At 36.2% G+C, this 252,755-nt stretch overlaps 2 protein-coding genes across 3 annotated transcripts; both read left to right on the top strand.

Annotated features, from left to right (window-relative positions):
* The first annotated feature begins 29,395 nt into the window (after positions 1–29,395).
* Positions 29,396–159,990, top strand: LOC150102954 (DNA polymerase subunit gamma-2-like). 2 transcript variants are annotated; one of them, XM_090398366.1, is made up of 6 exons: positions 29,396–29,637; positions 62,482–62,644; positions 78,026–78,159; positions 103,962–104,151; positions 119,206–119,314; positions 159,734–159,990. In XM_090398366.1, the coding sequence occupies exons 1-6, from the start codon at positions 29,628–29,630 to the stop codon at positions 159,830–159,832; spliced, it is 705 nt and encodes a 234-aa protein (XP_090254492.1). In that variant the 5' UTR covers positions 29,396–29,627; the 3' UTR covers positions 159,833–159,990. The 2 variants fall into 2 exon arrangements, with proteins under 2 accessions (XP_090254492.1, XP_090254493.1); XM_090398367.1 differs by lacking the exon at positions 62,482–62,644.
* A 33,865-nt stretch (positions 159,991–193,855) lies between these two features.
* Positions 193,856–229,194, top strand: PolG2 (DNA polymerase subunit gamma-2, mitochondrial). Its single transcript, XM_090398281.1, has 4 exons — positions 193,856–194,260; positions 216,311–216,407; positions 224,165–224,247; positions 229,061–229,194. The coding sequence occupies exons 1-3, from the start codon at positions 193,860–193,862 to the stop codon at positions 224,222–224,224; spliced, it is 558 nt and encodes a 185-aa protein (XP_090254407.1). The 5' UTR covers positions 193,856–193,859; the 3' UTR covers positions 224,225–224,247; positions 229,061–229,194.
* The last annotated feature ends 23,561 nt before the right edge of the window (positions 229,195–252,755 follow it).

Raw genomic sequence — 252,755 nt, 5'->3', positions numbered from 1 at the left:
TACCACAAATTTCAGGCATCGATGGTATAGCAAGTCATATCCTGTGAATTGCTACAGAACTCAGTTATTTTCTGTCCTCGTTATTGATTTCATTTTCTGATGGTCATTCTTATCTATTTACTCAAACCAAAGCTCTGTTTGTAAAGTAATTTGAAATCACAATTTATTCAGTTGAAACTAATATTCACATTTGGGCAGTATTCAATTTTATAAATCATTATTGTTTAGAGTTCTGGCAACTAAATTAGCTTAACGCTCAGTTTTCTTAATAGCAGATATTAAGAAATGGCGTGTCAGTCATTTCATGTCACGTCAACTTGGTGATTTCTTTCTTTGATACTAACAAAAAAATTGTTTTGTAATATGTGCCTTCAAACTGTAATGATTTTAATAGACTATAGCTTTTGTCACATCAGAACCAATTTCCTCATCCCGAGTCGTATCTTCCATGATCGTATTATCATTGAACACGCAAAATCCTCAGATTCCATAAATTTTGAGAACTGTAAATGTTAAGTCATAATATGTTACTTGATTGAAAGAAAGTATGAAATAGACCGAAATCTGCTGATGAAATATGTGTATGTATGTTGTATATACAAATATATTTGTATAACTGCATAACACAATGTGTAGTTTTTGCCGTTTTTATAAAATACCATAAGAAAAAAAATCTGTCTGCTTTTCTATTTCTTCAACAAAGATTTTCTTTGAAAAGGTCGTATTTTTCATCTTTGTACGGTAATGACATCTGAAATGCAAACATAAAACCACACTTGAATATTATTTCGCAAGAGGGTGTGCAGAAGTTCCATTTTGTGAACTCAGGAATGTAATTTTTATGCATCTTATACCTTTGCTATCCGTGAAATTATGCTTCATATTGGAACACCAATAATAAGAATAAATACAAGCAAAATAAGTTGCAAGAAATTTTACAAAGACGAGTTGCTTAGTAAATAGAAAATATCATCCAGGAGATGTTTTAATAAAAGGTTATATTTAAAAACTAGAAAAGAATTTATGGCCTATTTTTTTAATTATATAATACAGTTTCAGCTATGTAACCAAGGGCTTGCTTTGTTACCCCCCCCCCGTAACAAATTTTGTGACCGTTTAAGGCACTTTCATCGAGTCATTAGCATCATTTCTCTGAGTTCACAAGCTTTCCACTCATTGTAGAGTAATTCGGCTGTATGATAGTTCCACCACTGACAGTAGTACAAAGAAAATTTCTCCTACAAATCTCAGTGAAGCGCAGTAAAACGTTTCACGACAGATTTTTTTGTTTCGTAGATGAAATATACAAATTACTATGTGTAGACTAGAATACATGGTATGTCTTTCAATGTCAGTGTCGAAATTCAGTGAATTTTAACTTCATCTCATTTTGAGACCTTCAGATCAGGATCGACGCATGTACATCACGATAACGGGATAAAATGAGTATATTAACAGTGTAGTTTTGTGGTTCCAAAAAACACACCGTTAATCGACATATGTTAAAATATATTATACCACGAAAACACTCCTGCATTCAGTATTTGTAATACAAATTTAGGAAATGCAATATCCCATTAATGCGATAGTTTCCATATTCACAGTTCATGACTCAGTCGGAGCGAATCTTAAAGTATGCGATGTTGTTGACACCAACTGAGGATAATGGGGAGTGGATATTAGCATGGTGTTGAAAAATCTATTTGAAAGGTGTTTACAAAGTACAGGAATAATGAAAGAGTAACTTAATTCATCTCTTCTCAACTTTTAAAAAAATGGATAGAATTATGAAAAATAACTGGCTTCGAGGAGGTCGTTTTTGAGAGAGGTAGGAGAAACGGTAAGTACCTGTCATCAGTTACATTCTCTCGCAATGTGTGTGCCATTAAGAATACATGGAGAATATACGGAAAATACTGGTTCATGATTAAAGAGAAGAGAGGGGGATATAAAATAGAAAACATTTACCAGGTAAATTTGAGCTTGATAATAACGAGTATTAATGAAAAGAACAAAGCAGCAAACTTTTAGAAGTGAAATGTAGATTCAATTATTCAAATATTTTAGTCAATAGTTAAGGAAAAACAAAAGCCATTCAAACACTAAACGAAAAAATCTAAAATTATTGGCTCAGCCAGTAAAGCAGTCAGGAAGTATAGACATTTATTGGGGATTCATAAAGCTAAAGACAATACTGGAAAAGAAGTATCAAATATTCTTAGTACGTAGTTTAGCACGTACCCTTAGAGATCGCAGGGAAGAACGAGAAACAGGAATCGGATAATAAAATAGACAAAAACTTTATGAATAGGATATCTGGAGTGATTAATTTAACAATAATCAAATAACGTAATAAACTAATAGAAAATGGGGTAAATATCTAAGCTGCACGTATCCATATTGAAGATAGAAACTGTCAGAAACGTATAAAGGCATTTGGAGTAGATGACATTCAACCGAAAATATTCAAATATGGAGATACAAACGCGTACAGTGAACTGCACTGCATAATTCAAAAGGTCTGTCAGAAGATTGAAGTTTGGATGATTGAAATAGAGCTCTTAAAGGAAAAATTAGATACATTTTAGGTAAATGTAAATATAGAGACTTAATTTTTACTTTAAAGTAGATAACCTAGACTTAATAGAAATATAACGTGAATCTATATTTAAGTTGTGAATTCTTTACAGAAAAGCGACAAAAAATGTATGGTGTAAAGAAGATGCCACACAGATTAATCTTGTAAATTTAAGGTGTACGTCGACAGTTAGAATTGAAGGGTGTATAAGAAAATAACTTGATGTAAAATCGGTTAGTTGTATAGCAAGGTGACGCAACTGTAATTTTATACGGACGCATTATGAAGGAAAATACATCAACTTGATATGAAAATTAGAAATACTCCACTCAGCTCTTTATTTTATGATGTTATACACGAAATAAATCTGGTATCTTTTCAACGGAATTAAAAAAAAAAACTGTTGTAACAAAGTTATTACGAAAATCGCACTAAAAAAAAAAAACTGAAATCGGCAGAAACAAGAAAAATATTGAATCCTGAATGCAAACCTATAGATCAAATAAAATAGTTTAGCTATTCAGGCATAATTTTTAGTGAAGATGGTAAATTAAGTATGGAAATAAATAACAGAATAATGATGTATGTTAGTTTTATACCGAATATGAGAGAAATTAGTCAAAACACTTCAGTAGAATGCATGAACATTTGATCCAATTTAACTTAGATTTGAAAGCCACTTTAGAAATAAAGCTGATCAAATGTTAGAGACTACACATCACAGGTATGAAAGGTATAAGAAAAATTATGGGCTTGCACGTGGCGTCACTGGGAGAACCGTGTCAAAGGAACGAAGTTATAGGAACTTGGCATCATTAGCATCCACGTTCTGCAATGCTAATAACTCATGCGTAGAAGCAGAGACAATATAGTACGGTCACTTAAACAGAATAGGGAGCAATTTTAGCAAAACAGGTATCTTATAGTAGAGAGAGGGGGCGGGGGAATAAGGGAGGTCGAAATCTAACGGATTAATACAGTTCAATAGAAGACAGAAATATTAGATCTGACGATATTGGAGAACCTGACAAAGAATAGATTAATTCGGAAGAAAATTGTTAACAGGAATCTACTGGTAACAAACTTAATTATGTGGCTATCATCTTCTAAAGATACACATTAGGAAATGATTTTATACTCATGAAATAGCTTTATTGAATATATTAGTAACACACCTTAACTCGAGGTTTCTTTACAACATAAAACCTACGTAAAGTTAATGAGCAGTACTTAGAATTTGTATACTCAAAGCCAGTACTTTCCAAACTTATGGATGTGAAGGGCCCCCTTTGGAAAAATTGAAATATTTCACGGCCCCCATCACAAAAAAAAAAAAAAAAAAAATCGTAATACAGACATATATATTATTATAATATTAATTGTATTTATATTCAATACAATTTATATTTAAGATTTTGCGTTTGTAAGCTTTTTTGTGCTTCTTATGAATATCTTTGAAATGAAACTTATATGAATAAGCATATATTTACTAATATTCATTAAGCTCCGAAATACGCAGGAAGCAAAATTTGTGAACCAACACCAATGTGTGATTTTTACCATTAAAATATAAAAAAATAACAAAAAGAAATAATAAAAATTAAATACGTTTCTTTTAAGATAAAAAAAAACTGATTAGTCTTAAAACATTTTAAGTTTGTTTTCATTATTTCACGGCCCCCCTCAACAAAACTTACGGCCCCCAGAGGGGGCTGCGGCCCACAGTTTGGGAAGTGGTGCAAAGAATCAACAAATAATTTAATGTGATTGCACGTGTTTCGCATTAATGTATGACGTGCCTCCACTATTTACAAATGTCGAATGAAGAACGTATGGAAGGAATCGTATCATGTACTGTACAAAAGTACTTGATGTATGTCGGTGATAGTTTGTTTGGGGGTATGCGGGGATATGAAATACACATAAAATATTTTTGTGTATTTTTCAAGCAGAATCGTTACGTTTCACTTTAGGTTTTCTCTTCCCCCTCCTCACTTAAATATTTAGCACAATGTCGATAAGTGAACATGTTTGGAAGGTATTGGAATTAATCAGTTTCAGTATTCACAATCAGTTTTAGGACTCCATGGAGTTCTAAAACTGATTGTGGTAGGCCCCAAACTATCAACACAATATCTATCATATATCTCCTTAAAACCATTAAGAGACAAAACACTCGCAACTGAATCAGGCAAACCCATTCCATTCATTCATCACTCTCCAAACAAAAAATCGAGTCTTCATGTCATTGCTAACCACACTCTTATTCAAATTCCAGGGATGGCCTCTTGTTCTGTCCCCTCTAGCCAAGTGCTAGAACATTTCCTTCTGGATTAGTCCTATAAATCCTTTAAGTAACTTAAATGTTTCTATCAACCAACTTCTGGAATCCATAAAATCTTGATTTATTCTCGTTGAAGCATTGCACAGATCACTCACCTGTGGATCTGCACCACTTATTCGTCTCAAAGAAATCCAGGTGACCAGACCCGACCTGACCACAGTAATCCAGATGTGGTCGTATCAAGGCTTTATGAAATGGAATGATAACTCCTTCGTCTCTGCTTGTTAGTTTGTTCTTCAATAACCAAGTAATCATGTGAGCTATAATAGCTACATTAGCATTATATCCTCTATACTTCAACTCTATCTACTACTTCCAAATCTCTGGCTTCATTCGTTTTCTGGAGTACAGTTTCACAGAGACTGTAATGGTTATATCGCATGCATAACTTTACACTTTTCTACATTGGTCAGCCTATTTCAATCATCCTCCAAACCCTCTACATCATCCTGATTAACACTTACCCTATCTAATTTTGCATCATCAGCAAACAACCGAATATCTCCTTTCAATTTATTTCCTACGTCATTTATGCACAGATTAAACAGCAATTGTCTCCAAGCACAGAGACCTGTGGCACAACCCTAGTCACTTGTCTCTTCCAGAATTTTGCTCCTCCACATGGTTGATGGACAAATGGTATCTTTCCATCAGTCACGCTTTTATTCATACCATTAGTTTCGTATCCACCCCACACCATTTGTTGCAGTTTATGAAACAGAGCTCCAAGTGGTATCCTGTAAAACGCCTTTCCAAAATACAGCACTATCATCGTGTAGTCATTCTCTTTATCCAACTCAGCTGTTACTCTATTATAAAAAGTTAAGGCATGACTTTACAAAACCATGCTTACCCTCGTATAGCATCATATTCTTATCGACCCATTCCTGAATTATCTTTTTGACCAACTTTTCCAGTACTTTTACCACCACTCCTAAGACACTAATTGGTCTACAATTTGCTACCACAGACTTCCTGTATGCAAATGAATTTTGTCCTCCTTCCACTCTCTTGAGACTATGCCAGAGCTGAGACTTGAATTAAAGAGCCCCGCAAAAGGCATCGCCAATTCCTATGCATATTATCTTAATACGCAAGCCAATATCCCATCCAATCCTACAGCTGGATTTGCATTCAGATTCAATATCCTAAGTACCTCAAATTCATCAACCTCTGTTCTCACATATGTCTGTCATTTTTATCATTACAATAATTTCACTTGGATGATATACTCTTGCCAAATAGTCAAGCAGGAGCTCAGCAATTTCGTCTGCCTCTCTTACTTTTCTACCATCTACCCTCATTAAACTTGTCCTTCCATCGTAATTCTTGTTCCTACTTACCACATAACGAAACAAAAAAAAAAAAAAAAAAAAAACGGAATTTCTTTTGCCTGCTCGGCTAATCTCTTCTCATAATCTGATTTTTTTGTCACCATGTTTATTTCTGTCTGATCCTTGTACAGTTCATGAGTTAGTCGGCCACCTTTCTGCTTATATATATCCTCCACGGCATTTTCTTTTGTAGCTTGTGCTTAATGATACTTATCTAACTCCTACCCGATTAACCCTCATGACCTTGGGTCTACTCAAATCACCAAGATCTATGTGCAGCATGATTTATGTCTATGCATCACTTGAACTGCACTATCAATAATTTCCAGCCAGTAATTGCAGCCGGTATCTTGAAATCATCCTTATCATCTTTGAATAGCATGTTCTCTCTAACGTTTTGAGACTAAAAGGTAGTCAGTCTCCAATTATCCATTAAGAGATAGCTGGTTGAAACTATCAATGATATTAGACCGCATCGTTGAAGAGATTACGTCAGATACCTTCCTATCTCGTAATAACATAATATATTATTGTTTGAAATAGTGTAGATTCTACGTTGATCTCTCGCACGGCAAGCGCATTTTTCTTCCCAGAAATTAATTCTTGTTTTTTCATCTCAATATATGATCCATCAGTTACTCAGTGAAATGCTTAAGAGATGATTGAATTGTTCCAACATAAAGTTGCAACTGACCTTTCAACAGTGGAAGTTGCAATCTGAATGGGATTATTATAGCCTGCGTTCTCTGAAATTGCTTTACTTCATTAAATAATAGGAAAATTTATAGACAAAGAACTAGCATTAGCGCAATTTGTAAATGTTTACTTAAGGAACGTTTTTAAAAATGTGATTTTTTTTTCCAAAACATATTGTGACAACTAGTCGATTTTCTAATTCTTTCCTTCCTTTTTCTTTTATATTAAACACTGCTTTGTTTTTAAAGTGCTTCATGAATAAAAAGTTATAGCCGAACCACAAAAATCAAATGCCTGTTATTTATATTCAATTAATACTGGTTCAGTTTTTTATTTATTATAGTTTAATGAGCACATCCATATCGCATCATTGTATTTATATCGTCAATATTTACACCCGTGATTTTCGGTATAGTGGTGGGCTTTGAGTCATAATGAGGAAGCAGACAAACAGCCTGCAAGAAGTTTGATTTCTTTCAGGAGTTCCTGGAATATATGCATTTGTGAGTTTCGGAGTGCGGGAAAGGAAGGGAGTGATTATGAATTGATAATAATGTTTTCTATATCTTGAAGGCCTGTGTTGGAGAGATTTAAGAACGAATTCATCATTTTCCATGTTCATTTTAAATCTTAATTGTACAGAATTTTATTGTATCGCTATACCAGTCATATTATTGGTAAGTCAGTCATTTGATCCTCTCGAGATGATTACGTCAGCACTGACTCTTCTTCAATTCTGTGAACCACGAAATGAGAGTTTTAAGATCGTCAGTTAGTGGTCCAGTCCAGTACTGAGATGTCATCTATAGCGAATCAGGTTGGTTGATTGAAGTAAGTTTCGTTTCAGACTGTGTGAAATGTTAAAGAAGTTAGAATGTCTGAAATTTTGTAGAGCAGTGCCATCGAAGGATATATTGATGTTATCATGGAGAGTATATAAATCTGGGTGACAATATAGAGAACGATTTGTTTTTTTCTTTCTCTCAGTGAAATTCATGTTTCAGATGTTTTAGAAAGTAATGATTTTATATCAAATAATTGCTCGCATCAGTTTTTCACATTTTTTTTTTTATCTTACCAAAGAGTAGATTTGTAACCAGGGATTTGATAGGTTTTTGAATATAACTTTTTACAGGTTCTAATGCGTTAGAAATTGGTGGTTCTAATCTCATTATCTCATGAATACCTTTGAATGATTTTAGATAATAGACAGTAAGATGCACACACTAGCACATATAACTAAATACCATTTGAAATCAGAAATATCGTCTCTTAGCTAGCATGCATGCTTTTCATGAAGCATGTGCCTACTAGCTCCTGTTTCGGTCGCAGCTGAGGTGATACGATTACACCGTTAGAGTTCAAAGGAACAATTGTAAAACCTGAAAGATAAAAAAATAAAATAATTAAAAATATTATGAACAATTAATAGTAATCACTTCCAAATACGCAGGGATTATCTTTGTCTTAAAAATTTTTTAAATAATTATCTTTGTCTTATTTTTGGAATTCTTCCAAAGAATTCTATGCTTGGTATCAATAACATGAGAAGCAAGGTCAGACATACTGGGTTCCTAAAATGCTATATATATATATATATATATAAGCTTAATGTTCTTTGCTATTTTAGACAGATTGACTGTTCGGCTTTGACTGGAATCCAAGAACATCAAGCCTATATCACAATTTCTCGTAAGTACAAACAGAGCAGCGTTATTTATAAGACACCGGTACCTTTTCATTCAGAGTAGTACTAATAAAACCAGTGGACCACAGAAAGTGCCTCTGTGCTAAGCGGATTTTTTTCCTCCCAGAAAATCTGGTTTTTCGTCCCGTAAATCAAGAAAATTGACCGTCAAACCCACACTATTTTCAGACATAAAAACATATTGTGTTGGGGTTAGGGACCACGAGATGGCAGCACTTGTTAGCGTTTTTTTACTGCGTGTCGATTAAATTAGTGATAACCTTGGGCCAGCTATCTCTGATTGGCTACCAGTGGAGACTGAACTACCCACTCCGTTTCCAAAAGTAATGGCTAAAACGGCCTCGCCTATTCCCTATACTGGAAGAAAGGGCGTTAGCTGAATTATGAATTGTTCAATAGTTCCTAAAATCTAATTCTTAAAAACCACCAGAATATTTTTTTGCTTGTCCCTTAGCTTTACATAATCCAAGGATAAATGTTATTAGTGCTGATCTATTATGTTTTAATTGATCTGGTATTTCCTCATTTCTATTGCTTCTGAGGCAGTTGACTACTTACCACGTTTTTTCAAACTAAACAGATCCATGTGATTAAGCAACAGAAATATTGGTTTTAAGGAGCGATCGCTAAACTTGTTTCATCAGATCGAAGAACATAAGTCGCCAATCAGAGAATTGATACTACGAGAATGTTTGCAGCATGTTCCCAAATATAAAACATGGTGGGGGACAAGTTGCAAACATTCTCATAGCATCAATCTTATCATAGCACAGAGACACTTTCCGTGGTCCACTGGTTTTATTGATACTACTCTGAATGAAAAGGTACCTCCGTCTTCTAAATCAGCGCTTCCCAAACTGTGGGCCGCGGCCCCCTTGGGGGCCGTAGGTTTTGTTGAGGGGGCCGTGAAATAATGAAAACAAATTTAAAATGTTTTAAGACTAAGTAGATTTTTTTTATTTTAAAAGAAACGTATTTAACTTTTATTATTTATTATTTCTTTTTTGTTATTTTTTATATTTTAATGGAAAAATTCACGCATTGGTGTTGGTTCACAAACTTTGCTTCCTTCGTATTTCGGCGCTTAATGAATATTAGTAAATATTGCTTATTGATATGTTTCATTTCAAATCAGTGGTTAATTGTATTTACTTCGAATGCTCTCCGGGGAAGCTCAAAATCTTCCTGTCCCTTTCATCACGTGTTCGTAATCAGGGACTGTTGATATTGACTTTATATACATATCAAAACTCGTTTTATATTATCACTGTCATCCGAGCTAGTTTTCTGTCACCAATAAAAGTTTCGCATATACTTCACACATGAAAAAAAGCTTAAACAAATTCATGTGGGGAGATAGTAACTCCCTTGCAGTGGTAAACAACACCCCTCTCTAACAGCCACTATACTGCAGAGGCAATAAAAACAAGTACTTTTATTATGCTAGTGAATAAGGTATGAGGAGTCTGTGTAATATATTTCTCAACAAATAGTGCAATTAGAGACAACTGGGATAAAAACACACTAATTAATGAATCATGTCTCCTCATACAGAAACTATGCTATATATATATATATATATATATATATATATAGACAGAAACAAAACCATATGTTGCATGGGCAAACACAGTATCTAACTAAAAACTATTGTTATTAATTAGATGTGTGTGAGTTCGATTTCCCAAGGCAGCAATAAAATTCAACCGAACGTGTTAAAATTTAAAAGTGTTAAAACTAAGTAATATATATATAATGAATGTTATGGCAGTTTCACATATGGAATTCGGTCGAAGAGAGTTAACATTTCAACTCAATTGTCAGCTATGCTTTTATCTTTCGGTTGCGCGATCTTTTGTTAATACCGCACCAATCATATGCACGTTTTAATAACCTGCCTTTGCTGTCTGTTTCGCGTTAGGCTTAATTACCGTAAAGGGAGACAAGTCACAAAAGAGAAAAATGTTCCTGGTCCGGGGATTCCCTTATTCAGGTAATATTCACTAATTTCATGTTATCAGTCTGTGGTGTGCCAGTATCGGTAAGTGGTGATATTATTTGATGTGTTTTACATTAAAAATTTAACCCTGAGATGGATAAGTGGCTGATAAAAAAATAAAAAATAAAAATCCCGCGAACAATTAGAAGAAGCAGAAACAGACTCAAAAAAAAGGACAGTATTTCATATTTTACCAGAACAGCCTGCATCGTCTTCAGAACCAAACGGTAAGAGGCAAAAAATGTAATATATGCATTTGATTTTTGCAATATTCGCTGTGTATGTTTTGTATTGAATATAAATACAATAAATATTATAATAATATATCTCTCTATTACGATTTTTTTTCGAGGGGGGCCGTGAAATATTTTAATTTTGCAAAGGGGGCCCTGACATCCAGAAGTTTGGGAAGCACTGTTCTAAATAACGCTGCTCTGTTTGTACTTATGAAAAATTCTACTGTGAAGTGCATTGGAATATACTTGGTTTCATGAAAATATGTGGAACATTAATCAAGTAGATTAACTGAGTGAGACAGACGAAAACTAAACCGTTTCGTCTGCATCACGTTGATCTCGTCTGCATTCCTTAATTTTGTTTTTATTAAAAGCAATACTATTTTGATATCTGGTTTGTTTATATTTCTCAAGAGTTATTCTTTCAAATTCATTTTTAATTTTGCTTGCAACTTAACGATATTTTTTTTTATCATTTGTATCCACTTCACCAGTAAAGTGACCTTTTACCGATTATTGTTAGATATTGATATTGTTTACTTTCCTTATTCAATGAAAGTTATGACCTAAATGAGCTGAAAAAAACTTGCCTACACTGACTACATCCCCTACCCATATTGAATTTATTGATTATTCAACTCTGTATTAATGTTTGTTAATAAAATATCCTCTGATGCTTTTATTCCCAAATGAAGTAGACAGATCTTTATCTCTAAGTTTTTGAAGAGTGTGAGTAAGTCACCTCAAGATATTCACAAATCAAGACTTTCCAGAGAGAACTCACAGAGAGAGATTACGTGAGAGATCATAAGTACTGCTATCCAGTCTCTGTAAATCTTAACAAGTATGTATAGACCGTAACGCTTAATTGCATAACGCTTTTTTCAAAGTGAAATGTGTGATTATCAGGATCTTATAGGATCACCATCGAGAGTTTCTATTTGGCAAAAGATTCATATGTTGGTAGTATAAATTTCTTCACCATGCATGTACATAATGATCTGTTTATGCAATGATATATTAATAATTTAATGGTATAAATAATGTGCAGCTCAGTGGTGTGGCGTTTGCACACCATGGCGCTTGACCGCACGAAGGAAGACTTCGTTTCAAATCTAGTCGGCGACTAGAGGAAATTTTTCTAAGCCTTTTTTCGACAGGTTCCCGAGTTAGTCGATCTCTGGCACTGGCAAGCGGATTTTTTCTCCTGTAAACTCAAGAAAATCGACTGTAGAACCCACACTATTTCAGACATTAAATATATATTGTTCGTGTTAGGGACCACGAGATGGCGGCACTTGTTGAGCCGTCTCTTCAGTGCGTGCCACTTAATTAGTAATAGCCTTGGGCCAGCTATCCCTGATCGGGTACCAGTGAAGATTGAACTGCCCAGTCGGTCTCCAAAAAGTTAGATAGGGCTTAAACGGCCTCTCCTATTTCCTATACAGAAATAAAAGGCGTTAGCCGATTTTTTTTTTTTTTGGCATAAGTAAAGATAGTTTTCTTTACTTATGCCAAAATAAGTAAAGAAAACTTATTAGGTTGTTGTTTGAATATGCCCATGTGCATGGATGTATATGATTATTTGAGGTGGGAGAAGAATTTCATTGCCTAGTGCTAGATCATATCCTTATTTATTGGAGGACTCAAGTGGCTTGAATAAGTTCCATGTTGGGTTTCTAAAGCAATGTTTCTGGATTATTTAAATATAAATAAAATATAAAAAACCTCTAACGCCTTTAATTCCTCTATAGGAAGTAGGCGAGACCGTTTTAGCGCTATTAACATTTGGAGACTGAGAAGCAGTCCAGTCTCCATCGGCAGCCAATCGAAGATAACTGGCTCATGACTATCACAAATTATGTACAGCATCCTGTAAAGAGAGGCATCTGACAAGCGCAGCCATCTTGTGATCCCTAATACTATATTTATTGTCTGAAATAGTGTCGGTTCTACGATTTTCTTGGGTTCGGGATGAAAAACCAGTTTTTTGAAAATCCCGACTAACACAAGAACCAGTTAAAGAAAGGCTAAAAAAAAAAGTCTAGTCTATGAATAGAATCGAAATTAGAATGCTCTTTCTTCAGAAGGCCTAGCGCTCTGGACTAACATACCCCTTCAAATGAGATACACAAGCTCTATAAAAATACAAAAAAATAAAAATGATAAATACCATAGCCTACCCACTATACCGATGTGTTAGAGGTGTACAACATTTCTTGGGTGGGAGAAAAAGTCGTTAAATTAGAATCCAATTTTCCACAACGAACTTGCACAATATTGAAATTAAAAATGCCAACTTTACAAAGCAGTTGCTTCTTGCCTTTAGTCAACTCTATGTTGTATAACACCCAGAGAGACATTATTATAACATTCATTTTTACCATGGGACATTGATACTTTGTACTGTATTATGTTGAATGTCCAATGCTTGTGTGAAAAACAACATAAAAAAACTGCAATCTGAAATTGGTTAATGGTTAATATTAACTAATATTTTTAGATTATGTTTGTTTGTTCGAGAATTTTATTACACGATATGATATGCGATGGAATAGATGATGGAAATAGTATGCATAGGCAAATAGACTCAATGAGTGGAGGATAGGTAATTATTATGGGCGATTTCGACTATGGTAGCCAGGGGCGAATGCTGGTCTTGAAATTCACGCTTGCTCTTGTTATCATTCAGGGAGTGAGAGGTGTGATTGAAGTCTGATTAGCGGAATAATGAATTACTGACCATTTAAAACTATATATTTAGAAATTTATGTACATTTAATCATACAAATATAACATTTATTTTACAAATGATATTCTATCTTTTTCAATTTAGCTACTTGAATATAAATACTATCCTACGGTTCTTCTTTATGAACTGGTCAATAACATCGTCATAAAAAATTGGTTGGAACTTAATTTTCCCAAGCAACATGCACACTTGTAAAGTCTGACTGAAGCTCATTGGCTAGAGCTACATTGACTGCGAATGGCATGTGTTTAAGCAACACAGTGAGACGACGTGAAATGGCAATGTGTACGCATGAAATCACTGCTGCTGGAGGACTTGGAAGCTTCTATAACCGAGCAAGCCAATGTAGATTTGACTAGACGAGCAAGCATCGGCCTTCGGTACACAACGCAAAGCTCAATTATTGCCGCGTAAGCTTAAGACGTCTTCTGTCTACAAAAATAAAAACCAAAATGGAATGCTTATAAATGCATGCATTTATTAACAAATAAATATTACTTCTTTCTCAATTAATGAGCTTACACAGCAAGCATGGAGAATTCGCCTCTGATGGTAGCATTGATTAGAGGGAGGAGAGGACAAATGGGAGGAAGGAAATGAATTTTATGCAGTTACTAAGGGATAACTATCCGAGACACCATGTAATGGAATATACTAGGGGTTCGAGAGTGTTTGAACTAGTAATTGCATTTGAGAAATTGACTATTATGAATATGACCATATTGCTACCAACTGGTGAGAGTGATCATAAGGTCTTGATCTGGGAAGTGGCTAAATGTGTGTAATTTCCACTTAAGACAGTGGAAATTACCACTTTCTTATTTCAGTGGAAATTACAGATTTCCACTTAATCTCCTAAGCTTGTCATACTTACCAGTATGACAAGCTTAGGAGATTGCTTGGATCGGTGCCATGGCATATTAAACTGCAAGAGGTGGATGTGATAGTGCATGTGAAGTGGTAAAAGAACCTTTGAGGTAGGTAATGGCTGACTGCATACATAGTCTGGAGAATAAATCAAGTGGGAGTTAAATGGATGAATAACACTATTAAGCATGAGCTGCAAAAAAAAACAACAACAACTGTGGTTGAAATTTAAGGAGAAAGATGACCTGCAGGGCCACGAACAGTACAAAGCACAGGCCAGAAGGGTAACTAGTCTGGTAAGAAAGCAAAAACAGATAATGAAAGGAAATTAGCAATGCAAGCTAAAGTAAATCCGAAACAGTTCTTTCGATATGCTACAAGTAAAAGAAAAATGCATAGGCGAAATGATTTTAAGGAATGCCGATGGCAGGGAGTTAACTGAGTCAGCTGATATAGTAGAATTACTAAGCGAACACTTTGCAAGAGTATATCATCCAGGCTGTGATATTGCAGGAAGGAGAGAACGAATGGCTGATACAGGAATTGAAGGGAATGAAATCGAGGTGAATAGTATATTACAGAACCTTAATGTAAATACATCTGTGGGATTGCATGGTATACCAGCTCGAGTCTTACATGAAGCGGAAAAGGAATTGTCAGGTCCCTCGACCATATTGTTTAATTTGTTTAGCTCTGGGTGAGTCTCGAGGGGATCGAAAGAGGGGAAAATAGTTCCACTGCATAAAGCAGGTTCCAAGACTGCTGTTGCAAATTACCGACCGATCAGCATATCATTAATCGCTGTTAAGTTTTGAAGATATTAGTCAAGAACAAAATACAGGAATGGATAGATGAAAATGGCATACTGTATGGAGGACAGCATGGTTTTTTGAAGGGTAGATCATGCCTCGCTAACTTGCTCACGTTTTATAATACAGTGACGGCTGAACTGAATAAGGGTAATAGATTTACAGTGACACTGCTTGACTTTGCTGGGCTTTGACAGGATACCACATGGAATTCTAATCATTAAACTGTAGCGCACGGGGATGGATATAGCGTTAGTGAGATGGATAGGAGGGTGATGGAGAGATATCAGAGAGTAGTTTATTCAGGAGTGGAGTCAAAAAGAAGGCCTGTTAATAGTACTCTGCTGCAGGGTTCTGTTCTTGGACCACTACTGTTCAATTTATTCATTAATGTTATAGGAAAGGATCTGAGAGGAACTGTTCGTTTATTTGCTGATGATGCAAAGTTGGTAGAGCAATAGTGAATGCACATGCTGTCAAAATTTTGCAGGATGATTTGGATAGATTGGCAGTCTGGGCTAATGAGAATGGATGTCAATTTAATGTAGCAAGTCTAAGATTATGCATTTTGGTGTGAAAAATTTAGCAGCAGTATATCACATTTGGGGAACTGTACTCCAGGAGGTTTGACGAAGCCAGAGATTTGAGTAGGTTGGTGAAGCTTAAAGGGCACATAGAAAAAGTGGCTAAATCAGCTCACTTGGTTACTGAAGAATACTTTGACGAACAGAGATAAGCAAGTTATTGTTCCTGTTTATCATGCCATAATAAGACCCCATGTTGACTACTGTGCCCGATCTGGGCCCCTGAGTTTCTTCTTGATGGAGAGGATCCAGAGGCTGATAGCTGGTCTATGAGATGAACCTTAGAAGAACAGGTTGGTGAAGATCTGTGGGTTACAGAAATTGGTCAGTAGGCGGAAAAGGGGTGATATGATTGAGACATGCAAATTATTGAAGGGTTTTCACAAGATTAATTCAGAGGAAAATTTTCAGAACAGGTCTGGTGATGGGATAGGTGCTATCCATGGAAACTGAGCAAGGGTGTTAGAACTAGGTTTTTTTACTTGGAGAGTGGTGAATGAGTGGAATATGCTGTCAGATTTTATTGTGGGTGCCATGACTGTAAATAAGTTCAAAGCAAAGTATGATAGATACTGTGTGCATTCCGAATAGTTATTCTTGATATGATGTTTAGGGCTTCCCTCGATTAGTCTAAGGACTCTTTGGAGTTTCGCAAAATAACATCACTTAAACATCGTTTTACACGATACTCATGCTTACGAGAAAAATTGCGACCAAGGCTTCCTTATTCACTGAATTTAATACGAATGATTTCGAACGATGTGGTGGCATTAAAGTACTCATTGCCCAGAGCGAGTGGTTTGTAGTATGAGAGCGAGCGTGGAGAGAGGGTTAAAGAAATGCAAATAATGTTGAAAGCAGGAGTACAAAAAAAAATAAAATAAAATAAAAAATCAGCTAACGCATTTTATTCTCTTATAGGAAGTAGGCAAGACCGTTTTTAGCATTATCTAACTTTTGGAGATTGAGTGGACAATTCAATCTGCACTGCAGCCAATCAGAGATAGCTAGCCCGAGACTATCACTAATTTTAAGTGGCATCTAGTGAAGAGATGGCTAACAGTTGCCGCCAACTTGTCCCAAACACGATATTTTTTGTCTGAAATAGTGTGAATTTTACGGTGGATTTTCTTGAGTTTTACTGAACGAAAAATCCGAGTTTTCGGGAATCCGCTTGCCTGTGTCAAAGATCGACTAATTCGGGAACAGGTCGAAGAAAGGCTTACAAAAAGTTCTCCTAGTTGGCAAATGGAATCGAACCTAGGCCGTCCTTCAGCGGTCTAACGTGGAGTGCCAATGCCACTTCCATGAGATACACACACACACAACAGTGAAAGTGTTGTAGAATATACAGTAGAGGGATTAAACGCTAGTGGACAAAAATGAATGAGAAAAATGAAAGAAGTGGCTGAAGGTAATGTGGATAATAAGGTGACAGTAAGGTGAAATCGCGGACTTATGAGGGTTCCTTCACAACATAATTTGTGACCTTAAGCAGTTTGTTAGAGGATTGGTGTATGGCAAAGCAGGGGGAGAATGAAAGAAAAAGAAAACGGGAAATATATGAAAAAGCGAGACATATGGAGATTCGATGATGAAAGATGCATTTAACGAGAATATGACGAAAGCATGTTCACCAGTTGCGAAGTTCGAGAATATTACTGAAGCTATTAGTTTATAAAGAGAAGTGCAAGAATTGATTGTTTTGCAGGCATGGATGATTTGGAAAGTGAGAAATATGCAAAGAGAGAAGATATGAAAAAGTAGCTGAGAGAAGTGAAATAAGGTGAGAAAGTAAATATATAAGTATTGTAAGACTGAAGCGAGAAGGAGGGCTGTGATTGCTGATTAGTGAATGAGAATATTGTGCAGGAGGAATTGTTTATGATTATGCAAAGGCGAATTCATTTCCGCAGGCTTCTAATATGAATGGTTTGGTATTCACATTATGCAAGTGCAAATTTGATCACATGGGGATGTTTAAATGTACATAGACGAAAGCGAGAAGTATTATAAATAAATGAAAGCTGTTTCGGGGGTTGGTCAGCTTGACCTAACCCCAAATTTATTGGCATCACACAGACTTTGTTGAAAGTAAATGAAACGCTGCTGGTGATAGCGTACCAACTTCAACCAACAAAAATATAAGCTAAGGAGAATATTAGGTCTGGGAGATGCTTCATTTGTAGCTATCTGGTGTGAGATAGAGGACAGTATGAAAAAAATTTTTTTTTGTTTGCTATTGTAGGCCATGGTGTCTAAAGGAAGATGTAGACAGCATGCATTAGCAGGTTACCACAACGAGTGCAATGCTATGCATCTGTTATGGGGAATTTCACCTATGGTGATATGACAAAATTTCCACTTTCTTGCCTGTTCCTTGTACTGCTAATCACCATGTTGATCCACTGTTTCTTTTTATTCTCGCCACAACATTTTCTTTGTCTGTAACAATTGCTTAACAATGCTATTCATCCATATAACTCCTATTTATGATTTATCCATCTGATTCTGATACTGCTTTCTCGAATCCCATCCCCTTTGACCACCCCTGCATCATGAATATTTCTGCCGTCCAGGGACGCGCTAGTAGTGTCGGAGCCTGTGTGCAAAACCTTAGTTAGCGCCCCTATACCCCCCCCCATAAAAACGAACAAAAATAATTTGAAAAAAAATAAAGTAATTTATGTTATTTGGCAAGGAAATCATTTGCGAATTGTACATTATATAGTTTTATGTAAATTAACAGATAAACTTACAGTTTTATAAAAACGAAAATATTACATTTTTTTGGTATTTTATTTGGGAAGAAAATCACTTTGGCATTTGCACTTTGTATAGGTATAAATAAGAAACAGATAAACTTACAAGTATATAAAATAGGAACATATTAAACATTATTGAGTAAATAAATATTTAAACAGAAAGAACAATCACTTAGTGAACTGAACTTTTCTAGTTTTAATTAATGAAAATTCTCGAATAATATCATGTATATCAAGTTGATCCAAAATATCTGACTTTATTAATATATGGCAAGATTTGAAAGTCTGTCTTGTACCATTGTGGACCGCAAGTAGTTTTTAATAATTTTAAGTTTAGAAAAGGACCGTTCCGCAGATGCTACAGATACCGGTAATGACAAAAGAATTCGAAGAGCAATTGTAAAGGTTGGATAAACTGCGATTAAGTCTTTTGAATAAATATACTGAATTATCTGATATATATCGTTTTTAAAATTAGAAATAAATGGTTGACAGTGTAAAATTTCTTCGCATAAATCGTCTGCGTGAATGTCTGAATGATTCTCATGTGTTAATTTTTGTGGTAACATTTTACAAGATAATAAATATTCTTTATTTTGTGAAGTACTTAACAAATACAAAAACTGAAATGAATTCATATGTTCTTTTAATAAGGTAAATCTTTCCTGCAAAGATTCTAATGTTTGATCTATTATGCAGAGAAAAAAAAAATACTTTAAATGAAATTTCAGAATCTTCTATATTTTCATTTTCGTAATCAAATTGAGTTGTCTTTTTACTTCGACTTAGTCGTCTACTACTACAAAATACAGATTCTGCGTCAAATTTTGCTGCAGTTAATTGTAGCTTTCTACAATTTCTTTGAAAGTTTCATGAGACCTATAATCATTTAAAATTAATTTTAGCTCATTCAATGCATCTAAAGTAAGTCGGAGATTCATAGATGAAGACTGCAGTATTTTGTTGACAAAATTCACTTTATTTAAAATATCATACCAAATTATTGGCGCCTTTACTATTCTGGCGCCTGTGTGCGTCGCACACATTGCACATATGGCCCGCGCACTCATGCTGCCATCCATAGTCTTATTCCATTACACTGCTGAAAGCTGACTACTCAGCTTGTCATAATCACTTGCTTTGTAATTCCACATATATCCATTCTAACAGAAAAGTCTTCATGTCTAGTAATCCCCCAGGTCAAGACTTCATGATCGCTTTCCCTAAACGGAGGGAGCGTCATTACATTGGTTACTGTTAAGTGCAAATATATATAATCGCTGTGTAAGTGAAACATAAATATAAATAAATAAATTTTTTGAAAAAAATAACTGAAGATTGGATGTGCTGCAAAATACAGTATTATATACGAATATGCATGATGCAAGTATATTTTTTATGAATATACCCTTTATGCAGTTAAATGCATTGTGTATGAAACAGTGAGATCTTTAGAGTAATTTCTTAAATTTTCATTTTTTTTCAGCAGAGGGATGAAATCCTAGCTTTCAGACTCCAGCTTAAAAATGGACGAAACTTTTTTTTGTAATTTCAGTAAGGGACCAGAACCAAACAAAAGCAGGGTGGATTAGTGTTAAAGAAGCATTAGGCTAGCTTACAAAAGCGATATTTTGTCTTCAAAGAAATTATTATTATTATTATTACCACCCCAAGACCTCATGGAGTCAAAGACTCATCTGGGAGGTCCTTTTATCACACACACACACACACACAGCTCATCATACCGTGTTTTAAACGCATTCAAACTCTTTATCTTCTGCCCACACTGACAGCCGATTTAAATCGCCCTGCAAGCTTTCAGCATCACCTTCATTAACTATTACTCTAATAAATTTCATATAATCAGCAAACAATTGAATATTTCCTTTCAAGTTATTTCATATTTCATTTGTGTACTAATTAAACAGCAGTGGTCCCAGCACCAAACCTTGTGGCACGCCACAAGTCATCTGTTTATCCCTTGATTCTGTCTCTCTATGTACCACTTTTTTTTATATTTATCCAGCAGCCATCCTCTTATCCACTTAACCAGTGTCATATCCATTCCCATTTGTTCTTCTAATTTGCGTAACATAGTTCCATGTGATATTCTGTCAAATGCCTTTTTTTTTTTTTTTTTTTACTTAACATCTATTTGTTTTAACTATTCTGATTTTGAATAAATAAATAACTAAGCAAATTAATAAAATATTTTGAAGCATATTGAGGATATCAAAATGAAACATATTGAGGATACAATATGGTTGGTCGATGAATTTAGCGCTCATCTAAAATTGGTGATTTTTGTCTGTTTTATTATGTTTTTCCGCTTAGAAAATGGTATTTTATAGTATATAGTAACAAGAGTGTAGATTATAGTGTTCTTAGTGTTTTATAGCATATTTTTATTAACATATTTCAATAATAAGTATGTCTAAAATGGCGCCAAAAACGCACAAGAAACGTAATGCTCAGAAGAGCACCGCAGGCGAGAACGAGAAGGCTAGCCCCGCTAACGAGGTTATTGGAGTTGCGGAGGAGGTTAACAGTGGCTGCCCGTACATAAGCACTGCAACACTGCATCCCCCCCTCCCAAGGAAAAAATGAAAAAATTAAATTTTGCTTGTGTTCATAAATAATAACAATGCTTACAACATTGTATAAATGCAGTACAACATGTTAAAGGTTACAGCTGATGTTTTGACATTGATTGAACAGTTAATAATTGGAATTGTTCGATTAACGCTTTAGATTACGAAACAAATGCACTGCGATCTAACTCCAATATTCTGTTGCTCTTATCATTGCACGTAACGTCATTTCCAACTGTAACTGCTCAAACGGCAGTGTATTTTAGTATGCTTACGCGCCTTATTTCTGTGAGATATGAAACATTTATTATTGGTGCATGTACCTGGTGAACTATTTTTTGTAAATCTTATTCTATTTTGTTAAAATAACATATAATTATTTATTTATTATAGATACAGGGCTGAATTATGACGAGTATCACTGTTGAAAATATGAAAAGAATAATATTTTTTCAATTATCGTTACACAAAACAAATGCACTGTGATCTAATGCTGATATTCGTTTGCACTTGTCATTGCTATTGATACGAAACTTTTATTACTGATGTTTGTTCATGGTGAGGATGAAATATTTTTAATAATGCAATTTTTAATATGTGAATTTATTTATTAATAAATTCGTTACTGATTAGGGAAAAAATTTTTTTTTTGTATATGCAGCACCCCCACTTAAAATTTTCACCAGCTGCCACTGGAGGTTAATGAAAATGAATTGACTTCCAATATAGCACATTTAAAATTTAAAGCAGATCATCAGAGAGACGACGCGGAAATTACAAAAGGTAGAGAAGCATTTAAATCAACACTGGAAGAAAAAGAAAATTAAGCAGCAAAATAAGAAACAACAAAGCACGGAAAAAGATAAGTTAGGAAGTAACGGAAATCAGGTAAGTGACGTTGTTTGTAAAAAGAAAGATGTTATTTGTTATGTTGGTATGGTGACTCTATAATAAAACATGCTCTTAATGCTCTTCGTGGGTAGAGGCTTAAGTGCCGTGAAGACATCATGTTGGAGGCTTAATGGATTTTTTACAACACTCAGAAAGGATTAAAAAAGAATTTAATGCTTCCTATATTTTGTCCTTGTCACTAGGACATCGACGGGGATTACAAAAATAACTAATGTAACATGTACACAAATATCAAACAATACTCAACCCAACCACGTGGGTGACACTAAAGTCCTATCTAGGTGGAGCGCCCTCTAAGGGCGGTTGTAAGTGGCCTGGAATGTAAGGTGGGACGTCTGGTGATGAGTGTTTCTCAAATCTTCGGAAGCTTAATGCAACCGTATTTATTAAGGTTTGGTTGAATTTTGAGAGCTGTTGCTGCTTCTAAGAAAAGTCTCTCTTTCTTGAATTTGCTGTGATGGAGCATGGTGGTTTTCTTCCATGATACCCTGTGGGTGGTGTCCAAGACATGGTCTGCCAAGTCTGAATGACCATAGTTGTGTTTACAGATGTAAGACTTGTGTTCCTCTAGGCGGATGGATGCTGATCTGCCTGTCTGTCCAAAGTATGCCAGCTTACAGGAACAGGGTACTTTGTAAACTCCAGGCACAGAGAGAGGAGGGAGCTGATCTTTAGTATCCTTTCTGAGTGTTGTAAAAAATCCATTAAGCCTCCAACATGATGCTCTTAATGAACGAGTTATAACTTCGAGTTTGCCTGGAGCGAAAATTAAGAATGCAAAGGAAGCAATTCAAAAACAGAAATGTAAACGAGATTGTAATTGTAGTAGGTACTAACGACTTAACTAGCGATAAGTTCAGTATCAGAGAGGACATGAAAGGATTGTTGCTAGAGTGAAGCGGGAGAAAGTGAAAACCGTCAGTCTTTAATGTATTAATCATCATTAATAAATTAATCGTCAGTACCTCGATATGACAAAAATGAATTAAGAAGGGCTATGATGGCAAACGATTCGATGCGTAGGCTCTGTGGAATGAATGGATGCGAGTTTTTGGATGTGTGAAGTGAGTTTGAGGGAAGATTGGATTTGTATAAGAGGGACGGCCAACACCTAAATGCGATTGGTATCAGGACTCTAGAGAAACTAATAACTGGTATGACACCTAACACAGAGAGTCGGGGAAACTAAATTATAAATGGAGGAATGGCGAGAATGTGTGTGTAAGAGCGGCAATATTATATAACTGTGAGGGGAATGGGCTTTGTCATGAAAATGTTGATGAGGAGAGAACGATTTCAGCTTTGTGCTCGTCCGGTTTGGACCCATCAAACGTGTGTAAAAATGTCTACATATGTAACGCACTAGAATAGAATGGAGATCTGCAAGTTGTCCAAGTGTGTCAGGCAGATTGCAGACAAGACCATACAAAAGAACAAACAGGTAGGTTATTGTGTCTATACTCGAATGCTAGGGGTGTATCAGAAACAAAGGGATAGAGTTTGTTGCCTTAGTCAATATGTCGGGACTTCAGATTGTAGGCAATAGTGAGACCTATCTATCAGAATCAAGTATACTAACTGGCATCGAGTGTAAAGGGTACCTATCTTTAGGAAGGATAGAGAGGAGGGTCACACTGCTAATAATATTGGATGACCTGAATCCAGTTAGAGTCGAGACCTATGATTGTAGTACTACTGCTAACAGTATATCATGGCAGTGAGTTTGAAGCCATCTGACGTGAGGTGGAATCTAACAAGATCAAATACATAGTGGGTTGTTGTGATAGACCTGGTCGATCGGTTAGTAGTGATGAAGAAATTCATCATCAAATAGGAAAGATGAGCGCGAAAAGAGAAATCATAATGGGAGACTTTATATTATCCAAATATTGATCTGGTAGCAGTAGAATCTCATGACAAGAAGGAAAATGCATTTATAGAGGTGTTGCGAGACAACTTTCTCAAGCAGTTTGTGACAGAAGTAGGTAGGTAACGATTCTGCCTCCAGTTGGTGACAGTGATCATGCGGTACTCACTTAGGAAGTGACCAAGTTTATGAATGTACCATTCAGAAAAGGTTACATGCTGAACTACAAAGCATGTAATTCCACTGAACAAAGACTGAGTTCAGTGGAATGGGATCAGTTGCTGGTTGGGAAGAATATCGCCAGTGCATGGGAAACATTTGAACAATACTTAAACGATGAGATATCAAAATGTGTCCCGAGAGTTTGAAGAATAAATAGGGTAGGAGTCAAATGGGTGTGTAATGTTATTAAGCAAGAGATTCATAAGAAAAGAATGAAGTACGTTATGAAACTTATAATCAGCATGCTAGAATAGTCACAACTGTTGTACGGAAAGCAAAGGTATGAAAAGGAACTGGCTCTGCATGCTAAAGACAACTACTACAAGGAAAAGAAAGAATGAATATGAAAGAATAATTCTTCTAAATGCAGATGGCTTGAGGGTGACAGATGTAGAAGAGGTTATTCAACTAATGATTGTCCATTTTGTTAAAAACTATCAGCCCAGTGCATGCAACATTCAGCTCAGTGCTACCTCTTCACTGGATGAAGAAACTCACGTGTATGAGGAGAAGGAAGTATTAGAGCTGTTGCACAAACTGAATAAGAACCCAGCAATAGGTACTGATGAGATATCAGCACGTGTGCTAAAAGACTGTGCATCTGAACTGGCTATTCCTTTTACCAAGCTGTTTAATATGAGTCTCAGAACAGGGAAAATTCCTCAGGAATGGAAAGAATGTATGGTAATTGCACTGCAAAAAGGGGGTGTGTGTGCAAAGACCGATGTATTGAACCTTTGACCAATTAGCACTAACGAGTGGTGGTGACGATTTTGGAGTGACTGGTCAGGGCTTGCATTCAGAAATGAGGTGACAGTGTATCTCTACTTTGTAATGAGCAACATGGGTTTACTAAGGGAAGGTCATGTTTTCGCAACTTGCTCACATTCTATAACATTTTACCATTGAACTAGACAAGGGGAATTGACCACTATGGTACTTTGGATTTTGCTAAGGCTTTTGACAGAATACAGCATGGTAGACTGTTGCATAAATTGGAAAATATGGGTTTGGATTATAGATTATTAGCTTCGATAAGAGGATGGTTGACAGACAGATATCAAAAAGTGGTATACGTGGGATGTGAGTCTGCAAGATTTAAGGTAATCAGTGGTGTACCACAAAGTCAGTGCTTGGTCCACTGTTATTCACTCTGTACATTAATGATATTGGGGAAGATTTGACGAGCAATATACAGCTATTTTCTAATGATGCAAGGATAGGTAAGGCAAGGCAATCAGGAATGCTATTGATGTGCAGTATTTGCAGAATGATTTAAATAGGCTGGAAATGTGGGAATGGGAAAACGGATGTCAGCGAATGTCAAGTCATTCACTTCGACGTGATTAGATATCCAATGTCGTTTTCTATTGGTGGGATTATGCTATAAGAAACTAAAGCTAGGGATCTTGGAGTGTTAGTACATAGAAAGTTGAGGTTCAGGAGCCATGTGACAAAGATTGCAAATACAACTTAAAAGATAATTGCAATGCTGAAACAAACATTCACATGCAAAAATAAGTATGTTATTTTGTTTCTTTACAAGGACTTGATCAAACATCAATTGGACTATTGTGCGCAGGTCTAGTTTCCGTTGTGATTTTGATATATTGGTAAGAGTGCAAAGGAGAGTGTTAAAAATGATATCAGGATTGTGCATACTGATTATGAAGAAAGGTTGAGAATTTGTAGATTGCAAACACTAGAAAACAGAAGAAAGAGGCGTGATAGGATTCAGACTTAAAACCTTCTGAATAGATCATACAGGATTTCAGTTTATGCACGGTGACTAAAGGACAAGAGGATGTCCTTGGAAGCTGAGAATGAATGCCTCTAAGAAGAGGTGAGGGCTAGATTTTTCTCTTATAGGGTGGTGCGTGATTGGAATGGTTTGCCATTGGATGTTGTGAGTGCAAGGAGCGTGAATGAATTCAAGAATAAGTATGATCGCTGATGCTTATAGTATGTAGCTTCCCTCGATGAGTCTCCGATTCCCTGGAGGTCTCTCTTAATATAATAATAATAAATATTAAGAGGGGGGGGGAGTAGATATGCAGACTTTAGGGAGGTAGTTGAGTGTATGAATGAGTATAATATGCCCGAGCGAGTCCGAAGGACAACAAATCAGAATGGGATAGTCAGTATAAGGCATCAAAGTAGGGATGGGACTAATGGGCTTCTGCAATTCATGTACACTAATGCCAGGAGTATTAGGAACAAGAAGGAAGAGTTTTTGGTCTTGGTTGGCGCTTCCAGGCCACAGGTTGTTGGTATTAGTGAAACACACCTGACAGAAGATGATGAAGCTAGTGGGATTGAATGCGACGGGCATAGCATGTTCAGGAGTGACAGGGTGAATAAAAAGGGGGGAGGAGTGTTATTGATGATAGCTGATGAGTTGCAGCCAAGGAATATAGAAGTTGAACTGCAGGATAGAGAAAAGAGCACATTTGAAGCTGTTTGGTGTGAGATAGAATCTAGCAGAACAAAATATACAATTGGGTGCTGCTATAGACCAGGTGATGGAATAAATGGTGGGGATAGTATGCATAGGCAAATAGAAGAAATGAGTGGAAGGAGGGTAATTATTATGGGTGATTTCAATTATGGTAACATTGACTGGAAAGAGGAGAGGGCACATGGGAGGAAGGAATTAGATTTTATGCGGTTATTAAGGGACAACTATCTGCGGCAGCATGTGGTGGAAAATACCAGGGGGCAGAGAGTGCTTGACTTAGTAATTGCAACTGAGAATGTGGCTGTAACGAACATGACCATGTTGCCACCAATTGGTGAGAGTGACCATAAGGTCATGACTTGGGAGGTGGCTAAAGGAGTGGAATTTACAATTAAGACAGGGTACATTTGGAATTACCGGGCTGGTAAGTATGACAAGCTTAGGTGTGTGTTTGGCTCAATGCCATGGCATGTAAAACTGCAAGGGCTGGATGTTGATAGTGCATGGGAGGTGGTTAAGAAGTGTTTGCAGGAGGCAATGGTTGACTGTATACCAAGAGTCCGGATAATAAATCAAGTAGGAGTTAAATGGATGAATAACACTATTAAGCTTGAGCTTCAAAAAAAGAAACAATTGTGGAGGGGATTTAAGGAGAAAGGTGACCAGCAGGCGCAGGAACAGTATAAAGCTCAGGCCAGGATGGTAACAAGGGTGGTAAGAAAAGCAAAAGCGGATTACGAAAGAAAATTGGCCATGCAGGCTAAAAAGAATCCAAACAGTTTTTTCAATATGTTGCATGTAAAAGGGAAAATGTTCATGGCAGAATGATCTTAAAAAATGCTGAGAGTGGGGAGGTAACCGAATGATCGATATAGTGGAATTACTGAGCGAGCACTTTGCCAGAGTATATCATCCAGGTGGTGATATTGCAGGAATGGAAGAACCAACAGCTTATACTGGAATTGTGATGAATGAAGTAGAGGTAACTAGTCTATTACAGAACCTCAATGTCAATACATCTGTGGGATTAGATGGAATACCAGCTCGTGTCGTACGTGAAGCGGCTAAAGAATTGTCAGTGCCCTTGACCAGTTTGTTTAATTTGAGCCTCGGGTCTGGGGTTAGTCCCAAAGGGGTGGAAAGACGGGAAAATAGTTCCGCTGCATAAAGGTGGTTCCAAGGCTGCTATTGAAAATTACCGGCCAATCAGCATAATCGGAATCATTATCAAGGACTTGGAGAAAATAGTCAAGAGGAAAATACAAGATTGGATAGAAGAAAATGGGATACTGTATCGGGGACAGCATGGTTTTGTGAAGGGTTGGTCATGCCTCAGTAACTTGCTCATGTATTATAACACAGTGACGGCTGAACTGGATAAGGGTAATGGGTTTACAGTGATTCTGCTGGACCTTGCTAAGGCCTTTGACAGGATACCACATGGAATTCTAATCAGTAAACTGCAGCATATGGGGATGGATATGGGGTTGGTGAGATGGATAGGAGGGTGGTTGACGGAGAGATATCAGAGAGTGGTTTATTCAGGAGTAGAGTCCACAAGACGGCCTGTGACTAGTGGTGTGCCACAAGGATCTATTCTTGGACCACTGCTGTTTAATTTGTTCATTAATGATATAGGAAAGGATCTGAGAGGAACAGTTCATTTGTTTGCGGATGATGCAAAGTTGGGTAGGGCAATAGTGAATGCAGATGTCGTCAAAATTTTGCAAGATGATTTGGATAGATTGGAGGTCTGGGCTAAGGTGAATGGATGTCAATTTAATGTGGCAAAATGCAAGGTTATGCATTTTGGGGTGAAAAGATTAGAGCAGTTTACTACATTGGTGGAACTGTACTCCATGAAATTGATGAGGCACGAGATTTAGCAGTGTTGGTGGATAAGGAGTTGAAGTTTAGGGGGTACATTGCAAAAGTAGCCAAATCAGCTCATCAAATCACTTGGTTTCCGAAGAATACGTTGACAAGCAGGTTATTGTTCTTCTGTATCGAGCCTTGATAAGACCCCATCTCGACTACTGTGCCAAGATTTGGTCACCTAGATTTCTTCTTGATGGGGAGGAGGTTGAGAGGATCCAGAGGCGAGTGACCAAGATGATAGCAGGTCTGTGGAATGAACCTTATGAGAACAGGTTGAGGATTTGTGGGTTGCAAAAATTTGTTGATAGGCGGAGGAGGGGAGATATGATGGGACATTAAAATTACTGAAGGGTTTTATAAAATTAATTCAGAAGATATTTTTGAGAACAGGGCTGGTTGTGGGAGTACTAGGGGGACATCCATGGAAGATGGGAAAAAGTGTGGTTAATAAAGGTGTTAGAGCTGGGTTCTTTACTTTTAAAGTGGTGAATGAGTGGAATGGGCTGCCAGAGTCTGTGGTGGATGCTGTGACAGTGAATGAGTTTAAGGCGAGGTATGATAGATACTGTATGAATGTCGAATAGTTGTGATGAATATAATTTTGGGCCTCCCTCGATGAGTCTAATGACTCCCTGGAGTTTCCCGTAATAATAATGATAATAATAATAATAATAATAATAATAATAATAATAATAATAATGATATTTTGAATAAAATTTGTAATTCATTGCAGTTCTATCGCCACCAGAGGGCACATTTAAATCACTAAAAATGTTAACATGTGGAAGAAGTTGGTGCTGATTATTTCATATTATGTATAACCTGTAATTTTTATGGGACTATGGCTCTTGTTCAGATGCAAGTTCATTGTGAATGAAGAACTCCACTTTGAATATACATGTAGATTATATGAAAGCTTAGTGACAATCATTTAGCTGTGGTATTCGTCGAGTCAGCTATTACTCTTGCATGTACGTTGTCAACAAAACAGCGCTACTTGCGATGTGTGAGGAGCTGATGCTATCGAATGCAGCACGGTAAGTCCAAACGAACAAATGAAACGGTAGAAGAAAAAAAACAAATAATGCAGACGTTCGCATGTTCTTGAATGTTAACATTAAAGCTTCTTTCTGATATCTTTATTCTTAATAGTCGACGATTAATGCCAACCGTTCACTCCTCAAATTTTTCCTAGAACCTTAGTGCCTGTAGTTTTTGCTCAGTAAAATTCGCTTAAACATTAGCCTATATGCTAGTAGTTTAGTACTTTGTTTAATTTCTCCCGCCCCATATAAATTACTTAACTGAAAAATCAGAATAAATTTTGGATAGCAGAATAAGCAAAACGGGTGTATGTTTTGTTTATTCTGTTATCTAATTCCTTGTTTAATTTGACATCTTTACAAAAAAAAGTTACTATAATCATGACAAGGGGCCATGCTTGGAAGCTACAAAAGGAAACTCCAAGAAAGAGGGTGAGGAGTGGTTTCTTTGCATGGATGGTGATTGAACCATGGAATGCATTACTTGATGGAGTGGCGAGAACGGTTAATGCTTTTAAGGAGTGGTATGATAGACTTTGTGTTTCCTAAGAAGGACCGCCCTTGATGAGTCTCGATAGATTTGTGTTTCTTAGAAAGGACCTTCCACAATGTCTTTTGACTCCATGGAGGCCTGAATAATAATAATAATTATGTGATATCTCCATGGAGTCTAAGGATCCATCCCATGAGGACATTATATATTATTACCACACCATCTATACACTACACTGGCCCATGTACTTCTAATGCCTACATAATTGACCAGCCACACACACATGCTGCATCTACTGGCTATTAATAGGTTTTTTTCTTTTCGTTTTTAATCGTATATGTTCTCAGGTTTGATATGTCTACATTCATGATGAAAAACTATTTTTGAAAGAAACCTTGCTACCTCTGTATGAGATTGGTTAACTCATATTCAGTTAAAAAAAAGTATATAATGATTCTTGTTATCATTAGGAGAATTGAACTTTGACCATTTGAATGGTACAGTGCTCCTCCAGCTATGGTATTGTACCTGAATAGTTATGTTTTATTTGTTCTATAGGTTGCCACTGAGAGTGTAGCTGATATTTTTGTAGTTTGTCTTTATTAGTGTGTTTCATGGCAAATTTGTTGTTTGGTTGTTCTGGATATACAAATGAAACATCTAAGGCTATGAATCCAGTGTGTTATGTCATGGAAATTGCATGTGATCGTATGTCTAGTTTGCTCATTTTGCCAGAATGAAAAACCATAACACCTCAGTATGAGACCTGCTAAATCACCTTCAGTTGAAAAGTATTTATAGCCAAATTTGTTACAGAAGTTATTCAGTTTAATTAAGAAGACCATCATCTGTATAAAGTACAGAACTTTCTTTCAAGGATGAAAAATTTTACTTAATTTCTAATTAGTTAATTATAAATTAAGCATTGTCTATGTAACTGCAAAATATAATTGTAACATTCAAGAACTTTTCTTTTGGCCCTTTCATATGCCAATTCATATGCCTTTATCAAATCTACAAAACTGAAATACAAAGTCTTGTAATATTCACATGATTTCTTGACTATTAGTCTTAAAGTAAAAAATCTGATTCTGACAAACCCTATTTAATCTGAAGCATATTGTTTTCCCTTAAGCTTCTTCTCCACCATATTCCTAGCCTCTTTTCAATTATATGTGCATAAATCTTATCTAGAACATGCTGAAGAAACCCCATTTGGCATTGTGAGCCATTTTTTAAGTTATTTACTATAAGAACTGGATGCCACCCATCTGGAATTATGACCAGGCCTTCTGAATTATGCAATGTAGTTACTATAGAACCTTACTTCCATATTTGAGTATTAATGGTTGAATAACATCTGCTTTGTTTTTCATTTCCAGTTTTTCTGATGGCTTTTTCTACCTCGAATATTGCTTAGCACCCCTGCTTGTAAGGTCAATAAGGATTAAAGGGGGAAAAATAAAATAAAGGCAAAGATAAAAGAATAAGTAAGAAATTACAAAAGAGCACTACTATAAAGAATAAAGATAGAAATTAGAATAAAGCATTAAAGGGAAAATATTAAAGATAAATAAGATATTACAATGGAGCAGCAGTATTAATACACTAAGTAGTTAATACCCCCTTATTCCAAAAGTAGTAAATACCCCCCCACCACCATTTACATCGTGGTGCCTAGCTGCTGGTAAAATGGGCAAAAGAAAATGGATGTCAGTTCAATGTGGAAAAGTGTAAAGTCATGCATTTTGGGATTAAAAGATTACCAGTTGTGTACTACATCGATGGAAAGGTACTCCAAGAGATTGATGAGGCTAGGGACTTAGGGGTATTGGTAGATAGGGAGATGAAGTTCAGAGGACACATTGCTAAGGTGTCCAAGATTGCACATAGGATTACTTGGTTGTTGAGGAACACACTGACATCCAGAGATAAAGAGGTTATTATTCCCCTTTATAAAGCATTGATACTTCCACATTTGGATTACTGTGCTCAGGTCTGGTCACCTGGATTCCTTGGAGATGAGGAGGCTGTGGAGAGGGTTCAGAGAAGAGTGACCAAGTTGGTGAGTGATATAAAAAATGCTCCCTACATTGAAAGATTGAGAGCTTGTGGATTGCAGAGATTGGTTGATAGGCGAAGAAGAGGGGATATGATAGAAACATTCAAATTACTAAAAGGTTTTTATAGGATTGATGCAGGGGAAATGTTTCAGCTGTGTGATAGTGATGGAAGAACAAGAGGTCATCTCTGGAAATTAAAGAAGAGTGTGGTTAACAAAGGTGTCAGAACAAGGTTTTTTTTGCCTGGAGAGTGGTGAATGAGTGGAATTCATTGCCTGACTTAGTTGTGAGCTCTTCGTCTGTAAATGAATTCAAGAAGAGATATGACAGATATTGTTTTGCTAGTTTGGGTCTCCCGCGATGAGTCTACTGACTCCATGGAGATACCCGTAATAATAATAATTTATTAACCCTTCAAAGTAATCGCCCATGACATTCAGAATATCTTTTATCTTAAGTCTTTATACTTAAGATAAAATATACTTTATACTTTTAGCAGATTTAAAAATACTTTGCCACCTTCATGATAGTTATTCTTTACATTTTTGCCAAAGCCTTCCAATGACTTGTTTAGCTGCTTTCACAATATCTTAACCTTATTAAATTTTTCTCTGTCTTGTTTTAGGATGCCTGCCGACTGACTTGTTAGGAAATTAATCCCCCCCCCCCAGGACTGTTTCTTGAACTACTTGAGTCCACCACTAAATTTAATTTTTTTTTTTTTAATTTGCAGGTAGCTTCACCATATACCTCCCTCTTTAAATTTGATTTTGTTTTCAGTTTTTATGTAAATATAATGTAAGTTAAGTCCCACCCATAAAAGGCTGTAAACCTATGGCACATTGTTGTCAGGCTAAGAATATATATCACCATCATCAAATTCCTGATATATATATATATATACCATCAGGGGAATACACAGAATCTTATGATAATGCTACATGAAAAGTTACATCATTAAAAACTTCCTATCAACAATTTTCCTCCAGATTAGCCTGTTATCTGTCAACATTCCAATATTATCAGATCTTTTATTTCTGCCTTCTAAGGCACTTTTTAAGGTATCAATCCACCTGCATCTTGGTCTTCCTCTGGGTATTTTTCCTGCCATCCTGGCAAAGAGCACTTGTTTAGGTAATCTTTTCTTTTCCATTCTGTATAAGTGGCCCTACCACCTGAGATTGTCTCTGCTGAAACATTCCTGAATGCCACCAGTGTGAAGTTCTTTCCTAATATCCTTGTTTTTAATACTGCTATTGATGCCATCTATTCAGTTCCCTAAACTTTCTCTGGACTCTTATATCTATGGTCTCTAGTCTTTGATCAAGAGTTTTATTTCTAATCCAGCTCTCTGATCCATAAGTTCAAATTGGTTTGAACATTGTCTTGTATACAGCTAGTTTAGCTTTTTGACTAATCTCTCTCTCTCTTATTCCATATAAATTTATCTAGTTGACTTCTTACCATACCAGCTTTGATAATTCTGCTGTTTATTTCCAAATTTAATTTGCCATCTTCACTAAAAAGTGTGCCTAAATGGCCTGAATGGAACACCTATAGAACCCTTGTTCTATAGGTTCCAAAGTAATTACTCCATAGATCCAGGTTATCTTTATCCTCAGTTTTCACATCCCCATAATAATCTCTAATTCCTTTTTTTTTTAATTCTCTTTTCTCCATTTCTGAGCTTTTCTAATTGCCTCCAGAATATTTTACCACCTTCCTGATATTTATTTTTTGTGTTCTTATTAAAGTCTTCCTATGACTTTTGTTGAGCAAATTTTACACAGTGCTTTGCTTTCTTACATTTTTCACTATATTCCCAAAGAGCACAAGATGACTTACTTTCAAGCATCTTTATGATATGCCTCCTTCTTTTCCTTGACTGTTTCTTTAACTTCCTAAGTCCACCATGGAGTTTTGATTTTTTCTATCCTTGCAGATTACCTCACCACATTCCTCTCTGGCTGAATAAAAGTTTATTTAGGGTTTGCCTCTGACTCTCCAAGGTTTGGTTCTTGTTTTCGAACTTTTTCAGTTTTTCTTGAATGTTTCTGTGTATTTCTACTTGAGTCTACTTTGATTTGTTTCATAACTTTCTTACACACCCTTCTTTTCAATATTATTATTATGTAACACCTCCAAGGAATCCCAAGACACGTTGAGGGAGGGCACCTACTCTAAAACTCTCTATCTCCACCACTCAGTCCACCAACTATAGCGAACCGCATCATCTACACCAGGCATGTCAAACTTGTTTACCTCCAAGGGCCAAATTAAGAATTATACATCAAGTCATGGGCTGGAACAAAAAAAAAAAAATCTCGAAATAAAGAGGAAACAGATTTTTTAATATTAACATTAGAGTATACAAAATACAACCATGTTACAAAAATACATATAAAATATAAAGTTTACATATTTAAATAAAATTATACATATAATTTTTTTGAAGAAACTTGACAACGTTTTTCATTAACAAAATCTTAAAAATTTGGTTGAATTTGTTGAGCTGTAGTTATTTTCAATATTGCTTGCACATGCTGCTCTGTTAATTTTTCCACAGTTTCATTATTCTTTAAAGTTGAAAATAGTTGTTCGCATAAATATGTGCTATCGAACATAGATAAAATATGCCTGATCGACTGATAAATGATTATAGAACTGTGGAATTCAACATCTATATATTTTTGTTTCAGTATGGAATCGCACTCAATTTCGATTAATTCCAACTGTAAATTGTCATCAACAATTTCAACATCAGTCGATAGAGGAGAAGTAAATAGGTGAAACTGATTTTCATATTTCTTAAAATCTAAAAATCTTCTTTCGAATTCATTTTCTAATAAGTTAATTTGATTGGCATATTCTGACAATTTCAGTTTCGGTGATTTTTGTAATAATGATTGACGACATTCAAAATGGGATAAATTTTCTTTTTGAATTTGTTTTTGCCAAAGTAATTTGTCAGGTTGGTGCACGAAATGTACAGAAATGTGAAGACAAGTGTTCGGACCTGTTTGGGACAGACAGAAAGTTTTCAAGTAACAGTTGGCTTGCATCAAGGGTCAGCATTAAGTCCGTTTCTGTTTAATATTGTGATGGAGGTGGTAACAGAGGAGGTGAGAGAAGATGCACCTTGGACAATGCTGTATGCAGATGACATCTTGCTGTGTGTAGATTCAAGAGAAGAAGCGGAAACTAAACTGGAAAGATGGAGAAAAGTACTGGAAGAGAGAGGTATGAGACTGAGCAGAAGTAAGACAGAGTATATGTGTTGCGCAGTGGGCGGTGGCCAGGAGACAGACCTGGAGCTGGAAGGAAATGTCATCAGGAAGGTGAGAGACTTTAGATACTTAGGTTCGACAGTGGAAGAAGATGGAGGAGGTGAGAAGGAAGTGGGATGCAGGATACAAGCAAGTTGGAGGAACTGGAGGGAGATGGCTGGAGTGTTATGTGATAAGAGGGTGCCGATCAATCTGAAAGGCAAAATTTATAGGACAGTAGTGAGGCCAGCTATGACATATGCTATAGAAACTGTGGCCCTGAGGAAAAATAACATTAGCAGGATGGAAGTAGCAGAGATGAGAATGCTTAGGTGGATGTGCGGTGTGACCAGAAAGGATCATCTGAGAAATGACTATGTCAGGGGAACAGTGAAAGTTACGAACTTAGGAGCGAAAATACAGGAGGCAAGGTTGAGATGGTTTGGTCATGTGATGAGGAGAGAGGACGAATATGTGGGAAGAAGGGTCATGCAGATGGATGTGCAAGGAAGGCGGAAGCGTGGGCGGCCAAAGAAGAGATGGAGGGAGCTGGTAGAAGAGGACTTGAAGATGAAGAACTTGGATGTGGTGACAGCCCAAGACAGGAAGGTGTGGAGGAGACTCATAATAAACAGTGACCCCACTTAAGTGGGAGAAGCTGCAGAAGAAGAAGAGAAAAGAAGAATAATTTCTGTTTGAAAATGTTAATATTCTAGGTGACCTGCAAAGCAGTGCAAGTCTAGGCAACTCATAAAGGTGGAATAAGCTCTGATCACTGTCTCCTTGAGGAGATGTATGATGCTATGCATTAAAGGCAAGGGGCACTTTGAGGGCTGGTTTCGACCTTTATTGAGGTCTCTTCAGTGGGAGCCAGGCTTAGAAATAGCAAGGTTAAGTAATACAGAGCTTATAAGTATTTTACCAAAACAAGTTACCATAAGGTGTTTTGACCTTATTAAATTAAAATTTCAGGATGAAGATAGATGTAGAAAGTTTTTTACCTTGGATATAATATATGTTAAAGATGCTAAGCTATTTTAAACCTGGTTTTACTCCATTTCCCAAGTAAGCAAACCGACAAATAAGTCAAGTTTGCGCCAGCACTTTTGCAAGTCTATGTGACCCGCAAAGTAGTGCAAGTCTAGGCAACTCATGGTAAAGATGGAATAAGCTCTGATCACTATTCTTAATATCTACCCTTAATGACCAGTTTCAATCTTTATTGAGGTCTCATCAGTGGGACTTAACCTTGGTATTTCTAAGCCTGGTGCTCACTGATGAGACCTCAATAAAGGTCAAAACTGGTCTGGGTAGTGACCCCTTGCCTTTAATACATAGCATCATACATCTCCTCAAGGAGATGGGCTTTGCATTAAGGGTAAATATTAAGAATAGTGATCAGAGCTTATTCCACCTTTACCACAACTTGCCTAGACTTGCACTACTTTGTGGGTCACCTAGACTTGCAATACTTGCAAGCGCAAACTTGACTTGTTTGTCTGTTTTCTTACTTGGGAAATGGAGTAAAACCAGGTTTAAAATAGCTTGGCATCTTTAACATATATTATACCCAAGGTAAAAAAAAAAATTTTTAATATTGTCAATAACATGGTAACTACTTGATGTTTGCCTTGTAGCTTAAGATTAAGTTGACTTGTAATGTCAGCTGAAAAAGCCAGGTCTTCTATCCATTGATCATTTTTTAATATTTCACATCCATAATTTTGATTCTGAAAAAATGGTAATTTCGTCCAGCAATTCAAAGAATCGCTTTAAAAATTTATGACAGGAAAGCCATCCAATTTCTGTATAATAAAGTAGATTGCTATATTCACTTTCTATATCTTCTAGAAAGTTACTAAATTGGCGATGATTAAGCCCACGTGCATGAATATAATTTACAATTTTACTGACATTTGGAACATAGTGTTTGCTGATGAATAATGCAATGAAAATGTGGAAATTTTATTATTACATTGTTCTTGCATTTTTTTTTTAATTTGTAGCAACTCCTTTAATAACACCAGTCATGGCAGGAGCACCATCAGTTGCAAGACAAACTAGCTTTTTTAACGGTAAATTGTATTCATTCAAAACTTCTATAAGGGCATCAAAAATATCAACTCCAGTGGTTGTATCATGCATAGGAATAATTTCTAGAAGTTCTTCACTTACTTTTAAGTTCATATCACAACCACGAATAAAAACAGCCAACTGAGTGATATCCCATACATCTGTACTTTTGTCAATTGCAAGGAAATAGGTCTGAAATGTTGGAATTATTGATTTTATTTGATTCCTTAAGTTCCCGGCTATATCATCAATTCTGCTAGCAACGGTATTTCGAGATAAGCATATATTTTTAAATTTCTTTAATTGATCAGGACACAACACATCAACTGCCTCAGTCTGTTACTTGTCAAGACTCCAACATTATCAGATCTTATATTTCTATCGTCTAAGGCACTTTGTACTGTATCAATCCACCTATATCTTGGTCTTCCTCTGGGTCGTTTTGCTGCCAACCTGGCAGAGAACACTTGTTTTGCTAATCTTTCTTCACCCATTCTGTTTAAGTGACCATACCACCTGAGATTAGCTCTGCTAATGCATTCCTGGATGCTGACAAGTTCTTTCCTGATATCCTCGTTTTTAATATGATCTTTCTCAGGACTCTCATATCTGTGGTCTCTAGTCTTTGGTCAAGTGTTTTACTTCTGACCCAGGTCTATAAGTTAAAACGGGTTTGAACACTGTCTTGTATACGGCTAATTTAGTGTTCCGACTAATTTCTCTCTTATTCCATATGAATTTATTCAGTTGACTTCCTACCATGCCAGCTTTGTTGATTCTTTGTCTATTTCTATATTGAATTTACCATCTTCACTAAAAATCGTGCCTAAGTAGCTGAAATGTTTTACTTGTTCCACAGGTTCTCCATTCATAACCCCCTCCATGTGGGGCACCTGTTCGTGGTGGAGGGGACCTCCCAGTGATGGTACTGGCCCTTTTCATTCTTCCTCTTTTTCTTTGCTTTTCTTCCCGTATTCTTTGCTCTACTTCTCCTGAGTCTTTTTCACTATCCTTTTTCCAGACCACCATCACTGGGATCCAACGCCCTGCCGCTGTGTTTGCAGTGTAGTGCAGTGCGACCCGTGGACATCCGGAAAAGGGGGATCCTGGTAATCTTGCACTACTTTGGCCCCTGCTTCGGCAAGACGGGTGGTTCTGGATGGCCCAGCCAGGATCAATCGGCTAGTGGGCTTGCCTGCAAGGGTCAACGGTGTTGCAATAAGTCTCTCATCCCATGGTCTGGAGTCGGGATACTAGACCTGCTGCAGTGCCAGTATAGTGTCCAGGGTAGCCCTGGCGTTCCACTCCTGAGCGCATTCTTTGCTTGCCGGGTAGTTGAGCGTCCATGTGTGGCTCCGTGGTGGGTGGGGAGCTTTGGTGCCGAATTAAATTTCCTTAAAATATGAATTCTTCATCCTCAAATGTTTCAGGGATCCTAACAAAGTCCCAACCAAGTACTGATAATATAGACACAGCCTATGGAAACAGAAGTAAGAAACAAAAGATATCGGATACTAACAAAAATGTACCTACCTTTTTTAATCATTCATGCAACAGGTGAAAAACCAATTGGGAAAATGTCACCTTTCTTTATCCAAAAAGGTTTAGAAGGACTGGCAGGATCTCCCAAAACTGTCAAGAAATTACGTTCTGGTGATATCCTCGTGGAAACAATGTGCAAACAACATTCCGAGAAACTACTGAGAGCAACGACAATGGGTGGAATACAAATTGCAGTAACACCTCACAGAACACTCAGCTCCAGTAGAGGAGTGATATCAGAATGGGATCTCCTTGAGGTTCCTAATGAGGAGATATGTTCAGAGCTTAAAGAACAAGGAGTTACAGGTGTGAGACGCATCCTGATACACAGGGATGGTTGCCTGGTCCCAACCAAGAACATCATCCTTACTTTCGATACACCTAGACCTCTGACATCTATAAAAGCAGGGTATCTCAGCTGTCCTGTTAGAATATATATCCCTAACCCGCTGAGATGCTTTAAATGTCAAAGATATGGACATGCCCAAACTGCCTGTCGTAGTTCTACTACCTGTGCCCAATGTGGTAGTAAAGAACATGAAAATAAATCTTGCTGTGAAAAAAAAGCTAAATGTGTCAACTGTCAGGGAGATCATCCAGCATACTCTTGTGCATGTCAGAAATGGAAAGATGAAAAAGAGATACAAAAAATAAAAACAGAACAAAACATAACATATCAAGATGCAGAAAGAAAGCTAGCCACCATTACACCTGTTCTACAGTCCTCTTATGCTGAAAAAGTAACAATTAAAAAAGTGCAAACAGCAACTCAAACATGTATGTCTATTCCACCATTTGATAATTTCACCATATCTGAACTTTACGATAGTAAGTGCTTCTCTGTTGAACAACATGGATGGCCTTACTCCAAAGACAACTTCAAAAATGGTCCCATTCATTGAAAACTCATCTGTCAAAAAAATTATGGTGGAGACTTCACTCAAAGATAAACCACTAGACACTCGCACAGAAAAAATGGATACCTCGATACCCACTGAAAGCAAATTAAGCATACCAACTGACCCTAACAAATTTGATGTTTTGAACACTCTACCAGAGGAAGAGATGGACACTGGCCGTCCATACTTCCCAAAAACAGTGGATAAATATAAATCTGACAAAGGTAAGCCCTCAACCTCTCGAAAACCAGACAAGTCAATAAAATCAAAACAATAGGAAAATTTTTACAATGGAACTGTCGTGGGATCCGCCAGAATATTGACGATATCAAGATGTTGTTGCAGAAATACAAACCTTTCTGTTTCTGTCTACAGGAAACTTACTTAAGACCCAATGAGGACTGTATATAAAAGAAAGCTAGCCGCCATTACACCTGTTCTACAGTCCTCTTATGCTGAAAAAGTAACAATTAAAAAAGTGCAAACAGCAACTCAAACATGTATGTCTATTCCACCATTTGATAATTGGTGGAATTTTTTAGGAATTTCACTGTTGTACGTAAGGATAGAACTGGAGATGGTCCTGCTCATGGAGGAGTAGCTACCTAGTGGGCAGTCATACTCCTTTCCATCAGGTCAAACTTAATACTCCTCTAGAAGCAGTAGCGATTCGCTTCTCTGTGGGATTCCTTATTACAGTATGGTCAATTTATTTACCACCAAATGCTGAGCTAAATGAAATTGATCTTGATAACCTTATCTCGCAACTGCCTGAACCCATACTTTTGATGGGTTCAGGCAACTGCCTATTGTGACTAACGGTTGCAATACTCTATGGGGTAGTGCCAACACTAATAGGCGAGGTCGAAGCATTGAAAAAATTCTTGATAATAATAACCTTTCCCTTCTAAATAATAAACTCAATACTTTCTTCCATATGCCTACCCGCTCATATTCTGCAATTGATCTTACAATCTGTTCCCCTTCCATTCTTCCACTGCTCATGTGGGATGTTGAAGAGAACATATATGGAAGTGATCACTTTCCTGTTCTTTGTACAATGTCTTCACAGGAACAATGTTCACCCACACGGATACCTATATGGAAAATGGACCAGGCTGACTGGAACGCTTTCTCTCATCTTGCAAAATTTAATGCTGATGCCATCAGTCAAACACCTATCAATGAAGCTGTAAAATATATAACAGAATGCATTGTCCAGGCAGCAACAACCTCCATCCCAAAAACGTCATCTCGATTTCCAGTCTATCCAAAGCCTTGGTGGAACCCAGAATGTCAGGCAGCCAAAAAAGATCAACACAGAGCATGGAGCATATTTCGTAGATACCCCACCACATCAAATTTAATAACTTTCAAGCATGCTCGAGCCAGAGCACGTTTTGTAAGACGTCAGAGTCAAAAACAATCATGGATCCAATTTACTACATCAATTAATCAAATGACCAGTCCAAAAATTGTATGGGATAAAATCCGGAAAATGAAAGGCAGATATAATACACATTGTTTGTCCACCTTGGACTATAATGGAAATGTTCTTGCTGATCCCAAAGCTATTGCAGATACTTTAGGAGAAACTTTTGCTAAAATCTCAGCAACAGCTTCATATTCTCCAGAATTTTTAATGCTGAAAGAGCAGCAAGAGAAACAAAGGCTTAATTTTTCTACCAGCATTCTTCAACCATATAATCAGCCATTTGTCAAGGAGGAACTAAAAAGAGCTCTCCTACAATCTCACCCTAGTGCAGTAGGACCTGATGACATCCATTATGAAATGATAAAACATCTCCCATCATTTTCAATGGATCTTCTTCTCTTATTATACAGTAGAATACTTGCAGAGGAAGAGTTTCCAAATTCTTGGCATAAGGCAATTGTCATTGCTATCCAAAACCAGGAAAAGATCCAACACAAGCAAATAATTATCGACCCATTGCTCTGACCAGCTGTCTTTGTAAGATACTAGAGAAAATGGTTAATGCCAGACTTCTTTGGTATTTAGAAAGCAACAGTCTTCTTTCCAATACACAATGTGGTTTCCGTAGATATCGATCAACTTTAGATCATTTAGTTCGGTTAGAAACATGTATAAGAGATGCATTTCTGAAGCGAGAACATCTTGTCTCTGTCTTTTTTGACATGGAAAAAGCTTATGATACAACCTAGAGATATGGCATATTAAAAGACCTCCATAACTTAGGTCTCAAAGGACACCTCCCTATATTTATTAAAAACTTTCTGTCCAGCCGAACTTTCCAAGTCAGAGTGGGAAGTATGCTATCTCAACCATATCTTCAAGAACAAGGTGTTCCTCAAGGCTCTGTCTTAAGCGTAACCCTTTTTGCTATTAAAATTAACTCAATCATTGAAAAGCTTCCTCCCACTGTAGACAATGCTCTGTATGTTGATGACTTCACAATATACTGTCACTCACGTAACATGAGAGTAATTGAAAGACAACTTTAACAAGCAGTTGATCATGTCTCTCTGTGGGCTCTTAATAATGGGTTTAAGTTTTCAACAGAAAAAAGTGTCTGTGTACACTTCTGTCGAAAATGCATTCATCACCCAGATCCTGAACTGAGAATGGGACCTACTGTTATTCCAGTAACTGCAGAAACCAAGTTCTTGGAACTAATTTTTGACAGAAAACTCACATTTCTAGCACACATTCGTCAACTAAGAGAAAAGTGCAAAAGAACTTTGAACCTCCTTCGCACTCTATCCTCTACTGGGTGGGGTGCTGATCGAGCTTCATTGCTCCATCTTTATCGTGCACTTATACGTTCAAAGCTGGATTATGGGTCCCAAGTCTATGGTTTGGCAAGACAGAGTAACCTACGATGGTTGGATTCCATCCATCATCAGGGTATACGGATAGCTACTGGTGCCTTTCGCACCTCACCCACTCCAAGTCTCTATGTAGAAGCAAATGAACCAGCTCTATCACTTCGACGAAAACAGTTGTCTCTTAATTACGCCCTAAAAATAAAATCTCTCCCCAATCACCCTACATGGAATAGTATCTTCTCTCTGCGTTGGGAAGCTCAATATCACACACATCAAACTGCTATACATCCTTTTGGTATGCGTATTAAAGAAACTATGCAAGCTGTTAGTATAAATGTTGACAATATTAGCTACACTAAACATAACAACATCCCTCCATGGCAGGTTTGCACACCATCTTGCAACCTCTCACTTTGTCAGCTACAGAAATCTTATACCCCATCATCCATCTACCTGCAATTGTTTAATGCACACAGAGCAGCACACGCTGATTTCTTACCCATCTATACTGATGGTTCAAGAACTAACATCTCTGTTGGCTGTGCTGCTGTGTTTCCTGACATTATTATTTCAAATCAGATTCTACCTGACTGCAGTAATTATACAGCAGAGTTACATGCCATTCAGCTTGCACTTGTGCATATAAAAGAAAACTGCTACCAAAGGTGTATAATTTATACAGACTCATTGAGCTCTTTACAAGCTATCTCTTCTCCTATGTATAATCCTCATCCAGTACTTTATGAAGTGCTACACCTGCTTCACAAAATGAAAATCCTTAATTTCGATGTCCAGTTCTGCTGGATTCCCAGCCACATCGGAATCAAAGGAAATGAGGCTGCAGATGCAGCTACTAAATTAGCGCATACCTTCTCCACATACTATTTGACAGTTCCATATACAGACTACAGACAACTTATAAGATCAAGGCTAATTGCTCAGTGGGAGTTAACATGGCAAGAAACATCAACAAACAAATTATATAACATTAAACCTGAAATTAAACATAGGCTTTCTAGTCAACGTACAAAGAGAAGGGAGGAGGTTGTCCTTGCTAGGCTCCGCATAGGTCACAGTCACCTTACGCATTCTCATTTACTGAGAGCTGATGACCCTCCCATATGTGAAAAATGCAACACACATCTTACTATTCATCATATTCTGGTAGATTGTCAAAAATTTACACGAGAGAGGAATGAAATTTTCACCTATCTAACCAAGCCATATACGCTCAGGGAAATGCTAGCAGACTCAGGCAAATTGCATGATGTTTTTAATTTTTTAGAAAGAATTAATTTGTACAAACACATTTGACCATAAATTTGTTTATATGTAAATACCTTTTTGCTTAACTTAACTTTTATCTTTTATTTGTAATATATCTGACCAATTATGTATAGGCCTTGATCTTGTATATTTGTATCACTCTGCTGTAATTTTGTTAATATGTAAATACCATAATGCTAAACTTAAATTTTATGCATCAATGCTGTATATAATAATTCCTTTTATTAGTATAATAATGTTTGTTGTAATCTTCCTAGATGTAGACACTGCTTTCCTTGACTTGTTTTGTACATATGTTAACCTATAATTATCTATTTATGTACTGCTGAAACCTCTGCAGTAATTTTGTTTATATGTAGATATTGTATCACTTAACATGCATTTTGTGTAAGCATCTTATTTATTGCTTTATTTTTCGAATAATCATGTAATGCTGTAGGACATCTTACGTATTTGTGTACTTTCTAGTAATTCTGTTTATATGTATTCTAAATTCTGTTTCTGCTGCATTACTAAATTTAATTTTCATACATGCATATTGTATAATAATCCCTTTTTTGCCTATTTTTGTACTGCTATAAAAAGGCATCTATTATAATTTTACATATATGTAGATACTATGTTCCTTGGCTTAGTGTTTCATATTTTATGTATTAACTTATATTGTTAACTATTTTTGCACTACTGTAATAACCTCTGATCTTGTGTGTTGCTGTGCCCTCTGCAGGAGTTCTGTTTACCTAGAGATGCTGCTTTATGAAATTATTTCTCTGTAAATGCTTATAACCTTTAGTATGGTACAGTATGACCTTTGTAGTTTTGTACCAAATAAACTAGAAATCAACCAACCAACCAACCAACCATTCATAACACAGTTGACATTTTCAATGATTCTGCCTATTTTCATCGTCTTTGTCTTTTTATTACTGACCCTCATACCATATCTATTACAACAGTTATTTAATTTAGTCAGAGAATCTTGCAGATTTGTAGCGGATTTATTTAGAAGTATAACATCATCCGCATAAAGCAAAGAGCTGACATTAACATCTTCAATTTTGATATCATGTTTAATACCACTTTCCTTCATAATGTGATCCATATAGATAATGAATAACAGAGGGGATAATATACATCCTTTTCTCACACCAGATTTAACATTAAACCATCTTCCTGTACTCCCTTCAATTCTAACTGCTGACTCATAACTCAAATAAAGACTAAGTATTGCTTGATATGCCCCATTGACACCATATAACTGTAGCTTATTGAATAGTTTCTCTCTTGGCATCTTGTCATATGCCTTTTCCAGATCGACAAAACTTAAATATAGATCTTTGTTATATTCCATGCTTTCTCAACTATTTGTTGTAAAGTGAAGATCTGATCCTGACAGCCTCTATTTGGCCTGAATCCAGCTTGTTCTTCACCAAGCTTTTCTTTCACAATTCTTCTCAACCGTTTCTCAAGTATACTTGTATAAATCTTACCAGGAACACTCAGTAGGGAAATACCTCTGTAATTCTCACATTCAGTTTTATTTCCCTTTTTATATATGGGCACTATGAGCTCTACTCCAATCATCACGGATTCGTCCCTCTGTCCAGGATTTCTGAACTATGCAGTGTAGCCACTGTAAGACATTTTTACCACCATACTTCAGCATTTCTGGTCGAATATCATCTACTCCTGCTACCTTTCAACATTTCAAGCCTTTGACTTTTTCTGCTTCAAGTATGGATATGTATTCCTCACTGTATGCCTGTGGAGTGTTTTTTTACCACCGTGCTATCACTGCTTGTTTCATTTAGCAATTTTTCGAAGTAATTACTCCATACTTCAAGGATATCTTTTTCTCCCGTTTTCATGCCACCTTTATCATCTCTAAATCCTTTTACAGCACTCTTTCCTCCATTCTGAAGCTTCTTCAACAACCTCCAGAATATTTTGCCGCCACCTTGATATTTATTTTCTGTATTCTTGCTAAAGTCCTCCCATGACTTTTGTTTAGCTAGTTTTACACAGTGTTTAGCATTCTTACATTTGTCTCATTCGCGAATAAATTCCCCTTCAGTGAATGGTTTTGACTTGCTTGCAATTAAATGTGATAACATATAACTGGTTTTTACCATAGCTCTAATATCTTCAATAGGTTTGGTAAATACACTTTGTTGATTTTGAAGTGTCAACTTTAATTCTGACAATTTATCTTCATGAAGTTTTGCAACATATTTGTCATAGTGTTCTTTATGATTTCTATCATAATGCCTTTTAATATTATATTCTTTGCAAACTGCAATAGAGTTTCTACATATCAGGCATAATTTTTTTTTCCCTTGAATACAAAAACATTGTAACTCCCATTTTTCTTGAAAACTACGATGTTCTTCAGTTAATCATTTTTTGCTCATACTGGTTTAAGGTTTCGACATTATTTTTATAAATTCTTTATTAATTATAAAGAAAACACTACACTTTCTTACGACTTGAAAATTGCTAACAGCTAGCCTCCGATTGCTGTGGTCAGTGGATGTAGCCACGTACGTAGACTGACTTGTTAAAATTCTATATTTATACATGGTGTAACAAGATTTTTTGAAATGACAAATAGAACATTATTTCCTTTAGAAATTGCAGAGTAGTTTGGCGTATAAAATAATAAGTGGAAATGTTAATTTTTTTTAAATATGTTTATTTAATTCAGCGTTGTCAAAAGTTAAATAACCATATTGGTTACAAAGTTTGGTGGGCCACATGTTACTTGTCGGCAGGCTGTGTGTTTGACATGCCTGATCTACACCAATGCTTTCTACTGCCCACCACTAATATTTTCACAGACAATCGCAAACATCCATGCCCACGGAAGGATTCGAACCTGCCGCCTTTTGGTTGGAGAGCAGATATGCTGACCACTCGGCTAACCAAACTGGCATATGAAGTTCAATTTTATCCTGTTCAACGCCAAATGGTGATCACTTCCTATTTGAAATCTTTCGTATACTCTTGTGTCCTGAATCAGTGGGAAAATATCACTGTCGACAATAACATAGTCTATGAGACTTTCTTATTCCTTGCTTCTTTTCTCAATGGAATTTGTGCACATTTTTATGTTCAAACATGGTGTTAGTAACTAGTCCATGTCCTTTTTTTGTATGGTAAGTACCTGCTAAATATAGAATTTAGCAGGTACTTACCATTATTATTAGCTTTGCTCATTTCTTCAAATTTTCTGCAAAACTTTCTTATGTCTGGTAATCGTTTCCTACTCTGCTGTTTAGATCTCCAACAAGGACCAACTTTTCCTTTCAAAAAATTCTTCCACTTCTTAGTAGAATCTTCTTTGGGACCATAAGCACAAATAAGTCTGATTGTCCAGTATCTCATTCTGATATTAGCCCACATCACTCACTCTCTATATATATATGTGTGTGTGAACACACATATATGAACTGTGAATACACATCTACAGACAGGACACACCTGGAGGTGTAGGGCTAACCACCTTATCCTCGAGACATTAGTGGTTAAATGTAGAAAAATCCTCGACACCACAAGGTAAAAGAGGAGGGAAGGAATAATAAGAAGAAATGTGTGTGTGTTATTTACTTATTTTCTTTTGTATATTTTATTTATTTTTTCATTTTTACAGGCTAGAAACTGTTCTAGTAGAGACCAAACATTACTTTTTCAAGCCACTTGTACACTGATCATTGAAATTCATCTCTTGCTCACCTTCATACGAGCAAGTTTTTTCCTTCATATAGTTTTTTCCTCCCAGAAGCTCAGTTTTTTTATCTTGCAAAGCAGGCAAACTGGCCAGAAAAATACATACAATTTACAGATATAATACACTGGCATCATGACCTTAGTTGCTTCAGCTGTAAATCCAAAACAACCAACTCTCTGTCTGCCCATGGCAGAATTTGAACATCCAGCCTGGTGGTGGGAGAATTAACCATTATATTAACCACTCAGCCAATATGATATTTTCTTCAACCTATTCAAAACTAAACAATGATTATTTCCTATTTGAAATCTCCTGTATACTCCGATACTCCTGTATTGTTATTATTTTCCTGAGTTCCATGGAGTTACAAGACTCATAATGGGAGGTCAACATCAAATCTATCACACCACTCCTTAAACTCATTCACTGTCCATATGTTATGGCTTAAGCACTGGGAAAAACTTGAGATAAAATTTTAATGGAGTGAAACAGTACTAGCAAATAATTAAAAGTAGTATTTAATGCTTCCAATATTTATCCCAGTTACAGACACTGTCAGGGAGTATACAAAATGAGACTTGTAACATGCACATAAAAGGCAGCACAGAACTAACGGAAACACATGTACGAAACATATTTAACATCCTCAGTATTAGGAATACATCCTCTTCATTTCTAACTTGTTATCCTTCTAGAAATACTCTATTATTAAAACACTTATGGAATTGAACAACGTAGTTAAGGATATAAATTAAATTAAACTTTAATAAATATTTTCCGATATTTCGGCAATGTCACGTTGCCATCTTCTAAAGGAACTTACAAAAAAAGTTACGTGCACGTAGGCACTACAACACAGAAACTGGGAATGAAGAGAAGAAGCTATTGTTCTCCTAAGAGTCCTGATGGTGCCCTCTAGCGGACTAAGTAGGTGTTCTTGACCGTTGGGCTGAAGGTCTGCTGATGTAGGCCTCCCAAATTTGGGGCAGTCGCATACAACCAAATTTGTTGAGGTTTGGAGAATTTCTTAGGGCTGAGGCTGATTCCATAAAGAGTCTTTCAAATTTGTATTTGCTACGGTGTATCACTGTAGCTTTCTTTCACCGTATTCTGTGGCGTGTATCCAGAGCATGGTCCGCAAGCCCAGAATGACGGTATTTATGAAAACGGATGTAGTCCTTGTGTTCCGAAATTCTGATATTCGCTGTCCTGCCTGTTTGGCCAAAGTAAGACAGTTTACAACTCAAGGGACCTGGTATACACCAGGTAGGTCTAGGGGAAGTGGTTGGTCTTTAGTGGAGCGGATAAGGGATGCCAATTTTCTGTAAGGTTTGTAACAGGGTCATGTTTTTTTAAGATTTTGGTAATCTTTTCCGAGGTGCCTCGGATGTAGGGAATGGTGATAAATTTAGAGTAATCCTTGTTGTGGAGGGGGGGGGGATCTGTGGTTTGTAGGTTCTAATATTTTTTGGATTTTTTTTGGGGGGGGTAGCCATTGGCTAAGAAAGTGTTCAGGATGCGATTTAGTTCAGTGTTTAGGGCCAAATCGTTTGAACAGATTATTTTAGCCCTGTTGTATAGTGTTTTCACTACTCCATATTGTTGTGGGGGGGGGGAATTGTTGGTGAATGTATCTGCCTGTATGCCTGCTTGCATTATTAAAACACTTAAGGAATTGAACAACTACGTTGTTCAATTCCTTAAGTGTTTTAATAATGCATAACCAACGTATAAGCCTGTCTACGAGAATAGAAATACTCTAATAAAGTGATCATTCACTACCCTCTTAAGCAGTGCATTCAGTGCTCCTACCACTCTTCACAAAGAATGCTGCTTAACCCTTTTACTCACCACTCCCTTTTGTAACTTCCAGTGATGGTCTTTTTCCTTGCTTCATCCCCTCTTTCTGCCATATGAAAAATCTTCTTAGTCTTAACATGATAATTAAACCCTTCAACAGCTTAAATTTTTCGATCATTTTCCCCCACCCTTTGTCTTCTACCCACCAAACTCTGCATTCTGTATGATCTCAGTCTATCCTTATAGTCATCATTGTATAGTCCTGATATAATTTTTGTTATCTATCTCTTTACCCTCTACAAGGTTACTTCATTCCCTTCAAATCCCAGTGACCAGATCTGAGTACAGAAATCCAGATGTGGTCTGATCAAAGCTTTATACAATGGGACCACCACACTTTTATCTCTTGCATTGTCCTCTTCAACATTGTGGCAATTCTGAGATGTCTTCACAATCTGCAGTATGTCCTCAGAACTTCAAATCTCCAGAATCACCCCAAGATCCTTGCTTCCTTCACTTTTTCTAGTATAACTCCAAATGAGTATGAAGCATCCCATCTATGTATTCCAAATTTTAAAACCCTTACATTTAGTTGAATTAATCTGACATATCCCCATTTTTTGCCACATCTTTCTAGCTTATTCATATTGTCTTGAAGAGCCAAAATATCAGCACTATTACTGATAACCCTCCCAAACTTCACATCATCTGCAAACAAATGAATGTCTTCCTGCAGTCATGCGACAGTATCATTGATATAAAGATTAAACAGTAATAGTCTCAGTACTGAACCCTGTGGAACTCCACTTGTAACATCTTCAGAAGAAATACAAACAGGCCTGTAGTTTGATACTGCCATTCTATAACCACCCCCATGCAGTGGTGCTATCTTATCCTCCTGCTCTCCAAGAACCTGTCCCATTCTAAGACTTATTAAACAGCCAAGTTAATGGCACAGTCAGTTCCATAGCACATTCCCATAAAACATGTGAAATTCCATCTAGGTCCCCTTACCTTATTTATATTTAGCATACTCAGTATTAAGAATACATTCTCTTCCTTCACTCCTGACATTTTATCACTCATTATCTTTCTAGGAATACTCTAATAAAGTGATCATTAAATAACCCAACTGTCATTTTCTTTGGTTACCTGATTCCCATCTCCATCCAGTATAATTTTTTCCCCCGTCCTACTCACCACATAATGAAAAAATTCTTTGGGATTCCTTTTGTATTGCAGTGCCAGTCTCTTCTCATATTCTAATTTTTCTCTCTTTACAATACTAATGATTTTCCTAACCTGAGTCCTATATTCCTCATGCAGCTGTTCTCCATTTCTCTCTCTCTACATATCTTCCATAATCTCTTTTTCTTTTCCAATTTCCCTTTTATTTCTCTTGTCATCTATTTGACTCCAAATTGCTTTATCTTCTTCACTTGAAGTATACTGTCTGCTATTGCTGTCAACAACTTTTTCTTAAGTATCTCCCATGCACTAATAACCCCTGTTCCTTCAAATCTTTCATCCATTGTACTGTTGCATGCTGGTTTCTAAGTCTATGATAGTTGCTGCCTTATAATTTCACATAGATTTTTTCTGTTTTGATACCTCCACATGCTTATTCATCCTCAAAGTCTCACTAACTGTGGACAAGTATGACATCTCAGTCACAATCAGATCCTCTGATGCTATAACTAAGTCCAACTCTTAATCCTCATGTTCCTTCTACCACATGCTGTCTAAGACAGTTGTCCCTCAAGAAATCTAAATATTTCATTTTCTCACTGCTGCATGTTGTCTCCTTTGCCTAGTTTTTATCACTATAGTCGAAGTTCACTATAATGATCACTCACTTCGCACTTTTTTATTATTATTATTACATAACACCTCCAGGGAGTTCAAAGACTCATCGACAGAGGGCATCTATTCTACAACTCTGACTCTCTTCCACTTCCATCCACCGCAACTAACTTCATCATCTACACCAACGCCATCTACCGCCGACTACAAGTATTTCCACAATCACAAACATCCATGCTCATGGCGGGATTTGAATCCACACTCTTTACGCTGGAGAGTGGATACACTAACCACTCAGCCAATCAGGCTGGCAACTTTGGCAAGCACTTTGCACTTGCCAAACTAATTTGCCTAAACATTTCCTGCTCATCACTATTTATATTCCCTGGTCTGTAGCAACATCCCACTAAATATCTGGTCTTGTAAACATCTATCTCACACCACATACTCTCAAAGTCAATAGTGCAATCTCCACCCTGAGAGGGCACAATTATCATGAGCAACACTCCATCACCATGTTTACCCTGTCTATCCTGCCAAAAATATGCTGTACTCCTTAAAACATTCTCTTGAGTTAACCAAGTTTCACTGATACTAACACTTTTTGAAAGATTGAGTCAATCAATGCCACAAACTCATTCCCTTAATTAATGCTTCTAGCATTTGTATGCAGAAAAACCAGTGCATTGCCAATATTCTAATAACCATATCTTGAGCCCTCATTAAGATATTACTGTTAACAATAATACTTAATAAGACATTTCTTTTGTGGCTTCTCTCCAAGTATATTTCTGCACACCTTTATGTTGGATTTTGATATTAATAATGATTAGTCTATATTTTGAACAGATAGCGAACAGGTACTTATTATTATTATTATTAGCTTTATTCTTTTATCCAGATTTTTGTAAAATATTCTGTATGTGTGATATTAATTCCCTTCTCTGCTGTTTAAATCTGGAATGGCTTGTCTTAGAGAGTGATGAAAGTGCAAACGATGGATAAGTTTAAGGAGTGGTATACAGTAGATTTTGTATTGACTAGTGTTGACTTCCCACAATGAGTCTAGTGACTCCATGGATGGCAGGAAGATAATAATAATAACCAAAAACCAGCTTTTTCTTCTTTTATATTATATGGGACAATCAAATCTGAAATCAACTGCTTCTGTATGTGCAAATAGCTTAGTTGTGAAGATCCATGCAAACTTTTATTTACTCTTACTTGGATAAAGGATAAAATCAAGGATGTAATATATTGTCAGGTATAATTTAAATCTGTTGAAACAGGTACAGTAGCTATGCATTGTTCTTTCACATTTCAGTCCAAACTCATGGAACAGTTTCTTCCTTTTCATTCATTCTTTATACTTTTGTCTTTTATAACATTTTTGTTCTTTTGAAAATATTTAGAAGCCTTCAGATCCACTGCTAACAAGTTCTTCTTTTATTTCCCCTATACGGTTGAGTAGAAAGATGCACGTTATTAGTTCTTCCATGAGACTCTTGCACTGTTAGTTGAACAACTTCTCATGTATAAGATTAACATAAGAAAAAATAATTTGCTGAAACAAACAAGTTTTGAGTTATAGCATAACTACCATACTACTGAAATTTGCACTGTGACTGGGAAGGATTTGAGAACCCACTGACCATTCTAAAAATGCAGTGGTCCTGTAAACTCCAGAGGGCGCAGCCAAGCCTCTTAAGCAGTGCTAGTGAAAGATTATTGGGAACCTAGTAGTAATATGCTGGGTAAGGTTATAGGTAGGCTACAAAAGTCCACTTGTCTACTCACTAGGTGAGTTATCAGAGACAACTGGCAAATGAATTACAGCCTCATTCTTAATGCATTTAAAATGTATTACCTTATTTTCTTTATATAATTTACACATTTTTTTTTTTTTAGCCATCTCATTCCCTGTCAAGTTATTTGATCACAGATGAATGTAATAAAGAAGTTTTATTTTCAACCAGGAGATAGTATCTTATATAATTAATTTAATATGTTATTTCCTTTGTTAACTGTTTATCCTTTCCAAAAGTTAGTTTGTATGAAGTGACTCTCAAAGATACCTCACTGATGTTTCCCAAATGTGAAGTAATTCCAATCTCTCATAACAGGTAACGCTACTTTATGCAAACAAAGTTGGCACCTGAAGTATCTTCAGGACTGGGACAACTTGTGATAAAGTTTCACATCACTTGCCTTAGTATCCCATAATGCAAAGCACATCTCCTTGCTGACATGTATAATGCTATGCATTATGGGAAGAGTCATTACCAGTGGTGAGCTATAAGGGGCTTGTGCGAGCCCTTTGTTAAATTTTTCTCACATTTGCGAGCTCCTTGTTCTTCTTTTTTAATAATCTTGTAGAACTAGAAAATACCGCTGCAGAATGTATACATGGTACTATAATTGCTACTTTAAATTCATATGGATTCTTTGATAACTATTTAAAAAATCATCTCATCGCATTTTGTTCTGATGAAGCTAGTGTAATGTTAGGAAACATCAGGTATTTCAATCAAACTTCTACAAAGATTTCCCAACATTGTGATTTTGCATTGCATAGCTCATCATTTACAATTTGCATTAGACGATTCGATAAAAAAACATTAAAGAAATAAATCATTTTGAAATATTTATGGATAAATTATATGCTTTTTATCATCAATCACCAAAAAATCAACGAGAATTAAATACAATTGCAAAAGACCTTGGTATTGAAATTTTAAAGATCGGTTGTGTGTTTGGACCACTATGGACAGCTTGCAGTGTGGAGAAATTACAACTTTATGCAAGCATTTTGCATCAAATGATTAATATAAGGGCTTTTTAAACCGACTTCTCAATTTGGTACTTTTAAAAGATCTAGCATTAATGATTGATATCCTACAGAAATTATCATATCTGTCAGACACTTGACAAAGTCGCATTATAAGTATTATACGGGCTAAGTTATCCTATTTTTTTTTTTTTTTTTGTTCGATGATGCAAGCCCTTTGTTAAAATTTCCATAGCCCACCGCTGGTCACTACCCAGACCAGTTTCAACCTTTATTGAGGTCTCTTCAGTGGGAGCCAGACCCAGAGGTGATACCAAGGTAGAAGCAATGCAGAACTCATATTTACCTATACGAGTTGCCAAAAGGTGTCACACCTTATTAATATTAATAAATTACTCTGGATTAGAGAATGATGTTGGAAGTTTTTTCACTTGGTTAGACTATAAATTATATATTTAGTTTAATCCTTTATCCAAGTGTAAGCAAACAAAGTTTGCACCTGAAGTATCTTCAGGACTTGGGCAACTCGTTGTAAAGGTGGATCAAGCTTCAAATCACTTGCCTTAGTATCCCATAATGCAAAGCACATCTCTTTGTGGACATGTATAATGCTATGCATTATGGGATGCATACTTCTGCATTTCTTCAACCTTGGTATCACCTCTGGGTCTGGTTCCCACTGAAGAGACCTCAATAAAGGTCGAAACCGGTCTGGGTAGTGACCCTTCCCATAATGCATAACGTTATACATCTCCGCAAGGAGATGTGCTTTGCATTATGGGATACTAAGGCTAGTGATCTGAAGCTTGACCACGCGTTGCCCCAGTCCTGAAGATACTTCAGGTGCAAACTTTGTTTGCTTACACTTGGATAAAGGATTACACTAAATATATAATTTATAGTCTAACCAAGTGAAAAAAACTTCCAATATATAAATGAACATACATACGTGATGAAAAGACTTTTTAACAATGTTATTTAAAAACAAAACAATTACCTTGCAAAGACTAGCTGGAGAATGGATCATGAGAAGTTATTGACATGATCATGAGAAGTTCGTCTGACTCCATTGCTAACGTTGACTATTTTTTGTTGTTTTTGCAAGGTGTATTATTTCACAAACTTTATTGGTCTTTCCTGTTGAATTATTTTTATGGATAAGTTGCATAAATTGACCTTTCATTATGGACAATAAATGAAAGGAAATGCAAGCTGCAAGACTTTTGTGAAGTGCAAAACTGACGGCAAAGATAAGGACCAGTATATATTAACAACACTGGAGAAATTAGTTCGGTTATATCATGAGATAAAAACAATCAGGATATGGTTTCAATACAGAAGATTCGAGGAATTCAAGTGGTTGTGCTATGAAGACAAGATAGCATTCTGTAATGTATAAAAAATTTGAGATTGAGACTAGCAGAACAAAATATACAGTTGGGTGCTGCTATAGACCAGGTGATGGAATAGATGGTGGAGATAGTATGCATAATCAAATAGACTCAATGAGTGGAAGGAGGGTAATTATTATGGGAGATTTCAACTATGGTAACATTGATTGGAAGGAGGAGAGAACACATGGGAGGAAGGAATTGGATTTTATGCAGTTATTAAGGGATAACTATTTGAGACAGCATGTAATGAAAAACACTAGGGATTTGAGAGTGGTGCTTGACCTAGTAATTGCATCTGAGAATTTGACTATAATGAATATGACCATGTTGCCACCAATTGATGAGAGTGATCATAAGGTCTTGACCTGGGAGGTGACTAAATGTGTGGAATTTTCAATTAAGACAGGGTACATGTGGAATTACCAGGCTGGTAAGTATGATAAGCTTAGGAGATTGCTTGTGCCATGGCATGTAAAACTGCAAGGGCTGGATGTTGATAGCGCATCGGAGGTGGTTAAGGAGCATTTGCAGGAGGTAATGCTGACTGTATACCTAGAGTCCGAATAGTAAATCAAGTAGGGGTTAAATGGATGAATAACACTATTAAGCTTGAGCTTCAAAAAAAGAAACAATTGTGGAGGGGATTTAAGGAGAAAGGTGACCAGCAGGCGCAGGAACAGTATAAAGCTCAGGCCAGGATGGTAACAAGGGTGGTAAGAAAAGCAAAAGCGGATTACGAAAGGGAATTAGCCATGTAAGCTAAAGAGAATCCCAAACAGTTTTTTTCGATAAGCTGCAAGTAAAAGAAAAAATGTATACAGCAGAATGATTTTAAGGAATGGCGATGGTAGGGAGGTAACTGAATCAGTTGATATAGTGGAATTACTGAGCGAGCACTTTGCAAGAGTATATCATCCAGGTGGTGATATTGTAGGAATGAAGGAACCAATAGCTTATATGGGAATAGTGGTGAATGAAGTGGAGGTGAATAGTCTATTACAAAACCTTAATGTGCATACATCTGTGAGATTGGATGGTATACTAGCTTGGGTCGTACATGAAGCGACTAAATAATTGTCAATGCCCTTGACCATTTTGTTTAATTTGAGTCTTGGGTCTGGTTTAGTCCCGAGGGGTGGAAAGAGGGGGAAATAGTTCCACTGCATAAAGGAGATTCCAGGACTGCTGTTGCAAATTACCGACTGATCAGCATATCAGGAGTCGTTGTCAAGGTCGGAGAAAGTAGTCAAGAGAAAAATACAGGAATGGATAGATGAAAATTGGATACTGTATAGGGGACAGCATGGTTTTGTGAAGGGTAGATCATGCCTCAGTAACTTGCTTACATTTTATAACACAGTGACGACTGAATTGGATAAGGGTAATAGATTTACAGTGACACTGCTTGACTTTGCTGGGCTTTGACATGATACCAAATGGAATTCTAATCATTAAACTGCAGCGCATGGGGATGGATATAGGATTAGTGAGATGGATAGGAGGGTGATGGAGAGATATCAGAGAGTAGGTTATTCAGGAGTGGAGTCAAAAAGAAGGCCTATTACTAGTAGTGTGCTGCAGGGTTCTGTTCTTTGACCACTACTGTTCAATTTGTTCATTAATGGTATAGGAAAGGATCTGAGAGGAACTGTTCATTTATTTGCTGATGATGCAAAGTTGGGTAGAGCAATAGTGAATGCACATGATGTCAAAATTTTGCAGGATGATTTGGATTGATTGGAGGACTGGGCTAAGGAGAATGGATGTCAATTTAATGTGGCAAAGTGTAAGGTTATGCAATTTGGGGTGAAAAGATTAGCAGCAGTATATCACATTGGTGGAACTGTACTCCAGGAGATTTATGAGGCCAGGGATTTAGGAACGTTAGTGGATTGAGAGTTGAAGTTTAGGGGGCACGTTGCAAAAGTGCTAAATCAACTGCTGATCAAATCACTTGGTTACTGAAGAATACTTTGATGAGCAGAGACAAGCAAGTTATTGTTCCTCTGTATCGAGCCTTCATAAGACCCCCTCTTGACTACTGTGCCCAGATTTGGATGCCAGGGTTTCTTCTTGATGGGGAGGAGGTGGAGAGGATCCAGAGGCGAGTGACCAAGATGATAGCAGGGCTATGGAATGAACCTTATGAGAACAGGTTGAAGATTTGTGGGTTGCATAAATTGGTTGATAGGTGGAAAAGGGGTGATATGATTGAGACATTCAAATTACTGAAGGGTTTCTATAAGTTCTCAGAGGATAAATATAGGAATAAGATTAGTTCTCAGAGGATATTTTTGAGAACAGGACTGGTGGTGGGAGGACTAAGGACCATCCATGGAAACTGGGCAACAGTGTGGTTAGTAAGGGTGTTAGAGCTAGGTTTTTTACTTGGAGAGTGGTAAATGAGTGGAATAGACTGCCAGAGTCTGTTGTGGGTTCCATGACTGTGAATGAGTTCAAGGCAAAGTATGATAGATACTGTGTGAATGTTAAATAGTTGTTCTTGATATGATGTTTAGGGCCTTCCTCGATGAGTCTAAGGACTCCTTGGAGTTGCCCGTAATAATAATACTAAAAAAAAATATACAAGATTTTATTTTATACATTACAAACTCTGGATGACCACAAGGCTTTTGAGGTCTTTTAGTTCAATTTCACAAAAAAAAAAAAAAAAAAAAAAAAAAAAATGCTGTGACATAGACTTGACAAGAAATTGTTGGGAAACATATACTGCTTTCCAAAAAAAAAAAAAAAGGATTTAAAAAGGTTTGACAATCTGAAGTGCCTTTTTAATACATTTAATGACTTCAATAACTTTATAGGCCCAGTAGTAGAACAAGTATCAAATGACATGAAATTTAAAGAATTTGTGTCATTAACAATGATTTGACTTGGAAATAACTTAGAAGGAAAACATTTCTTGCAGATTTGTTCCACCAACCTTAAATTCTTTGCTAAATAAAAACTAAACAACAGCAGTATACAAAGTAATGGTTTGTTGAATGATTAGTTAAATTCTTCAATAACTGTGTGTCATATTTGTAATTATGGAGAAATCAGTTCAGTGAGTTAAAACACTTCAGATAGGTTAAAGTTAGCCCATTGAACTGCTTTCTCATTTATGTTTTGACAAAAGAGAGTTATCAGACAGCTAGTTTTAGATAAAATTTCATATTTGAAAATATATGTATCAGCTGAAAAAAAAATCAGAAATTGAATGTGAACAAAATAGAAAATAGAAAAATACATCGAGAAAGGTTTCTTTTTTTTTTTTTTCTACTCTCAGAAAATGTTTATGTACTACATAAGCAAAGAATAGTCACCCTAATCATGAAAAATGTTTGGGAAGGAGGGTGGGGGAAATGGCTAGCTGCAAAATTAAAGGAACCTACCAGCTTTAACAATTGCCACATATAATTTGAATTTGGCTGTTTAGATTCTGTTTAAGATGTTGCATGTGTGTGTGTGTGTATAATATGAAATATTATATTCCTCCTGCACCTGCTTACGAAATTTTGTAGATTACATTTCCCCACTCTATTCGCATAGCCGTAGCACTATGTATGTATATTTGTGCTTTATTTGAATATGATAACTTATTATCACCTGAACCAGATTCAAGTTTTACTGAATATTATATTCACAAAAAATATTGTGAAATATTCAGGGAGTGTCTGCATAAGTCTGGTAATAAAAGGTGGAACGTGCTGCATGTTTTGCACTGCGCTCAATGTCAGGATACCACGATCAGCTGAACTGATAGACTTCCAGTATGAGATGGTATTTTGGTGTCACATCAGTGATCTTTCTGTCTGTGACATTGCTTCCTGTCTCAGTATACTGAAATCCACTGTTGCTTATGTAATTTGTACTTTCCATGTACAAATGACAGCAGGATAACATGCAAAGCCACTGACACTCACTGAGAGAGATGAGCTCTGTCTTGAAATGTTTGAGCATCCTACATGTCATCAGCGGTAGACCTCGCAGACTACCTGGAATATGCAGCAGGTCCATAAGTCAGCACTAGAACTGTTAGAGTTGCATGCTTTAGATTATCGATAAAGCTGCTGTGTACAAGCCACACATCACACCATTCCTGGACTATAGATGATTGAAAAAGAGTTTTGTGGAGAGATGAATCACGATTCCAAATGTTTCACTTTGATGGTCTTGTTTGAATCTGGAGATTACCTGAGGAACAGTTTCAGCACTGCTGCATCATTCCAAATGTCAATTTTGGTGTAGGCTTGGAGTATTTCAGTTGGATGGGACTTGGTCCATTGGTGGACTTAGCCCAAAACCCGTGATGTCTGATGGCTGCCTGGACATTCTGGAGCCCTTGCATGTTTTAGCATGACAGTGTTCCATGCCATACTGTACTAAATGTCCAAGACTGGTTTCTACGAAACAGTGTTGAAGTGTTGGACTGGCCAGCTCAGGGTCCAGACTTCAACATTATCAAACATTTTTGGGACTAATAAGAACACTTAATTCGCTCCAGACCATAGAGACTGTCATCAGCAATGGGGGTGACTTTGTGTGAGGAATGGAAGAATATTCCTGTTGTGACGTATCAGAAATTGGTCGAAAGTATACCTCGAAGGGTAGTTGCTGTCATTCAGGCCAAAGGTGGTTTCACTCAGTATTAGAAATGCAATTAAGAAGCATTTTTTTTGACAGCAACTAGTTGTCGAAATACTTTTGTCAACATACTGTAGGTAAATATCTATCAGATATAGAGCATGCCCATATAAAAGTGGTCCATAAAAGAAATGTATAGCTACATGCAAAATGAATAGAGCTGCAGTGAATAGAGCAACATCTGAGCTTATCTAATAGATAAGCTCAGATGTTGAATGTCATTCATAACTTATTTTAATGGTATTACAATGCCAAACTAACTTAATTATAAAAAAGATGTTTATTAACCTGCTTATAATTTTGTTTGATTTCAAACCAGCATCTTCATTACTTGTTGCAATAATGTGCTCTGAAGATGCTGGTTTGAAATAATCCACTGAAATATAAGCCAGTTAATAAACATCTTTATTATAATTTAATTGGTTTAGTGTTGTACTACTGTTAAAATAAGTTATGAAATGAATATCGTTATGCAGTACTAGGAGTAAAAGCATCCAGACCACGTTGGATTTTGAAAATATTATCGCCTATGAATTGTACAATAGTTGATATAAGTCATCCAAACAGTTTCATAATAACGCATTTGATAGATCAAGGGATGTTATTTTGATGAGAATACTATTGTAATTTCAGAAGATACATTATTTGCTAATCTATCCTCTGTAATTTCATTACTATATATTTATATCTAGGTTGAGCCATAAGTCATGAAGGGGTTTAAACATTTAATAAATTTTTTATTTATTAATTATTTTTATTATTATTTTTTTTTGCAATAATGAAAGACAGAACCTGTAGATTTTTTTATTAATTATGAAAAACCACATCACACAAAGAACTTCCATTTTTGGCTTTCCAAAGACTGGTTCTTTCTATGGCATGTTCCATGACAGCTGTTAATGTTTCTGGTCGTAGCTCCCTAACTTCTGCACGAATATTCTCCTATGGGATCACCTAAAGGAAAAGGTGTATGTGAACAAGCCCCAGAAGTCGAACAGCTGGACATTCGTGCAGAAATTAGGGAGCTGCACCCAGAAACATTAACAGATGTCATTGAACATGCCATAGAAAGGATCCCCTTCTTTGTGGACCTGAAAATAAAGGCATTTGATGTGAATAAAAAATAAATAAAAATAAATAAAAATAATAATAAAAAAAAAATAAAAATAATAAATAAAATTATTTAAATTAAGGGGATATTAAATCCCACATTATTTCAAAGCCGAATAAGAAACTCAAAGATAGAAATCAAAGAGTTTCATGTTGGTCTGGCCCCAAGGTCGAAACTGGTCTGGGTAGTGTGACCTTCCACCATAATGTATAACATCATACATCTCCTAGGAGATGTGTTTTACGTTATGGGAAATACTAAGAATAGTGATCAGAACTTTACCCACCTTTGCTACGAGTTGCCCTAGTATTGAACCATGTGTTTTATCTTACTCTACAATCTGCCAAAACTTTTATAGTTTGCTATATTCTTTGATTTCTATCTTTGAGTTTCTTATTTGGCTTTGAAATAATGTGGGATTTAATATCTCCTTAATTTAAATAATTTTACATCGCCAAAGTGAAGCTTATTGGCTCTTTATTTAAGTAATAAATAAAATGTTATTAAATGTTTAAATCACTTATGGGCTATCATGTATAATAAAAAAAAAAGACAGTTTTATGATTTTTGTTATCTTAAAAAAATAATAAAATGAAAAAGTAAAATAAAAAGATGAGTACTGTATCATATGGCATACTTATAATTATACATATTATATCATTTCATGTAAGTCATTGTACTACATTGCCTGCACAGATATATCTTGCCATTCTCTATCAGTCATGTGCGACTGATAGAGACCACTGAATTATCTTGTATTATTCTATTATTATTAATTTTCTTATTCTTTATGTACCTATTTTCCTTTTTTCTATAAGATAACTACTTTGCAATGTTGCCATCACTTTTACTGTTGAAAGAATATTATCATTAGAACGTCTACATGATAAAAAATTTCCAGCACTTGAGATAAGAAATACATGATTTGTAACACAACTTTTCTCTCTTAACATTTTTCCATATTTTTAGCTTTATGATCGATATGTCCCTGAATATATGGAAGACACTGTTTAGTTACATGTGTGTGTAGGTGTATGTGTTTGTGTATTTATATATAAATATATATCTAATTAAATATATCTACCCTGATATATTTAATGTAATATAAAAATTAAATGACAAATTATCTTTTTTTAACAGTTTCACATATGACAGTATCTACAAATCAGTCCCAGCTGAACAGAATTCTTGCCCTCTGTAAGAAACATGGAATTCTGACCCCATTACTGAAGGGTGATTCTATTATTTCTTTAAATTATGGACCTCTAGGTGCACACCTAAAAGCTAATATACATCAACAGTGGTAAGCAGGCTCTTCATGATTTTTTAGAAAATAAATAGACCACAAGTTGCAGCACTATCATTATAACTAACTTTTTTGGTCATCATGGTTTATTTGCAATATACAAATTGTAAATAAGGAAACAAGCTAAATAAATAGGAATAAGAAAAAGTTAAATATTATATGTAGCTTTCCAGGCTTCTCTGTTTTGAGCCAGTTGAATTATTTCTCATGGAGAGTGAGAGAATCTGTGCTGATAAGATGGTTAATATACTGCCAGAATTGTTTAATTGGTCTTCCTCTCCATCTTTGTCCATTTGAGGGAGTATATAAGACTAAGATGTCAAAGTATCGAGAAGAAGCATATCTCAGATGTCCAAGCCAATCAAGTTGATGTCTGCGATGGGTTTCAATCAAGAGTTTTTGTTTTGCATCTTCTAAAATAGTGGAATTAAGAATGTGATCCTTCCAGGAGTAACTGGGTAACAGTCTTAAACAGGCCGTTTTAAAGCTATTAATGGTTTTTGTTGCTTTTTGGGTGGAAATATTCCATGTTTCTCCACCATATAAGAAGATAGCCTTAGAGCTTGCTTTGTAAAGCCAATTTTTGTTTCCAGGGTGATGAGAGTGGTTTCCATATATTTTTTAGATTCCTGTGTTGATTGAGATCTTTGTATTTTCTTAATATTATGCCATTTACAGTATTATTTATATTTGAACCTAAGTATTGGAAGTCTTCTACTTTTCTAAAAGTTGGTTGTGTTCTGTAATGTTGGAACCTTGTACTATATTTGTGAGAATTTTAGTTTTATTTGAGTTAACTGTCAATCCAAATATTTTTGCAGCTTGGCATTATTTCTCAGAGTGTTTGCTTTGGATAAAGATCAATCTATTAATACTATGTTGTCTGCGTAGCTGAGGTCACTGAGACAGAGTTGTTTGTCGTTGGTTGTTAACATTGCCAAATCTGTCCTCAACCATCCTGAAAATGTAGTCTAGGGTTATTATAAACAGGAAGGGAGCCAAGGTGTCTCCTTGTAGAACTCCTGTTGTTATAGGGAATTTTTCTGTCAATTCTCTATTGACAAGAACATAATCATGAAAATCTTGATTAAGGTGTTGCAATCGCTTCAATAATTTTGTTGGGAATACTAAACATGTTAATTCTACTAATGGAATCAAATGCCTTTGTAAAGTCTATGAAATTGAGGACAAGAGGAATATTCTTGTCTTTGGAACTTTCCAGTAATGTTCTTGCACTGTGAATGTGTTCTAATATGCTTCTGTTCTTTAGGAATCCTGCTTGATTTTTCCTTAGTAGTGAGGGAAATATAAGGTTCATACGATTAAGAATCATTTTATTGTAAAGTTTCAGACGGTAATAGAGTTATTCTATGTTAGTTTTCTGGTTTATTTAGTTTCTTTTTTTTGGTATTGGTATAATTATACCCTCTTTCAAATATGCAATAACGCTCTCAGGAAAGAAAGAAGGTATAATTATACCTTCTTTCTTTCCTGAGAGCGTTATTGCATATATTGAGGAAAATATTCTGTAGTTGGTTTCCCACCGTAGAGTATGGCTTCATATTCTGATAGAGTATTCTATCAGTCCCTGCGACTTCACCCATTTTTTGCTTGCTGAGTACTGTTTTGAGTTCGTCAAGAGTGAAGTTGTTGCAGATTTTAAGTATTTCTTCACTTATTTTAATTCTGGGCAGTGGAGTTTGTGAAATATTTTTAATGTTAAGTAAACTTTTAAAATTATTTTTCTATTCTGATGATTCTTTGTCTTCTATAGTTAAAACTTTTACCATCTTTATCTTTAATTCTTAATTTTTTTGATTTCCTTTCTTTGTTACTAAGATGTTTCACAATCTAGAAGGCTTCTTTGGTCTTATGGTTTCTATGATAATCCTTCAAAGTTTGACATATGTTTTGTATGAGGGATTCTCTGTTTAGGAACTCATATACTTGGTTACTTATTATCTCGAAGTTTTGCTTTATCTGTTCACTGTTGAGTTGTCTCATTCTTTGCTTGAGGATATTTCTGTAAAATATTTCTAGATATTTCCATAAAACTGATTAATAAATCCGTTTTATGGAATTCTGTGACACCCGATTTTCTGCTGGTTTAGGGATATACAGTGGTATCTCACTAATCCGAACTAATAAAAACCGTGCTCGTTCGGATTAGCGAAAAGTTCGGATTAGCGAATTTTCCCCCAAGAGACAACAATAACTAGTGTTTAAGACGAAAATAATCAGATTCTAATGGTACATCAATTTAATTCTGTAAATAAATGAAGTAACTGATAGAAAAAAAAACTACTGTACGGTAATGTAAAACTTAAAAAATAATACAATACACAAGTATATTTTAGTAAAAAATTTAGTTTGTATGTACTGTATTGTTGAGAACTCTGATTTAATAAAATTGCATAGTTCAGTACATAACTTTATTTGTGTATAAAATATCACTTTCTTGTTCACAACACACACAAAAAAAGTTTCACAAAATAACACAAAACAGTTTTTTTATTTCTTTGTAAAAAAAGTCACTGATTTTCTTTTGCTTCTTGGAAACTAAACTTTTTTCGAATACTTCTTCTCAGAGCAGCATTAGCAATAAAATTTTGTGGAATGGCGTATCATTCTGCTTAGCCCATTCTATACACATATCAAAACTGTCAACCGCCTCTTCATGTTTTACTTTTTGTTCTCTGAGTTCTTTATCGTCTTCTAATTCATTCTGTAGTGTCATATTTATAATTTCAGCTTCTGATTTGATTTCGAATTCACTTTCGGTTTGACCTGTAATCCATTCCGTAACATCTGTTTGTGAAATTTCAACATCTGGATTTATATTTTTAACCAAATTATGCAAGTTTTGAATTTCCTCTTTTTGTGTATCACCATAGTTATCTTGGTAAATTCTAGAAGGCCACAGTTTTTTCCATAACCCTTGAATTGCTTCAGGTTCGATGGCTTCCCAAGCAGCAGCAACTGAGAATGCTACATCCTTCAAATTTATATTTTTTATTGATGTGGTAAAGTCATAATTTTGGGAAATTACATTTAAAAGCAGTTCGGATTACTGGAGGGTTCGGACTAAAGAGGTTCGGATTAGCGAGATACCATTGTATTTATCTAGTGCTTCTGTTGCAGCTTCTTTGATTAAATTATTGAAGTGTTATTATTTTCATTGTTATTACTCATAAGCACTAGGTGTTTTTTTAGTCGTTTGCTGCAAATGGCTTGTTTATATTTATTTTGGGTTGAGGGATCTTCTAAACTGTTCCATTTTATATATCTTGTTGCTGTTTTCTTTGAGTTGATAGCTGTTAGCTGAAGCTTGATGTGAGCACTAATGATTCTCTGATTTGAGTTAAGAAAGAGGGTGTTGTAGGCTCTACAGTTCTATGTTGATCTAATCCATTTACCATTTATAAGTATGTGATTGAGTTCGGATTTTGATCCTTATGGGTGCTCTCTTTTCCATTTTTCTGTTTGCATGGTGAGGAAATTTGATGTGGAGAATGATATAGTTGCGGTCATTGCAAAGTTCTGCTAGCAGATGTCCATTGTGATTTGTTGTGTGGTGATATGTATTGCCTTATATTTCTGGTAGATTCTGCTAAGTCTGCTCCAATTTGTGCATTAAAATCTCTGCCTGTTATGTGGCGATTATGCATTAGGAGGTTTGAAAGATAAATAGCAAGTTCTTCATAAAATTTTGATTTGTTGATTTCTTTGGCAACTTTTGTGGTCACGTATACTGAGGTAATAGTTGTCTTGGGATTTGACTCTAGTGGTATGGATAATATTCTGTTTGATACTTTCTATATTGCAGCGATTTTATTATATAATTTTTTTACTGAATACGATTCCAACACCACCATTGCCAAGTTTTTCTGCTGAAGATGCAATTTTATTCCAATTCGTGTCATTCCAGTCATTCTTGGATACAAATTGCGTCAATATTGTTCAGTTCAGCTGCTCTGCATAGTCAAAGAATTTTCTACATTTTAAGAGCATGTGATCGTTATAACTGAAAACAATTAAAGGTGTTTTCCAGAGTTGGGATTTAGAGGGCTTGCTCTTTTCCTTGTCGACCGACTGTCTTCCAGGAAAGCTTTCACCAGAAAATGTCATATTTATTCTCAAGTTGGAAGGATCAGGACAAGCTATATATTTCTTCTGTTTCCTTTCATAATCATTTTTGAATCTGCATATCGGGAGATTAACCCTAACATGCTTCAGATATGGGTCTGCGGGAATGCCTCCCAGAAATGGGAGGCATTCCCCTATCTGCCACTTGAAAACAGGCTCCCCCGAGGAACTTTTTTTGATATAGATATTATTGTTATTAAAACTAAATAATAATGTTGTAGTAATGTCATCTAGAAAGAAACTTTCAAATAATCAGCTTTAGTATTGGGCAATTGTTGAAATTTAATATGCAGTGTTCCATTGAGTTTATGTCCTGTTAGATTTAATTTGTGCATGCATTTTTGCTCATAGTGATTTGATACAAAATGGGATTAAGATTGCAGTTATTATTGCATCTGTCAGAATAAGATAAATTTCTTAAATGGTGTGGATTTTTACAAGATAATTCTTTATCATTATTGTAAATATGCCTTGGGGGGGGGGAGTAGAGAATGCAGGTGTGGTCTGATGATGAAGGATTTGTACAGTGTACAACCACCACCCTATATGAGGGTGGTCTGAAAAGTTCTTGGCCTCAGCCATAGATGGCAACACTATTGGCAAGAATTTTTTTTTTCTAAGTTGGTACATCTGTCATAAGCATCTACGTGAAATTGCGTTATTCTATAAAGTAGTTTGTTTTATACAGCTGTCTGCAGCAAAAGCGTTGTCTGTATCCCTTGAAATGGATAAAATTGAGTATCGTGTGGTTATAAAATTCTTTGTAAAAGAAGGTTTAACCACAAAAGAATGTCATTCAAAGTTCATAAAAGTTTATGGGCACTCTTTTTTGTTTTCGACAATTAAGAAATGTGCTGCCAAGTTTAAACATGGACGTACTAGCCTTGAAGATGATCCAAGTTGAAGGACTTCCAAAAAGTGTAACAACACCAGAAATCATTGATCAAGTGCATGATATGGTATTGGATGACCTGTGAGTCAAAGTGCATGAAATTGCTGAGACTATAGGCATTTCAAAAGAACGTGTAGGCTATATTTTGCATGAAGAATTGCAAGTGAAAAAGCTTTGCACAAGATGGTTGCTGTGCTTGCTCACAGCAGATTAAAAACGCACTCGCATGAAAATCTCTGAATAGTGCTTGGAGGGTTTTAAAAAGAATAAAACTGATTTTGTGCTTCGATTTATTACTACGGATGAGACTTAGATTAATCATTACACACCAGAATCAAAGGAAGACAAAGTCGGTTCCATCAGCAGGAAAGGTCATGCCATTAGTGTTTTGGGATGCTAAAGGCATTTTGTTTATTAATTATCTTGAAAAGGGTAAAACAATAACCGGGGAATATTATTCTGATCTTTTAACCAGACTAGAAAAAAAAAATTCGTGAGAAAAGACCTGGTTTGCAGAAGGAAAAAATCACCTTTCATCAGGACAATGCACCTGCCCTCGAAGCTGTTTTAGCAATGGGAAAATTAAGGGATCTGTATCATGAATTGTTGGAACATTCACCCTATTCCCCAGATTTTGCTCCCTCTGACTTCTATTTCTTCCCAAAGCTAAAACTCTTCCTCGCTGGTCAGTGTTTTTTTTTTCGAATCAAGAGGTGATTGCAGCTGTAGAGGTGATATAATGTGAAAATGCACTTACACAAATGCTTGAAGTATCCAAAATAAAGGAGAGTAGTTTTTAGCATTGGTCTCAGTTTGACTTGGCCAAAAATTGTTGGCATCATTGAGACCTAGTTGACACAGAATGATCTAGTTACAGGAATAGAATGTGAATATTATTTTCAGAGAAGATAGAGGAAATGGGGAAGGAGAGGTATTATTAATGATAGCTGAAGAATTTCAGCCAACAAAAATAGAAGTTAAGGACGATTGTAGGCCTGAGGGAAATGGTTCACTTGAGGCGGTCTGGTGTGAGATAGAGGCCAATTAGACAAAATATATTGTTGATTGCTGCTATAGACTTGGGGGGTCAAGAAGATGATGTGGATGACATACATTGGCAGATTAACTCAATAAGTTCAGACTGAGCAATTATCATGGGAGATTTCAACTATGGGGATGTAGATTGGAAGAAGGAAGGGCATGCGGCAAGATGGATATGGAATTTATACAGCTATTAAGAGATAATTACCTGAAACAGCATGTGATGGAGAGAACCAGAGGTTTTAGAGTGTTGTATCTGGTAATAGCATCAGAAGACCTATATATAACTACAGTAGCAACTTTACCTCCAATCAGGGAAAGTGATCATGGAGCCTTGTTCCAGGAAGTTGCTCATGTGGATGTTTCAATCAAGAATGGGTTTCTGTGGAACTACAAAGCTGTTGATTATGACTAACTTATGTGGCAACTTGGAGAAGTAGTCAGGGAATGTTTGAAAAAGGCAGTATTAGACTTGCATACCCAGGGTCAAGAGAATAAATCAAGTCAGGATTAAGTGAGTAAGTAGCAGTATAAAGCAGGAGAAAGCATTATGGAAGGAATATAAACAAAAAGGTGATCAGCATGTTCATGAAAAATACAAAGCACAGGCAAGAAGGGTAACTAGTATAATAAGGAAGGCTAAATCAGATTTTGAGAGAAAAGAATGATAACTTTATGAAAGGATAACTTTACTCAGTGCTTATGGTAGGCAAGTGACAAAAGCAGAAGAAATAATTGTTACTAAATGATCACTTTGCAAGGGTATATCATTCAGGTGGTTTTTGCAGTTACTGATGTAACGGACACTGATGTGAGAATTGAGGTAGATGAACTGGAGGTACTCAACATACTGAAAAATATCAACGTGAATTACAGTATTGAGACCTAATGGTATGCCAGTTCTTGTGCTACAAGAATCTGTAAGAGAATTGGCATTGCCTTTAGCGTAGTTCTTTAAGTCTCAGCTCTAGTAAGGTTCCAAGGAAGTGAAAAGAGGGTAAGGTAGTTGCATTACATAAAAGTGGCTCCAAGACAGAAGTAGCAAATTACAGTCCAATTAGTATATTTGGAGTGGTGGTTAAAGTATTGGAAAAGTTGGTTAAAGGTAAAATTCAGGGATTGGCAGATAGGAATGTGATACTCTATAAGGGACAGTATGGCTTTGTGAAAGGCTGGTCCTGCCTCAGTAATTACTCACATTTTATAATAAGTTGATAGCAGTATTGGATAAAAGAAATAGCTACGCCATGATACTGCTGGACTTTGGGATAGACTCAAGATGAATGAGGATGATTAGTGAAGTGTCTCAGGACTATACTAGGGCCACACAAATGATAAAGAATATTTGAGGATGGGTATTCAGTTGTTTGCTGATGATGCAAAACTAGGGAAGACAATAGTTGATAAAGGTGATTAAGATATCCTGCAGGATGATTTAAATAATTGGCAGTGTGGGCAAAGGACAATGGTTGTCGGTTTAATATTGAGAGGTAATGCAGTTCGGGATGAAAAGATTACATATGTTGCATCATATTGTTGGTACTGGATTACAGGAAATTGATGAGACTAGGAATATGGAGGTTGATTGTGGATAGAGATTTGAAATTCAGAGGACATATTGCAATGGTTGAAAAAATAGCTCAGAGGATTACTTTAATTATAAATTAAAGATACAAAGAAATTATATACTTGGTTTAATCCTTTATCCAAGTGTAAGCAAATAAAGTTTGCACCTGAAGTATTTTCAGGATGGGACAACTCGTATATAGAAGCTGATAACTTCACATCAATTGCCTCAGTATCCCATAATGCAAAGCACATATTGGGTATGTTTAATGCTATGAATTATGGGAAGTAATGGAGAAGTCACCTCTCGGTCTAGCTCCCACTGAAGAGACCTCAATAAAGGTCGAAACCGATCTGGGTAGTGACCATTCCCATAATGCATAGCATTATACATACCCGTAAGGATATGTGCTCTGAATTATGGGATACTAAGGCAAATGATGTGAAGCCATTAGCTTCTATATACGAGTTGCCCCATCCTGAATATACTTAAGGTGCAAACTTTGTTTGCTTACACTTGGATAAAGGATTAAACCAAGTATATAATTTCTTGGTATCTTTAATTTATAGTATAACCAAGTGAAAAATATTCTAACAGGATTACTTGGATGTTGAAGAACACATTGACAAGTAAAGACAGGGAGGTTATTATTCCATTTTATAAGCCTATGATTTGGTCACCTCTTCTTCTTAGGGATCAGGAAGTGTTTGAAAGGATTCAGAGGCGAGTGACAAGCTGGTGACAGATCTGTGGAATGCTCCCTTTGAGGATAGATCGAAGGTGTGTAGTTTGCAGAGTTTAGCTGATAGGTAGAGGAGAGGGAGATGTGATATGTGTTATTGCCAAAGGGGTTCTCTAAGATTGGCACAAAAGAAATTTTTCAATGCATGAGGAGTAGGAGAAGAACAAGGGATCATACCTGGAAGTTGTCTAAGAGCTTGGTTAGTGTGCAGACTAGGTTCTTTATTTGGGGAGTGGTGAATGACTAATAAGAAAAGGATGATCATAATGGGTGATTTTAATTCTGATAATTACATTGGAATGAAGAGGTAACATCTGGAGGCAAAGATAACGAATTTCTTTAGTTTTGATGGGAAAGCTACTTAACATAGTGTGTAAGAGAGATACATGGGGATCAACAGTTCTGGATTTGATTATCTCATCAGAGGACATTATTGTAAATGAAATGTTAAATCTCCCTTCACTTGGTGAAAATGACGAAGTAATTATTTAGTGGCTAGCCATATGAGGACTTTTGTAAGAAAAGGATATATGTGTAACTATATGGCTGATGATTATGACATGCTCAGGAGATAGTTTTTGGCTATATCATGGAATGAAGAATTGGATGGGGTGCTGCTTGGGACCTGCTTAGAAACTGTCAGGCAGAGGCAATGCCTGAATGCATTCTCAAGGTCAAAAAAAAGGTGTGACATTGATGAATGAAGAAGTGAAGCATTCATTTGGGAAGGAGACATTATGAAGACAGCACAAGATGAGCAGTTATAGCCAGTTGTGTGAAGAGTACAAAGAGCAAGTAATAAAGGTAACTTGCTTGGTAAAGGTAGCAAAAGTGCAGTATGAGCAGCACTTATCTAATGAGGCCAAAAGAAATTGTAGGGAGTTTTTTTGATACTTGGTCAGTGGAAGAAAGTGATTATGGAAGGATGGTATTGGTGGATAAAATGGTAAAAGGATAACTAATGAGGAGGATATAGATGTTAAATGTGCACTTCATAAAGATATTTCATCTTTGTAAGTAACATCATGCAGAACTTGAGTAGTGGGTTCTGTATCCGAGGTTTAAGTAGACAGCAGTTGTGTTTTGTGTGAGAAAACTTGATCCATTAGAGGAGGCCATTTCACACTGTATCATCATCTTCTAACATGAGGAGGAGTTCTGCTGATACTATGATGAGGACTATGAGAGTAACTATGAGAATAACGTCTTCGTGGTGAGACGGGACCGTGATCTTCTGTTTCCTCCATAACCACTGCCACCATCATACCAACTACAGTCAAGGTCCAGGCTGGAAAGCCAATTCAAGGCCACATCCGTCACCTTGTGGATGTCTTGTAGGCCACCACCGTGAAATTGCTGCCTTGGGCAGTCGTACACAATATGAGTAATCGTCTGTTCTATGATTGTTCTCTGAGCCACGGGAGAACAATTACAATAAGGGTGATCTGACAGCCCTCATTTATGTAAAAGATAGCCACATCTGCCCTGACGAGTTCTGATCTTGTTTATGGATGACCAAATCTTCCTAGGAAGATCAAAACCAGGCTGCAGAGCACAGGGATGTTCTACCAGGAAGCCATTTGTTGGGAGATTGTTGGACCAGTATTCTCTCCATATGTCAGATATTGATGGCAGCGTAGCTGAAGAGAGTTCGTCCATGGACCAGAGAGGCTTTCTAGATTTGAGGCGAAGACTAGGTGGGTTTATGAGAGTCTGGTGTAGGGGTAGGAGTGAGTGGGTTGCTCATTGCTTTATTAAATTCCTTAATCGAGGCTTGTCTTCTCCATATGTGTGTGGTGGAGCAATGTTAGATGGAACAAGCAGCCAGGAGAGAGGGGTACTTCTCACTACCATGCGCACACTAATTGTGCGCATGGTAGAGTTCAGCTGAGTGTCTATAATGTTAGTGTGTGTTTACTTCTTTCCCAGACAGGGGCACAATATTCTGCTGCAGAGAATGCAAGGGCTAGTGCAGACGACCTTAGGACTTCTGCACCATAACCCCAGGTTGTTCCAGCAAGCCTTGAAGTGATGTTATTTTTGGTTTTAATTTTATTGGAGAAGTTGATGATGTGCCTTTTATAGGTAAGGCTTCTGTCCAGGCTCACTCCAAGGTATTTTGGGTGAGGCTCATGTTCTACCATTTTTCCACAGAAGGAAAGGTTGAGTTGTTGATTCGCCTCTGCATTGTACAGGTGAAATACTGAGGACACTGTTTTTGTTGGATTTGGCTTCAAGTACCACTGCTTGAAGTACTCTTCAAGGGTGTTCAGGTCTGTATTCAAGGTTGATTCTAGGTTGGTAAAGGAGGTGGATTGATGTAAGATCGCCAGGTCATCGGCGTACATATACTTGCTTGATCTGGTATGAGGTAGATCATACACATAGATGTTAAAAAGTATAGGGGATAACACAGAGCCCTGAGGAAGACTGTTGTGAAGGAATCTGGGCCTGCTCTTTTTTCCGCCAGTATGGATCCAGATCTTTCTGTTGAAGAGAATAGATTCAAAAAGTTGTAGAATTTTTTATGCTTTATAATATTTCCTAGTTTTAGGAGGAGCCCCTAATCCAGACAGTGTCATAAGCAGATGTTAGGTCAATGAAAGTGGCTCCAGATTTAAGTTTCTTCTGGAAGCCTGCTTCAATTTGAGTTGTCAGGGCCAGGACCTGGTCACAGCAACTTCTTCCTGGCCTGAAGCCAGCTTGTTCAGTCGTGAATGCTCTTTCGATGAGTGGTGAAATTCTTTTAAGGAGAATTCTTTCAAAGAGCTTAAAGGTGGTGCAAAGCAAGGAGATAGGTTTTAGGTTTTTCACTTCATTTGGATCTTTCCCTGGTTTGGGCACAGCAATTATTTTGGCTTCCTGCCACAGCTTTGGTAATTTACCAGTCATGATGATTTCTGAGAAAAGGGCAGCCAGCCATGTTTGACCATGTTGACCACGATGTTTTAGGAATTCAGGGAATATACCATCCACTCCTGCAGCTTTGCCATTCTTGGTAAGTTTTAAGGCTATTTGTACCTCTTCCCGAGATATTGGGTGTATGAGCTCGGATTCCGTCTTCAGGATTTGTCTGATGGAAGCTTGTACAGCAATTTTCCTGGTAGAGCTGGGATGAATCTTGGAGGTTTTCAATAAATGGTTAGCCATTTGATCAGGAGTTATCTCTGTTGTTTTGTGTGTCGTTGGCTCTGCTCCACCTAATTTTCTCAAAAGTGACCAGCTTCTTCGACTAGATGTGACGAAATTGAGTTCATTGATGGTTGAGATCCATCTTTCCTTTCTATTTTTATCCAGGGTTGATATGAGCTCCTTTGCAATAGCTGGATCTTCAGTTTCCTCATATTTGGCTAGGAGTTCCTCACTTTCTCTACTCCAACATGGGATATATTGTTTTCTGTAGCCTCTAGGAATAGAGGCTTTTGCTGCAGATTTGAGTAGGTTAACAAATCTAGGATAGCAATTAGGAGTGGGTGGAATTGCTCGATTTGTTTCTGAAATACAGACCAGTTGGACCTGCGGAGATTCCGTCTAACAATTGGTGTTCCGCTGATGACTGGAATTGATGCTCCTATCTCTATTAATGTAGGACAATGTTGACTATTCGGGAATCTGTTAAGGATGGTTCTGGTTGATGGAAGAGGATGGTCTTCGGAGTCTTTGGTGACTATGCACAGATCTGGGGTGTAGGTTCTGTTCCATTTGGCTGAGTAAAGAGTGCTGTCCTTGGCATCATAATTCAAATACAAATTATATGTATCCATCCAGTTTGCTAGATTATTACCATCCTGGTTGTTAGAGGAATAGCCCCACATGGTGTGATGGGAATTGAAGTCACCAACATAGATAGCAGGGTGTGGAGGAGGTCTGTCCATCTGATCAGGCCAGGATTGTGATGGAGGTTTGTAGACATTGTAGATGGTGATATTTTGAACTTTGATACCTATGGAGTATTCTGTATCAGGAACACTTTGGGTTATATCCTTGAGACCAGGCCGGATATAGGCTGCTAGACCATGCTTGAGGTGGCAGTTATAAGACACGGGAATGAGGCCTGGGATCTTTAGTCTACTGAGGGCGGTGTCAGGCACATGGGTTTCCTGGAGAGTCAAGACATCAATTGCTTTATCTTTGGCTATTTTGCCGATGACTTCAGCTTTGGATTTAGATATCCCTTCTATGTTTAGGGAACATATCTTGAGGTGGTGTTGATTAGGGGAATGTAACATATTTTTTGAAGCTTGCCCTCCACCTAAACAAGCGACGTGATCCTTGTTTTTCCAGGCGAAGATCGAGCTGGCATGGAATTTTTTATGTTTTGTATTCATCATAAATGTAAGTAGTCCAGGAGGCTTGGAAACCTTTGGACGCCTTGTTTGAGACATTAGCTTCGTGTTACCTGTGATTCATCTCTGGGGCTTCTTTTGTCTGAAGCACAAACAATGTAACACAAGGCAACACTACTATGTTATAAAGATACTAAATACTCTAAAAACATGAAAATCTATGCTAATACACTATAATACTCTAATTTTCTGAGGAAAAAATACAATTAAACAGATAAAAATCGCAAATTTTACACAAGCACTAAATTCCACAACCACTCACAATATAACCTCAAACCAATTATATGAGTAATTATATGAGGGCATGTTGCTCTCTAGCTTCATTTATTTTTCATAACCAAATAGATAATAATAACAACAGGACTCCAGCATTGATGTAGTAAGGTTATTTATTTATTATTTTTTTTCATCAGAGGTCAGGCCAGTAGTTTTAATAGTTGACCAAATTAATGTGACTTTGGCATACCAAGTAGATTGTAGCTTAGCTTGTTTCTTTGCATTGTAATAGTCTTGCTTCATCTTCAGTTATTTCTTTACGTGTCGTAAAATGTCGTCTACCGTAATGGTCAGCCGCGTCATTTGTAATCTTCTTGCTTTCTCTTAATCTTATTTCTAGTAGGGTTTAAATGTCATGAAATGTCAATTGCTTTAATTGCCAGCTGCCACCATTTGTTACATTCTACTATATTATTTCTTATTTTCTCACACTCTATAGTCTAACAAATTTGTTTTTCGACTGCGGCAGTTAGATCACGTATTGTGTATGAAATTATAAGATTCTAAGCTGAAGACAAAGCAGATATTGTTCTTATTCCTCACTAACTTTAATCATTATTTTAGAGCAGTCATAGCTTGAACTTAATCACTTAATTTAAGATAGATATTCAGCTTTTCATTACTCTACCACATGCAGGTTTGAACTTTTGGGGATAGTTCATTGACAAAAATCAGTCCAATGTGTTGTTCAAATCATTTAATTAAACCAAGAATTCTTATTACACTGTCCAATCCATATTAACTCATTTATACAATCAAGTCAGAATTCATAGTTACAAATGTCTCTAAATTAAGTTTAGTTCTCCTATTTTTCTATTCTTAAAACCTAAATACAATTTAATACATCCTACTACTCATTCTTATACAATTTGAATGTAAAGCACACCTCAATATCAACTTACGCTACCTTGTACAGTACTCTTCTTACTCTTATAATGTTAACTTACACAATTTTATCTTAATTATTTATGTTGTCACAATTAACTACGAACAGAGACACGTTTGATGTGAATTGCTCGGAATTATTACATACCTAAGTACTCACAATGAGTTGCAATCTTTACATGTATACTCCAGATGATAACCTTAATGTGAAGGTCAAAACGTCAAGTGATTATTTTGGTCCATATTAAACTGAAGTTTTTACTTTAACATGGTAGTTGTTTCCATAATTTGTATAATGAAGTTATTATTATTATTAAGAAAAGAATGAGGTTTGCATGAAATTTGTCATTTTGATTGTAACTTTGATAAATTATTTCTCTAAAGAAGAAAGTTCATTACGTACAATAGAATTGCAACATTTAATTCCCATGTATGAAAATGAAGACTAGTTTTAGCATTTGATTTGTGAAAGTCTATTGAAGGTTAAACCATTTTTATTATTACTTCTTTCCAAACATTTGCTTTCAAGGAACTTTTTTTTTTGTAGTTCATAGCACTGTCATAAAGGAATTCAAGGACTCTTTTGTGACCTGCAGTTATATCTTTACAAGAGTTTTCATTCATTCTGTAAAAACAGTGAACCTTGATTTATTACTTTTTTTTTTTTTTTTTTTGGTGCCAATCTCATTTTCACCTTACTGTATATAATAAGGATATATGCTATTTTTCTTCTCTTTTCTTTTATTATTTTTTTATTTTCTTTCAATCCTACTGATGAAGTTTTGAAAGTTGAAACACATTAGTATTATGGATGGCACTGAGGGCTAAATAATCCATGTGCACACTGCTTCAGAGATTAAGCATCATCATTCTCATAGTATGTGATAAAAGTTCTTTCACAAATGCAAATGTTACATTATGATTCATACCTGTCAGAGGTTTCAAAACAAAGATGGTAGCCATTCACCATGTAGCTTAACTACTGTATATTTAAATGTCATCTATTTGATCCTACCAGCCTGGTTAGCCAAGTGGTTCATGTATCCACTTTTTAACCAGAAGGTTGCAGGTGTAAATCCTGCAAGTATGGATGTTTGTGATCATCTTTACATGGGAGATAAATTTCATTGCATTGTTAGACTGCTTATTGGAGCCCTGAAGTGGCATGAATTAAATTTCCATGTTTGGTCTCTACATCAGAGTTTCCAGATTATGCAAAAAAATATTAAAAGTATAAAAAAATTATAGAATTAATAAAAATAGAAAAAAATTTTAGCCTACCCACAGTGCTAATGAATTATAGGTTTACAGTCTTTCATTGGTGTGAGTCACATAAAATAATGTGTCTGTGTCTAGGTGTTGATTTATAGCAAAACGTTTGTATTAAATTAATACAGAAAAAAGATATCTTCCATATTTTGAAATTAGTATTATTGGATTCCAAATAGTATATTATTATTTTTTGTATTTTAATTTCATTTAGGTGGATCTCATTGTTAGCTAATAATCGTGTGACTTTGTTTCCTGTATCGGTGCCTCTTTATTTTAATTCTGAATTAAAAGAAACAAGTGAAGAAAAAATAAGGAACAACTGGTCTGACTCTTCTTTAATTAATAGTAAGCGTTACTGTAAATAAAAGGATAACATTTATTGTATATATTGAAATAATGCTGATAGTTTTGCTTTTTTTTTTTTTTTATGTTGCTCTCCTCATGGAAGTTATTTGCATACCTAAAGTACATTTTGTACCCTAAGTGGGCTAAGGAATTTTTTTTCCATATTATTATCAATTATATATTTTTTGTATTTTTGATGATTTTTTTTACATAGTCCAGAAACCCTGCTCTAGCAACCAAACATGGAACTTTTTCAAGCTACTTCAGGCCTTCAGTAAACAGAGCATTGGTCTCACACTGAGCAATGACATTCATATCCCACCTAAAGACAATCACAAACATCCATGCCCATGCTGGGATATGAACCTGCAGACTGTTGGTTGGAGAGTAGGTATGCTAACCACTCTGTCAACTAGGCTGGCTAATATTCATTACTATTAATATATCAATAATTTTTCAGCAAGTGAGAATAATGTATGTTATTGTCTTCATCTTCAAAATGGTCAATAATAATTTAGATGTGTGATGGCTTACGAGTAATATATGAAAGGGATTAGTGTATTCAAAATGTCGAGATCACAAGTCAACAGTTGGTGAGTAATTATATTATTCTTAGAAAATATCTTGGGTTGATTTTTATCTCCACCTTTTCCTGTGAGTGATGCAGTGTGCAGTAACACAGAGAATTGGAAAAATGTTGGATTGAAAAAAAAAAAAATGTATGTCAGACCAGGAAAATGAAAAGGAATAGCCAGAGTGCAGCTCCTGCCCCACTACCCACCAGATGATCCAGAATTAAGCAGTCAAACCAGCCTGGAAATGAAGCGTGTATCTAGATGAAGCATGAAATTATTGAAAATGCTGCAAAATAGAGTAATTTATTCTGGATGAAATTCCTTTAATTTGGAAACTGAATTACACTGTAATTAGTTTGGGCCTTGCCTGTTATTTTGCATCAGTTACCATTTCATCAAAACAAGTTACTTGTAATTGTCAAGGAAAACTGGTAAATTTCTTGATCACCTGCAGTAAAACTTTCTCATAAGCTAGGAACTTTTTTTTTCAAGATTTTTCAAAAATTTTATAAAGATTCTTCTGATCGCTTTGGGAAAAAATGACAGGAAGTTAAATGTGTTATTGGAAAACAAGCAACATGCCAGAAGATTTGTTTATTTTGAGGCTAAGCAGACAAAACATGTATGTGGCATTTACATTTCCTGACTTTTAGCTTGTGAAATTTGTTTCTGTTGATTTATATATATGAATAAACCAAGATACCAAGAAATTATATACTTCGATTTAATCCTTTATCCAAGTGTAAGCAAACAAAGTTTGCACCTGAAATATAATCAGGACAGGGCAACTTGTATATAGAAGCTAATAACTTCACATCACTTGCCTTAATATCCCATAATGCAAAGCATTATGGGATACGTATATCCTTATACGTATGTATAATGCTATGCATTATGGGAAGGGTCACTACCCAGACAGGTTTTGACCTTTATTGAAGTCTCTATTATATTTCAGGTACAAACTTTGTTTGCTTACACTTGGATAAAGAATTAAACCACGTATATAATTTCTTGGTATCTTTAATTTATAGTATAACCAAGTGGAAAAACTTTCAACTATCTCTAATCCAGAATATTTTAATAAAATTTCTTGGTATCTTTAATTTATAGTATAACCAAGTGGAAAAGCTTCCAACTACTTCCAATGAATACATAGTTGCATTTCCTTATAACACAAAATATTTTTCAGTTCCCCACCCCCCCTTATTTTTCAGTGTATAGTTTAAATATACATTGAAAGATGCTTTATCAAGTCAAGATGCATCCATAAGATAGAAAATTCAATAGTTTTATTCAAATAAACATGCATTTATAGAAAATTTATTGAAAAATCTATTTCTGGGGATGAAAAATTTGCTTTCATTCCTCAAGATCTCATAAAACAAGTACAGGTAACCCTCGTATAATGTGGTACTTATACAACGCAGTTTCGATATAACGTGATCTATAAATTGTAGTAACCCTTGTTCAACGCTGTTTTGATATAACGCGGTCTGCAATTTCTAGTAACCCTTTTTTTTTTTTTTCCCCGTATATTTTTTGCAGCGGGACTTAAAAATTAAATATTTATCTTCATTAAATTTGTGTCTACCCATATCGAGCAAGTAGTTATAAGTATGGAATTTAGTTTTCTTGTATCCCTGAATAAGGTAGTGTACAGATGCTTTTGCACTCTGTGTAATTCTCAATTAAAGACAGCTGGAATAAAAACGGTGCTAACTAATGAATCACATGTCCCTTCTCACAGAAACTATGCTGTATAGACTCAAGCGAAATCATATGTTGTACTGAAACACTGTATCTAACTAAAAACTATTGTCCAATTTTTCAGTTATGAAATAAGTGTCTGTTTTATTGCATTTGATATTCTCGATGTCATTATGACAGATCACAAAGGCTAACTTAAAATAAAATTCTACCAATAATTGAAGCATGCCATATAATGGGTGTGCGAGTTCACCTGCCACCTCAAACACATACAACCAGCCATAAAATTCAACCAAGGGTTGAAACTTTTGTGTGAGTTGAGCCAGTCGGTAATGAGAAGTTCCATAGGAACGATAAATGACACCCTGTCGTGCATGTGCTAAAACTAATAGTGATTGTTGCTATGACAGTTTCAGATGTTATGGAATTCAGTTGAAGAGAATTAGCATTTCAACTCAACACGTGTTGCTGCTCTGAGAATAACAACTGTTTTTCTCAAGCTGAGCAGTTTATTTTCTGGTAAGTTACATATGTAATGCTTTTTTTTTTATGTAAAAGTTTATTTGCACGTCTTTATAGCTGCTCTCTTGTGTAAAACAGAATTCAACTTATACGTACTGTAATAATTAAAAAAAAAGTTGAATAATTTATAAGCATATAAAAGGATATCATCTGTAAATTGTTGACATGCCAGCAAAATTCTCAAACGTGCTACCTCTGGCACAAGTGCCATAGATTCGCCATCTAGGGTTTGCTATATAAAGTGTTTATTGTTGAAATTGCCTTCGTTTTCTGCCAGGAAAGCACATTAAAAATCATAAGTGTGTTATTCTCAAGCTGAGCAGTTTATTTTCTGGTGAGTTACATATGTAATGCTTTTTTTTTTATTTTTTATGTAAAAGTTTATTTTATTGTAATGTCACTAAAACTGCAACAAAAGGGAAAAAACCAACATTGAAGAGGAATTCATTTCTCTTGAAGAAAAAATTAAAATCTTGGATCAGTTAAAAATTGGAGAAAAACTAGGATTTGTTGCAAGGACTCTAAATTTAAATGAATCAACAATTCGAACAATCAAACAAAATGATCATAAAATCCGAGTAAGTGTTATTGCTGGGTCAATGGTAAGTGCAAAGCGCGTTGCTCGTGTACGCGATATTCTAATGGAAAAAATGGAGAAATGTCTAATGATTTGGATAGACGATTGCACTCAAAAGAAAATTCCTTTGAATGGACACCTTATTAAGCAAAAATTCCTCAAAGTTTATAAACATTTAAAAACTTGATCAAGATTCTTCAGAAGAAATCTCTCAGCATGGATTTTGTACCAGTAAGGGTTGTTTCGAAAACTTTAAAAAGCGGTGTTCTTTGTATAATTTTAAAATCCAGGAAGAATCAGCATCAGCAGACGTTGAAGCTGCCCGGAAATACCCAGCAGAACTTTTAAAAAACATTAAAGAAGGTGGTTACAGTGCAGACCAGGTGTTCAATGCAGATGAAGCTGGGTGATATTGGAAAAAAATGCCAAAATGTACCTATATTTTGAAAAATGAAAGATCAGCTCCTGGATTCAAAGTTTCTAAAGATAGAATTACTGTACTGTTTTGTAGTAATACATGACAAAACCAATGTTTATTAACCTATTCGCAAATCCTCGTGCGATGAAAGGCCTCGACAAGTCCACCCTATCTGTTTATTGGCGGGCCAACAAAAAGGCATGGGTTACAGCTAGTGTTTGAAAATTGGTTTTTCAAGTGTTTTGTGCTCGATGTAGAAAGTTACACAAAGAAAAAGAATATGGACTTCAAAATTCAACTAATTTTAAGTATCGCACCAGGCCACCCAACAAATTGAAGACATCCGAATATTAAAATAACTTTTTTGCTGCCTAATACAACTTCACTTATTCACCCACTTGACCATGGAATGATACCAACATTTAAGTCATTATATTCGGCGAATATTCCAATTAATTTTGGAAAAAAATGGAATCTAATCCAAACATGACACTGCCTGAAGCATTGAAAGAGTTTTCAATATGAATTGTGTGAAAATTATTTCTCTGTCCTTTAAGGAATTACAACCCTCTACGCTGAATGCTTGCTGAAAAAAATATGGCCTGAAGCCGTTCTGGAACAAAATTTCGTACCTCCAGTGGATGCTGAGCTACGTTGTATAATAAACATCACACACATTATTGGTGGAGGGGCTTTTGCGATATGGTTGAAAACAAAATTAGTGAATTAATTGATGGAGAAACAGATTTAAATGAGGAGGAACTGATGCAATTAATAGATGGCGGGGAACGTTCTGCTGAAGATTCTGATTATGATGAATACATTAAAGAATTCAGTTTAAAGAAATTAGCAGAACCATTGAACTTGGCAAGAAAGTTATTTTACAGATAATGATCCCTCAATGGAGCTCTCGGGAAAATTCACGAGAGAATTGGATATTTTTTAGCACCATATTATGAACTTAATAAAAAAATTGCAGCATAGTGGTAAGCAAAGTCTTAATACTGACTTCTTGATAACTAAACCAGCCGAAGTAGGCAATGAGAATTATAACAAATGATGTTCAAGAGATTTCAAGTGGTGACGACCTCCGGCCACTTAAAGAACATCTACGAAATATGCACTTTATTTTATTGTGTCTGAAACATTTATGCATTATGTGCAATGAAATTTATATACAATTTATAATTTTTATAATTTTATACTATGTATTTGTCTCATAGTTAAAGTTTTCTTAACTTACATGAATTACCTGAATTAAATAAAAATATTGTTTTTGTTGGATATGTCATTGTTGTTTATATAATTAAAAAAAAACGATTTCGGAACATATCCCTACTTTTTCTATGTGGTCACGCATAACGCGATTTACATAATGCGACATTTCTATGGAACCTAACATCTGTGTTATATGAGGGTTACCTGTAATAACAAATACTACACTGAATCACTGATGTATAAATATATCCACAGAAACAAAAATTTGCTTAAAGCATCTTTTAGGCCCCAAGGAATGGTAAAATATTTGGAATCAAATGCAATTATTTATTATTAGTAATGCCTACATAATACACTGGCATCAGGATAAAAAATGGGATAATCTGAAAAATTTATCCAAAACTGATCTACACATCTTATTCCCCCCCCCCCTCACACTTCCATCATGTCCAAAGTGAAAATAATGCTGCTTTTTGGTACAGTTCTGTTATATGTGGGACTGCAACATGCATGTCTCCCACATTACCTGAACAAACATGCAGCATATCTTCAGTGGTGCAAAGAGTGTGTACAGTGGGATGTGGATGCTTGGAAAGTTGTGTTATGGAGTGACAAATCACACTACACCCTCTACCGAGCAGATGGGTGTGTATGTATCCAGCTACACACTTTCTCAAGGCAAAGCCCAAGTAAACAAAAATTCAAATTTTACTATTAGTAATCTGCCATTTATCTGACCCTGATCTTCATTGCTAACCTTTATCTTATACCATTACAGCAGTATCTCTCTTTTTCTACTCCTTCCCCCTCCTTTCTCACTTTTCAACAAATGATTGGCTAGTACACTGCTTGGAAAGAAGTCAACGGTCACTACATAGTCAAGGTGCATTTTGCCATGTAATGAGCCACATGTTTGTATCCAGTATAAATTGGAGGAATGTGATATCCCAAGTCAGTGCAACTTGTGTCTGGGTGGAATAACTGTGAGAAGGGAACTGATGGAGTTTGAAAGAGATGTTGTGATAGAATGCCATGTTACAGGCCTATTTGTTCGACAAATTGTTAAAAATTGAGCCATCCCAGGTCAACAATCTGTGATACTATATACTGAGATGAAAGTGCAGGGAGTCAAAATCTGTCATTTGTTGGCTGAAACATTGAATGTGGAGTTCCAGGCATTAACTGGAACACAAACCTACATAAAAAAAACATTCAGAACCGAGGCTCATAACATGGGTTTCCATACTGGGACTGCAATATGCATGTCCTGCATTACCCAAACCAACATGCAGCAATGTCTTCAGTGGTGCCAAGAGTGTGTACAGTGGGATGTGGAAGCTTGGAAAGTTGTGTTATGGAGTGATGAATCACACTACACCCTCTACTGAGCAGATGGATGGGTGTGTCGGATGCCTGATGAATTTCTGTTACCAGAACGCGTAATCCCTACTGTGAAATTTGGAGGTGGCAGTGTGATGGTATGGTCCTGTTTTTCCTGGTTTGGCCTTAGACCTCTATTTATGTTGCCACAAACATTGAACTCTGAGAGTTATCTGAACATTCTGGACAATGCAATGCTTCTTACTGTGTGGCATTTCTATAGAACTGACTATTGTCTCTTTCAGCAGGACTGTGCACCATATCATAAGGCTGCTGTTGTAACTGCATGGTTTGTGGACATGAATGTCACCACACTTGACTGGTCTCCACAGAGCTATAATCTCAACCTTATTGAACATCTGTGGGTTGCACTGCAGTGTCAAATGAGATCAAGGGACATCTGCCTCACAACAGTCTAGGACCACATTACTTGCCTACAGGAAGAATGTTCCAAAATTCCCATTGATTGATATTGTACACTTGTGGAAATTATGCCTCGTAGGATTGCTGCAGTCATTTTAACCAAAGGAGTTCCTATCTCTTATTAAGGTGGGCACCATGGCTGTTTGTTTCTCATACTATGGCATTCGTTGACTTCTTTCTAAGCAGTCGTATGTCAACGACAACTTTCAAACAAAATATCTGATTGTGGTTATTGCATTATGCATTATTTTCACATATCTATATCTATGTGAAATATAGATAGAATTACAGCATGGTAAGATTGAAGGAAGTGATCACCATTTAGTCTTGAGCAGAATAAAATTGAGTTTCATATTGAAAAGAAGTACTTAAGGGTCAAAACTTAAGGTACTTAAGGGTCAAAGCTGTATAATTGAGAGGAGCATAGCCTTTAAAGGAATGCAGAGAACCGACCAGGGCTTCTAACCTAATGTCCACTCCTCAACTTCTCGTGGTGCACCCTGTTGGGTATCTACTTGGATCCTGAACAAACGAGGATGGGCTGGCAATTTGAATTTAGCCGACCAAATTGTATTCTTATTGGTTAAACCAAAATACAAAATGATGGTACCACATGACAAAATTTCATGCTGGCTGGGACGTCGCCCGGTTAAACAAGACCCCCGTTGTTTTTGCCAGGGAACCAGGGTGAACAGCAAAAAGTCAGCTACTAGAACAAATCTGAAAACACACCCCAACTCAACATCACCAGAGTTAAAGATCAGTACTATCAACATAAGAATCCTAATGGCAAAGAAATGGAGCTAGCTAAGGAATTAGATATGTACCAGATCGACATAATAGGGGTTGACTGAAACAAAAAAGATAAAAACTGGTGAGATCTTTCTGAGCAATAAATACAAAATGTTATATTCAGGCAATGACAATCAAGGAAAAGGAGGAGTAGCCATAGTATTCAACACAAAATATGAGACTAATCTTTTTGAATGGCAGGCAGTCTCAAGTAGAGTAATGTGGGCAAATATGAGAATGCGGAAGTGGACAATGAGACTTATTTGTGCCTATAGTCCCACAGAAGGTTCTACTAAGGTAGAAGTGGAGGAATTTTTTGAGGCTTTAGAAAAAGCAACTGACACAATGAAAAAGGAAAAGTTGGTCCTTGTTGGGGATCTAAATAGCAGAGTAGGAAATGATTGTCAGACATACAAAAATATTTTGGGAAATTTTGGGGAAAAGAGCAAAGCTAATAATAATGGCAAATATCTATTGGATTTCCGCTCAGGACATGGATTGGTTATTACTAACACCATGTTCCAACATAAAAATGTGCACATATTCACATGCAGAGAAGAGGCAAGGAATAAGAAAAGTCTCATTGACTGTGTTATTGTTGATAGCGATGTTTTCTCCCTGGTGCAGGACACCAGAGTGTACAAAAGATTTGAAATTGGAAGTGATCACTATTTAGTCTTGAGCAGAATAAAATTGAATTATATATTGAAAAGAATAACATGTAAGAAAGTTTTAAAGTGAATAAAAGTTGAGCATTTCTCAGATGTGAACTGGAGAATAAAATACAGAAAGATTATTGAAGAAAAAATGAAAGAGTTTGAGAACAGGAACCACATCTTGGAGATTCAGTGGCAAGCCGTTAAGAAAACCCTGATTGATTCAGCTAGAGAGGCATGTGGTGAAGTTGTCTGCAAGGATAGAAAAATTAGAACTCCATGGTGGACACAGGAAGTTAAAGAGACAGTGAAGGAAAGTGAAGAAAGCATATCAAAAGTTCCTGGCAAATAAGTCAGCTTGTGCTCTTAGAGAATACAGAGACAAATGTAAGAAAGCTAAACAAAAGTCATGGGAGGACTTTGGCAAGAATATGGAAAATAAATAACAAGAAGGTGATAAGATATTCTGGAGGTTGGTGAAGCAGCTTAGAAATGGAGGAAAGAGTGCTGTAAAAGGAGTTAGAGATGATAAAGGTGACATGAAAACAGGAGAAAAAGATATCCTTGAAGTATGGAGTAATTACTTAGAAAAATTGCTAAATGAAACAAGCAGTGATGACAGCACAGTGATAAAAAAAACACTGACCCAGCATGCAGTCAGAATACATATCCATACTTGAAGTAGAAAAAGCCATCAAAGGCTTGAAATGTGGAAAGTCAGCAGGAGTAGATGATATTCGACCAGAAATGATGAAGTATGGTGGTATAAAAGTTTTACAGTGGCTGCACTGCATAGTTCTGAATGCCTGGACAGAGGGACGAATTCCCGAAGATTGGAGTAGAGCTCTCATAGTACCCATATATAAAAAGGGAAATAAAGCTGAATGTGAGAATTACAGAGGTATATCCCTACTGAGTGGTCCTGGTAAGATATATGCAAGTATACTTGAGAAACGGTTGAGAAGAATTGTGGAAGAAAAGCTTGGTGAAGAACAAGCTGGATTCAGGCCAAATAGAGGCTGTCAGGATCAGATCTTCACTTTACAACAAATAGTTGAAAAAAGCATGGGAATATATCGGAGATCTGTATTTAAGTTTTGTCGATCTGGAAAAGGCATATGACAAGCTGCCAAGAGAGTAGCTATTCAATACACTACAGTTATATGGTGTCAATGGGGCATTATATCAAGCAATACTTAGACTTTATTTGAGTTGTAAGTTAGTAGTTAGAATTGAAGGAAGTACAGGAAGATGGTTTAATGTTAAATCTGGGGTGAGACAACGATGTACATTATCCCCTATGTTATTCATTATCTATATGGATCACATTATGAAGGAAAGCAGTATTAAACATGATATCAAAATTGGAGATGTTAATGTCAGCTCTTTGCTTTATGCAGATGATGTTATGCTTCTAAATAAATCCGCTATAAGTCTGCAAGATTCTCTGACTAAATTGAATAACTGTTGTAATAGATATGGTATGAAGGTCAGCAATAAAAAGACAAAGACAATGAAAATAGGCAGAATCATTGAAAATGTGAACTGTGTTGTGAATGGAGAACCTGTGTTACAAGTAAAACATTTAGGCTACTTAGGCACGATTTTTAGTGAAGATGGTAAATTAAATATAGAAATAGACAACAGAATCAACAAAGCTGGTATGGTGGGAAGTCAACTGAATAAATTCATATGGAATAAGAGAGAAATTAGTCAGAACACTAAATTAAATGTATAGAAGACAGCGTTCAAACCAGTTTTAACTTATGGATCTGAGAGCTGGATCAGAAGTAAAACACTTGACCAAAAACTAGAGACTGCAGATATGAGAGTCCTGAGAAAGATTAGAGGCGAGAACAGATGGCATCAATGGCAATATCATATTAAAAACGAGGATATTAGGAAAAATTTTATATTAGGTAAATTTTTATTTTATATTAGGTAAAAAGATATTAGGTAAATTTTTCATAGGAATGCGTTAGCAGAGCTAATCTCAGGTGGCATGGTCACTTAAACAGAATGGATGAAGAAAGATTAGCAAAACAAGTGTTCTCTGCCAGGTTGGCAGCACAATGACCCAGAGGAAGACCAAGATATAGGTGGATTGATATGGTACAAAGTGCCTTAGACGATAGAAATATAAGATCTGATGATGTTGGAGTCTTGATAAGTAACAGACTAATTTGGAGGAAAATTGTAGATAGGAAGTTAGTAATGATGTAAATTTTTCATGTAGTACTATCGTATCCTGTACACTCTTTGAGGGTACATGGCAGGAAATTGATGATGATGATATTGAAAATAAGAACATATAAGAAAGTTTTAAAGCAAATAAAAGTTGAGCAGCTCTCAGATGTGAACTGTAGACTAAAATACACAAACATTATTCAAGAAAAATTGAAAGAGTTTGAGAACAGGAACACAACCTTGGAGACTCAGTCTTTGCATTGGAAGCATTGGTATTAAATAGTGGAAACTAGCAAATATACCTCTACAAATAGACAGGAGGAAACCAGTACTTAATTTAATAACGGAATATCTGTGAAATTTATAGTTTTGTCATTTTATTTAAATACCAGTATATACTTTTTGCCATTAATTTCTCATATTTAAACCACCGAGGTATACATATATGAGAAACCACATATCATTACAAAATAAGATATATTCATAAGTTAATTTTATTTTATATTGTGATAATGTTAACTTATGTAAATGTTAATGGCAAATACCTGTTGGATTTCTGCTCAGGACAGTGGAATGGTTATTACTAACACAATGTTCGAAAATAAAGATGTGCACAAATTCACATGGAGAGAAGAGGCAAGGAATAAGAAAAGCCTCATTGAATATGTTATTGTTGATAGTGATGATTTCTCCTTATTGCAAGACACCAGAGTGTACAGAGCATTTGAAATTGGAAGTGATCACCATTTAGTCTTGAGCAGGATAAAATTGAGTTTCATATTGAAAAGAAGAACATTTAAGAAAGTTTTAAAGCGAATTAAAGTTCAGCAGGATGAAAGTATAGAATTTCAAGCTACTTCAGGATGGTGTTTTATGAACAGATGAAATCTGGTGATCACTTCTTGGTAATAATGACAGAAAACGAAAATTGCTCAAAATCTACCAGTAGAACTTGACCACAAACTTCCCAGTTTCCATAAATTTATTATTCAGTTGAGACAAGAACATAAATTTCTATTAGAAATACAATTTTATTAATACAGACCAGTATTTTACAATAAAAACATTTATTCAAACCTACCAGTTTCGCCAGCAAACTGTCTGGCTTTTTCAAGGCATTACGGAGATATGAAAGTTAGTAAATGCAAATTAAAAGGAACATAAAAAACGTCGTAAACCAAACTAGTATCTATGGTTACATGTTTCGCGTGACAGAGAAGACTTATTGTTCTTATTCATTATCACGCATGCGTGTTAATGAATCAATGATGACTACAGGCATCGTGTATTTAAGGAAGCCACAATAGTACTAACAACCGGCGGAAACCTCAACAGAAATCAGGGTGTAATTCTAAACAGTTCGTGGAAAAACTTGATCCTCTCTCAATCAATCTGAACTACAGCTGGCCAGTAATCACATTACAGGTCTACAACAAACACGCATGCGTGATAATGAATAAGAACAATAAGTCATCTCTGTCACGTGAAATGTGTAACCATAGATTCTAGTATGATTTACAACGTTTTTTATGTTCCTTTTAATTTGCATTTACTAACTTTCATATCTCTGTAATGCCTTGAAAAAGCCAGACAGTTTGCTGGCGAAACTGGTAGGTTTGAATAAATGTTTTTATTGTAAAATACTGGTCTGTATTAATAAAATTGTATTTCTATTATAAAACGACCAAAAATGTATAATTTAAATAGTTTAATGAAACACAAAGTTCGGTGCATGGAAAGAGAAAAATGCAGAAGGGCCAAACTTTTGAACCACTTAACGTTCCTTAAACGTTGCAGGGAATTCTCCATCATTCCTAAGTTCCTTATAGTCAGAGGTCATATCAACGCGACCAGGCGGTATAATGAAGAAACGCAGTTTATTAGTATGGGATATGTTTCGTAGTCATTTAACTGAGAATATTAAAAGTCTTCTAGAAAAAAATAACACAAAAATTGCTGTTATACCAGGTGGTTTAACTTCTATATTGCAACCATCAGATGTCTGCTTGAACAAACCATTTAAAGATCACATGCGAGAAGAGTGGAATAATTGGATGTTGACTGGTGAAAAATCATTTACAAACAGTGGATCTATGCACAGTGCATTACTTGATATGTTGTGCAATTTTGTGATCAAAGCATGGAATAAAGTAAAAGTAGACACTGTAATAAAATCATTTAATAAGTGTGGTATTGTAAAATTCGATGCAGTGGAAATTTTCCTTTTACTTGCATTGACTTTTACAGAGGTCAAGCCTAACTAAATTTTGTATTAACAATGTAAATATTTAAAAGCCCATGTATGAAATCCCCAAGGAATTAACATGCAAGATTGTACAAAAACAGAAGATGTCTAAACTGTAAGGTTCAATGGCAATGCCTTAGAAATCGGCATTGTGCTAATATTGGAATTTGTATATAATGTAAGTAAAATTTAATGTGCTATAAGTCAGCCTGATACCACCTTCAAGGTCAGTGGTATGTTTCTGAAGTAGTTCCACCTTTTTGAAAATAGGATTGAGTGTGCACATTCGATGAGAACTAAAAGTGAGCGTTTATGTGAAGGTCAAGGCAGTTTGTGTGGGAATGTTTGGGGGAGGGGGGAAGCCTCGACCCTTCGTCCAGAGACCCGAGAAAATTGTATAAAAGTCATCTAAGAATGAAGAAAGGGATCGACACCAAAAAGAAAAGGAAGGAAGAGAGAAATTGAGAAGGAGTCGATTCACTGTGTTCGTCGGTCCGAGTTGAAGTTGCAAGGGACAGCCACTGGAGTCGTGAAACTACCGAGGGATCAGAGCAAGACCAGCATGCACTGCCAATAGGACAATCTGCTAAGTGCTGCGATCATTGGACACCCTTCGGCTGATTAATAGATAGGGTAAAATGTGCTCCAGGCCCCGCAAGTCATTCCAGATGAGATGACGGTCCTGACGGAATCTCTGAGTGGAAACCAAAACCTGAAACAGATGAGAAGCCAAGGAACCTAAGAATGTGTAAAATGGGTGTCTCTTGTTCCCTTTGTATATGGTTCGCTATTACTTATTTACTTTTATTTTATCTACTTATTCTTCTTCTTTTTACTTTAAATTCTCTATATACTCTATTCTATGTTATGCTCTACCTTACTCTTAGTCCGGAACAAATTATCACAATCTACCTTTTACATATGTCCCGCCGAATATATATACTTCAAACAACAAATTTACCATATCTAAATATTTCCAGTATTTCTTTAATCTCATAGTCCAGGACAAATTATCACAACTTAACTTTTATATATGTCCTGCCGAATATATATATATATATATATATATATATATATTTCAAGGTTGTACTCACAGTTCTTCTCTTGACACATATATCTGAACTGGCTCTTTCATCTCTTATCTGGTTCCACTGACAGTTTCTTTTCCGTCCTGGGCCTCAACGTTCATGCAGGCTTCCTTTTCCTTAGCTCCGTTGCATCATGGAAGATTTTTGGGGATTGGATCATGTCATACTGATACTGCTTTTCCGTCCTGGGCTTTAACATTCGTGTGGGCTTCTTTCCTTTAGCGCTGTCACAACGTGAAGAATTCCATGGACTAGATGCTTATTATTACAGTGTCTAAGGAAACTTAGACACTTCCCTACTTCTCTTCGGACATCCAAACGGACTCGCGATGCTGGATTTCGAGACACTACAAGAGGAGACTGTTTTTCTGCATACCTGCTTCCTTCTTCGCTTCAGCCTCTACATACCAGCGTGCAGCCATTGTATCGCTGCATACCACTGCCTACTACATGCTGGATCTGTTGCCTTTGGATACCTCGATGAAAAGAGACCTTTGCATACCCCTGGCTCCTTTCTTATACTTCCTCTTATGGTCCCTGGATTAAGGGTTGAGAACCTCTAACATTCCTGTGCAAAGGGAGATGTGACCTTCAGGGTTGTTGATTACTTCTGTTTCCCCCCAGAACACACACAAACAATCTTATTCACTACATGCAGGAGATCCTTAGTTGTTCGCCATCTGTTGATGCACTGTCCTTGAGACATGCATTAGATTAAGCTTTGAACAATTGAAGGCACTTTACGTTTTACATACAAATCTTCTAGCTCTTTTTTTGAATTTGGAACCACTTAAAATTGACAGGCCGCTTTCTAAGGCATTGCCCTTGAAATACACAGCTTAACATTCCTACTGTTTCAATACATACTTGTATGGTTTTTCAAATCACAGAAATTATTATAACTACAGTTAATATAAACCTTATATACAAAATTCCACAAGCAGCATTAAATTACACTACCCTTCTATGTACACTATTTGTGACATCTGTAAAAATCAATGCAAAGTTAAGAAGAAAAAAAAAAATCCTACTGCATCGAATTTTACAAAGGAGCTAAGAACAAGTGCATAATAGAGTTAAAGAAGATATGCGAGTTAATTTCATTCTGTTTGTATATGATATGTGAAACTGTCTGAGAAGGTCTGATAAGTTTCTTTAAGTGTTGATATAACTGTAAACAAACTATTCTTAGTTTGTTTACAGTTATAGTTAGAATTACTAGTTACAAGTAACAAAGCATGATATTCCTTGAATTGTAATGGGCTGATAGTTTTTTGAATGTGTTGATAATATGTTGCATGACTCTGTGCATTTTTTAAATGTTAAAGTGCTGAACTTTTAAGCTTAAAGTGGAGTTAAAAGAGAATCTTTCCATTTTCTATGATTTTGTATAATTACAGTTTAGTGTAAATAAAGGTTTGTTTTGTTTACAAAATGTGCCGCCTGATCTTTAAGCAATGCGCTGTTTGAAATAAACACGAACCTGTGAAAGAAGGAATTTAAAGTTAGCCATGACTTCTTAATGTTAAGAAGGATAAATTCTGAGTGAACTCTACTGGAAGTATTAATATATCTTATACCACAAGGAGAGCATTGGTGGTGCAGTCGACTAATCTGAATAAATTTCAAGAGTTCTCATGGTTTAGGGAAAATACTGAAAGTAAAGTAAATAAAGAATAGGAAGTTAAATTACTAAAGGATAAAGAGTAAAAAAGGCAGCAGAGATAAACTAATTAAATAAAGTAAGAATAGAGTAGAGAGAGAAGATTAATTAAATATTGCAAATTACGAAACAAATAAACACTCACAGGAAAAAATATTACACTATCTCTAATCTTATGGATGGTACGGAAGATGATCTGTTGTGGGACACTGATGACAATGAAAACGAAATCAATTCACCGGATTCGAACTGGGATCCATATGACAATCATTTAAACAATGAATCTGAAGAACTATTTTCAACAGATGATGAAGAAAATTAACATGAAAATTGAGATTAATAATTATTATTTGTTTTTTAAGACTTGCATCTATTGTAATATTTTAAATAAATTTATGTAACAAAAAATTAATCTGATTTGTTTATAAACACTGCTTATTTTCTTATATAACGATGTATTGTAACTACCTAAATGTTCATCCAAGAAATTAAGCTTCCCTTTTTATACTCTCCTTATAAGACGACCCGTGATTTCGAGGGGTTTTCTGTAGTATTTGAGAGTCGTCTTATATGCCGACATATATGGTATATTGTTTTGATTTTGTCAGAAAGCATATTGGAGTAATGTATTATATTAAGGTGGAATGCATTTCGAGCATTATGAAATATTCTCAAATGTTCTATGTTTCAAGCATTCCAGAATGTTCTCAGACATTCTTGTTCATTACTAAATATATGAAGAGCCAAAGGTTTCAATTCGGCAACGTAAAATTATTTAAATTAAGGGATATTACATCCCATATTGTTTCACAGCCGAAAAAGAAACTCGAAGAGTTTCATGCTGAATATAGAAACTATATAAAGTTTGGCAAGTCCAAGCATAAGCAAATACCTGGATAGTGCAACACATAACCCATTTGGTAGTGCATCACTGAGGCAACTCATAGTAAGGGTGGAGCAAGCTCTGATCACTATTCTTGGTATTTACCCATAATGTGAAACCCAGCTCCTAGGAGCTGTATTACTGTTCTACATTATGAGAGAAGATACACTACCCAGACCGGTTTCAATCTTTATTGAGGTCTCATCAGTGAGTAGCTAGACCTAGATAATACCAAGTTTATAGCGAACATAGCTTACATATCCTACTATAAGAATTGCCAAGAAGGTGTCATAATAAATTACTAAATATATGAAGAGCCAAAGGCTTCAATTCGGCGACATAAAATTATTTAAATTAAGAGATATTACATCCCATATTGTTTCACATATAGTTTCTATATTCGGCATGAAACTCTTTGAGTTTCTTTTTCGGCTGTGAAACAATTGGGATGTAATATCCCTTAATTTAAATAATTCTTATTCATATTTGGTTGACTAAAATATCTATCCACAGTACAGTATTACAGCAGCAAAGATATGGCCACATTACAAACTTTTTTTATCTGTAACTTGTTACCCTTTTATATGCAGTTATGAGTGAGAAAAGGAAATGTAAAAAAGTTAACATAAATGTTAGAATGCATAATGCTGAAACATGTTACATTAATTATATAAATAAAGTGGATATTAAATTCAGCATTATTTCAAAGCCGAATGTGGAAACTATGAAAGTTTTGTAATGTAAGTTGACCAGAGATCTTAGGAATACAATCCCTGGCATTCATGAGTTGCCTTAGCGTGGACTAATAGAAGACACAGGTACCGCCCAAGCATCTATATATTCGCCTTTTATTTTATTTGTTGGATTTAATATCCACTTATATAATTTTGCATCGCAGTTATGAGTGAGAAAAGGAAATGTAAAAAGTTAGCATAAGTGTTAGAATGCATAACGCTGAAACATGTTACATTAATTATATAAATAAAGTGGATATTAAATTCAGCATTATTTCAAAGCCGAATGTAGAAACTATTAAAGTTTTGTAAAGTAAGTTGACCAGAGAGCTTAGGAATACACTCCCTGGCATTCATGAGTTGCCTTAGCGTGGACTAATAGAAGACACAGGTGCCTCCCAAGTATCTATATATTCGCCTTTTATTTTATTTGTTGGATTTAATATCCACTTATATAATTTTGCAACGCCGAACGGAAGCTTTTTGGCTCTTTATTTTAGTAAACACTTTTATGCACTGACTAAAAGTTTGCTTACAAAACAGCTGTCAGGCCAGTGAAACCTTATCAAAATAGACTAATGAAAGCCGAATATATAGACGCTTGGGTGGCACCTATGTCTTTTATTAGTCTGCTCTAAGACAACTCATGAATGCCGGGGAGTGTATTCCTATAAGCTCTCTGGTCAACTTATTTACAAAACTTTCATAGTTTCTACATTCGGCTTTGAAATAATGCTGGATTTAATATCCACTTTATTTATATGATTTTGCATTGCCGAACTGAAGCCTTTTGGCTCTTTATTTTAGTAAATAGTTTTATGCACCGACGAGAGTTCACTTACGAAAAATTCATTTCTCTGACATTTCAAGTTCCTGATAACTAATATTTAAGGAATTGACAGCGTATACTAGAAATATAGATTAAATAAACTTTAATATATACTTTCCGATATTTCGGCGAACGTCACGTTACCATCTTCTTGGGAACTTACTACAAAGACACGTGCACACAAGTACCAATAACAGCAAATGAGACTGAAGCTAGGAAGCTAGCATTTTCCTAAAGTCCTGATGGTGCCCCCTGGTGGGCTATATTGGTAGTTCTTGGCATTTGGGCTGAAGTTCTTCTGATAAAAGTTTCCCAAATTTGGGGCAGTCTCTTGCATCCAAATTTGTTGAGGTTTGGCATGTTCCTAAGGGCCGAGGCTGATTCTATGAATAGTCTTTCATACTTGAACTTGCTGCGGTGTATTACTGTGGCTTTCTTCCATCTTATTCTGTGGCGAGTATCCAGAGCATAGTCTGCAAGCCCAGAGTGGCTGTACTGGTGAAATCGGATGTAATCCTTGTGTTCTGAGATTCTGATATTTGCTGTCCTGCCTGTTTGGCCAAAGTAGGACAGTTTACAGCTGCAAGGGACCTGGTATACACCAGGTAGGTCTAGGGGAAGTGGTTGGTCTTTGGTGGAGCGAATAAGGGATGCCAGTTTTCTATGAGGTCTGCAACAAGTGGTCAAGTCATGTTTTTTTAAGATTTTATTGATTTTTTCCGAGGTGCCTCGGATGTAGGGAATGGTGATGGATTTAGAGTAATCTTTTTTGTGAAGGGGAGGGGTGGTGGGTTGTGGATAACTGGGTTAAGTATTTTTTGGATTTTTTGGAGGGGGTAGCTGTTGGCTGAGAAAGTGTCACGGATGTGATTTAGTTCAGTGGTTAGGGCTTGATCATTAGAACAGATTATTTTTGCCCTGTTGAATAATGTTTTAATAACTCCATATTGTTGTGAGGGGGGGGTGGTGGGATTGTTGGTGAATGTATCTGCCTGTATGGGTGGGTTTTCTATAAACTGAGAAAACCAAGGTTCCATCAGGTTGGCGGGTGACTAGTGTGTCTAGGAAGGGGAGGTTATTGTTTTCCTCTTTTTCCAGGGTGAATTTGATTCTAGGGTGTTGGTTGTTTAAGTGTGTTAGGAAGGAGAGGCCATGTGGCCAAATAGCGAAAACATCATCAACGTAGCGAAGCCATATGGTAGGTTTTTGTGGGGCTGAGTTTAAGGCTTTCTCTTCAAACGTCTCCATGAAGAAGTTGGCCAAGGGTGGGGAAAGTGGTGAACCCATGGCTGTCCCATCTATCTGTTTGTAGAATTTTTCCTGCCAAACGAAATAGCCTGAGTTCATTGTAAACTGAAATAGGGCTGAGATATCGGGAGAAAATTTAGCTTGGATTAGCTCTAAGGTTTCTTTGCGAGGGACATTCGTGAATAGGGAGGAGACATCAAAACTGACCATTATGTCATTATGTTGGAGTGTAAGGTTTTCTATACTGGCTTTGAAGTGGGCTGAGTTTTTTGTGTGTGATGGTGTATTGCCAGTATAGTGTGAGAGCGCTTTGGAAAAATGCTTGGCTAGTTTGTAAGTGGAGGAATCAATGCCATCCACTATGGGACGTAATGGCACATTTTCTTTGTGTATTTTTGGGTGCCCATATATGCGGGGGGGTGTGGTCTAGAGTTATAGAGTTTTAGTCTGTTGGTAATCTCCACAGGCCAAGAAGTGACCTTCTTAAGGAGCCTATGGAGTTTTCTAATTTGTGAGTTGGTGGGATTGTAATCAATGGGGAGGTAAGTGGAACGATCTAATAATAAAGCCTTGAGCTTACCTGTGTAGTCTTTAAGATTGAGTACCACAGTGGCGTTCCCCTTATCCGTTTTGGTGATCACTATTTTTTTGTTTCTCTTCAATTCTTGTAGTGCCTTGTATTCACTAATGGATATGTTGGATTTTGGAGGTTTTGCTTTATTGAGAACACAGGCTACATCCAATCTAATATCGTTGGCGATGTGGTTTGGAAGTTGGCGAATCCCGCGTTCAATTTGGATCATTAATTCCTTGGCCGGTAATTTCTTAGGAGCAATGGCGAAGTTGTGACCACGTGACAGAGCGTGGAGTGCTTCTGGCTTTAAGGTAGCTGACGAAAGGTTAACAACAGTGTTGGTTTGTAGTTTAGGTTTGGACGGCGAGTTCTTTATTAATTTATCAAACTTGTTGATATGTCGGCTCCGTACTCGTTCAAATTCTTTTTTAGCTGCTGTACACGAGACGTCATGTAGAACTGACCAAAGCTCGTGATTCAGCGTAACTGAAAGCTCATTTTCTAGCGTTGAAATAGCTCTGTTTATGTTGGCTAGGGAACCACGTTTAGCGGTAATTTGCTCCCGAAGTAATGCCTGGCTAGCGCGGTTGTGAATACGGAGAGCTTTCTGTGAGATGAAGCGGTGTTTAAATTTAACACAGTTCGGGAAGACTTGATTATCCCGGCAGCGTTTTAGGAATGCCAGACGGTTAAGTTGTCTGGATAATTTCAGCTTCAGTTTGCCGTAATGGCAGGCCTTGCGTGCGAAGAGATCTCCGTGGATGATCATTATTCTTGTTGAGAGGCTTATACGCTGGTTAAACATGATAACTGATATTTAAGGAATTGACAGCGTATACTAGAAATATAGATTAAATAAACTTTAATATATACTTTCCGATATTTCGGCGAACGTCACGTTGCCATCTTCTTGGGAACTTACTACAAAGACACGTGCACACAAGTACTAATAACAGCAAATGAGACTGAAGCTAGGAAGCTAGTGTTTTCCTAAAGTCCTGATGGTGTCCCCTGGCAGGCTATATTGGTAGTTCTTGGCCTTTGGGCTGAAGTTCTTCTGATAAAAGTTTATCAGAACCCATAGTGGATGGCATTGATTCCCCCACTTACAAACTAGCCAAGCATTTTGCCAAAGCGCTCTCACACTATACTGGCAATACACCATCACACATAAAAAACTCAGCCCACTTCAAAGCCAGTATAGAAAACCTTACACTCCAACATAATGACATAATGGTCAGTTTTGATGTCTCCTCCCTATTCACGAATGTCCCCCTCAAAGAAACCTTAGAGCTAATCCAAGCTAAATTTCCTCCTGATATCCCAGCCGTATTTCAGTTTACAATGAACTCAGGCTATTTCGTTTGGCAGGCAGGAAAAATTCTACAAACAGATAGAGGGGACAGCCATGGGTTCACCACTTTCCCCACCCTTGGCCAACTTCTTCATGGAGACGTTTGAAGAGAAAGCCTTAAACTTAGCCCCACAAAAACCTACCATATGGCTCCGCTACGTTGATGATGTTTTCGCTATTTGGCCACATGGCCCGGATTCACTCCTCTCCTTCCTAACACACTTAAACAACCAACACCCTAGAATCAAATTCACCCTAGAAAAAGAGGAAAACAATAACCTCCCCTTTCTAGACACACTAGTCACCCGCCAACCTGATGGAACCTTGGTTTTCTCAGTTTATAGAAAACCCACCCATACAGGCAGATACATTCACCAACAATCCCACCACCCCCCTCTCACAACAATATGGAGTTATTAAAACATTATTCAACAGGGCAAAAATAATCTGTTCTAATGATCAAGCCCTAACCACTGAACTAAATCACATCCGTGACACTTTCTCAGCCAACGGCTACCCCCTCCAAAAAATCCAAAAAATACTTAACCCAGTTATTCACAACCCACCACCCCCTCCCCTTCACAAAAAAGATTACTCTAAATCCATCACCATTCCCTACATCCGAGGCACCTCGGAAAAAATCAATAAAATCTTAAAAAAACATGACTTGACCACTTGTTACAGACCACATAGAAAACTGGCATCCCTTATTCGCTCCACCAAAGACCAACCACTTCCCCTAGACCTACCTGGTGTATACCAGGTCCCTTGCAGCTGTAAACTGTCCTACTTTGGCCAAACAGGCAGGACAGCAAATATCAGAATCTCAGAACACAAGGATTACATCCGATTTCACCAGTACAGCCACTCTGGGCTTGCAGACCACGCTCTGGATACTCGCCACAGAATAAGTTGGAAGAAAGCCACAGTAATACACCGCAGCAAGTTCAAGTATGAAAGACTATTCATAGAATCAGCCTCGGCCCTTAGGAACATGCCAAACCTCAACAAATTTGGATGCAAGAGACTGCCCCAAATTTGGGAAACTTTTATCAGAAGAACTTCAGCCCAAAGGCCAAGAACTACCAATGTAGCCTGCCAGGGGGCACCATCAGGACTTTAGGAAAACACTAGCTTCCTAGCTTCAGTCTCATTTGCTGTTATTAGTACTTGTGTGCACGTGTCTTTGTAGTAAGTTCCCAAGAAGATGGCAATGTGACGTTCGCCGAAATATCGGAAAGTATATATTAAAGTTTATTTAATCTATATTTCTAGTATACGCTGTCAATTCCTTAAATGTTAGTTATCATGTTTAACCAGCGTATAAGGCTCTCAACAAGAATTTCAAGTTCCTTAATACCGAATGAGAGTTAATGCTCTCTTAAGGTTTCTGCCTGTTCTCTGTGGAGAACAAACCAGTTCAAAAAAGCTGTCAGGCCAGTGAAACCTTATATCAAAATGGACTAATAAAAACCAAATGTATAGATGCTTGGGCATCGCCTATGTCTTCTATTAGTCTGCTCTAAGCCAAATGAATGCAGGGAAGTGTATTCCTGTAAGCTCTCTGGTCAACTTACTTTACAAAACTTTTATATTTTCTACATTCGGCTTTGAATTTGGCTTTCCCATTCAGTGCAGTTTCAGTTAGTACTTGATATTTTTGGCATGCATTAGCTAATCACAGAGTATTGGCATATGCAAATTAACATATCCATATTAGGCATCTTGAGGGATAACGATTCAATATATGTTTTTGGTATTTTGAAAAAATTTCACTGAAGTCAGTGGACTAACTGTCAGTACTGACCAGATGAAATAAAAATTTTTTTGCAACATGCAATCTCAAAAGGCATTCCCTTTGGACTAGCCCTAAGAGGGACCCTCCCCCATACTTGGAATTTCCTTTAACACTTATCCAGTACTATCATATCAAGAACTTATATGTGGAAGCATCAGAAGCTTAGACTGGAAAATTGAACCACTTTCTGTTCTTCTAAAGCTGCAGTACCTCAAACATCTTTCCTCCTCAACTGTACATAATTAAATTACAGATATCACAGAAGCCAAAGAAATCAGTTATATAGTTAGCCTTTGCAATTTTTTTTTTTTTTGGTCCAGCCAATACAAAGAAGTTTAAATGACTTAAGCTATTAAAGAAGAATTGGAGGCTTAATGCTTCCAGTATTAAATTTCTGCTATTTAAGCAATGCAAACTTAAAAATACATAAAATATTAGACTAATCACACATGTGCATGCCTTCTCTGATATTACCTAGAGTTTTTTTCTCCCACTATTGGAAATAAATGATTATGATAGCCCAGTGACTGAGATTGTTCCTGAATGCTGCAACATTCTTTGCTTAACTGAGACTACTGTTATTCTGGCATCAACATTAATGGCATCCAAACACTTGATATAAGGAAATATTTAACCTCTTCTGCATAGCTAGTTATTACAGTAAAAAGTTGGTTACTGCAATATTTAAAAAAGATATCAAAGAGATATCTTTTTTCTCTCTCTTATACATTGGAAATACCAAAAACACATTCTATTGTTGCCTTCTCCTGCCCATATTTGGAACAGACTATGTAATGTGTTAGGCATTCCATTACTTACAGGGGAACAAGTTTATTTTTTGCACAAAAACCTTTATCCCTACCATTTAACAGTGGGAAAAGAAATTTGATATTTGTAATTAATTAAAGTATCATTTATGGAAGATTGGGAAAAACATATTTGAATGCCAGCAATATGACATACCAATGCTTTACAGCATTGTATTATAGAAACTCCATTCTGTTGTTCAGTTCATTGATTTTTATATTTAGAAAGAAGCGATATAGATTTCCCTAGAGGGAGATAAAAAAATTCTGTTTATTCTTATTTTTGAGAAGTTACTTGCACTGTACCATCATCTTAGTTTATTGTGGTCACAGTGATGACTTGATTACAATTCAAGGCAGCAAAGGCCAGCACAGAAGGATAATCTTCTAGCTACTAGCAGTCATCTTTAGATTAAAAAAAAAAAAAAAAGAGAGAGAGAGAGAGAGAGAGAAAAGATGGCCAAAGGCTATTTTTTTTTTCCAGTGTGATTGTGGCTGGCATGTTGCATATTGTTTGGAAGCTTGAATATTTCTGAGCGTTGTGATTTTGACTCTCCTGAAAGTTTTACCCTTTATGCAGAGGTGACAGGGTTTTTCCTGCTGGAAACTTCAGTTTACATAATACACTGGCTATAACTGCTTTTGCTATAATTCTAAACTGCAGCTGCAGATTTGGAAATGTTATGAAGAATAGGCCATAATTCTCAGTTCAGAATGTCAAACTGTTGTTCTTATAGAGTGCTATTATTACTATTTTTTAAGTTTATTTATTTTTATGAGCTCTGTATAAGTGGTGCTGATTTGTTCCCATATTTGACCTAAATTTGCACATTTATATATACTGTATGTATGTATGTTATGGGTCATCCATGAAAGGTTGATCAACCTATAGTACTGTGGATGAGCAATAAGGAACGTTGAACAAGAGAGAGTTATCCTCCTGCAGTTGATAGCACATATATTGTCACATGCTTGCAATTTAAGTGTCGTTCCTTTTGTCTTTATCTCTTTTAAACTGTATTGATAATAATAGCTATGTAATCTAGCTGAAAATTCTGCAAATATTAAATAAATAATTTAATATGTGTCACTGTTATTTAATGTTATTCTTATGTCGTCTACTGACATCTCAATTTTTAAATCTATTCCTATTCAATATATCTGAGGTACATCTGAAAAGTTAGCCAAAGCACTAATAAATTATAATTTTCACACTACGTTCAAATCTCACGTAAAATTAGTAGCTCTACTCCTTAGGACAAACTCCATCCTTATAGCACATCCTGGAATGTATGAAATTACCTGCGACTGTGACTTAGCCTTCCATGAAGAGATAGGAAGATCCTTTAACATCCTAACCTTGGAGAACATAACAAATACCTTCCCTACCATTATTATGGTAAGTCAGGTAGTTGACCATGCTTTTTTACACCCCCTTTACACAGAATTAGATGAAAAAAACCAGTGTGTTATATAGGAATTATTACAGGTCAGAGAGTATTTTTTTGGAGTCGGCAATGGCTATGAAGCATTCTCCTTATATCTTAACAAGTGGGGCTACATTAATCTGTCAAATTTTTGGCAGATTAATGTAGGGAGATGGCTATCTTTAGATCAATTCTTACATAACGATGGCGCTGATGTAGATGATTGGTAGTAGAGGTTCGGTGTAGTGGTGGAGATGGAGAGTTGTACAATAGGTGTCCTCCCGCGATGAGTCTTCGGACTCCTTGGAGGTGTCACGAATAATAATAATAATATTTATTTTATTCAGCATTAGAGGGTGCCAAATTAGTATTACTGTATTAGATTGCTGTATTTTTTCTTGTCGGTTACAATTTGAATTGTTTCACTTACTCGTTATTGCATGTAAACTGTAACATATTTTGCTCTGAGGTTGATGGTTTGAAATTCAGCAAAATATAAGCCAGTTAATAACATCCTGTTATAAATCAGTTTTCATTTGGTGTTGTAATATCTTCAAAAATCAGGCTATAAAAACTTCACTATAACACTGTTCCTTTGAACCTTATATTAAGATATAATTAGGATTGTAGATATAGATGTTTTTTACTTTATTTGACAGAGCTATAAATGCTAAACAATGAATATTTTTGTGATGTAGGTACAGTGCATCATTATTTGTCAGCATTACAGTTATGTGGTGGAAAGTTGCCCTTTGGATTAATTCAGTCTCGCACATGTACTTCTTCGAAGTGTAGTAAAAATGATAATGTTCTTTCATCGAGTATTCAGAATGATTCTTCTGACAGGGAAGAAAACAAAGAAGTTGAAGGATACCAATCTGATATATGGTATGTTAATTTGTTTCTTTGTTTTCAAGTTTGAATGTAGATTGACCTTTGTAAAAGTGTATCACTTTTAGTTATATAAAATCATAAAATATTTATGATTACATTTAAATGTAAAGATTTTAATTAAAGAAAAACAAAACAAACAATATAAATTAAATTATTTAGAAATGTTTCTAAAAGTAATCAGAAGTAGTTTACATAGTGCTGGTGACCTTTTCGTAAAGGCAGTATGTGCTCAAATTTTCCTCTCAAAAATACAAAACCAGTTTCAAAAATGCTTTTTGTTGATAGTGGTGCAGTGATCTCATCAAACAACTGAAACTTCAGTTAATTGACCTCTAAATGGGTTATTATGTTAACTGATTTTTGCAACATCACCATTTACCTATTCATTATTTACCTTCAGTTTGCAGTGTTTGATAATTGAGGGATTACTGTATTAGCTTCACTTATTATAGATGAAGAATTGTATGTATAATTCATGTGACTGCACCAGGTAAACTTGGGTCTTCTGATGGAGAATTAATAATATACATGTATATCACTTTTTTTTTTTTTTGACATATATATATATATATATATACACCCAGTTCTCCATTGACACGGTAGATTAGTTCCAGAAAACACCATGTAAAAAAGAACACAGTGCATATGAAAAAAAAAAAAATAGAAGAATGGTTCCAGATGTGAAAACCCCATACGAACAATGAGTTCTTTTCAAACAAAACATATTAAAATCATTGAATAAAACTCTATTTATTTTTAATGTTTTTTTTATTTTAAATACTTATTTAAAGTATATACTAGGAGTGGCCACAGTGTGGCTTGCGTCCATGTGTCACACAGCTCTTCACACTCTACAAGGAAAAAATAAACAAAAAGAGAAGAGGAAACAACAAAAAAGAGGAACAAAATAAAAAAAAAAGTGATGAGGCAGAGAAAAACAGAGTTAATAAAAAAGTTTAATTTGAAACATTAAATGAAGTTTACTTTGAACAATTTAAATAATTAAGTTGAAACAATAATTTTAGTTACTTCCTTGTATCCATTTTCTTAGTAAGCTCTTTAAAATTAGGCATGTAATTAATCAAAGCAGTTCTTACAACTCGTTCAAATGTTCATCATTTAATAAATCGTAACTAACGTGTTGTTGCGGGCAGGCATAGCTTCTGCATCCCCCACTACCCACTTCTCCATACAACCACACACACACACACACACACACACACACACACACACACACACACACACACACACACACACACACACACACACACACACACACACACACACACACACTTCTGTAGCATCAAATTCGGTCAAAGGTTGCAGCTCTTCTAAGTCTTGCAGGAATTATTTTGGCTCCAAAAGGATGCATAGTTGACCACCCTTGGTATATACATATATATTTTTCTTAAAGAAAATGTGTCATTAATAAAACAGAAATTCGAAAAGGTCTAAATACACCCGCACATATGGTTATTAGTTAAATTTTATTCACTGTCACTTTCTGACAATAGCCGCATTCTTTTGTGAGAGACTGGAATTAAATCACTTCCATCAGTTGAAACACTTCTGTCAGCCTGTTCATACTGCAATGGCGAAACATTTTATTTAGTAAAAGAAACTAAATTAGCACTAATTTTGATTAATTCTGAAGTTTTATTTTTTTTACCACAAACTCTGTAATTAATCGTTGAGATCTTGTTTTGACTAGATCTTTGCACATCTTCGTATCACCTACATGACTTCAGTTCACGTTTAAACTGTTCAGCTCGTTCAGTATTTGGATCATGTGTAAGGAAAACGACTCTGCAATTTACTAGCCATTTGAAGCCCTTCTTTAATCAATCCTGCAGTGAGTGGAATCTCTTCATCATCATCATCACTTTTTTCTTTTTCATTGAGATTCTCAAGGACAGCTTCTATTATTTCATCTTCACTAACAGCCTTGTCAACCACCAATTCTTCAATATCTGCAGACGAAAAATCATCAAATCCTTCTCTGCCAACTGCATGTGCTACTTGGATGATATTGGGGTATTCAGTTGTATGAAAAGGTACAGGGTTTTTCTTTTTCACACATTCTGGCCAAGTAGCTTTCCAGCAATTATATATTTGGTTTAATCCTTTATCCAAGTGTAAGCAAACAGAGTTTGTGCCTGAAGTATTTTCAGGACTGGGGCAACGCGTAGTAAAAGTGGTGTAAGTTCTGATAACTTGCCTTAGTATCTCATAATGCAAAGCACATCTCCTTGCAGACATGTATAATGCTATGCATTAAGGGAAGGGTCACTACTCAGACTTGTTTCGCCTTTATTGAGGTTTCGTCTGTGGGAGCCAGACCCAGAGGTGGTGATACTAAGGTGGAAGTAATGAAGAAGTCATATCACCATATACTAGTTGCCAAAAGGTGTCAACACCTTATTATTAAAATTCTCTGGATTAGAGATAGTTGATGGAAGTTTTTTTTACTTGGCTATGTTACCAATTATATATTTGGTTTAATCCTTTATCCATGTGTAAGCAACCCACTGACGAGACCTCAATAAAGGTCGAAACCAGTCTGGGTAGTGACCCTTCCCTTAATGCATAGCATTATACATGTTTGCAAGGAGATGTGATTTGCATTATGGGATACTAAGGCAAGTGATCAGAACTTACACCACTTTTACCACAAATTACCCCAGTCCTGAAAATACTTAAGGCGCAAACTTTGTTTGCTTACACTTGGATAAAGGATTAAACCAAATATATAATTGATAGCATAGCCAAGTGAAAAAACTTCCATCCATCTAGCTTTCCAGCATGCGTTTAAAGTTGACGATTTCAATTCTGATAATGCCAACTTAGCAACTTGGATGCAATTCAGAATAGAAAATTTCTTCCTCACATCAATAACTGTCAGTAAATTATCCTTATCCAATTAAGAGGGAAATGTTAAATCCCGTTTTATTTTATATCTGGGTACGAAACTCTGGTCGAAATCCATCGACATCCATAGAGTTTCAATGCCGAAAAAACTATCGGCGGAACCAAGTGTAAATGATCACTTGGATAGTACAACACCAGGGCAACTCCATGCAAAGGTGGAGCCAGATCCCTCACTAACTTTAATATTCTGTCATAATGTAAAACCCAGCTTTGTAGTTATCCTTATCTAGTTTATCCAAAATGTATTGAAATTTTCTTAAGTAGTAAGTGTTGAAGGTAGCGATCACATCCTGGTCTAGTAGTTGTATTATGGATGCCTTCTAATTTTTATCTTTTATAGTCTTCCATGCTTTTTTTTTTAAGCTTCTTTTACACATGATTACACGTATCAGAATATCAGGAATCTTCCCATAACTTTTTTTTAGCTTCTTTTACACATAGGTTAGGTCGCTTACATTTTTTTCTGTATTCTTTTAGGGTATCTACTGACTTAATTTCTAGGAGATTTCTGTATACTTTCATCTTCTCCAGGACTGCTTATTTAATTTCTAGTGTCCACCATGGTTTTAATTTTTTTTTTTTTATCCTTGCAGGCAGCTTCACCACATACTTCCCTACCTGATTCAGTCATTGTTTTCTTCAGAGTTTGCCATTGAGACTTTATGGTTCAGTTCTTGTTACAAACTGTTTAATTTTTTTTCCCCCAGAATAATGTCTGTAGCATTCAGTATATAATTTACCAGTAAAAACTGCTCAACTTTAATTCTTTTATTTCATATTTAAAACTTTTATTTCATATTGTTCTTCGCACCCCCCACCACATGTTCTTTTTTTTCAAATTTCCAGGCTTCTTGATGTTTATCAAGATTATTTATGTAATTTAATCCACAGGAACATGGAATGTTGTATACACTGACATATTTGAAGAAGGCATTAATGTCCTTTGGTGATCTTAAAATGTGGTGTATTGTCTCGACAGGTTTGAGAACAACTCTGACGTTGAAAGGCTTAAGAAGTTTGGCAATTTTTGTTGACACTGAGCCTGCATAAGGGATGATGATGGACGATGTATATTGCGACAGGAGGTTGCTGCTTCGGAGGGTTTCTGTGAAGAATCTTTTTGATTATATTTCTTGGGTAACTGTTGTTTACTAGGGTCTGAGATATGAGAGCGACTTCATCAAGGAGATCTTTTTCTTCTGAGATAATGTTGGTCGCTCTGTTCTTAAGCATATGTATTATGCTGAGTTTCTGTGCAATATGGTGAGTCGATTTGAAGTGCAGGTAACGCCCAGTGTGTTGGTTTTTGATAGATTGTGAGCTGGATTTGTCCATTCTCTTGTTTCTTGATTAGTGCATCTTGAAAAGGCAATTGGCTATTCTTTTCAAGCTCTAACGTGATCTGTATTTTTTGGTGGAAGGAATTTATTTTTGTAAGGAATTCAAATAAGATTGTTTCTGTGCCTCTCCAAATTATGTAAACATTATCTACATATCTCCACCAAACCAACAACTTTGGATGTAATTTGGAAAGAATGTCAGCTTCTAGTTTTTCCATGAACAGATCAGTGCAGGGAGGTGATAAGGGACTGCATATGACTAAGCCATCAAGTTGTTCATAAAATTTGTCGTTCACTTTGAAATAATTCGATTTGAGGCAATGACGAAAAAGCTGAGCTGTGTCATGTGGATAGAGATTGTCTAGGATCTTGATGACTTCTTCAACAGGTACATTGGTAAATAATGAACCATGTCTCAGCTTGCAAAGATGTCTGTTTTCAAGATGGAGAAGCCTTTTAATTTTTCAGTGAAATGCTTAGAATTCTTTATGAAGGAATCTGATTTTTTTATATTTTCTTTCAATAGATGGGCTAGATGTTTAGCTAATAGATATGTAGGAGAATTTCTTCCGTCGACGATCAGGCAGAGCGGAACTCCAATTTTGTGCACTTTTGGGGCACCATATAAGCATGGTGTCAGTGGATGTAGAGATATCAGACTTCGTTGTACGTATAAAGACCAACTTGTCATGTTCCGTAATAGGTTATTAGTCTCTTTTTGATTTTTTAAAGTTGGATCGAAATCTAATATGCAATAGGTTGACGTGTCTGAAACTAATATGTATGTTAGTTATGTTATGTAGTCTTTGGTGTTCAAGATGATGGTCGAGTTGCTCTTGTCTACCTTTAGGATGATTATATCTTTGTTCTTCTTTAGGTTTGAGAGGGCTCACTTTTCAAGAGAAGTTATGTTGAGTTTTGGTGGTTTTGAAGTTGAAAAGATAATAGTGCTTTTTAATCAGATATCATTTGCTATTGTTTCCAGAAAGGAAGAGAGTGCCTTTTCCATGTTGCCAATACTATTAATCTTTGGAATGTGATCTGGAGTGATAGCGCAGTTGAAAACTTTCTTTAGTATATCGGCTTCTGGTTTTGATAATGTATAGTCTGAAAGATTGAAAATGACTTTTTCATCAGGGAGACTCGGTCTTAAGTTGTATTTTCTTTCATAAAGTCTATCGAATGTTTTAATTTGAGATTTTTTACTAGTTAGAAAAAGCCAGACAGAACAGCTGGTGAAACTTGTAGACAATTTTTGTATATATTTTACAAAAATCTCTAGTCAACTAATAAGGCCATTAAAAAGTTCCAGTTTAATATTTAAGAATGGACCAAATACAACACAGAGATGAACAGACTCGATGGCTACTCAAAGCATAAGGTACGTTACTTTGAAAAACTCGAATGTAAAAAAAGCTAGAATGTTAAACCATCTAACCTTCTTAAAAAGATGTAGACAGTTCAACATCATTCCAAAGTTTTTAACTATTAAAGAACAATTACGATCAAAATGAGCAAAACGCATTTACTTTAAGGCATTTTTGTCTTTGCTCCGTGAAAGAATTCAACACATTACAGATGAATTCCCGATGATTGGAGTAGAGCTCTCATAGTACCCATATATAAAAAGGGAAATAAAACTGAATGTGAGAATTACAGAGATATTTCCCTACTGAGTGTTCTTGGCAAGATCTATGCAAGTATACTTGAGAAACAGTTGAGAAGAATTGTAGAAGAAAAGCTTGGTGAAGAACAATCTGGATTCAGGCCAAATAGAAGCTGTCAGGATCAGATCTTCACTTTACGACAAATAGTCGAGAAAGCATTGGAATATAACAAGGATCTGTATTTAAGTTTTGTCAATTTGGAAAAGGCATATGACAAGGTGCCAAAAAAGAAGCTATTCAATATGCTACAGTTATATGGTGTCAATGTGGCATTATATCAAGCAATACTTAATCTTTATTTGAGTTGTAAGTCAGCAGTTAGAATTGAAGGAAGTACAGGAAGATAGTTTAATGTTAAATCTGGTGTGAGACAATGATGTACATTATCCCCTATGTTATTCATTATCTATATGGATCACATTATGAAGGAAAGCAGTATTAAACATGATATCAAAATTGGAGATGTTAATGTCAGCTCTTTGCTTTATACAGATGATGTTATACTTCTAAATAAATCCGCTACAAGTCTGCAAGATTCTCTGACTAAATTGAATAACTGTTGTAATAGATATGGTATGAAGTTCAGCAATAAAAAGACAAAGACAATGAAAATAGGCAGAATCATTGAAAATGTGAGCTGTGTTGTGAATGGAGAACCTGTGGAACAAGTAAAACATTTCAGCTTCTTAGGCACGATTTTTAGTGAAGATGGTAAAATAAATATAGAAATAGACAACAGAATCAACAAAGCTGGTATGATGGGAAGGAAGTCAATTGAATAAATTCATATGGAATAAGAGAGAAATTAGTCGGAACACTAAATTAGGCTGTATTCAAGTCGGTGTTCAAACAGATTTTAACTTATGGATCTGAGAGCTGGGTCAGAAGTAAAACACTTGACCAAAGACTAGAGACCACAGATGAGAGTCCTGAGAAAGATTATAGGCGTGAACAGATGGCATTAATGGCAATATCATATTAAAAACGAGGATATTAGGAAAGAACTTAACATTGTCAGCATCCAGAAATGCGTTAGCAGAGCGAAGGAAGATTAGCAAAACTAGTGTTCTCTGCCAGGTTGGCAGCAAAACGACCCACAGGAAGACCAAGATATAGGTGGATTGATGCAGTACAAAGTGCCTTAGACGATAGAAATATAAGATCTGATAATGTTGGAGTCTTGACAAATAGCAGACTGATTTAGAGGAAAATTGTAGATAGGAAGTTAGTAATGATGTAATTTTTTTCGTGTAGTACTATCATATCCTGTACACCCCTTGAGGGTACATGGCAGGAATTTGATGATGACGATGAGATTTGTACTTTGCAAAATAGACTGAAGATGCTTAGAACTTTTTGAAGACATCTCTAACAGCATACATAGCAACCTATATTCTTGACTGCATGGTACAAAACAGTTTTGACAAGGTTTTTCTAATTAGCAAAAAATCTCAAATTAAAAAATCCGTGTATACAACATTCCATGTTCCTGTGGATTAAATTACATAGGGCAAACATCAAGAAGCCTGGAAATTCAAAAAAAAAGAACATCTAGGGTTCATGAACAACAGAACAGATACTTCAGGATTAGCCAATCACTTCTCGATCTCTATTCATGTTGTTCTTTTCATTGTATTGTTCATTTTTTATTTCACTTAAAACTAAACAGTAATCACTTCCAATGTTGAATCTCCTGTATACTCTTAAACCTGTTTATAAAATTTATTTTTTATAAACAGCTCACTGAGAAATAAATTATAAGGTAATACATATTTACACGACAAAGAGCTTTTATTTAATATAAATATTATGACATAACATCACTTCATTGGTGATGATGGAGGCAGATGATAGTAGAGACTTAATGACAATTTTCTCCTTCCTAAAACAATAAATATTGTGAAAATATTAGCTTGTATTATATGAATTATATGTCTTTGCAGTTCTAGTGTTTTAATAATGGATCAGATTTTTTTATAAGATTTAAAAATGGAAAATTCCATATGTTGTGAAATTTGTTTATCAAAAAGAACTTAAGTAGCAATGCTTATTAGATAATGGAGTTATTCATTAGTCATTCATTCAGTGGAGTTAAGCAACAGACCACAAAATTTAATAAAACATTAGCCCACAATATCTCAGACTGATGCTTTACTGTATCACAATATTGTTTATAAGTTTAACTGTCAATCTACATGCAATATCTGCTACATTAGGTAGACTATTCACTCTTTAAAGTCTCATTTAGTGGAACATTATTGAGATTACAATATCTTCATGCCAGAACACTTATATTCCACCGCTAAAAAAAAAAAGAAACACAAACACACCAGTAATGTCAATAAAAATTGCACTACTGAAATATCATTGCATGCAACACAATCTAAACACATCTCTGCAATTGATAAAGTTATCATCATCATTGATTTCCAAGATATTGAAACCAAATTACATCATTCTGAATCCCATTAATTTCAAACCACCCAAATTCCTCTTAATACATAATCTTAAAACCACATGGCAGCTCATAGCTTTGTATGTTTATCATACTGTTTATTCTCATGAAACTGACAGTAGTGCTAGCTATTTATGCATCATTATCAATACTATTCTCTGACGACATTATCTCGGCTCAATCAAATTTGGCTCAAAATATTTTAGTATCCTTGCCTTTCATAAAAGATACAACCAGGTTTGTCTTTTAAATTATTCTCATCATCAATTTCCTGGTATGTACCTTCAAAGAGTTCAGGTTACTATGATGACAACACTACATGGTTAAGTTTACATTATCATTAATCTCCTATTAAGAGTTTTTTCCCAAATCATTCTGTTACTTGTGAGCACTTCAATATTGTCATATCTAACATTTTGTGCTTCTAAGCCACTTCTGACTGAATCAATTCAGTCAGAAGTGGCTGGGTCTCTTTCCTGCTATCTTGGCATCAAACACCTGTTTTGCTAACCTTTCCTCACCCATTCTATTTAAGTGGCCATACCACTTTAGATTAGCTCTGATGACACATTCTTGAATGCTAATAATGTCAGGTTACTTTCTAATGTTTTCATTTTTAATATGATTCTGCTATTGATGCCATCAATTTACTCTCCTGATTTTTCTCAGAACCCTTATATCTGTGGTCTCTAGTCTTTGATCAAGTACTTTATTTCTAGCCCAATTCTTCGATCCATAACTTGCTTGCACACTGTCTTGTATACTGCTAGTTTGGTGCTTTGGCTAATTTCTCTCTTATTCCATATAAATTTATTCAGCTGGCTGCCCACCATACCAGCTTTGCTTATTTGATTGTCTATTTTCAGATTTAACCTGCCATCTTCACTACAAACTGTGCCTTATTAGCTGAAATATTTTAATTGTTCTTCTATAGGGTTTACTATGCAGAATGCAGCTGAAGTTTTCTGCTCCTGCCTATATTGCCTTGAAACCATGTTTGGAGAGTGTGTGTGTGTGGGGGGAATCATAGTGATGTGCATGCACTGTTTGGGCAAAATACATAGTATTTATGTACTATAGTTGATTACCAACCTCTAATGTATGGACTCAAATTTAAAAAAAAAGTCTTGGACACTGTCCAGGGATCATTCAGCTTGCATGCTCCTATGATAACAACAATAAATTTCCTTCCCCCATGGTCTGGGCACAAGCTTTAAGCGACCTGAGAGACTGAAGAGCTATTTGTTCTGAATCTCCTCTTATTTTGAGTATGAATTCTTCATTCTCACATTTATCATGGGGTCTTCACAATTCCTTGTCATATTAAAAATCATGGAGAAAGCAAGTGATACAAAGAATGAAAACATCTTATCTAATATCAGGGTAATAATGCATTCAAGAAAAGTTGGTAGGATCCCCAAGTAAACAACCTCTTTAGGAGATATCCTTATGGAAACCAGAAAATGTTTCGAAGAATATTCAGAGCAACTCCTTTGTGCAACATCTGTTGGTGAAATAACAGTTATAGTCCCCCCCCCCCCACATGAAAACATTTAACTATTCTAGAGGAGTGATATAAGAGTAGCAATTCTTTGATGTTCCAGGCAGGGAGATTTACTCTGAATTGAAAGATCAAGGCATGTCAGCTATCTACAAATTTCTAACATCTGTAAAAGCAAGGTATCATAACTGCTGTGTCAGATTGTACATCTTGAATCCTTTGAGATGCTTTGTGTGTCATGGTTAAACTGCCTGTTATGGTTTTCGCATGTATGCCCAATGTGGCAGTAAACAACTTGAAATCAAAGGCTGCACTTGCAAAATACTTAAATGTGTTAACTGTGAGAAGAACATAGACATATGCTAACCACTCGGTCAGCCAGGCTGGCCAAGTGGTTAGTGTATCCACTCTCCAGCCAAAAGGTTGCGGGGTCAAATCCTGCCATGGGCATGGATGTTTGTGATTGGCTATGGAAATATTAGTGGTGGTGATGGTCGGCAGTAGATGGCGTTAGTGTAGTTGCAGTCAGTTGGTGGATTGAGTGGTGGGACATAGTTATAGAGCAGATGCCCTCCCTTGATGAGTCTTTAGACTCCCTGGAGGTATCTAACAATAATAATAATAACCTTTTGCTCCCAAACGTGTCATGCAAATTCCTGCCCCCCCCCCCCCCCCAAAAAAAAAAAGAAAAAAAAAGCAGAACAACATCACTTTTGTTCTCCTTTTGAAACTATGTGATAGGTCAGGTGTGGCCAGCCTTTTACATTCCATGTGCCAATTTTTTCACATACGAGTTCAAATGAACCATTACAATTCTTGTACCCGTAAAACCTCCCTGTAAAAATAATCAATTGTAAACTTACTGACAAAAACCTGTGACTCACCACTTTTGCTAACAAGTGAATGTGAAAAAGATGTACACAAAACAATAAAATTGCTAAAAATAATTACAGTAATCCCTTGATTAATACGCTGCTACATCTTCACTTTCTGTAATTTATTTATTTTATTCACTCTATAGGGCCTCAAAGGTTATCTACTAACTTGATTCTTGTGAGATGTCCCCTTTTTTACCTCAAGCAAATTTGTTTGATTAATTGCTGCGCCAGCCTAAGTCTAAGGATAGAAATATCTTATCCTAGGAAAAGTTCACAGAGATCAAGTGTCACCAATAATATTAAATTAGATCGGGGGGCTGTGGATACCTTAGCTTTGCAGTCGTAGCCCTTTACTCTTAATTTCCTTTGGATATTCCCCGCATGCATAGGTTTGATATTTTTATGAGTGGTGAAGTCAGTCAACATGCTCAGAACACACATAAGTATAAATTAGAAAACATGTTTATTTTACAACTAAAGATTACAAAGAAAAACACAATGTTAATGGCAATACTAAGATAAAGAATTGTTTAGAATTTCACGCACAACTCTCTCACTTTAAATATATAAATCATTGTTACATTAAAGAATCATTTAAGCAAATACTACATTAATCACATATAATTGCGTATTTGGCACAAAACATTATTCAGGTTCTTAGATCATATAAGTTCTAATATCAGTTCCATTACAATAACTGCTGCAATCACACAATACCAGGATTCTCAGACAAACAGTCCAATGAGATTTTACGAGTTTTCCTGACTATATTAAGTCATCAGAGTTCACTTCCCTTCAGAAAGGATCTATATTTCTTTCATTCACAAATATCTAAACAGTGTAATAAGAAATTCACAGTACTTATCTATTCTGCACGGTCCACATCAAGATCTTTTCGTCTGTCGCTTCTAGTGGAATTTCACTGTTGTTACAACACGCTGCCGTGTGGGAATCATATGTATGATACGAATCTGGCACTCGTCTTTGCTATCTAACATCGGCTTGCTCTCGCCGATGGCCCTCGATTTGAATCTGCCATTGTCTGGTGCATCGCCTTGCCGGGACTTATGCTAGTCAGCTACGAGAACATAAAGACTCGACATCGCCGTCTTAGCACGATGAGAAAGCTGGAACAGAGAAATAAACGGGGGGGGGGGAAGAGTTTCAGACCTGCACTGCTGTATTTATTTCATTTCTCAGCACCCTCTTTTTCACTTCGAAACTCACACATGGGAGCCCCCCTCATTCTGACTGGGTGACGTCATTCTGCCACCTTACAGAGTTTTGTATTTTCGGGAATGCTTGCTCCCAAAAGTCTTTCACGAACTCTTCGGCCTCGGTCGTTGCATCATAACCATGGTATTTCTGCAACCTTACCTTTCATTGGCAGTGTGTTAACCTTCTTGCATGCACAGTTTTAATTCTAATGGTTAAGTTTTCACATATATTCAAATTACATTGTTTCTATCACATCATTTTAGATTCCATAAAATCTCAGATTTAATACTTCTTATCTTATTCTTTCTATGTTAATATGATATTATTTCCTTAGTGATTTTAAGTTTAACTGCTAAAAGGGGTAGGGGTAAGTATGTTTATCCAGTTTAGCACATTCTGTTAGATCCTGTATGGGTGATTCTTTTGTGAATAAAGTCTCCCATTCACGATCTAACAATGCCTAATGCGTTCTTTAAAACATGCACATTAATTGAATATAGTAACCTATGGGAAAATGTATAATTCGTTCCTGAGATTTCTTTTTCCCTTAAGTTTTTTTATAAAAGAATTAGGGTATGTCTCAGGGCCTAGTTAAAGGAAAACCATGAAGCTGAAAGACAATAAAACATATTCAGAATATAAATTTATTATTCCGCTTCTAAACAGAGAATTGAGTTAATGTAGTTTGGCGGGCATTCTGTTTTCTTTTTTTCATACAACTGATGGTATGGCCCTGTTGCCTCTTCTGCAAATTTTACTGGTTCTCTCTTTACCAGGGTCGGTCTCTAAGCATTGCTGCTTAAAAACTTCAATTGTACAAAAACTATTTTCATATTGTTTCTGTGAAATCTCTTTGGACTTGTCAGTGATTAAATTTTCTTCATATTCTTCAGGATCTTCCCACTGTGCATCTAAATTTAGCAGGTTGGAATCACTCAACTTCTCAGAATGAGATTTAATTAACTTAGATTCATTTGAAAAGCCTCTAAAATCATTTACACACTGTGGAAGAATGTGCTTCCTAATGGCTTGCATATTGCTAGCAGTAATTTCATTCGACTTTGCGACTTTATAACCAGGCTGAGATTTCTCTGATTTGGCTAGAAAAGTCTTGGAAGGCATTTACTTCCAAAAAAAAGGCCGGTTTCATCGACATTAAATATTTGTTGATCACAATAGTCTTCTTCTTACACAATTTTCTTCAAAATCTCTGAATATCTCCTTATCTGCACTTGCAGCTTTACCTGTGATTAGAACATTATGTAGGCTATTTCTCTTTTTGAAACACTGAAATCACCCAGCACTAGAATTGGAATTCTTTTTTCTTTCCATCATTGATAGCTCTTTCTTTCAAGGTTGCAAAGAGGTTTAATGCTTTTGATTTAATAAGGCCAGTGTTTAGTGGGATCCGTTTTTGGTTACAATCTTCGATTCGTGTAAAAAGAAGTCTCTCTAATTCAATCATTATAATACTTTGATTTTGAGTGCATGCATGATGAACTTGAAGCAGCCTTACCTTTCTCTTTGTATTCAGCAGAGATTAAAGGTTAGGAAAATAATTTAAAATACAAAAGTAAGGAAAACAATTATACGAGATATTATCAGCAAAATGCTATGTAAAGCAGATGACATAAATTTTGGCCGTAAATTTGGAACATAATGTACATGGAAATAGTGTCGTATGCCATTAAAAAATAACTTTTTAAAATGTTTCAAATCGCTAACTAAATTATTTCATCCTGGTGAGTGATTTTTTTAAAACAGTTAGCTATAAAAAATGTATAGATTGAAAATTTGTTAAATCTGTAACATTTATTTTTAAGATGTATATAGGCACACTAATCAAATTTTAGAGGCTCACTAATCGAATTTGGGTATCGAAAAAAATTACACACTAATTGAAAATGCACTAATTGGGGGCACATTAATCAAGGGATTGCTGTACTAAGTTTTAGCTTTTTTTTCTACAAATCGGTTTTTGGTTAATACTTTTTGCATAAATAGCTTACTGTTTTATTATCATTGGGGTCCAGTGCACCATTTCTAATCATCCAATGTGTCACTTTTGGTGCATGCGACATAGGTTGGCCATCCCTGTGATAGGCCATTGAAAAAAAAAACAACTCAGAGCTGTTTTACATCGGTGTCAGTCCAGTTCTGGAGGAACACATGACAACCATCTGTCATCTTCTATGGTTCATTTGCATTATCTCTAGAACAGAATTGTCTCTGAGGATGAATTTCTAGATATCTGGAAAAGAGTAATCATTATTACCCTTCCATACCAGATAATGATCCAAAACTTCCAAAAGATTATCCAGTACTGAGTAGCTGCTTATGTAAGATTTTGGAAAAAATGGGTAGCTCTTGTCATTTTTAGTTTCTTGTAGAGCAACAACAATAGTTGGATGTTCACCAAAGAGTCAAGGAAGCCCACCCTTGACTCTTTTTCTTTTTTGAGAACTTGCCAGTGAGTTTAAGTTTTCAACACTGAAAACCATCTGTGCACTTTTGCTGCAAACTCAGAAATAAGATTAGGGTAAACAACAATCTCACTTGTGATAGAGAGAGGTTCTCAGCACTCATATTCAGTAAAGAAAAAAAAAAAGTTAACAATTCTGCCCTATATGTACTAACCACAAGGTTAGTGCCAAAGAGTAGCAACAACAAATCAGCCATCACTCTTATTTTGATGACATTTATAATCTCTTTGCAGTACATTGTCAGAATAAAATTCCTGTGAAACTATTCCTCATATACAAGTATTTTTTGTCCTTATGGGAAAATTTGCAAAACACATTAGGCCATTTAACATTTTTTGATTAAAATATTTATAATTCTAATGACAGGATATTAAGAGTAAACTTACTCTAGGCAAGAACCATGAAACATCTTGTAGCTTCTCTCTATGAAGCTTAAGGAATCACTAACACTATTTTGCTTTGTTTGCCAACCCTTTTTTCAGACTATGAAATTTTTCAATGTTTTTTTCATATATATATATATATGATTTAATCTCTCTTAATGGAAACTAATAGAAAAAAATTATTTGGGTTTCTAGGTGTCCAGTAGAATGGACTGGTCTTATTAGTTTAATTTTCTGCCAACCAAAAAAATCCTTATTTTGGTTTGATTATTGGCAGAGACAGCGTTTACAATGGTGGAGAAAGGTAAGTAAACTGAATGCATACTTAGAAGTGAATCCTGATAGGAAATTATGCAATTTGTTTTATTATTTAAAAACTTCTGTTTTTAATGATTTTTTTAAATTTAAATTTTTTATTTTGAATTACATCAGCAACCGTTTAATTACATTTAGATTCTTGATTATTATTTAAATATGCTATTAATCTGAACACATTTAAAATTGCAATCTCCCCTGTGAATACTGAAGTAGCTCATACTTGAAATCTGTGGATTTTTCAAGCTTTGTATTTCCTTCTTTGGAGGAAAATTGTTGATAGGAAACTAATAATATTCCTAATCATGTAGTGCAGATATCCCCTTAGAACAGTGGATATCTGCATACTGCTGATGATGATGTCTGCATTACGTTATTTTTCTTTTGGAAAGTATTAAAAAAATCTTTTTTATTTCCACTTCAAATTATTGAAATTTGGTACCACCTATTTGCAATAAGTATGCCCACATTTTTCATAAAAGTCATTTAGATAACTTTTGTGAAAAAATAAAATTGATGGTCCTTATTCCTCACCAGTCATGAAATTTGCTTAGGCTTTGGTCCTGGTTACTAAGCAGGCATTCACTGTATTCTGTACATCCTTTCAGAAATATCAGAAATAAAATTTAATTAGTTTTCTATGAAAACTAATTAAATAAATTCCAGCTATGTATTTTTCAAAGTAAATTCTAGACTAGCTTAGCAGTTGTTGTTGTTATTATTATGATATGGGCACCTCTGGGGAATTCAAAAACTCATTGCGGGAGACCCAAGCTATCTACACAATCTATCATACCTTTCCCTGAACCCATCAACAGACAAAGCACTCACAACTGACTAGTAACCCATTCATTCACTTATTCTCCAAGCAAAAAATCTAGTCCTCACACCCTACTAACTACACTTTTATTCAACTTCCAGGGATGACCCCTTTTTCTGGTCCCTCTAGCCAAGTGCTGAAACATTTCTCATTCATCAATCCTATAAAACCTTTTAAGCAACTTAAATGTTTCTATCATATCCTATCCTTTTCTCCTATCAACCAACTTCTGCAATTCACATGTCCTCATAGGGAACATTCCACAGGCCACTCACCATCTTGATCACTTTCTCTAAACCCTCTCCGCCACTTTCTCATCCCCAAGAAACCTAGGAGAACAGACTTAGCACAGTAATCCAGATGTGGGCATAACAAGGCCCTATAAAGAGAAAAACTAAAAATTTCAAATGATGGTCCAACATGACAGAATTTCATGCTGGCTGGGGCCTCGCCCCGTTAAACAAGCCCCCTCCCCTGTTGTTTTAGCCAGGGAACTAGGGCAAACAGCGAAAAGTCAGATACTGGAACAAATTCTAAAACTTGCCCAACTCATCACCAGAGTCCAAGATCAGTACTATCAACATAAAAAGCCTGAAGGACAAAGAAATGGAGCTAGCTGAGGAATTGGATAACTACCAGATCGACATAATAGGGGTGAGTGAAACAAAAAAAAAAGACAAACACTGGTGAGATCTTTCTGAGCAATAAATACAAAATGTTATATTCAAGGAAAAGGAGTAGCCATTGTATTCAACACTAAATATGAGGCTAATATTTTTGAATGGCAGGCAGTCTCAAGTAGAGTGATGTGGGCAAATATGAGAATGGGGAACTGGACAATGAGACTTATTTGTGCCTATGGTCCCACAGAAGGTTCTACTAAGGTAGAAGTGGAGGAATTTTTTGAGGCTTTAGAAAAAGCAACTGACACAATGAAAAAGGAAAAGTTGGTCCTTCTTGGGGATCTAAATAGCAGAGTAGGAAATGATTGGCAGACACACAAAAATATTTTGGGGAAATTTGGAGAAAAGAGCAAAGCTAATAATAATGGCAAATACCTGTTGGATTTCTGCTCAAGACATGGACTGGTTATTACTAACACAATGTTCCAACATAAAAATGTGCACAAATTCACATGGAGAGAAGAGGCAAGGAATAAGAAAAGTGTCATTGACTATGTTATTGTTGATTGTGATGTTTTCCTTTTCCCACTGGTGCAGGACACCAAAGTGTGCTTTTTCAATATGAATTTCATATTGAAAAGAAGAACATGTAAGAAAGTTTTAAAGAGAATAAAAGTTGAGCAGCTCTCAAATGTGAACTGTAGACTAAAATACACAAATATTATTCAAGAAAAAATGCAAGAGTCTGAGAACAGGAACCAAACCTCAGAGATTCAGTGGCAAGTTCTGAAGAAAACACTGATTGATTTAGCCAGAGAGGCATGTGGTGAGGTTGTGTGCAAGGATAGAAAATTCAGAACTTCATGGTGGACATAGGAAGTTAAAGAGGTAGTGAAGGAAAAGAAGAAAGCATATCAAAAATTCCTGGCAAATAAGTCAGTTTGTGCTCTTAGAGAATACAGAGACAAATATAAGATAGCTAAACGCTGTGTATAACTGGCTGAACAAAAGTCATGGGAGTACTTTGGCATGAACATAGAAAATAAATATCAAGAAGGTGGCAAAATATTCTGGAGGTTGAAGAAGCTCAGAAATGGAGGAGAAAGTGCTGCAGAAGGAGTAAGAGATGATAAAGGTGACATGAAAACAGGAGAAAAAGATATCCTTGAAGTATGGAGTAATTATTTTGAAAAACTGCTAAATGAGACATGCAGCAATGACAGCACAGCAGTAAAAAACACTGACCAGGCATGCCGTCAGGAATACATATCCCTACTTGAAGTAGAAAAAGCCATTAAAAGCCTGAAATGTGGAAATATAGCAGGAGTAGATGTTGTTCGACCAGAAATGCTTACATATGGAGGTATAAAAGTTTTACAGTGGCTTCAGTGAGTTCAGAAGGCCTGGACAGAGGGACGAATTCCAGATGATTGGAGTAGAGCTCTCATGTAACCATATATAAAAAGGAAAATGAAACTGAATGTGAGAATTACAGAGGCATTTTATTACTGAGTGTTCCTGATAAGATATATGCAAGTATACTTGAGAAACTGTTGAGAAGGATTGTGGAAGAGAAGCTTGGTGAAGAACAAGCTGGATTCAGGCCAAATATAGGCTGTTAGGATCACATTTTCACTTTATGACAGTTAGTCGAGAAATCATGGGAATATAACAAAGACTGTATTTAAGTTTTGTAGATCTAGAAAAGGCATATGACAAGGTGCCAAGAGAGAAGCTATTCAAAATGCTTCACTTATATGATGTTAATGGGGCAGTATCAAGCAATACTTAGTCTCTATTTGAGTTGTAAGTCAGCACTTAGAATTGAAGAGAGTACAGGAAGATGGTTTAATGTTAAACCTGGTGTCAGACAAGGACGTACATTATCCCCTCTGTTATTCATTATCTATATGGATCACATTATCAATGAAAGTGGTATTAAACCTGATATCAAAATTGGAGGTGTTAATCTCAGCTTTTTGTTTTATGTTGATGATGTTATACTTCTAAATAAATCCGCTTTAAGTCTGAAAGATTCCCTGACTAAATTGAATAAATGTTGTAATAGATATGGTATGAAGGTTAGCATTAAAAAGACAAATACAATGAAAATAGTCAGAAACACTGAAAATATCAACTGCATGAATGGAGAACTTATAGAACAGATAAAACATTTCATTTATTTAGACATGATTTTTAGTGAAGATGGTAAGCTAAATATGGAAATATACAGAATCAACAAAGCTGTAAGATAGGAAGTCAACTGAATAAATTTATATGGAATAAGAGAGAAATTAGCCAAAACACTAAATTAGCTGTATACAAGACTGTGTTTAAACCAACTTTAACTTATGGATCTGAGAGCTGGGTTAGGGGTAAAACACTTGACCAAATACTAGAGACTGCAGATATGAGAGTCCTGAGAAAGTTTAGGGGCATGAACAGATGGCATCAATGGCAATATCATATTAAAAACGAGGATATTAGGAAATAACTTGATATTGTCAGCATCCAGGAATGCATTAGCAGAGCTAATCTCAGCTGGTATGGTCACTTAAACAGAATGGGAGAGGAAAGATGCCAGGTTGGCAGGAAAAAGCCCTAGAGGAAGACCAAGATATAGGTGGGTTGATACAGTAAAAATGCCTTAGAAGACATAAATATAAGACCTGATAATATTGGTGTCTTGACATTTAACAGAATGATTTGGAGGAAAATTGTAGATAGGAAGTTAGTAATGATGTAAATTTTTCATGTAGTACTATCATATCCTGTACTTCCCATTGAGGGTGTATATCAGGAATTTGATGATGATGATAATGATAAAGAGGAATAACTTCCTTATCTCTACATGTTAATGTGTTCTTCAATAGCCAAGTAACCTTATGGCTACCTTAGCAATATGTCCTCTAAATTTTAATTCTCTGTCTACCACTATTCCTAAATCTCTAGCTTTATCTATTTCCTGGAGTACTGTGCCATCAATGTGATACATGGCCTGTAATCTATTTTTCTCAGAATGCATAACTTTACATTTCTTGACATTAAGCTGATACTCATTATGAGCTTAATGTCAAGCTTACTGACAGCTTATTGAAATTGCCCTTCAAGCTCTCCACATCATTATTACTCTACCTAATTTCCCATCAGGAAAAAAAAAAAAAGAAGTCATGGAAATGCATTTTACACCCCATAGGAAATAAACAAAGGACCTGACTAGGACAGCAAAAATACATACAAGGAGTGTTCAAAAAAAGACTAAGCTTTTGCTATAAAGACTTGATTGCTCATTTTACAACATTTTAAACACTGTCCTCTTCAAAGTAGTTCCCTCTACTGGCAATACACTGTTCCCAATGTTTTTTTCATTGTTGGAATGCTTCCTGGAATGCACTTTCTGTGATGGCATGTAGTTCTCTTATTGCATTTGCCTGAATCTCCTCTATGGTTAGGAAACAACGTCCTTTCCAACTGGTTTTAAGTTTAGGAAACAGGAAAAAGTCTGCTGGGGTTAAGTTTTCATTATCATTTGCATTTGCAAGCAGTTCCTGACTGATTTCAATATGATTCTCTTTCTGATCATCAGTCAACAAATGTGGCATGAATTTTGCACTAACATGATGCATCTCAAGTTTTTCAGTCAAAATTTGATGGCATGATCCTATGTTTGATGCCCACTTCTTCAGCAACTTCTTGGACAGTTAAATGACGATTTCCATGAATCACACACGAACTGTTTCATTATGGTCATCTTCTGATGTGTCACCCAGGCCTGGGATCTTCAACAACTGATGTTCTGCCCTTTTTAAAATGCTTAAACCACTCATAGCACTGCGCTTGGCTCATACAGTCTTCCCCATATGCTTGGTTAAGAATTGAAATGTCTCTGTAAAATTTTTACCAAGTTTGCAGCAAAATTTCGCACACACACACGTTCTTCAAGGTCTTTCATTGTCATTTTGTCACTAATCTGACGAATAGTTTTTGCACGTGCTCACTTCAGCAGATGTAACTTGATGATTAATGCTCATAGCAGAACAGTGCAAATGGCAGTTTGTTGTCAAAACCTGCCACTAGGTGTGCGCTCAGTAGCTGCCGTGCACTCTCTGTGCTGGTTGGCACGCTATTTAAAAAGTTTTGGTCTTTTTTTCAGCGCACCTCGTATATACGTAACTCTATAAGCCTCTGATAGTGATACTAAATTACAGTAGCTGAATGAATATTTGCTCTATATTATAGTGCTTTTTTTTAGCCCCATGTCAATTTGTAAAATTAGATTCAGTAGGAATTTTTTTCTTTACTTTGCATCGACTTTTACAGAGGTCACGAACATTGTATATAGAAAGAAATTGTGAATTTTTTGCTGATTGCGGAATTTTTGTATTGTATATAAGGTTTATATTAACAGTAGTTATAAATTTTTTTGTGTGAGAATCAAAATACCATACAAGTATGTATTGAAATAGAATGTTAAACTGTGTATTTCAAGGCCAATACCTTTGAAAGCGGCCTGTAATTTTAGTGGTTCCCAGTTGAAAGAAAGTTTAGAAGCCTTATTTGGAAATGTCAACAACGGGCGGCGAACAACAAAAGTAAACAACTCAAAGGTCACAGCCCTCCTTTTGTGCAGGAATGCTAAGGGCTCTCAACTTTTATTCCAGGGACCGCAAGAGGGAGTATAAGAAAGGACCCAAAAGTATCCAAGACTCTCTTTTTTATTCAGGTATCCAGAAGCAAGAGATCCAAGATGTAGCAGACAAAGGCAGTATGCAGCAGTGCAGTGGCTGTATGCCGGTACACATAGGAAGAAGGAAGCAGGTACGCAGAAACGCAGTTTCCTCTCGTAGTGTCTAGGAATTTAGCATTGCGAGTCCGTTCAACGTCCGAAGAAAAGTAGGGATTCATCTATGGAGAAGTCAACTGTAATTTGCGTCAAGCCCTGGGAATTCTTGGAAGTGCGACAGCACTAAAAGAAAGAAGCCCGCACGAGTGTAAAAGGCCCAGTACGGAAAAAGCAGTATCAGTACGACGTGATCCGATCCTTCGAAAATCTTCTACAACACTACGGAACCAGACAAAAGGAAACCAGCATGAATGATGAGACCCAGAAAGAAAAGAAGCCTGCAGAACTAGATAAGAGACGAAAGAGCCAGTTCGGATAATTGTGTCATGAGAAGAACAATGAGTACTTCCTTGAAGTATTTATATATTCGGCTGAATGTTTATGAAGATAAATTATGTTTGTATGTTCCGGACTATGAGGTTAAAGAAATGCTGGTAGTGAATTAGATATAGAATACTTGTTGTTTGAAGTATATATATATATATATTCGGCGGGACATGTATAAAGTTAAATTGTGATAATTTGTCCCGGACTAAGAGGCTAAAGAGCAGCTGATATAAATTAGATAATGAGATAATAATTCTTTGCAGCTGAATGAATGGAATCATAGATTGGAATAAGATAGTATTGCTGCATGTTCATTATGTATGTACTATGTATGAGATTTTAATTCTTAACAGCAGAATGAATAAGATTATAGATTGGTAAATGATAGTATTGCTGTGCATTTTAATGTGTGTATATTAGATGAGGTTATAATACTTGGCAGCAGAATGAACGAGGTTACAGATTGACATTTGATAGTATCGCTGTGTATTTTAATGTGTAAATATATTGCATGAGATATAATTCTTAGCTTTTAATTTTCTGCAGTTCCAATTCAAGTAAGAAACTGGATTAATGTATCCTAGTTAAAATAAATGTGTTTCATATGCTAAAGAAGGTGTATTCACTGATCCTTATTCCAATGCATTGTTTCTAAAAAATGTGAACCTGTGTGCAAAGTTAAATAAGAGTAGCCATGACTGACTGTAAAGCCTGAGATTGAAATAGAGAGCTACTGCAGGTAATCTAAATTATATTTAATATCCATAAAAGGGAATCTTGGTGGTGCAGTCTAACAAATAAATTTTCCAAGGTTCTCAAGGTATTAGATAACCTATGGTAACTTAGATAGAGATGTAGAGAGTGTAAAATAAGGATTAGAATATATAGAAATAAAGAAAGTAAAGAAAGAATAGAGTTTAGAGTAATAATGGTAAAGAAAGGTAAAATAATTGTAAAATATATAAAGAATAGAGAAAGTTAAAGCAAGGATAATTTAGAAAAGGATTAAGATAATTGATTGAGACAGAAAATATAAGGAAGAATAGATAAAAAGAAAGGTAAAAGTGTAAGATATATATGATATATCGAAAGAGACGAAAGAGCTACATTAAGCTATATGTTAAGAAAATAAGAGATATGCATAAAGAAAAAAAAAATAAGATATACGCCAAGATACAGTAAAAGATATATATGAAAGAAATGAAAACAAAATCACCACATTTTACAAATTGTCATCAGTGTTCTTTTTTTTTTATTTTTATTACAATGATGAAGGAAATTGTGCAAGTGGTGGCAGTGGTAGGAAATGAAACAAAATTGATTTTGAAATGAAGATAAAAATGATTAAGAAGTATATGTAGCAGGACAAAGTTTGTCACCTATTGAACAGGAGTTAGGTGTCATTGTTTCAACTTATTAGCATGTATTTTTGATTATAAGGTGTTTTGTACTGGCACTCATAATATTTTTATTGTGCATGAGATTTATAAAAAAAAAAAAAAAAAAAAAAAAAAAAAAATTAAAGAGCATTCTGTTTACATATGTGTTTATTGAACATTTCCCCCCCCCCCCCCCTTGTCAATTTCAGCACTCATATTGTAAGTACTGTATACATATTTAGAGAATATCCAGTATACATAAAATTTGATTTGTGCTAAGTTCCACAGAACACAACCATTATGCTATTTAGGGAATGGCTATATATTCGCTTGTGCATGGAATATGGTATAACATGGTGATATACACCCTCTGTCCAAAAAGAAACCGAACTTTTGATAGAAAATAAAACACGGGCCAATTATAATTATTCAAATCATTTATTTCAATCAATATACTCTCCCTCAGCTTCGATAAAGCTTTTAACATGGTCAATTAATTCATTAAATGAGTTTTTTTATATTGGTTTTTGGGATGCTGTTGAGGGTTGTGGTTACTGCCGTTTGAACATTTTCAGTGGTGTCGTATCGCTTTCCTTTCATTGGTAAATGAAGTCGGGGGAAGAGAAAGAAGTCACAGGGTGCTAAATCAGGTGAATACGGCGAGTGATCCAACACACAAACTTGGTTTTTGATCAAAAACTGTCTCACAACGTTCAAACGATGAGATGGTGCATTATCATGCAAAAGTGACCAGCTGCTTGCATCGCGATATTGATGCCATACGTGCTAAATTCTCACTATCAATCACTTCAGAACTTCAAGATAAAACTCAACATTGACTGTTTGGCCAGGCAGAACGAATTCTTTGTGGGTAATGCCCTTGGAATCGTAAAAACAAATCAGCATTGTCTTTACTTTTGACTTCTCCAAGTGACTTTTTTTCGGATGCCCCTCTTCTGGTTGTCTCCACTCAGCACTCTGGCACTTTGTTTCGAGCTTATACTCAAAACACCAGTAAAGATCGTTTCAAGGCAGTTTGAGTCCTTATGAACGGTTTTAATGAGGTCCTTAAAGTGTTCAATTCACTACATTTTTTTGGTTGTCTTTCAACTTGTGGGGAACAAATCGCGAATTCAATTTACGAAGGCCCAAACTCTCAGTCAAAATGTTGTGCACAGTTGATTTTGGAATCCCAATTCATCTTCAATCAATCTCATGGATGATTTTGCAGGTTTTTTTTGATGAAAACCCAGTCCAGTTTTTGGACAACCCAGCTTTTCGTCATCCTCAAACATCTCATGACCCCATTGAAATCGCTTTAACCACTCGTGCGGGATAAGCATTCATCTGGTATGCTTTTTGTAGTATTTGATGTGTGTCGGTAAAACTTTTACCAAGTTTAACACAAAAGTCAATTGCAGCTCTGTTTGAAACTCATTTTCCGACCGTTCGTCAAAACCTACTGTCACGCTTGGCACTATAACTCGGTTTCTAATGAAACAAATGTCATAAACAGTTGACTCAACACTAATGGAAGTTGCCGCTTTCGACAACAAAAATCTACAACAGGTGGTGCCATTAGTTTATTCTATTTTCGAAAAGTTTGATTTCTTTTTGGACAGAGGGTGTAAGTGCATGTCTATATTTTTTATGCTGAAGACATACATTGTATTTTTACCTTGATATTGAGAACATTGGAAGGCTGAAAAAAATTCATTACAGTGAATTTTATTTATTAACAGACAACTTCAAATTCCATACTTGAATTCAATACAAGCATTTATGTTCAGTATGCTTTACTTAGTGAAGCAATCATAATGTGAAGAGCTGTGTTGCTGACACAACAGATATGGAAGATAGTCATTATGTTTGTTTTCTGCAGAGAATTCTTTGTTTGTTGCTTAACACCTGCTTTAAACAGCACAAAAGAAGATTGTACAGATGGATATCACCTGATGGACAATACAGAAATCAAATTGACTATATACTTGGACAAAGAAGCTGGAAAAGTGCAATTCAGTCTGTCAAGACGTTTTCCAGGTACAGACTGTGGAACAGACTATGAGTTATTAGTGGCTACGATAGATGTGAAATTACGGAAATTGAAAACAACATCAATGTCAATCAGATATGATCTTGGAAACATACCAGCTGAATACAATATTAGCATACAGAACAGATTCAACACACTCAATTTGTGTGAAAGAGAACCAGATGAACTATGGGAAGAGATTAAAGATATAATTAAAATAGAAGCAAAGAAGAATAGGGGTACTTAAGGGTCAAAGCTGTATAACTGAGAGGAGACCTCCACATAGCCTTTAAAGGAATGCGGAGAACCGACCAGGGCTTCTGACCTAATGTCCAATCCTCACCTTCTCGTGGTGCACCCTGTTGGGTATCTACTTGGATACTGAACGAATGAGGATGGGCTGGCAATTTGGGATTTAGCCGACCAAATTGTATTCTTATTGGTTAAACCAAAATAAAAAATGATGGTTCAACATGACAAAATTTCATGCCGGCTGGGACGTTGCCCGGTTAAACAAGGCCCCCCGTTGTTTTCGCCAGGGAACCAGGGCGAACAGTGAAAAGTCAGCTACTGGAACAAATCTGAAAACAAACCCCAACTCAACATCACCAGAGTTAAAGATCGGTACTATCAACGTAAGAAGCCTGAATGGCAAAGAAATGGAGCTAGTTGAGGAATTAGATAAGTACCAGATTGACATAATATGGGTGACTGAAACAAAAAAGAGCAAAACTGGTGAGATCTTTCTGAGCAATAAATACAAAATGTTATATTCAGGCAGTGACAATCTAGGAAAAGAAGGAGTAGCCATAGTATTCAACACAAAATACGAAGCTAATCTTCTTGAATGGAAGTCAGTCTCAAGTAGAGTAATGTGGGCAAATATGAGAATGGGGAACTGGACAATGAGACTTATTTGTCCCACAGAAGGTTCTACTAAGGTAGAAGTGGAGGAATTTTTTGACGCTTTAGAAAAAGCAACTGACACAATGAAAAATGAAAAGTTGGTCCTTGTTGGGGATCTAAAAGCAGAGTAGGAAATGATTGTGAGACATACAAAAATATTTTGGGAAAATTTGTAGAAAAGAGCAAAGCTAATAATAATGGCAAATATCTGTTGGATCTCTGCTCAGGACATGGACTGGTTATTACTAACACCATGTTCCAACATAAAAATGTGCACAAATTCACTTGGAGAGAAGAGGCTAGGAATAAGAAAAGTCTCATTGACTATGTTATTGTTGATAGTGATGTTTTCTTCCTGGTGCAGGACACCAGAGTGTACAGAGGATTTGAAATTGGAAGTGATCACTATCTAATCTTGAGCAAGATAAAATTGAATTTCATATTGAAAAGAATAACATGTAAGAAAGTTTTAAAGCGAATAAAAGTTGAGCAGCTCTCAGATGTGAACTATAGACTAAAATACACAAAGATTATTGAAGAAAAAATGAAAGAGTTTGAGAACAGGAATCAAACCTTGGAGATTCAGTGGCAAACTCTGAAGAAAACATTGATTAATTCTGCCAGAGAGGTATGTGGTGAGGTTGTCTGTAAGGATAAAAAAATCAGAACTCCCTGGTGGATACAGGAAGTTAAAGAGGCAGTGAAGGAAAAGTAAAAAGCATATCAAAAGTTCATGTGAAATAAGTCAGCTTGTGCTCTTAGAGAATATAGAGACAAATGCAAGAATGCTAAACACTGTGTAAAACTAGCTAAACAAAAGTCATGGGAGGACTTTGGCAAGAATATAGAAAATAAATATCAAGAAGGCGGCAAAATATTCTGGAGGTTGTTGATGATGCTTAGGAATGGAGGAAAGAGTGCTGTAAAAGGAGTTAGAGATGATAAAGGTGACATGAAAACGGGAGAAAAAGATATCCTTGAAGTATGGAGTAATTACTTTGAAAAACTTCTAAATGAAACAAGCAGTGATGACAGCATAGTGGTAAAAAAACACTGACCAGGCATGTAGTCAGGAATACATATCCATACTTGAAGTAGAAAAAGCCATCAAAGACTTGAAATGTGGAAAGGCAGCAGGAGTTGATGATATTCGACCAGAAATGCTGAAGTATGGTGGTGTGAGAGTCGTACAGTGGCTGCACTGCAGAGTTCAGAAGGCCTGGACATAGAGACGAATTCCCAATGATTGGAGTAGAGCTCTCATGGTACCCATATATAAAAAGAGAAATAAAACTGAATGTGAGAATTACAGAGGTATTTCCCTACTAAGTGTTCCTGGCAAGATCTATGCAAGTATACTTGAGAAACGGTTGAGAAAAATTGTGGAAGAAAAGCTTGGTGAAGAACAAGCTGGATTCAGGCCAAATAGAGGCTGTCAGGATCAGATCTTCACTTTACGACAAATAGTCGAGAAAGCATGGGAATATAACAAAGATCTGTATTTAAGTTTTGTCGATTTGGAAAAGGCATATGACAAGGTGCCAAGAGAGAAGCTATTCAATATGCTGCAGTTATATGGTGCCAGTGGGGCATTATATCAAGCAATACTTAGTCTTTATTTGAGTTGTAAGTCAGCAGTTAGAATTGAAGGAAGTACAGGAAGATGGTTTAATGTTAAATCTGGTGTGAGACAGGGATGTACATTATCCCCTCTGTTATTCATTATCTATATGGATCACATTATGAAGGAAAGTGGTATTAAATATGATATCAAAATTGGAGATGTTAATGTCAGCTCTTTGCTTTATGCGGATGATGTTATACTTCTAAATAAATCCGCTACAAGTCTGCAAGATTCTCTGACTAAATTGAATAGCTGTTGTAATAGATATGGTATGAAGGTCAGCAATAAAAAGACAAAGACAATGAAAATATGCAGAATCATTGAAAATGTCAACTGTGTTGTGAATGGAGAACCTGTGGAACAAGTAAAACATTTCAGCTATTTAGAATGTTATCATGATTTTTACTGAAGATGGTAAATTAAATATGGAAATAAATAACAGAATCAGCAAAGCTGGTATGGTGGGAAGTCAATTGAATAAATTCATATGGAATAAGAGAGAAATTATTAGTAACACTAAATTAGCTGTATACAAGACAGTGTTCAAACCAGTTTTAACTTATGGATCTGAGAGCTGGGTCAGAAGTAAAACACTTGACCAAAGACTAGAGACCACAGATATGAGAGTCTCGAGAAAGATTAGAGGCGTGAACAGATGGCATCAATGGCAATATCATATTAAAAACGAGGATATTAGGAAAGAACTTGACATTGTCAGCATCCAGGAATGCATTAGCAGAGCTAATCTCAGGTGGTATGGTCACTTGAACAGAATGGGAGAGGAAAGATTAGCAAAACAAGTGTTCTCTGCCAGGTTGGCAGGAAAATGACCCAGAGGAAGACCAAGATATAGGTGGATTGATACGGTACAAAGTGCCTTAGACGATAGAAATATAAGATCTGATAATGTTGGAGTCTTGACAAGTAACAGACTGATTTGGAGGAAAATTGTAGATAGGAAATTAATAATGATGTAATTTTTTTCATGTAGTACTATCATATCCTGTATACCCCTTGAGGGTACATAGCAGGAATTTGATGATGATGATGATGCAAAGAAGAATATTCCAACAGTTTGTAAGAAGAAGTCCAAATGGCTGTCAGAAGATGCCTCCTTTCCTGATCAAAACTGCTCAGGAAAGGAGGAAAAATGAAGGCCACAGGAAATTTACAGGAAATACGGCATTTGAATGCAGTTTCAATGACAAGCCAGAAGAGACAAGGAAAAATACTTTAACCAGGAATGCCCACAAATAGAAGACCAAAACAAGAGATCTTTTCAAAAAGATCAGAGAACTAATAGGGAAGTTTAGTGCCAAGGTGACAATATTGAAAATTAAACACAAAGGATATCTTACAGAAGCTGCAGACATCAAAGAAAGATGGAAAGAGTATACAGAAGCCCTTTACAGAAAGGACTTCAAAATTACTGAGAAATTTGAAGAGCAGGATTATACACAGTAGCCAGTACCACTGGAGAGTGAAGTGAGGTGAGCACCGCAACAGCTATCCGAAGGCACCAGGAGTAGATGAAATATCTATTGAGCTGCTCAAATCCCTGGGAGAAGTGGCAGTGAAAATTTTAACAACTCTATGTCAGCGAATTTGGATCACAACTACATGACCTAGGGAATGGAAAAAATCGGTTTATATACCTCTATTGAAGAAAGGTGATGCAAGAGAGTGCAAAAATTATAGAACTATAGCACTGATTTCTCGTGCAAGTAAAGTCTTACTTAAGATCATTCAGAAAAGACTGGAACCATTCATGACGAGAGAAAAGGCAGAGGAACAAGAGATCAAATTGCCAATGTGAGATGGATAATAGAAAGAGCACAGGAATATCAAAAGAATGTCTACCTTTGTTTCCTTGACTATAGCAAGGCTTTTGACTCTGTAGATCATGTGAAACTGTGGAATGTGTTAAGAACAATGTGAGTACCAGAGCATTTCATTATCCTTCTGAGGAATCTTTATTACGAACAAGAAGCTACTGTTCGAACAGATCTTGGAGAAACTGAGTATTTCACAATATGTAAAGGGGTGCGACAAGGATGTAATTTATCTCCGTACCTATTTAACTTGTACAGCGAATACATTTTAAGAATGCATTGGCTGGAAGAGTCTTCAGTTGGAATTAAAATTGGTGGAAGAAATAATAATAATTTGAGGTATGCAGATAATACCATCTTGCTAGCAGAATGTAAAGAAGATTTGGAGGAACTTATTATGAAAGTTAAAGAAGAAAGTGCTAAATATGGTCTTAAACTTAACCTCAGAAAGACCAAAGTTATGGCAACATGTGAACGTAATGATTTTGAAGTACTGTATTTTTCGATAGATAACACGCGCATTATCTATACAAAAAAAGTCTAAATTCGTTAAAAATGAACATTCGCGGTATACATTTGAATGGTATGAAAGGTAAATCAAATGTAATAACAAAACTAAGGTAGAAGTATTACTTAATATTTATTGAACATTACGCTATTCAAATCCAAAAAATTCTTCATCAGACTAAATATTGAAAGAATCAATTGCGTTAAAAATTTCATTTGGTATTTCTTCAGCTTCATAATCATTGTCACTGGACACCACTGCATACCTTGTGCTTTAATGAAACCATTTCAAACACAGTTTTCACTTATAGCAGTCCAACTTTCTACAATCCACGTAACTATATCTTTATATGACGTTCTTTTCATCTGCCCTGTTTTGTTACATTCATGGATGCCATTCATCATCCAGTCTTCCCACTTAGCCTGCAAATTGTCTTTGAATTGTTTATTTGCTGCAAGATTGAAAAATGCCATTTTTCTCTTTCGCCACACATTCTCCAACCAAAATCGCAATTCTCTTTGATTCCTGCAACACACGGACAGTAGATATTCTCATACCTTTAGCTCTTTCGCTAACAACCCAATCACTACTAGCAACGCACAAGCTTTTAAAGAATTCCTCCGTCCTCTGTCTGTACTTCCTAACTCTACTGCTAGTTGGCTCGTGTGCGTTATCTATACAGCAAAAGGAGTGATGAAAATGTTGGGGTGCGCGTTATCTATCAAAAAATATGGTAGATGGGGGGAAAAATGGAAGCAGTTAACAATTTTGTACTCCCAGGATCCTGAATTCATAAAGATTGTTATTGTACTGAAGAAGTTAGAAGAAGATTATTACTCGGAAAGAAAGCAATGACAAATTAAGCAAGATCTTTAAAGATAAAGATATTAGCCTCGCAACAAAAATCGGAATCGTGAAAGCAATGGTATTCCCTGTGGTACCGTATGGATGTGAAAGTTGGACCCTGAGAAAGAGTGAAAGAAGGAAGATAGATGAATTTGAATTATGGGTTTGGAGATGCTTAATAAGAATACCATGGACTGCAAAGCAAACCATTAAATCAGTGATAGACAGAATAAAGCCAGATAGCTCCCTCGAAGCTATGATCATCAAGCAAAAACTGTCATACTTTGGACATATTATGTGAGCAAATGACAGTCTGGAGAAGATGATGATGCTTGCTAAAATTGATGGAAGTAGAAGACCAAGAATTAGATGGGTGGATGGAGTTAAAGAAGCAACTGGAGTGTGCCTGGAAATTCTAAAAGACATGGTCAGGGATAGATCTGAACGGAGAGTGTATGTTTGTAGGATCACCAGGAGTCGAAAATGACTCGATGGAACACTCGACACGCATTATGTTTGAGATTGGAGGAAACATTTCACCAAATATATAATGTCATTGGCTGCAAAACAAAACCAATTACTTAGAATACAGATAAATTGAATGATGCAGTTAATAATACTATTGAGAGGAAATCAAAAACTAAAGCATATAATTTTAACACTTTTTAGACTGATGTATCCTAAAACTGTTTAATTAAAATCAGTAAAAGTTTGGTTAGGACCTTAGTTATTCCTTATGTGACTTCACTTTGTGATAAATTGTTTATCAGAAATGGTAGCAATTTTTTATTTCAATAAAAATTGTAACAGTTTGTTTAGCATTTTCAGTTGTGGTATGCTCTACCAAACACTTAGGTTTGGAGATATTTAAGCTCAAATGAGAAAACTGTGTACTGATTTCAATAAAATTGGCAGCATTGGTATGATAAGGGGAAAATCTTTGCTTAATTTGATAGTTCTACATTTCACACTTCATTGGCTCTTCAGATTATCACCCTACAGTCATCATAACGAACCATGGTCTCACTGCCCATTGGTGTCTGATGCCTTCTTCTACCTTTCTTTGTCCAGTGCAGTGTTGCAGTTTCTGTACACACATTCCACACCAGTCCTTTATGTCGTCTATCCATTTTCTGTATGGTCTACCTCTTCTGTTTACACCATTCATAATACTAAACATGGATGTCTTTATCTTCTAGCCCTCACTCATTCTGCAATGTATCCAAATAATTACAGCTTCCATTTTATAATCTTCTGCATTAGATTCTCCTTTGGTTGTATCTTCCGATAGAGCTCTTCATTTGTGACTTTCTGTACCCATCCTATTCTTTGAATCTTTCTGTAACAAGTTCTTTCAAATGCCAAAATTCGTTTTCTTGATTCCTTATTTATTATCCATGTTTCAGATCCATACAGTACACCACTAAAGATGCATGTTTCCAGTACTCTTAGTTTTGTTTGCAGGCTGATCACTTTACTTTTCCAGATGTTATCCATGGCCTTCAGATTTGTTCTTCCCTTTGCAAGTCTGATCTTTATTTCTTATTTGCAGTCCAAATCATATGTCATTTTACTTCCCAAATATGTAAATTGTTCTACATTTTCTATATCAGTTCCATATACTTGTATCTTTTGTTTCATGTTCTTCTCACCAAATACCATTGTCTTTGTTTTTTCCAAGTTCATAACAAGTCCAAATCTTTTCCCTTTCTCATTTAACAGTTTCAATGCTTTTTGTAGTTCTCTTTTGCCTTCTTCAATAATAACAGTGTCATCTGCAAATCTCAGATTGTTAATTCTCATCCCATGCACTGATATTCCTTTCGCATCTTCCTTCATTTTATCCATTGCGCTTTCTAAATGCGCGATGAAAATGCTTGGTGATATTGAGTCTCCCTGTCTAGTACATCTACTTGTTTTAAACCAATTCCCCAAATCATCACCTATTTTAACTGCTGCAACTGCATTCTTATAAACATCTTTTAATATAGCTATTAGTTTTCTGTCAATTCCATAGGATTCTAGCGCTGCTAATGTCACTTTCTGGTCGATACTGTCAAATGCCTTCTGAAAATCAACAAATCTAGTACAGGTAACCCTCGTATAACACGGATGTTAGGTTCCACAGAAATGCCGCATTATATAAATCGCATTATGCGAGACTCAGATCACATAGAAAAAGTAGGATTATGTTCCGAAATTGTTTTTTTTTTTTTTAATTATATAAACAACGACATATCCAACAAAAAAAAAAATTATTTAATTCAGGTAATTCATGTAAGTTAAGAAAACAAACTATGAAACAAAATACATAGTATAAACCATAAAGATACAAATTGTACGTAAACTTCATTGCCCATAATGCATAAATGTTTTAGGCAAAATAAAATAAAGTGCATAATTTAATCATCACTTTCTTCAAATAAAACATTTCGTAGATGTTCTTTATTTGCGAGTGGCCGGACGTCGTCGTCACTTGAAATCTCTTGGACATCATTTGTATAATTCTCATTGCATACTTCGGCTGGTTTAGTTATCAAGAAGTCGGTAATAAGACCTTGCTTACCACTATGCTGCAATTTTTTATTAAGTTCATAACATGGAGTTAAACAAATATCCAGTTGTCTCGTGAATTTTCCGGAGCGCTCCATTGAGGGATCATTATCCATAAAATAACTTCCTAACTTTCTTGCCATTCTGCTAATTTCTTTAAACTGAATTCTTTAACGGATTCATCACAATCAGAATCTTCGGCAGAACTTTCCCTGCCATTTGGCTCGACATCATCTATTAACTGTACCAGTTCCTCCTCATTTAAATCTATTTCCCCATCAATTTATCCACTAATTTCTTTTTCAACCATATCGCAAAAGCCCTCTAAGTGGCCATTACTATAAAAATAAAATTTTTACATAAAAAAGCATTACATATTGTATGCAACTCGTGAGAAAATTAAGTGCTCAACTTGAGATTAACATACTTATTATTTTTAATGCTCTTTCCTGGCAGAAAACAAAACCACCTTCAACAATAAACACTTTATACGGTAAACAATTGACTTACATGTGTGCTAAAGAGTATTTCCCCTAATATAAATTTGCTACTTATAATTACATGCACGATGCAGACAGACACTAATTTAACGAAAATTAAATTTGTAGATCGTGTTTTTATCGAAACCAAGTATTAATTTCTGCCTGTGCTCTTTAGATGTCCAACAAGAACACTTTTTTCCTTATAGCTCTTCTCTGTAATAGTTTGAAAAATTCCTCTGCTTCTTCCATAGCAGAATTTTCTCTAGAATGATGGGAATTATAGGCACAAATAAATCTTTGTCTAATTTATCCTTTTATATTTACATGCATCACTCTACTTGAAATTGCCTACCATTTAAGAAGTTTATCTTGCTGAGTGGTTAGCGTCCGCTCTCCAGCCAAAAGGCTGTTGGTTCGAATCCAGCTGTGGGCATTGATGTTTGTGAAAAATACTAGTGGTGGTTGGTGGTAGATGGCATTGGTGTAGGTGATGAAGGTAGTTGCTGCTGGTGGATTGGTGGAGACGAAGAATTGTAAAGTAGGTACCCTCCCTTGATGAGTGTTTGGACTCCCTGGAGGTGTTATGTAATAATAATGATAACTTATCCTTACTTGCCCTAATCACTTTTGCCAGAATTCAGCATGTCATTGTGAATAGTACCCAATTTTTGTGGGTGGTATTCATTTGGCTTTAAAAAAAAAAATAAAAAAATCGTGCCCTTCATCCCCATCAATCTTTGAAATATATCTGAACATTGCTGCTGAGAAATATTTTTGACTAGTGACAACCCAGCAATACTATGGAATAATGTGCTTGATCTTTATTTATCTGACTTATCCCATGGTTTTGCTTCAAACTGTCTCCTGAGCACTTTTTCTCTAATGACCTGCCTTGTAATTCACATACACTGCTTTGAAAGAAGTCATCAGACACCATAGTGTGAGGAACAAACAGCCATGCCATCCACTTTAATAATCTTATGGGTCATACTTTCCACAAGTGCACGATAGAGATGAATGGGAATTCTGGACCATTCTTCTTGTGGGCATGTAGGTCCTAGACTTGTGTGATAAATGTCTCTTGTCCTCATCTGACCCATATCCATCTATTTGTTTTGAAGAGATTGATCGCTCCATAACATAGCTTTCCAAGCTTCCACATCCAACTCTATGTGGGACTTGCATATTGCAGTCCTATCATGGTAACCCATGTTGTGAGCCTTGGTTCTGAATGTTTTTATGCAGATTCATGTTCAAGTCGATGCCCGGAACTCCACATTCATTGTGTCAGCTGACGAGTGGTGGTTTTTGCATATTATCCTTCATAGCATCCTGTGGTCATATTGGGTGAGTGTGGTGGGTTATCCACTGCGCATAGCACTCACAGTTGGCTCCCTTTGCTTCCATCTTAGCATGGTATCACTGGTTGGTTGACCTTGGATGGCCCAGTTTGTCAATAATTTGCCTAATAGATAGGCCTGCAACATGGCATCCCGTCACAATGCCCCTTTCAAATTCCATCAGTTCCCTCCTTGCAGCCATTTCACCCTGGACACAGTTGCACAGATTTGGAAGCATCATATTCCTCCAATTTATACCGGCTACAAACACGACTTGTTACTTGGCATAATGCACCTTGTCCGTGGGAGTGTCTGTTGACTTCTTTCCAAACAGTGTATATACTTTGTTCACAAAAGTCCTCTTATGTGTGAATGCCACTAGGTATTTATCTCATAGTCATTTTTTGGAGGCAGATTCAACACTTCATTCACAAATACAGTCAATTTTTGCTATTTATTTATTTATTCTTATGGCAAATGCAGCTACAGGTCAATGTTCAGACCAGAAAGTGGGTCATACTTTCTGGTTTCATACAACCTCATCTGTCACTTCGTGGATATCCTGGAGGCCACCACCATGAAATTAGCACCTTGGGCAGTCATTCACAATATGAGTGATCGTCTGGGCCACAGGGGAGCAGTCACAATAAGAGTGGTCTGACAGTCTCCATTTATGTAGGAGGTAGCCACATCTGCGCTGGTTAGTTCTGTGATCCTAGGAAGGGCAAAACCAGGCTGCGGAGCACAGAGATCTTTTCAGGAAACCATTTGTTGGAAGATTGTTGGACCATTGTTCTTTCCACATGTCAGGTGTTGATGGTAAGGCACTGAAGAGAGTTCATCCATGGACCATAAAGGGTTTCTTGATTTTAGTCAAAGACTAGATGGATTTATGAGAGTCTGGTGCAGGAGCGGATTGCTCAACACTTTGAGGCTTGTCTTCTCCATATATTTGGTGAAGCAATGTTAGTTAGGACAGGCAGCCAGTGGAGAGGGGTGTTTCTCACTGTCCCACTAATTGTGCGCATGGTAGAGTTTAGCTGGGTGTGTGCACTTCTTTCTCAGACAGGGGCACAATATTCTGCTGCAGAGAATGCGAGGGCTAGTGCAGATGACCTTAAGATATCAGCACCACAACCCCAGGTTGTTCCAGCAAGCCGTGAGATGATATTTCTCATTTTAATTTTGTTGGACAGGTTGGTGATATGCCTTTTATAGGTTAGGCTTCTGTCCAAGCTCACTCCAAGGTATGTTAGGTAGGCTAATGTTCTACTATTTTGCCACAAAAAGAGAGGTTGAGATGTCGATTTGCCTCTGCATTGTGCAGATGGAATGCTGTGGACACAGTTTTGGTTGGATTTGGCTTCAGGTATCACTGCTTGAAGTACACCTCCAGGATGTTCAAGGTTGTTTCCAGGTTGGCAAAGGAGATAGACTGGTGTAAGATCATGAGATCATTGGCGTATATATATTTGCTTGAGCTGGTATGTGACAAGTCAGACATGTAGATGTTAAATAGTAAAGGGGATAACACAGAGCCCTGTAGAAGGCCATTATGGAGAAATCTGGTCTGCTCCAACAGAAAGATCCGGGTCCATATCGGTGGACCCGGATCTTTCTGTTGTAAAGAATGGATTCAAAAAGCTGGAAAGTTGTTTTGCACCTTAAGATATTGCTTAGCTTTAGGAGGAGGCCCCTGATCCAGACTGTGTCATAAGCTAATGTTAGGTAAATGAAAGTGGCTCTGGATTTAAGTTTCTTCTGGAAGTCTGTTTCGATCTGTGTTGTCAGGGCCAGGACATGATCACAGCAACTTCTTCCTGGCCTGAAACCAGTTTGTTCAATCGGGAGTGCTCTTTCGATGAATGGTGAAATTCTTTTAAGGAGAATTCGTTCAAAGAGCTTAAAGGTGAAGGAAAGCAAGGAGAAAGCAAGAAAACAGCTTCCCACCAGTGTTTTGGTGGCGGGAAGTTTTCCAAAGTTTTCCAGTTATAATTTTTGAGAAAAGGGCAGCCAGCCATGTTTGATCTCTTTGGTTGAGGTGTTTTAGAAACTCGAGCAGGATACCATCCACTCCTGCAGCCTTGCTATTCTTGGTGAGTTTTAAGGCTTCCTGTACCTTTTCAAGAGAAACTGGGCGTACAAGTTCAGGAAGCTCAGATGCCATCTTCAGATTTTTCCTGGTGGAAGATGCACAGTTATTTTCCTGGTAAAGCTGGGAAGTTTTATGATGTTGATTCTGCCCCCCTCCCCTCACACACACACTTTTCTCAGAAGTGACCAGCTTTTCTGGCTAGATGGGAGAAGTCAAGTTCATGGATGGTGGAGATCCATCTTTCCTTTCTGTTTTTGTCGAGCATTGCTATGAGCTCCTTAGCAATAGTTGGGTCTTCAGTTTAGCTTCTAATAAAATATTTTTGCTATAGAACACAGCTATAACAAACTTCAGAAAAGTTCCAACAAAATGCTTGATAGTACAAGTTAAAAGCTATGTTAAAAGAAATTACTATAGCCAACTATCTGCTATAAAATATACTGTTCTTGTGGTCCCTGTGAATTTGCTTTAGGCAGTCATGTGTGACATCCTCTGTTTTATTCTGCCTAAGGTAATTTTTTTCTCAGAAACTCATGAAATTCATTTTCCTTTGCTGCTGTAGGCTATCTTTTCATTCTCACATATATTTCCATAATTAAAATCATCCATAATGATTGTAATTAGTAGGAACCATTCTTTTTCTATTTTTATTATCAATACAATATATCATCCTCATCCAATCTTCTTTCACATACCCCTCTCAATTTTTGTACTTATCGACTTAATCAATGCAGCAAAATCTCACCTCTTATTTCTATTACTTTTGCCAGAATTCAGCCTTTATAAACAAAACAGTAACTTTTGGATTTGTAACTGGTCCTGTTCTGTCACTCTCAACAGTTAATCTGACTCTGCATCAATCTGTTATTACCCCTCCCCCTTCTTTTATCACAATCTATTCTGTTTTCTCTAGGCCTTGTACTCTTTACATCTACTTGCACACGCTTTACTGCTATTTCCAATATTCACACTCCATTCATAATTCCTCTGTGCACCCAGATTTCCCTTCCATTTTCCTGTCCATCTTACACACCCATTTCCTCATTTTCATTTCTCAGACCCATTACTGGTCTCATACTTCCCTTTTCTCACTCACCCTTTACAACCACTCCTTCAGCCTCTTCTGTCAAATTCTTCTGCTAATTTGCATCTTATCTCCTCTTTTTGAAACCTTTTGTTCATCTTGAACCCTCTTTTTGTTATTCCTCTCCTCTGCCAATACTCTTTAGATTACTCATACCAAATCCATTGAAATGCAGTTTTTCTCTGGTATACATATGCTTTGTAGTAAGCTTCTAGTATTGAGATCACATGTTTTAGATAAATAATGAATTTAATAAAATAAACAAATATAACCCTACAAGTTTCATCAGTTGTCAGACTTACATCAGATTCAAGAATTAATCTGACTACCTAGGATACAGCATGTGGCATGCTACAGAATGTAACATCAACAATGGAACACATTGGAACAGTGTAATATTGTTCCAATGTGTATACAGTGATTAATTTAATGTTTATTTTTTATTCTGGTTGCTTGTTTCTATGTACCAATTGTGAAGTTCTGATAACATTTTCTATTCTTCTACTTCTTAATCTTTCATAAACCATTAAAGTTCTTAGTTGTAGACTTCACAACTGGGACTGTCTCGAGGATAAGGTGGTTGGCCCTATGCCTCCCGGTGTGTCCTATGTCTGTAGATTCGTGTATTCACGGGGCCTGTTGCATCTTCTGGGGGACGTAAAACCCAAGTTTCCAGGTGGGGGGGGGAACCTACCTCTGTAGGTTTTTTTTTTGAGACCTGCTAACTCACCTTTAGTCGAAAGAGACTAGATAAAGGTTCCTCACATCTTGGACAGGAATTAAACCTAGGTCTTTCTAACCAAAGGGTTTCATCTGTAACGACAGCTACAGAGGCTCGATAACATCTTCTATGCATAATTAATTTTTCTGGTCTTTTTTGCATATAACTTTTGCTAGTACTCCTAATGATGTAAGTCTGATAACTTATGAAGGGTTATATTTGTTTATTTTATTGGACTTGTTATTTATTTAAAAACAATCTCAATACTGGAAGCTTACTACAGCACTGTTAAACCACAGAAGCATACATATTCATACTTGTGTTCTATCCATCCTTCAGATTGACCCACACATTCACAAACTGTACTCCCTTCTGTCATTCCATCTTCTCTCCAGGAAACCAAACTGGGTGCATCCTCTCATTTGGCAGATATTTAATAATAGAAAATGCATACAGTGCCCCTTTTGAAACATTAATTATCTTTTTCTTCTAGCTGTCTTTCACTTTTTTTTATGTGGCTCCCATCCATGAAAGACTTTTGTAAACCTGTAGTATGCTGTAAACCTGCAGTATGCTCATATCATGGGTGGGCTAAGTATTTCTGTTTTTATTAATTTTATATATTGCCTGCTGGTTAGGCTGAGTTGATAGCATATATCTGCTCTCCAACCAATAGACTGTGGGTTTGAATCCCACTAGGAGCATGGATGTTTGTAAAAGCCTGATATAGACAAGCCTGTATAGTGCCTTGAGTTAGACATATTTTTATCTTTTTTTTAAATTTATTTTTATTTATTTTTTACATTGAATACCTTTTGGTCCCTTCCATTTCTTTCAACTGTTTGATTTCTCAATTTTATGAACTTTCTTTAAAAAATAGTTATGGATAAAATGGCTTCACCAACACCCATTAAAAATTTTCTTCTTCTTCATGTAGCTTCCTCAGTGAGAGGGTGCAGCACCATGTCCTTCCAGTCTCTCTGTTGGTGGCTTTCCTTTTTATTTCTGCATAGCCATGTGATCCAGTCCATGATCTTATATCTTCAAACCATTTCCTACGTTTTTTGCTATTAATCCTTTTCCCATAATTTTTCCTTCTAAAACTGTTAGTATCCTGTGTCCTGCTGAATCTCTCAGTACATGTCCTGCCAATCTCATCTTTCTCTGGATCATTTTCTGTAATAAATATCTCTGTGTTTTCATTCTCTGTAGGACATCTGTATTTGTCACATGTTCTGTCCATGAGATTTTCAGAGTTCTCCTATAGCACCACATCTCAAAGGCCATTATCTGTTGTCTTACTCTCTTCTTAACACGTTCGCTGCCACGCTACTTTGGCATGGTCTGTTCCCCTACGCCAAGCAGTTTTACTTCTTCAAGGTCAGTACGATAATCTCGTTACCGGAGGTAAACGTCCTACGAGTATACTCGTAGTTGGCTTGTACAGAGCATATACGGTCTATGAGAATACATAGTTTTGAAGCTAGCCCCACAAGCCAAGCATTTTCACTTCTTCAAGGTCACTAAAATAATCTCGTTCCCGGCGGTAAGCGTCCTACGAGTATACTCGTAGCTGGCTTGTGAAGCAGGTTTACCCACTACGAGTATACTCGTAGTTGGCAGCGAACATGTTAAATATCCAGGTCTCACTTCCATATGTGAAAATTGGCCACACTAATGTTCTTATCATTCTTTTTTTGTCTTTATTTTTCCAGAAGGCATCTTTAGCTATGGCTATTCTTATTTTTAAGTATACTTGCATAGATCTTGCCAGGAACACTCAGTAGGGAAATACCTCTGTAATTCTCACATTCAGGTTTATTTCCCTTTTTATATATGGGTACTATGAGAGCTCTACTCCAATCATCGGGAACTCGTCCCTCTGTCCAGGCCTTCTGAACTATGCAGTGCAGCCACTGTAAGACTTTTATACCACCATACTTCAGTATTTCTGGTCGAATATCATCTACTCCTGCTGCCTTTCCACATTTCATGCCTTTGATGTTTTTTTCTACTTCAAGTATGGATATGTATTCCTGACTGAATGCATGTTGAGTGTTTTTTACTACTACTATTATCACTGCTTGTTTGATTTAGCAATTTTTCAAAGTAATTACTCCATACTTCAAGGATATCTTTTTCTCCCATTTTCATGTCACCTTTATCATCTATAACTCCTTTTACAGCACTCTTTCCTCCATTTCTAAGCTTCTTCAACAACTTCCAGAATATCTTACCACCTTCTTGATATTTATTTTCTATACTATTGTCAAAGTTCTCCCATGACTTTTGTTTAGCTAGTTTTGCACAGTGTTTTGCATTCTTACATTTGTCTCTGTATTCTGTAAGAGCAAAAGCTGACTTATTTGCCAGGAACTTTTGATATGCTTTCTTCTTTCCTTTACTTCCTGTGTCCACCACGGAGTTTTGATTTTTCTATCCTTGCAGACAACCTCACCACATACCTCTCTGGCTGAATCAATCAGGGTTTTCTTCAAGGCTTGCCACTGAATCTCCAAGGTTTGGTTCCTGTTCTCAAACTCATTCATTTTTTCTTCAATAATCTCTGTGTATTTTAGTTTACAGTTCACATCTGAGAGCTGCTCAACTTTTATTTGCTTTAAAACTTTCTTACGTGTTATTCTTTTCAATATGAAATATGTCTAATTTATCTAATATATTGAACATTTTATTATGTTTTACCTGGTCTTCTGAAAGTCTATGGAGCATATTGTTATATTTTGTTCTTTCGTGTCTTTTACTATGCTTTGACTTTAGTTTCTCTTATCTTTTTTCTCTCTCTGTAAGGCCTCTAGGATATTCTATTAACTTGATTTCTGTGAGAAGCCCCCTTTTCGAGCTCAGGGAAATTTATTTGTTTAATTGCTGCGCCAGCCTGGGTCTAAGGATAGAATTGTCTTATCCTGGGAAAGTTCACAGAAATAAAGTGCCATTGACATCTAATTTTATTAGGAAACTGTAAATATCCTAGCCTAGCAGTCGTGTAGCCCCTTCACTCTTATTTTTAACCTGGATATTTCCCACACTTATAGGTTTGATAATTAATGAGTGGTGAGTCAGTCATCATGGTCAGAATACACATACTTTATAAAACATGTTTATTGAATAACTAAGAGCTTACAAACATTTAATAAGATATTAAAGCAATACTAAGGTAAGTTCTGTTTAAAGTTTCACACTCAACTCTCATACTTAATATACACAAGTCTTGATTACATTTAAGACATCTGATTAATAAGTTTCACATTAGTCAGACATGAGATGGTGCTCGTCTGGCACAAGACATTTGTTTAAACTCTAAAGGCATATATAAGTTCAATTATCGATTCTATTACAACTTCCGTTGAAATCACATAACACTAGGATTCTCAGACAGATAGTTAATGAGATTTCTTTGATTGTTCCTGAACGTTCTTAGGTATCAAAGTTCACTTTCCTTTCACTGAAGATCTTAAACTCTTTCACTCACTATTATCAAATAATATGGGTATGAAAATGAAAGTACTTATCTACACTGCTTGGGTCACATCAATTCCTTCGTCTGTTTCTTTGTGGCGGAATGTTGCTGCTTCCATAACCTGTCACCACATGGGATTCACCTGCACGATACGAATTTTGGTGCTCACTCCAACTTCCAAACATCGGCACGTTCTCGCCAATGGCCTGCACTTTTATTCTGCCGTAACCTGGTGCTTCATCTAGCCGGGATACGCTAGTCTGCTACGGGAGCATAGGAACTGCCCAAAATGGGCTCAGGGGTAAAAGTAAAGGGGGGGGGGGGATCTCATCATTGGCCTACTGAAAAAAATGGTGGGGTCAGAGTGCCCCAGTAGAAAAGAAGAAGAAGGGAGGGGAATGTTTAGGACGTGCTGAAGTGCAGGGCATATGATGGTCTTGATGACAGAGGCCCTGGAGGAGAGTGACAGCTGTCCATTTTTCTAGTCCTTGAATCTCTCCACAGGTTGTTGTCGAGATGTTCTATGTTGAGCATGGGCTGTTCTTCAAACGGGACCCCTAAGATGGTGAGGGGGGTCGGCAGTAGGGATGAGACCTGCAGGGATGTTGTTCAGGTCCCAGACTCCATACGTCTTGATCTTGGTTTTGTCGGGGGGGGGCTGATGTTAGCCCCAACACTAAACTTCTCTAGGATGTTGTAGAAGTTTAGTATGGAGTCATTGTCCCTAAGAGTGTCCACCACGTCATCCACCTACATGGATGACGTGGTGGGCACTCTTAGGGACTTTGAGACCTTGGAATCATCTGTGGTGAGAGGAAGCAGAATTTTTCTAACCGCATAAGAGTTGTTGACAGCCCGCAGGAACTGTCCAAGGGCTAGTGCAAAGAGCAGCAGACTAAGGGGACACCCTTGTTTGACCCCTTTCTGGATGGTAATGGGATCAGATAGGTGTCCGTTAATGAGGAGGCGAGTGGAGCTGTTGTTGTAGCCTCCTCTGTTAAGGAGTCCACTGCTGACCCCAACTTTCTCCAAGATGTTAAAGAGAAAGGAGTGCCGGACGCTCGGTTGAGATCTATAGTCAACAATGCCACACAGTAGTTCTTGATGTTAACTAGACGTAGCAGTTCTCTGATGAGGATGAGATTGAACTCCATTGATCGATCAGGAACACCATACACTTGTGTACTTTTGATGAAGTACCTCATCCCGATCTTTAGTCTGTTGTTGAGAACACGGGTGAGGATCTTATAGTCCGTGTTCGACAGACTGATTGGGCGCCAGTTCTTGATGTTGGAAGGGTCCCTGTTGGTCTTCAGGATGAAGATGATATGCATTCCAGAAATTCCCGTGGCATGTTCCCCGTTGTAAGGAACATGTTGAATATTGCCACGAGAATGGGGAGGATGTGGTCCCAGGCCTCTCGGTAGAGTTCTGTGCTTAATCCGTCTGGCCCAGGCGCTTTCTTTGTACAGCATTGCTTGAAGGCTGATGTTATTTCGGTCGCTGTAATGGGTGCATCCAACCCAGCTTGGATGTGCACAGGGAAGGGGTCAATACTCCAACAGGAGTAATCCTGGGGGGTACTGTTGCCTTGGTAGAGGTTGATATAGTACCCGCAAAAGGCGTTCAGGATGTTAGATGTAGTGGTGTGGTTACACTCGCCTTCAGTGATGGTGGTAATGGTTCGCTCCTGCTGGAGGCGGACGAAACGCCTGTTGTAAAACGCGGCCGATTGCCAGTCTTCCAAGCGGAGGTGGAGATGGATCTTAATGTTCTTTTCTTCCACCTGCTTCTGTCTCTCCAATTCAATGTCGAGATTAATGTCACGGATGGCGTTGTGACATGGAAAGTGTTGGCTGGCCACGAACCAGCTTCTCCTTGTAGAGGTCACAGAGTGGAGCTCTTCTGAGGAAGGCACGTTCCTGGCCTCATTTTATCATGTTTTCTTTGATGTTAGCTTTCAGTCATGCCCACGCGTCCCCGTCCCAGCCAGCGATGCTCCAGGTGCAGCACAGTTGGTTAAGCTTGGCTGAGAACAGGGACGGGAAGTCTGGTGGTAACTTCCAGGGGGCCCGGACCAACTACAGTTTCAAGTGGATGGTACGTGAGCACAACTAATTTGTGGTCCGAGATGGAAGAATTAATTGGAACGTGCCTTATTGTCTCGGCTCTGGAGACAAGGGAAGGTGACAAATAGAGGCGGTCGATTCGTGTGCCGATGCCATGGCCTATCCAAGTATAATCCCGACAGTAGGGGTTGTGAGCCCTCCAGATGTCTGTCAACTGGAGATTCCTGAGGTGGATTTCCAAATTCCTGTAGCCAGCTGTACCTGCGTTTGGATTACACCCTACTTTATCATAGGCCGGGTCCGCCACACAGTTAAAGTTCCCCAATCAAGATGACGTGATGGGCGCCATACAAGTATGTATGGAGCAACTGGAAGAATGCTGGGTTGATGTTGCATTTGCTGGGGCATAGATGTTAATGCATCTAGTGATACAACCCCGGTACTTCCAGTCGACGGCAAGGACTCTCCCTTCTGTATCCCTCTGGATGTTATGGAAGGCTCCGAGGAGTGGGTGCTAGCATAAATACCCCGACCCCGGTGCTGTTCCTTGTGCTGAAGCTCCAAAAAGATGTGATGGGGTACTTATGGCTCAGTTCCTGCATGTCCCAGTAATGGAAGAAATGAGTCTCTTGCAGGAACATGAGCCGGATGTTAAAGGCTAGTATAAGCTTCCAAACCTCCTCTTGTTTTGATGGTGAATGGAGCCCTCTGATGTTAAGAGAGGCAACACAGAAGGGGTGGGGTGGGGAATTATGATGTTTTAGTTTGTTAAACCCGGCCTAGATCTTTGAGTTGTAGTTGTTTTACGTATTTTGTAAGAGACTCAACTCAATCTGTGTGTGTGTGTGGGGGGGGGTAGAATATCCGGCGCCCTGCAAACCGGCTTCCAGTTTTGTGCATGAGTTCGAGAGAACTTTGAACTTGTGGCGAATGTTCTTGATCTTAAACCTGATGATCTTGTTGTCTTTAGTTTCAAAGTCATATAGATTAAACTGGAAGCGGGTAAATTTTTTGATTTTTGAATTGACACTCTTTATGTTTGGAAGGGGTTTCCACCTCCATTTCGGACTCAGATGTTGTTGAGTCCGTATATCTTTTGGAGTGGCTTCGGTGATGTTTCTTCTCTGATTTTGGGAAGCCGCTTCCTTCCTTTTTTTTTGGGAAGTTCTTTAGGAGGTGGAAGATCTTGTGCCCCCCTCCTGTGTCTTCTTTTCTTCTGCAGGGAGAGGAATGCTGGCTACTGCAGGGGAGGTCTGGGAAGCGTCAACAAAAGAAGCTTCCTCTGATGTTGTTGAGGCGGGGGGGAGATAGCTGGTATTGTGCTATCCATTGCTTCTTCTGTGCTACCCTTGGCTGTTTGTTCTTGTTCCGATGATGGCAGTGGAAGTGGCCCAGGGGGAGACTGTTTCCTCAGCTGATGTTGTTGCTGGAGGGGTAAAAACAATTTCTTCTGCTATTGTTGGGGCAGGACACTTCTTTATTTTTCCCAGAATGGTTTGGGAAAATGTTTTCTCCCTGCTGGTGGTGGGTAATACCGGAAATTCACCGGCGTCTCTTGCAGGCTGTAGATTTAACGGTTTGATCGGCACCCCGTGCAGAGAGCATGATGTTATTTTGTGCTCCATGCTGGAGCACTTTCGGCAGGGGTGCGGGCACTGGCTAGAGATGTGCCTGATGCCGACACAGTTAAAACACTTGGCTCGGGGGCAGTCACTCCCCAGACGGTCTGTTGAGCCACATCGCAGACACAGTCTCTGCACTCCGGGATAATTCACCATTACACGCGACGTGCGACAGCCTGTGACAAGGTTTGGCACAGGCTGTTGCATGTTCATGGTGAAGGTGACTTCGCTGGAGTACCAGGGGCGGGGTCTTCCTGGGAGACGCTCTTCTTAATGTTGCTCACTTTCCCCCACTTGTTGAATATTTGGATGAGCACATCGTCTCTGGCTTCGATGTACTCCATGGGTAAGCGGCTGATTTTTAGTTGGTGCACTTGGGACCCAAACATGGTGGGGTCACCTGCTTCCCTTGGAAGCCCTGTAAGAGTTTATCCCTTGTCGTCATGTTCTTTACAACAAACAGAAATCGACCTCCTCCGTAGGTGGTGAAGGAGAAGATATTCTGTGCTCCTACAGTCTTCTTTAGAACTCTAGTTATAACTCTGGGGTCTTCCAATCCTGGAATCTCCACTCCTAAGGTCCGGCTCCTGGTGTTAAGTTCTGAATGAAACTAAAATAAAATTAACTAACTTTTCCTACAGAATTAACATGGGCTTGCATTTTGAATCACATATTGATATATCGGATAAACTAAATTCTTGTAATTTACCAAAATATTACTAAATTCAGGATATTTTCATTATTTTATGTTATAATGTAAAATATTGTAAATTGCTTAAATGCTTAAACTGCTTTTGTGTAAGTACTTACAAATTGCTGGGAGAAAAGATAATCCAATTAAGTAAAAGTGGCCGGAATCTAAACACGTGCTACAAGTACACGTGCACCCTTTAGGTTAGCATGCAGTTCCCCCACCCACAAACTCGGAAGAGTACGCTAAAATGCTGTATGTGGCACTAAGTACTGGGTGAAGTAGGGTGACATGGAAAAGGGGGAGGAGGAAAACGATGATGTAGAAGTAATCGGTAGCGCGATTTAAAAAGTCGTTGCAGTGCCTAAAACACTCTCTTACTCTTATGCTCTGGGACTCGTGCTCTGGCGGTCTTGCTCAGGTGTGTTGGAACCTCCTCGTGGCTCCTTCTCGTCCCCCGCTTTTCGACTAGATAAAGACTGAGGAACTATGCCGTAAAATTCTTGAAAGTTTACTGGTCAGCGATCAGCCCAGCGGAAGGAAATCTCCGATATTTCCGGAGATATCATTACGATGTTGTGCCAGTTAACCAGAGAACAACATATGCCTCCTTTCAGCGGCGGAGATAAGTACAGCTCAGACCCTTGAAGAATACCTCAGAAAAAGCAGAATGAACCAGGAATCGAAAGTGATTGTCCAGTCGTAATATGTGAAGTGGCCAAACAGTTCCCCAGCAGTTGGTGATGTACAGTCTATGTTTTTATAAGCAATTGTGTATAAGAAGAAAGTTTGTAATTATAGGAAGGACTCTAGAGATAATATTCCTTTTATAGTAGAGTGATTATGAAATTTTAGTGAAAGAATTATTGTAAGAGCACGTGGAGCTAAATTAGAAATTCAATTAGCAAATGTCCTTTAGTATTGAAGAGTATAGAAGAGTATGTTTGATCTATCAAGTAGAAATTGTAAACTATATATTCTTTGTTTTGTATGCTATGATAAAGATAGAGAGTTTGAATATTTAATGCTCATTCCCTAGAAATTGTATTTAATGCATATTCATAAAGCGTAATATGCTTCATTTGTAATTAAATGTTTTGCTTTTTAAGTTTAATTGGTGACTTGCCTGATTTTCTTCTTTATTGCACTTTCTCATAAAATTCAGACCATAGCGGGAGATAAGTTAAATAGGGAGGCTACAACTGCATAAATAAGTTATAGTGAAATAAGATAGTATGCTAAACTGTGTTCTGGTTCCTTGGTTCTGCACTCTTTGTTAATCTAGAATTCAGGGTGGCGTAGGATAATAGAAATTTTCCCTGAATCTGAAAAAGGAATCAGATCCAGTATTGAAACAAAGGAATTGGTGTTGACCATTAGCAATTCCTTTGTCTTATATCCACTAGCATCGTTCTTAAGAGTGAATAACGGCCCAGAGAGAATATTTAATATAAAAAGGGTAATTAAAGTGTTAGAGATAAATTCATTAAGTACAAGCGTATCTAGACGAAAATTTTAGAGAACAAAGAAGAATAAGTAAGACTTTACAATGGCACAGCAGATTTTACACTGGAGGGGGGGATGAGGATTACTCGACTCATTTCTGGTCTCTGCATCTAAAAAAAGAAGAAAAAAAAAGAATTAGAGTCCGAAGACTCTAAAATAATCCCGTAGCGCTAAAAAGCGCTACCAGCAAGTTAAAGGTTGGTAAATAAACAACAAAGTTAGTAAAAATGTTAAAAGAGACACAATAAATTTAACAGAAGTAACTATAATAATGCAAAAAAATCCCAGTGGCTACAACGGGAACGTAGGAACTGCCCATGGCACTGAGAAGTTTCTGGAACAGAAAAAACGAGAGATTCAGACCTGCATATATTTTTTTTTTTTCAGGGCCCTCTATTCTGAGTTCGAACCTCACACACTGGAGTTCCTTATTTGTTCCTACTCGGTGACGTCATTTCGTTACCTTACGGAGTCGTATTTTCAGGAATGCGCACCATGAACATTTTTCCATGAATTCTATAGCTACGGGTGTTATGTCACGACCATGGTATTTCTGTAACCTTCGACCTTTTGTTAGCAGTGTACTCAGTGCACTAACTTTCTTATTTACACAAGTTTTATGCTATTGCCGAAGTTTTATCATATATTTCAATTTACATTAATTCTGTTACATTGTCTTAGATTGTAGAAAGCCTCAGACTTAACACTTTTTCTTTAATCATATTCTATCTAGTTTGACATGATAATATTTCTCTACTAAATTTAGATTGACAGCAAAAAGGACAAGTATGTTCCTCCAGTTAGATATATCTTGTTAGATCCTGTATGGGGGATTCTTATTTTAATAAAGTCTCCCATTCACGATCTAACAATATGTAAATGTTCCTATTTCTTTCAAGTGATCTTTCTATTAGTATTTTAGTTCCAGCATAGCATTAATGGTTACCATTCCTCTTCTGAAGCCTTTCTGTTCACTCAATTCACCTATTAAGGCTCTTTCAGTTTGTTTTTTAACAATGGTTAAAATAATTTTAGATGCATGGGATATTAGGCTCACAGTTCTGTAATCTTCGCGATTTTGTGCATTATTTTTCTTTGGAATTGGTATACAGATAGATGTTGTAAAAACTTCAGGTAATTCTATTGTTTTATAGATGTTCTGAATGGATTCCACTAAATAGTTGTTATTATTGCCAGTCAAAGCTTTCAGCAGCTCAGTCAGGATATTATCACACCTAGGATATTTATTATTAGAAAGATTCTTAATTACATATTCTATCTCCTTTCCTGTTGGTAGAATGGTATCTGTTGTTATGTTCAACCTAAGGTGTCGTGAATCACCTACTCTGTTCCTATTATCATCATCATAGAGATCTGATAAGTACTCCACCCATCTTCCATTTATATTTTCCTTATCAAAGATTATGTTTCCATCTTTGGAAGCTTCGACTCAAAATCTGATGATCCTTTCCAAAAGGTTTCACTTATTCCTAGTATACTAATATTTAATCTCTTCATCTCTTTCATCACGTTAGCCAGGATATTATCACACCTAGGGTATTTATTATTAGAAAGATTCTTAATTACATATTCTATCTCCTTTCCTGTTGGTAGAATGGTATCTGTTGTTATGTTCAAAACTTAAGGTGTCGTGAATCACCTACTCTGTTCCTATTATCATCATCATAGAGATCTGATAAGTACTCCAGCCATCTTCCATTTATCTTTTCCTTATCAAAGATTATGTTTCCATCTTTGGAAGCTTCGACTCAAAATCTGATGATCCTTTCCAAAAGGTTTTCACTTATTCCTAGTAATACTAATATTCAATCTCTTCATCTCTTTCATCACATTAGCCAATTCCCACATTTATTCAATCCTCTTACATTCCAAGTAGCCCCATTAAAGATACTTGCTTTTGTTCCAAGTCTTGCATTGCATTCGCTGTATGCCAGCAACTATACTTTGCTTCTATTCCTTCTGTCCACTTCCATCCAAAATCTTTTTCCTTCATTGCTTTTACATTTTGTCTGCCTGTTTTCATTTACTTCTATCATTGCTAACCAGGTCAGAGTATATGTTATGTCAGATTTTTGTAAGGTTAGATTCTATATAACTCACTATATATATATGCATTTCTTATTATCAGATTCAATACCGAGTGTATTTTATTATTTTGAATCCACTTTTAATGAATTTATTTTGTATTTACATGTTAGATTTTAACTAAGGTAATTTATTAAAATCTCTGTTTTCACATTTTAGATTATTTTGACTTTTATGTTTTATTATATTCTTGCATGCATTTAAAGTTGTAAGTTTTAAATATATGAATATTGTAAGCTTCCCAAACATGAATAGTGAATTAATTTGAATACTTCTATGACTTAACTATTAAATTTAAAGAATTTAAATGGATCAATAGAAGGCGAATATATGGACGCTCGACTAAGAGCTCATATCTTCTAAGTGGTCTGCACTAGGGCAACTCATGAATGCCGGCGAGTGTATAAGCTCTCTGGTCAAATTTTTTTTTTAATATAATTTTCATAGTTTCTACATTCAGCTTTGAAATAATGCTGGATTTAATATCCACTTTAAATTTAAAGTTTAAGTTGAGCAAGCAATGCAGTAAAATTATTAGTTATTATCAATCATCAAATTCCTGACATGTACAATTGAACACTATTATAATAGAAACTGCATGAAGAAGAACTTACATGATTACTAACTTCCTATCAACAATTTTCCTCCAAATCAATCTGTTATCTGTCAAGACTCCAACATTATCAGATCTTATATTTTTATCTTTTAATGCACTTTTTATTGTATCAATCCACCTATATCTCTTAGTCTTCCTCTGGGTCTTTTTCCTTCCAACCTGGCAGAGAACACTTGTCTTCTTGTTATTAGTTATGTAGTTTTTTTTAATTATTTAATGAATTTCATCAATAGGGAATCAACCTGCATGTATATACTTATTACAGATAAACACAGCCATAATTCTACAATTAATTACTTTAACATTTGCAAATAAATTAATGAAATCAATAATGGAAGTGGGTGCTTAAGGGTCAAAGCTGTATAACTGAGAGGAGACCTCTGCATAGCCTTTAAAGGAATGCAGAGAACCGACTAGGACTACTGATCTAACGTCCAATCCTCACCTTCATGTGGTGAGTCCTGTTAGATATCTACCTAGATACTGAACGAACAAGGATGGGCTGGCAATTTGGGATTTAGCCGACCAAATTGTATTCTTATTAGCTTAAACCACAATATACAATGATAGTACAACATGACAGAATTTCTTTCCAGCTGGGGTGTCGCCCGGTTAAACGGGACCCTCGTTGTTTTCTCCAGGGGAACCAGGGCAAACAGTGAAAAGTCAGCTACTTTATCAAATTCTAAAACACACCTTAACTCAACATCACCAGAGTTCAAGGTCAGTACTATCAACATAAGAAGCCAGAATGGCAAGGAAATGGAGCTGGCTGAGGAATTGGATAAGTACCAGATCGACATAATAGGAGTGACTGAAACAAAAAAGACAAACTGTTGAGATCTTTCTGAGCGGTAAATACAAAATGTTATATTCAAGCAATGACAATCAAGGAAAACAGGGAGTAGCCATGCTATTGAACACTAAATACGACGCTAATCTTCTTGACTGGCAGACAATTTCAAGTAGAGTGATGTGGGCAAATATGAGAATGGGGAACTGGACAATGAGACTTATTTATGCCTATCGTCCCACATTTGAAGGGTCTATTAAAGTGAAGGGTCTGAAAAGTAGGTCCTTGTTGGGATCTAAACAGCAGAGTAGGAAATGATTGTCAGACATACAAAAATATTTCGAGAAAATTTGGAGAAACGAGCAAAGCTAATAATAATGGGAAATACCTGTTGGATTTCTGCTCAGGACATGGACTGGTTATTATTAACACAGTGTTCCAGTCGTTTGACCAGATTAGTTTAGCCCTGTTGTATAGTGTTTTCACTACTCCATATTGTTGTGAGGGGAGGGGGGGGAGGGGGGGGATTGTTGGTGAATGTATCTGCCTGTATGGGTGGGTTTTCTGTAGACTGAGAAAACCAAGGATCCATTAGGCTGGCGGGTGACTAGTGTGTCTAGGAAAGGGAGGCTGTTGTTTTCCTCTTTTTCCAGAGTCGAATTTGATTCTGGGGTGTTGGTTGTTTAAGTGTGTTAAGAAGGAGAGAAGTGTTTCAGAGCCATGTGGCCAAATAGCGAACACATCATCAATGCAGCGAAGCCATATGGTTGGTTTTTGTGGGGCAGAGGCTAAGGCTTTTTCTTCAAAGGTCTCCATAAAGAAATTGGCCAATGGTGGGGGAGAGTGGTGAACCCATGGCTGTCCCCCTCTATTTGTTTGTAGAATTTTCCCCTGCCAAAACGAAATAGCCTGAGTTCATTGTGAACTGAAAATAAGGCTGAGATATCGGGAGAAAAATTTAGTTTGGATCAGCTCTAAAGTTTCCTTGAGTGAGACATTTGTAAATAAAGAGGACCACATTCAAAGCTGACCATTATGTCAGTATGTTGGAGTGTAAGGTTTTCTATGCTGGCTTTGAAATGGGCTGAGTTTTTTATGTGTGATGGTGTGTTGCCAGTATAGTGTGTGAGCTCTTTGGCCAAATGTTTAGCTAGTTTGTATGTGGGGGAATTCAATGCCATCCACTATGGGACGTAATGGCACATTTTCTTTGTGTATTTTTGGGAGTCCGTAAATACGGGGGGGGGGGGGTATAGAGTTAAACGGCTTTAATCTGTTGGTAACTTCTACAGGCCAAGAAGTGACTCTCTTAAGGAGCCTGTGAAGTTTTCTAATTAGAGAGTTGGTGGGATTGTAATTGATAGGGAGGTAAGTGGCCCGATCTAATTAGAAGAACATTCAGCTTACCTGTGTAGTCCTTTTGGTTAAGTACTTACAGTTGCATTACCCTTATCCGCTTTGATGATAACTAATTCTTTATTATTCTTCATTTCCTGTAGAGCTTTATATTCCTTGTTTGATATGTTGGTTTTTGGTGGTCTTGCTTTGGAAAGGACACAGGCTACATCCAGTCTTACACTGTTGGCGACTTTGATGTGGAAGGTGGCAGATTCCGTGCTCCGAATCTGGATCATAATATCCTCACTAGGTATTTTATTTGGGAAGCAATAGCGAAGTTTGTGTCCACGTGACAAGCGCGTTGAGTGCTTTCAGGCTTCAGGGTGAAAAAAAAAATAATAAAAAATACGAGACCGACAGATGGAAAAAAGTTCGAAAAAATTAAAAAAAGAACTCTATCGTCTTTCCCAAAACCTGCTACCAACACACGGTAATCAACCCTTTTCTTCAGTCACCCCTGAAAGCCTGAAGCACTCAACGCGCTGTTCACGTGGACACAACTGTTTATTGTGTCCACAATGAAAATTATTGATCAGAAGTTAGTAATGATGTAAATTTTTCATGTAGTACTATCATACTCTGTACACCCCTTGAGGGTACATGTCAGGAATTTGATTATGAGTAATGGAAGATCACTTGCATAATTCCTAATACATTACAGGTTTCTTTTTTATGGATTTATTTTCATTCCACATCATAGTGATGCTGTAATTGTAATCTCTGAGTGGTGGTGCTTTATTTTGAATTTCTTTTCCCTTTCCTCTTCTTTTCTTCTCCCCATCCTCTTATCGTTGTGTAGCCAAAAACTTTAATGGACCCATCCATGAATAGTTATCTTTAGGTAGTTTCACATTTCAAATTATTTTTACACATCTGTTGATATAAGAGATTCAAAACAAAGATCACTAATGCTGCCATTAAAAATTGCATGAATGAACGTGTCTACCCAACTTGAGTATTTTACAATTGGAGTAAATGGAATTATGCAGTAAAAAGCAATGCTTTGAATAAAAAAATGGATCTTCAAGCTAAGAATGTTTGAGCACTGCAGGGTTAGTTGAATGAAGATGATTAGGAATCTTATGGAAGAGATGATGAATAAGAATGTTCGAAATAACTGCCAATAATTCAGGGTATTTATTCTGGAGGACCAATCATAAGGGAAAATACTTTTCCCTCAAAATTCACTAAAGTGAATCTTGTTCTATAATGAACCATTTCTGTACATTACCTTTGTCATGAATCATCATTATAGTGAACTAATCCTGGTTACGTATTTATTTGAAATAACTTTCCTCACAGCAGATGGGTTGTCCACTATTTATGCAATGGTTTCAGGTATTGGAAGGAAGAGGAAGCAACTTAAAATAATTGAGATCTCTAAGAGATATTACTAGTATAGCCTCACTTGAACCAGTTCATTTTTATCATAATTGTTGCAATATTTCATGTGGGGACAATTCAAGAATGATTAATATGCAGTTATATGGGAGGGAATGCATACTTAATTCACACAGTCTGGAATTCCATTTGTGCACATTTTATCATATTGCCAAAATAATCTTTCAGTTAAGGCAGCACACATACATATTAAGTAATCCTGTCCTCATGGTTTGCCTATGTTTACAGTTGCCCTTGTCCTGCAACTGGTTTGTCCATTTTATGGAGAGATACCACACTTTCTTGCAGGAAAAACCCCTACTATAAAGTGTTTTCTATAAAGCTATGTGTGTGTGTGTGTGTATATATATATGTAGAAAGTATTTTACCTTGGGTATAATAAATGTTAGTTTGGTAACTTTAAAAAAAAAAAATATATATATATATATATATAGACTGCTCAAAACAATTAGGGATATTTTAGTTTCTGTCACTATGGATAGGGTGTAATTGATGAGATATTGTTTAAATAATCAATATTTATTACAAATTGTGTTACATTTGTAAATTATTTTTATAACTTTATAATTTACAAGAAAACCAAAATACACCCCTAATTGTTTTAGCAGTATAAATAAATATATTTTATTCTACATTTAATGTAGTTTTATGAATCCATTATATAGTACTTACCAATGAGACCTGTTTACAATTTCTGATGACATTGTTTCTAGTTTGCAGGTATCCCGTCTTTGTTTTTTATTGAAGATGTTAGTGAGGCAAAATCGGATCATCAGAGGGAGGTGCTTTTTTCAGTTTCCATGGGGAACTGAGACTATAGAAAGAGTGGCAAATAAAGGAAGTAGCATATTAGGCAATATGCTTCCAGAGAACACTGATGCACCTCATGTCATTCTGTGTGAGTCCAATTTGGACCTGGGAGTTTTAGCATACTTTTGTGATGCTTTTCAAACAAAAAAAAGATTGAATTCTGTGGGCAACTGTAAGTTCTCATTTTCTTGTAAATTTTTTTTTCCTGTTCAGGATATTTTATTCAGATGATAAACTTGTTTCATTTCGAAGTGTGTAAATCAAAATTTATTTGGTATAGTATTTTCTTTACTTAATTAATAATAATAATAATTGTTATTATTATTTATTGCAACTTATTAAAAAATTATTACCGATTTCTTTTCTTTTCTTTTCTTTTTTTAATGTGGATTTCCACCCACAAAAAAGTTATTAGTAAACCTGTTGTGTGACCACAAAAGCGAAAGCCATTGCTCGCCAATTGCCAAGAAGAGTCAATTCATGTTGAAGAGGAGAAAGGAATGAAGTGATGTACAAATTCGTCACCCAACATGCAAAATCACATGCTTTATATGTAAAATTTTCCAACTGTTGTACAAGCAAAATAGTTACCACTTTAAAAACTAGAATTTTCATAAAAGGAAAGCTAATTTTCTAACGTATAATCATAACCACTCATCCCGCGATAATGCATTGGTTACCTATTATCGGAATGGATTCACCACCTTCTGCCATGCATAGAAGTGTCGAGCGGTCTCACATCTGTGGGTGCACAATATATTCATTTTGATCAATTTTGTACGTTTTTTTGTAATTTTTTATTTATTTTCACATAGTTTAGAAATCCTTCTCCAGAAACCAAGCATGGAACTCTTCCAAGCCACTTCAGGCCTCCAATAAGCGGGGAAGTGGTCTCACACTGGGCGATGAAATTCATCTCCCACCTTAATTCATTGTTATTGTCATGCTCTGTATTGAGGTTTTTATCCCAATACATTATTTATTTACTGTTTGAATATACTTTTTCTTTGGTTAAGAAACAGTGGAGATTTACAATTGTTGTAGTTCTTGCATGCAAAGTGTATGCTTTATCATCATAATTATGAAAGATCTAAATTGTTCTTGCTAACATTTACAATGTTTTCTTCATTCTGTCAAATTTGCATGTCATCTGTATTGCTTAACTAATGCTGCTGGTCATATGGAACTTTTTAAGTTTTGACTCCTGATATTGCACTGATTATACATACTGCTGAAGTTTTTGAAAGCCGTTACTGGCTCCTAGTGTTAGTAAATTGATTTAGGTGTGAGCTTTCTGTGTTATCTCTTTTTTTTTTTTTTTATATATATATATATATATAAATTGGCATGATGATCATAGTAAAGAGCTCTGCACCAAATATCTTGTACAAAAACAGTTTGTACTTATCAGTGTTTCTCTTCCAGTTTTTCTGATTCCTTTCTTAAATATGCTTGTATAAATCCTATTGCAAACTCAGAAGGAATGTACTTCTCACATTGTTCTATTTCATTTTTTTATGGATGAATACTATGAGAGTTCTGCTCCAGTCATTTACAGTTATACCCTCTACCAAGCCTTCTGAATTATGCAATCTATTCACTGTTGAAGTTTTATGCTGTAATTGAGATTTCTGGTAACTTTTTTCTATATGCAGTACTGAAATGTATTCTGAATTTCTTACTGGTTCAGGACACAAGAGTATAATACAGAGGATTTGAAATAGGAAATATTCACTATTTAGTTTTGAGTAGGATAAAATTAAATTTCATATTGAAAAGAAGAGTTTGTAAGAAAGTTTTAAAACAAAGCAGTGTTTACGCAGCTTTCAGAGGTGAACTGGCAAATCCTGAAGAAAACATTCATGGATTCAGCCAGAGAGGCATGTGGTGAGGTTGTCTGTAAGGTTAGAAAAATCAGAACTCTTTGGTCGACTCAGGAAGTTAAAGAGGCAGTGAAGGAAAAGAAGAAAACATGTCAAAAGATATGTCAAAACAAAAATAGGCTAACTAGCCATAAAAATAAGTCACAAGTTCCTGGCAAGTAAATCAGCTTGTGCTCTTAGAGAATACAGAGAAAAACGTTAGAGTGAAGCACTGTGTAAAATTAGCTAAACAAAAGTTATGGGAAGACTTTGGTAAGAATATAGAAAATAAATATCAGGAAGGTGGCAGCAGAAATATTCTGGAGGCTATTGAAAAAGCCTAGAAATCGAGAAAAAAGTACTGTAAAAAGAATCAGATGATAAAGGTGACATGAAAACTGAAGATAAGGTTATTTTAGATGTCTGGAGTAATTACTTTGAAAGGCTGCTAAATGAAACAAGCAGTGTCAGCATGATGGTAGAAAACTCCTAACAAGAATGCACTCAGGAATACATATCCATACTCGAAGTTGAAAGAGTCATCAAAAACCTGAAATGTGGAAAGTTAACTGGAGTAGAAGAAATTTGGCCAGAAATGTTCAAATATCAGTGTATAAAAGTTTTACAGTGGCTGCATTGCATAATTCAGAATGCCTGGTCAGAGGGTCGAATTCCGAAGCATTGAAGTGGAACTATCATAGTAGTCATCTATAAAAAGAGAAATAAAACAATGCGATAATTACAGAATAATTTCCCTACTGAGTTTTCCTAGTAAGATTTATGCAAGTATACCTGAGAAACGGCTAAAAAAATTGTGGAAGTACTATGAATCCAGCTTGTTGAAGAGCAAGCTGGATTCAGGCCAAATAGAGGCTGTTATATTCCAATGATTTCAGAAATCTTGGGAATATAACAAGAATATGTGCTTAAGTTTTGTTGATCCGGAAAAGGCATATGATGATGTTACAGTTATGTGATGTAAATGGGACATTATATTGAGCAATACATAGTCTCTATTTAAGCTGTAAGTCAGCAGTTAGAATTGAAGGAGGTACATGAAGATGGTTTGAAGTAAAATCAGGTGTGCGACAAGGGTGTACATTATCTCCACTGTTATTCAACATCTATATGGTAAAATTATCAAGGAAAATGGTATTAAACCTGATATCAAAACTGGAGATATATTAATCTAAGCTTTTTACTTTATGCAGATGATATTATACTCCTAAATAAGTCCAGGACAAGTCTGCAGAATTCCCTGATCGAATAGCTGCTGTAATAAATTTGATATCAAAATCAGCATTACAAAGACAATGAAAACAGGCAAAAACATTGAAAACATCAACTGCATCCTGAATGGAAAACCTATAGAACAAGTAAAACATTTCAGCCATTTAGGCACACTCTTTAGTGAAGATGGCAAATTAAATTTGGAAATAAACAGCAGAATTAGCAAAGCTGGTATTGTAGGAAGTCAACTGAATAAATTTATATGTAATGAGAGAGAGAGAGAGAGATTAGTCAAAACACTAAATTAACTGTATACAAGACAGTGTTCAAACCAATTTTAACTTATGGATCTGAGAACTGGGTAAGAAATAAAACACTTGATCAAAGACGGGAGATCTCTGATATGTGAGTTCTGAGAAAGATTGGTGAAGTGAACAGTTGGCATCAGTGACAGTATCACATCAAAAATTGAGGATATTAGGAAAGAATTTTCCATTTTTAGCATCCAGGAATGCATTAATAGAGCTAATCTCCCATTCTGTTTAAGTGACCATACCACAGGTGGTGTGGTCACTTAAACAGAATGGGAGAGGAAAGATTAGCAAAACAAATGTTCTCTGCCAGGATATCAGGAAAAAGACCCAGAGAAAGATCAACATATAGATGAATTGATACTGTAAAAAGTACCTTAAAAGACAGAAATATAAGAACTGGTAATGTTGGAGTCTTGACAGAAAACAGATTAATTTGGAGGAAAATTATTTTGACATTAACATCTCCAATTTTGATATCAGGTTTAATACCACTTTCCTTCATAATGTGATCCATATAGATAATGAATAACAGAGGGGATAATGTACATCCTTGTCTCACGCCAGATTTAACATTGAACCATCTTCCTGTACTTCCTTCAATTCTAACTGCTGACTTACAACTCAAATAAAGACTAAGTATTGCTTGATATAATGCCCCATTGACATCATATAACTGCAGCGTATTGAATAGCTTCTCTCTTGGCACCTTGTCATATGCCTTTTCCAAATCGACAAAACTTAAATACAGATCTTTGTTATATTCCCATGCTTTCTCGACTATTTGTCGTAAAGTGAAGATCTGATCCTGACAGCCTCTATTTGGCCTGAATCCAGCTTGTTCTTCACCAAGCTTTTCTTCCACAATTCTTCTCAACCGTTTATCAAGTATACTTGCATAGATCTTACCAGGAACACTCAGTAGGGAAATACCTCTGTAATTCTCACATTCAGTTTTATTTCCCTTTTTATATATGGGTACCTATGAGAGCTATTCTCCAATCATCAGGAATTCGTCCCTCTGTCCAGGCTTTCTGAACTATGCAGTGCAGCCACTGTAATACTTTTATACCACCAAACTTCAGCATTTCTGGTCGAATATCATCTACTCCTGCTGCCTTTCCACATTTCAAGCCTTTGATGGCTTTTTCTACTTAAAGTATGGATATGTATTCCTGACTGCATGCCTGTTTAGTGTTTTTTATCACTGTGCTGTCATCACTGCTTGTTTCATTTAGCAGTTTTTCAAAGTAATTACTCCATACTTCAAGGATATCTTTTTCTCCTGTTTTCATGTCACCTTTATCATCTCTAACTCCTTTTACAGCACTCTTTCCTCCATTCCTAAGCTTCTTCAACAACCTCCAGAATATTTTGCCACCTTCTTGATATTTATTTTCTATATTCTTGCCAAAGTCCTCCCATGACTTTTGTTTAGCTAGTTTTACACACTGTTTAGCTTTCTTACATTTGTCTCTGTATTCTGTAAGAGTAAAAGCTGACTTATTTTCCAGGAACTTTTGATATGCTTTCTTCTTTTCCTTCATTGCTTCTTTAACTTCCTGTGTCCGCCATGGAGTTCTGATTTTTCTATCCTTGCACACAACCTCACCACATGCCTCTCTGGAAGAATCAGTCAGGGTTTTCTTCAAGGCTTGCCACTGAATCTGCAAGGTTTGATTCCTGTTCTCAAAGTCTTTCATTTTCTTTTCAATAATCTTTCTGTATTTTAGTCTACAGTTCACATCCGAGAGCTGCTCAACTTTTATTCGTTTTAAAACTTTTTTACATGTTATTCTTTTCAATATGAAATTCAATTTTATCCTGCTCAAGACTAAATAGTGATCACTTCCAATTTCAAATCCTCTGTACACTTTTGTGTCCTGCACCAGAGTGTACAGAGGATTTGACTTTTCTTATTCCTAGCCTCTTCTCTCCATGTGAATTTGTGCATATTTTTATGTTGGAACATGGTGTTAGTAATGTTAGTAATAACCAGTCCATGTCCTGAGCAGAAATCCAACAGATATTTGCCATTATGATTAGCTTTGCTCTTTTCTACAAATTTTCCCAAAATATTTTTGTATGTCTCAAAATCATTTCCTACTCTGCTATTTAGATCTCCAACAAGGACCAACTTTTCCTTTTTCATTGTGTCAGTTGCTTTTTCTAAAGCGTCAAAAAATTCCTCCACTTCTACCTTAGTAGAACCTTCTGTGGGACCATAGGCACAAATAAGTCTCATTGTCCAGTTCCATTCTCATATTTGCCCACATTACTCTACTTGTGACTGACTGCCATTCAAGAAGATTAGTCTCGTATTTTGTGTTGAATACTATGGCTACTCCTTCTTTTCCTTGATTGTCATTGCCTGAATATAACATTTTGTATTTATTGCTCAGAAAGATCTCACCAGTTTTGGTCTTTTTTGTTTCAGTCACTCCTATTATGTCGATCTGGTACTTATCTAATTCCTCAACTAGCTCCATTTCTTTGCCATTCAGGCTTCTTACGTTGATAGTACCGATCTTTAACTCTGGTGATGTTGAGTTGGGGTTTGTTTTCAGATTTGTTCCAGTAGCTGACTTTTTGCTGTTCGCCCTGGTTCCCTGGCGAAAACAACGGGGGCCTTGTTTAACCGGACGACGCCCCAGCCAGCATGAAATTTTGTCATGTTGTACCATCATTTTTTATTTTGGTTTAACCAATAAGAATACAATTTGGTCGGCTAAATCCGAAATTGCCAGCCCATCCTCTTTCGTTCAGTATCAAAGTAGATACCCAACAGGGTGCACTACGAGAAGGTGAGGATTGTACATTAGGTCAGAAGCCCTGGTCGGTTGTCCGCATTACTTTAAAGGCTATGTGGAGTCTCCTCTCAGTTATACAGCTTTGACCCTTAAGCACCAATAGGAAAATTTATCATCTCTAACTCCTTTTACAGCAATCTTTCCTCCATTCCTAAGCTTCTTCAACAACCTCCAGAATATTTTGCCACCTTCTTGATATTTATTTTCTATACTCTTGCCAAAGTCCTCCCATGACTTTTGTTTAGCTAGTTTTACACAGTGTTTAGCATATTTGCATTTGTTTCTGTATTCTCTAAGAGCACAAGCTGACTTATTTGCCAGGAACTTTTGATATGCTTTCTTCTTTTCCTTCACTGCCTCTTTAACTTCCTGTGTCCACCATGAAGTTCTAATTTTTCCATCCTTGTAGACAACTTCTCCACATATCTTTCTAGCTGAATCAATTAGGGCTTTCTCAAGGCTTGCCACTGAATCTGCAAGGTTTGATTCCTGTTCTCAAACTCTTATTTTTTCTTCAATAATAATTTTTATGTTCGAACATGGTGTTAGTAATAACCAGTCCATGTCCTGAGCAGAAATCCAACAGATATTTGCCATTTTTATTAGCTTTGCTCTTTTCTCCAAATTTTCCCAAAATATTTTTGTTTGTCTGACAATTATTTCTTTCTCTGCTATTTAGGTCCTCAACAAGGACCAACTTTTCGTTTTTCATTGTGTCAGTTGCTTTTTCTAAAGCCTCAAAAAATCCCTTTACTTCTAACTTAGTAGGACCTTCTGTGGTACCATAGGCACAAATAAGTCTCATTGTCCAGTTCCCCATTCTCATATTTGCCGACATTACTCTACTTGAGACTGACTGCCATTCAAGAAATTAGTCTCGTAATTTGTGTTGAATACTATGGCTACTCCATCTTTTCCTTGATTGTCATTGCCTGAATATAACATTTTGTATTTATTGCTCAGAAAGATCTCACCAGTTTTTGTCTTTTTTGTTTCAGTCACCCCTATTATGTCCATCTGGTACTTATCTAATTCCTCAGCTAGCTCCATTTCTTTGCCATTCAGGTTTCTTATGTTGATAGTACCGATCTTTAACTCTGGTGATGTTGAGTTGGGGTGTGTTTTCAGATTTGTTCCAGTAGCTGACTTTTCGCTGTTCGCCCTGGTTCCCTGCGAAAACAATGGGGGGGACCTTGTTTAACCAGGCGACGCCCCAGCTGGCATGAAATTTTGTCATGTTGTACCATCATTTTTTATTTTGGTTTAACCAATAAGAATTCAATTTGGTCGGCTAAATCTCAAAAATCTAGGCCATCCTCGTTCGTTCAGTATCCATGTAGATACCCAACAGGGTGCACCCCGAGAAGTTGAGGGTTGGACATTAGGTCAAAACCTTTGGTCGGTTCTCTGCATTCCTTTAAAGGCTATGTGGAGGTCTGCTCTCAGTTATACAGCTTTGACCCTTAAGCACCCCTGTTTCATACACTACTACTTTCAGTTGCTGTGCCTACCATAAAGTACTTAATTTTATTTCCTTGCAGACAACCTCATATCCATCTTGGCAAAGCCATTCAGCATTTTTTTCAGATTTTCTCATGTCAGGGTTTGGTTCTTGTATCATGTGATGATTGTCATCGTCAATTTCATAAACATCACTATTGACTTTTCTTGTCTGTGTTTATTATTTTATTTTTTTCACACGAATTGGTGCACATTTTATGTTGGAATGTGGTGTTAGTGATAACTAGGCCATGTTTTAGAGATCCAGCAGCTATGCCCATTATTCTTTGATCATTTATCTAAATTTTCTCAAAATATTTCTGTATGCTTGAAATTCATTTCCTTCTTTACAGTTTCAGTCTCTGTGAGGAACCAGCTTATCTTTTTTTTCTTTATTTTTCATCAGCTTCTCTCTCATTCTCTAATTATGCAAAACTCCTGTATTTCTCTGCTGAGATGTTTCATGGGACAATGAGTAGAAATACGTCTCATTGTCCAGTTTTTTATTTTGAAAGTTCCACACAAACTCTACTTCGAATTGACTGCCATTCACAATTTATCTTTGCTTAGTGATGAACATTATGTTACTTCCTTATTTCCAGAAAATTATGCTTATTATTTTAGACTATACCTGAATTCATTCTGTGAGATAGGATTGTCTCTTTAGTTGGCCATTAGTAGCAAAATACATAACAGCAAATACATCAGAATTACTGACACTAAGGAGTGTATATTCCTTATTTCTGCACCTTAAATGAACTTCACACTTATGTAGGTTTTTTTTCGTATTCAGTTTTCATTATTTTAAAAAAAAAAAAAAAAAAAAAAAAAAAAAGAAAGAAAGAAACATACGCATGAATTCTGTGAGTTGACTGAGATGCATTCCTTGTAAAAGTAAATGAATTTTAATTCTTTTCCTGTATTTTTATTTATAAGGTGGGATGAGTTCTCAACTAGGTAATGAAGAATTATTAGCAGCTCTACTTTCTTGTTAAGTAATCAAAAGATACTTTACCAGCAGTAATATCATTATTTAAAAATGATATGGAGCTGTTAATGGGCTTGGATGCACAACACAGCATTTCCTAGCCAAATAAAACCAAATTCAACCAACCATCACTTGGTATAGCCTTTTCCAACAAAAGGGATGCTGGTGACCTAGTGGTATAACCTTCCCATCTGGACTTGAGGATATGCTAGTCAGCATGATGATTATGGCTGTATCTTCCAAGATTGTTTCTTCATCCTTCACTTCTATGATAATACAACAAAATACTTCGCCGTCATTCTCTGAAGCTGAATTGGTATTGGGCAAGGCAGCAGCCAGTGCATGAAGGCAGAAGGTGCTAGAAATCCTTGGAGGTACAGACAGAGCTGCCATATGATACTGACTTTGGCTGTATATAATGAATAATCCCTATCTGCTTGAACTGGAAGACAAGCTTGGTAAAACTACCTGGGATATTGTTGGACTAAGTGAAGTACAGAGAAAGGAGCAGTACCTTATAGAACTACATAGCAGACACTTATTTACTGCAGGATAGACAATGGATGCCATAGTGGTATAACATTTGTTATTAATAAGAAACTGAAGAGCATTATTGTAGAGATCGAAAATTCGATCTCCACAATATTGTGAAGCTAGTGATCCAGCTGTTCAAAAGATATCAATGTATGTCTCATCCAGGCACATCTACCCACCACAAGTCATGATGATAAAGAAATCGAATCTTTACAAAGAAAACCATAGCTTAAAATTATTATGGGAGATTTTAGTGCAACGATTGGTCAACACCAAGAAGATGAAACATCAGTTGCTAAATTTGGCTATGGTGAAAGAAATGAACATGGCAGCCTTCTACTTGAATTTTCAGAATCAGGAAAACTTCATCATGAGCTTCTTGCTCAGCCACCTGAACAACAAACTTCAGAAGTGGTTTCAGCACTTCCATAGATCACATGCAAGTGGTACGAGAACTAATAGAGAGATCCATTGAATACAGACTCTCTCTCTCTGTTTGGCATCCATTGTCTTTGAGAAAGCATTTGATTTCATAAGAATATTGGCAATCATTAAATCCCTGAAGTCTTGCTCCATTGATGACAGCTACATTAAAATTATCACGATCTATGAGAGCACAACAGCAACATTCACCCTCTTTAAGGCATAAAGCCTATCAAAATTTAGAAAGGGCATGCCAAGGTAATGCCATATCACCAAAGTTTTTTTAATGCAGCTCTGCAGAATGTTTTTCTAACAGTGAGTTGGGAAAGAAAAGGAATCAGAATAAATTGAGACCACCTTACCCATCTACATTTTGCTGATATCATTATTTTTACCATAAAGAGGTGGGACTGAAGATGAACTTGGAGAAGAAGAAATCAGACATATATATTGAGGATGTTATGCTAAAAAATGTGAATTACTGCACCTACCTAGGTCAAAAGATTACAAATGATGGTAGTATCTAGGAAATGTAGACAGGCTTGTGAAACTGGCATGGATTGCATTTGGTAAAAAGTGTTATATCTTTAGGAGCACCCTACCCTTATTGTCTAACAAGAAAAGTCTTTAACCACTGCATCCTACCAATTCTTACCTGTGGATCGGAGAAAGTGCTCTTTCCCAGATACAGACTCTTACCCAGATAGACCACTTGAAGAATCATGGAGAATTATGCAGATCAATAAGAAGTGGAATACATGAATAAGAGGCATGACAAGAGTGGAAGATGTCATCTGTGTGAAAAACCTAGAATGGAAATGGATAGGCTACATTGTCAGAAGAACTGACCAACATTGGACTACAGATATAATAAACTCGACCCTAGGAGACTATTAAAGGCCTGGAGGTTTATCGTTTAGCCCAGGGTTTTCCAAACTGTGTTCCGTGAGAAGTTTTCCTGGAATTTGTCATTTTAGTTTCCTAAGCATTTTTCATGAATAAATATTTTATAGTGGAAATATTCTGAGGAGAATAATATTCGTGAATATGTCGAAAAGCTCAGACCCAGAACGCCTAATAACATTTGCGTAGCAAATGTTAGTGACCAAGCCGTGCATTTTTAAACGTTGGAAGTATTCATGAATTATCGTTCATTTTCACACATTGAAATCTTTCAACAATTGGGAAAGAAAATACCGCTGTTTATGACCGATCATAAAAATTGCCTGCAAGGCGATTACAACAAGGGTGGCATATCCTCTGTTCTCAAAACTCAAAGAAATAACATCTGTGTTGCAAATGTTAGTGACCAATCAGCAAGGAAGTATAAAGAATATTTTTCCACTAAAATTAAAGATCAAGGTAGTCTGTATCCGGTTCTCAAATCTAGTAATACCGAATACTTTTTTCACAAGTTCGTATTGTAGGGTGAAAGTTTCTAAACCGTAGTGCCGTGATTTTTTAAAAGTAATAGGGCTGCAGATTTAAATTTTAATATGAATAAGAGACAAGGAACTTTGTTTAATTTTGATATTAAGAAATCTCTTATTGAAGGTGTTTGTGATGCAACAGATAGTGAGTCATCCATCACCAGCCTACAAAACTATCTCCGGGATGTACAAAAGGATGTACAAATTAACAATTATAAGTACTTACAAGTGAATGCAGACGTGGAAGAAATGCCAGATATGAAAGAGATATCATAATGGAAGCTACAAAAAAACGCACCAGCACACAGGAGAAAAAGTCTGCATTCACTTGTAAGTGCTTATAATAATATTATAAATTTTTAGTGATCAGAATGGGATGTGTCAATGAAAATCAGCACAAATTAATTTAATGATGTTTAATTAATAATTAATGATCAATTATTAATTAATAATAAAAATCAGTTAAATTAACAATTAATTATTAATTAATACATTACAAAATAACCAAGGTGTTACGTGAAAATTTCAGGATTTGTGAAGTGTTCCGTCATAGGAACAGTTTGGGAAACGCTGATTTAGCCTATGGAAGGATGAACTCAGGAAACATGTTGGAGTGGCCCGGCAACAAGCATCCCAAGACAAGACTATGTGAAGAAATCTTGGAAAGACCTTCATCCAGCAGTGGATTGAGAACAGTTGATGATGATATAATAACACTCCATAATATAATATGTATAAACATCGTTATCATCAAATTCCTGATATCTACCGTAGAGGAGGGAGGGGTCCACAGGATACTATGTTAGCACTATATAATAAGTTCTTTATTCCTCATTTCTTATCAGTAGATTTACTCCAAATTAGTGTGTTATTTGTAAGGATTCCAGTATTTTCAGATCTTATATTTTATTCTTCTAACACATTTCTGATTGCATCAATCTACCTAGATCTTGTTCTTCTTCTAGGTGTTTTTCATGCCATCTTTTCTCATTCTGTTTAAGTAACCATTCTGCCTCAGATCTTTTGCTTGCACATTCCTGAATGCTAACATGCCACTGTTCACTCTCCTAATTTTTCTCAGAGTTCTCATATCTGTGGTCTCTAGTCTTTGATTAACTGTTTTATTTCTAACCTGTCTCTCAGATTATAAGTTAATATTGGTGTGGACATTGTCCTGTAGCTGATTTGGTTTTTGAGTAATTCCTCACTTATTCTATATAAATTTATTCATTTTACTTCCCACCCTGAAGAATTATTAACAACTCCAATCTCTTGTTAAATAATCAGACGATAATTTTATCAGTATTAACATAATTTTTAATAAGAGTATATATTAATACACATAGTATAATTTATATAATCATTATCATCATCAAATGGAATTGTATACATCAAATACATGCTACAGTTTGCCTCTTATAGTAACTTGACATTGATTCTTTTTAAATCTTTTATACACACTTTTTTCCCCCCAATATGATTTTCAATTTTATCTTGCTCAAAACGGATCACTGCTTATTTCAGATTCTCCTTATACTCTTGTGTCCTGACTCAGCATGAAGATATCACTGTCATAGTTAATAACATAGTTAATAAGACACTTCTTATTTATTGTGTCTTCTTTCCACGTGAATTTGTCTGCATCTTTATGTGGAAAAACATGAGGGTTCAGATGTCAGGTTAGTGAATTGGATTGGGAATTGGCTGTCTGATATATATCAGAGCGTTGTGTATTATGAGGGAGCAGTATCAAGGAAGCAGAATGTTACAATGGGGTCCCACAGGGCTTAGTACTGGGACCTGTATTGTTTAATCTTTTTATCTATGACATTGTTAAAGGATTGCAGGGGGATATTCAGTTGTTTGCAAATTATGTGAAGTTCAGAAAGGTTGTTAGTAATAGTGCAATAACAGCCCTTCAGGAGGATTTGAATAAGCTGGACAGATGAGAATGAATGGAGGTGTCATTTTAACTCAGCAAAATGTAGTCTTGCAGTTTGGGATACATCGATTGGCGACTGCATACTCTGTTGGATGAACTGTACTGGAGGAAATGGAGGCAAGGGATCTTAGGGTGATGATTGATAGAAACCTGAAGTTCATGGGATATATTGCAAAGGTGGTGAAGGTAACCCAGAGGGTTGCTGCAGTACTGCAAAGAATACCGACTAGCAGAGATAGAAGAGTTGTGATTCCATTGTATAAAGCTGTGATTGGACTACACCTGGACTGTCATGCTCAGATTTGGTCACCAGGATTTGAAGGGGCTGAATTAACCTTGGAAAGAGTGTGCAGATGTGAATAACAAAAATAGTATCAGGACTATACAATGTTAGTTACGAGGATAGACTAAAAGAATGTGAACTGCAAATTTAGGTAGAAGAGGGAGAGGTGATATTATTATGACATTTAAACTGTTGAGAGGCAGTTACAAGGTCACTGGGGGAGTTCTTTCATATGGTAGAACAAGGGGAATGAGCAAGTACAAGGGGCCATCCCTGGAAGTTGCAAAAGGAAGTTGTGAGCAAGAGGATGACAAGTGGTTTGTTTGCATGGAGCATGGTTGAATTGTGAAATGCTTTGCCTGATAGGATGGTGAGAGCATGAAGGGTTAATAAGTTCAAGAAGTTGAATGACAGACTTTGTGTTGTTTAGAAGGGTTCTTCCATGATGGGTCTTGTGAGTGATAATATAATTATCACTCACAATGATAATTATATTGAATGATAATATAATTATCATTCAATAATTATCATAATTATTATTACTTAAATTAAGGGGATATTAAATCCCACATAGTTTTAAAACCGAATAAGAAACTCAAAGATTGGAATCAGAGAGTTTCTTGCCGAATATAGTAAACTATAAAGTATCGGCGACACTGGCGTTAGCAAATGCAAGTGATCCTAGTACATAGTACAAATGGGTATCGGGTATTTTCCATAAGTACGTAGTACTTATGGAAAATACCCGATACTTTATAGTTTACTATATTCAGCAAGAAACTCTCTGATTCCAATCTTTGAGTTTCTTATTCGGTTTTAAAACTATGTGGGATTTAATATCCCCTTAATTTAAGTAATGTTTTCATTGCCGAAATGAAGCTTATTATTAGCTCTTCATACTTAAGTAACTTAATGGTTGCACCTGTTTGAATAACTCGTTCGCAGAGTATATAAGTTCTTTTTGCTATACACTTTGGCATTAGGTCTAGCTACTCATTGATGAAGCCTCAAAAAACGCTGAAACCGGTCTGGGTAGTGACCTCTCTCCATAATGTAATAACAGCATACATTTCCTAGGAAATGTGTTTTTACATTATGGAAAATACCTAAGAATAGCGATCTGAACTTCCCCCACCTTTGCAACGAGTCGTCCGGTATTGTACTACGTACTAGGATCACTTGCATTTGCTAACGCTAGTGTCGCCGATACTTTATAGTTTACTATATTCTGCAAGAAACTCTCTGATTCCAATCTTTGAGTTTCTTATTCGGTTTTAAAACTATGTGGGATTTAATATCCCCTTAATTTAAGTAATGTTTTCATTGCCGAAATGAAGCTTATTATTAGCTCTTCATACTTAAGTAACTTAATGGTTGCACCTGTTTGGATAACTCGTTCGCAGAGTATATAAGTTCTTTTCGCTATACACTTTGGCATTAGGTCTAGCTACTCACTGATGAAGCCTCAAAAAAGGCTGAAACCGGTCTGGGTAGTGACCTCTCTCCATAATGTAATAACAGCATACATTTCCTAGGAAATGTGTTTTTACATTATGGAAAATACCTAAGAATAGCGATCTGAACTTCCCCCACCTTTGCAACGAGTCGTCCTGTATTGTACTAGGATCACTTGCATTTGCTAACGCTAGTGTCGCCGATACTTTATAGTTTACTATATTCTGCAAGAAACTCTCTGATTCCAATCTTTGAGTTTCTTATTCGGTTTTAAAACTATGTGGGATTTAATATCCCCTTAATTTAAGTAATGTTTTCATTGCCGAAATGAAGCTTATTATTAGCTCTTCATACTTAAGTAACTTAATGGTTGCACCTGTTTGGATAACTCGTTCGCAGAGTATATAAGTTCTTTTCGCTATACACTTTGGCATTAGGTCTAGCTACTCACTGATGAAGCCTCAAAAAAGGCTGAAACCGGTCTGGGTAGTGACCTCTCTCCATAATGTAATAACAGCATACATTTCCTAGGAAATGTGTTTTTACATTATGGAAAATACCTAAGAATAGCGATCTGAACTTCCCCCACCTTTGCAACGAGTCGTCCTGTATTGTACTAGGATCACTTGCATTTGCTAACGCTAGTGTCGCCGATACTTTATAGTTTACTATATTCGGCAAGAAACTCTCTGATTCCAATCTTTGAGTTTCTTATTTGGTTTTAAAACTATGTGGGATTTAATATCCCCTTAATTTAAGTAATGTTTTCATTGCCGAAATGAAGCTTATTATTAGCTCTTCATACTTAAGTATATTATTATTAATAACTAGTCCATGTCCTGACAGAAATCCAGCTGATTATTGTCATTATTATTAGTTTTGCTCTTTTCTCTAAATTCTTCCAAAACATCCTGTATGTCTGATATTCATTTTCTACTCTGCTATTAAGATTTCTAAGAAGGAATAATCTAAAAAAGAAAGGTAATTATTTTGTTTTCTTTGTCATGTGCCTTCTCTAGTGACTCAAAACATTCCTCCACTTCTTTCATAGTAGACCCTTTTCATTTTTTTAATATGATTCTGCCATTGATGCCATGTGTTTCACTGCCCTAATTTTTCTCAGAACTCGCATATCTGTGGTCTAATCTTTTACTGATTGTTTTATTTCTCACCAAATGCTCAGATTCATAAAATTGATTTGAACACTGTCTTATATACTTCTAGTTTAGTATTTTTGCTAATTTCTCTTTTATTCCATTTAAATTTATTCTTCTGGCTCCCTACTGTATACCTGCTTTGTTTATTCTGTTTTCTATTTCCAAATTTAATTTACTTTTTTCAATAAAAATTACATTGGTTATTCTAAAACCATTAAATTCTTTCTCTATAACTCTGATTTTAATAGAAAGCACGTGTTACAATTGTGGTGTACCTACCTTGGCATACAAGCATTTTGTTCTTTTCTGCAGTAAATGTGTTAGTGAAAGTTTGGTGGTCATATGTAACGGTAGTTTCTGCATCCTAGAAACTTCATATTTCCTCTTGTATAATAGTCAAACCAACAGGTGAATATGCACTTGGACAAACATAGCTATTAGATGGCAATTGGATTAACTATCCTGATTTAGATGTTGCCAGGTATTTATTTGCTGGTGTTACAATATAATTCACAGTACAAAAACAAATCCATTCATCCATCATCTTTTTTGTGTGTGTGTGTGTTAGGCTCAGTGACCTGTCATTGCCAAGTAACTTTGCTTCTTAGAGACCAATTATTCTTATGATAGGGTGGCTAATTCTATCTATATTCTCTGCTATAAATTGCAGGTGTTCTTCTGGACTGTTTGCCTGTCATGTGGGATGAAACACTTTCTGGGAGCAAAAACCCTGCCACTGCAGTTGAAAAACTCTAGTAAAGGTTCTTCACATCCTAAACAGGATTCAAACTTGGGTCTTTCCTGCCAAAGACATTGTCTATACATCTAAATTACAGAGAAGCAAAATAAGTAAAATATTTATTTAGCTGTTAATATTGTTGTACACAAGCACTGACATCAGTGAGAACAATAAATTGTAATGAATATAAATCGTAACAATAAATTGTAATAAGTAGAAGAAAAGACCTCATATCCTATGGTGATCTCTGCTATTGGTTAAAAAATAAGTTTCACGTCTTAAAGTAGGATGGCTTTAAAATGACTGCCAGATTTTTGGTTAATTAATACAGCCATACTTACTGAGATCCTTCAGCATCAAAGCTATATAACTGAGAGGAGACCTCCACATAGCCTTTAAAGGAATGCAGAGAACTGATCAGGGGTTCTGATCTAATGTCCAATCCTCACCTTCTCGTGGTGCACCCTGTCGGATATCTACCTGGATATTGAATGAATGAGTATGGGCTGGCAATTTGGGATTTAGCAGACCAAATTGTATTTTTATTGGCTTAAACCAAAATAAAAGATGATGGTACAACATGACAAAATTTCATGCTGGCTGGGCCGTCACCTGGTTAAACAAGGCCCCCCCCCCCCCGTTGTTTTCACCAGGGAACCAGGGCAAACAGCGAAAAGTCAGCTACTGGAACAAATCTGAAAACACACCCCAACTCAACATCACCAGAGTTAAAGATCGGTACTATTAACATAAGAACCTGAATGGCAAAGAAATGGAGCTAGTTGAGGAATTAGATAAGTACTAGATTGACATAATAGGGGATGACTGAAACAAAAAAAGACAAAAACTGGTAAGATCTCTCTGAGCAATAAATACAAAATGTTATATTCAGGCAATGACAATCAAGGAAAAGGAGGAGTAGCCATAGTATTCAACACAAAATATGAGGCTAATCTTCTTGAATGGCAGGCAGTCTCAAGTAGAGTGATGTTGGCAAATATCAGAATGAGGAACTGGACAATGAGTAAAAAGAAAAGTTGATCATTATTGGTGATCTAAATTAGCAGAGTAGGAAATGATTGTCAGACATACAAAAATATACTGGGAAAATTTGGAGAAAAGAGCAAAGCAAATAATAATGGCAAATATCTGTTGGATTTCTGCTCAGGACATGGACTGGTTATTACTAACACAATGTTCCAACATAAAAATGTGCACAAATTCACATGGCGAGAAGAGGCAAGGAATAAGAAAAGTCTCATTGACTATGTTATTGTTGATACTGATGTTTTCTCCTTGGTGCAGGACACCAGAGTGTACAGAGGATTTGAAATTGGAAGTGATCACTATTTAGTCTTGAGCAGGATAAAATTGAATTTCATATTGAAAAGAAGAAAATGTAAGAAAGTTTTAAAGTGAATAAAAGTTGAGTAGCTCTCAGATGTGAACTGTAGACTAAAATACACAAATATTATTCAAGAAAAAATGAAAGAGTCTGAGAACAGGACCAAACTTTGGAGATTCAGTGGCAAGCCCTGAAGAAAACATTGATTGATTCAGCCAGAGAGGCATGTGGTGAGGTTGTGTGTAAGGATAGAAAAATCAGAACTCCATGGTGGACACAGAACGTTAATGAAGGAGTGAAACAAAAGAAGAAAGCATATCAAAAGTTCCTGGCAAATAAGTAAGGTTGTACTCTTAGAGAAAACAGAGACAAATGTAAGAAAGCTAAACACCCTGTAAAACTAGCTAAACAAAAGTAATGGAAAGACTTTGGTGAAAACATCATCATCATCATGCATATCAAGGATTTAGGCTAGCATGGCCTGTTCTGGCCTTAGAAGTCATCGTTTAAGAGGATGTCCCGGTTGTCTTTTTTTTAATTGCTTGTACTTTAAGGCTTGTTTTGGTAATCTTTCTATTTTCATTCTTTGAACATGATCCATGCATTTATGTTTATATTTTTTAATTTTTTCTATTACTGGTTCTTGGTTTAATTCTTTCATAATTTCTTCGTTTCTTTTGTGATCGAATAGGGTATACTTTGCAGTTTTTCTCATAAACTTCATTTCTGCTGTTGTTAATCTTTGTTTATCTTTTTGATTTATTGCCCAGATTTCGCTTCCATACATTAAGAATGGTAGCGCTAATGTATTGTATACTTTTAGTCTGGTTTATTTTTGAACTAGGTTTGGTTTAAATATAGAGTTAATTACTCCTGTTATTTTTAAATATTTCGCAATTTTTATGTTTATATCTTTTTCATTTTCATATGTGATCATACATCCTAGGTAATTAAATGAATTCACCTGTTCTAAGATCTTGTTATCTATTACTATTTTTGTTCTTACTGGATCTTGTCTTTTAAAGGCCATAGTATTTGATTTTTCTGTTGATATTATCATACCATAATCTTTGGATATCTCATTTAGATCTAAAATAGCTTTCTGTAGTTTATCTTCAGAATTTGTAATTATTATTTGGTCGTCGGCAAAGAGGAGAGTGTTTAAGTTTACTGTAGAAGAAAGTTTAATTCCTTGATGTAAATTTTTATTCCATTTTATTATTATTTCATTTAAGTAGATATTAAAAAGAGTTGCTGAGAGGAGACATCCTTGTCGGACCCCTTGGTTTATCTCTCTCGTATATGATAGCTCGTGATTTAATCTTATTTGTATTTGATTATTTTCATATATACTTGTGATAGCTTTTAGGATATTATTTGGTATTTGTCTTTCTTTTAATATGTTAAATAATATGTTTCTTTTAACTTTGTCAAATGCTTTTTCAAAGCCAATAAATGCAATATGTGTTTGTAAATTGTATTCTCTTCTTTTCTCTATTATTAATTTTAGGCAAAAGGCCAGGTCTGTACATGATTGTCCTTTTCTAAATCCATTCTATACTTCTAAAATAAAGTTTTCGGAATATTTCATTAGTTTGCTATTTAAGATTCTGCTATATATTTTGTAACAGGAATTTAGTATACTGATACATCTATAGTTTTTAGGGTCATCTCTATTACCTTTTTTAAAGATAGGAATCACAATTGCTTTTTTCCATTCTATTGGGGGGGATACCAGTTGAATAAATTTTATTTAAAAATAATGAGTCTTTCTTTGAATCTAGTTCCTGCATATTTATATAGTTCTGAACCTAGTTTATCTTCTTCAGGTGATTTTCCGTTTCTTGTTTCTTTCAGGCTGATCTCTAATTCTTCTTTAGTTATTTCCTTTTCATTTTCGTTAATTGTTTGCCAATTGTCTTTTTTAAAATATTTGTCTGTCCACAATTCTGTGTAGTAATTTAGAAATTCTTCTAATTTCAATTCAGTGTTTAATTTTATGTTTTCTTTGGTATCTGCATTTAAGTGTTTCAAAATTTTATATACATTGGGTCTTATTTTATATAAATCATATTCTAAATTAGAAACAAATTTGTTCCACGATTCTCTGTCTTTTTCTGACTTCTCTTTTAGCTATGGCTTTTATTCCTTTATATTCTATTTCATCTTCTAATCTTTTACTGCTTAACCATTTGTGATAGGCTTCTTTTTTCTTTTTGATTATTTCTTTCATTGTATCATCCCAGATCTTCAGTTTTTTCCTTTTATTGAATTTTTTGGTCTTTCCTAAGCTTTCATTTGCTGCTGTATTTAGTATCGTTTTTATATTAAGCCATTCTATTTCTTCATTTTGTTTTATTTTGTCTAGATATTGGTTAATTCTTTGTTCATATAGCCATTGTACATTTGTGTCATTCAATAGTCTAGTTTTATAAACAAATGTTTCAATTTTTCTTTCTGTTCTTGTTACTTGTAGCCATTTAGCTGGTAAACTTAATTTTATTTTAACAAGGAAGTGGTCACTGCTTATTTCATATCCTCTGTGAACTCTAACATCTAGTGAAAATTTTGATGTCTTTTCATTTAGTATAAAGTAATCTAATATTGATTTCCATCCTCTTGCTGCCCAAGTATATTTATGTGTGTCTTTATGTTTATAGAAGGAATTCATTATTTTTAGGTTATTATAAACTACAAAGTCAATCAGTTTTTTACCATTCCTGTTTCGAGTATGTTCTCCATGTATTCCTGTATTATTATTAATTTTCGTGTTTCCAATTCTTGCATTTAAGTCTCCTGCTAAAATTATGCAATCGTTTTTATTTATATTATTATATATGTTTTGTAGCTGATTATAAAAATCAATATTATCTTGTTCTCTTCCCTCTTCTGGGGCATATAAACCAGTTATTGTTCAGTAGCCTCTATCTATTTTTATTCTAGCTTCTATTATTCTCTCATTCCATAATTTATAATGTTTTAACTGTTTTGAAAGGGAGTTATGAATCCAAATCATGACTCCTGCTTGTGCTCTTTGGTCTCTGTCAACTCCACTGTATATCACATTAAAATTTTTAGTTCTCATGATTCCTTTTAATTTCTTTTTTGTTTCAGTGATTACTGCTATTTTAAAATTTCTTTCATTTAATAATTGGTCTATTTCTATTTCTTTATATGCTATTCCTCTTACATTCCAGTTTGCTATGTGTATTATATTTTGTCGTTTCCATTTTTGTTTTACCTTTTCCATTCCGGGGTTGTTTCCTATAGATTCAATCCGATTATCTTTTTCTGTCAGCTTACTAGTAGAATTATGGTCTCCAATTTGATGATGAAATTGATGATGAAAACATCATCATCAAATTCCTGATATATACCCTCAAGGAGGTGTACAGGATATGATAGTACTACATGAAAAATTTACATCATTACTAACTTCCTATCTACAATTTTCCTCCAAATCAGTCTGTTACCTGTCAACACTCCAATATTATCAGGTCTTATATTTCTGTCTTCTAAGGCAATTTTTACTGTATCAATTCACCTATATCTTGGTCTTTCTCTGGGTCTTTTTACTTGTTTTGCTATCTTTCCTCTCCCATTCTGTTTAAGTGACCATACCACCTGAGATTAGCTCTGCTAATGCATTCCTGGATGCTAACAATGTCAAGTTCTTTCCTAATATCCTCATTTTTAATATGATATTGCCATTGATGCCATCTGCTCATGCCCCTAAACTTTCTCAGGACTCTCATATCTGTGGTCTCTATTCTTTGGTCAAGTGTTTTACTTCTAACCCAGCTCTCAGATTCACAAGTTAAAATTGGTTTGAACACTGTTTTGTATACACCTAATTTTGTATTTTGGCTAATTTTTCTCCTATTCCATATAAATTTATTCAGTTGAGTTCCTACCATACCAGCTTTGTCGATTCTGTTATCTATTTCCATATTTAATTTACCATCTTCACTAAAAATCGTGCCTAAGAAGCTAAAATGTTTTACTTGTTCTATAAGGTCTCTATTCAAAATGCAGTTAATGTTTTCTGACTATTTTCATTGTCATTGTCTTTTTAATGCTGACCTTCATACTATATCTATTACAACATTTATTCAATTTAGTCAGGGAATCTTTCAGACTTAAAGCGGATTTATTTAGAAGTATAACGTCATCCGCATAAAGCAAAGAGCTGACATTAACACCTCCACTATTGATATCAGGTTTAATACCACTTTCCTTCATAATGTGATCCATATAGATAATGAATAACAGAGGGGATAATGTACATCCTTGTCGGACACCAGATTTAACATTAAACCACCTTCCTGTACTTCCTTTAATTCTAACTGCTGACTTACATAAATAAAAACTAAGTATTGCTTGATATATAATGCCCCATTAACACCATATAACTAGCGTTTTGAATAGCTTCTCTCTTGGCACCTTCTTTCTTATATTCCCATGATTTCTCAATTATCTGTCGTAAAGTGAAAATCTGATCCTGAGAGCCTCTGTTTGACCTGAATTCAGCTTCTTCTTCAAGCTTCTCTTCCATAATCCTTCTCAACCATTTCTCAAGTATACTTGCATATATCTTACCAGGAATACTCAGTAATGAAATGCTTCTGTAATTCTCACATTCAGCTTTATTTCCCTTTTTATATATGGGCATTATGAGAGCTCTACTCAAGTCATCTGGAATTCGTCCCTCTGTCCATGCCTTCTGAACTATGCAGTGCAGCCACTGTATGACTTTTATACCTGCTTGATATTTATTTTCTATGTTCTTGCCAAAGTCCTCCCATTACTTCTGTTTAGCCTGTTTTACACAGTGTTTAGCTTTCTTACATTTGTCTCTGTATTCTCTAAGAGCACAAGCTGACTTATTTGCCAGGAACTTTTGATATGCTTTCTTCTTTTCCTTCGCTGCATCTTTAACTTCCTGTGTCCACCATGGAGTTCTGATTTTTCTCCTCTTAGCAGACAACCTCACCACATGCCTCTCTGGCTGAATCAATCAGTGTTTTCTTCAGGGCTTGCCACTGAATCTCCAAGGTTTGGTTCCTGTTCTGAAACTCTTTCATTTTTTATTCAATCATGTTTGTGTATTTTAGTCTGCAGTTCACATCTGAGAGCTGCTCAGCTTTTATTCTGTTTAAAATTTCTTACATGTTGTTCTTTTCAATATGAAATTCAGTTTCATCTTGTTCAAGACTAAATGGTGATCACTTCCACTTTCAAATCCTCTGTACACCCTGGTGTCCTGAACCAGTGGGGAAACATCACTATCAATAATAACACAGTCAATGAGATGTTTCTTATTCCTTGCCTCTTTTCTCCATGTGAATTTGTGCACATTTTTATTTTGGAACATTGTATTAGTAATAACCAGTCCATGTCCTGAGCAGAAATCCAAGGTATTTGCCATTATTATTAGCTTTATTCTTTTCTCCAAATTTTCCCAAAATATTTTTGTATGTCTGACAATTATTTCCTACTCTGCTATTTAGATCTCCAACAAGAACCAACTGTTTCTTTTTCATTGTGTCAGTTACTTTCTCTAAAGCCTAAAAAAATTCCTCCTCCTTCCTTAGTATTACCTTCTGTGGGACCATATGCACAAAAATGTCTCATTGTCCATTCTCATATTTTCCCACATCACTCTACTTGAGACTGCCTGCCATTCAAGAAGATTAGCCTCGTATTTAGTGTTGAATACTATGCCTACGCCTTCTTTTCCTTGATTGTTATTTTCTGAATATAACATTTTGTATTTATTGCTCAGAAAGATCTCACCAGTTTTTGTCTTTTTTGTTTCAGTAACCCCTATTATGTCGATCTGGTACTTATCCAATTTCTCAGCTAGCTCCATTTCTTTGCCACTCAGGTTTCTTATGTTGATAGTACTGTTCCTGAACTCTGTTGTTGAGTTGGGATCAGTCTTAGGATTTGTTCCAGCAGCTGACTTTTCGCTGTTTGCCCTAGTTCCCTGGTGAAAACAATGGGGTCCTTGTTTAACTGGGCGACGCCCAGCCCGCATAAAATTCTGTCATGTTGTACCATCATTTGAAATTTTGGTTTAAGCCAATAAGAATACAATTTGGTCGACTAAATCCCAAATTGCCAGCCCATTCTCATCTCCCTCAGTATCCAGATAGATACCTAACAGGGTGCACCACGAGAAGGTGAAGATTGGACGTTAGGTCAGAAGCCCTGGTCTGTTCTCCACATTCCTTTGAAGGCTATGTGGAGGTGTCCTCTCAGTTATATAGCTTTGAACTTTGAGCACCCCTTGGTGAAAACATAGAAAATAAATATCAAGAAGGGGGGCAATATATTCTGGAAGTTGTTGATGAATCTCAGAAATGGAGGAAAGAGTGCTATAAAAGGAAATAGAGATTATAAAGGTGACATGAAAACAGGAGAAAAAGATATCCTTGAAGTATGGAGTAATTACTTTGAATAATTGCTAAATTAGACAAGCAGTGATGACAGCATGGTGCTAAAAATACTGACCAGGCATGCAGTCAGGAATACATATCCATACTTTAAGTAGAAAAAGCTATCAAAAGACTGGAATGTGGAAAGGCAGCAAGAGTAGATGATATTTGACCAGAAATGCTCAAGTATGGAAGTGTTAAAGTCATATAGTGGCTGCACTGCATAGTTCAGAAGGCATGGACAGAGGGACGAATTCCAGATGATTGGAGTAGAACTCTCATGGTATCCATATATAAAAGGGGAAATAAAACTGAATATGAGAATTACAGAGGCATTTCATTAATAAGTGTTCCTTGTAAGATATATGCAAGTATACTTGATAAACAGTTGAGAAGAATTGTGGAAGAGAAGCTTGGTGAAGAACAAATTGGATTCAGGCCAAATACAGGCTGTCAGGATTAGATTTTCACTTTATGACAAATAATTGAGAAATCATGTGAATATAATGAAGATCTGTATTTAAGTTTTGTACATCTGAAAAAGGCATATGACAAGGTGTCTAGAGAGAAGCTATTCAAAATGCTACAGTTATATGGTGTTAATGGGGCATTATATCAAGCAATACTTAGTCTTTATTTGAGTTGTAAGTCAGCAGTTAGAATTGAAGGAAGTGCAGGAATATAGTTTAATGTTAAATCTGGTGTCAGACAAGGATGTACATTATAATAAATTTAGTTTAATCCTTTACCCAAGTTTAGGCAAACAAAGTTTGCGTGTGAAGTAGTTCAGCACTGAGGGAACTCGTAGCAGGGGTAATACTAAGGCAGAGGCAATGGAGAGGTCATATTTACTTATACGAGTTGCCAAAAGTTGTACCACCATATTATTAATTTACTCTGGATTTAGAGAAAGCTGTTGGAAGTTTATTTTGGGTAGTGGCCCTTCCCTTAATGCATAACATTATACATGTCTGCAAGGAGATGTGCTTTGCATTATGGGAGATACTGAGACAAGGAGTGATGAGAGCTTGGTCTGCCTTTGCTACCAGTTGCCTCAGTCCTGAACTACTTCAGGTGCAAACTTTGTTTGCCTACACTTGGGTAAAGAATTAAACTAAATTTATTATAGTCTAATCAAGTGGAAAATAAACTTCCAACATCTTTCTCTAAACCCAGAGTAAATTAATAATAAGGTGGTACACCTCTTGGCAACTCGTATCAGTAAATATGACCTCTCCATTGCCTCTGCCTTAGTATCATTACTTCTGGGTCTGCCTCCCACTGACAAGACCTCAATAAAGGTCGACCGGTCTGGGTAGTGGCCATTCCCTTAATGCATAGCATTATACATGCCTGCAAGGAGATGTGCTTTGCATTATGGGAGATACTGAAACAAGGAGTGATGAGAGCTTGGTCCACCTTTGCTATGAGTTGCCTCAGTTCTGAACTACTTCAGGTGCAAACTTTGTTTGCCTACACTTGGGTAAAAGATTAAACTAAATTTATTATAGTCTAACCAAGTGGAAAATAATCTTCCAAGGATGTAAATTATCCCCTCTGTTATTCATTATCTATATCGATCACATTATGAAGGAAACTGGTATTAAACTTTATATCAAAATTGAGATGTTAATCTCAGCTTTTTGCTTTATACAGATGATGTTATACTTCTAAATAAATCCACTACAAGATTCCCTGACTAAAGTGAGTAACTGTTGTAATAGATATGGTATGAAGGTCAGCAATACAAAGACAATGAAAATAGGCAAAAACATTGAATATATCAACTGCATTGTGAATGGAGAACCTATAAAACAAGTAAAAACATTTCAGCTACTTTGGCACGATTTTTAGTGAAGATGGTAAATTAAATTTGGAAATAGACAACAGACTCAACAAAACTTTTATGGTAAGAAGTCAACTGAATAAATTTATATGGAATAAGAAAGAAATTAGCTGTATACAAAATTGCATTTAAACCAATTTTAACTTATGGATCTGAGAGCTGGGTCAGAAGTAAAACACTTGACCAAAGACTAGAGACCACAGGTATGAGAGTCCCGAGAAAGATTAGAGGCATTAACAGATGGCATCAATGGCAATATCATATTAAAAACGAGGATATTAGGAAAGAACTTGACATTGTCAGCATCCAGGAATGCGTTAACAGAGCTAATCTCAGGTGGTATGGTCACTTAAACAGAATGGGCGAGGAAAGGTTAGCAAAACAAGCTTTCTCTGCCAGGTTGGCAGGAAAACGATCCAGAGAAAGACCAACATATAGGTGGATTGATACGGTACAAAGTGCCTTAGATGATAGAAATATAAGATCTGATAATCTAACAGATAAGCTTAGGCGTTGCTGGTTATTCATTACTTATTTTTTCATGGTATTAACAACACCACAAACACTTTTATCAACAAGGATGTTTTATTAACGCTAATATTTCGCCGATTTTCAAATCAGCATCATCAGAGCACAACACACATGTAAACGCGACAGTGAGTGAAACAATATAATTGCAGAAAGACAAAAGATCTAAAGTCCTATTTTTGGCGCCCTCTAACGAAAAAAAAAAAAAAAAAAAAAAAAAAAAAAGCAGCAGCAGTTATCCAGGAGTTTTTCTTAGGATAACCGTCTCCCAAATTTTTGGCAAATTAATGCAACCATATTTGTTAAGGTTGGGAGAATTCTTCAAAGCCATTGCTGACTCAAAAAATAGTCTTTCAGATCTATAACGACTCCTAAATAGCACATTCGTTTTTCTCCATCTAATCCTGTGTGAAGGAGTGTCCAAAGCGTGGTCTGCCAGTCCCGACTTGCCATAGTAATAGTAGCGAATGTATCTTTCATGTTCTTCCAGGCGGATGTTCACTGATCTTCCTGTTTGCCCATAATAGGCCAAGTCACAGTCACATGGAACTTCATACACTCCTGGGTGTGCTAAAGGGTGAAGTTTATCCTTTGGTGAGCGGATCAGAGTTGCCAGCTTGACATGAGGCTTGAAGGTGGTGCGAAGGCCATGTTTCACCAATACTTTGGCTATCTTTTCCGATGTACCTCTGATATAGGGAATAGAAATGGTCATGTTGTATTCTTGTGTATTAGGGGAGGGCAGAATAATGGGCCTATATAGTATTTTTTCTATTTTGTAGGGATTGTAGCCGTTGGCTAAGAACGTATGGCGCAGGTACTGGAGTTCAGTGGTCAGAGCTGTATCGTTAGAACAAATGGCTCTGGCTCTGTGTGTCAGTGTTTTTAAAATGCCATACTGTTGGACTGGATGATGATGTGATTGTTTATGTAGGTATCTTCCTGTGTGTGTAGGCTTCCTGTAAATAGAAAAAGATAGTGATCCATCTGAAAGGCGGGTGACTAATGTGTCAAGAAATGGTAAACAGTTATTTGATTCTTTTTCTACTGTGAAGTGAATTTTGGGGTGTTGGCTGTTTAGGTAGGTGACAAAAGCATCCAAAGTGTCTTGTCCATGGGGCCAGATGGCAAACACATCATCTACATAGCGCAACCACACTAGTGGCTTGTATGTAGCTGTGGTAAGTACTTTGTTTTCAAAGTGTTCCATGTAAAAATTTGCTAACGAGGGGGAGAGGGGGGAACCCATAGCGGTACCATTAATCTGTTTGTAGAATTTGTTCATGTTCTTCCAGGCGGATGTTCACTGATCTTCCTGTTTGCCCATAATAGGCCAAGTCACAGTCACATGGAACTTCATACACTCCTGGGTGTGCTAAAGGGTGAAGTTTATTCTTTGGTGAGCGGATCAGAGTTGCCAGCTTGACATGAGGCTTGAAGGTGGTGCGAAGGCCATGTTTCACCAATACTTTGGCTATCTTTTCCGATGTACCTCTGATATAGGGAATAGAAATGGTCATGTTGTCATGATAAATGGTCATGATAAACTTCACCCTTTAGCACACCCAGGAGTGTATGAAGTTCCATGTGACTGTGACTTGGCCTATTATGGGCAAACAGGAAGATCAGTGAACATCCGCCTGGAAGAACATGAAAGATACATTCGCTACTATTACTATGGCAAGTCGGGACTGGCAGACCACGCTTTGGACACTCCTTCACACAGGATTAGATGGAGAAAAACGAATGTGCTATTTAGGAGTCGTTATAGATCTGAAAGACTATTTTTTGAGTCAGCAATGGCTTTGAAGAATTCTCCCAACCTTAACAAATATGGTTGCATTAATTTGCCAAAAATTTGGGAGACGGTTATCCTAAGAAAAACTCCTGGATAACTGCTGCTGCTTTTTTTTTTTTTTTTTTTTTTTTTTTTTTTTTCCGTTAGAGGGCGCCAAAAATAGGACTTTAGATCTTTTGTCTTTCTGCAATTATATTGTTTCACTCACTGTCGCGTTTACATGTGTGTTGTGCTCTGATGATGCTGATTTGAAAATCGGCGAAATATTAGCGTTAATAAAACATCCTTGTTGATAAAAGTGTTTGTGGTGTTGTTAATACCGTGAAAAAATAAGTAATGAAGATCTGATAATGTTGGAGCATTGAGAAATAACAGACTGATTTGGAGGAAAATTGTAGATAGGAAGTTAGTAATGATGTAAATTTTTCATGTATATCATATCCTGTACATCCCTTGAGAGTACATGGCAGGAATTTGATGATGATGAATTATATTGCAGAATCTCAAATGAATAATCATCATATCTTGGTGTAAATTAGGTTTATAAAAAAGCCAAGCTATTTGGCTATGACATGCCATTGTGAGTAATACTAATTAGTTTCTTCCAACTGAAACTTATTAAGACTAAAGTAATGATATAAATGATAATATAATACAATCAGGGGCGGGTCGTCTATAGGAGCCAGGCCACACCTATATTTGTATAAGTAGCCCAATAATTGTAGTTTTAAAAAATATGTTTCTTGTAATTATTATTATTTGATCTATTTTCAAAACATTTTATTGTTTAATAAAAAAATTACTGTAGTATTTTGTGGTAATATTGTATAATGAAACTTAGTACGGTCTCTGGGGGCAGCCACGGCTGGCCCTATTTTATACGTGTAGAACACAGGGCATTAGCGATCGTGTTTGTTTTCCAGGTGCAACGCTTATCTTGGGGACAGTTTTGTCTGGCCCAGTCACTGCGTTTGTATGTAAATAGCAGGTGATTCTTTCATTGTCTTATTATTTATTCTCGTTGTTGATCTGTTTTATTGTTTTTAGTGTGTTTAATTATTGTTGTCATTTTTTGTTATAATTTATTTTAAAGTTTAAATTTTTATTACGTCCATAAACAATACATTTTAACTATGATCAAAATCGATAGTTTATTGAAAAATGTTTCCCGTAATTAAGTTTAGAAGAAAAATTGGCCCCTATAAACGAGCCGCCCCCGACTATAAATGAATAATAGAATCCACTATATAAATATAAAAAAAAAAAGTTGTTTTTGTCCCCTGACCCCTCCTGTTTCTATTGTCAGCAGCTGCCACTGAATACAATAGTGATGCATCACAAGTATTATATCAATATGAATGATAATATAGGATAGTAAAAAGTGATACTACATATACAGTATCATAAATCTAATGCAATACATATTATATGGAAATCGATAACATAATTAGCAAAGTAGGTATGGTAGAAAGTTATCTGAATAAATTTATATGGAATAAGAGAGAAATTGGTCAAAACACTAAACTAGCTGTATACAAGAGAATGTTCAAACCAGTTTTAAATTGCAATAATTCACTCCTGTCATCTGAGCAAGATGAGAGGAGTGAATGTATGGCATCTGTCAGTATCATATTAAAAACAAGGATGTTAGGAAAGAACTTGGCATTAACATTCATTAAGTATGAGCAGAGCTAATCTCAGGTTACCACTGTCTTGGTTTTTTTTTTGTCTTGGGAACTCTTTAGCAAAGTGGAGAATGAAGAATTGGTCCACTTTCTAATATTATCCAGGTGATTCTAGGTCATCCCCAATGTCTTTTACTAGAAGTCAAGCCCTCTAGTGCTAATTTAAGTACTAGCTATGTGGCCCTGCCAACTGAGCTGTTTCCGACATATTTTAGTGATGATATTTTGTATGTTCTGGCTGTGGAGCAGATTTTCCTTCTAACATCATCATTTGTTGTGTGTGCTGTATATGGTATTTTCAAAAGTTTTTCTGCAGCACTTCATCTCAGAAGCCAATAATCTTTTCTCATGATCCTTTAGCAATGCTCAACTCTCACATCCATATAATAAGGCAGTTAGCAGTGAGGTAGAGTTTTTTAGCTAGTTGTATTTTATTGTCCTTCCAAAGTGGCTGTAATCTCTGAAGGGCAATAATTGCTTTAGCAATGTGCTTTAATGTCATGTTTAGACTGGCTGTCTCTGTGTTATACATGTCCCAAGTAGGTGAATCGTTCTTCTTCCAGTTTTTCATCCTAACTGAAGAACACAATTTTTGATTTGTGAATTTTAATCTTTAATCCATAATCACTAAGTGCCTTATAAACTATGTCTGTTAATTCTTGTAACTGATGTTCATTCTCTGCTATTAGGTCACCTTCATAGCAAATCTGAGATTATTGATTTTTTTTTGCCACCAGCTGCAATTCTACTACTACTATTTTCAAAGGCCAAGTTTATTATATATTCCAAATAAAGGTTAAAAAGCATTGGCTAAAGACACGCACCTCTTTCCAGTTTGAAAAGCTTGCTGTCATTGCCATTGATTTCTCCTAACATTTTTGAGGAATGGTAAAAAAAAATTTTTTTTTCACATTTGACATCCGTAGATGCCGTATGGTCACTGTCGTAATCATTTTTCCCATTTTCAAAAGATTTATAATGTGTATAAAGAACTTTGACTTACGTTTAATTATAATATGCAGTTTTTTTGATATTTATGACATATTCCATTGTTCCCCCCACTTTTTTTTTTTAAAAAAAAAGGGGGGGGGACAATGTCCTGTTTGTAGAATCAAAATCATAAGCACCATAGTTAAGTGATTATTCATTTCATTCAGTAGAGCAGTGACATCATTGCTCTCTGAGAATTCTCATGTTTTCTGTTTAGCATTGCCAATTATCCTGTTTACCAGCCTCCATTCTTTAATTTTATTGTTCATACAAGAAATTTCATCAGGGGATAGTTTTCTTTTGCATACTTTATTTTTAATTTTAAGTGTTTAGCAAAAGTTTCAGTCATATTTAAATATTAAATTATAGGGATTAAACATTTAAACATGACTGAAACTTTTGCCAAATACTTAAAATTAAAAATGAAGTATGTAAAAGAAAACTACCTGCTGATGAAATTTCATAGCTTATTATGTACTATTTCTTTTATGTTTATCATATTTTTTAGTTAATCAGTAATCCAGTGTATATGAAGATTCTGTTTTCCACTACTACTTATAGTATATTGCAATTTTCTTTCTGTATATTTAATCATTGTGATAAATTCTTTATGTAATTGATTTACATCTAATAGATAATCATTTAGTGGTTGATGATTTTTTATATAATTCTGAAATGTATTATCATCAATATCAGTTTTGATTTTTTTTTCATGATTATCCACATACCTCATATCACCATCAGGTAAAGATAGTCTTAGTAGTATAGAGTGATGATCTATTATATTGCTAACAGATTACAGAGGATACCTCATTTACCATTTTTTTTCCTTATAAGTATGTGATCAATACAACTTATTGAAATGTTTGCTTCTCTCATATTTCCATATGTGTATGCAAGAAATCCATGTGAAGATAGTATATTTTTATTCTTTAATTTTGCTATTATTCTTATATAAATCCAAATTTATTTCACCTGCTTGTATAACATTATTATGTTTTAAGGTGTTGAGGATATTATTTTATTCAGTTACTCTGTCATAAATCATCACAATTTCAACACTGTGTATATTTGATTCTTCATGAAGAAGAAAAGTATTTTTCCTAGTGTATAGAATTAATCTGACTGAAGGGTTATAATCCTGACAGTCATAAAAGCAAATGTATCATTTCTTGTTGCATAATTCCATGGATTCAAGTAATCTGGTGTTATATTTAACAGAGACAGCCATTTTGCATCTTTATTGGCAGTAATAATTTTTCAGTAATTTTTATTGAGTTCGTCTGTGTGGCTTTGTAGGTTAGGAGATAATATATTTTTAGATTCTTCAATTTTGTCATTATATAAATGCAAATTTACATCACCCACTAATATAATATTTTGTGTTTTAAGGCTATTAACTCATTCAGAAAAATGTCAACTGGATCATGTGCATGGTATATAGCAGGGGGGGGGGGTAGCCACAACGTGGCTCGCGAGATGCATGCAGCTCACGTCCAAGTGTTACGCGACTCTTCTTGATCTACTAGAAAAAAATAAACAAAAAGAGAAGAGGAGACAACAAAAAAGATGAACAAAATAAAAAAAGAGAGAGAGAAAAAAATAGGATTAATAAAAATTACTGCAATAAAAAAGCTAAATTCGAAACACATTAAACGATGTTTACTTTGAACAATAAAAATATAATTTTAAAGTCGAAACACAATAATTTTAGTTACTTATTTACTAGTAGAGGCCTTCCTTGTATCCATTTTCTTAGTAAGCTCCTTAAAATTAGGTGTGTAATTAGTCGAGGCAGTTCTTACTTCTTACAATCTCGTTACAACCTTGCCATTCGCACATTCTTATTCCCATACCATCGCATTAGTCAAAGATTGCAGCTCTTCTAAGTTTACTGGAATTATTTTGGCTCCAAATGGTTGCATAGTTGGCCACCCCTGGTATATAGCAAGTATGAGTACATTCATTAATCTGTCATAAATTGCATTTTCAGCACTGTGCATATTTAATTCCAGTTTATTTATGAAGTAGAAAAGCATATTTTCTGGTTATACAGGATTAATCTGCCTGAACAATTATAATCCCAACAGTCAAAAACATATAATTAATGAGACAATATCAGTCAGTTTCAAGTTATTTGGTTCATATTTCGCTAACACTAGTATATCTATATATCATTCAGTTTCTGAGAAGAGCAACATTACATTATTGAAATTTGATCTTACATTTTTACATGAGTTTAAAGTAGTGTCAAAAGTATTTTTACACAGGTTATATTATAGATTATTATTATTATTATGTTTTTTTACTTGGCAGTCACACCTAGATCCATGTTATTCAAGTGTTCTCTTATGTCCATTTGGGGTTGGCTTGTTTCAGTAGTTCACAATTAATTAAATGTTAGGTAGCATTTAGTTTTAGGTTACTGCTTTCTCACTGTGTTTGTTGAGGTCGTCTAGTGTTTTTTTCTGTATCACTTTTGTGCTGTTTTCTCTCCTCATGAACAATTTATCATCTCTTACTTACACATACTTAACTGCCATGCGTGCCCTCCCTTTTGCTTTTGCCTGATGAAATTGCTTATTAAGTTTGATTGAGTGGTCATTTATATAGACAGGCACTGGTTAATTGTTAATCAAAATGTTTTGCTTTAATCTTGAGTTTTTTTAGCCTCCATCATCCATTTACTTTTAACGTTTTTGTTGTGTAATTGGATGACATCTGTTTTCTAACATGTACAAAGATATTTTTTCACGCCTTTCTGCACCTTGTATAATCGCAGTTTTTCTAATTGTTTCATTCAGAATTTTCTTGTCATTTGTCATTATTGAATTTCAGTCAGCAAATTTTGATTCTTCTGACAGTCATAAAACAGATTATTCACAGACAAAAAAAAAACAACTAATAAATATTAATAAAAATACTTTTTTTCTGGATTTTAAGATTTTGAGATTCCATCGGTATCTTGCGCCATTTAAGGCAGCTGTTGCAATATCAAGATATGAATCAGAATTGGAATTTAAGCTAAGAGATCTTGCAGCACATATCACACAAGAACTAATAAAAGATGGTGTCTCAGTCTTTCCTTATTGTGATTTTTACAAAGAAGAACCCCTAGAATCACAGTTCGTTAGGTAATAAATTATTAAATATTTACTGTAATTTTGTGTTAATTTTGTAATTTTTTTTAATTAGTTACAAAATTTGATTTCACTAGCATTGCAAGATATTTATTAGTATCCATTGTTTTAAGTAGTGCAAAAATAATGTTTTTGTGTGTGTATATGTATCACTTCTAAACTGAAAGTTTAGAAGAGCAGTTAACGATACTCTCTCTCTGTTATATAGATAGTTTTACACACATACATATATATATATATATATATATATATATCAGTTTTAACTGCATGTTCTTCAGAGATACTCCATAACCTGTTCTACTATAATCTGTAATCTAATTCTGCTGCTGCTTTTGCAGTGTGTAGCAGCTAGGTTATATCAATCAATTCATAGTTGAGTTTTCCTTTCATTCTGATAAGCTATCTCAATCCGACATTGATATTTGTGAAATTGCTGATACTGAATTCATTCTAATAAGCTGTGGAGACAAATAATATATTAGAGTAATAATTTAAATTTGATATAAACCAAAATCTCCCTTATTTTGACCTTCATATCAAGTTCATCATCTGGGTACACTCACACCTACACAAAAAGAGACCAGCTATATTACAGTTCACAATAGTATGCTAAAGTCACACTAATTTGGTTGACTGCTAACACCACTGGCCTGACTTTGGTGAAAAAGCCTACTACATCGAAGCTAGAATCTTTTATCTGTTTGGCTAGAAATTACAGATAAATAAGAACAAAAATAAATTACTAAAACAAAGATAAATAAGAACCAGAGGTCAGGCCAATAGTGCTAACAGTTGGACAAATTAGTGTGACTTTAGCATACTATTTATTTCATCCATAACATCTGTTGATGCTGCATAGTATGTTAATAGTATTGAGGAACTGGGGGAACTAGACAATGAGATTTATTTGGGCCTAACATACCAATTAACTATCCTGCAGAAGGTTCTACTAAGGTAGAAGTGAAGGAATTTTTGAGGCTTTAGAGAAAAGCAGCTACTATCATGTAAAAAGAAAAGTTGGTCCTTGTTGGGGATCTAAATAATAGAGTAGGAAATGATTGTCAGACATACAAAAATATTTTTGGAAAATTTGGAGAAAAGAGCAAAGCTAATAATAATAGTACATACCTGTTGGATTTCTGCTCAGGACATGGACTGGTTATTACTAATACAGTGTTCCAACATAAAATGTGCATAAATGCACATGGAGAAAAGAGGCAAGGAATAAGAAAAGTCTCATTGACTATTTTATTGTTGATGTGATATTTTCTCACTGGTGCAGGACATTAGAGTGTACAGAGATTTTCAAATTGGAAGTGATCACTATTTAGTTTTGAGCAGGATAAAAAAGAAGAACATGTAAGAAAGTTTTAAAGTGAATAAAAGTTGAGCAGCTCTCAGATGTGAACTGTAGACTAAAATACACAAACATTAATCAAGAAAAAATGAAAGAGTCTGAGAACGGGAACCAAACCTTGGAGATTCAATGCAAGCCCTGAAGAAAACATTGATTGATTCAGTCAGAGGGGCATGTGGTGAGGCTATCTGCAAAGATAGATTTATCAGAGTTAAAGAGGGAGTGCAGGAAAGTATATCAAAAGTTTCTGGTGAATAAGTCAACTTGCCCTTTAAAGAATACAGAGACAAATGTAAGAAAGCTAAACACTGTATAAAACTAGCTAAACAAAAGGCATGGAAAAACTTGGGCAAGAACATAGCAAAAAAATATCAGGAAGGTGGCAAAATATTCTGGAGGCTGTTGAAAAAGTTCAAAATCGAGGAAAGAGTGCTGTAAAAATAATAAGTGAGGATAAAGGTGACATTAAAACTGGAGAAAAAGATATCCTTGATGGAAAGAGTAATTACATTCAAAATTGCTAAGTGGTAAAAAGCACTCGACGGGCATGCAATGAGGAATACATATTGAATACTTGAAGTAGAAAAAGCCATCGGAAGCCTGAAATGTGGAAAGGCAGTCAGAGTAAATGATATTTGACCAAATATGCTCAAATATCGAGATATAAGTCTTGCAGTGGCTGCACTGCATAGTTCAGAACTCCTGGACACGGACCAATTTCAGATGATTAGCATAGAGCTCTCATAGTACCCCTCTCCCCCAAAAAAAGGGAAATAAAACAATGTGAGAATTACAGAGGTATTTCCTACTCAGTGTTCCTAGTAATATTTATGCAAGTATACTTGAGAAATGGTTCAGAAGGAAGCTTGGTGAAGAACAAGCTGGATTCAGGTGAAATTGAGGCTGTCAGGATCAGATTTTCCCTTTACAACAAATATATGTATTTAAGTTTTGTAGACCTGCAAAAGGCATATGACAAAGTACCAAGAGAAAGCTATTCAAAATGTTAGTTATATGGTGTCAATGGGGCATTATATTAAACAAAACTTAGTCTTTATTTAAGTTGTAATTCTGCAGTTAGAATAGAAGGAAGTACAGGAAGATGGTTTGAGATTAAATCTTGTGTCAGACAAGGATGTACATTATCCCCTCTGTTATTCATTATCTGTACAGATCACATTATGAAGGAAAGCAGCATTAAACTTGATATCAAAATTGGAGATGTTAATCTCAGCTCTTTATTTTATGCAGACGATGTTATACTTTTAAATAAATCCAGTACTAACCTGCAAGATTCCCTGACTAAATTGAATAACTGTTGTAATAAATTTGGTATGAAAATCAGCAATAACAAGACAAAGACACGAAAATAGGCAGAAGCATTGAAAATATCAACTGCATTGTGAATGGAGAACCTATAGCAAAATATTTCAACTACTTCGGCATAATTTTTAGGAATATAATAAATTAAATATGGAAATAGACAACAGAATCAACAAAGCTTGTATGGTAGGAAGTCAAGCGAATAAATTTCTATGAAATAAGAGAGAAATTAGTAAAAACAATAAATTAGCTCTAAACAAGATGGTGTTCAAACCAATTTTAATTGAATCTGAGAGTTGGGTTAGAAATAAAACATTTGACCAAGACTGGAGATCACAGATATGAGAGTCCTGAGAAAGATTAGGATGGCATCAATGGCAATATCATATTGAAAACGAGGATATTAGGAAAGAACTTGACATTGTTAGCATCCAGGAATGTGTTAGCAAAGCTAATCTCATGTAGTATGGTCCCTTAAACAGAATGGGATAGGAAAGATTAGCAAAACAAGTTTTCTCTGCTAGATTGGCTGGAGAAAAAAAACCAGAGGAAGACCAAGATATAGTTGGATTGATACAGTAAAATGTGCCTTAAAAGACAGAAATATAAGATCTGATAATTTTGGAGTCTTGACAGATAACAGATTGATTTGGAGGAAAATTGTTGATAGGAAGTTAGTAATGATGTAAGTCTTTCATGTAGTATTATCATAATATCCTGTATACCCATTGAGGGTACATGTCAGGAATTTGATAATAATGATGCATATGTTGATGACACCAATCTTGAACTGTGCTGAATTTGAGTCAGGATTTGTTCCAGTAGCTGACTTTTAAATGTTTACTATGATTTCTGATGAAAACAGTGAAAATTTCATGCCCCAGCAGGCATGAAATTTTACAATATTGTACTAGCATTTTAGTTTGGGTTAAAACAATATGAATATTGTTTGATTGGCTAAATCGTAGATTGCCAGCTTGTCCTAATTCATTTAATATCCAGGTAAATACCTGCTAATAGGATGCAATACAAGGAAGTGAGAATTGGACATTAGGTCTGGTTATTTCTGGGCAGTTCTCTGTATTCCTTACAAGGCTGTGTTGTTGGTGGTCTTCTCCCAGTTATCCAACCTTTAACTGTTAAATGACTTCTACTAAATCCAAGGAAAATTCTAATTTTCTGCTTTTCAAAGCAGGAAATCAGAATTTTATCTATTGGATTTAGAAGAATGAATTGAACATATCTGCAATTGGGCTTGTTGTTAGTAACAAGAACAAATGATCACAGAACAGTAGACAATTTTATGTATATATGTATATATATATATATATATATATATATATATATATATATATAACATACAAGAAAATATACTTTGTATATTTTCGTATATGAGTAGAGTAGCTTGGGTACTTGGATAAAAGATTAAACCATGAATATCATTTCTTTTTAGACTATTCATATTTGGTCTTTATATACTCAAATAAACACAAAAACTTATTCTGATTATAAGACCATTGGTTTAATATACATATGTACAAGAACATCGACTAGTTTCACTAGCACACTGTCTAGCTTTGTCAAGACTAAAAAGGTGAAAGAAAATATAATGAATGCAAAAAAAAACGAAAGAATACAGTAAACCGTTAACAATGGTTAGGCAACCAAATTCGACAGCTCGCGTGACAGTGTATGCATGAAGCGAGAGCTTCATTCATTATTATGAATGAAGTTTTTAGCGTACTGTACTGTAGTTCTGCTATACTTAATGAATTAATCAGATTTTTCCATGTATCTTTCAATACTGCTCCTTGATTTCTGTTCAGGTTATTACCTGTTCATAGGATCACTGCTGCTTTGAAAATTCGGCATCTGTAATCATCCTCTATATATGGCGTTGAGCTGTTTTCCCAATCTGTTGCGTGGTTAGAAGTTGAAAAGTGATGTGCCAAACCTGAGGTAACTGACTTGTTGTGATTTACATTTCCAACATGTTCTTTCTGTCTAATTTCCTTGAAGTTTGGCCTATGTAGGAAAGTCCACAAGTGCATGGTATTCTATAAACCCCTATATATTTGAAAAAAGGAACGCTGTCTTTAGGGGATCTTAAAAACTATCTAATGGTTGCAGCCGGTCTAAACACAACTCTGATGTTGTAAGGCTTCAACATTCTAGCAATTTTGTGGAGACTGAACCAACATAGGGGATGACAACGGATGAAACGTACTAAGTTGATATCCTTTGTTGTTGGAGGTTATTTTTATAAAGCAATTTGTTATGTTTCGAGGATAACCATTTTGAGAAAGCGATTTCGATATTTGAGAAAGTTCTGTACATACATCTTGTTTGTCTGTGACTATGTTTTGGGCTCTATTTCGTAACATATGGATGATGCTGTATTTTTGTGTATGATGATGATTGGAAGTAAAATGCAGATACCGTCCAGTATCTATTGGTTTTCTATATATAACAAGTTTAATATTATCATTCTCTTGTCTTTGGACCAGTATATCTAAAAAAGGAAGTTATTGATTGTTTGCCAGTTCTAAAGTGAATTGGATTTTGTTGTGAAACGAGTTGATATTATTTATGAACACATGTAAGCTTTCTACTTTTTCTTTCCAAATGATAAAAACATCATCTATGTATCTCCACCAAACTGATGGTTTTGGAACAATGTTGGTTAGAATTTACTTTTCTAATTTCTCCATGAACAAGTCTGCACATTGTGGTGACAGGGGACTGCCTATGGCTAGACCTTCCAGTTGTTGATAAATGATGTTGTTGACTTTAAAGAAATTGGAATTCAGGCAGTGTTGGAAAAGTTGTGTGATATCCCTAGGAAAGAGATCTTTTATAATGTCTATGACCTCCTCAACTGGAACATTCTTAAATAAGGAGACCACATCCAGACTGACCATTATGTCTCTTTTTGATAGTTATTATATAATGTCTATGACCTCAACTGGAACATTCTTAAATAAGGAGACCACATCCAGACTGACCATTATGTCTCTTTTTGATAGTTATTATATGTATATTAAACCAATGGTCTATAAGACCATCGGTTTAATATGTAATATAATAAGATATATAATAATATATCTTATAATAATCAGAATAAGTTTTTGTGTTTATCATTTCTTTTCATCTTTAATTTATAGTATAACCAAGTGGAAAACTTACAACTATCTCTAATTCAGAGTATTTTAATAATAAGGTGTGACACCTTTTGGCTACTCGTATATGAAAATATGACTTATGCATTACTTCAACCTTAGTATCACCTCTTGGTTTGGCTCCCTGATGAGAGCTCAATAAAGGTTGAAACTGGTCTGGGTTGTGACCCTTCCCATAATGCATAGCATTATACATGTCTGCAAGGAGATGTGCTTTGCATTATGGGATACTAAGGCAAGTGGTGTGAAGTTAGGGTGACCAGATAAAAATTTGGTTTTGGGGTATCATACGTAGATTTTGAGGTATTCATGGTAAGAATTTGGGGTATTCATGATTAGGTTTTGGGGTATCCATTATTGGCCTTAGGGATAATCGCACTATGAAACATAAAGAACGAACAATTATAATAAGATTATTTTATTTCTATATTTGTAGATTTTCACAATATACAAATGCATGTAACAGAGTTGGTCAAATTTTGGTACAATTCGTCAAATTCATTGCAGGTCTTTAAACAAAATTTAAATATTTGATTTTGGCAGTTATGAACACTAATGTAAACTTTTAGAAATATTCTCATGATATGCTTTGCATAATCATTTACAATATAAATTCAGTAAACCTGATTTATTTTATCAAAAGAAAAGTATTTACCTAACAATATTTTTTATTTGAGCGAATTTCTTTTAGCAATTTTTCATTTTTTAATACAACTGCATAAAATTCTTTGCATGACCTATTGTAATTAGTTTTTACCAGTAGTTCTCTCTCAACAGCTTTTTTAGTTTTTAGCTCTAATCTGTTCCTACCCTTTTTCCAAGAGTTGAACATTAAGCTAAATACTCGCTCACTCATTGCATTTGAGTGAGGCAAAGCAAAAACAAAATAATTTTTTCAATATTAGGTACATCGTGTGTATTTAAAAATTTTATCCAAATATCTGTGATATTTTTGAGTTCTTTTGTGTCAATAATTTTATGGAACGATTTTAACAGGACGTACTCTTCATATAGCAAATCAATATTAATATTGGAAATTTTAAATAAATCTATAACTTTTAAGAAAAGATCAAAATGTGCCACTTCATGTAATTTGAATATATTAAGGTACTCATACTTATTATTTTTAAAACTAAATCTTTTTTCAATATACTGAATTAAAGTTTTCAGAAAATTGTCTGCCCTTTTCTTAAACAAATTTATCTCTACTGGTTTGCGACAAGATTTCAATTTTTGTATAGCAATGAATCCATAAAAATTATCATTTAATTTAGAAAGAGAGTTTTTTAGATTGGCCATTAGGTTAAATAGTTCTATTATAATTGGACCATCCTGCTCTAGATTACAAATTACGTTTTGGACACAGGTTGCTGCATTTAAAAAGAAAGAAAAGTAGACTTCAGCTAATTCATTCAAAAAAAAATCTTGTAAAATAGGTGGACATCTTTCCAAAGATAGAAAATAGTTTTTCACTTGCTCAAAATTTTTGTTTAGCCTATCTACTGCTGGAAGGAGTGACAACCATCTTGTAGGAACATGATGCATTAGATCTGAATATTCTAGGTTGCAAAATTCATAATGTTCTTTTAAATTTTCTAACCTTTTACTATGTGAACTAAATTCATTATATGTTTTTAAAATTACACATTCTATATCAACTTCTAAATGGCTTGTAGCTTTTCTTCTTGCATTATGTAAGACATGGCAAAGACACCCGATATCTATTAAATTTCTTTAATTCTGTAAATACACTCTGATTAATACCAAAATTTATATTAGCATTATCACCACAAAAACTAACAATGTTCTCAGGATTTAAATTCAGCTCCTTCAACTTTTGAAGTAAGCAAAGTGAAATATCCTTTGAAGTTTCTGACTGGCTATTAAAGAAACTCAAAAGTTTTGTTTGAACTCCTCCACTAGATTTAGAAAAATATCTACACATTAAAGGAAATTTGAATGTTTCCTTTATTTGATGAATCTGTTGCAATTGAAAATGGCTGATTTTCTCCTAAATTCTTGACAACTGTAGATAGTCTTTTGCTAAAACATTTGTTGTTATTTTAGATATTTTTGTATGTGCGCATGTCAATTGAGAAGCGATTTTTGAATAAGTAAATAATGAACTCATGCAATCCGATGATCGATAGCTATGTGCATGTTTCACTGTTTGATAGGCAAACATAGCTTCGGCGGCAACAGTCTTTTGTTCTTCAGCCGAAACTAATGACGATGTCGAGGAAATAAAAAATGAATTTCAAGTTGGATTACTAGCTAATACTTTCTCTTTTTTATGCTTATTAGTTAGCATATGCTTTTTAAGGTCATAAACACCTCCATTTATTATGGAAAATTCACAATTGCACCATAAACATTTCTTCCTTTAATCACCCAGGCGTAAGTTTTCTGCCACTCTTTGTTGAAATAATTCTGATGTTTTATCTTATTTTTTTTTATCTTGATTTAACCCTCTGTATTTGATGACAACGAAGAGGACATTCTGTGAAAAGGGTTAAAGTAATATTTATAGAATTTATTGCCTTACGTTAATACAGTCAAATAAAAAAGATCTCAAGTAGTGACCATGGGAGCCCATACTTCTCCTCGTCGGGCCTGTTACAGGTGCCGAGCATTACAAAGTAAGCATAATATAAATATCCTATAACGATCTATGTAAGTAGGATACAAAGTTGTTTTTCGAGTCTTTGAGAATGCATTTCAACAAAATATTTACCTGCGGCTAATTTTCTTCTTATATAATCACCTAAACTTGGTATTATACGATTTATAGCATTTACATTTTGCTTACTTGGTGGCATTCACAGTAAAGGCAGTAGTCAATATTTATTTAGTACAGAAAACTTAAAAATGGATATTGTGTCCAAAACACTGAAAAGGGGCATTTTTCTTACCCCATTTAAGATTTTACAAAAGGGGTATTTTATAAATTTAACTCAGTAAATTAAATTTATAAAATACCCCGAAATGAGCACACCTGGCCACCCTGTGTGAAGTCATTACCTTCTTTATATGAGTTGCTCCGTCCTGAAAATAGTTCAGGTGCAAACCTGTTTGCTTACACATGGATGTTTGCAAAAAAAGCTTAGAAATGGCAGAAACAGTGCTGTATAAAGAATCATAGATGATAAAAGTGACACGAGAACTGAAGATAAAGGTATTTTTGAACTGTGTAGTAATTACTTTGAAAGATTGCTAAATGAAACAGTAAGTGGCAGAATATTTCTAGCTCTCAGCCGTTTTTTGACTGCATTCATTCTCAATTTTCATGAATGTCATCTCCTTCCCTCCATAAAATGAAAACTTCCATGTAACCTGTAAGATTCTTTCAGAAGTTTATATGTCGCTATCATACCCTCTTAGTTCACCAGGATCTGCTATTCACAAATACTCAGTTTCTCCTCATAATCTATATTCCACTATATCTGCATCATCTCAGAAACTAGGATACCAGTCAGCACACAATAGTCCAGATGATGCTGTACGAAAGCTTTGTAAAGAGGTGAAATGACTTCCTTATTCCTACATGTCGGTTTTCATTTCAGCATAGCAATTATTCTTTAAGTTGTATTTGCAGTCTTTGCTATATGGTCCCTTATCTTCAACTTCCTATCTACTGAGACTCCAAGATCCCCGGCCTGGTCAGTTTCTTCTAGTATAACCCTGCCAATATGATGCACCATTGTATATTTCATTACATCAAAGTGCATAACTTATTTATTTATTTATTAAACCCATTTATTGAGAAGATAATTGGTGCATGGCCCCCACAAGGGTAGGGCTGACAGGGCTCTAGTCTGGGGGTCCGGAATTAAGGGGGGGGGGATTTTGTTGGGTTGGCCAGTTAAGTGAGACTGACAAAAAGAAACTTTATAAAATAAGAATGAATATGTGCTGGCTGAGAGGGACTACTAGATTTTGCAATCGTTTCCAACCCATTATCCATCTTTTCAGACTTATGGTTACGCTTCTGAACTTCCCATTTGAAAGGATTTACTTTCAAATGGGAAGTGGCAGAATATTTCTAGCTCTCAGCCGTTTTTTGACTGCATTCATTCTCGATTTTCACGAATGTCATCTCCTTCCCTCCATAAAATGAAAACTTCCATGTAACCTGTAAGATTCTTTCAGAAGTTTATATGTCGCTATCATACCCTCTTAGTTCACCAGGATCTGCTATTCACAAATACTCAGTTTCTCCTCATAATCTATATTCCACTATATCTGCATCATCTCAGAAACTAGGATACCAGTCAGCACACAATAGTCCAGATGATGCTGTACGAAAGCTTTGTAAAGAGGTGAAATGACTTCCTTATTCCTACATGTCGGTTTTCATTTCAGCATAGCAATTATTCTTTAAGTTGTATTTGCAGTCTTTGCTATATGGTCCCTTATCTTCAACTTCCTATCTACTGAGACTCCAAGATCCCCGGCCTGGTCAGTTTCTTCTAGTATAACCCTGCCAATATGATGCACCATTGTATATTTCATTACATCAAAGTGCATAACTTAGTATTTATTTATTAAACCCATTTATTGAGAAGATAATTGGTGCATGGCCCCCACAAGGGTAGGGCTGACAGGGCTCTAGTCTGGGGGTCCGGAATTAAGGGGGGGGGGGGATTTTGTTGGGTTGGCCAGTTAAGTGAGACTGACAAAAAGAAACTTTATAAAATAAGAATGAATATGTGCTGGCTGAGAGGGACTACTAGATTTTGCAATCGTTTCCAACCCATTATCCATCTTTTCAGACTTATGGTTACGCTTCTGAACTTCCCATTTGAAAGGATTTACTTTCAAATGGGAAGTGGCAGAATATTTCTAGCTCTCAGCCGTTTTTTGACTGCATTCATTCTCGATTTTCATGAATGTCATCTCCTTCCCTCCATAAAATGAAAACTTCCATGTAACCTGTAAGATTCTTTCAGAAGTTTATATGTCGCTATCATACCCTCTTAGTTTACCAGGATCTGCTATTCACAAATACTCAGTTTCTCCTCATAATCTATATTCCACTATATCTGCATCATCTCAGAAACTAGGATACCAGTCTTTGTTCGCCCGTCTCGCTTTCTATGCACGGCGTCGTTTCAATGCCGACGTTGCCCCGATGTTACCAGCAAACTACCCTACTGGTGCATATGCTACGGATGCTGAGAGAATTTTATTTTATTCATAAAAGAGAAAGCTTTATTTGATAGTTTTAGTTGGCTAAGTTGATCTCAAGAAACTGAACATTTTCTACAAAAATCTTTATTTGAGAAGAATTTGTCTTATTTGAATTAAAATTTTACTAGTTAGTAAGTAAAAGAAAATATAAAGCTTTTTTAGTTATGATTTTTTTTTGTATGAAACAAACTTAATTTTTTTTTCCAGATCATACAAATTTGAGATATTAAAGATATTTAAATAAATTGCTCTCAAGCAAGCAAAGATGTTGTAGTTAAAATAAATAAAATCCCAATGTCTGATTCAAAGTACAAACATAAGTCCGGAGCTCAGAAGAGGAAACTTAAATCTGAGAGAGAGAATCTAAAGCATCACGAGGTCGTCAATTCATAACCAAATTTTTAATATCTGAAAATGAAAAGGACGTAGTTCCCAGTACTGATCATAGTGAAGGTGGTGATAATGTTTGTGACATTGAAATCCAAACAGAATATCAGTGTCAAATCGAAACTAATAAAGCAGTCGAAAGTCAAGCGACTGCTACATGTGAACCTCTTGCAACGGAAGAAAAGGCCGCAAGTGAAAAACCTGCAGGAGGAGCAACTATGAAAAAATATGATACAGTTGATGCTTCAGTTGCAGGCCCTGTTGAAAAATCTGATATAAAATATGATGACCCTAGTATTTGGCTTAGAGTAATCTCAAACAACATGCGGCAAGAGACAGTACGAACTATCAGCTTTCAAGAATTCCAGTAGATTTATAAGGAATTGCCAAGAGATCTTAATAGTATGAAATTTCAAGATTTTTTGCTCTATATGAAAACGAAAGATGAAAGAACAAGAGATCATTTTCCAAGAGAATGGTTAACATTGTGTGTATCGAAAGAAAATCTTTATTGTCTACCATGTCATATTTTTTGCGACTCTAATAACAAAAACTTGAGCAGTTTAGCCCAAGAAGGATTTTCGCCTAGAAATAAGCATTGGAAAAAGTTGTGTGGTATGTTGCCTCTTCACGAAAATAGTGCTGAACACAGAAAATAATATCTGGCTTGGAAATCTTTTTTGCAGTCATTGAAAGGACATGGAATCGATAAAGATTTACAACTACAAATTCAATATGAAACAAATAAGTGGCGAGCACGTCTGCAATGGATTATAGATGTAACGTTATTTTTATCATCCAGAGGTTTAGCATTTCAAGGAGAGGACACGAAGATTGGAGATGTTCATAATGGGAATTTCTTAGGTATATTAGATATAGCGAAGAATGAATTAATCCCCTAGCAATTTTGTGCTAGGGGATTAATTCCCTACATCCTACCATTCCCTACATCCGAGGTACCTCGGAAAAAATCAACAAAATCTTAAAAAAACATGATGATCACTTGTTACAGACCACATAGAAAATTGGCATCCCTTATCCACTCCACTAAAGACCAACCACTTCCCCTAGACTACCTGGTGTATACCAGGTCCCTTGCAACTGTAAATTGTCCTAATTTGGCCAAACAGGCATGACAGCAAATATCAGAATCTCAGAACACAAGGATTACATCCGATTTCACCAGTACAGCCACTCTGGGCTTGCAGACCATGCTCTGGATACTCGCCACAGAATAAGATGGAAGAAAGCCACAGTAATACACCTCAGCAAGTTCAAATATGAAAGACTATTCATGGAATCAGCCTCAGCCCTTAGGAACATGCCAAACTTCAACAAATTTGGATGCATGAGACTGTCCTAAATTTGGGAAACATTTATCAGAAGAACTTCAGCCCAAAGGCCAAGAACTACCAATATAGCCCGCCAGGGGGCACCATCAGGACTTTAGGAAAACGTTAGCTTCCTAGCTTCAGTTCTCATTTGCTGTTATGTAGTACTTGTGTGCACATGTCTTTGTATTAAGTTCCCAAGAAGATGGCAACGTGACGTTTGCCGAAATATCGGAAAGTATATATTAAAGTTTATTTAATTTATATTTCTAGTGTACGCTGTCAATTCCTTAATTATTAGTTATCATTATTAAAATGAGTATGAAGTATCCATCTGCAGATCCTTTTACATTTAGTTGCATTAAACAGACATCCCCATTCGTTTGTCCATCTGTCCAGCTTATTCAAATTCTCTGGAAGAGCCAAAACATCAGCACTATTACTAATAACCTTCCCAAGTTTCACATCAGCTGCAAACAACTGAACAGTTCCCTTAGTCCTGTGACAATATCATTGACGTAAAAATTGAACAGCAGTGGTCCCTGTACCGAACCCTGTGTAACTACTTGTAGCCTTCCTACTACCTGATAATGCTTACCCCATATACAACGCTCTGATATCTACCAGAGAGCCACTAACCTGATATCCAAACAATATGTTGCAACTTAAAAATCAACTTGTCATGTTGCACACTGTTACATGCCTTTAAAAAAATCCAAAAAAAAAAAAAAAAACGACAGTGTATGCCTTACCCTATCCATTGTTCTTGTTACTTTATTGTAAACGGTTGCCAGATTGCTAAAACAAGAGTGCCCTTTAACAAATCCATGCTGTCCAATTAACAATATCATAATAACAATATGATAAATATTATTGTTATCATCTACCAATTCTGTATACAAGCTCTTACCAATTTCACCAAAATCATAACTACAGAAGAAATGCGAACAGCCCTGTAGTTTAATACCCCTATTCTACTGCTACCTTTATGCAGCGCTACTATCTTACCCTCTTTCCACTCTCTCCAGGAACCTGTTTTATTGCAAGACTTTCGTTAAACAGAAAAACTAAATGGATGGCACATTCCCATAAAATTTGGTGAAATTCCATCTATGATCCCTGCTTATTAACATTTGGCATACTTGGTATTCTGAATCTTCAAAAGGTCTTCAAAAATCTTAAGGGTCAAAGCTGTATAACTGAGAGGAGATCTCCACATAGCCTTTAAAGGAACACAGAGAACCGACCAAAGCTTCTGACATAATATCCAATCCTCACCTTCTCGTGGTACACATAGTTGGATATCTACCTGGATACTGAACGAACTAGGATGGGCTGGCAATTTGGGATTTAGCTGACCACATTGTATTCTTATTGGCTTAAACCAAAATACAAAATGATGGTACAACATGACAAAATTTCATGCCGGCTGAGGCGTCGCCCGGTTAAACAAGCCCCCCCCCCCTTGTTTTTGCCAGGGCGAACAGCGAAAAGTCAGCTACTGGAACAAATCTGAAAACACACCCCAACTCAACTCACCAGAGTTAAAGATTGCTACTATCAACATAAGAAGCCTGAATGGCAAAGAAATGGAGTTAGCTGAGGAATTGGATAAGTACCAGATCGACATAATAATGGTGACTGAAACAAAAAAGACAAAAACTGGTGAGATCTTTCTGAGCAATAAATACAAAATGTTATATTCAGGCAATAACAAACAAGGAAAAGAAGTAGCCATAGTATTCAACACTAAATACGAGGCTAATCTTCTTGAATGGCAGGCAATCTCAAGTAGAGTGATGTGGGCAAATATGAAAATGTGGAACTGGACAATAAGACTTATTTGTGTCTATGGTTCCACACAAGGTTTTACTAAGGTAGAAGTGGAGGAATTTTTTTGAGGCTTTAGAAAAAGCAACTGACACAATGAAAAAGGAAAAGTTGGTCCTTATTGAGGATCTAAATAGCAGAGTAAGAAATGATTGTCAGACATACAAAAATATTTTGGGAAAATTTGGAGAAAAGAGCAAAGCTAATAATAGTGGCAAATATCTGTTGGATTTCTGCTAAGGACATGGATTAGTTATTACTAATACCATGTTCCAACATAAAAATGTGCACAAATTCACATGGAGAGAAGGGGCAAGGAATAAGAAAAGCCTCATTTGACTATGCTATTGTTGATAGTGATGTTTTGTCCTTGGTGGAGGACAACAGAGTGTACCAAGGATCTGAATTTGGAAGTGAACACCATTTAGTCTTTTGCAGGATAAAATGGAATTTCATATTGAAAATAAGAAAATGTAAGAAAGTTTTGAAGTGAATAAAAGTTGAGCAGCTCTCAGATGTGAAGTGTAGACTAAAATACACAAACATTATTCAAGAAAAAAACGAAAGAGTGAGAACAGGAACCAAACTTTGGAGATTCAGTGGCAAGCCCTGAAGAAAACATTGATTGATTCAGCCAGAGAGGTATCTGGTGAGGTAGTCTGCAAGGATAGAAAAATCAGAACTCCATGGTGAACGCAGGAAGTTAAAGAGGCAGCGAAGAAAAAGAAGAAAGCATATCAAAAGTTCCTGGCAAATAAGTCAGCTTGTGCTCTTAGAGAATACAGAGACAAATGTAAGAAAGCTAAACACTGTAAAACTAGCTAAACAAAAGTCATGGGAGGACTTGGGCAAGAACATAGAAAATAAATATCAAGAAGGTGCAAAATATTCGGGAGGTTGTTGAAGAAGCTCTTACAATCATCGGGACTTCGTCTCTCTGTCCAGGCCTTCTCGACTGTACCGTACAGCCACTGTAAGACTTTTTTATCACCATACTTGAAGTAGATAAAGGTATCAAAGGTTTGAAATGTGAAAAGGCAGCAGGAGTAGATGATATTTGTCCAGAAATGCTCAAGAATGGCGGTATAAAAGTCTTACAGTGGCTGCACTGCATAGTTCAGAAGGCCTGGACAGAGGGATGAATTCCCGATTATTGGAATAGAGCTCTCATAGTACCCATATATAAAAAGGGAAATAAAACTGAATGTGAGAATTACAGAGGTATTTCCCTACTGAGTGTTCCTGGTAAGATTTATGCAAGTATACTTGAGAAACAGTTGAGAAGAATTCTGGAAGAGAAGCTTGTTTAAGACAGGCTGGATTCAGGCCAGATAAAGGCTGTCAGGAACAGATCTTCACTTTATGACAAATAGTTGAGAAATCATGGAAATATAATAAAGATCTGTATTTAAGTATTGTCGATCTGGAAAAGGCATATGACAAGGTGTCAATGGGGCATTATATCAAGCAATACTTAGTCTTTATTTGAGTTGTAAGTCAGCAGTTAGAAGTAGAGGAAGATGGTTTAATGTTAAATCTGGTGTGAGACAAGGATGTACTTTATCCCCTCTGTTATTCATTATCTATATGGATCATATTATGAAGGAAAGTGGTATTAAACATGAGATCAAAATTGGAGATGTTAATGTCAGCTCTTTGCTTTATGCGGACGATGTTATACTTCTAATTAAATCCGCTACAAGTCTGCAAGAGTCCCTGACTAAATGGAATAACTGTTAAAAACACGTTTAATTTTCTTGACCAAAAAACTCTGGAAATACTTTTATTGGGATTATATTGATCAAGTGCATATAACAACAACTAAGTTATACCAACTAGTTTCACCAACTAAGTCTGTTGGCATCTTCAGGGTACATAACTGATGTATGGCACTAAAAAGTAAAAAAACTGTTACAAACTATAATCAACCGATTCCAATTATATTAAACAAAGAACAGAGTGCCTACAATACATTCATAGAGCATGGATGATATCACTTGTTGTTATTTAGGAACGTTCTATAGTTGGCACTGTAATTCAGTTCTGGCAAGTTGAAGGATCTGATAAGGGTCTTCCAGATCACGGGCAAGATTAGTCCTTGGTTCCTGTTAAGGTTTTGTATACAGTGGGCAACTGTTGTGGTCTCTTTAAAAATTTGGGAGCGGAAGTCCTCCTCCATGTAAGCAATTGTGAAGATGCCAACAGACTTAGTTGTTGTTATATGCACTTGATCAATATAATCCCAATAAAAGTATTTCCAATGGAATAACTGTTGTAATAGATATGGAATGATGGTCAGCAATAAAAAGACAAAGCCAATGAAAATAGGCAGAATCTATGAAAATGTCAACTGTGTTGTGAACGGAGAACCTGTGGAGCAACTAAAACATTTCAGCTACCTAGGCACGATTTTTAGTGAAGATGGTCAATTAAATATGGAAATAGACAACAGAATCAACAAAGATGGTATGGTAGGAAGTCAATTTATCTCTTATTTCATATGAAATAAGAGATAAATTATTTGGAACACTAAATTAGCTATATACAAGACAGTGTTCAAAGCAGTTTTAACTTATGGATCTGAAAGCTGGGTCAGAAGTAAAACACTTGACTGAAGACTAGAGACCTCAGATATGAGATTCCTGAGAATCATTAAAAATGAGGATATTAGGAAATAATTTGACATTGTCAGCATCCAGGAATGCATTAGCAGAGCTAATCTCAGGTGGTATGGTCACTTAAACAGAATGGGCGAGGAAACATTAGTAAAACAAGTATTTTCTGCCAGGATTGCAGGAAAACGACCCAGAGGAAGACCAAGATATAGTTGGATTGATACTGTACAAAGTGCCTTAGATGATAGAAATATAAGATCTGAAAATGTTGGAGTCTTGACAAGTAACAGACTGATTTGGGGGAAAATTGTTGATAGGAAGTTAGTAATGATGTAAATTTTTCATGTAGTACTATTATATCCTGTACACCCCTTGAGGGTACATGGCAGGAATTTGATGATGATGGTATTCAGAATAGATCCTCTTCTTTAACTTTATCACTCTTCTAATAAAGTGATCATTAAATAGTTCAACTATGTCATCTGCTTTGGTCACTTGATTCCCATCTCCATCCAGCAAGGCAATCTGTCCACTATCATTTTTCCTCCTACTTGCTACATAACAAAATAACTTCTTGGGGATTCTCCTTGGATTGCACCACTAGCCTCCTCTCATGTTCTTTTTTCTCTCCTTAGAATACTAGTCACTTTCCTAGCTTAATCCCTATATTTCTCTTGCAACTGTTCTGCATCTCTGTCTTCCATAATCTTTTATTTATATGCAATCCCTGTTTAATTTCTCTAGTCATCCATTAGACTCAAAATCGCTTTATCTTCACTTAAGGTATACAATTTGTCATGCTGTCAACAACTTTTTCTTAAGTATGTCCCATGCAGTAATGACCTCTTTTTTCAAATTCTTTCATCCATAGCGCTGCTGCAAGCTGGTTTCTAAGTCTATGATAGTTGCCTGCCTTGTAATCCCACAATTCTTTCTGTGTTGATATCTCCACATGCCTATTCATCCTCTAAGTCAGGACTACATGGTCACTATTACCAAAAGGAGTGGGAGAGCAGGTATGACATCTCAGTCATAATCAGATCCTCTGATGCTATGACGAAATCCAAAATTCTTGATCCTTGTGTTCCCTCCACCACTTGCTGCCTAAGACAGTTGTCTTAGTAATGGAGGGAACTCCAAAAATTCAGTTAACTTATTGCTGCATGCTGTCTCCTTTTCCCAATTATACTTGTATAGTTGAGGTCCCCCATAATGATCATGCACTTTGCACTTGCCAAACTAATTTGCATAAACATTTCCTGCTCATCACCAGTTATATTCCCTGATCTGTAGCAACATTCTACTAAATATCTTTTTGTATAAACATCTGTCTTGCACCATATACTCTGAAAGCCATTAGTGTTATCTGTACTGTGATTCACCACCTTGAGCGGGTAAAGTTCATCTCTTATCATGAGTAGCACTCTACCACCACATTTATCCTACCTATCCTGCCAAAATATGCTATACCCTTCAATTTCTATCCCTGTTAGAACATCCTCCTCAGTTAACCGAGTTTCACTGATACCTTTGGAGAGGCTGAGTCAATGCCACAAACTCATTCCCTGTGTTTCTAATGCTCCTAGTGCAGAAAAACACTGCATTGCCAGTATTCTTATAGCCATTATTACTCTCCTCATACTGCACTTGTCTCTGTAATATAGCGTATCCCTTTTGATTTCATAAGCAATTCAATCTCCACTTGAATGAGGAAATAGTTTTCTGCATGTGGAATTCTAGTTTCCCTACCCTGATACATTCACTTGCCCCAGGAAACAACAGTATCTCCAAATGCTTGTATCTCTCTTCATTCAAGTATAATCCATCTCTTGTATATAACTCTCTCTTCTCTCCTCAGACATACCCCCTCTTCCAAATCTCTTTTCCTACACATTCTGACTATCATCTTGTTCATTATTACTGCTCTTCTCCTATGCCCTGCATTATCATAACAGGGCAACACTCTCAATGTCTTTCCTTGGACACATTTCTGCTGCACCATCTGTAACATTAACCTCCAATCTGATGCTACATGATTCACACTACCTCTCAAGTCATTTTCCCCAGCCATTACTATCATCTCCTCCACATTTTCATCTCTCTTCACTGGCAGGGCCACACCATCTTTTACCAGTCAATCACTCCTCTTGCACTCTACTCTGCATACCCCAAATCATTCATTCATCCTTTCTCCAATTTTCTCTCTTTTACCATCTCTCCCATTCTTTCCTTGCTCTCTGATGCTGTTCTTCTCACACTAGCCAACCTCTCCATCCTCCTAATGTCTTCATTCACCTTCCTCAACTCAGTCCTTGCTCATTCCTTCAGTCTCTGTTCTTAGCAGCTCTGTTTCTCTCTCCACACATCCTGCTTTTATTTTACGTTCTCACACAGACACACACAATCACGACACCATCAAATTTGTCTGCTACACTGCCCAAGGTTAAATTCATGTGTACATCTTTAATATTCTCCCCACCCTCCAACGTACTACTGCTATCTACAGAGCGAATTTCACCTGTTTCTAAAGCACTGTGCTCATTGCTGCTAAATTCTGAAATCGAGATACTTATGTCTCCCACTATCTACATTTCATGCACACACCACATTTTTAAACAATGGGATGCATGTAGACTGCATGTGTAGCAATCAACAAAATAATCAACTATGCTATGAATAAAGTGTTTAAATGGTGGGGGACTGGGTATATTGCTAAAACTGATGGCTGCCATGTTGAATACAATTGATGCAATTGGATACAATACTGTGATAATAAAATCCTAACAAAATAAACATGCAAAAAAAGCATCAATTTGAATAGCACAAACTTAATAACGAGTACTGGCAATTAAATGAGCACAATAATATCTTTCCTTACTGCTAATACGTATTTTTTTTTAAAACCTCACAACATGCACTACTGCACTTACTATTTCTTATTTTAGTATACTGGATTATTACATTAACATTGATCATAGGTTTAACAGACCTGTGGTTATTATACAGTTCTGTTAGGTATTCCTTCCATCTTTGTATCTTGTCTTCTGGATTTATAATAATCTTATTTTTTAACCGTTGGCTTGTTATTTTCTTTTGATTATTAGGAAAATTTGTTTTTGAATGTAACTACAATTTTATTTTCTTTATCTAATTTCTCTACTTCTAAGCAATTATCGATCCATCTATGTTTTTCTTCTCTACATTTAATTTTTGTCTCTCTAATCTTTTACATTCTTCATTTTCATTAGGATTATTTTTCAAAGTCTTCTTTTATCCATTAGTTCTAGTAACTCTTCTTCATCCATGGTTTTTTAAATTTGCTGTTTGTTTTTCTGCTGCAGTCAATATTGCTTCTTCTATCTTGATTTATCTGTTGGGGTCTTCTTTCTTATAATATACTGTGCTATATATTCTGAAATAAAGTCTTGGTGTTACTGTTAACTTAGTTGTATCCCACTTGAATGCTCTAAATCTGTTATCTTTTTTTTACTTTATATTTATTGTAATTCTCACAAGTCTGTGGTCTGATCCACAGTTAGCACTTAGCATAACTTTTGCATTTGTTATTCTGTTTTTATATCCCTGGATATAAAAATAAAATCTGCTTAATTAATATGTGTACTACTGGAAGATCACCATGTATACCTTGCTTTTTCTTTTTGTTCATAAAAAGTGTTTGCAATTATTGATTTATGCTTTAAACAAAATTCAATACCCTGTCATTTCTTATGTCATATTCATATGGGCCTACAACAGAACCTATTCTTTCCTTTCCTATTTTGGCATTCCAATCTCTCGTAATGATTAACGCTCTATCTTTCACTTCTCCAATATCTTGAATAGCTTCATCTGTTTTGTCATGAAATTCTTCAATTTCTTCATAATCTTCAGATGTGGTTGGTGCATGAATCTGTATAATCACCAGTGATTTTGAATTTGTTTCTATTAAAATTGACATTATTCTTTCAGATTTTCTATTGACATTAATAACTGAATACGAGAATTCCTTTTCTATAGTGAATGCAACTCCTTTTCTAGACTCGCTTCCTCCACTTCCCATAACATTACATTCCTTTCCATTTGAAAGAGTAGTTACAAATTCCATATCACCTTTCCAGAATGTCTCTTAAAATCCAAGTAATTTAATGTCTAATCATTCCATTTCTCTACACACATTTGCTACTTTTCAGGTTGATTCACATTGTCCTCTCACATTCCATGTGCCAGTTTTAATACTTTGTCTATATCTAACTCCCTTGGTTTCTTAAGTAATCAGTTTCTCGCTTCTAGCTTGACAGCACTGAGGGCCAGTAAGATCACATGGAGAATTTTCCTTGCATCTCTGACCTATCATAATTAAATACTAGGGCTAGTACTGTAACTGGGTCCCAAGAATCAGTTACAGTGTCCACAATTAAGGTGGGACAAGTACCTGGGGAGAGAATGCATACTCCCACTGCTTAGTGTAATAAATTCAGCAGTATAGGAAAGATTCACTCCTAGCCTTTGATTACTCAAATAGCTCTGGGAGGGACAAATGAAGAGGGGAAAGAAAGAGAAGTCAGAAAGAAGAGTAGGAACCAACCTACAGATAATGTAAGATTTCTGTTATTTGAAATAAGGCATAGTCCAACATCAAGTTCCTTGGGGTTGCCATTCCTGTACTCACAAGGTGTGAATCCCTGAGAAATGATCAGTTAGTTAAACATATTTAAAATTCTTTTCCAAATGTAGGGAACTCTTGTTATAACTGAATTGCTATAACCATAAAAATTGTTTCTACTATGCTTAAAAAAAATTGCATTTTAATTTTTAAATGTCTGTATTTTTAGACTAGATGAACAGGGAATTCTTTACACCGTTATTCTTAATGAAACAACACTTAAGACTGGAATTGCTGATTTAAGAAATAGAGATACGACATTAAAAGTGAGCATTTCAGTTTTTAGTAATGGTATTTCTGTTTATTTTTTATATATAAGTAGTATTTAAAATATATATTTGATAGTTGCAAATGTGTGACTAATGTTTACAAGGCAGAACACCAGAATAAGTTGATGACATTTATTTTAATTGGCAACATGATGTTTCATCCTAATTTCACAGGCTTTTTTCAGGTGTAATTATACAAACTAGTAGACAAAATAGTAAGGACTAACAAAGGTTACAACCACCATACAGTTATAGAAGAGACTGATGTTTTTAAAAATATTTCTAATTGTTCAGAACGTTCTGTGTGTTTATACATTTTCGCATGAACGTGCTTGACTAATGTAGGCTAGGATGTACTCAGACAAGTTAATGTTTAGGATCTGATGCTATTTCCAAAGACTCCCAGATTTTTCTCTCTGTTGTATCATAGCAACAGTGTAATAGTTTTGATTTATCCCATTAAACTTGACGTCTCATTTGTGAAGCGTCTTGTGGGTTAACTGAAGAGAGCATGTGTGATGACAAAGATGAGGCTTCACTTCTATCATATTCAATATCTCGAACATGTTGTTCAATTGAATTTTCTGTCTGTCTGTAGGAGAATGACTGCAATCACACCATAGCCGATAAACACCAGGATATTGAAGTGGGCTATGTCGAGGTTTCACAGATTGGAGAAGTGATCTCATCTTAATAAATACTACTTTGATTTTATATTCCTTAAGTATTTTTGCTAGTTTTAAGGAAATAGAGCTCATATATGGAAGCTTGATGAATCCTCTGTTTTCTTCATTAGAAATTTCTCTGGTCTCATGTCTGTTGAGTAGTCTGGAGATAGTGTGATCATTATAGCCATTTTGGAGGAAAGTGTTTCTTAAATGTTGAAGTTCTTTGGCTAGATCAGCCTTGCCAGTGATTAGTCAGTGGGCTCTTGCTCCTAGTGTGGAAATAATTTTTGAGGTCTATAAGGATGGGACATGACATGTAGATATCTCTACATGTCATCTCTATATTTCGAAATATAGAGACTTTTAATTTACCAGATTCTTTGGTTAGTAAAAGGTCTAGAAATGGGAGTGAACCATTACAGTCTAATTCATAGGCGAATTTTATGTTAGGGTGTTGATGATTCAGGTACTCATGAAAAAGTAGAAGTGAAGGTAGTCCATGGTTCCTGACTAAGAATATATCATTGAAGCACCTTTCCCATAATTTTGATTTATGATGGTATTCTTCTAGGGCCTTGTTCTCAAATGTTTCCATATAAAAATTTGTTAAAACTAGCAAAAGAGGACTGTCCATGGCTAGACCAGAGTTACTATTTCAATATTGTATTTTTATATTTGAAGTATCCAGATGAAATACAATGGAGTGCCATAACCTTCTTAGAGAATTTATCTTGTAGCAGTGCAAGTAGATCAGGAACATTGGCAAACAAATTAACCACATCAAAGCTTGCTAAAATGTCATGTTCATCAAGAATAATATTACTGATGCTTGAAACAAAATGCTCAGAAATTTTAACAAAGGATGGTGATTGTCCTGTTAGGCCCTTTAGTAGTTTAGCTAGATGTTTGGCAAGAAGATATGTCAGAGAATCTATCCCTTCTACTGTTGGATGTGGAGGTGTGTCTGCTTTATGAATTTTGGGTGTCCCATATAGAGGATGAAAAAAATGGAGAGTTAATCTGGTTTCTCTGTTAAATTCGTAGGTTGTTTTTAAAAGGTTATTGGTGCAATTTTGAAGCTCTCTAGTAGGATCCGTAATGGAGTAAATGTCAGTGTTGAGAAGCTGTTTAACTTTATAGTCATGATCATCTTAAGTCAAGGACAACCATAGCATTTCCTTTGTCTTCAGGTATCTGATGTGTGTATATATATGTAATGGATAAGGATTAGATAATCTGCTATCAAGATCAGACGTGATACTTTTCTTTCAACCAACATAGACTTCCACTGAACAGGATAGTAGTGAAGGTAGTCTGATCCAAGTTTTGATGAACATTGAAGTAATATACAGGGTGTTTCAAATTAAAGTATCCCTATTCAAAGTAATTTGTAACCAAAGTCCCTCAAACGTAGTGGGTTACCCCAAACAGATCATGGGGAAGAGATTTTGACAAAAAAAAAATTACCATTAGGGGAAATATGGCACTGTGAGTGAGTAAAGATAGTGAATTTTTGTATACTGTGTGAGCCATAAGGTGGTATAAACAAAGGAGCGAGACTCTACAGTGAATGTGCCTTGCTCGTGAAGTGGTTCTATAGGAATGGGAAAAATGCTACAGCAGCACTTCGTGAATACAGATGTCTAAAGACTTAATGAGAAGGTCCAGTGACACCAAATGCAGTGTGAAAATAATTCATCAATATGAAGAGACAGGCAGTTTGACAATCCAACCAGGAAGGGGATGTAAATTGAGCAGCAAATGAGAATGCTGTAGGTTCATGCAGTGCAAATGTCATAGCAAGAGAATTAGATCTGCGATTAAACACCTGCTTCCAGAAACACACACGAAGGACCTGTTGTTGTGTCGTCCTATCTTGCTGACTGATTCATTTATGTTGGTTAATCAAACTTATCGTTATTTCTTTAAAATTCCGTTTTTATTTGTTAGATGTTGATTGATACTGATCCGAATATAAAGAAATTTATATTATCCTGCGCCACTTTATATTCAAATTAGTCTATATATTGTAGGGGAATCAATCATCAGCTAACGTTTGCAATCTTACTTTTTTACAGGCCGAGGTTATTAATATCTTTTAAGGCTTCCGCAAGGTCCGATAAATTTTTATGAGCGGTGCAATGAATGAAGATCAGGCAAACAACAAATTGAATTCATCATCATCAAATTCCTGCCATGTACCCTCAAGGGGTGTACAGGATATGACAGTACTACATGAAAAAATTACATCATTACTAACTTCCTATCTACAATTTTCCTCCAAATCAGTCTGTTACTTGTCAAGACTCCAACATTATCAGATCTTATATTTCTATCGTCTAAGGCCCTTTGTACCGTATCAATCCACCTATATCTTGGTCTTCCTCTGGGTCGTTTTCCTGCCAACCTGGCAGAGAACACTTGTTTTGCTAATATTTCCTCTCCCATTCTATTTAAGTGACCATACCATCTGAGATTAGCTCTGCTAACACATTCCTGGATGCTGACAATGTCAAGTTCTTTCCTAATATCCTCATTTTTAATATGATATTGCCATTGATGCCATCTGTTCACGCCTCTAATCTTTCTCAGGACTCTCATATCTGCGGTCTCTAGTCTTTGGTCAAGTGTTTTACTTCTGACCCAGCTCTCAGATCCATAAGTTAAAATTGGTTTGAACACAGTCTTGTATACAGCTAATTTAGTGTTCCGACTAATTTCTTTCTTATTCCATATGAATTTATTCAATTGACTTCCCACGATACCAGCTTTGCTGATTCTGTTGTCTATTTCTATATTTAGTTTACCATCTTCAGTAAAAATTGTGCCTAAGTAGCTGAAATGTTTTACTTGTTCCACAGGTTCTCCATTCACAACACAGTTGACATTTTCAATGATTCTGCCTATTTTCATTGTCTTTGTCTTTTTATTGCTGACCTTCATACCATATCTATTACAACAGCTATTCAATTTAGTCAAAGACTCTTGCAGACTTGTAGCGGATTTATTTAGAAGTATAACATCATCCGCATAAAGCAAAGAGCTGACATTAACATCTCCAATTTTGATATCAGGTTTAATACCACATTCCTTCATAATGTGATCCATATAGATAATGAATAACAGAGGGGATAATGTACATCCTTGTCTCACACCAGATTTAACATTAAACCATCTTCCTGTACTTCCTTCAATTCTAACTGCTGACTCACAACTCAAATAAAGACTAAGTATTGCTTGATATAATGCCCCATTGACACCATATAACTGCAGCGTATTGAATAGCTTCTCTCTTGGCACCTTGTCATATGCCTTTTCCAAATCGACAAAACTTAAATACAGATCTTTGTTATATTCCCATGCTTTCTCGACTATTTGTCGTAAAGTGAAGATCTGATCCTGACAGCCTCTATTTGGCCTGAATCCAGCTTGTTCTTCACCAAGCTTTTCTTCCACAATTCTTCTCAACCGTTTATCAAGTATACTTGCATAGATCTTACCAGGAACACTCAGTAGGGAAATACCTCTGTAATTCTCACATTCAGTTTTATTTCCCTTTTTATATATGGGTACTATGAGAGCTCTACTCCAATCATCGGGAATTCGTCCCTCTGTCCAGGCTTTCTGAACTATGCAGTGCAGCCACTGTAAGACTCTTATACCACCATACTTCAGCATTTCTGGTCGAATATCATCTACTCCTGCTGCCTTTCCACATTTCAAGCCTTTGATGGCTTTTTCTACTTCAAGTATGGATATGTATTCCTGACTGCATGCCTGGTCAGTGTTTTTTATCACTGTGCTGTCATCACTGCTTGTTTCATTTAGCAGTTTTTCAAAGTAATTACTCCATACTTCAAGGATATCTTTTTCTCCTGTTTTCATTTCACCTTTATCATCTCTAATTCCTTTTACAGCACTCTTTCCTCCATTCCTAAGCTTCTTCAACAACCTCCAGAATATTTTGCCACCTTCTTGATATTTATTTTCTATATTCTTGCCAAAGTCCTCCCATGACTTTTGTTTAGCTAGTTTTACACACTGTTTAGCTTTCTTACATTTGTCTCTGTATTCCGTAAGAGTAAGAGCTGACTTATTTGCCAGGAACTTTTGATATGCTTTCTTCTTTTCCTTCACTGCCTCTTTAACTTCCTGTGTCCACCAGGGAGTTCTGATTTTTTTATCTTTGCACACAACCTCACCACATGCCTCTCTGGCAGAATCAATCAATGTTTCCTTCAGAGTTTGCCACTGAATCTCCAAGGTTTGATTCCTGTTCTCAAACTCTTTCATTTTCTTTTCAATAATATTTCTGTATTTTAGTCTACAGTTTACATCTGAGAGCTGCTCAACTTTTATTCGCTTTAAAACTTTCTTACATGTTATTCTTTTCAATATGAAATTCAATTTTATCCTGCTCAAGACTAAATAGTGATCACTTCCAATTTCAAATCCTCTGTACACTCTGGTGTCCTGCACCAGGGAGAAAACATCACTATCAACAATAACATAGTCAATGAGACTTTTCTTATTCCTAGCCTCTTCTCTCCATGTGAATTTGTGCACATTTTTATGTTGGAACATGGTGTTAGTAATAACCAGTCCATGTCCTGAGCAGAAATCTAACAGATATTTGCCATTATTATTAGCTTTGCTCTTTTCTCCAAATTTTCCCAAAATATTTTTGTATGTCTCACAATCATTTCCTACTCTACTATTTAGATCCCCAACAAGGACCAACTTTTCCTTTTTCATTGTGTCAGTTGCTTTTTCTAAAGCTTCAAAAAATTCCTCCACTTCTACCTTAGTAGAACCTTCTGTGGGACCATAGGCACAAATAAGTCTCATTGTCCAGTTCCCCATTCTCATATTTGCCCACATTACTCTACTTGAGACTGACTGCCATTCAAGAAGATTAGCCTCGTATTTTGTGTTGAATACTATGGCTACTCCTTCTTTTCCTTGATTGTCATTGCCTGAATATAACATTTTGTATTTATTGCTCAGAAAGATCTCACCAGTTTTGGTCTTTTTTGTTTCAGTCACTCCTATTATGTCGATCTGGTACTTATCTAATTCCTCAGCTAGCTCCATTTCTTTGCCATTCAGGCTTCTTACGTTGATAGTACCGATCTTTAACTCTGGTGATGTTGAGTTGGGGTTTGTTTTCAGATTTGTTCCAGTAGCTGACTTTTCGCTGTTCGCCCTGGTTCCCTGGCGAAAACAACGGGGGCCTTGTTTAACCGGGCGACGCCCCAGCCGGCATGAAATTTTGTCATGTTGTACCATCATTTTTTATTTTGGTTTAACCAATAAGAATACAATTTGGTCGGCTAAATCCCAAATTGCCAGCCCATCCTCGTTCGTTCAGTATCAAAGTAGATACCCAACAGGGTGCACCACGAGAAGGTGAGGATTGGACATTAGGTCAGAAGCCCTGGTCGGTTCTCCGCATTCCTTTAAAGGCTATGTGGAGGTCTCCTCTCAGTTATACATCTAAGTATAGCTTTCTAAACAAGATAATGCAAATGAACAAATCCAAAATATCTGAGATACAGGTAACTTTTCAGTTAGGTTTTAAAGCCAAAGTCTTAGATCTTATTATTCAAGAGATAAGTATTTCTATCACAACTTGTCTCTATTCGATGAGACAAATCATATCTTCTACACGTCGATTTAGTTCTAGTATTCAGAGTAGATATAATGCACTAGGTATCAAACATTCAACTTTCAGTTCACTATATTCTGTCGATTAATAGAAAATAGTTCTCACAGTTCAAAGTTCCAGAACTAACAACAAATATTCTTATAGTTGGCTTCTCTAATTCACTTCTAGTCTATAAACACTTAATTGAATTACAAGGCAGTTTACAATTCAAGGGGGGAACACTTTAGTGCTTTATTCCTTGACTATTTATAGTTCAATGCCACAGCTAGTGTTAAGATAATTTAGGCAGAACTAACTTTCATTGCTTCACACTGGATGTAAAAAGGATAAGTCTTACCGGGTTTTAACTTCAGCACATTGAATTTACTTAGGTACATTTTCAAAATTCCTGTTAACTTGGTTATCATGAGGAAACACAATTCAAAGAAATCTTCACTATGTTAACTAAAATATTAAACCCAGAGCTACATAAGTCTTGACACATTGGATTTACATCATGTACTAATTCCTTATTTTCCACTATGTATTGACTTCAGCTCTGCAGTATTCTTCCTCTAATCATTAGGAATCTATCATAATATTAGAATTCCATAGAGGTAGTTTTTAATGCCTTTTTATTCCTTGTCGATTTTTGCATATCTCCACCCGCCTTTTTACACACAACCGGCCTCTTCATTGTCCCCAAGCTTTCTCCCAAGTTTACTTTCATTTTCCAATTAACTGCGTTTACAGGTTTCTCTTCATGTCATAGCCGTTCACATTCTAAGCATGTGCTAACTCAAAACAACTGTTTCTCCTTTACTAGCCAATTAAATTCAATCAGAAGAATTACATAAAATCATATCAGCAGAATTCTACATACATACATTCTCTTTCAGAAATAATAAGGCAATAATCCATAGTTCACATAAAATAGAACCTGTAGTTAACAGTCAGCCTAATTTGAAACAACCCAGTCTAACTCTCCTATATTATCATTCAATATAATAGTAGTAATATTTCTTTTATTTAAATTAAGGTGATGTTAAATCCCACATTGTTTCAAAACCGAATAAGAAACTCAGAGTTTCATGCCGAATATAGTAAACTATAATTTAAGTAATATTTCTTATATTGGAAATGGTCCTTTACTAAAAGAGATTTCAAAACATGCTGACTGGTTGTCTGCATTCCTTTTAAGGTATGTCAAGGTCTCCTCATAGTTTTCTAGCTTTTAAGTGATTATACAATCATTTTTATAACTAGATATAAAAGAACTCTGACATCTTTCTTTTCCATGTGTTGATTTTTTATTCAGCACGAACAGTAATCATTACATAAAGGCTTTGTATATATTAATGTATTTTATATACATGAAGTTTTTAAATTTATTTATATTTGTAAGTCTGTTTCATCACTCTTGATTTTTTTTTTTTTAGGAGCAAATCCATGTAACAGAAATAATATCTACCCTGAAAAATTACCTTGGTATCAGATGAATATTCCTATACATTTTAAATAAGTAAGTTGTGCTTCTTCTATTTGCAGAATATTTAAAATGGTAGTATTTTTTGAAATGTATTTGTTTAAGGTATATCTTAAAGCAAACCATCTGTACTACATTCAGGCATGTTTCCAGTCAGTCACTTTCTAATAGCGTCCTGCAATCACTGCGATTTATTCTGTAAAAATTGTCTTCACTCGAGTAGTTAACAGTCAGCACAGTTGCCTCAGCCTAATTTAAAACAACCCAGTCTAACGCTCATATATTATCATTTAATATAATAGTAATATTAACAGTAATAATGATAATAAAAGTTACATTGGGAAGTAGCACCAAATGCATTATCACTGAAACTAGGAGAATACTGAGAATAAGTTAAGCTTAATTCAGTGATTTTATTTATAATTTTTGTATGCAATTATTTCACTTTTAATTATTGAGAAACAAACAAATTTTTTAATAGTCTCATGTATGCAGAAACTTCATAAAAGTTCTTTCCTCCTTCTGATGCTGCATGTCAGTGTATTTATGTTCAGTTGCTATTTCTCCTCCTGGTAGGTGTTGAAGCATATAGGTACCAGTAGAGATATAAGTTGCTGTCAGCATCTGTGATTTCATCTGCTGTCATGAAATAATTCTCTTCGCTTTTCATGCACTAGTTTGTGGGCATTGCTAGTTATGTTAAATTTAAAAATAGTTGTAATTGGATAGTCTGTTTTAAACATATTACATTTCATGCTATGTGACTTGTCATATACAGTAATCCCTCGATTAATGCGCCCCCGATTAGTGCATCATTTTTTTTCGATACCCAAATAAAATTAGTGCGCCTATATATGTTACAGTTACAGTAACATATATAGTAACAATGTTACAGATTTTAAAAATTTTTCTATCTATACATTTTTTATGGCTAACTATTTTAAAACATCACTCACCAGAATGAAATAATTTAGTTACTGATTTAAAACGTTTTACAAAGCTATTTTTAATGGCATACTACACTACTTCCAAATTGTATATATACAATGTTCCAAATTTTTACTGTGAAAATTTATGTCGTCTGCTAATTACATAGCATTTTCCTGATCATATCTCGTACTTCCTTTAAGGAAATAATTGCAAAGTATTTTCCCAACCTTTCATCATGAGGAATTAGTGAGTGAAAGAGTGAAAATGATTCGAAAAGTAATCTCATTGGGGGAAAAATTTGAAATAATAAAGAAAGTGAACAAGTCCAGAGCGAAGATAAGACAAGAACACAAAAATGGGAGAATCAACTATAAGAGCAATTTTAAAATACATAATACTAATTATGTATTTTAAGCAAAATAGATAATACTTTGTATTCAGCAAAATATTATAATGATTGAATTAGAGAGACTTCTTTGTACACGGATTGAAGATTGTAACCAAAAACGTATCCTGCTAAGAATTGATCTTATTAAATCAAAAAACATTAAGTCTCTTTGCAATCTTGAAAGAAAGGGCTATCAATGATGAAAAAGAAGAATTCCACGTTAGTGCTGGGTGGTTTGAGAAATAGCCTACATAATGTTCTAATCACAGGCAAAGCTTGCAAGTGCCGATAAGGAGGTTGCAGGTTCCTATTCACCATTGCCCCCAGACCCTTCATCTACTCCACCTCCTCTAAAATATCACCACTAATCTTGTACTTTGCATCCCACTGTTGTTTTCCAAATTTTAAACATTTGCATTGAACTGATATCCCCCACATGCTCACCCAGTCTAGTCAAGGCCTCCTGCAAGGCTACAAAACATGTTCTACCCCCCCCCTCCCAACTTGGCATCATCTACACCATTCAAGCCATTCAGTATCATTTACATATAAATTAGACAACAATGGCCCCAAAACAGACTTCTGATGCACATGACTAGAGATTTTCCTCTCCTGGAATATTGCTTTCCCATACACAACTTGTTGATACCTAACAGACAGCCAGTCTCCAGTCCAATGCATTAATCTGTCATCCAACCTCATCTTCCGATTTAATTACCAGCTTGTCATGTGGCAATCTATTGAAGACCTTTGTGAAATCTAAATATGCTACTGTTGTGCATTTGTCATCTTGTTATAATAAGTAATCGGATCACTAAAACACTATCTTCCTTTAGCAAACCTATGCTGGCCATTAAAGAGAATTTTACTACTGTCAACTGAGTGTTGAATTCTGGTCCTCTCTAACACGTTGACCACAACTCCAGAAAAGCAGATTAGCTATAATTCGAAGCCTTTCTCTAATCACTCCTTTTATGAAGTGGAACAATTTTGCCCTCTTCCTTTGGAACTTATATATGACTCATGTTAAAAAGGCAAGTTAACAACAGCTTTAACTCTTTGGTTCTGAGGTTCGGAATGCGCATTGTAAGTATTATGAAGACATCATACTGTATAAAGTAGCACATGTAGAGATAAGGAGGTGGTTGTAGTCTTATCACTGTTCAAGGCCTTGACCAGACCACATATGTGCTGCTCTGTACAAATTTCATCATCTGGTTTGCAGTGTGATGAAAATATGTGATTAAGTCAATATCAGGAACTCTGGAATGTGAATACATAAAAGATAGTATGATGGAGATGTTCAATTTGGCAAAGAGATTTAATCTGGAAGACATTCTTTGATCTTCCATATTAATTTAAATATCTATAGACTGAGAGACAGGAGGGAAAGAATGAGAGGTCATCTAAGGAAGTTGCATGAGGGTGTTATGAACAAGGAATTAAGGAGTAACTTTACATGGAAAGTGGTGGATGAGTGGAATTTGTTGTTCAAGTATATTTTGATATTGCTAGAATTGTGAATAAATTTCAAGTTCAGTATAATCAAATACGTTCCTGGTGAACCTTCATTACAGAATTGGTTGATTCATGACATAATTCCAAAACATCCAGCTATACAACCATTTTTTCATGATAACATGAAAAAAATACTGAAACTTGACTCCACTTAAAACAAAAAAACTCTCTCTTTCTCCTTTATCTTTGATAATACTCTCTCCCTGGAGTAACTTTAATCATCATCTCTCTTGGTATATACATACATTTCTTCTTCAGCATGCAAGAAACTATGTTCTCTCTTTACTCTGAATAACTTAACCATATGCAAATTGCAGATCCATCCAACCGTAAAATGCTGTTCCACATTTTCCTTATAGCCCTTTTAAAAATGTTTGATTCAGTGCATTTAGGTTGATTAATTACTACTTTTGCTGATTCACACCTCTTTGTCACATGGACGTTCATCAGTAATTCTTCCCTCATTCTACTTAATTCTGTCTGACAGGTATTTTGACCTGTTTTTTTTTATAAAAATGTATGTTGCAGTTTAAGTTGATTCAAAAAATACTGTATTTTTAATTAATTTGTTCTTGGGTCTTTGCTATTAAATGAATGAATGAAATATTATTTTACATGAAAAAAAAAAGTGCTTAGTTCTAGAAATTGCAATACATCATATGCACTGGTAAATTTAAGTAATTTCTCCTTTTTTTAAAAAAATAAAATAAATAAAAATATTTTATTTTCAGTTGTCTTTGAGCCTTTTCACAGATTACATTATATATGTATATTACTGAACTAGGTGTTTTACATTCATTACAGCAGTCTTTTATATAACACAATTCTGAAGTACTTCAATGAATATTTATATAATAAATTAATTTACTATCCTTTTATTACCAACATATGATAAACACATTACATTCACATAAACATTTCAGTAACAAATTCAAATAACACTAGGGATGGTGTGCTCGTTTAGTAAATAATTACACATGGCGTTTCTTCCCTTCTGAAAAACAGTTTTTATACTTTTTTTTTTTAGCATAAATAACTATTACTGAAAGTTTCAGTGATTACGTTTTATATAGCAATTACAGAAATTTAAAGAATCCACAATATTCATTAATTACTTATGCCGTATCTTAAGAGTGAACCTATTATTATCTGACTAGTTAAATCATTCATTGTATCCAGGTCCCAGGAAATGTTTAATAATGGGTAAATTATTGCATGAAATTTTATGTTTTTGATAAGGTGCAGCTTTTTAGGGTTACTTCATTTTATTCTTCGCTGAGGTAAACTGTGAAATAAATGAACATGGCATTCCTGTGGTTTGTAATTTGCTATTTATTACTGTTTTATGAAACTACTAAAAATGTTATGAATTACTTTATGATAGGAAGTCTTAAACACGTATTTAAAATATTACCCTTTTTTTTTGTTATGTACTGATTTATGTCGATTTTTTAATGTTTGACACATTGATATGTAATAAAACTGGAATAGAAATGTCTGCTAACTGAAAGAAATTTTTATATGCATGTCTTTATGTTTTTATAATTCACGTTATTAGAATTATAAAAAAAAACATTTTTTTTAATAAAAAAAAAATTGAGATGCATCTCAGTGCTGTTGAAACATCTTTTATGCTTGCACTGTTGTCAATATTTGATTGAACGATAATGAAATAATATTTCAGATTAGGTTTGTCTATTTCTTTGGATAGGCAATGACATCTAGAATAAATGTTACATGTGATTAAATGTTTTTATCATTAGTATTCATATAAAGAAATCTTAATTTGTTTCCTGAGCCTTAATATTTATATTTCTTGATTTCAGTTTTAAAAAAGAAGTATTTTGATTCACTTAAATCTAATGACATAAATTATATATTTTGAGCATTAGCATTGAAAGTAAAATATAACTTAAGTTTTAGGCCTTGTACTTATGCATGTTAATGTCACTTTTTTTAAAAACATATAAAATAATTATGCAGTACTATATTACATCACTATTTTCCTTTTAGTTCATTCACCCTTTAGACATGGACTACCCCAGCCTGGTGAGCTGCAGCCAAACAGTCTGTCATCAAATACCAACTTCACAGGGCATTCAAAGATATGCAGTGTGTATTTTTGTATCCATTTGTCCCAATAGCACTCATAGAATTTATTGCAATCTTCGGGATGGTGGAAAAGTCCTGGCCGTGTACAGGCAACTCCAGGAACCAAATTATCTGCAGTCTCACCTATAGGAAAGTCAGACAAAGACAATGCATTTGATGCTATGGAAATGGGTTTTCTTTGTAGTTCTCTAGTTTCTCCATCTAATATTTTTCTTTCATCTGGTCTTTGCCGTCTATGTAACAATGGAACATGCACATTTGAAAATTGAGTTTGATTTCTTAGCACTTCTCTTTCTAATCCATTTGTAGTTTGAGGAAGCTCAGGACTCTGCCTTCCACCAAATCGTGAAGGTTGAACTGGTCTGTTTATTCGAGTTCTGCTGCCATTTGGTTGTTCAACAAGTCTTGGCGAGGAAATTCTTCCTCTTTCCACTTGTGATATAGGGAGATTGACATCCTGTATACCATTTTTAGACCCTATAACGACTCCTGGTATTCTTTCTGCTTCCCTTCCAAGTTGAGGTGATATTCTGGCCCTTGATAGATGCGTATGTGGAAGGTGGAATGTTCTCTCTCCTTCAGGAGACAATCTTCGATGTGTTGGTGAGAATGAATCTATGCTTTCAGGTTTTTTTTCTTTCACCAATAATTTTTCATCTCGAACAAAACCATTTTGAATGTTATCCAAATGAGTTCTAGTTAAGGGTAAATGCTGTGCGTTAGGTAGTGATTCTGGATGTAAAACCCTCCCATCGTGTGATGGTAATAGTGGTATAGGCTCCTTTTCTATAAAAATTCTACTGTCTTTTGGTGAAGTGAGAACTTGCTTTGGTAGAATAGTTTTTGTGGTGTGAGAAGGAGGTGAAGGAAGTACTCTTCCAGTTTCAGGCTTTGCTTGTATGTCTATTCCATAATCAGTCTGGAGGGTCCTAGAAATGAGATTGTCTGGGTGAGTTCTGGGAATAGGAGGGATCACTATAGAGCCTGAGGTATGCTGACCTGGTAGGCTCTCAGAAGATAACTGCCTTGCAGAATCTGGAGCAGGTAAAGTGATCCCTATACTTTCTGGAGATACTATAGGAACATAAGGAGATACAGGCAGAGTGCTGGATGGAATTCTGCTAATGTGAATTTTTGCCTTTGACTGCTCTCTATATCTGCTTGGGACATTTCTGTCTGTACTAACATCTGGATAAGGAATACCAGGTTGAAGATCTTTTAATGGTTGCATGCTGCCTGGTAATGTAATGCGAGGAGGAATATTGTCTTGTAGAGTAGTTATAGGTGCACTGGCAGTCTTGCGACCTCCAAAAATTTCTTTTCCTCGTGATAAAGCACCAGGTTTTAGTTCTGTGTCATGTAATTGTGGGATGGCCTTTGGAACAAAGTCATCTTCATGTAAAGTAGTTGTTATGCCATCTGGTATAATGCTTGGAATGTTGATTGCAAGTGGTTTTCCTATGGAATGTGGAGTTTCATAAACATCGTAGTGCATGGGTGAAGGAAGAGGCAATATACTTCCCCTTCCTCTGGGTTTTCCTAGGCTGTCATGTGATGCGAGTGTTGGTGAAGTAGATTTTGTTTTATGGAAAATGTCCTCTTTTACTGTTGGTTGATGGAGACCAGGAATAGCTGCATGCTCCTCAATAGAAAATACATCTATAAAGCCTGGATGTGTAGTATAAGTGACTGGCTTTCCACTTGAATCCCTAACAGCTGTATCATAAGATGTCAGGGGTACTGATTTGGTTGTGATATGCAAACCTCTTCCCTCTTTGCTATCATCTGTAAGTAAAACTGGAATAAACGATTCTGGTCGCATTCCAGTTTGCATTATGCCTGTAGTGCTAGCTATTCCTGAAGCTAGCACTGGTCTTTGTGTAGGAACTGTTGTTGTTGCTGGTCCCTTAATTACTGATATGAGTTCTGGAGCATGAGGAGAAGGTTTTCCGAGACGACTTCCAAACGTTGATGGAATGCCAAGGAATGGTGCAAGAGTTTGGTGACTTAAGTGACTGGGGCTCCTAGCTGCTGGAGTTACAGCATGCTGTGTATTTATACTATCATGCTCTGGTAGAGGAACTAGTTTGAAATTATCAGAGGGTGATAATGAAGATGGCTGTGAAGGACCTGAATGAGCACTTGCTTCTCGGGGCAGATGATCAATGGAAGTATCATGAAAGATTATTGGAGTAAATTCCTTTTTTCCAGTAAGTAATGCACTTTTAGTGCTATGATCAAATGCAGACCCAGATGAGGGATGTTTACTGGTCCCTGATGGAATTGGCTTAAAATCTTGAGAGTATCCATAGAATGTAACATGCTTATCTGTAGGTGTAGTCACCTGTCCACTAGTTTTTTTATCTGTTGGTAATAACTGTGTTGGAAGGCCAGAAAAAGTGACAGGTCTCTTCTCTGCAGTATATGTAACACCACTGTCTGTCATTATCTTTCCGGATACAGTTGAAACAATCAGACCACCACGTATTCTTTCTCCGAAACGTTGCATACCAGTTACTGCAGGTTTAAGTTTTATCTTATCATGCTCAAACCTAAGTCCACCTCTAGTACCAGTTATACCACTTGGACTGACTCTACTTATAACTTGTGGCTGGTCTGTTTCTACTCTACTTGGAATAAATCTTTCAGTGCTGCTATGTGTGACATGATCTTGCACTCCACTTGGCTCTCTTAAGTGGGTGCTGCCTATTTTACCTGATCCTCCCTGCCTGACTCTTAAACCTGTAATGTACTTTACATCATCTCTGTCTGGCTGTATTGGACTAACGTCATAATCAGTCTGGTCAATTGGAACATGATCTTTAATGATTTCTTTCCTAGCTACATGAATGGTATCAGGACCACTGCGCCTGATGCCATTTTGATCATTTGTACATATAGTACCAGGAGTTGTACCTCTGATTTGGTCTGGACTATTTATCCAAGTGCCACCTGAATCAAAACTGCTTATGCTTTTTTTAGTATCTTTTCCTGGCTCTGGGACTCTGCTTAGATCACCATGAGCTATTGGTAAACTGGTGCTGATTGAACCTGTACCTGGTACTGCACCAAGACTGTCCTTTCTTAATGGACCTTTAAGTAGGTCATGTTGTCTAGGTACAGCAGTGCCATCCCTAATTGGTCCAGAACCTGCATCACCTTGAAATCTTCCACTTGCTGTGCGACTCCTAATTCCTTCCCTTCTTTTTCCAGTAGTATCTATGCTAACATCTGCAACTGGTTTTATTATATAACCATCTCTGATACCTGACTGTGTTATATCATCTGAACCCACTGCAGTAGATCCTCTGATTACTCCTTCATCAATGTCATCTGGACTCTTACTACTGTGCCAGAATGGTGCTCTTCTTATAGTACTAATATCAGCTGGACCTATGTCACCAGCTGGTGTAATAATGCCATCTATTGTTTGAAATCCTGGACCTGCACTACCGCTAATTATTCCTCTCCCTGTACCACCATATCCTGTTATTAATCCTTCACTAATATCACCATAGGCAGTATCAGCTGGATGAACACCATCTACTCTATGACTTGTTCGTCTGTCACCTGCTGATGTTATAGGTATTCTTCCTGTTCTGCCAGCAAGTATTCCATCATCTTCTCTTCTTAGTCCTGGACCGCCATCTCTTTGTGATCCTGGTTTTGCATCAATTGGACCTGTACTATCACTTCTGATTATTCCTCCACCTTCTCTTACTATAGTACCATCCTGAATTGGTCTTCTTTTACCACCATGGCCAACATCAACTGAACTTATAAGAGGTCCTCTTCCCATATCACTAGCACCTATACCAGCATTTACTATCTGTTTTCTTTCAGGGACCAGTATACCATCTGCAGTATGCCTTCTTTCTGTGTCACCAGTGGTTATTGGTACTCTTCTTATTTCACCAGAAACTGTAGTACCACCTTCTCTTTTTAATCCTGAATTTGTATCACCTCTAAATCCTGCTTCCATGCTGCTACCACCACCATCCAGAATTAGCTCTCTTCTTGGCTGCCCAGTATCAGTTAAACCCACACCATGTAAAACTGGCCTTTGTATGTCACCAACTAATATTGGTAATCTTTGTGTGCCACCTTGTCCTGGGCTTATGCCATCACCTCTAATTATTCCTGCTCTCCTCAGACCACCATATTCTCTTATTAATCCTTCACCAATATCATCTGAAGGTACATCACCACCATCCCACATTGGTTCCATTCCAAGCTGCCTATCAAATGGACTTGCAAGATCAGGCTTTCTTCCTCTATCAGTTGCTATTGGTACTTTTCCTATTCCACCAGACATCATGCCACCCTCTGCTGCTTTGAGTCCCTGTTCTATACGACTACCTCGAATAGGGCCAGTAGTTATCCCTCTTATACTACCACCTGTAATTGGTGGTCTTCCTATTTCATCAGAAACTGTGCCACTCTGTCCTGGTTTTAAACCACCAGCTTGAATCAGTCTTCTGCTTATATCATCACCACTAATTATTCCTCTTCCCATACTACCATATGAATGTACACCGCTTATTCCTAAATGACCAGTATCAGTTGAACTTACATCGTCTACTGGCCACTTTCTATCACCAACTATTATTGGTGTTCTTCCTATTCCACCCTGTCTTGGTCTTAAGCCACCAGCTTGAATTGGTTCTCTGCTTAAATCATCACCTCTAATTATTCCTTCTGCAGGCCTTCTTCTCTCACCATCTATTATTGGTGGTGGTCTTATTCCTCCACCCTGTCCTCTTTGTACTCCTGGTCTTAACCCACCAGCTTGAATTGGCCCTCTGCTTATATCATCACTTCTAATTATTCCTTCTACAGGTCGTCTTCTGTCACCAGCTATTATTGGTGGTGTCTCTATTCCTCCAGAAACTATTCCATCCTGTCCTGCTCTTAAACCACCAGCTTGAATTGGCCCTCTGCTTATATCATCACTTCTAATTATTCCTTCTACAGGTCTTCTTCTGTCACCAGCTATTATTGGTGGTGTCTCTATTCCTCCAGAAACTATTCCACCCTGTCCTGCTCTTAAACCACCAGCTTGAATTGGTCCTCTGCTTATCTCATCACCTTTAATTATTCCTATACTACCATCTGAATATACACCACTTATTCCTAAATGACCAGTATCAGTTGAACTTGCATCATCTGCAGGCCTTCTTCTGTCACCAATTATTATTGGTGGTGTTCCTATTCCACGCTGTTCTGTTTGTAGTCCACCAGCTTGAATTGGTCCTCTGATTATTCCTTCTACAGGCCTTCTGTCACCAGCTATTACTGGTGGTGTCCCTATTCCTCCAGAAACTATTCCACCCTGTCCTGCTCTTAAACCACCAGCTTGAATTGGTCCTCTGCTTATCTCATCACCTTTAATTATTCCTTCTCCTATACTACCATCTGAATATACACCACTTATTCCTAAATAACCAGTATCAGTTGAACTTACATCATCTGCAGGTCTTCTTCTGTCACCAATTATTATTGGTGGTGTTCCTATTCCACCCTGTCCTGTTTGTAGTCCTGGTCTTAAACCACCAGCTTGAATTGGTTCTATACTTATATGATCACCTCTGATTATTCCTTCTGCAGGCCTTCTTCTGTCACCAGTTATTATTGGTGGTGTCCTTATTCCTCCAGAAACTATTCCACCCTGTCCTGTTTGTAGTCCTGGTCTTAAACCACCAGCTTGAATCGGTCGTCTAATTATTCCTCCTCCTGCTACATCACCAATATCAATTGGACTAATGCCATCTAAAACTGGTATTCTTCCTACTTCACTTTGTCCTGGAGTTATACCAGCAGCTTGAATTTGTCCTTTTGTTATACTTCTGTGTTCTGTTTTTAATCCTGTTCTCATTGGTGACTCTCTTTGGATAATATCAGTTAGACGTCCACCATCTAAAACAGGCCTTCTTATTCCCCCAGATGTTATGCGAGCATCCCCTCTTATAAGTCCTGTTTTAGTGTCATGTACACCAACAATTGCTTGTGTTGTACCTCTTACTGTACCAGCATCATCTCTTATTTTTCCTTGACTAATATCACCAGTGCTTGTTCGACCACCCCATATTGGCTTTCTTCCAATACTGCCATACATCATACCATCTCCTCTTTGTAATCCTGGTCTTAAACCACCAGCTTCAATTGGTCTTCTACTTACTCCTACAGGTCTTGTTCTGTCACCAACTATTATTGGTGTTCTTCCTATTCCTCCAGAAACTATTCCACCCTGTCCTGTTTGTAGTCCTGGTCTTAAACCACCAAAACTGACACCATCACTTATAATTGCTCCTGTACCACCAACTTCTCTTATTAGTTCATCTATATTGCCTAAACTTATCCTGCCATCTCCAGTTGGCCTTCTACCTATACCACCATGAGCTGGACTGTAATCTCCTGTTTGCAATCTTTGAACAAGATTATCTTTTACAGAAGTTATGCCATGCCCACTGATTACATTTCCTCTTTGCAATTCAGGAGCAATACTAACCGGACTTACACCACTTCTGATTCTTTCTCCTATATCACCATCCTGAACCGGTCCAATTACTGGACCAAGTCTATTTATAATGGGACCCTTTCTTATGTCACCAGAACTTATATGACCAGCTATTGCTCTTTCTGTTCCAACCTGACCCATACTTCTGTCTCTTTGTAATCCTTGACTGAAATCAGCTGATCCTGTACTGCCTCCTCTTATGTTACTTTGACTTGCATGATCACTTCTTGTTTCCCCTCTTCTCACACTACCATCTCTCAGTCTTATTTCTCCTCTTATTATTCCACTTGGACCAGCGTCCCTTAAACTTTCATGTGGTGGCAGATGTTGACTTGTCTGCACAATAGGTTGCACTTCACGAGGAGCAGACTCAGCAGGACCTCTTGGCAATAATTGTCCAGATGAAGGTGATGTGATAAACTGTGTTTTTCTGAGGATTTGTTTATCTCCAGCTTCTCCACATCCAGATACCAGCCATCTCCAGTTACACAGTAACTTCTCTTCATCAAAAGCCAATAGGTAAGAAGGACAGTGAAATTCAAATGCACGGGTCACACCATTTCCAAAGTCGGAACAATAAAAGAACCACTTACAATTCTCTGGATCTCTGTGATAACCTGGTCCTGGACAAATGAATGCCTTTCGTGGAACAGGCAGTAATTCACCTGATCCTTCACATGGAGGTGACCATGAAGGCCAATTACATATTTCATCTCTTTCATCAAATACAAGACCTTGAGGACAATCATAATGAAATACAATAAAACGATTTGCTTTGTTACCATATTTAACACAACGATAGTATGTTGTACAGTCTTCAGGGTGTCGAAAATAACCAGTTCTACTGCACCTAACATCTTCTTCATCACTAAATCCTGAATGTCTTATAATTCCTTCTTTGCTAATAACTTTGATGATCTGAGATTCACTATATGATGGATTCTTGGGAAAATCATTAAGATCAGGACGTTGCAGTTTTGTATTAGACATAACATCCCTCACACTTCGAATTAGAGGAAATGTTCCTTTGCCACATTCACCCAGAAAGTCGTCATCATTGACACTGTAAATCATCACTCCAGCAAGATCTCTCAGAAGGATATATTTAGCCTAAAAATTAAAACCACATATTTATGCCAAAATTTTATATTATAATGAAAATGGAGATTTCATCCTTGTAACCTTAAAAGAAAATAATAATATTGTGATTTGCAAGCAATATAAATCATTCTATTTATTACTTATTGATTGTTTCTGTACCATACTGGTCCACAAAAGGATTTTCTATCTTTGTTTACTTTATATACTGTTAACAGTATGAGAAAAAGAAAAGATTAACTATTTTCTGTGTAACCATTAAAATAGCCAAGCTTTGCTCTTTTCACTCTAGGTGAAGTGTTATACCATTATATGAATTAAATTGTGGTCTATGTGAAACAATAAATCAGATAATGTAATGACTATAAGATGAAAGAAAAGAGATTGCTCTAGTATTCAACACTAAATAATTGCTTAAATGGGAGTCATCGTCATGCAAGCAGCTTTCAAATTGGACAGTTGGATGTGTGAGTTATTTGTACCTGTAGTTGTTATAATGGTAAAATCCCTATTAGATTTTTTCTCTGGATATGGTATAAAAACTTTCAATAAACATGAAGTGTTTCAAGGTTGGTTAGAGTTGATCTCCCAGTTACAGCACTGATTCTTTGTTTTTATTTGTATATTATGCTTTTTTTCTTCTCGTGTTCTGTTCTCTACTTCTTTTTAACTATCATATCTTCCAGACCACCATCACTGGGATCCTACATATTCTGCTGTGTAGTGCAAACCATGGACATCTTTTTTTTTGGGGGGGGGGGAGGATCCTGATAGTCTTGCACTACATTGGTCTCTGTTTCAGTAAGATGGGCAGTCATGGACTGCCTGACCAGGATCAGTTGGCTAGTACCCTTTCCTGCAAGGTATAACAGTGTTGCAGTAAGTCTCCTTCCCCATGGACAGGTAATAGGGCTCAATGGTTACTGTGGTGTCAGGGATGGCTCTGTCATTCCACTACCAAGTGCAGTCATTGCTTGCTGAAGAGAGGCATCCATGTGTGACTCTGTGGTGAGTGGGGAGCTCTGGTGCTGAATCCAACTCCTGCTAAGAATAAATAATTTTTCATCCTCTTGTTTAGGGGCCCTCAACAATCTCCAACCATGTCTAGAAGCCATGGAAACATCAAAATAAAAAAGCAAAAGAACAGAGGTAGCAATAAATGTACCAACCGTTTTTTTAATACTGCACTTGACTGAAGAATGTCCACTTGGGAAAATGTTACCCTTCTTCATCCACAAGGGTTTGGAAGGATCACTGCATTCAGGTAACATACTTGTAGAAACAACAACACAACCAAAGTGTCTCTTTTATGTAACATCCACTGAGGAATGCCGGTCATGGTTACCTACCACAAAACTTTGAATTATAATCAATGAGTAATATCAGACTGGGATTTTCTCGATTTCCCAGTTGAAGATATCCGCTCTGAAATGAAAGACCAAGGAGTGACAGCAACAAATAGAATACTCATACATAGGGATGGTCAGCTGGTTCCCACCAGGAAAAGCATCCATGACACATCTAAACCACCATCAGTGAAAGCAGGCTATCTGAACTGCCCAGTTAGACTACATCCTGAACCCTTTGCACTGTTTTGATATTGAAAAGTATTCTCATTCTCAAACTGTCGGTCATGGCTCCCATCTGCACTTAATGTGGCAGCGATGATCACGAGAACAAGCACTACAAGACCAAAACATCCTAATTGTGAAGATCACTCTGCATACTCCTGAATGTATGAATGAAAAAGATTAAAAAAAACAATGAACAGTTCATTTTTTTTTTTTTTTTGTTTCCAGTGATAAACCATGTTGCAGGTTTAGTGAAATATTAACAGCACTGGGAAAGGATTAAAAACTATTTTAATTCTTCTAATATTTCATCTCAGTTTGTATTGCCTGAAGTAGTCTCTGTGACTAACACTGGTAACATGCACACACAAAGCATCTAAAACTAAATGAATCGTGGATGCATCTTTAGGAGGCCTGGGTTATAAAATCTCGTTTTCCATTTTCTCAAAATATGGGAAACATTAGAAATGTTTCTTTAATTTTGGGAAGTTTCTTGCATCCATATTTATTTAAATTAGGCTAATTTCTGAGGTTAGCCTCAGATTCCAAAAACAGTCTTTCTTTTGTAAATTAGCTATGATGTAGTAAGGTGGTCTCCCCCCCCAGTTGATCTTATGGAAGACCAGACTGACCACAAATGCATTTTTTGCTTTTCTTTGCAGATGTAGGCTGATCTTTCCATCTGTCCATGGTGTGTCAACTTGAAGGTACCTTATACATTAGGAACTGAAAGATTAGGGAGCTGATCTTTAGTGGAGTCCCCCTTTCATGTAGAAGAGTGCAAAAGAGACATCTGCAGTTGTGACTATGGTCAATCTGGTCTTGCATACCACTCATAAGAGCAACTGAAAAAAAACACGATGTTCCATCACAGCAAATTTAGAAAAGAAAAGCTGTTTTGATATCTGCAGCTGCCCTCAGAAATCAGTCTAATTTAAATAAATAAGGGTGCAAGAAAGTTCCCAAAATATGGGAAACATTAATTCTTCTAGATCCCATTTTACAACCCAGGCTTCCCACAGAGGGAGCTCCCCCCCACCTAGTTAGGACTCTAACTTTACATTTACGTGGTTCATTTAGTTTTGTATTGCATTTGTGTGTGCATTACAAGTGCTAGTTTGTACTCCCAGAAGATGTCTCTGTGACTGAGACAAAATATTGGAAGAATTAAATAGTTTTAATACTCCATTAAACCTCCCACACGATTTTCTCCCAGCAAGCACTTAATCTTAACACCCAGATCCAGTGGTAAACCTTCTTATGCTGAGATGGCCACTGCAAAGTAAGTGTCAGTAGGGATGCTAGCACGTATGTCAATTCCACCTTTTCATAACTGCAACATCCCTTTACAAGGGGATGTTGCTTACTGTCCCTTTAGAGCAAATAAAAGAGAAGAGAAAAATCAATATGAGCTCACCCCAGAGGATCTGCCAAAAACGGTCCCACTGTATGAGAATCCACTAATTGAAAAAATAATAGAATGTGCTCCACAGAGGGGTGGAGATGTCTCTCAAGATGACATTATATTGCAGTTACCATCCCCTTTTACTTTTAATAGGAGATTTAAATGGACACAACATGGTGTGGGACAGTGTCCAAACAAACATCAGAGGAAAAGTTGTTGAGTGTATGCTCAACAACAATATCTTTCATTCTTAAACAGGAAGCAACCCTCTTCCATACATCTACCTGAACAGTCACTGCCATTGACTTAACTGTCTGTTCACCCTCCCTTCGCTTACTCTTTAAGTAGGAACTGATGAGAACTTATTTGGGAGTATTTTCCCATGATATCCACTTTTCTGCATGGGTGACCTTGTACTACATAATGGATATTGCATGGAAAATTGAGCATGCTGACTGGCCCATCTTTTCTACTTTAGCAGATTCATGTCTAATCAGCGATGCAGTGAACCATGTGACAGAATGTATTACACAAGCTGCATTTCCGAAAATCTCTGTTTCCTAAGTCATAGTGGAATGATGCTTCCACAGCAGCAAGGAAGCTCAGAAGAAAGCATGGCATATCATCTGCAGTTACTCGACAACAACAAATTCCATTGCTTTCAAATGTGCTTGAGCAAGACACATACATCATCAGAGCCAGAAGAAATCCAGGATCCAATACGTATCTTTCATAACAAGAGCAACTAACAGTAAAGAAGTCTGGTAGAAAATCCTTTCAGAATTTTCTCCCAGACTTCAAGCTTTACATCCATTATGTTTAAGGATGGATAGTTGCTAAAACATTAGTAATATCCCCTTACTTCCCCCCCCTGCCCAAAAACCCAAAGCAGGAATATATCATTCTTTTCTTTGAGCAATACAAGAAGAAGAAATGAAAGTTGCGTTGCTTTGCTTAAACCAGCTGTTGTTAGATCAAATAACATCCATTGGCATTATTTCTCACAATCTCTGGGATTTGATTTTTTTGGAATTGAGATGAATATCAATGTTTTCCAATCTCTAGGCCAGTATATTTTCTTCCAAACCTGTTGACAAATTTATTATTAGTATTACTCAGTCTGGTTGGCATATCTGCTCTCCAGCCAAAAGGCTGCAGGTTTGAATCCTGCTGTGGACATGGATGTTTGTGATTGTGAAAATACAAGTGGTGGTGATAGGCAGTAGATGCATTGGTGTAGATGATGCAGTTCACTGTAGTTGGTGGAAACGGAGAGTTGTAGAGTAGGTGCCCTCCCTGGAGGTGTCACGTAATTATTATTGTGTCACCTCCATGGAGTCCAAAGACTCATCAAGGGAGGGCACCTACTCTACAACTCTCTGTCTCCACCTTGCAATTCACTAACTACAATGAACCACCACCATCACTAGTATTTTCACAGACAATCACAAACATCCATGCCCACTGCGGGATTCGAGCCTGCAGCCTTTTGGCTGGAGAGTGGATACGCTAACCACTTAGCCAACGAGACCAGCACTATTCACTACTTCAGCTCCAGGAGCTTTTCCTTTTGGCAGTTATTCCATTGCTGATATCACTTTGCTTTTCATTATCATGGGTGTTCCTCAAACAAATTCTCCTTCTTATACAAATCCTCTTTCGATCTTTTTTTCACTACTTTTCACAACTCCTAACTAGGTATTAGGACATTCTAAGGGATAATTCCCTGATATAGCATGTTATAGAGGGAATCAAGGGTCTGAGTGTGCCGGATCTGGTAAGAACATCAGAAGATATAACCAAGGTAGCCTCCAATGGGTGTGTGTGGGGGGGGGTGACCATGCAGTCCTGTTCTTGGAAGTTATTAACATGTGGAATTCTCTGTCGAGAAAGGGTTTTATGTTCAATTTTAAAGCTGGTAATTATGACAGACTTAGGAGGCATCTTGTAGCAGTAACATGGCTTGAGAGGAAACAAGGAAAGAATGTCAGGGATGGTTTGAGAAAAGCATGGCTGTATTAATTTTCCAAAGATGTGGGAAGACAGTTATTCCAAGACCACATTTAGCCTAAACTATAATTTAGAACTTTGTGAATTATTTATTTTATACTGTGAACCAATGTTATGAATGCCTACCAGCAATCTGAGTGTTTGTTTTACTGCACAAATTACAGTTGCTATTTTAAGACGCTGGTTAGAAATCCTTAGATATTAGAACACAATGAATTAAATTATTTAATCATTTTGTTCTCTGGTGTTATTTATACCATGACATGCAGTCATGAATACCCGCTAGTTCCTAAACTGATCATTACAAAGGTAAACAAAGTTAGGTATCTCGTGTAATCAAGAATTTTGATCAAAGCTGCAATAAGAACTAAGCGCATCAAAGCACGTTGAACTGCCGAAGAAGAAAAGATCCTCGCCGCTCCTGAGATCAAGTTGATGGTTTGAGGGATAAAGAACATCAATGAGGCTTTATTTAAGGTGTTCCCATTAAGATCTTTGGATGCCATCAAGTGTTATAGACAGAAAGCCAGTTAACAAAGCCTTAGTTCAAGAATTGGCAGCCCATCTGCCACAGGTAATATCTCCTGTCCCTGCCTTTCCATCTTTTAGCCACCATCCTGCTGTTGAAGAAGAGGCTTTGATTCTCAGACTGACATCATCTCTAGACGACCCTCCTCTTCCAGAATATAACCATCAAATTCTTAAATCTCTCATCCAGACTCACCTTCTGGGAATGGATATCACAGATCAATTAAATACTACCTCCATGCTGAATTCTCTGAACACTTGATGCTTCATCAACATCAGTCTACGTTTCATTCTACAATTACTTTGTCAAATAGGATGCAGAGGGCCTATGCAGCCCCTCTATAAAAAGAATAGAGGACAATGTGCATTGATGGTGCTTCCCCTCCACCTCTAGCAGACTTACATGATGATTTTGTTAAATTCTGGAGTAGTCGTTTCTGCTCCACCTCTATACTTCCCTGATGATGACCAACCTACGATATTGAGGTCCATTCCTGCCCTTCAAATATACCAGCCTATCTCCATCCAGGAGATCAAAGTAGCTCTTCCATCCAATTTCCTCTGGCTAGGCTTTGGAAGGTGCCATTGAAGATTCTTCAAGACTTATTGGACATTCTCCTTTCCAGTAAAGCAATACCACCATACCTACGCACTTCAAGAACTATCTTCAAGCCGTGCATCAGACTTTAGACCTATTACCATCTCCCCTGTGATACTTTGACTAAAATTTTATGATAGAGTCTAACGACTTCAGCAATGTATACAGCATGATTATAGACAGAGAGCTTTTGTCCTTCGGCCGGCTGTGTCGAGAATATATATCTTCTCTCTGATTCCCGATGCCTCTCTACATGCCGTCACTGGACCTCCAAAAGGCCTTTAATATCATCTCCCTTCCTGCTCTCCTTCGAGCACTATCTATTGCTGTATGTCCTTTCTTTCTTTTCTATGTTATGGAGCTATACTTGGGTGGGTCTTATGAGACTTCTATTCCTGCAGTGCGGGGTGTTTGCCAGGATGATCCTCTATCTCCCCTTTTCTTTAAATGCATCATAGATGAATTTCTTCACTCGTCTTCCTAGCCATATAGGCTACTCTCTGGGCACTTCTTCCTTTAATGCTATGGCCTTTGTGGATGAGCTTATTCCCACAGCCGCTACTAAGGTAGGTTTGCAGGAACTCCTCGACTGGACAGTTGACTTTTTCTATATTTGAGGCCTTTCTATTAATGTTGAGAAGTCCTGCTCTTTAGCTCTTGTCTCCTCTGGTTGTGACAAGAAGCTTAAGGTCGAGACTATAGTTTTCCTTGCGTGGGAAGCCGTTGCATGCTTTGACCATCCTGGAAGAGTGGAGATACCTCGGTATCATGTTTACCTGAAAGGGAAGGTCTTCTATCCTAGAAGTTGGGATTACTTCTTTGAGGAAAGCTCCTCTCCCACTATCTCCTACCTCGCTTTTACCACAAGTTGGTGCTTAGTAGGACATATAACTCGATACTGTCCCGAATGGCAGGGCTATCCGTTCAGCCATGAGATCATGGCTCCGACTACCACCTGACATCTCTACTGCATATTTCAAAGCGAGGGTGAAGGACAGCGGGCTCGGGGTTCCATCACTTCGATGGCTGATCCTGCGGCTGTCCAGAATTGCAAAGTTAGAACTATCTTCTTCCCCTATCTGCAGAGAGGCAGGCTAAAGGTTGGTCTCATTATCAAGGTACCTTAATTGAGTCAGAACATAAGAGACTTTATCACGACAAGGATCAATGCCCTGCCCACACAGCTCGATGGGGTAGCGACGACTCAAACTGTAGGGATGGTTGCCACTACAGTGAGACATTGTCTCATATAGCCCAGTGTTGCTTGCAGAGGCATGACGTTGTTGTCTCCATTCTGAACAAAGGGTGGGAGACCATGGTGGAACCACATTATAGGACCTCCATGGGTTTGCATAATCCAGACTTGGTGCACAGGTGGTGGGAATAGGGCTCCCACTAGCCTATAGCCATAATAATAACCAAGATCTAGTTAGTAAGATACGAGAGGAGCATGGGACAACTCTGAGGTTTATCAGCGCCACCATCTCTTTACAGGGCATATGGAGCACAGATAGCTATAAGGGTTTAAACAGCTTGGGGTTTATGTAGAAGGATATAAAAGTTCTTTCCTTGAGGGCCCTACAAGGCACACTGGTGGCATGGCACTGCCACCAGAGAATGACTACAATGATAACTAGAATAGGCATATGGTAAAAACACTTGTAAAGACTTAGGCCTATATCAAGTTTGGACATGATATAAGAGTAGTACTGCCCATAACCAGTATAAAGATAGATAAAAAAAAAGTTGTGTACCACAAGGATCAGTGATTGGTCCACTGTTGTTTCCCTACCTATCTTTGCATCATCAGCTATTTGCTGATGATGCAAAGATAGGTAGGGTAATCAGGAATGCTGCTGATATGCAGTACTTGCAGAATGATTTGAATAGGCTGGAATTGTGGGCATGGGAAAATGGATGTCAGTAAATGTAAAGCCATTCACTTCGACATGATTAGATATCCAATGTCATATTATATTATATATTGGTGGGATTATGCTAGATGAGGCTAGGGATCTTGGAGTGTTAGTAGATAGGAAGTTGAAGTTCAGGGGCCATCTAGCAAATCAAAAGATAATTGTAATACTGAAATGAATGTTCACATGTAAAGATAAGGATGTCATTTTGCCTCTTTACAAAGCCTTGATAAGACCTCACCTGGACTATTGTGTGTCTCTATTATGATTCTGCTGTAGTAGAGAGTATGCAAAAGGAAAGTGTTAAAAATTATATCAGGATTGTATAATACTGATTATGAAGATAGATTGAGAATTTGTAGACTTACAAACTTCTGAAAAGGTCATACAGGATTTCTTCAATTTACGGAGGGTGGGAAAAGAACAAGAGGGCATCTTGGAAGCTCAGGCTAGATTTTTCTCTCATAGGGTGGTGTGTGATTGGAATGGATTGCCATTGAATGTTGTGAGTGCAAGCAGTGTGAATGAATTCAAGAATAAGTGTGATAGCTGGTGTGTGTAGTATGTGACCTCTCTGGAGGTCTCGCTTAATAATAATTATTTTGAAGCAAGATTATGTAATTTTTCTAGTACTCCATGTGGCAGAGGGGTTGCTGGCTGTCCCAATTAACCAGCAAACTGAAAGCTACTGTATTACATTATATTTAAGTTTTTTCATTTAACAGTCACATATTTCAAATTTTGTTCTTTTTCACATAATCATTTATTTTGCATTCTCTATAACAGAATTAATAAGAAACTAAACAGATTATACCTTTACTTTTAAACTGGCAGCATCATCAAAGCCTATCCATGTGTCTCCACTGTATAAATAGGGAGCTGTTTGATCTCTCTCCCTTATTTCTGTCCAGTTCCCATTTCTTATAAGGGAACATATCTGAAAGGGAGGGAAAAAGTACAGTTATTGCTTAGCATTATGTAGAAGAAATGGAGCACGCTTAAGAAACAAAATCGGCAAGCATAGAATTTCATCAGCACCATTTTTTTCCCCAATGCATAGTCAGTGTGCATATAATCAGAATAGATACAATAGACTAACAATTTTTTCTATTTTTTTTCCCCGATTCTTTGCCAAATAAGAATTTCATTGGATACACTGGTGTAGAATTCAGATTTCAAGCATAACTCATAATCTAAACAGACTGCAGATAAAGAACACAAAAGTCAAGGATTTATCTTGTTTTTATCTTCATTGCTTGCTTGTATAGTGAGAGTTGGATGCACATTTATCCTGTTTCCAAGGCAAATATATGATGGCAACATCATAATTTCTTATTATGCCAGTTAACTAGGTTTCATATAAATCTAATTAATAAAGTATAAAAGCTTACCCTTAGTTCAAATGCTATAAAGGCTCTGAATGGATTCAAAGATCGTTTCATACTGACTGAAACAAAATTTCTGATACTGTATGAGATTTCCAAACCTGTAGCTCTGTTTCACCATCAAGCATGATTAAATATATAATCCTAAACAAAAAGTGCTTTTCATTCTGCACTTGGTAACATGCGATATGCTTGCAAATCTGTTTCATAAATAAAAATTGACTTTCCTTGCACAGTTGTTTTAGAGAAGTAGTAAGCAGAGCGATGTGCAAATATCAATCCACCACATGGTATTTGTATATATAGTGCAGGATATGCCATCAGCAGGTTCCCAGTTTTTCCTACTAGCTGTGTTCATTAGGATTGATGAAATCTACAGCCAATTATCAGATTTGAATATCACTTTAAAAAGAAATCTAAAATTAAAAATAATTAATGCTGCATGACGTCAAATGAAAATAAGCAAATTTTATACAGAATACAATAAAAAGTCCCCAATGATATTATACTATTTGATAACATTCAAAACTTGTGCATGCCATGGTATCAACAATAATAATCACACTGCTGTATCACATACATGTTGTCAGAATTGAGAACCAGTCCCCATAACAATTTACAGCACACACTAATGTATAGGTAGTTTCTGACTATATTATAATTTGTTTCTAGCACGTGCATGAAAAGTGTGAATTTATTACCTTTATTGTAACATTAAAAATGGGTTAAGTTCTCATTAATGAAATTTGACTATAGCAAATGTTAAATAAATGTCTTTGTGTCTTTAAGCATCTCAGAAATGTATAAAGTTTTTGCACAAATAGTAATGTAAATAACAGCCTATTCAATCATGCCTGATCACTTATCCATGTAATTTATTTATTTGTATGGGGTTCCTCCACCATCCCTTAGGACTGGTTGAGCCCTCCTAATGAGGGATTAAGTATGTATTTTATGACTGTAGATCCGTGTGTGTTCACAGGCCAGTTTACCTGTTCTGAAGGAATAAAAACTCCACCTCCATATGAGACCGGCTAACTCACCTTTAGTTGAAAGAGACCAGATAAAGGTTCCTCAGATCATGGACGGGAATTGAACCCAGGTCTTTCCAACCAGAGTGCTTTTTCCATACAGACTGAGCTATGGAGGCTCATCCATGTAATTTTCTTCATTTGAATAATAATGCTCTCAACTTCTTTCGTACATAACCATGGATTGTACATTTTTAACTTCCTTCATCTTTTAAAATTGTACATAGTTGAAGTGCTTAAGTAATATTTTACACAAGGATCTTTAACAGTCAGACCATAAAACATGCAGCTAGAAAGCTGCATGTTTATTTATGATCACTTTTTTTTCAGCAGTTATTTCTTGTTGACATCACTCTCCATAGTATTACTTTATTTTGGAATACTGTACAGTATTGTAATGTCAGTGAGATGCTATTTGGCTGCCTCAACAAATACATGGAAAGTGATATTGTGCACACGGTTTGAAATGCTATATTTATATATATTGCAGTTGATGTTCCAGGAACTGCCTGTATAGTCTTGGCTTTCTATGCTTTGATAAAAATTCCAATATTATTATTACGGGCAACTCCAGGGAGTCATTAGACTCATCGAGGGAGGCCCCAAATCATATTCATCACAACTATCTGACATTCATACAGTATCTATCATACCTCGCCTTAAACTCATTCACTGTTACAGCATCCACTACAGACTCGGGGAGCGCATTCCACTCATTCACTACTCTAAAAGTAAAGAACCCAGCTCTAACACCTTTACTAACCACACTTTTGCCCAGTTTCCATGGATGTCCCCTAGTCCTCCCACAACCCGCCCTGTTCTCAAAAATATCTTCTGAATTAATTTTATAGAAACCCTTCAGTAATTTGAATGTCTCAATCATATCTCCCCTCCTCCGTCTATCAACCAATTTTTGCAACCCACAAATCCTCAACCTGTTCTCATACGGTTCATTCCACAGACCTGCTATCATCTTGGTCACTCGCCTCTGGATCCTCTCCACCTCCTCCCCATCAAGAAGAAACCTAGGTGACCAAATCTGAGCACAGTAGTCTAGATGGGGTCTTATCAAGGCTCGATAGAGAGGAACAATAACCTGCTTGTCTCTGCTTGTCAACGTATTCTTCAGCAACCAAGTGATTTGATGAGCTATTTTGGTCACTTTTTCAATGTGTCCCCTAAATTTCAATTCCTTATCCACCAACACTCCTAAATCTCGTGCCTCATCAATTTCCTGGAGCAGGGTTCCACCAATGCAGTAAACTGCCGCCAATCTTTTCATCCCAAAATGCATAACCTTACATTTTGCCACATTAAACTGACATCCATTCTCCTTAGCCCAGACCTCCAATCTATCTAAATCATCCTGCAAAATTTTGACGTCATCTGCATTCACTATTGCCCTACCCAACTTCGCATCATCTGCAAACAAATGTACTGTTCCTCTCAGATCATTTCCTATATCATTTATGAACAAATTAAACAGCAGTGGTCCAAGAACAGATCCTTGTGGCACACCACTAGTCACAGGCCGTCTTGTGGACTCTACTCCCGAGTAAACCACTCTCTGATATCTCTCCGTCAACCACCCTCCTATCCATCTCACCAACCCTATGTCCATTCCCATATGCTGCAATTTACTGATTAGAATTCCATGTGGAATCCTGTCAAAGGCCTTGGCAAGGTCCAGTAGAATCACCGTAAACCCATTACCCTTATCCAGTTCAGCCGTCACTGTGTTATAATACGTGAGCAAGTTACTGAGGCATGACCTACCCTTCACAAAACCATGCTGTCCCCGATACAGTATCCCATTTTCTTCTATCCAATCTTGTATTTTCCTCTTGACTATTTTCTCTAAGACCTTGACAATGATTCCGATATGCTAATCGGTCGGTAATTTACAACAGTAGTCTTGGAACCACCTTTATGCAGTGGAACTATTTTCCCCTCTTTCCACCCGCTCAGGACTAACCCAGACCCGAGACTCAAATTAAACAAAATGGTCAAGGGTACTGACAATTCTTTAGCTGCTTCTCGTACAACACGAGCTGGTATACCATCCAATCCCACAGATGTATTGACATTGAGGTTATGCAATAGACTACTCACCTCCACTTCATTAACCACAATTCCCGTATAATCTACTGGTTTATTCGTTTCTGCAATGTCACCACCTGGATGATATACTTTTGCAAAGTGCTCACTCAGTAACTCAACTATCTCAACTGATTCAGTTACCTCCCTACCATCGGCATTCTTTAAAATCAATCTGCCATGTACATTTTTTCTTTTACTTGCTACATATCTAAAAAACTGTTTAGGATTCTCTTTAGCCTGCATGGCCAATGTTCTTTCGTAATCCTTTTTTGCTTTTCTTACCACACTCGTCACCCTTCTGGCCTGCGCTTTATACCGTTCATGTGCCTGCCGGTCACCCTTCTCCTTAAATTCCCTCCATAGTTGTTTCTTTTTTTGCAACTCAAGCTTAATGGTGTTATTCATCCATTTAACCCCTACTTGATTTGTTATTCGGACTCTAGGTATACAGTCAGCCATTGCTTCATGCAAGCACTTCTTAACTACCTCCCATGCACTATCAACTTCTAGTCCTTGCAGTTGTACATGCCATGGCACTGAACGAATCAAACTCCTAAGCTTGTCATACTTTCCCGCCCGATAATTCCACATGTACCCTGTCTTAATTGAAAATTCTACACCTTTAGCCACCTCCCAAGTTAAGACCCTATGATCACTCTCACCGATTGGTGGCAATGTGGTCATATTTGTTACAGCCAAATCCTCAGATGTAATTACTAGGTCAAGCACTCTCTGACCCCTAGTATTTTCCATTACATGCTGTCGCAGATAGTTATCCCTTAATAACCGCATAAAATCCAGTTCCTTCCTCCCGTGTGTCCTCTCCTCACTCCAATCAATGCGACCATAGTTGAAATCTCCCATAATAATCACCCTCCTTCCACCCATTTCTTCTATTTGCTTGTGCATACTGTCACCACCATCTTTTCCATCACCTGGTCTATAGCAGCACCCAATTGTATATTTAGTTCTGCTAGCCACAATCTCACACCAAATGGCCTCAAATGTGCTCTTTTCTCTATCCTGCAATTCAACTTCTATTCTCCTTGGCTGGAGCTCATCAGCTATCATCAACAATACTCCTCCCCCCATTTTATTCTCTCTGTCATTCCTGAACACACTATACCCATCACATTCAATCCCACTAGTTACATCATCTACAGTCAGCCATGTTTCACTAATACCTATAACCTGTGGTCTGGAAGTGCCAACCATGGCCAAAAACTCTTACTTCTTGTTCCTAATACTCCTAGTATTAGTGTACATGAATTTAAGACCCCCATTAGCCCCTACCCCACCTTGATGCCTTATATTAACTATCCCACTCAGATTTGTTGTCCTTATTTGCTCTGGCATATTATATTCATTCTTACATTCAACTGCCTCCATAAGGACTGTATCTCTACTCCCCCCCCCCCCCCCCCAACAAATCTAGTTTCCCTGAATTTGCACATCCACTACATTCAGCAACACTTTCTCAAGTCTTCTTACACCGTAACCATTCAAATGCAAGCCATCCATCTTATATAGATCCTTTCGCCCATCAAACTCACTCCACACATCCACAAATTCCACACCACTCGTCATACATAACCCACGCATAAAGTCATTTGCAATTATAGCCCTCCTTTTGAACATTTCACTGTCATACCGTGGCAAAAGACTAATCATTCTAACTCTCTCACTCTTTTCTTTTGCTACCTCAAACAATTCATTCAGGTCTTCTATCATTTCCATTTTATCTCCTTTCAAATCATTCGTACCTGCCACAACAATCATTTCTTTCACCCTTTCCTTTTGCTCTCTAATAGATGCAGTTATGTCCTTTATGGTCGCACCAGGTTGGTACGATTTTGTCAAATCCTCTACTAACACACCTCGTACTAACAAGTCTCCATACAGCACTCTATCCTTCATTTTGTTCACATTCATACGTCTATTTTTCCTGTCATACCTTTTATTATTGCTTGGTTCATTCAGTCTACTTTTGTTCATGCACTCTAGCTGCTGTTTTGCTCTTTCTATCGTACTATTCAACAACGCGATCTCACTCAATGCATCTATCTCATCTTTTTTGTTCTCTGAGAAACCATTTATACTATCATTCACACTTTCTACATTCACACTCTCACAATTTTCATGTACAACCTTGCCGTTTCTTGTCATATCCCTATTTCCTTCATTTTGAAGGTTGTTAGTAAATAAACACATGTGATCTCAGTTGTCTACTTTAGTGATCACTGTGACAAGATTTCCCCCCCCCCCCCAACCAAATTTAATCCTTGGCAGAGCAGGTGGAACTGCTGGCTTCATTTTTTTGTGCTACACATTATTGGAAGAAATCACTGGAAAAAAGTTGCTACTTGTAACATTCCTAGAGCAGAAATAAAAGCTCTGCAAGCATTAGAATAATCATAATATTACTTTCTCAAAACTGATATTTATATATAAATGCAATTATAGGATTAACTTTAGAGGTTGGTTTAACCCTAGCTTTTTATTTTATTGTGCATAGTACAATTGATTTGTCTGAATCGGGGGAAAAATTACTTCTTTATGCAATCACTTCTCAAAATGAGTGACATCAAGACTAAGGAGAAAAAAAATATATGTATATATATAATTTATCTTTTTTCAGCCAATGCAGAACTGTGGAAGATAGAAGCTGTGCTATAAGGTAAACAAAAAACAATTGTTCATTGGAAATAAGTGATACTGTTTTAGTCCAATTTTGAGAAATTTTTAGGTAGCAGTCTCCTTGCCAGCTTACCTTTTATCTGTGTCACAGTTCAGTGCATTTCTGTAGCATTCTAGGCTAAAGGTAATGTTTGGAATCCTGTAGTAATTTATGGAATTGCTGGATTCTTGATAAAAAAACTTAACGATTTTGCCAAATTTTTCAAAGAACTTCCACTGCAAATTGACTAGAATTGGTTGAGAGAAGGCTTAAAAACTTCTTTAGTCAGGCATAGGATTGAACTTGACTTTCTTATTTAGTCCTAATGTTATGGAAGCCATCACTAGGCTATACAGGTGTTCAAAAATAAATAAAAAATATGTGCACACAATTTCAACAAAAGACTTGGAAAGCTTTAGTCTAGATATCACAAGTGTTGTTCCACCACGACAAAGTCCTATTATGAATGCTCTTACTCTATACTTATCATTAAACTAGTCAACCTGCCATGAAGAAGTCTTACCTCAGAACGGGAAAGAGTCTGCTTAATGTTTTTAATTGCCCTCTTACGCATCGGTCTCACAGGTGAACCAGGTGTTGTTCGAGAAGGATCTGCTAGTACATAGGTAACGCCAAATGTTGGGACTCCAACAATTAGTTTTTCCTTAGGCACTTCATGAGCTAGAAGAAGATCGACTAAAGAATCCTAAGAAAGAAAAAAAATAAGCATGAAGTAAATATGGTTAAAACTGTTTCAGCA

This window comes from Typopeltis vanoorti, chromosome 9 (genome assembly GCF_054136105.1).
Source record: "Typopeltis vanoorti isolate ZY-2024b chromosome 9, IOZ_Tvanoo_1.0, whole genome shotgun sequence".
Taxonomy (NCBI): Eukaryota; Metazoa; Arthropoda; class Arachnida; order Uropygi; family Thelyphonidae; genus Typopeltis; species Typopeltis vanoorti.
The sequence above is the reverse complement of the archived record's forward strand: the minus strand, read 5'-3'. Positions and strand labels throughout refer to the sequence as shown.

What these genes read in the sequence shown, in the direction of transcription:
- LOC150102954 (XM_090398366.1), top strand. An exon ending in TGACTCTTCTTTAATTAATA is followed by an intron (nt 78,160 to 103,961) that starts GTAAGCGTTACT and finishes TTTGTGATGTAG; the next exon opens with GTACAGTGCATCATTATTTG. An exon ending in GTTTACAATGGTGGAGAAAG is followed by an intron (nt 119,315 to 159,733) that starts GTAAGTAAACTG and finishes CATTGTTTCTAG; the next exon opens with TTTGCAGGTATCCCGTCTTT.
- PolG2 (XM_090398281.1), top strand. Translation starts at nt 193,860, where the DNA reads ATGTACAAAGATATTTTTTCACGCCTTTCTGCACCTTGTATAATCGCA. An exon ending in CTAGAATCACAGTTCGTTAG is followed by an intron (nt 194,261 to 216,310) that starts GTAATAAATTAT and finishes CTGTATTTTTAG; the next exon opens with ACTAGATGAACAGGGAATTC. An exon ending in ATAGAGATACGACATTAAAA is followed by an intron (nt 216,408 to 224,164) that starts GTGAGCATTTCA and finishes TTTTTTTTTTAG; the next exon opens with GAGCAAATCCATGTAACAGA.